Source organism: Camelus dromedarius, chromosome 11, assembly GCF_036321535.1.
Source record: "Camelus dromedarius isolate mCamDro1 chromosome 11, mCamDro1.pat, whole genome shotgun sequence".
Taxonomy (NCBI): domain Eukaryota; kingdom Metazoa; phylum Chordata; class Mammalia; order Artiodactyla; family Camelidae; genus Camelus; species Camelus dromedarius.
Genome location: NC_087446.1, coordinates 45,952,340 through 46,202,345, shown reverse-complemented (window position 1 = coordinate 46,202,345; position 250,006 = coordinate 45,952,340). Strand labels below are relative to the sequence as shown.

The 250,006-nt window shown below is 36.7% G+C and overlaps 1 protein-coding gene and 1 non-coding gene across 18 annotated transcripts; both read left to right on the top strand.

The window, feature by feature from the left end:
• Positions 1-15,785: 15,785 nt before the first annotated feature.
• Positions 15,786-155,142, top strand: KIF21A (kinesin family member 21A). 17 transcript variants are annotated; one of them, XM_064491756.1, is made up of 38 exons: positions 15,786-16,226; positions 83,015-83,237; positions 83,366-83,548; positions 84,923-85,072; positions 85,767-85,901; positions 86,779-86,946; positions 88,815-88,930; positions 93,641-93,836; positions 94,229-94,418; positions 94,769-94,832; positions 102,886-103,086; positions 108,315-108,353; positions 112,257-112,347; positions 112,773-112,890; positions 113,247-113,435; positions 113,887-114,086; positions 115,149-115,256; positions 119,078-119,146; positions 119,242-119,456; positions 119,601-119,754; positions 120,558-120,752; positions 121,178-121,279; positions 122,007-122,172; positions 122,656-122,676; positions 127,238-127,298; positions 127,663-127,717; positions 130,029-130,240; positions 132,575-132,682; positions 134,136-134,264; positions 136,389-136,427; positions 137,083-137,094; positions 140,413-140,549; positions 142,300-142,480; positions 143,993-144,157; positions 146,106-146,223; positions 147,633-147,803; positions 149,072-149,271; positions 153,855-155,142. In XM_064491756.1, exons 1-38 carry the CDS (start codon positions 16,183-16,185, stop codon positions 153,946-153,948), a joined length of 5,019 nt encoding a protein of 1,672 aa, XP_064347826.1. In that variant the 5' UTR covers positions 15,786-16,182; the 3' UTR covers positions 153,949-155,142. The 17 variants fall into 17 exon arrangements, with proteins under 17 accessions (XP_064347826.1, XP_064347825.1, XP_064347831.1 ...); XM_064491755.1 differs by having other exon boundaries at positions 137,080-137,094; XM_031462754.2 differs by having other exon boundaries at positions 15,879-16,075; positions 137,080-137,094.
• Positions 155,143-189,286: 34,144 nt separating this feature from the next.
• On the top strand, positions 189,287-189,389 carry LOC116156623 (U6 spliceosomal RNA). Its single transcript, XR_004140468.1, has one exon. It is a non-coding gene; the product is annotated as a U6 spliceosomal RNA (small nuclear RNA).
• Positions 189,390-250,006: the final 60,617 nt, after the last annotated feature.

Here is a 250,006-nt window from a genome sequence, read left to right as displayed (position 1 = left end):
AAAATGAAAACAAACCAACAAAACACTGCAAATATTCAAGCATAATAACTCTTACTGCTATCTTTAGAATATATATATATTTTAAAATATTTTTTCTTTTTTTTTTGCTGAGGAAGGTAATTAGGTTTATTTATTTATTTAAACAGAGGTGCTGGAGATTGAACCCAGGGCCTCGTGCATGCTAAGCATGCCCTCTCCCACTGAGCTACCCCTTCCCCACCTAGAATATATTGTTAATTGGAGGGTTTGAGCTCTTTGCAGAGAAGAGACAGAGAATGTGGCTACATAGCAAAATTAAAAGGTGAATTGAGGTAGATCTCAATATATCTTAACAGTTTTTATAACATTTATAAATAATATGTAATTAAGGAAGACACGTTGGAATTTAACCAAAGAATAAATATTTTTAAAAATTTCTAAAGATGATAATTTTTAAAAATCCTGTCTGCTACAAGATTTTCAAGGTATATTCACACTATCCTTAGAGGAATCTATTTTATGGGAAAAGCTTGACAGTGAGAAATTATATTTTTTGGGATGAGACACTAACAGGTCTGGTAATTCAAGGAAAGATACTGAGAATCAAGAACCAAACACAAAGATAGAAAAGGCTTATGAATTTTTTTTTTATTATTGTTTGCCGCAGGACAAATAGAGTTTTCATTTTTATGATAACTCCATGTTAATGAGGATTTCGTAAAGATTAGAGTCGAAATTCAAATTTAACTATAGTTGTGAATTTCACTAAAGCAGTCCTTAATATTTTGTTTGTATACAACTTGCTTTTTTTTTTATTACATCCATAACCATGACTAACAGATGATATTGCACACAGACCACTTTGGGATGTGTAAAAAGAATGTATATTCTTTTAAAATCAATAAATAACAAAGTATACTTATAAGGCTGATTTTTCTGAAATGACCTTATCAGACATAAACAGTCCAATACTCCTTCTCTTTCACGTGATTGCTGTATATCATCAAGCTTGACCGTTTGATCTATTGAGGCCACTGCTACAAATAATTTTAGAAATGCTCAATTGAATACAGCCTTCAAATTCAGAATTGCATTAGAAAAATGTACTATTTGTCGAACTTCACCCTTTGAAACTGGGCTTAATTTTTGGAGTAAAGCTAAAATCAATGAGCCAAGTCTTCTAAACAAGATGGATTACTTGTAATGCAAAATGAGCTGCTGCATCTTCAAAATAAAGAGACTAATTCTGATATGAGGCTCTGGAAAGTGGAGCAGTGATGGTAGGCGAGGCATGTTGCAACAACGATTTGCTTGGTTAACAACGTTTAGTGGTTGATCAGCTAGATTACCGACTGAGGGTAGAAGACATCTGAGTAGCGTATTCATGGTGAACTCAGCAGAACAAATAGAATACACAGTTGAGCTTTTATTTGAGGATATACTCACTTGGGTGGAGCAATCATTGCTTGTCTGGGCTGGACTAACCAAAATGACGAGTTTTATAGTGGGACAAAGAGCAGTGAGAAGTTTCTGGGATTCTGGTGGTAAAGAGGAAGCTTCTGTGCATTTTTTTTTTCATTTGCAAATATTTAGTTTATGTCAAGATTTGATTATTGGGCAGACTATTTATATGCACTAAACTTTCTCTTTTTTTCCAGTTTTTTTTTTTATTGAGTTATAATCAGTTTACAATGTTGTGTCAATTTCTGGTGTACAGCACAATGCTTCAGTCATACATGAATATACATATATTCATTTTCACATTCTTTTTTCACCATGAGCTACTTCAAGATATTGAATATATTTCCCCGTGCTATACAGTATAAACTTGTTTATCTGTTTTATATATACCAGTCAATATCTGCAAATCTTGGTCTCCCAGTTTATCCCTTCCCACCTCCCTCCCCTCTGGCAACCACAAGTCCATATTCTATGTCTGTGAGTGTGTTTCTGTTTTATAAATAAGTTCATTTGTCTTTTTTTTTTTTTTTTGATTCCACATATGAGTGATATCATATGGTATTTTTCTTTCTTTTTCTGGCTTACTTCACTTAGAATGACATTCTCCACAGACATCCATGTTGCTGTAAATGGCATTATTTTATCTTTTTATGGCTGAGTAGTATTCCATTGTATAAATATACCACAACTTCTTTATCCACTCATCTGTCAATGTACATTTAGGTTGTGTCCATGTCTTGGCTATTGTAAATAGTGCTGCTATGAATACTGGGGTGCAGGTGTCTTTTTGAATTAAGGTTCCTTCTGGATATATGCCCAGAAGTGGGATTGCTGGATCACATGGTAAGTCTATTTTTAGTTTTTTGAGGAATCTCCACTCTGTTTTCTATAATGGCTGCACCAAACTACATTCCCACCAACAGTGGAGGAGGGTTCCCTTTTCTCCACACCCTCTCCAGCATTTATCATTTGTGGACTTTTGAATGATGGCCATTCTGACTGGTGTGAGGTGATATCTCATTGTAGTTTTGATTTGCATTTCTCTGATAATTAGTGATATTGATCATTTTTTCATGTGCCTATTGGTCATTTATATGTCTTCATTGGAGAATTGCTTGTTTAGGTCTTCTGCCCATTTTTGGATTCAGTTGTTTTTTACTTATTAAGCCATATGAGCTGTTTATATATTCTGGAAATCAGACCTTTGTCAGTTTCATCTTTTGCAACTATTTTCTCCCATTCCGTAGGTTGTCATTTTGTTTAAAAAAACAGGATCAAAATAAAACCCATGGACACATCCACACATCCTGTATGTTCAGTAAAATGTGCTGCAACTTACTTGATAAAGCTATCTTGTATGAAGAGCAGCTTTTCCTTACCTAATATTTGTGTCTGAAGAAAGTGCCACTCATTTAATCCTTTTGTTGAGTAAATATTTATTGAGCATCTACTTTGTGCCCCTGCACCATAGTAGACATGGGACACCAAGGAGTGAACAAGACACATGGTCCATGCCTTGTGGGAAGTTGCAGTCAAGTGAGTAGAGTTTTCACCAAATGGCAAAGAAAAAACAGAATACGTCAAGAAGACATGGATTTGATAGAGAACAAGGATTATGTTATGTGATCGAGGTGGAAGTTTGAATGAGGAGTCTTAAACTGTTCTGATGACAGAGAAACTCTGAAAAGGGCAGGGGGATCTCAGGCACAGAGATGGTAAATAGTGTGTCTTAGAAACATAGATATCAAACTCTTCTTTGATTTTAATTTGATTTTAATTGGAAGCCATACTATTCTGTTATCAGTTAATAGAAATAGTGAAAACCTGTTTTTGGAAACATTATTTTAGAAAAATCCATGTGTATATAGCACTTGGCACCATTAGCATTTTGATTTTGCACATTCACTAAATATTTTTCAACCAAACACTCAAATATTTCCAAAATCTTAATGACATAAAAAGAATCTGCAGATAATTTGATCACTTTTCTGGTGCTCAAGACACTGATGTGTGGAATGAATTGAAGAGAAGACAGGCTGGAGTCCAAGTTACTATTTGGGAAGAAAATGTAATAGTTTTGACAATTGCTTGAGGTTGGAGTTAATAGTTTTCTTTCATTTATGTCTTACAGATACATAATTTCTGTCTTTATATTTTACTATTAGATAACCAAAGTATGTAAGCACTTCAAAAATTTTACTGAAGTTCTATATTCTTTAAAAAAAATCTAACTTATTTTTGTGGACTACTTCTAGTACGTTATTTTCTATAGTTTACAGTGTATGAGATATTAGTTACAGTGACTTTTGGGCCCTGTCAATAATATTCTGAGGAAAGACCAGCATTGCCTTTCTTCCCTTCTTCCCTCCCTCCTTCTTTTTTGTCTTCTTTTTCCTAATGGTTTATAACTCACAGAATAAAATAAATACCTACGAGTCCATACTGAGGTAAATAATGGAAGAAATAAATAAACAGAGGAGAAAAGACAGCTATCCCTTATGGTAGAATTCCATTTAATAAACAGAGAAGGAATGATGGAAATAGAAAATCACTCTTAGGCAAACATCCCAGTAATATTTATTGGATGCACAAAATCACTCATTGACAGATGCTAGAATTGGTGGATATAAGAAAAACAGTGATCATACAGTCAGCACATCTTCCCATAAAGTATTTACTCATTACAAGGACAAAATAATAAATTTCAGTAAAGAATCACAACAGACATCACCTCAATCTCATGGTCAAAGTTAATGACTAGTGCTATGGGCTGAATTATGTCTCGTGCCCAAATTCATATACCCAATGTGACTGTATTTGGAGATAAAGTTTTTACTGAAGTAGTAAGATTAAATGAGGTAACCATAAGTTTGTTCTCTATGTCTCTGAGTCTGTTTCTGTTTTGTAGATCAGTTTATTCGTGTCCTTTTTTTCAGTTTCCACATATAAGCAATATCATACAGCATTTTTCTTTCTCTTTTTGGCTTGGTTCACTTAGAATGATGATCTCCAGGTCCACCCAAGTCACTGCAAATGGAATTATTTTATTGTTTTTTATGGCTGAGTGATAAAACAAATTGGCATCATATACCTCCTGACATGATGCACTGGAAAGGACACAGCATCAGTTCTCTGGTTTTCTTGCCAAACATGCATAACCTCAGTCAAATCCTGAGAAAGCAGCAGATGTACCTAACTGAGGGGCATTCTGCAAAATAAATGGTGAGTGCTCTTCGAAAGTGTCAGAATCTCGAAATACAAAGGAATAACCACAGATTGGAGAAGACTAAGAGGGCATCACGGCTAAATGCAATGTGGAATCCTGGGTTGGATTCCTGGAACAGGACAAGGACATTGTATGAAGTCATGTTGATGTTCTGGTTTGATAAATATGGTATATTTATATAAGTTGTTATATTAGGGGAGCTGAGTGTACTGGAACTGTTTGTTCTATTTTTGCAACTCTTTGTAAGCCTAAAATTATTTCAAAATAAAAAATTAAATATAAATGAATGCACTCACATACTCTTATGTGTGTGTGTGTTTATCTCCTGAACTTGACCACTTCTTGCTACCTTTATTGGTACCAGTCAGGTCATCTCCTGCTTAAATTACAGCATTGGCCACCTAAACATTTCCCATATCTCATTCCTAGCTTCCGTCAGTTAATTTTGAACCTACTGGTCAAAGTGACTGCATTAAAACCTAGTCAGCTCTGTCATTTCTTAGCTCAATATGACCCAATGGCATCCTATCTCACTCAGCAATTTCAGTGGCATACAAGGTCAACCTTTCATGATAATCTGATGGCATTTGGCCCTTTCTTCTTTGTACTACCTCCATAACCAACCTCTCTAATCTCATTTCCCACTCTTTCTTCCTGGTTTACTTTGCTGCAGCCATATTGGCCACTTTGTTGTTCCTTAAACAAAAGTCAGACATTTTTTCATCTAAAGGTCTTCACATTTACTGTTCCCTCTACTGGGGATGCTGTTCCTCTAGGTTCTTCATGTCTCATTCCTTCACTTCTTTCAGGCCTTTACTCAATGTCATTTTCTTATTAAGTCTCTGATTATTTTCCTTAAAATACAAAACGTTCCCATCACCAGAGTATTCTGTATACACCTTCTCTTTTTCTACAGCACTAATCATTAGACGTGTATTACATTTTACTTACATTGCATATTGTCTTTCTCTCTCTTAAAAATGCAAGCTGAAGAGAGCAAAAGTTTTACCCTTTTTGTTTTCTGATCTATATCTCCAGTGCCTAAAATGGTATTGTAAGACACTCAAAACATAGTTACTGAATAAATGCTTGCATGAATGGGGAGTAATCACCATATAGATTGAATTTAAGCAGTGGGATAAAGTATAAAAAGGAAAGGAGAAAGGACTTTGGACCAAGACTTGAGAGTTTCAAACTTGGGAAAGAAATGCCTGCAGAGAAGTCCAAAATACAGTCACCTGAATTAATGATCTGAAAGCAGACAGCAGCTCAGGAAAAAAGAGCACAGTCAACTCTTAATTGCTATTTGGAATTCAAGAGCCATAAGGAAGGACTTTTAGTCATCTATGAACATTTCTAAGTATCAAATGACATGCAATGTGTTTGAAGATGTAAATATAGTGAGCTTACAATCCGTTGGGAAGACATTTTTAAACAGATGAATTCAAAGAAAATTAATAACCTTAATTATGCCTATGTATAATGTGAATATATAAAAAGATTCTTGGTCTAATCTAAGTGTGAAGGCATAAAGAAAAGAGTCTAGGAACACTTTCAAGATGGGGTAGAATTTTGGCAAAGAAATATTGGGTAGAATGTAGACAGAATGATGAAAGTAGTTTTAAATATGTCATTTAAGCACTGAAACATTTATTGAATCAATGTAATGATTTACAAGTAGAGATAAAATTTAGTTCAAACTCTTTTTTTTTATCTTCATTATAAACTCCTCAAAGGAGTAAACTGCCCTCTTGACTTCCTATCAACAATTCTTAGTTCCCTGGACACCTAGCTTTCCTTTCCCCTGTCCGACTAAAACTACTTCCTATGGTTACAGTTAGCTGTGTTGATCTGATAGATGCATTGATTCTTCCTCGGTCCTCATGCCCTTTGGTTCCTCCAGTGCATTGATGCTTGTGTCCAACCCACCCTTTGACATTATCTCTACCTTTATTTTGTCACATTGCTTCAACCCAAGATCTCTTTCTACTGCTCACTTTCTGTTTCCTCTTTCTTCTATCAGATGAGTTCTCCCTTCCTTCCACCCAATTTGTTTGTTTCAGTTAGTGACACTATACTCTCAGTTGCCTACGGTGAAAGAAAAATTCCAATTTTAAGGCAAGACAAAAAAAATTTAAACATAAAACTTTTCTTTGTGCTTTTCCCTCCTCCCTCCCGTCCAGTGTGCCTTGTGCCTCTGTATTCTGTGTTAACCAGACCTCCCCAATGGCAGAAATACGCTTGACCATAAAGATCAGTTTTCCTTCTGGTGCCAGGCATGTAACTCCTTAGAAGATAACATTCTTTCTCAATCCTGTAAGGGGTCAGGACGATGCGTCTCTTGCTTTGAACATGCAGACATCTTTAATGAATTTTCTGTAAATGCCAATACATGATTTCCCTTAAAGATAGTAATTGGTGCAGAACAGGCTGGTCAGACAACCTGAGGAAATGCTGGGCTCACATTATGGAAGTTCTTAGCTTAAATACTCACTTTTTATCTTATTAATGTTACTAGCTATGTTACTTGTATTCTGTCTGTTTTGCAAGATTAATATTTCTTGCATTACCAAATTTGTGGCTGAGCTTCCAATAAAATTAATGATGATTAGGGGACTTGAAAAGATTGATCAATACATAGTTTTATAAGATCAGGGATTGTAATAGTGTAATAGTGTAACTCTAGATATGGGAAGAAGGAAAAGAGGGAACCATTTCCTGGACCATCACAGACAAGTAAGACAGGCGGTCCAGAGGCTTTTGGCCACTGTTAACAGGGCTTGGTCCAAGAATAGCACATTGAATGATCTATCAATGTAATCCTCACCTGACGTAGGAATGAGCATTCTTAGTGCCATGGGACAAACTGGTCACAAAATGCCTCCCAAAACTTGGTTAAAATTAAGAGTGAAAGGTAGGGGATTATAAAATAAAGAATGTTGCCCACCATCCAGTTCTACAAGAATCAAGTGATTAGCCACTGCAGTTGCTGACCTCAGTACAGTTGAAAGGAATTCAGGGCGAAGATCAAGATGAGATACTTTATGCTCTGGGAAAACCACTGATCTTCAGATAGTTAGATACTGTCAGGAAAAAATTTTATGAATTTGCATCTCCCATACTTTAAAAAACACTAAAACCATTAACTAAGATGTATGTTCCTTGTGAATAGCAGGGACCTTCTACCAACATGTGTGCTTGATTGCAAGTAACCCCATTCACCAAAATCATGTATATACTGGCCTCCCCCTTTACTTCTTTGGAATGGTTCTCAGAGATTCCTGGGAGGCTGTCTCCTGGGTTATGGTCCTCACGTTTGTTTGAATAAAATTTTCCATTTCTTTCTTAGATTGACTATTGATGAATTTTTCATAGATACCTGTATTTAACAATTAAAAAAAATACTATATAAATTCATAATCTCTGATTGAAGGGACCCTTTGAGACTCTCGAACTGGCGTGTCTCTCCTATTCTCCTGGCTATGCCTGCATCTTTTTGGTGTTGTCTTCACCCAGTGGTTTTCCAGCCTATGCTTGAACATTTTCAATGACGGTGAGTTTAATATCTAATCCCCTTTTATTCTTTTCCCACATTGCTAAATCCTGTTAGTTCTTCCCTAAGGTTACTTTTCATTTTTAAGTCCTACTTCTCCGTTTTCACCATAGTCTATTAAGATGCCTTGTTTAGGCCCTTACCATGTCATAATTACTTCAGTATGATACGGTTGCCTGACTGAGTCTCCCCAATTCATCTCAGATTTGGCCCAGACTCACTATTCTTTTCAAGATTTTATTTTACTTTACATACTTTAAAATACTGCTTCTGTCTTATTAGTGTTACACTCACAAGATTTAAATGGTTTCCTATATTCTACTTTCATTAATCTAAACTCCTCTGCTTTCTAGACGTTACCCACCTTATTTCTCATTGATGTTGAAACACACCTTTTCTGTGGTGTGTGCATAAGCAAGTGTGTTTAGGTGCTGCCATTATCTTGTTCCTAATTTACTGCCCATCGACACCTTATTATGTCCATCTCTCTATTTTTATCTTTATTGCCAACACAGGAAGTAAAAAGAAGCACTTTAAATACTCATTTTGGGCTAAAAAGAAAGCTTAACAACACTTTTCCCACCAGAAATGGTTTTTCCCTTTCACGCTTCTGCAAAAATTGAAGGGTTGCTTGGGATCATAAAATAAATGCAAATGTCACCAGTTTCTCCTGTCTGGAAGGCCTTTCTTGGTAGAAGTCTTGGTAGGGTCTATTGTGAAATAACTGATTTCTGATCAAATCAAGGAATAAGAACAGAGCTGTATACTGATCTAGGTAAAGCATCTTACAAATTTAACTTGGGTGTTTTCCCTTAAAAAGCACTGACTCTACCAAATGGGTACCTTTATAAGGAACACTGAGATGAATCTAAGCATATGATTATTACAAAAGCGGGTGAAATATTTATCATATACTTAAAAATTGTCATTGACCTTAACTTCATATTTTTAATGGTTGTAGGTCTTCTGAAATATAATAAGGAAGAAAAATCCAGAATATCATTAACCTTTCAGTTTCAGGGTATCCAGAGCTATGAGGATTTGAAAAATACCCATGTGGAGGTAACAAGAAAAGAAAATGTTTAGAAAAGAGAAAAGAAATACGAAAATGAATATATGTATATTCATGCATGATTGAAGCATTACGCTATACACCAGAAATTGACACAACATTGTAAACTGACTCTACCTCAATAAAAACAAACAAACAAACAAACAAACAAATAAATAAAGATTTAGTACCTGCATGGAAAAAAAAAGAGAGAGAGAGAAAATAAAGGCAGGAATTTCAATCAACAGATATGGGAAAAGAACAGTCTACTGATGAATAAATAAAAGAAGATGGGCTAGTAAAAGATGAAATGTTCTCAATTAAAAATACCCAATAAAATGTTAAAAATAAATAAATAAAAATACCTGATAAAATTATGTTTCAGTGGTTAAGTTCTGAAATATTCCAAAATGAAAAAACACAAAGAATGAGGTTCTAATGACTGATTGACTACACCAGACTGCTTATCAAGTTCAGTCCTGCACAGTTAGAAAAAAACACACTCCTCTTACAAACTTGGCTCAAGATGTTGGCTCAAGACCAGCATGACTTAATAGCTGTAATTTGCATTTGAATGCAATTAACTGGGCCAGTACTTTGGGGTAATCAAGCTGTGTGCAACACACATATGCTGCAAACTCAGTAAAGTCCAAGCACTGGAGAGAAGGGTCTTTATTCTTTGAATTTCCCTTAGATGTGGAACTCAAGTCCAAGACTTTAAATGCAATTTTAGACTTTACACTCTGATTTTAAGGGTGAACGACAAAATGTAACTTTCATTAAATTGTTTATTTTTCATAAAGAATTTAGTTACCTGTCATTTTTTTTTTGTCTTAGGAGAATAATTTCACTGTTTCTGTAAAAGTGATTTATGTTATTTTTAAATTTTCAAGTATATGTGAAGAAAGAAAAACAGGAAAATTCCTCAAACCTTTATTTTCTCAGATAAAACTCTAACCAATATTTAAAATAAACATAAATGAGAAACATGTATATAGTTAAAAGTTGCTTTTCTAGTAATGGTATGAGCCATTAAAAATAAATTTACAAGATGTTTAACTGCTTTTTATCATAAGGTAAAAACTACTACTATAAGTATTTAAGTTCTACCTTGTGTTACTTCTTTTTCTTTCTTTCTATGGCAGGGAGAGGTAATTAGTCTTTTTAAAAATTTTTATAGAGGTACTGGGGGTTGAACCCAGGACATCATGCATGCTAAGCATGCACTCTGCCACTGAGCTACACCCTCCCCCTCACTTTGTGTTACTTTTCAGTTATATATTCTTTATATGCAAGCACTAGCAGCATAGGCTGAGATTTTCCAAGCCCAAAGAATAAAATGTCTAATGAAACTAACAGTGAAGAACAAAGAACCCAGAACAGGGAGTAAAGATGCCTGGATTCTTATTTAGCTTTTTACTGTGCAATACACATATATGTTGGGAAAGGGAGGGGATGGGTGCAGTGGTCATTTCTTATCTCAGAAGCTGTTTCCTTATCTGTAAAATGAAAAGAGTGAACTAGAATTGTAAAATGCCTTCCATCTCCAGAATCAATGAACCCTAGCTTACATTTAATGGGCACAGCTACTCTGGTTTCTTTCCTGACAATCCAAATGCCACTTTCAATAGACACTATGGTCTGGAAATAGGCTCTCAGAGAACCATAACCAATAAGCAGCAGATGATCTACAGAGAAAACTTGTTCTGTGTTGAAACCAAAACACATCATGCTCTTCTTCTGGTAGTCACTGATCTATACAAGTGAGCATTGGCTGCGATCTTGAGTTTTCCACAAATTCTGCCCTTTAGAAATTTACGATCTAGTTGAGGATTTAAAAAGTAATCATTACAACAACAACAAAGACATAAATGAACTACAAGGAGATGTGGCAGAAAAAAAAAATCACGTATCTGGTCCAGAGGAAGAGTGAAACCAGGAAAAGTTTGAAGAAAGAGGTAATTTTTGAGTTGACCCTGAAATATAGATGAGATTTCAATAGTTAGAAGTTGCTGGGGAGGCTCTGTTTCCTCGTGTGTAAAACGGAGGTAATAACTGTATCCACTTCCTAGAGTCATTGAAAGAGTCAAGTGAAATAATGCATGTGAGTCCCTTAGCACATTGCACTGACGTGGTGGACAAGCCCTTTAAATGCCTTCCACCGTTCCTAACAGGGAAAATGCATTCAACAACATGGACTGCTGAAGGAAAATTGATACTTCTGGTTATGGTATGAAGGATTAGTTTCCTAAAGGGTTTTTTTTTTTTTTTTAAGATTTCTGAGGACACATTTGTCTAGGCATGCTCTTTCAAAGCCATTTGTCTGTCCATGGAATTATAATCAGAACTTTTTCTTTTACTCTTTCTGCTAGCAGCAAAAAGGAAGAGGCAAATAACTTTTAATGACTGAATAGAATGTGGAAACCAGAAAAACACAGGGCAGATAGCCCAGAGGGCAAAAAGCAAACAAACATACAAACAAACTAGGTGATAGTTGCCCTTATGCACATTGTAGCTTCTTTTTGGATGCTTGCTTAGGATGTGCTAGAATGTATCTTTCTTTCAAACATACCTTATGTAGGTGCAGCTAAAGCATCAGTATCTGCTTTTTAAAACACTTCATGTTTACAAATATATATATATTATGAGTTAGTGCTGTGATTAACATATGATAAACAAAGCTCTCCATCTCCAAACAACTCCATAAGGCAGAAAATAACATTACTTACATATAAGAAGCATCTTGCCCAAAGTCACACAGTCATTCAGTTAATATTTAATGACCCACACGTACTGTGTCAGACACTGTTGTAGGAACTACAGATACATCAGTAAATGAAACAGAAAAGATCCCTGTCATCTTGGAACTCATTTTCAAATGGGGGCGGGGCAGGCAATAAATGAAAAATAAACAAAAAACAAGAAAATATCAGCTAGTGATAAGGGCTCTGAAGATATAAAATAGTCCTGTGATAGCGAGGAACTGGGGGTACAGTGCTGGTTTCATGGGTGAACGATCAGTGCAGTCACACCTTTGTTTAATGTGCTGCTACTGCTGTCTTGAAATTCTTAATAATTTTACCTTTGGATATGTGTTTTGTGCAGGAGGTCTGATACGACACTGGAGCATTTGGGTAAGCAGAGGACATATGGGCAAGAGCCACATCCTCCATTCCTTGGCACGCCATTCTCATAGAGCTATTGTGAGTCCCTGTGAGCACAGAATTCTGGCTGACCCGCGATGTGTGGGAGTTGAGTGAGATTCAAAGCCAGTACGTGGTAGACATGTTATGCCTACAACTGACTACGCAGGGATGCTGACGCCGTGGGAGGCCACGTTTCCCTCAAATCAGAACTTGCTTCAAATGCAAAAGAAGCTAATGGTATTTTAAGAAACACAATGATCAAACAACCCTATCTTATTAAGTATTACTTCCTTGTAGCTACCAAAAGCTGCCTCTGAAGATGATTTACATAAAGGAAAGGCAAGCATAGGAAAGACAGTTCCTCTCCCTTTCAGTTCTTCCTCACTCATCTGTAAGCCAAAGGTGAGGAAGTGCTCATAGAATGTAGGTGGATCAAGAAATGAATTAAAAACAGCTGAGTTAGTTTTGCATAATGTTTCCACAGTTTGGTTAAGAATCCAGTTCGCATGTATGTATGAACTACACAACAGAAATTGTATAATTTATAATCCCATGTATGAGTTCAGTGCTTTTCTAGTCATCCTCGAAACTGGCATTGAACAAAAGAAAGATGAATGATGCAATTAAACCAATAATTAAACAGTTTAATTTTTCTTTATGGAAAATGAGATTAAATAGCAAGTAAAAAAACACCATGACAAGTTGAGTGGGAGAGCTCAGAAGAAAGGAAATAGTTTTATATTTTAATATCTTTAACGACATTATTATATTGCTTTTCTAACAAGACATCTGCATTTTCACTTTGCACTGGGCCATGCAAATCATGAGAGCTTAAGTGCTACTTTAGATTGAATTATCAGGAGAAATCTCTCTGAGATGTCATTTAAACTGATATCTAAAAGACCGAAAGGAGCCAACAACCATGGGATGATCCAGGGAAAGAACATTCCAGGTACAGGGACTAGCTAGTGCAAACATCCTCAGGCAAGAATGAACTTTATGTTTTCAAGAACAAAAAGAGGGCAAGTTTCACCAAAGTAGTGGTTAAGACTTGGAGTGGCAAAAGATAAGGTTAGAGTTTGGAAATTTCAGGCAGAGGAATACCATAAATGACTTATGCTTCAAAAGGTCACTCCTCCACAGTGTGGAGGCAAGAGTGGATTCAGGGGGATCATCCAGAATGGCACAGATCTGAAGAATTTCTCACCCTTCCAGATGGAATTCATCATTCTCTTGTCATAATTTCTATTATTGTACGTATAGATTTTCAAATGTGTCCCCTTGAACTAGGCGGTAAGATAATGATGGTCTTAATTCTCTCTGAATCATTGGTGTCCAGCATTGTTTGTATATTGCAATGACTTATCAAGTATTTATTGAGTGAATATTAGGATAGGATTTAAACCACTCTTACACTAAAAGCTCTGTCCTCGGTTTTCTTCAACTTAAGATAATTAATTAGATGAGCCATAAGGAAAAGGGTTATAGCAGCCATGAGAAATCTGTAGTAAATATAATATATACAATTGATTTATAAATGTTGAAATTTGGGCGAATTATACTCAGTCATCAATATGAATTTGAATGTTTACATTACCTCTTCCTGAACCCATGTACAACATGCTATTATGGGTGCTAATGTTTTGGCCAGAAGTTCCAGACTGATGGCTTGGGACTGAAGTTGGCCTGAGACCAATTTTGATTGGTTTGCGTGGTAGGTTGGTTTACACGGAATGTAAATATGGTGCTGAATTAGTTACTGATGTTTAAAACTAAGGAATTTTCACATAAAAGTCTAACTTTTCTCTATCTCTTGAGAAGTAACACACATACAGCAAACAAACAAAGAGCCTGGCAGCTTTGGGTCTGCATTCCAGCAGGCCAGGGCCGAGAAGGGCCACCGCCTTTGCAAGAGGCCTGTGTTCCTCTCTATTTTATCGCTGTCCTCACCTTGCCTGCTTCACTCACTTAAGTTACCTGCCTGGCTCCTGGTGGCATGTGTGTTTATGACAGCTCCTAGTGACACAGAACATGTACTGGTACTATTTTAAATTATAATTAAAAAACATGTCTGAAGTTATATGTATTTCTCTTTAGTCTTCTTGTTAAGTGTGCTTGGCTTTACTTGCCTTCCTTGTTGCTTTTATCAATCCAAGAAGCAAGGTGGTCAATCCAGATCCACCCAGTGGTGGGCCTGCCAGGCGGGGAGGAAATAGTATTCTGATTTGTTGATAGACAGACACTGAGGAGAGAGGAGGCTCTCCAGAGGGCAGCCATGGGAGAGCTTCGCCACTAATTTGATCTGAAGAAAATAGTACCCATCTTTGCCCTCTTTACCTCCCAGTTATGTGTCTGTTAAGGCTCAGGAATATTGAGGTTAACGGGAGGAATAAATTTAAAACTACTTAAGATCATTAAACACTTCTCGTTTGTCCCAATGTGCGCTGCCTCCTCCAACCAACACTGCCGTGTCTCTGCTGACAAGGATGATTAGGTGTGCAGATTCTTGACTGTAGGTATTTGGGGCAGTGTCTTTATTTGGATAGTGCCATTTAATGGATTATACTGTTTTGTATGAACCTGCATGTTTATTTAGAGAAACGTATGGGGCAGCCCACAAAAGATCCTCTGTGGCAAAGCTAATAAAGGCTGTTCCCACAGAGCTGTCTCAAGGCACGGGAAGCACAATAACCACCAGCAGGAACCACAGTGGGTCAATGTTGACAGAATCTCGGCTTGGGAGGCGCTTTCTGAACGCCAGTTGAGAGGGATTTACTTACTCTACAGCAGATCTCGGTGCTTATTCAGTTCTTGGGACTCTTGACAGTACCAGGGCGCAGTTCATTTACCAGTGTGCAAATGATTGAACAGAAAGGCATTCAAGAATCTCGAGTCGATCATTTCCATATCCCACACGGGCTGGTAGATGGGCGACGGGCTGCAGAAAAGCCCAGCTGCTCAGAGACTGTAGCCAAGCTGGGGAGCCGGTTTAGTATGAATGACTGGCTCCTGGGAAGCAGGGCGTTCAGAGGGGGCCTGGGGAAGGGGGTCAAAGTCCAGGCTGGAGAGAGGACAATGAGCTTTGGCTGGAAACAAAGGCGAGCCAGGGCAGCAGCTGGCTGGCTGCTGGCGCTGCGCTGGTGGATCAAGCTTTGCATTTAGAAAAAGACAGGCTGCAGGAGGGCGATCTCACAGAGGCGCACGGCTCGTCGCCCGCGGGCGTGGGCAGCTCGCGGCCAGCATCCCTCCCCCGCGGGCCCCGGGGCCGGCAGCGCCTGGCAGTGCCCGCCGAGCACGGGGCGGGGCGGGGCGGGGCGCAGGCCGGGCAGCGCGGCGGCCGCTGACGCAGTGCGGGGCCGGTCGCGAGCGGGCAGAGCCCGGGCGGGCGTGGAGCGCGTGTCCCGGCCCCCGGCAGGCCGCGTCCCCAGCGGAGGGGGCAGGGCGCCCTCAGCGGCCGGACTGGAGGCCGCCGCGGCCGCCGCCGCCGCCGCCGCCGCCGCGCTCGTCCCCGCCCCAGTCCAGGGGGCTGAGCAGGGGAGAAGGGGCGGGCGCCCGCGAGCGGTGAATCACCTCCTCCTTCTCCTCCCCCTCCCGCTCCTGCCTCAGCGCCGCCGCCACCTTTCCATTCAGTCGCCCAACATGGCTGGAGCGCGGCGGAGGTGAGCCGGCCGCCCCCTGCTGCTCCAGTCTCCCGCGCCCGAGCGCCGGCGGCGCCTCAGCTGTGCAGTGCAGAGGCCCAGGGGCCCGGCCGTGGCTCGCCGCCGGCATGTGGGGCGCCCCGGACGAGAGCTCGGTGCGGGTGGCTGTCAGGTGAGGGCCGACGCGGCGCCGGCGGGCGGGCTGCGGGCTGCGGGCTGCGGGGACCTGAGGGGCGGCCCGGCGGGGGCCCGGTGGTGGGGAGCCGAGACAGCGGGCCCCGGCGGCCCGGGTGCTCGCGGGGAGAGCCCGCGCCCTCATGCCCCGGGCGTTTGTCTGCAGGTGGCCGGCGGCCGCGCGGCGCCCGGTCCCGGGGGCGCCCTGACTCACCCGCGGGAGGAACCGTCGCCGCCCGCCCCCGCTGGGTCGCGCACCCGCGGGACAGTTGCCTCAGGTTTGGCCGCCTCGGGCGACGGCCTGTCCGGCTTTGCCCGGAGGAGCTGCCTCTCTCCTGGGCTGTGGTGTTTTTTCCACACATTTGAAGAGTGACTGTCTTACGTGTGCTTGCAACTCCGGTCTCCGGAGGCGGGAGACAAAGCCTCAGCACTGCGCTTGCAGAGGCCGGGGGTCTGATGTCTGCGCATAGACGTCTGTCTGGTGACCCACCGTGGACCAGATGGCACCAGCGTGCGGGTTTCGCAGACATTTCTAGCGTTGGAAGAGACATTATATTTAAGGGAAAATTCAATGGTACTAGGTCCGTAAAAGGAAGAGAACTTGAGGGGAAGGGTTAATTGGGTGACTGGATGAAACATCCTAAGGTTAAAGCAGGGTGGTTACAATAGAAAATTACATATTCCGGGGTGTGAGTCTCGAAATACTAGAGACTTACAATCAAAATTGTAATTCGGTCAAGGAGAGATACACGACTATTGGATGTAATTTGGATGGTTTTGATGCATATCAAGAAGCAGAGCTCTGACAGTTGCTCATGGAAAATTGCAACATCATCCCTGAAATATTAATGAAGCATTCATGGTAGGATAAGTGCGTCGCTTTTACAGCTCCGATGGTCTGCTCTGAATTTGCTTCTCGTTATGTATACGTTCAGGATTATAAAAAGAATCTGACCTCTGAGAAATTATTTTTTTAAAAATTCTCCACCCTTGTGGTCTTTCTGAGAAGTGATTTTTAAAAATCTTATCCCGTCAGCATTTCTATAGTTAATTTAGTGACAAATGTTGGTGAGGTGTAGAAATGATAGTTTTATATATACTTTGTATCTTTAATCAATCTAAAGAATAAAATGAATTTTAAAGTTTTTTTTTTTTTCATTCCCTCTACAGATGACCACCTATGGAGGTGACATTTTTATGACTATTTAGAATCGCCTGTTATAAAGCTTGAAGTTTCAGTTTGGCCTTCTTGGTTATTCCAAGGCTGTTTATCCAATTGTTGGATTAGTTTGTTTCTCCTGTTTAGTGCTACTACCTCTCTTCTGGTCTTTAAATACTTATTAGTGACTGTACCGTGGCAGAAGAAAGGGAAGGAGAAAGAGAGGAAACCCAGTAAGAGGCAGTTTTGTTAGTTAGCAGATCTAGTCAAAGACAGTGAAGAAGGAGCATAAAACAGTAATGAAAACAGAAAATTTGGCTATGAGAGAAACTGTTGTTAGAGAGTTAATATTTTTATCTGTGAATTCTCTAGAATATCACAGGGCAATTTTTTGGGCCATGCTATTAAATCTAATGCTGCTTACAGTTAAGATGAGCAGAGTCATGGATAACTTTAAAGTAATGTTGACAGGTAAATAACTTACATTTGGTTTTGGTATGCATGTTATTTTTGTTTTTAAACGGAATATGTGTGAGTCTGATTGTTCGGGAAAGGCTTTATAAAAAACGTAAAGTGAGCCACATTGTTAAGACCTATTTTTTTCCCCCATTACGTACGTTGTCTGAGTAGATTCACTCTAAACTTAATTTGCATAGGATAAAAATATCTTACATAGATAGCACTTTGGGATTTATAAAATATGTGTACGTATATTTTCATTTACAACAAATATTTATTGAACATATAGTCCCATCTCTTTTGTCCTCATTTCTGAGCTAAAAATAGCAAAAATTATTGGACACACAGTATGTGCCAGGGTCAGTGCTGAGCGTTAAGATGTTTTGTATTCTGTGAAATTGCGTTTATTTCTCATACCAATTTTGAGTTTGGTCCTATTATTATTATGGCCATTTTACAGATTAGATGCAGAAAGATTAAGTAACCTTCTCCAAGTTAGACTGGTAGCAAGTGGCTGAAACAAAGTTCCAAACCAGATAGCTTGACTCTACAGCTTGGGTTCTTAACCATTAAATCTATATAGGTGAGCGGTAACAACAGGCATCTCAAAGCTTTACTTAGCTCAAGGTTACTTGCCTCTTCCTGGTTCTGCACCAGTTCAATTACAAATGAATGGCTTTGACAGGGTATTTATACCTTGGTATTCCTAGAAAAGCCAGAGCTCAGAAAGGGGGAAACTGAATTTACTCTAAACTATTTCCTCAGATTTTTACATCTCCCCTTTGACCTCCAGTCCTAGCTTCTAGTTTGTGATAAGCTTCATCAGCAGGGGAAAAAAAAAAATCAACACTTAGACACAAATCAGCAGGGCATTTGACCTACTTTTCCCCTTCCATGAACAATGTGATAACAAGTAATATAGAGTTGACTCTACTTGTGTAAATTCACACAGTGTCCTAGAGGGCCTTGTGTTTTATTAGATGCGGAGGCTCATCAGTATGTTAAAGCTGATGACTCTATTTTAGGTTTCTCAAAATAAGTGCATGGGTCATATAAGGCTTTGGGGAAAAGAAGTTAAACAGAAAGTTTCTCACTTAGGGAGAACACTTTAAATTCAATGTCTGAAAATGCCTTTTGGCAGAGTATATGTGAAGGTGTTCTGAGGGGTATCTGTCTTTGTGGTAGATGTGAATTTAGATGACAGCCCTGCTATCCAACCCTAGGAGGCCACACTTAAATTACGATTAATGCTGTAACTGAAACAAACTTGGTTCCACTCACCCAATGCACAGCAAAGCCAGTCTACTGACCCTGAGTTGTGGTGAAGTTAAGTACAGTTTATTGTCAGGCGCCCACGTGGGGCCAAGCAAGGTGAATGGGCAGCTTTTGCTCAAAAGACCAGAACTCCCTGATGGCTTTCAGGGAAGGGCTTTTAAAGGGCGAGGTGAGAGAGCAGGTCATAGGTTATGCGATCAGCTTACGGATATTTCTGATTGGTTGTGGTGAGGTAACAGAGAGGTATTTCGGGGGTTAACATAATCCACCCTCTGGTTCCAGCTGGTCTGTAGTCTACCTGCTTGTGGTCAGCATGCAGTTAACGTTTATACCTTGTGGGGGTTTAGTAGAGTTAAAACCACTCAGGAATATGGCTTGGAATATTATTTATAGTCCTTGAGGAGGAACTAAGGGCCCTTGACTTTGTTTTATGGCTAAACTGTTATTTTGTCTTGCTTGACTGTTTCCCTTTGTGCCTGCATTTGTCTGATTAAATTTGCTCTTTGGAACCTTGGAAGCTAAAACTTTTCTACAAACGAGGTAGGGACCTGAAGAGGTGAGGGGGTAGTGGGGGAGGGGTGTATGTAGGGGGAGTGGTGGTGTCTATTCCCAGGAAGGCCCTGCAGGTTTCTGCTTGGTTGCAACACTACTGAGGAACTAAATTTTAAATTTTATTTAATTTTAATTAATTTAAATTTAAATTTAAAAACTGGTCTTGTGGGAAGGGACAGAATGAGAGTTTGAGATTGGTAGATACTGACAGGTATATATGGAATAGATAAACAAGCTTATACTGTATAGCACAGGGAAACATACAAGATCTTGTGGTAGCTCAGGGGGAAAAAGAATATGAAAATGAATATATGTATATTCATGTATGACTGAAAAATTGTGCTATATGCCAGAAATTGACACAGCATTGTAAACTGACTATAACTCAATTAAAAAAAAAATAAAATAAAGGCAAAAAAAAAAAAAAAAGAAAGAAAGAAAAACTGGTCCTTCATTTAGTTTTGGAAAACTTTTAAGTATGCTTGGAACAATGTGGTTATGTGGATCCATTTTTTAACTGTGAAGTTTATGAAATCAAAATACTTATAAAGTATTTCTGATGAAAATGTCATCCTTATATATATATATATATTACACTGACATGTATTGTCAGTGTATTAGATTTTATATGTATTAGATTTTCAAGCCTCAGTATGAAGAAAGAATGTAAATATATCAATAATCTTTGGATTGATTACATGTTAAAATGATAGTATTTGATACATTGAGTTAAAATATTTTTAAAAATTTCATCTATTTCTTCCTTTTTAAAAATATGGCTATCAGAAATTTTAAAATTAAATATAATGTTGCTCCCATTGTGCTTCTATTGGACAGTACTGCTCTGCAGTTTAAAAAAATGTGAGGAAAAGATGTAGAATAAAACTGTTCACAGCCACATCATAGACTAACCCTACCTTTAGATCCAGAAAATTCCAAAATATTGGGGGTCTGTTTTTAGAGTGGTTATATATACATGTACAAACACACACGTTCACACACACACACACACACACACATACATGTAATATTTGATTTAATAGCAACATTTTTTTCCTCTGGATGCATAGATGTAGAAAGTTTTTGCTTATAGACTCAGTATAGTAGTCAACTTCCTAGAAAATGTGGTAAGTTGATAGATGTCATCTACAAAAATGAGCAATGTAGTGTATATTCTGTTCTTATTATATAAATATATTGAATTGAACTATTCTGTTAATTTGAAATAATAAACTCAATTAAACATTTCTAATTCTAAATCTAAGACTTTATGAAGTGATGTGAAGGAAAGTACAATGTTTATTACAAGGTGTCTGCTGTGAGACCAAGCAAGGAGAATGGGCAGCTCATGCTTCCCCTGTCTGAATGCTGACATAACATTTGAACATTTTTTCCCAAGATTTTTAGCTTGCAAAATATGTCAAGAGCTGAAAGAAAATGGAGATACAGAAAGAACAATTGTGTTTTCATGTCATTATGTGTGTGGTTGTGAGCTAAGATTTCTTTGCTTGGCTTTGGCAGAGAACAGTGCGTATCCTTGACAGTGGGTTTGGATTAGTGTGTAATGTTGTCTAATTTGCTGAGTTTTCACCTTCTTGCAGCACTTTAAAGAAGTGACATTGCTCGTCTAGCTTAAGTGCTGATTGGACAGCCAGAAGCTCTGTTTTAGCTCTGATTTGCAATGTGTCCTCCCCCAACTTTTCTTTTTACTCATGCTGAGATGGCAATTCAAGGTTATAAGAACTTCCCATATACAATCTATTAAATATGTGATTTTTTTTGCTTGTTAGCCAAACTGTTGGTACTAATGGTGCCTCCATATTGATAGAAAGGAACTATTTTAACATTTCAAACTTGATTTTCCCACAGTATGTTTACTGTGGGTACTGTTGTTACTTAAGAGGAAACATTTAGGCTTTTGTGGTCTCTCTGTTCAATTCTGGCTATGATACAAGTACGCAATATTTTATTTAATCTACACATCTACACTAAAACCCTATGAGGTGGGCTGGACAGATGTTATTCCTATTTTACAGATGAAAAATTGAGTCTCAGAGATACTTGGTGACCTCTTCAAGGTTTCTCAGCCCCTAAATACCAGAATTGGAACTCAAACTCAGGCTTCTGCGACCTATTTCTGTGTTCTTAAAAATATTTCCAAATGTTTTCAAAATATTTCACATGCTAATTTCAATTTAATAAGGATTTTTCAGCTGAAACTTGAATATACATGTGAGGTAAATTATTTGAAACAATTTAATGTTTAGAAAATGTAGAGGCAAGACTTTTAGAAATATTTGATGGAAGTAGATGGTTACCTGCTGTTTGGTCATTTATTTATTTCCTCCTTCCTTCATGCATCAAATATTTATTACATGCCTACTTATGTGATGGGTTCTCTCCTACCACTGAGGATATACAGCACACATGAGAAACATGGTCCTTGCTTTTATGGAGCTTAGCTCTAGCAGTGTGAGGCTGTTTAAATGCACAAACTACCTTGGTCCTAACAAAAATGTATCAACAGAACAAACTAGAAATTAAAGTAATTGTTGCAGCTTAGTTTTTATTTCTCCCTTCTTTCTAAACAGCATCTTTTAAGTTCATATGTTGCCTCAAGAATAGTGATTTAAAAAACAAAAAGTGTGCCCTGCTTCCAAGCATATTTCATACAAAAATTGAACTCCAAAGCTTGTGCATTAGAAGGATATTATTTATATGTATGTGCGATATAACATACATGCCCTACTTGTATGTCTTTGTATTTGGATCGTGAAGTAAGGGAAATGAAAGCTAGGAGAATAAGGAACCTGTGGATGATGTGAACTGAAAGTCAATGAAATTATTTGAATATGAGTTGATATTTTTTCTTCAGATAAGGTTTATGAAGTTTATAAAGTGTGGTAGACCTGATTGTTATGTGGAATTCCACTGGAAGCTCAGGTTTCATGTCTAATTATTACTACCCCTTGAGCTCTTACCCTCTGACCTGCCAGTTGGTTAATATTTTGATGCATAATTATGGGGTAGTAAATGATGCACTAGAAATTCCAGTTTAGTGAATCCATGAAAGCAGAAATTATCGTAGTTAATTTCATAATCTGTCCAATCTTCCAGTTCTCATCAATTTCTCTTCAAAGCAGTGAACTTGAAATATCTGTTATTGTGGATGCTTTCCCCCAAGAGATGTTATGACTCACCTGTGTGACCCTGACTTATAAATGGCTGTTTTCTGTCAATATTAGACAAGACCTTTATCTGAGTTTCAGATTAGGAAGGAAAACCTATTGATGAAAATGCACGCTAGATGATAGAAAGTATTTGTATTCAGTGTAACATTAGGATAACTTTATTCATAATAGAATGAATGTTTGTTATTTCCAGTGCTTCTCTCTGGGGAGCGGATTTGTGAATTCTGTCTTTGAATTTGGTTTCCCAGTGGATTAACCATTTAATCTTCTCAGAGTGTTAAAATAGTTTTCCCATGGCTCAGGCTTTATTTGAAGCAAGTGACAGCCAAGCCAAAGGGACTATTTTTATGACACCCTACAATTATTATGAGATCTTTCTTAATGTTTAAACATTACATTTGCGCTTCATTTGTTCTTTGTTTTTTGAAATTAGTAGACATTTATGTATTGAATGTAACTTTTAGTATTCTATAATTATTGACGAAAGAGATTTTAAAACTGAAAGGGACCTTAAATGGACTAGCTAGCTGGTTGAGTCCCCTTTTTTAAGACATTTGAGGCAATAGAGGCCCAGAGAAGTTGAGGGAGTTGCTTGAGGTCCCACAACTAGCAGCTCAAGTCTTCTGTTGACTGTTGCTGTGGATTTTCTAGGACTTACATGTTTTGCTGGCAGACGTCCCAGAAATAGAATAAATTTATATTTTATAGACTACAGTTTTAATCCTTTAAGCACTCCTTTTAAAAGTTTACTTTGACATGTAGATGAGTGCCCCCACTCTCAGTGCCCGGTGTTTTGGCTTTATGATTGCCTCAATCCTAGAAACTAGACCAGCAATGCTAAAAAGGACCTCTTAGAGGTAGAGAGGGGATCCCTGGACTATATGCTTATATTTTGAGGTTCCCAGTGTGTTCAAACGTGAAGAAATGCCAGAACAGAGTTATAAAAATAATACAGACTGTTTTCACCATATACATGTTAGCACATTAATGCTTTAGCAACAACCACAGAAATACAATGTCTGTGTAGCCTAATTTGGAAATAATGTTAAACATATTAATAAGAGGATTTTGTGGATGTAGCCTTCTTCCTCTCCCCTCACCTTGGTTCTTGAAATTGTCCTGTTTTGTTTTTTTCCCTACTCCAACAGATTTGAGGATTGTAGCACATTCCGGCTATAATGGCAGCCTCACCGCAAGGAAGATGGCTGGAGAGAGGGGTAGGGTCGGTGTGGTGTATTTATTGGGATCTGGCATTGGAGTTGGAGGTAGAAATCTGAGTGGCTTAAAAACAAACAAAAAAACACTTGAGTATACTTCAATAGATAGGTGGTTCTTAAACTTTTGAATAACATCTCAGCCCCTCCCATTCCTTATTTAGAAAAAAGTAAAGAGTGTAACACATTTTGGGTATACTGGAGGTCTATCATCCCAGAAGTATCCTAAATCGTATCTGTACTTGAAGCCTTTCTAGACTTCCTGCAGGGAAATATCTGCCTTTTGGGGCCTTAGACCTTCTTTGTATGATTCTCTCTCTCCCTCTAAAATTCCAATGGGAGAGGTATACACAATATGATGATTTTCACTGTTCAGCTTGAAATGTCCCCCAAACTCAGAGAATAGTAGAATTTTTTTTAAGAATTTGCTAGTATACTGACTGATAGCACTGTTACAATAGAACATTTGAAGGACATTGGGGTTATTGAAACAAATATATCTGTATGTCCAGATTGGAATGAAGCTCATTCAGGATTTAACCCCAGGGTCAATTTACTAGGGAGACTATCTCCCTCCATCTATTATTTCAGTAAGAACAAGGAATCAAGAAATTGTTCTAACTTGGTTGTGGAGAGGTGGGCATCCTGAGCCCACCCAGGGGCTAAATCGAGGACAGCTTAAAGTTTGTCCCCTACCCATTGAATCTCTTAGTGTGAAGTAAAATTTTAGTTTTTGAAATCGGATTTGACCTTATTCTCAATTTTGAGGAGCTATGTCTGTCACTTAGGCATGACAATATCCGTTCTTCCGAATAGGATGAAGGCATTATATTTTTTCAGAGTAGAATTCCCATTCTTTGACACAGCTACATTAGAATAAATGAGACCTTTTCTTTCAGCAAGTAGGAACAAGAAACCTTGGAGAGGGTCAAGCTGTAGTTAATTATTATGATGTGTATGTTGATCATGTGGTGTACTAATGAAGCATAGGGCACCTGCACCCTCAGTTGCATTCCTTCTGATCTTACTTACTTTTTTAGATCAAAATTCATGCATTTATGACATAATTATTGAATGTCTATTGTGTACGGGGATCACTTAATTTGGAGACATTAAAGCAATTGGAAGAAATGTGGTATAATAGAATGAACATTGGATGGTTAGAAAGCTGCTTTGGTGTGTACCCTTATTAATGATAAACTTGGCTTTGTGTATAGATAGTTACCCCCTACCTCTGTGAACTTAGGAAGGGATCAACAGAGACAACTATGTGAAAGCATTTGGAAAATGGTTTTTACACAAACAAAGGCAGTAATATTATGAGAGATGAGTTTGATATATAACCAACAATGGGTATGTTGGTTATATTCCAAACTCTGTCAGTTGGATTAGTCATTCTCTGATTTGTAACCCATAACCTTGCAAAGTTCTTGTAGGTGTTGCATCTGGTCTTTTGCTTGCACCGCTATGAATGAAGCAAAAATGTGTATAAATACTTCCCAAAACTTTACCTTATCTAGTCTCCTAGTTTTCATTTTGTTTTCAACATGTAAATCACATTTCACCCTGCTCTATCTTTCCAAACGCCTTTTTTTTTTTTAATAGAGTAGTAAAGTCCACCATTTTAATTCTTTCTTTTCTCTTTCCACACAGACTTTCAGTTGGTGTGGGTTTTAGTGTTTGTGAACTTACTACCATATACTTTGTGAGATTAACAATATTGTTATATTTTCTATTAGTTGCTTAACTTGATGTCAGAGGGTGGTGACTAAATTGGTTAATAAAAATGTGAATTTTTCCTTCCGAATTGGCTTGCACCAGATTTTTCAAAATATTGCTAATGCTTTCCTTGCTTCCTCTCATCAGCTTTGCAACGACACACTAAACCAGGCTGTGGATTAAAGAGTGTTGTAAGGAGTCAACGAGTAAAAAGACTGAAATAATGTAACACAGAATTTTAAAAATGAATTTACATTTTCTGTAAAAATTTTTCTGCACTTAGAGCAGTGCCCCTGCCGTCATTGATAGATCTAGGTGAAAACTTAGCTGAAGGCATTTTTAAAGAAGGTTGATACTAAGTTGCAGAAAATAGATCTTGCAAGCACAGTCTGTCTACAAAGCCACCTCCAGTTTTTAACTTCCTAAGTTATTTTTATTTGATTGTTTTCTGTTATTGAAATAGTATAATCAAATTAGAAAAAGTATGTGGGAAAAGATGAGAAAAGCGACTGGTTTACCACCCTGCTATGATTACTAGTAATATTTAGCAATCATAGTTTGCCACCCTGATGTAATTACTACTAGCATTTTGATATATTTTTTAGTCTCTTTTCATATGTGTGCTTATATATTTTTAAATTCTTTTTTTCCCCCCAACAGTGTTTTCCTTTATGACTTGTTTTTTTTTTCCAGTGGTAAGCTTGTTAAATTTTTGTAATGTGGATACACTTCTGTAGCCTAATATTTACCACTTTATAGAGTAGAACATAAGAATTCTTCCATGTCTTTACATTAAAGAAGGGCATTTTGAGTTACATGCTAAATATATTGTATCATCTGCTTTATTTCATTAATTCAATTCAATTTCTATTAAATCCCATCTATCAAACAGTACTGTAATTGACAAGCCTTTATTGTCTAGGGCAGACATTAATTTCATTTTCTAAGAGTTCTGCTGTGTCTTATGATTCTTAGTAATGTTTTCATTTCCACTGATAAGCACAAAGTCTACAAATGCCTGCTTCCCGGAATTGAAAGGGGAGGGTAGTGCTTCTCATCCAGAATGGATGAGTAAATGTTACGGTCTGAAGATCCTTTTCAGAAAAAGATATTGATATGAAAATTTTAACTTTTCAGCTCTATCTATAGCAAAATACATAATATATTAGAATAATACAGACTTTCACTCAACACATTCGTCCAAGCCACTGACGGTAAAGTAAATCAAACACAGGCTCATACTCATGCCATGTTGCTTGAAAATCAGTGCATGTCTGAGGTGTTTTATTTTGCTTGTGTCCATCTCAATTCAACACAAAACAATTCTGTTTGAGCAGCTTGTTGGTCATCTCACCTGCATCTGTTGTGCCTTGAAATGGAAGTTGTCCATGGCGATAAAACATGAGATCACAGATTTCATTCCTGGCTATTTGGCCTGCCACTTAAGGTTCTTTAATTCAAATGTGACATCTGTGACATTTTCAAGTCTCAATTTACAATATGATGCCTCTGAGTTTTACTTTGCCAGCTTGGCTTTAGATTGGCAAAAAATTCCATCTCTCCTTGATTATATCCTTATTTGTTACATAAGTGCAATTGGACTGTTAGCTTTGTAGCAGATTCAGTTCCTGTCTTTGTGTATAGGGTTTCTTTAGTTACCTTTGGTTCTTAATTTTGTATTAACTTAGTGTAACTTGTCTCTTTTTTTTTTTTTTTGCAAGTATTCTGTGATTGCAGCTTTCAACAAAGAGTAACCCCAAGACTTTTGGTGATTTTGCAGTTTTAAATTTCAGCACGTTTTGGCATAAGTTTTTGTGGTCTCATTTTACATGTTTCAATATTAGGATTCTACCTTGTTATGTTTAAAAATAGTTGTAAGGAAATTTTGTGTTATTGGGTGCTGTGTGTATTGGTGATCTGTGAGTCTGGTTGATTTCAGGGTCAGGGTAATAAGTCCAGGATTATGAATTTGACCCTTGGATGGGCTTGTTAGCTTTGCTGTTTTTGAATGTAGCCTTTACAATCACAACAAATACTGCTGCTCAGAAGCAGCGGCTGGATATTAGTGACGATGAATCAGTACAGATTGGTTAATGCAGGTGAAAAATATTGCCAACCATGTTCCAGCATTTTCATTTCCTTCATTAGATTATTATGAATGAAAATATTTTTATATTCCGTTTCTATAGGAACTCAGTAAATATTGTTACATTCAAAGTCTGTAGGGGCTCAATAAGAGAAAATAATAACCTACCTCATATATTTGTTGTAAGAATTAAATAAGATAACATATGTAAACACTCGCACTGCTGGTAAATTTGTTTTGTAAAGAGTAGTTGGTATTGTCGTCTTAATTTCATTATTTTTCTCTCCACATCCCCTTGGAGTTTCTTGGCCTGTCTCAAGTAAAGCCACAAGTAAATCAGAGCAGTGTCGTTTGCCCCACCTGCCCCTTAGTTTGAAATTCGTCCTGCTGTTCCAGACTTACATGCCCGTGCTTTTACAGTCATAGCTTTCCCTGTAACCTCCTATTTTATTCACCCAGACTTGGCTTCTGCCTTGGTTTCCTGATTTATATCCCTTTTCTTATATCTTGAATCCAAATCCACTCAGTTAAGTGGAATTATTCAAAGCCCCCTTTTGTGGAGGGGAAATGTCCCTTTTTTTTCCTAACTGGGGTCTCTTTTAACCCATGAGGGCCACTCGGAGCCAGAGGCCGCCACCAGATTGAATCTACTAGTGTACATGTGCTGGCACTGATCAAGCCTGGGTCGCTCTTGACCTCACTTCACTGCCATGTCATCTAGGCCTCTGGCCAGGCTAGTTGTCCAACTTTATCCCTTAACCCATGCCAGTCCAGAGTCCCCAGTATGTTTTGAGGCAGATTCTACTTGAGGTTCAGAAAGCTGTGATTTTGATAGGAGATTGTCATGAAACACATACACATACCTAAAAACATAAAATTCACTAGAAGTTAATAAATCTGGCTAATATGGCATAGGATATATTAATGTTCATAAACAAAATAAATTGATATGTTTCTTAATATCAGTTAATGAAAAAGATTCTCAACTTGTCCCTATGACATTTTGGTCAAAAATGATACATTGGAATTGTCAGGAAGCTTTGAAGTTTTGAGTCCTCATTTACAGTTCTCTTGGTTGTCATTTTGAAATGGGAAAAATTTGGCCACTCCTGAACTGTGCTTAACTTTGAATTGATATGAAAATGGTACTCTTTGCTTCTGCTGTGGCCCTGCAACATATGTACAGTGATGGATTGGCATCTCAATTTGGATAAAGCAGTCCACAGACCGTGCTTTGGGCTAGGCCAGGCCACTTGTATGCAGTCTGCCGTTGCTCAGTATAGGACTGACACATCTAGGTGAGTTGGCCATTGCTTTTTCTCATAGCAGCTTCACTGACAATGAGATGGGATGGGGAAGAAGAGGAATGTTGAAGGGATCAAGGGCACTGATTCTTGAAACCAAGTAGCCATTCTGGCTCCTGACAGCCCTGCATTCTAGGTTAAAAGCATCATGGCTCGTTGGCAGCAGTGCTCTGTCTTGTCCCAGTATCCATCAAGGCACTGCTGAAAGCTGGTTGATTTCCTCTCTTTTTCCGGCTTCACATTTTTATTAACTTTGCCTTTCCCTTTACCCCTTCCCTGCCTTAATTTTATTTTCCTTTGTGGTGCGGCTTATTGAAAAGAGCATGGACTTTAGAGTCACAAAGATTGGAATTCAGAATTTTAGGACAGCCGTTTAACTGTTATGAACCTTAGTTTTCTTATCTGTAAAATGGAGTTAATACCTGTTTTAAAGGGCTGTTAAGATTAAATGAATGTTGTAAATGCCTTGCATTTAGAAGTGTTTGGGAGATGTTAGATTCTTTTTTTCTTTTTCAGTTTTCCCTCTCTCCTTCCTCCTCCTCTTCCTACCACTTCTCTCTCTCTCTGTCTGTCTTTAAATCTCTTTTTCCTCTTCTAGGTAAGACTTGCAGTGACTAACCCCAGTTTCATTTCTGATCACCTCAAGGTGTGGATAATTTCTTTGGTGAGCTCTTGTACTCCTTCTTAGTTTCTCTATGAAGTGGAGACAATAAGAATACTAATCTCATATGATAGTTGTGAGAATTAATTCGTGTGTTTATAAACCACTCATAATAGTTCTTACCAAAAAAAAAAAAAAGGCAAATATGTGAAGTGATGAATGTGTTCATTAACTTGATGGGAGGCACCCTTTCACAATGTTTGTGTGTATCAAAGTCATCACAGTGTACTCTTTAAATATCTGTTTGTCAACTGTATCTGAATAAAGCTGAAAAAAGGATGGTAATAGTGCATTTATATGACTGAGATCATTATGCTTTCTTGACCAGATTGAATATTTTTTAATCTTTGTCTTTTGTTGTAAGGAATTACATTCCTTTCTTGTTTATCTTCAAGGACATGGGAATACTTCTTGATTTCCAGCTGCTTACCTGGCGTGGTGAACTGGCTGACATGTTAATCCTTAAACCTCTTAAATATACTGCTTGCTATACCATTAATCTGAGCATGCTTTACTTATGCCAACAGTTTTTAATAAGAATCCAAAAGTGATCAGACACACACATACACTCATATCTTCACACGTATATATGCACACACACATGCATATATTCACACATACTCACACATGTATACACACACTCATTTTATATATAGGCTCTAAGAGAATGTCTCACTGTTTCCGTGCCTAATGTGAAGTACTTGAAAGATTTGATTGAGATGACAGAGTTCCTTTGCTAATTTAAAAAGACAAAAGATTAAAAGATTAATTTTGTCCTTTTTTTTTTTTGTAGTTCATATCATTTTGCAAATTTTTGTTTTAATTACTGTGATTAAAGACGAATAAAATAAATTTGTGACTCGTTTTTTTCCCCTTAGGACCTTATTCAGCAATCGAGTCTTCCATGTTTATATAGTGTTTGCTGCCGAAACCTTTGACTAGATGACTAGCTTTGTTTTCATTGAAACACAGGATTCTGAGTGGTACAGTATCAACAAACAAAGTCAGAAATTTAAATGATCCTGAAAACAAGTTTCACTTTTTAAAACACACCTATTTAGAGAACAAACTTAATTGAATTGGTAAAATAAATACTTTATGTGTCCTTCATAAATTGGTTGATGGTGAAATGAAACACTGTGTTGACAAATGATATGTAGTAGAAAGTTAAGTGGACTATTGAAGATGGCTTAAGACTTAAGACAGCCTTACGACTTAACACAGCCCCATTTGCTGGCTTTGACAAGCAGAAAAATACTCGAAATATCAGTTATCAAAATAATAAATGCAGCAGTAGAAATAGAGTAATGTAATGGAGGATATGGATATCCTTCAAAATTATCAGTTAGATTCCCTACCCTATTTTGCTGTAATAACAAATGCTTGTCTATTTGGGTTGTTTCCTATACAGTCTGATGAGAACCATGCTCTCTATTTATGAGAAAAAAAGGATGCAATAACAAGAACTTATGTAACCAAAACCAGTCATCTTTGTACCTTTTAGTTTTGGACCATCCAACAGGTTTATTTGACAACTACATAATTTTCCTTTTATGATTGAATCTTAAAATGAACTCTGGTGATGAAAGTAATGCTTTTGCACTTTGAGTTCAGATCTCTTCAGTCCACTGACTCACTCTGGGGTGGCAGTGGTATAAAAGTAACCCTGTGGAAAAAATAACGTGATGCCTCTCAATGACTCAGGTCCCTTTATGTGTAAAGTATACTTATGCTCCTGCTGCACAAATACAGCCTCTTTGTAAAGCATAGCTTGTAAAAGTGTAAAAGGAAGGGTATTGCTCCAAGCTCATTGTAAGCACAGCAGAAGTTACTCAAGTAAGTATGTTTTGATACCTAAAATGGAGGAATAAAAATGAATTTGTGAGGGTAATTAGTAGATCCCATCCCTGACCATCCTAATTTATTTTGTCTAGATAAATTCAATGTATTTCAGTTTAATTCAATTCAACTTATTAGTTACTGAACCCTACTGAAATTAAGTGTACTCAAAACACTTGGCTAGGCACTGGGACATGCAAGATGAATCAGATTTGGATTTTGCCCTTGAGAAACTCAGTCCAGTTGGGAGAGTCTTGCGTGCCCTTACAAGATAGCTTTCCCATGAAACATGTCAAAAATTAAGTATTATGTGCAAGTTATTGGAGCAGTCTACCTCTACAGCCATTGTAATCACACGAGCACAACCTTCTGATGCAGGAAAATGACTCCTTATTTTCCAAAATAGTAATGTAAACTCCTAATAATTTGTCCCATGACATCTAATCTTTCCCAGTCTCCTAATCTTTAACATAGCCCTCTTCATTTATTTGCTTGTATATTTCCCCTCTCTTAACTTAACCTTTCTGATTTTTCCTAATTTTCGTGCTTATTCCATTAAAAAAATCCCTTTCCCTAAATTTCATGCTATTTTCATCAGATATTAATTGCAAAGATTTATAGCAGTTCATCCACACAAAGACATGAATACATGCACATATGTGCACATGTGCATACTCACACATAACCACACATCCTTTTCCCGTATGGTTAGTTAAATAACCAATTCATTCCCAGTGCTTAGCTTGGATCTGAGTGAGGCAGGAAGCTTCTATGGAAAGTTCCCTAAAATATTCTATTTCTAAGGGTAGTTTGAATTAAATGTAAAAACCCCTTTATTATCTGCATATCTTTTTCTTGTGTATCCACTTCATCAATCCCAGTGTCCTGTGGGTAACAGGGTGCGTTTTGGGGGGAACTGATTTATCTTTCAAGACCCAAGGACCTGAGCACTTTGGACATTGAATATTGGTGGAGTTACAGACTTCTAGTTGTTCTTGACAACTCCATTTGATATTATTCAACCTTCTGTTAAATATACCTTTTGTAGTTGTCAGCTCTTGTTAGAAGGAAGCGGCAGAAATCATTTCCTAAGAGGAGATTGGGCTTTGACATCAAGGACTTGTGTGTACCTGACTCCTTTCCTTGTTTTTAACCTTGGGTGAATTGTTTAAGCTACTTCAGCCTCAATTTCCTCATCTGTGAAGTGATGTTGATAATATATACCTCATAGAATTATGCTCTCCTAAGGGATCCTCTCCTGCCTAATTCTCCCGTGGTCACATATGAAAATCTAATGGACGGTACATGATAGCTTGCTCTGTAAATATAGTTGATCCTTGAACAACTCAGGGGTTAGAGGTGCTGACCCTCCGTTCCACACAATCAAAAATCCTTGTATAACTTTACAGCCCGCCCTCCCTAACTGTGATTCTGCATCTGTGGATTCAACCAACCTTAGATCATATAGTTCTGTAGCACAGATGTATTGAAAAAATCCACATATAAGTAGACATATTGTTAAAACCCATGTTATTCAAGGGTTAAGTGTCGTTGCCTTTAGTATCTTGGGTTTGTGTTGGTTTTCTCTTCTTCCTCATATGGATTTTGAATTATTTAAGAGCACAGATACATTTATTTCTTCTTTGCCCTTCTCTGTGAAGGGTTAACACAGCAGTAGGCATGTCAGATCTGGTCCTCAGCACCAGAAGAGGGAAATACAGTATACTGCTGATCATCACGGAGACTTTAGTCAGTCTGTCAAAAAATGCCTGACTGCCATGGATGTTCCAGGAAGGCTGTTCGGGGTGTGGAGGATGTAGATGTGAGTGAGACAAGAGTTTCTGCTTTCAAGGAGTTAACAGTGGATGAGGATACAGACAGTAAACATCAAAAAGTATAATTCCGATGTTGGTAAGTGCCATGGAAAAGACAAAACAATATGATTGAGAGTAATTGGCCTTGGCCGGGAAGGAGACATTTGAGTTAAAATGTGAATAATGAAAAGTGAGCCATGAGAGGATCTGAAAGAAGAGCATTCTAAGGAAAAGCAAGTACAGAAGCCCTGAGAAAATAAGCTGACATGTTAGGGGAATGGTGAGAAGAGACAGCGAATAAAAAAGAGGGCGGAGGCCATAACAGAGAGAGAGGCGGGAGCGAGATCATTTAGGGCTTTGTAGTCTAGAATGGAAATTTTGGACTCAAAGTGGGAAGACCTCAGAGAGCTTTAATTGGAGATATGACATGATATGATTTATATTTTAGGAAGAGAACCGGTTGCTACGTAGGAAATGGGCTGTGTTGTAAGAGTTAAAAATACAACTGGGAGACAGGTGAGAAAGCTGTTACTTTGTTCCGGGAGAGACGTGGAGGCAGCTTGGACTGAACAAGCAGGACAGATGGTGAACAGTAGATCTGAGGCATATTTGGGATAGAGAGCTGTTCGGACTTGCTGATAAGGAATGTGAGGAAAAGAGGAATCAAGTACATTCTTTAGACGGATGGTGCAGGAAAGAGAGGAGATATGGGACTGAGGAGAGAAGGTAGAGCAAGTGGCCTCAGAAGCAGTGATGCTTCTATTTTAATAGAAAAAACCAAGATTTGTGGGTATAGCTGCCATGTAGTTTGGACCTGGGAGTATGAAGATGAAGTCATTCAGTGGTTCTCTTTTGACTGCATCTTCCTTTTTTTGCTTTAAACAAAAATGAGGCAGGTTTTAAGGAGGCCAAACAACAGTGAGATAATGGTGTTGGGTGTATTACTTAAGGGATTTGAAGTTGCCAAGAATGCCCATAGAAGTAGTGGTGGAGAGAATATTGCGGCCTGTTCGTGAGGTTGGTGGCTAGGGCAGGGTGACTAGGATAGCTTGGGGCAAGGTTTGATGACACGCGTGCTTCAGAGAAGATGTGATCTTTGGAAGAGGAATGAGGAGAGAGGTTGGAAACTGCCCTAGGGAGCAAGAAGACAACTCACCTCCAGGCAATGTCTTATACACCTGTGGTGTGGGAGAAAAAAACAGCCTTACTTGAGAGGACTTCAATAAAGCTGTGTCCTCAGAGGATGAGTAGGTGAGGCTTTATTTTGAGGGTGTAGGTGAATTTTCTGATCAAAATAAATGAACTATCAAGTACTCATTCTGCGGCAGAAGCACATGTTCTAAATTCTGAACACATATGAACTCACATGAGCCTCACAGTAATCTTGTAACATTAGGCTCTATTTTGAATCCCACTCTATGAATGAGGAAATTGATGCATTAAGCAATTAATCTGGGGTCACACAGCTGTAAGTGACAGGGATGGCAAACGTGGTTTCAGCCAGTGTTCCAGGTTAACCACTGGTCTCTACTGGTGCTGATGGAGCATGATTTCCAACACACAGTGTTTTGGAAGGCAATGAGAGAGGAGGGGGCCAAATCAGAGACTATGCAGTGTAGTACTGAATGAGCATTTTTATACTGACTACATTTATATTATATCTGAGAAGCTTGGGTTTCTGATGGCTAGTTTGGTGAACAGGAGTTAGATGAGCTTTTTCTGTATTTTATTTTATTTCTTTTAAATTTAAATTTTTATTATTTTTTCATTGAAATGAAAAATAACGTGCCTTTTCTGTATTGTGGACCAAAGAGCAGCTTGAAGATCTTAGATGGCTGGTTTTGGTGGGGGCTGGTTTTGCTAACTGGGAGACAGTGAGCAATGAAAATTTTGAGGTAGCTTGTGACACCACAGAGAAGGAGCAGAAAGGCAATTGATTATCTGTATTCTGGCGGCAGTGGCCTGCCATGTTATTGTGTGATAGAGAGCTCGTTTGGCAGTCTTGGTTGAACATTATATTGACCAGTTCATCTTTCTGGTCCTGAAATTCAAGCATTGTTGTAGTTCTCATCATCTGATATTTATTAAGACAATTGCTTCTGGCTGCAAGATTCAGAACTATACTAATGACACTGAAGAGAAGATAGAAGTTGTTTTTGATTGTAGTGGTAAAAATGTTCACATTTTTTTCCCACAAGGTTACTTGCAAACATTTTTAACAGTGTATTTTCTCTGATTTTAAAAGTATTATCTGTTCATTTTAGAATATTTACAAGAATTTGACCAACCAGATAAATAAGAACATGTTTTATTTCTGCTTATTATATTTTAATATAATCTCATGTTAATTATGTAATATAATAAAAATATATCCTATTGCATATACAATTTTCCATCTTTTTTTTTTTTTTAATTTCACAGTTTAAAATTTCATGAGTCTTTCCCTAGGTCATTAAGTGATATTCTCAACTCTGATTCCTAAAGCCTGTATAACTTGTTTGTTGAGTGGGCTGAATTTGGTAGCTTACAGCTAGGAAACTATGCTTTATGCTTCGATCAAAATCTGTCTTTCAGGGATGAATGTCTGAGTTACCTACAAAAAAAATTTGTCTCATTTTTCTTTGAAACTTCTTTAGGTCCCATTACTTTCAGATTATTTTCAGTTACAGGAGTGGTCTCATTTTCAGGAATTAGAGTCCTGCCCAGTCTAAACTCCAAACACCTAATTCACTGTTCTCTTTTCATCCAGCTCAGTTCTGACTGCAGACAGACCTACAGTGGAAAAGGGAGACTCTCCTGGCTTACCTTACTCTGCCTTAATTTGCTCTTCCATTTTTTCCTCCCTCTACCTCTCTTTGCCTCTTCTGCATCTTCCAAAGAGGGAGCGGGAAAACATTTAAGGAAGAACAGATTTTTTAACTTAGTGTTTTTTGTACTTCTTTATTTGGTGCTCTTTGTGGTCCTTTCGTGGCTTTTGTTACCCGGCCATTGTGCCGTTGGGTTCTTTGCAGAGCCCCTGAAAGCAGCTTCCGTGCTACATCTTATAATGACAGTTGCACTCTCTGCCTGCCCTTTGGGAATGCTCTAGCTCCCTTTCCCTTTTTGCTCTCCTCATGTGCCTATAGCCTGTAACACTGAATGTCCATCTGCCTTGGTGGTAGTCAGCTTGGCTTATTGTCAGGCCGCTCTTGTTTTTGTCCACTTGCGCAATGAGAAATATCACATAGCTGTGACTTGTTAGACAGCAGACGTGCAGCTAGCTTTCTCAGTTACTGCCCTCTAACTTTTTTATTTTTCCTTAACCTCCTATCTTCATCAGACTTTTCTAGGTGTTTATATATGTAGTACTTAGACTCCAAGCACATGTATCAGCTTTTTCCCAGGGATTTTCTCATCTTTCTTTTCTGGATGGACACTTTTATGAGATGGACGTTTGGGACATTTTGGGCCATTTTGGGGCACTCTGTATTCTGCAGAAGTGAAATGCTGCAATCCCTTTCTTTTTTTTCCTTTAAAAAATGTTTCTTTTGATTTACTTTCTTTTTTTTTTTTTTCCTCTCTATTTTGGGGGGGGGGGGCGGGGAGGTGTAATTAGGTTTATTTATTTATTTAATTGAGGTGCTGGGGATTGAACCCAGGACCTCATGCATGCTAAGCACACACTCTACCACTGAGCTATACCCTGCCTCTGTAACCCCTTTCTTATAACTCTTTAATCCCGGTAAGTAAAGAGAATTTTGGACCACCCACTCACTTGGCTTGTTGGAAGAGACACATTTTGCTTCACTAATACTTTAGAGAGGAAAAAAGAAAACAGTGTTCTCTGTATCTGTGAATTCTCTTCAAAGCATCCCCACCATGAATCTTCAGCCTTATCTTAAATAGCCTGAGGATAAGAGGTAAGGACTAATAGTTGAAGGGCTAGCTCTTTGTAAATCCTGTAGGCATGTGTCTATAAACTTTTCCTGAGGCTTGTAGTTGAAATTATGAGGCAATAAGAAAAATCCCTTTCCTTATCTTGTTATAACCGCTGGCATTTTATTAAATGAATTAATAGCATGATTTCGTAGTAAATATTGCTGGTCATTATGGCTCCTTCACAGATGAACTCCAATCAAACCCTAAGGGAGTGGCAAAAAAAAAAGAAAAAGAGGAACTCATTACATTATAGGAATGGAAGTTAGAAGATCTGAGGCTCAGCCCTGCTTCCCCAGTAGCTTCCCCAGATTACACAGTACGCATATTTTCTTTTGGCCTCATATTTAAAATAAAAGAGTTAGACTAAAGAATGTCTTCCAAGATTCCTTCTGGCTCTAAAATTGATGAATCAGTTTCCAAGGCATTTCTACTACTAGAATGACACCACTTTAGAAACTTGTCAACAGATTACCTATGGAAGTGGAACTCTCAGAATAAAGCCAGTACTATACCACACCATACCATACCACACCATACCATTCCATACCATTCCACACCATACCACACCGTACCATTCCATACCATATCACACCATACCATACTATACCACACCGTACCATACCACACCATATTATACCATACCATACTATACCTTTCTATTAATTTATTTTTTTTCAGCAATTGACTCACTCTGTTTACTCATAGGAATCCATTCATTGCACCAGTTTGACATACAAGGTAGATAATGTACCTTTTTTCCTAAAGAGAGGAGTAAATAAACACAGTTTGAGAAACTGTAGCTGAGCAAATAGCAAATAAAATAACATCTGTAGATTCTAGGTATAGTTCCTGGTAAAAATAGTTGCTTAACAAATATTGAGGGCAATTAAGCCAGTTGAACGTATCCTGGGAGTTCCTCTAATTGTGTCATACTATTGTTAAATTCCTGGTGATTTGTGGGTACTTCTAGTGCTTTATAAATAAAATATAGTTACAAAATATCTCCATCATCATAGATGTTTAGTCACTTGCTTTTGTTTCAAAATCAGACCTTTAACGTAGTAATGGCTAATTCTCACTGATACTATTGTGTATGCTTGAGTATTCACCATTCACTGAAGAATTCTTAATTAAATGGCTTTGATTCATAGTTTTTATTGCTTCTGTAGTTTTCCAGTATTTCCCAGATGCCCTCATAGTTGTGTGTTCAGGTGAGATATTATAATAGATACTAGGATCAACAGATGATGAACTCGCAGAGTACCCCAGGAAACCCTACATTGTGTTCTACGTATTAGATATTCAAGTGAAGAGAAGAAGCACTTGCATTGCTGGAGGAAACTGATCAACAATATGTGTATGTTTTTCATTACTGAACATGTCATGTTATGTATGTGTGTTATTCCTGCTGAATTACTAACTAGACAGGCCTCAGAACTGTTGCTTAACCATCCTGGTCCAAAATCTAGATTAGACCTTACAAAACCAGTACTTTCTGGATGCTATTCTATCTACAGCTTACTCTGCCCATTTAAATGACAGAATTAGACATTGCACAGAAGGGGGACCTAATTGTATTCCCACCAGTATAATTGAGGTGGCAAAGCCCTTGTCATTCCATACTCAGGTATAGATGTGCTGTTTTTACTGTGTTAGAATGTATCTTTTTTTTCCCCATTCCCTTTGCCACCACCATAGTGTTCATATTTTAAACCGTTCGGGTATTTAGTGCCTACACGGTTATAACGGTGTTTTAATGACTGATGTGGGCCAATGTGATATGACCATTCCGAAGAGCAGACCTTCCTTCCGTGATGATCTGACCATCAAATCTAGAGTCATTAAAGATTGTTTTGTTGGCTGTAGCCTTTGCAGGACTCAACCAGGTAGCAAGATGAAGGAAGCAATACTTTTTCCTTGTTTACTGCATTTGCGGAGTAATACAAAGAAGGATCCCAGCACGTTCCCCTTATAAATTAAACAACAGCCAGCAGATACATTTTTCATTCTTTGTCTGTTTTGAAATATAATACAAATAGAGCAACCTTTAGTAAAATCTGAAAAGCTAGAATTGCTAGTATCATTGATATTAGAAAGTTTAATCATGACAGAACAAAACTGTATCCTTTTGAGAATTTAATGCCATCTTCACATGGTTTTAGTATTGTTAGACGTTACAGTCATCCTTAATATTTTCCCCCACAACTTAATTCTGTAATTAATTTTTTCATTACTGTCCCCCTTAACACAGTGTCTTCTGGGACTATGTTTTTAAAATTTCTCTTCTCTTCCCCGACTGCTGGTTGTGGCCATATCCTGCTGTTTCTTTCTCATTAATGTCTCTTATATTGTACTTTTCTCCTCACCTACCTAGTAATTCACATTGCTTTTATGAACTAACTAGAGTTCTGGTCACTCTAACTAACACACTTAACTAGAGTTCTGGTCTTTACTATTTAATGACTGACCTTTCGCTCTAGTTTCTTCGCTAATGGTAGTAATAACTAAAATTTTTATGGCTCTCTGTAGATTAGGAGTAAATCCACATTAGGAGCCTTCTAGTCAGCTTATCATTATACCTATTTTAAAGAAGACAAAGCAGGGACTCTGAAAGTATCAGAGAATAGTAGGTAAAAGAGCAGGGAGTCAAACCAGGTCGTCTGACTTCTAGTCACATGTTCTTTCTGTTACGCCCTCTGCCTTATCTTATGTCCCTCTCTAATCCATTTCACTGCTATCAGATTATCCTTTCCTGAAGCATTGCTTCCAACACATCTGTACTGATCTCTGTCTTCTTGCTTCTGTGAATCTCTACCCTTCGAAGTTAGGCTCCTTAACACTTGCACATTATCATTACCCCGGACGCTAGGACAGATCCTGCTCTGAAACACCAAGCCATCCTGGGCTCCAGTGGCTCAGAAGTTCAGTTTTGTCTTATCTCTTTAAATTTTTTATTTCTAATATTTAGTACAGGCATAATTTTTTTAACTGAATGAATTAAACCTTTATTACTAGGCTTTCAGTAGCTTGAGTGTAGAAACTGAACCCTGCCTTGATCACTGTTCCAGTAGTTTGTACTCTGTCTTGTTGATCCATGTGTCTTAGTTACTGCCTTTGTTTACTGCTTACCTCATCATTAAACTTTCTCTTGAACTAACACCAATGACAAACACAACACTTGTATTCACAGAATATTTAGCACAGACTCTTGTGTATAGTTAGCAATCTTTTTTGTTTTGTTCATAACTGGGTTGCCAGTATTTAGAACAGTGATGAGTTCAGAGTAGACCTTCAATAAGTTTGTTGATTGACTCTATAACGTTTCATTATAAATCTTTGTGACTGAATCTCTGGTACCTACCAACATGCTCTCCCTGATGAGGACTACATCTGCTTAGACGTCTGCCTGCTGCTTGCCCTTGTGTTCCTAATGTTGTTTTCTGCCTCCTGCTAGGCTATTGCCTACGTGCACGAATTTTTTTCCTATTGTCTGGTGCCCACCCTCCCTATTATCAAGTCCCTGTGGATCTATTTGGTGTTCAGATACTATGTTTAGGTGGATTAGATGTTTACCAAGCCTGCATAGAATTCTTTAAGAGCTGTTTAAAGGCTTTTTAAATGTTTTTTAAAATATGATTTTCTGACCGTGTCTGGAGTACATAGCTGTCAACCAAATATTAGCTAGATCTTTCAACAATTAAGTACCAGAGATAGGATGTAATAGCAGTTAATGGTCTCATAGTGATCATTTTTGGTCTGTTTCCTGCACAGCTGCATTTCTCTTATTGAATAAATTGTGGGGGAAGAGACTAAAAATGACAGTTAAGTGAAGCATGATTTTTATATTACTGTCTCTAGCAATAGGAAGAATAATTATGTCTAAATCTTCAACTGAAATGTCTTAAGTCTATAGAATGATTTAGAATGTTTCTGCTAATATGTAAAGAAAAATGAAATGCCAATTCAAATATCCATGCTTTTTATTTTAAAGGAGGTTGAGGCATCTAATCCAGGCTCCAAAAGTGATGCCAGATATTAAGATGGTACAAAATGACAATCATAAATTTTAGTCAATTTATTGTATATATCCCATGGTTTCTTTTAAGGTTCGTATAGAGAAGAGATTTAGTTTAACTGCAGTACATCTGAACCCTTCGTGAAATCAAACATGTAGTATGTTTATGCCCATTTTGTGGATGTTGGTACAGTACTTTTATTAGCTTCAACAAATAGGTTTATTATTTCTGTTGTGTGGTATTTTGTTGATCTTATCTGTCAGGACTGTCAAATGTTACATCTTCCTATGGGAAAATAATTTTATGAGATATTTACATTTTAACATAGCTTTAATTCCCTATGTCACATTTAATGGTCTTATTCATCATTATGGCAATAAAAAGAAGGGCATGGCCTGAATATATCTTTTGTATCCTATGTTATGTGTATTATTTTTTTAGTTCCCATTTTACCACCAGTTTTGAATTAATTTGAACTAGTGATTCCTTGTAGGACTTCAAAATTATTATCCATCAAAACTGGTTTGTTCTTTTAGAACAAAAAAGTGAGGTATGACAGTAAGCATCTGTGTGTACACACCTTTCTTCTTGTCCCTGAAGAACCTGCCTGGTCAAAGGGACTCAAGGATTAGATGTTGATGTTTTGTTTAAGTGGAGTAGCATTGAATAGGCAGAAGCAGGAGCGAAGAATTCACCAATTGTTTCCAAAATTGGGGTGAGAAACTGGGCATGCAATATAAGCTACCAGTTAATCTGTTTAGACTAGAAAGGATGATTGTCAGATACTACAGTGTCAAGATAATGAAATTTTACTTATTCTTTATGTTATTTTTTCAGGTACCATGCTGATTTTTTAAAGGCGTTCAGAGAGGTCTAGATTGATGTTTGTTCTGAAAAGCAGAGGAGGCATTTCTAAAAGATTTGCGATGTTAGAGGTTTCAAAACAAACAAAGGAATACACTATATGCGTGCTTTCGATCCAAGTTTCAAAGCTTAATGGATCCTCCAAAATGACATGCTTGTTTTTTTTTAAATGAGATACTAATTTTTCTCATTTTTGTAAATTATTTTTAGCACTCTGGCAAATTATATGACACTTATTAAAATCTAGAAGTAATTTTAAGGTAGTATTTTAATGCAAAGTTTAACATCATATCCTAGAGGGCTGTAAGTGGGACTGAGGCAGTTCAGAAGTATTATTTATAAAGTCGTGTTTGAGTTACTGCTCTAATTATGATAGATGTGCTAGTCACAGTAGTTCTATCTTCAATTTTCAACAAATCATTTTCATCCAGTTGCTTGTTGACTAGGCTTTCTTTTCTTTCCACAATTGTTTTCTTTTTCATTATGGATTATTATTTTTAGTGACTAGTCAAACATTTAAATATTTTATGCAGAGTTTCTAGACAACAGGCAATTGAAACATAAACCTTGATTTTTACAGGCTTGTTATGTTGCAGTGTACCTAGATTTTATATGCATCTCCCAACATACTGTAATTAATAATTTTTCTCCCTGAAAATATTTTTTTCCTGACCTTAAATTTATTGTGTACTTTTGGGTGTTAAAAATGTAAACGCATGCATATATTGTTCGATTATTTTGAATGGTGTTTACTGAATTGCTTCTATATACAATTTATCGTGATAGGTTAAAAGGAAGCATTGTAAGGCATAGCATTTCAGATTTCACTATGCATTCTAGTCACTTGAAGATGATGTTAAAATGCAGATTTTAATTCAGTAGTGGGGTGGGGCCTGAGACTACATTTCTAGCAAGTTTCCCCAGTCGATAGGCATGTTGCTGGTACATGAGTAGCAAGTCTGAAGGTATAGATTAATTATTTCATTAAATAACTGACAATGTTACTGAAAAATTAGTGTTTATACACCTGAAATATTTAAAAAGTACTTCAAGATAAAAGGTGATTGAAAGCTAAAGGAGACATGGACAATATTTAGTCTAAAATTTGAGGGGAAGTTGAGATCATTAGGGGCTGCTTCAAGACAAAGGCAAGGTTAAAAGCTGGGCCTTGAAGGGAGACAGGAATTGGTGGAAAGGCAAAAGGGGAGACTCCAGAGGAGGGAGCAAAGGGCAAAGCTGCATCTGAATGAGGGCAGAGGCTTTTCAAAGAGCAGGGAGAAGCAGCCTCCCTCTTTTTCTCTCTCCACCCAAGCTTCTAAGGTGTGAGAATTTGGTGCAGGGATGGGAAGCTCTGTAATTTGTTCAACTTTCCAATATTTAGGAGTTTTAAAGTTACTTATGTTATTTCAACTTTAATTTCACTGTGGTCAGAGAATAGACTTAGTATGATTTTCGTTCTCTGAAATTTGTAGAGACTTGCTTTATCACCCAGCAGGTGGTCTGTTCTGTAAATGTCATATGTACGCTAAGAAATATGTATTCTACAGTGTTTGCCTTTAGTACTTTATAAGTCTCAACTAGGTCAAGATAGTACTGCTTAAAACTTCTAGTTCTGTTTGTTTGTTTTTTTTAATCTACTTGTTTTATTAGTTACCAAGAAATGTGAGTTAATATTCTCCAACTATGATGATGAATTTATTGATTTTCTTTTTGTCCTATCAATTTTTGCTTCTTATATTTAAAGGCATATTATTGGGTAGAGATATTTGGGATTGTTATATTTTCTTGTTTTATTGATCCATGTACTCGTTTTCTACTGTTGCTGTAATAAGTTGCCATAAACTTAGTAGCTTAAAACAACACAAGTTTATTACCTTACTGTACTGGGGATCAGAAGTCCAAAATAGGTTTCACTGGGTGGAAACAAAGGTGCTCCAGAGGCCCGAGGGGAGAATCCCTCTTCTTGTGTTTTCTAACTTCTGCTGTTTGTAGTCCTTCTATCCCACGCCTCATGGTCCTTTCTCCATCTTCAAAACCAGCAGAGTAGCATCTTCAACCTTGTTTTCATCTTCACATTGCATTTTTCTCTTAGGACTCGTGATTAGATTATGCCTACATGGTTTAATGCAGGGTATCTGATACCTGGTAATGTAAGACAATCTTTCACCTCAAGATCCTTAATTTGGTCACATTTGCCAAGTCCATTTTGCCATATAAGGGAACATTTTCACAGGTTTCAGAAATTAGGACATGGACATGTTGGGGTGGGCATTGTTCTGCCTGTCACAGTCCTGTCATCGTTATGAAATGTTCCTCTGTGTTATTAGTACTGTTTCTTGCCATAAACTCTACTTTATTTGCTTAGGGTTCATTTGGTTTCTTACATCTCTAAGCGCATGTCTTTTAACAGGTTTGGAAATGTCTTGGCCATGATCTTCTCCAGTATTGCTCTTGTCTCATTTGCTTGCTCTTCTCCTACTGGGACTCCAATTGCACGTATATTATATATTGAGAGTGTTCATATCTCCTTTATGCTCTGTTCTCTTCTCACTCTTTTTTCTTTCTGTGCTTCAGGTTGGATATTTTCTGTTGATCTGTTTTTGAGCTAGTCAAATGTGTCTTCTTAGTCCAGGCTGCTATTAAACCTATTTAATTAGTTCTTGATATCAGCTATTGTATTTCAGTTCTAGAATATCCATCCATTTTTTTAGATTCAAATTCTCTCGTAAAATTCTTTTCATCTATGTAGTTCATCTTTTCTGCTCTTTTCTTTGATACATATGTAATAGTTATTTAAAAATTCTCGTTAACTAACTACAACATCTTGATCATCTGTTGATTTGTTTCCATTATCCATTTTTTTGTCTTGATTATTGGTTACATTTTCCTTTCTCTGTTCATATCTTGACACTTGATTTTATGTGAGATATAATGTGTAAAAGACCAGCAGAAGATTTTTGTTTGTTTTGTGGAATGGGGCATGGATTAAGAAAGATTGAGAATCACTGTGAAAGTCTTGTGTAGGGACATAAGGACACTGGCTTATTGTTTGTGAAGGAACTGGGTAGGGAACATTTGTTACAATGAATAGTAGAGTAGAGCCAAATTGTGAGATTTATCTCTCAAACTTGCTAAGAGATTGAATAAACTGTGTGACCTTATATAAGTTACTCAACCTCATGGTGCTTTGGTTTCCTCTTTAAAATGAGATAATTACAGTATCTCTCCCACAGAGTCATTGTGAGGATTAAACGAGCATGTCTGGCAGCATAGTAAGTGTTCAATTTGTGTTGGCTATTATTTATTTGAGAACTTAGGATAGACATGGTAGCCATTAGTATATTTGTCAAGTCAGTTTTCAGGGCCTGATGGTGACAAGTGCCTGAGTGGAGGAGGTTCAGGAGAGAATGAGGAAATGAGGAATTAGAGACAGCAAGAATAGACTACTGTTTTGAGATTGCTATAATAGGGATTAGAAAAATGTGGTAGGCAGAGGAAGACATGAAGCTCAGTGATGAATTTAAGATATGATAATAATAATACTTAAAATAATATTCACAGCAACTCTGTAAGGTAGGTACTATTTTTACCCCCATTGAATCTGAGGCATGTAATTATAGGAATGTAATTATAAAATGTTTGTTCACTGAGAATAATCTAGGAGGGAGGGAAGAATGCAGGAGCTGAAGGGGTGTTTCCAGGAATAAAGTTTTCACGTAGGTGAGAAATGATGGAATGCAGCCTACAAGTGAATCAGTTGATAGGAACAGGGAATGTACATTCATTTAGTTTCAATTTGTATTGACAGCAAAGTGTATAATGTAGATTTGGGAGTGGGAAAAGACTTGCTTTATTCTGAGAGCTTGTACCTTCTCACTGAAATAAAAAACAAAGGGGTTAGCTTAGAGTAGGGTTGGAAATGTTGGAGGAGAAGTGAAATAGTTATTTTGGAGAGTGGGTGAGTGAATTAACGTGGATATGGATGAGCCTTTTGGTAGTGCTGAGGGCTCATTTGAAGACTGTGATCATAAATTTAAAGTGGAGATTGTGGAGACAGGGGAAGAAACAGTGATAGGGAGCTCAACATGTTTGAGAAGGAATAAAAGGCGAATTAACATGATGACACCAAGAAGGAAGTAAGATAGTCTTTTACCTTGAAAAGCTTAAAGTCTACATACCAATTTAAATGATCCATGCCTGAAAGAATACATCAGTAAGCAAAAGATAAATGCCAGATGGATTACCTAGACCTCAGGCTCTGTGCCTTCAAGGGAGGGAGTGAACACTTCGGGCAACATGAGTGGCTGTAGTAGGAGATGAGCATTGATTGGCCATTAAAGTGTACGTAGATGCCAAGCGGATGAACATTTAGCATCTCCTTGGTTTCAGTACTGTGCTTTTTGACCCATAATGTTTGAATTCCTTATCTGTGGATTCTACTTTCTATGTCTTATGTAGACACTGATTTGTGCATTTCCTTCTGAAGATAATACAATACAGTCATCCTTAAAGGAAGTATACATTGTAATGACCTTGAATTATCTTCATTTTTATTTTATGTACCAAATATATTGCTTGAGAATTTATTGAAACTTGGAAATACTATTTTGTAGGTTTTCTTTGGGGGAAGGGAGTGCTGTTAGGGAATAAAGTAATTTTTTTTTTTTTAACATGCCATGTTCTGTAACTTCAGATTTCTGTTAGAACTTTTTTGAGTATTCTGAGCTTTCTTTGACTTCAACAAGAATGGTGGCCAGGAAGGAAATATGTAAAAACCAGCTTTACATATGAAGTAAAGAAAGTATTTTTTGTATACAAAGTAAAATACTAACTAGTCACATAATTAATATAATGATGAGTTTGTAACTATCCTGCTACAATTTTGTCCATTATTTGAGTGACTTTATTATTTTTCTTAATTGCATTTTTTTTTCTTATGGCCTGGTTAAGAATGACCAACTCTGTGTTTTTAGTCATTTCAGTGAACAGGCAGCCTTCTGTTTCAAACAGAGAAACGTCTGTTGGAAGAAACATGCAACAATAATGTGGGGCTTTTTTCAGTAGTTTGTTTTGGAACTTTATGTACACTTTTATAAAGCAGCTACAAGGAAAAGTGTGTGTAGGTTTTTGTTTCTTAAGTGTTAACGTAAGTAATATTTAAAGAACTGTATGAAGCGTTTCAGCAGTGCTTTATTTGGCTGTTACTATTTAAATTTTTTTTTCCTGCATTTCAGTTTTATTAGATGGCTACAATTTTACAGACGACACTAGATATTTTTATTGCATAAACAAATGTGAGTTTTATACAGATATCCTTAAAAATATTGTAATTATTTTGGTAAAGATACATTTTCTGGACAACAGATTCTATACATTTTTCTAAATAATCTTTTAGTTTTTAAAATAGCATTTAATATTAAAGACAATTTAAAAAGTAAATTCTGAAGTATAATTTTATTACATAAATAGCTTTAAATTCTCCACTATATATTTTAATAGCATCCACTATTTTTTAATTAAAAAAGACCTTATGAAAAATTAATTTGTGTAAGCAAAATTTCTTTAACACTGCATTTGAAATTTGTGTTTGCTTGGTAAGGAATGCATAATATTTGGAACAGTATAGATATTGCTGAAATAGCATGTAGGTATCACTAATCTTACACTTAATTTACCAAGAATAACTCTTAAAATTCCATTATTTTCTTTGTACTGTATTTATATAACATTCAGTTTAGAAACATGTAAGAATTCTCATTTATTATTGAAATTATAGGGAGCACACTAGCAGAACTGCTGACTACTTATTTTTTATCTTGTTAACTATATCATGAACCATGAAGTTAGTATTACTTTGTAAGGAGTGGGTGGCATTTATGCTAAATTGTGCTCCTTAAAGGGAAAGGGGAATTTTTATATTAATGGCCCCAAATGCTTATTGCGTATTTCCTGGTTGCTTTTGGATGTGGTTTTTAGTTATGGTAAAGAGTAACAAGTAAGATTATTTTTAGCACTATGTAAGTTATAAAAACCAATTCTTTCTTAATTAAACATGTTATTTAATGTGTTATTCTTCCTTAAAAATATTTTTAAAGAAGCTGGAAAATGCATTTATTATTCTATGTGATGTTTCATTTTCTTATCAAAAGACAATTTTTTTCCCCCTAGTCTTATTTGCTAGTAAAGTCAGAAGGATTAAGTTGACCTTTCACCATAGGTTAGTGGCTCTTATATTTTAATGTGTGTAAAAATCTCCTGAGTGCTTGATAAATTTGTAGATTCGCAGACTCAGCCCTCTGGAAACCCTAATTTACATGTCAATGTAACTTAACAGGCTTCTCGGTGATTAGGGTGTTTTTGCTCCTTTGAGGGACTCAGGCCAGGTAATTGTTCCTCAGCATCGACTCCATTCTCCTCACATCTTCAGTACTAGTCTTCTAAGTAGTAAGACTTTGCTGTTGAGCTGAGATTGCTTGAAAAACTTACAGGAAGGTATTTTAGCTATTTTGAAAGCTTTGGAAGTTGAAATAAGAAGTTTTCATGTTTTGGATTATAACACATTGTACGTCTGTATAAAGTTCTACAGTTGAGTAGACGCGATTAAACTTTTTTGCCATTTAATCTTTATAACAAAGCCTACGAAGCAGGTAAAACAGGTATTATTATCTTCACTTCATGTGTTGGGAAACTGGCTAATAAATTTAAGTGAACTGCCCTAGGTCATATAGCTATTAAGCAGTTCAGCTTGACTAGAATGTAGGTCTTGACCCTTAGACCAGAGCTCTTTCCATGGTACTACGCCATACAACTAACTAGAATTGAAGAGTTAAAAAAAAAAACAAAAAAATCAAACAAACTTGTGTGTGTGTATGCATACACTTCTGTATACAGGCACATCATTTTATTGCACTTTGCTTTATTAAGTTTGTAGATACTGCGTTTTTTTTAATATATATATAAATTGAAGATTTGTGCTATCTTGTACCACGCAAGTCTGTCAGCACCATTTTTCCAACAGCATTTGCTCACTTTGTGTTTCTATGTCACATTTTGGTAATTCTCAAAATATTTCATACTTTTTCATTATTACTGTATTTGTAATGGTGATCTGTGATCAGTCATCTTTGTTGTTTCTACTACGACTTGCTGAAGGCTCAGGTGATGGTTACATTTTTTTAACAATAAAGTACTTTTTAATTAAGGTATTTTTTTAAACATAATGATATCGTAAACTTATAGTGTAAGCATAACTTTTTTATGCACTGGGAAACAAAAAAAATTTGTGTGATGTCCTTTATTTTGTTATTGGCTTTATTGTGGTGGTCTGGAACCAAACCTGCAGTATCTCCTAGGTATGCCTGTATACCTACTATATAAGTATACATATACATACGCATACATGTCATCAGACACGGTTGAAGTTTTCTAATTAGAAAAATTAGCATGCTAATTAGATTTTAGCGTATTTTTAAACAGTAAATATGCTTTATCTTACAAACTCTAGCTTGAGCTGGATAAGGGCATGGATTGTGTTTTATATCTTTGTATTTTCATTGCCTGTCTTACTCATTTGTAGAGAGAATCCAGGTGCTCAACAAGTGTTTGATGAATGAACGGATGGATAAATGAATGACCTTTTGGTGTTTGCCAGGAGAGAGTGTTTGAAGGATTTTGGTGTATGTTCTTGTCTTAAAATGGGAAAGACTCACTATTGGGTTCTTGATATTTAAATTGGGGTGACGCACATTCTTGAATTATGAATACGTACGTAATGCCAGTTCTCAGAAGCAGATGCCAAATAGTGCTTCGTAAAGAAGCACAACATTCATATGATGATAGTTTTTTTTTTTTTTTGGTAATGCAGTGTAGGATATTTTATAGTTTTCAAGTCATATACACACTTTTGTCAGTTTTATAATCTGTGTTACCAGGGTAGAGCTAAATTTTCAGTAGAGGTGGAAAGGGTTTCTTTTATTTTAGAAATATCTCAGAACCTCATAGAGAATATCTAAAGAAAATAGTTTATAAACCCGACTATCCTTTATAATTGGATTACGACAGTCTATTGTTTCTTATTTTGTAGTTGGCTCTATTCCTTTGATAAGTATGTAAGTTTAAAAAGCTGAAGGTCTAATCTGTTCTTAGAAACAATAATTAGTACATATATGTAAACTAAAAACAAAAACAAAAACAAAAGGTAACAACTTTAAATTACCATTATAACTTTCTCTTTGCCTTTCTTTCTAGAAAGAAATTGACCAACCTCCTGTTCTACCCAGATAGTTTTGGTAATTCAGGAAGATTTCCAATATTTTGGTTTATGTATACTAGAGATTATTTTGTGTTGTATAAAATAAAATGTATTCAGTGTTCCTTCCTAAGTGTATAAAATCTCCTGAGAGACACAGTCACCTTTCTTTTCCTAGAACCAGATTATTCCTTATGCCAGTTATTTAAAATGTATTACACAGTTTTTGTGGACCATTAGTTACATTTGATTTTGTTTTTGTTTTAACTATATATGTATAATTTACTTTTTATAGCAGTAGTAGGAAGAATGAATGAATCAGATACACTATTTCTCTGCATATTTGCAGATATGAGTTCATAGCTAGCTTGGCAAGAAAGTATATTGAATCAGTAGTTCAGAAGATGTTTTAGATCAACTGTGATTTTCATGTATTTATACAGTTCTCCTTCTTTATATTATATGTAATTGGTAAGTACATTTATTACTAACTCTGAAATCCCATTTCCAAAACGTGTCTACCAAAATACCTTTTCTTGAAAAAAATTTGAGAATTTAAGAAGAAGAAACATTTTACATATTTCTCATGAAGATGTGCTTTTGCTTGATGTTCTGGTTTTGATTCAGTTTGGCACTCAGACAAGTGTTCCTCCCATGCACGCTCAAGTTCTTTGAGTTGCCTTACTAAGTGCCTGTAGAATCATGGGAACTTGGCTTCTACTGTTGTTGATAATGTTTTATTGTGAACACCCTTTAATCCTTGGCATACTGAACTTTCATCTAAAACATTTTTTTTTTTTAGTGTAAGAAATGTTTTTCGAAAACTATCTTCATAAATAGGGCAACTTTGGCACTGTATGTGTATGTATGTATAGGTGTGTGTGTGGGGGGGTCATTTCTGAGAAAAAGACAAGAACATAATAAATAATCATGTAGTATGTTAGAAGATGATAAGTGCTATGGAAATAATAGAGTTGGTTAAGGTGAATTAGCAGAGTAGGGAGTGGTATGTGAGGGGGTGAGGGACGGGAAGTAGAGATGGGAGTGCAATTTTACCAGTGCTCAGTATTATTCTAATATGTGTTTGATCACGCTTTGAGAAACAATATTGTAGACATTATAACTTAAATGGTAATCGAATATGATTTCCCATCAATTGTGGTTCTCCAAATTAAAACACCTTAATATTAAGTGTGCACATTGTGCTGTGAATTATAAAGAACTGAAGGATAACTTTTTAACAGCTTTATTTGGGTAAAATTTATAGACTACAAAATTCACCCAGCATGAGTGTATAGCTCAGTAAACTTCAGTAAATTTATGCAGTTTTGCAGCCGTCACCACAAACCAGCTCTAAAACACTTCTGTCACCTCAGGAATTTTCTTTGTGCCTGTTTGCAGTCAGTCTCTCCTTCTAGCTTTAGACCCAGACAACCACTGATTTCTGTGTTCTGCCTCTATAGTTTTGCCTTTTCTAGAAATTGTTTATAAATGGAATCATATAATGTTTAGTCCTCTGAGACAGACCTTTCATTTAGTAATGTGTGTCTGAAGTTCATCCATGTTGTTGTATATGTTGAGTTCATTCCTTTTTATTGCAGACTAATATGGCATTGTCTGGCTATACTGTACTTTATCTCTTCACCAATTGGTTGGATATTTGGATTGTTCTTAAGTTATAAGCTGTTTTGAATAATGCTGCTGTGTATATTTGCACACATATCTTTGTGTGGACATATGCATTCATTTTTGTTGGGTAGATAAGTAGGAGTGGAATTACTGGGTCTCTGATAAGTGTATGTATAACTTTTTAAGATATTTTCAGTTTTCCAGATTAACTGTACCATTTAATATTCCCATGAACAATATATGAAGGTTCCAGTTCCTCTAAATCCTTGCCAACAGTTGGTATTGATGTTAGTCTCTTTTTATCATAGCTCATCCTGTTGGATATGCAATGGTATCTGTCTGTGGTTTTAATTTGCGTATCCCTAATGACCAAGGATGTCAAGCATCTTTTCATGTGCTTATTGACCATTTGCATTTCTTCTTTGGAGAAATATCTATTTAGATCTTTTGCCAATTTTTCAATTGGATTATTTATTTGTTTATTATTGAGTTGTAGGAGTTCTTTTTATATTCTGGATATTAGACCCTTATTTAATACATGATTTACAAATATTTTCTCCCATTCTGAAGGTTGTCTTTTCACCTTCATGATAATCTCCTTTGATGTAAAAAAGTTTTAAATTTTGATTAAGTCCAATTAATCTATTTTTTCTTTTGCTGCTTATGCTTTTGGTGTTATATTTAGGAATCTATTACCAAATCTGAGGTTGTTAAGATTTACCCCTGTGTGTTTATTATTCATTCATATATACTCTCAAAAGATAAATTTTTAGAAAAGAAAAGAAAGCCAAAATGATTAGTCTATATACACAGTAATTCCTACTTTTCAGTTATGATGACTTTAATCTGGGATCATCTTTCCTTGTCACTGCACCCCACCTTATACTGGATTTGAATTGAAAAAAATGTCTCAGGACTCCTCTCAAACTTATTTCTTGCAGTTAACCAACTCTTAGGTTGATGTCAGTGATTAAAATACATTGCAGTTAAAAGCTTCTCAGACAGCATGTTCTGAACTTTTCATCTGCTAATGACTTTTTGTCTCTTTTGAGGAAGCAAGTAACTTCCTATAGGTTGACTCATCCACATGAGGAGAGGTCTTATACTGTGGTTCCTCTGCCCCAGACTTTCCTACTTCTATGTTTGCTGGTAAAATAGTGATTACATATGCAGACTGAAATCACTTAGTATTCTTTGTCATTAATATTCTATATTTCTGTCAGTAGAAGGTTACTTGATGTGGAGGAGTCATAGATCATACTTTACTCCCTTCTTTTCATGGTTAATCAGAATAATGCCCCTGCCCCAAATGTCCAAATCTTAATCCCCGCCGAACCTGTAAATGTTGCATAGTGTGGCAAAGGGCAATTTAGGTAACAGATGGAATATTTAGGTTGCTAATCAGCTAATCTTAAAATAGGCATGTTTACCTGTGTTATCTGAGTGGGCACAATGGGTCCTTAAATAGGGGAGAGAGTCAGAAGAGGTCAGAGTGGTGTGATGAGAAGGAATCAACTGTTGCTCCTGGCTGCTGGCTTTGAACATGGAGGAAGACTCAAGGAATGTGGGTGGCCTCTAGAAACTGTAAAGGGCAAGGAAGTAGCTTCTCCCCTAGAGCCACCAGAAAGCCCTGCCCAGTGAGACCGATGGGGGATTTTTGAACTGTCAAACTATACGGTTATAATTTAATACATAATTTTTGGGGGTATGTGTATGAATATGATCCTATTATTTTTTATTAAAGTATTGTTAATTTACAATGTTGTGTTGGTTTCAGATATACAGCATGATGATTCAGGGTTGTTTTTTTTTTCAGATTATATTCTGCTATAGGTTATTACAAGAAATTGGGTATAATTCCCTGTCCTAGACAGTAAATCCTTTTGCTCATCTATTTTATGTACAGTAGTTTGTTAATCTCATATTCCTAATTTGTCCCTCCCCGCATCCTTGTCCGCTTCTGCTTTGGTAACCGTAAGTTTGTTTTCTATGTCTGTGAGTCTGTTTCTGTTTTATATATAAATTTATTTTTATAATTTGTTTGTTTGTTTTTTCTTTTTTTCCCCTTTTCTGTTTTATTAGGTAGAATTATTACAGTTTGACTGCACATACACATACTGCATGTAAATACATGTATACAGTATACTGCACTTTTTTTTAGTTTACATATATGTACTAATTATTGTTTCTAAGAAAAGATAGATTCTTAGCTTTTTAAACTTACATAGTTATCAAAGGAATAAAGCCAACTACAAAATAAGAATCAACAGAATGTGGTAATGCAACCGTAAAGGACAGTCGAATGTTCTTACACATACTCAAGAAATCAAAATAATAATTAGTTCACCTGTGTCCTTATCATTTTTATTATATTTTAGATTCCACATGTAAGTGATGGATAGTATTTGTCTTTGTCTGACTTATGTCACTAAGCATTATATTCTCTAGGTCCGTATACTTTGCAGTTATCAAAATTACGTTTCCCCCTTCTTTAAAGCAACCAGTCAGCTATTTATTGAATAACTTTCATGAATCTGTGGTAGGAATGACCTGAATACCCATACTGTGTAAAGGTTGTACCACTGGTGAATTGCACAGCTGGGAGAGAGCTTAGGTGATTTTTTTTTGCCATTTTGAATCATTCCCATAGTCTTCCCTCTCCCCTGCCTCTAAGAACCTGCCAGGTGGAAAGCACAGTGCTAAATGGGAGAAGAGAGACAAAGAGATGAATCAGAGATGTTTTACAGTTTTTATAGTCCCCTAAAGCACAATTTGGATGGAAATATGTGTGAGACAGACAGACGTGCCTCCTGAAGGTAAGGTGTGTAGTGGGGTTGGGTGGTGTAAGGGAAGCAGTAGCAGGCGTTAAGCCTTCAAATGCCAAGTTGTACGAAATCCCCCCAGATCTAGGGACAGAGAGTGAGGCTGCATGGTGGAAACCACTTATATATCTTTCCATGAAATCATCAATGGGAACTGAATTAAATTAAAGTGCTGTGAATTTAACATTTAAAGGCTTTCATCTTTATAACAATAGATACCTCAGAAAAAGCTCCTTGAACTCCAGAAAATAATGGGTAAGGATGTGCCAGGAGTGATTTGCTCCTAGCAAGAGGTTAGTCATTCTCCCAGTAGCCCCAGAATCTTGGCATGCTCTGAAAGCTAATGGAAGACACCTGATTATGGTAAATGTGTCTGCCCTGAAATTCTTTCATGGTTTAAATGCTTACAAATATTATTTGGCTTATGAGAATTCAATACTGGTGGCAATGGCAATGGCAGTGAAAACAGATCTATGGGGAACCTGTATCTTAGTTGCCAGTTAGGGCAGCCAGCTAGTGCACCATGAAACAAAGTTTCTGTAAGTTTATATCACATGTTGCTCTTTTGAAAGCTGTGTTGTGGATGATACAATATTATATTTTACTGATATCTAACTCTTGAATGAACAAAGCAATTTCTGTGTGTAAAAGATACATGAAAAGCGTGGGAACTGTGACAGATTAAACACATATGTTATTATCCTGTTTTTCTTTGTTCTTGGACTTTTAGGCAACATCAATATGTATATAAGCTTTTGTTGACTAAATATTAAATGAGTAAATATTGAATATATATTAGGTTAAAATTAACTTGTATGTCAGATTTTTTTATTTAAAGTTTTCTTTTTAATTGAGGAAACAAACTGATGAAAAATTTCAGTTCTAAACAACTCTAAAACATATATGTGCTAATATAAAAATTATATATTAAGAAATGCCAGGTGGGGTATAGCTCAGTGGTAGAGCACATGCTTAGCATGTATGAGGTCCTGGGTTCAATCCTCAGTACTTCTATGAAAGAAAGAAAGAAAGAAAGAAAGAAAGAAAGAAAGAAAGAAAGAAAGAAAGAAAGAAAGAAAGAAAGAAAGAAAGGAAGAAAGGAAGAAAGGAAGAAAGGAAGGAAGGAAGGAAGGAAGGAAGGAAGGAGGAAGGAAGGAAGGGGGAAGGAAGGAAGGAAGGAAGGAAGGAGGAAGGAAGGAAGGAAGGAAGGAAGGAAGGAAGGGAGAAAGAGAGAAAGAAAGAGAGAAAGAAAGAGAGAAAGAAAGAAAGAAAGAAAGAAAGAAAGAAAGAAAGAAAGAAAGAAAGAAAGAAAGAAAGAAAGAAAGAAAGAAGAAGAGGAAGGAAGGAAGGAAGGAAGGAAGGAAAGAAAGAAAGAAAGAAAGAAAGAGAGAAAGAAAGACCACCTTAACAAATTAGTTCCCAATTTTATAAGTCAGGGCATTTTCACTGTGTTTACAAATCTCTATTCCAGAATGCATTTCATTCCAGTGAGATTTAAGAATGCTTAGAGTTTTCTTAAATTGTTTAAGTAAGCTGTAATTTATCACTGTATTTTAATTACTATTATTATCTTGTAGCTAATGGTTTCATAAAACACAGAATTTCCATACTGAGTCATGATCTAAATTAGCCAGCAGTATAGTTGGAATAGGCTTTTAAAAGCCATTCTCTGTGTCTCCACATATATCTTATACATTTCATTGAAAAGTTCCTTGTTATATTTTTATAAGCATGTGTAATTTAGGATATAGATTTGACACTATAATGGAGATCCAAAACATCAGTTGCTTAGATAAGACAGAATTATTATAAACATATTATTATTATGTTTGTCCAGGGTTACCAAGGAATCTGCATAGTGTTAGGGACCCAGTCTCCTATTTTTTCAGTTTGCTGTCCTTCAGATACTTATCTTGTTTATGGGTGGAGACCACCATGTTTACCTCCCAGCAAGAAACAGAAAAGGGAAGACATGCTCCTTTCCTCTGAGGGATTTTAGCACACATCATCTTTCTTGCATCTTACTAGTCAGAAATCAGTCATATCACCTTAATCAGTAGCAAAGGAAGCTAGGAAATGTAGGATGTTGAATCCTAGCTAAAATCCCTATTATTATGAAATAAGGAGAATATGGATTTGGGGAGACATCTAACACTTTCTGCCATGTACACTGTGTCCCCCAACCATGAAACATCCACTTTCTCTCCAAGTCTCATTCATCTCATAGTTTATTGTATCTGTGTAATGTGAAGTCTGTTCTTTCTCTCAAACCCTAATATTACTTCTTATGGTTGGCATAGCTGATCTGAAAGGCAAGTTATCTGCCATCTGCTCACCACCCGCTACCCCCAAACGCACATCCAATATACTGTGGTAAAGTCGAGGTAGGGTAACTTTTACAAAAGGCAGTGGTAGAGGAGATGCAGGACAAGACACTCCCATTTGGAAAAGGGGAAGTTAAGAAACCCAGTAGTCATTCAGCAACGGTCAAATCCTATGTGGATTTGAAGGAATCATGAAGACTTTTATCCTGGTAGTAGAAAAGTTTCGTCGTTAGCCCTCCTGGCAAGCTTTCCCCTCTGTCCTTGGGGAGGAAACCAGTTGTTCCCCATGGTTCCTGGTTTTGTCCTGTGGGAGATTCTTTATTGTCTGTTATTCTCCATGGCCAGATCTAAAGTCAGCATTAAAAAGTATACCATTTCTTGGGGTTAGATAGCTTTCAAAGCTGGCTTCCTGCTGGTGCAGGTGAGAGAGCCTAGGGGGTTGTCTTCGGGATGAGCAATTACAGGTTTTTATAGTACAAATGTGTGGGTGTGTAATACATCCCCTCAAAAACTTACTGGGTTTTCTATTTGCACTGATTAGTTCTAAGTGCAAGTAACCATAGCCGAATATTAATCAAGACATAATTTTTTTTTCCTAGCTAAATAACTAGATTTTAATTTTTGGCCTTTGTGCTCAGCAAATCCTCCAGTTTCTAAATCAAGGATGGTTGCCTTGAGGTCAGGTGAGAACATCATGCCCTTGATAGCTTCCTGATTTCTGGGCTGGATCCCATTGTCTGGCTGTTTGAACTCTTGGAGTTTCATCCTTGTATCAGCTTAAGCAGTGTCTTCTGAACCTCCTGTTTTAACTATGTTTGTTTTGAATATGGAAGAATTAGGTTTAAAAACCCTATGAAGTCACATTTCACCAGAAACTCAGTCAATTTAAGTTGCAAGCTATTGGCAAGGTGAGCTTTCTTCCATAGAGCTGAATTCTCTTCCACACCTGCCTGAGAATTCCTTATTTAGGCTGAGTTTATATCTCTTGAAGGATTTTGTTGGAAGCGTCAAGAAGTAGTCAGTGCATGCTAACATTTCTTACTTTTTCCATTGACTTCTTTTCCAGTGAGAGGCTTGGTGACAGTTTGGCTGAACATTTTGCTGTGGCTTAGCGAGAGTCAGCGACTTTTCATCTTGCTCTCTGTTTTGTCACCAACTACTGCTCAATCTCCAACTGTGTGCCACATATTATAGGTTCTGCTAGGGCAGCTGTCAAAGTCTGTGTTAGTTGGGCCATGGGTTCAGCTGCTCAAACACAGACCCTAAATTACAAGAGCTGAATCAAAATAGAGATTTACCTCTCTTCCACATTATACATATACACATTTGGATCTTCAAGAACAAGAATAAAGCCCAAACCGACCAACCAACCAACCAAAAAGCCTTTATCATCATATTGAAAATAGATAAGATAGTTGTAAAGTGCAGTATCCTCTAGGGTGATTGCGTGATGTATAAATTTAGCTGTCTTTTCAACAATTCAGTCTGTAGTTTGCCTTCAGAGACTGCTGTGAATATGCTCGTATGCTTTACATTTGAGACTGTCTGCTTAAAAATTTATTTCTTTACTTAGGAGTTGTTTTTTTTTCCCCCTCATAAATACTTAATGAGGTATGAAATACAGAATAGAACCAAAATAGCGTTGAGTGTCAAGCATTTGTACCAAAATTCCTCTAACTGCAGAGAGAGAAAATGTATTATGAAGTCTCAAATCAGAAATTTCTTTGCTGGAGGACTAAAGTTTTATGTAAAAAATTAATACAAATGTTCTATTGTACTCCATTTCATATACTCATTCTACAAATATGTTTGTTTTTAATATAAAAATGTTGACATTACTTATTTTACCAAATATAAAGTTGACCCTCTGGAAAGACGTACGTTATTTTTTCTGTGTTTCTTATTCTGATGCATACCTCTTGGGGTATACGTGAAATAATTGAGAACTTGGGTAATTGGATTGTAAAACTCACACTGTATACTATGTTTACATTCATTGGCAACCGGTGATGAAATGAAAAAAGCAACTGATATGGCTATTGGTGGGCGTCATTTTCAGAGCTGTCTCCTTCCTTATCCCATTTCCCCTTCCCTGTCTTCCCAGCAGTTGCCTCCTCTGCCCACTGCTTTCATATTGTTAGTTGATTCTTCATTCTTGAAGTCTCGAATCAAATGTCACATTTCCTGAGAAAGAACTTTCCTGATGGCAGAGAGACGCTAGGGTGACATTCAGTGATCCTTGCGTCTTGATTTTCATGCCTTTCTTCATTTTGGGCAATATCTGTGACTTGCTTTTAGTTAGTAGAGTTTGACAAGAGTGATGGGATGTCACTCCCATGATTGCATCATGATGTTTAAGACTCAGTAGACTGGAGCAAGAAATTCCCTTGGTAGTTTTGAAGCAATAAACTGTCATGTTGTGAGAGGGCCGTATGTCTAGGACCTGAGTGTGGAATGTGGGAGCTGAGAACTCCTCATCTGCCAGCAAGGAAACAAGACCCTCAGTCCTATCACTGCAAGCAACTGAATTTTGCCACCAACTTGAATGGGCTTGCAAGAGGAGCCTGAAAGTCCAGCTGAGGACGCTGCCCAGCTGATGCCTTGATTTCAGCCTGGTGAGACCTTGAGCAGAGGTCCTAGACTGTATTTCTTATCTACAGAAATGAAGATAATAAATGTGTTTTGTCTTAGGCCCTAAGTTTATAGAAATTTGATACACAGCAATGGAAAATGAATGTAGATGTTAGGAGTCCTGTGTTGCTTGAGGGGAAAAAAATCCACATTCCACATCCTGCCTTCCTTCCTCATAGTTGTGTCTGTCTGTTTGGGTCTGCCTTCTCCAAGGGTAGTGGGGTGGGGGATGCAATTCAGGGTCAGGTTTACAAACTTCAACTTCTGTCAACTTCTGTTGAGCTTGTCTGACCTCATCCTGTGAACCACTGATTATGCTACCATAGTGTGAAGCTGCTTAAGTTGGCAATGGCTATAAACCCAAGTTATTAGGAATGGCACTTTAATAGAGTTCTATCTATTATATCTATACGGGTAATATAAGATAGCTATAAAATAGTAGATCTAATAGTCATTATTTTAAATGAATAGCACTCCCTTAGTAAAAAAGCATCTTTTTTCCTTTTTTTTTCTTGAAGTATTGTTGACAAGTTGGTGTACAATATTATGTTAGTTTCAGATGTACAACATACTGATTCAGCATTTAAATACATTATAAAATGATCATCATGATACCTTCAGTAACCATTTATTCCCATACAAAGTTATTACAGTATTATTGACTATATTTCTTATGCTGTGTATTATATCCTTGTGACTGTAAGTTTGTGCCTCTTAATCCCCTTCATCTATTTTGCCCACTTGCTCACTCCCCCACCCCTCTGACAACCACCAGTTTGTTCCCTGTATCTGTGAGTCTGTTTTCATTTTGTTTTGTTTGTTTGGATACCACATGTAAGTGAGATCATATGGTATTTATCTTTCTCTGCCTAATTTATTTCACTTAGCTTAATACCCTCTAGATCCACCCATGTTGGTGCAAATGGCAAGATTTTATTCTTTTTTATGGCTGAGTAATAGTCCACTGTGTATGTGTGTATGTTTATGTGTGTGGGTGTACACAAACATGCATACACACTCCACATTTTCTTTATCCATTCATTTGTTGCTGGACACTTAGTTTGCTTTATATCTTGGCTGTTGTAAATAATGCTGCAGTGAACATTAGTGTGTATATATCTTTTCAAATTAGTGTTTTTGTTTTCTTTGGGTAAATACCCAGAAGTAAAATAGCTAAATCACATGGTAGTTCTATCTTTAATTTTTTGAGGAACTCCCCCATGCAGCTTTACATATTTTATGCCAATTTACAATCCCCCTAACAGTGTTCAAGTGTTCCCGTTTCTCTACATCCCAATTTGTTGAGAATTTTGGTCATAAATGGATGTTGAATTATGTAAAAAGCTTTTTCTGCATCTTGAAATGATCATATGGTTTTTATCTTTCATTTTGTTAATATGGTGTAGCATGTTGATTGATATGCATATATTGTATCATTCTTTCTACCCCTGGGATAAGACCCAGTTTGATCATGGTGTATGATCCTTTTCCTATATTGTTGAATTTGGTTTGCTATACTTCGTTGAGGTTTTTTTGCATCCATGTTCATCAGTGATATTGGCCTGTAATTTTCTTTTTTGTAGTGTCTTTGATTTTGGTTTCAGGGTGATGCTGGCCTTATAGAAAGAGTTTAGAAGCATTCCTTTCTCTACAACTCTTTGGAATAGTTTGAGAAGATGTAAACTCTTCTTTAAATATTTTGTAGAATTCTCCTGTGAAACTATCTGGTCCTGTACTTTTGTTTGTTGGGAGTGTTTGATTACTGATTCAACTTCATTACTAGTAATCAGTCTGTTCAGATTTTCTTCGTCTTGATTTAGTCTTGTAAGATTGTACATTTCTAGGAACTTATCCATTTTTTTCTAGGGTGTTTCATTTGTTTGCATGTAATTGTTCATAGTAATGTATTATAGCCTTGTGCATTTTTTGGGTGTCAGTTGTAGCTTCTCTTTCATTTCTAATTTGGGCCCTCTCTTTAGCTTTTCTTGATTCAGGCTAAATATTTATTAATTTTGTAGTTCTTTTGAAAGAACAAACTCTTAGATTCATTGGTCTTTTCTATTTTTTTTTAAATCTCCTTCATTTATCTTCACTCTGGTCTTTATAATTTCCCTTTTTCTACTAACTTTGGGTTTTGTTTACTTCTCTCTCTCTCTTTTTTTTTCATTCCTTTTGGTGTAAGATTGTATTGTTTGAGATTTTTCTTGTGTCCTGAGATGGGCTTGCATCACTATAAACTTCCCTCTTAGAACTGCTTTTGCTGCATTGCATAGATTTTGATCATTGTTTCCATTTTCATTTATCTCCAGATATGTTTTGATTTCCTCTTAGATCTTTTTAGGGACCCATTGGATATTTAGTAACATATTGTTTAGATTCCATGTGTTTGTGTTTGTTCTAGTCTTTTTCTTGTAGGTGATTTCTAGTCTCATACCATTGTGTTTGGAAATGATGCTTGATGCAATTTCAATCTTCTAAAATTTATGGAGACATTTTGTGGCTTAGTGTGAGTTCTATCCTGGAGAATGTCTTATTTGCACTTGAAAAGAATGTGTATTATGCTGTTTTTGGATAAAATATTCTGTATATATTAATTCCATCTGGTATAATGTATAATTTAAGGCCAGTATTTCCTTATTGATTTTCTGTCTGGATGATCTGTCCATTGATGTAAGTGGGGTAAAGTCCCCTACTTTTATTTTGTTACTGTCAGTTTCTCCCTTTATATTTGTTAATTTTTTGCTGTATATATTTAGGTGTTCCCATGTTGAGTGTGTATATAGTTACAATTGTTATAACTTCTGGTTAGATTGATCCTTTTATTATATAATATCCTTCTCTCTCTCTTTTACAGTCTTTGTTTTAAAGTCTATTTTGTCCAAGTATTACTACCCTGGCTTTCTTTTGATTCACATTTGTATGGAATACTTTTTTCCATTTCCTCACTTTCAATCTATGTGGGTCTTTAGATCTGAAGTCAGCCTCTTATAAGCAGCATATAGATAGGCCTTTTATTTTTATCTTTTCCAATCTATTTAGCCACCCTGTCTCCCTTGATTGGAGTGTTTAGTTCAGGTATATTTAAATTTACAGGTATGTACTTACTGTCATTTTCTTAATTGTTTTCTGGTAGTTTTTCTAGTTCTTCTCTGTTCGTTTCTTCTCTTGCTCTCTCTTCTTGTGATTTGATGACCATCTTTAGTGTTAAATTTGGATTTTTTAAAATTTTTTTATGTATCTTCTAGAGGTTTTTGATTTGTGATTACCACAGGTTCATATATTACAACCTGTGTCTATAGATGCCTATTTTGAGTTGATAATCTCTTAATTTGAATGCATTATAACAGCTCTTCATTTTTACCACCCCCATGCACCCCAACATTTTATGTTTTTGACATCATATTTCATCTTTTTGTTTTGTGAATCCCTTAACTACTTATTGTGGGTATGGGTGATTTTACTGTTAAAAGTAGTACTTTTACTACTTTTGTCTTTTAACCTTCCTTCTAGCTTTGTAAGTGGTTGATCCACTACCTTTACACTATGTTTGCTTTTACCATTAGATTTTTTCTTTCATAATTTCCATATTTGTAGTTGTGGCCTTCTTTTCCACTTAGAGAAGTCTCTTTAACATTTCTTATAAGGCCAATTTATTGGTGATAAACTCTTTTCAAGTTTTTAGTTGTCTGTAAAATTCTTCATCTCTGCTTCAATTCTGAATGATAACCTTGCTGGGTAGAATATTCTTAGATTCTTGGTTGTAGGTTTCTTCCTTTCATCACTTTGAGTACATTGTGCCATGATTTTCTGGCTTGCAAAATTTCTGCTGAAAATTCAGCTGACTGTCTTATAGGAGTTTCCTTGTTTGTAACTAGTTGCTTTTCCCTTGTTGCTTTTAAGATTCTCTCTTTACCTTTAATTTTTGTGATTTACTTATAATGTATCTTGATGTGGACCTTTTTGGGTTCTTCTTGTTTGGGACTCTCTGTGATTCCTGGACCTGGATGTTTGTTTTCTTCCTCAAATCAGAGAAGTTTTCACCTATTATTTCTTAAACTAGGTTCTCTGCCCCTTTCTCTTTCTTCTTCTGGGACCCTTATAATGCAAATGTTGGTATGCTTGATATTGTCACAGAGGTCCCTTAAAGTGTCCCCATTTTTTTAAAACCCTCTGTTTTCTTTCTGCGTAGGTGATTTCCATTACTTTGTCTTCCAGATTGCTGATCTGTTCTTTTTTTTTTTTTTTTCTTTCTTTTAAGAAACAAATGAGGGATATTTGTTTCCCTACATTGATCTTATTTTCAGTAGGTAATATCATTGAGTTATGTAGGAACCTCTAGCATAACCACACTTAATGACATTTTTAATCCAGTGACTGGCTAAAAAACAAGCAAAGAATTTAAATAAGTTGACCGGTTTGAAAACCAATTAGAATGCCAAGGCTGTGTAATCTACGTTGTTTCCCTCTAGTGTGTTTTTCATTTCAGTTATTGTATTCTTCAACTCTGATTGCTTCCTTTTTTTTTTTTAATATTTTCTAACTCTTTTTTGGAGTTCTCACTGTCTTCATCTATTCTCTTTTGTTCAGCAGTCATCTTTATGTTTGTCATCTTGAATTCTTTATCAGGTAGATTGCTTATCTCTGTTTTGTTTAGTTCTTTTTCTGAGGTTTTGTCTTGTTCCTTCATTTGTAACCTATTTCTTTGCCCCTTCATTTTTTCCTAATATCTGTAGGTGTTTTCCATGTATTAGGTTGGTTGTTTTTTTTCCCTGATCTGTGAGACGTGGTCTTATGCGGCCCAGCAGCATGCTCCCTCCTGGCCACCAGAGCTTGGTGCTCCAGGGCTGTCTTCTATGTGGGCTGCTTTGGTTGTGGCAGGGCCAAACACTGTGGGTTCCTGGTAGGCGGGTCTGCCTCCTGGTCCAGTTGTCTCATGCAGTTTCGCACGAACACTGGTGGATGAGTCAGTCTTCCTGGGCACCTTTCTATGAGGCCCCATGGTGCTCTGCTGCTGTGGGTGCACTGGTGGGCTGGGCAGGCCCCTGCTGTGGCCGACTGAGGCCTGGCTGCTTGAGTACAGTGAGATCATCCTGGTGGGTGGGGCAGGCCCCTGGCCTGGCCAGCTGTGCAGCCTGGTGTCATGTGACTGCTGTGGGCCCACTGTGGGTGGAGGAGGCCCCCTGGCACAGCTGATTGTGAGCCCTGGCATCATGGCAACTAGTGTGGGTGTGCTGGTGTGTGGGGCAGACCAGGCCAGCAGTAATAGGCCTGACAGAGGAATCAAAAATGGTGTGTGTCAGCTCTGATGTCAGCACAGTCGAATGAGTTCATAACAATGGATGCTGCCAATGTTTCAGTCCCTGGAGGGAGTTCCAGTTGCCTCCTGCCTCTCTGGGAGGCCCTTCAAGATACACATGAGTCTGACCTAGACACCATTCAAACTGATGTCCCAGTGCTGGGACTTGGAGTGTGTGAGATTTTTAAAGAGTAGGGTGTCAGTTTCCTGCAGCCCTCCTGGCTCTCCTGAACAAAAGCCTGCAGGTTTTTAAAGCCAGAAATTTTCGGGACTCATCTTCCTAGTGCAGTATACCTGGGCTGGGAGCCTGATGGGGGTATTGAACCCCTTGCTCCTCGGGGAGCACCTGCACGGTGGTGATACTCCTCCTGCTTGTGGGTCACTAACCTGGGAGTGCGGGTTTTGACTTAACGGTGTCTCCACCCGCTTCTGCCTATCTTCTGTCTCCTCCTACCTGGCTCCCTCTTTATATCTTTAGTTGTGGAACGTCTTTTGTTCTGCTAGTCTTCAGGTCATCCTCAGAGGCAGTTGCTGTATAAGTAGTTAAGTAGTTATAATATCTGTGTGCCTCTGGGAGGAGGTGAGCTCAGGGTCTTCCTGCTCCTCCGTCTTGATCCACCTCCCCCAAAGCACATTTCTTTGCTTGATTCATTTATGCATTTCATTTCTTTTTCCTCAAAATCCTGCCTATTCAAGAGTCTTATGAAATATCATCTTCTCCCGTCCTGTCATGATGATACTTTTTTCCTTTTCTAACGTGCGGTGATGTCCTTTATCTGTTTTACCAGAAGTGCTGCGTCAGCATTATGTGTAGCTTATTGGTAATGCAGATTCGCAACTCTAACCCACACTCTAAACGTCAGGATCTGTATTTTTATAAGCTCCTCGTGTAATTCATATATACGTTAAAGTTAGAGAAGTTTTGCTGTAAGCCTCTTTTATGGTATTTAATAGTATATTATGTTAAATTACAGTTATTTTTGTATTTGCCTCTTTTTCTGCATTTGGTTGAACAATTCCTAGGTGTTGGAAACTACAAGTTGGTTCATTTTATTTCTCCTGCAGTGCCTAACATGCTGTTTTACATACACAGGTATCAAAAGTACTTATACAAATATTATTTGTTAAGTTGGATCAACTCTAGGAAGACTTCTTTCTGTTTTTTGAAAAGCTTTATTTCTACAGTCAGCTTCAAATATCTGGTATTCAGGGAATCATTTTGTTGATAAAACAGGAACTTCCATAAGCTACATATAGTTATTAGATTTCTGCTGGAAAGGGAGAGCTGATGGCTTAGAGAGCTCATTGTGTTTCACAAATCTCTAAAGACATTTTGATTCGATTCCTAACACCTAGAGTTTTTTTTCACAATGTACAGATGTAGATTGTGCTAACTCTTTTGGTATCCACGCTAATATATGAGATTTATCTATTTCCTCTGACCTTCAATTCAAGAAAAGAAGTAAGTGCATTTTGTGCATTTATCAAACATACTTTGTTCTGTAATGTTTATCTGTTAATATTCGTGGGCTAAAATGTTGCAGAGAAAGCCAGCTTTCCTAGATACCTGCTCTTGCCCACTGTCAGGGATCTTTTCACTTCCTTCTGATCTTGTTTTATGGCCTCTCAATTTTTTTGCACTGGAAAAAAAATTGATAGTAAATCAAATTAAATTTATGAGAATTCTTTGGGAAATGCTATTTGCATGTGCCATTCCAGATACTTCATGAAATAAAATAAAGCTCCACGAATGATATTTAGCTGGCTTTCTAAAAGGCAAACAATCCGTAAAAAGCGAAGCAAATGTATGTAATTTAACTGTTAGGTGGTTAATTTAATTGATAGATAACTTCATTACACATGGTATTGTATGGGGTGTGTGTATCTGTGTTTGGGTGTTTATGTTTAGAAAAGTATGGTTTGTTAACTTTGTTTTGGGGGTGCTTATAAGATTAGTTTGAAAATTCTGTTCAAAACTCTTCCATGGTCAATCCTGTCACATAGCATTCAATAAAACATGATAGTATGAGATCTCAGAATTGTTTCATAGAATGAGTCCTGTGTCTTAGCCAGCTTAGGCTGTTATAACGAAACACCATAGACTGGGTGGCTTATACAACAGACAGACTTCTCACAGTGCCGGGGCCTGGGCAGTCCAAGATCAAGGTGCTGGCAGCTTCTCTTCATGGTGAGGGTCCACTTCCTGGCTTGCAGATGACCATTGTCTCTTTGTGTCTTCACATGTTGGGGAGACAGAAAGAGTTCTGGTTTCTTTTCCTCTTTTTTTATTTTTATTTTTTAATTAATTAAAATTTTTTTTTACATTTTTTATTGAGTTACAGTCATTTTACAATGTTGTGTCAAATTAAGGTTGTTAATCCCATCATGAGCCCCAACTTCATGACGTCCAAAACTTAATTAACTCCCAAAGGTCCTGCCTCCAAATACCATCACACTGGGGTTAGGTCTTCAACATACGAATTTTGGGGGGACACTTTCAATTCATTGATAGAGTATGAAAATAATTTTTTAAATCTAAGGCTGCTGAACCTGTTAAAAATACCCCATTTGGAGTGAAATCTGTTTTATTAAATACACAGTGACCTTGGAAGTTAAGAGACATAGGTAAACTTGCCTTCTCAAGCATGACTCTTGTTTTTATTTTATTGGCAATCAGATTACCTGTAATTGTTCTAAGAATTATCGCAATATGAAGTTTTTAGAATTTTAGAACTGACACTGAAGGGAACTTTAAGATTATTTACTTCATCTCCAACCATATGCAGGCATTTCCTCTGCAACAGTGGTTTTCAAACTTCTTTTCTGAACCCTCAAATCCATTTCTTAAAATAAAATCTTACAAATAAATGAGGAGCTGAATCTGCCATGCTTTAAAGAGAGTGATGAAAAACAGGCTGTTCACCCTCCACCCACACCCCAATTTGAAGTACCCTCAGGCAGAGGAGCTGAAAACCAAAGAAGGGTAATTTATTATAAAATTGAATGACAAGATGCAAACTTCATGGAGACAAACTCCAAATACACAATTTTAAAAGACAGTTGCTTCTCTGAGTAGTTACAACAAACTATGGACATCTTAAAGGTGCTTACTGAATTTCCTTTATTTCCTAAAAGAATTTATTTTATAAATACTTTGTCTACATTTTAGATTGTCTTACTGAGTTAAAAATGATGAACCTAGTTGGAATCAGCTGTTATTCCAAGCTATCATGCTTACGCTATGTCAACAGCATTTATTTGTACCAATGCTAATATTTCCATCAAAATTTTGCCTGTGGAACATATGTGCAGTTCTTAATTTTAAAATGTCTGTTCTTGAGATATACTGTGGTGAAGCTGTTGTCAGCTTCTCTATTTCACAGTGCAATCAGCATATAAGTATATAGATATTAGAAAAATATTTGTTTTTTAAAATATGTTGATGTGTGATAAAGATAATCTAATTTGTGAATGCATATGTGTGTGTGGTTACTTTTTATAATGTGAAATAATTAACAATGAATTTGCTGAAAATAAAACATAGGTTAATGAGAAAAAAAAATGCATCTGAATGTGCAGAGTCTTGGTTTTCAATAGGCCTGTTCTCAGAGGAGCCCTGGATTTCATGGAGAACCCTTAGGGGCTACTGTGGATGAGGTTCCTAGTGGCAGGAATCCCTGGGATAGTTCCAGTAGGAGTGATTTCATTTTTATATGTTTTGCATATTGGGCTTCAGGATTAAGATTGTGTTTGGGAGCAAAGCAGGTGAGGGAGCAAAGGTGGTAGAAATGGTGATTATGTGTGTGTATGAGGCCCCAAGGGTGGGAGGGTCCACGACTGAAATAAAGTAAATATATCACTGCTCACTCCTCCTTCCAAAGTTTGGTGCTTGACTGGCACAGTGTTCGAATCACTTGGAGAGGTAATTAAAAGCATAACTTCTGGGTCCCACATCTTGAAACTCTGATTCAGTAGTTCTGGGGTGGGTCCTGGCAATATAAATGAAAAATATAGCAAAACAAAGGAAACAAGTGCACTGAAACACACCACGTGATTTCTCCCATACAGTCAAGTTTGAGGACCTGTACTGCCTATCTGTTGTCAGTAGCCAGTGTGGGGTACCTCCCTACTTCCTAAGGCAATCTATCTGTTTTTTGGTGGATTGTTAAAAAGCTTTTTCCTTATTTAGAGCTGAAATATCCGTCTCTATAATTTGATTGAATTCTCTGCTATGAGTGTACCATGAGTAGGCTGATCATACATCTCAGTTTTCTAGGACAGTCCTAATTTATGACTGTTGCCCTTGGGTACTCAGTATAACGTAAAAGTAGATACACACTCCATAGACAGTGTCTCACTCAGAAGGGACAGCAGCCATGAAGCATGGGGTTGTTAGTTTTTATGGGCTTGGTAACTTCATATGCTAACAAGTGGGAGGATTATTCTAACTACTTTGGAAGGGGCTGGATTCCCAGGAACTGGGTCATTGCCCACTTTTTAACCTTTTATAGTTAGCCCTGGAACTGTCATGGCGCCTGGGGGAGTGCCATTTACCATGCTAGTATAGTACAGTGAGCATATAATGAAGCTCAAGGTCTACTAGAAGTCAGATCTCCTGCCATCTTCAGCCTCAAGGGCTACTGGGAGTTGACTCTCCCACCATTCTGGTGTTAATTGCTGTGTCATTTCTTGAATGGCTGTGCCCTGCCCCCTTCCTTCCTGTCTCATTGCTGCTGTAACAAATTACCACCAATTTAGGGGCTTATAAAAACCACAGATGCAATATTATCTTGTAGTTCTGGAGGTCAGAAGCCCTAAAATGGTTTGGCAGGATTACATTCCTTTGGAAAGTTCCAGAGGAGATTTTCTTTTCTAGACAATTCTAGCTGTGTAGGAGTTGCTTGCATTTTTTGGTTTGGGGCCCCTTATTCCATGTTCAAATCCAGCAATGATTGGTCAAGGATTTCTCACATTGTGTCATTTTGACATTCCTCTGCTGCAGCAAATCTCCCTCTTCCTGCCTCTGTAAGGACGCTGGTGATTACATTGGGCCACTTGGGCAATCCAAGATAATGTCTAAATTCTGAATTTAATCATAACTGTAGCGTCTCTTTTACCCTACAAGGTTCCAGGAATTTGGGGCCATTATTCAGCCTGCTATAGGGAATAATCTATTCTATTCTCCTGCTGACATGTTTTGTACTTATAGGTAGCAATGTCCACCACCAGAAGAAAAATATCCCAGTCTCACAGTAGAAAATATAAACAGAAAGAGAAATCTGGGAATTCAGTCTAACTTTTGTTGAAGAGGCACAAAGAATATAAAAGCCCTTAATATAACTGCATTTTTAAATAATATAATTGCTTCTGAATGAAAATGAAAAGAATATTATTCTCGGAAGGAAAATGTGTTTCTAATTGGAGTTTATTTTCTTTATATTTATCACCATTTATTTTTAAGACTTATAGGAAATATAGGATATTGTCAAACATTCTGAAGTAAAAAAAGCAAAACTAAACAAAACTAAGCTTAAAGAAACTTAGTTGAAGATTTGTAATTTAGAAATGGAATGAGTTCATTTTTCTCCCCCAAGAGGGCAGATAGAGTAATAGTGTGATGAATGTAGCTTCTTTGACTTATTTCTTACCTTTACTGCAATATTACAGATGTCACCCATCAGACTATTCTATGTTCAAAGTTAGCATAAACAGTTGTTTTAGTGATTATGGTCTTAAAGCAGTAGGATTCAACGTAGTGAAGAGTAAAAAGGTATTCTCCTGTATTAGTTTTCTGTTGCTTTATAACAAATGATCAGAGATTTAGCAACTTAAAATAGCACATGTTTATTATATCTCAGTTTCCATGAGTCAAGAGTACAGGCTCAGCTTAGCTGGATTCTCTGCTTAGGTCTCACAAGGTTGTAATCAGGGTGTCAGTCAGGGCTACACTTCTCAGCTGATTCTCACTGTCTTCTGCTGAACTCATTCAGGTTGGTGGCAGAGTTCAATTCCTTGTGGCTTTATGACTGAGGTCTCCATTTTCTGCTAACTATTGTTTGGGGTTTGCTCGCATCTCCAGAAGACATCCTTTTCTATAGGCAGTTTTGAGATACGATTATTTGCCCTTTTCCTGTAGTCTAGCAGGAGCTTGTCTCTTGGGTGCTTCACCTTCTTTTAAAAGTGTACCCATTAGATTAGATCAGACCCACCCAGGGTGATTTCTCTTTGATTAACTCCAAATCAACTGGTTAATAACTGAATTGGAGGTGATATCCTGTCATATTTACAGGCTCTATCACACTTACCGGTCAGGAATTTTATATGGGTGTGGACCATTGCAGATCATCTTACAACCATCTACCACACTCTCTTTATAAAAAATTGTGTTCCCTGTCACTTTGGATTTCTTGGGAGATGACAGAACTGTGGCTTATGTTAGTACTTGTGGTAGAAATTATTTTCTCTTAATGGTAAAAATTGGTTATCAAGAGCTGTTGTTCATATGTTTGGGACCTTAATCTTCATCTGCACAATATCATCATACTTATTTACATTTCTAAGAAGCAGAACTGAAATGACAAGTCTTTTTCCCCTCCAAAGAATGATTGTAAACACAAATGGCATATGCATGGGATCAAGGATGTGCTACTGTCATTATATGTGGTCGTAATACAGTTTTTTCTCATCATGAAGTAGTTTAACAAACATACAGTATTATTAAGCATAGAAAGAGACCTCCTCTTTCCGCCAAGAACACATGTAGTTTCATTTAGAAAGAACTTTATAGGAATATTTTGAAAATTTTGTATATAACTCAAATGGAGTATCATAAGAAAAATATATGGTATTAGAAACCTATTGATCTCAGAACGAGAGTTGAAATATCATATATTTATCACAACTCTCTCATTCTGAGATTACTTTTTCTCTCTTTACTCTTCCCCTCTTGAATCTTTTCCCACCATTTCTTCAAGTTTAAAAAAACAAAACTGAAGTGTTAATTAAATCTCTTAAATTGTAAGAATTTAAAAAAGCAAATTCTGTGGGCCAAGAGAGGTGATGCTTTTTAAACTTTGCTATTGCCTATTGCACATTTGACCGTAACATCCATTCCTTGTATCTCCAACTCCAACGCTTCTCAGGAAGGAGAATGGGCCGATGACGCTTGCTTGTGAAGGGCTAGAAAACTGCAGGGACCTTGGTGGCTCTCTATGTTAGGTCAATATTCGTATGAGGAATGGGAGAGAAAGGGCTGGTGACACGGTGGTAGAGCTAAAAAAAGGCTTGTTGCCATTTTCTGAGACTAATCTCAATTTGGTCGGGATCTTGGCAGGAAACAGTTGACTGGGGAGAGTGTGGTGGTGGATGGGCAGCATTAAGGGAACCACAAGGGATGAGGCAGTACCCTGATGTTAGCAATGTCGGGGTTGGGGGCACCTATGGTTGTGATGTCCTGATTAGAGCTGTGGCCTTTGTTAGAGGGACACAGCCCACCACCAGCATCTGGCAGGGAAGGAACCAGGAGAATTAATAACCTGATCTCACCGCATGTCTCTCCTTCCCTATCTACCATGTCCTACTGGCATCTCCCATTGTTAAGTCTTTCTGGAAACTGAGGGCAAGGAAGCCCATTGCTGTAGCTCATGAAGGTTAGGCTCCTAGGGCACAGGGTAAGGTGAAAATGAGCTAAGAATCCATCTGGAGGTGAAAACTAAAAAGCATTTGGCAGAGATCTCTAATGTGACTTTTGTGTGCCTTTTGGTGGCATCTTTTGTCCTGCGGAGAGTAGAGTGTTCATTTTAGAGGATAATGCCCTTGGTGGAATATCTACTTAGGTGGTGCCATAACATTAATAAAACATTCCTAAAATCTGGTAACTCTTTTTATCCTCATGCTTCTACTCCAGAGGACTATGTTACAAACAGGAACAAATATACTTCAAGTATCTTTGCCTTTGTTTTGCCTGAACTGACCTTTTCTTCCTTCTCAGCCTGAAAAATTCTAATCACTTTTCAAAAGCAAGGTCAGGTATAATTTCCTGTTGAAGCGTTTCCTGCATCTATCCCATTATCATCTGGCTGATCTTTATTCCACTCCTCCTTTGTCTATAATATTCAATTGAGCATGTATTTAATTTTCTTCTAGCTCTTTTTTTTTTTCTCTCTCTCTCTCTCCCATGGCTACCCTCCTCAAGTTTTTTGTTTTTGTTCTTATAAGTCCTTGCTTTCCACATGTTTGACATATAGTAGGTACTCCACAGGGATTTGTTGACTCAGTGAAGTTTTCTGATGGCCTTGGGTTACAGATATGTCACCACGTACAGCCACCAGCAACCATCAAAATTTTACAAGCGCTTTGGACATTAGGCAGGTGGATCGTGTCATCCCTTAAAGTACCACTCTCCTTATTCCTTCAGCTTTTTTGAATAGAAGCTTTTATATTTCTGGGAGACAGTCTACAGAAGTAAGTCCTAGAGTTTCTAAAAGGATTCATTATAGTGATCATAGGATTGGACTTTTCTCTACATCCAGAATTTGGCTACTTTGTCCTTTATTTTGTTAGTCGCTGTGCACTATTTCAGGGTAGTCCTCTGGACAACTGGTGCTCAAGCCCTGTGAAAGATACTAGTTTCCTCACTTGAGAGAGAGCTTCTCTCAGTGTGCTATACCCTTAGTTGAGTCATGGGGATAAAAATGTGTGAGACTTGGGAGTGGAAGTCAGAGGAAGATGGCACGGTGTCCCATCATCCTATTTCCCCTATTTCCTTCTCCCTAATTAGCCAGCTCAGAACTGCACTTGGGGGAGATAAATCTTTGTTCTGCCAAGTGGTTTTGCAAGCCAGAGACTAAGTAGCTTAGCTTAAGCATCACAGCCCCAAACATTAGTTATATACATTGCACATTAAGCATTTTAATTGAAAATAGATGTGTCTATGTGTATCTTTTGGTGTTCCTGGATCAGAAAAACTTGAGGCAGGTGGACCACACGGGGATGAGGCAGTAGGATGCTAACTATACAGATTTCTCAGTAATTTTAAAAAGTAATTCATCATTAATGGATTAAAAAGTAAGGTTCTTCTCGCCATCTCTGTTATTCATAGAAGTATGTACTTGCTGGTGTCTCGTACACACCACTGTTCTTTATTGTTCTTAGGCTTTTAAAAAAATTAATCTCTTTAGTAAAATTACTGAGGTATGTTTTTTTCTTGAATGTCTTGAAGAAATATGTTTCTTTCTTGAATGTCTTGAAGAAATATGTTTCTTCCCATCGACGAACCACCACTGTAATTAAAAATCCATTTAGGGGAATTTCTTTCTGTGGACTTGTGTCACTTACTTTTTATGCAGTGCCTGATCTTTTAGGAAAATAATCCACCAAGACCACAGATGGTCCAGCAAGTTCCTGCAGTGTGTGAGGAACTCTCTTCTAGAACAGAAAGTAGAGGGTTAAAGTGGGGCAGGTTCTAAGTGTGTGCCTACTAACTGGAATGGACTAGGAGAGAGTAAAACAAGGGGCCAGAAATTCCAGTGACTTAGGCCAGAATACCTTAGCTTCTAAGAAGTGCAAGGGAGGAAATTAGTGAGGTATAATTAACATTTAGATATCAAATTGAATACTAGCAAGTAGCGTTTGATATAATGATCATCCGCTGACAAGTGAGATAAAAAACAGCAAAATATCTGTTCTGTAAACGGATTCATTGGTGTCCTGTGAGAATAACAAAGGTGTGAGCGAGGTGCCAAGTGGGCTAGTTACAGATAGCTGTAAGTAAAAGAGCCACACAAGGCGGGAGTCGGGTCAGATTGTTGAGTGAACTGGAGAACCACCACAATCACGTGAGGATGAGATCAGAATAACTCAAGCAAAAAAAGAAGAGACAGTTTATAAAGACATTCAGGCAATGGAAAAATTTGTCATGCTTATGAAACCATAGATCAAGGACAACCGTGTTTTCTAACAGGACAAGAGGTTAGCAATGGCCAACCACAAAAGGGAAGGCATGTTGTGTGTTATTCCTTCCCTGTTTGTGGGGAAAAATAAAAATAACTTGACCAATCACCTAGCAAAAGAAAGGTTTATCTCTGGTGATGCTTTTAATAAAACAAGGAACATAGGGATAGGAGAGATGAAGGTATACAAAAAAGTCTGGAAAAGCAAAACTGCATGTGCTTAAATTAAAAATATAGGTTTGTTGCTTGCATCTTTGGACTTACGTTAATGAGTGATGCTAACTTTTCTAATTTAGAAAAAAATTACGGGTGACTGCACAAGTTCTGGGAGGTTATAAATTTTAATGGCATGCATTCGTGTGTTTTCCTTAAAAGAGCATTTCTTAAGTAACTACGAATCATGATTAGTTATTAGTCAACATTCCCATCACTAGCATTTAATCAAATTTAATTCAGTATGAGGACAAAATGTGCCATAATTTGATCCCCCTTTTTAAAAGAACCTGTTACTCAGGAACTTGGTTCTTTTCCATTCTGAATGAAATTTGCTTAACTGGCTATATGGGGCTAGTAAAAATGATAAAATTGAATGAATAAAAATTCCCATTTTGGCTTCTGTTGTACGCTATGCTGATATGAACAGCAGGATAATGAAGCTTGATTATTTATTACTTTGAAAGGGTTAACTTTGGGATTATGACTTTTCATTGCAAAAGAAGGTATAACATTATTCAGCTTGATTATCTCTGCAAGGCAATGTATATTTGCATGTGTGTGTACACATTTATGTGGGTGATATTCAGTGTTGTATTATACTTCTATTTCTGACATAATAATTCTACGTTTAATTCTACTAAAGATTCGGCATACCCAAAGGGTATTTTCAAAGATATGACAATAGTTTGGGAAGCCATATAGTAAAATCATGCATTCTTTAACATGCTGGGAGGCCCACGTGGATTTAAGATGTTAAGATGCCTTGTGAGGGAACTGACTTGGAGAATTTTCAAGTGGTGCTGTAACAACACTTTGTACCTAAATATGCTCTCATTGCCACGTGCTGTCTCATTTGTTCAAAATGCTGTGATGTGAATGTGGTGACAGTAATGCTACCACTTGTCAGATAAGGCTGCTGAGGCTAAGAGAGTGACTTGCCAAAGCTCACAGTTAGCATGTCTTAAGTTCTGTGAAGAGTCTGAGATTTTACCCTATTTACAACTTAACAAGTGAGTCTTTTACTGTTTGATGTCTAGTGGCAGAAGACACAGGACACCTGAGCTGGAGACAAAGGACTTTGATTACTCGTAGGATAGTAAGCATCATGCATTTGGTGGTGATTTGAACCGCTTGCCCATCCCCACACTCCTAATCTGAAGGCTGCAATGCAGGTATACCTAATGCATGGCTGCTGTGCAAGCAGTGGGAGATCAAGAAACAGCAACCTTCTCATCACAGGGAAAATATATATTTTTCTATTTCTTTAATGTATCTGTGTGAGATGATGGAAGCTCACTGAGCTGTTGCAGTAATCATTTCATGATGTTTGTAAGTCCAATCATACTGTGTACCTTAAATGTATATACAGTGCTGTATGTCAGTTATATCTCAGTGAAGTTGGGGTGGGGGGAGAAGAAACACTGAGCTTGGGGATTCACTGTTTTTATTGTTTATTCACTGTTTCCGTTGCTTTGTGGAAGCAAGTCAGCTCTGTGAGGTGGAAGACATTATTCGTAAAGGTTGCTCGCTGCAGATGCACCCTTGAGAAACGATCCATGAAAAGAGCAGTCAGGGTTTGGCATTCTTGGCAGACTCAGCATTGTGTGTGCAGGGATGCGCTGGCCTCATGGTGGGATGCTTCTTCCAATAGTGCGTGGCAGAATTAAACCTTAGAAACAGTTCTGTTGAATTTTATGACTTAAAGTCTAGCCGAAAAGGAAGCAGTTATAAGCCTTTCCCACCCAAATATACTTACCTTACTTTTCTGTCTTATCTAGGACATCTTGAAACTAGCCCTCTTAGCATATTTGGTATACTCAGTTACTAAAACCAGTTATGGTTATTATGAAGGCGGAGGACAGAAAACGGGGCCCAATTTAAGGAAACTTACTGATTTTACTCTCAGACTCTCTGCTAGTCTTCACTAGCTACTGCCACTGCAAAGAGCCCGACAATGATTTCATAGATGAAGTTCCTCATCCCTGTGGCCACAGTAGCATTTGCTATATGTAAAAACTAGAGAGAATAATAGGAACCATAAAGAAATAAGGAAACAACTAATGGTGGATGTAGAGTGTGTCAGAAGAAAAAGGTTGTTTATGGTTACCTCTTTTAAGGCAGGATTTTGCTTTTTCTTAAAGGAATAATTAAAATAGAATTTGAAGTTAGAAAGAACTTTAGGAATATTAAATCCAGGTCCTATATTCATTTTATAGACCAGAAAATTAAGACATAAAATAGTTCAATGTTTGCTCAAGATCAAGTTTCTGGTAACAGAGTAAAGTGATGGGGGGCAAAGTTAGATTATTGTGAGAGTCACATGCCCGGTATTAGAATGTCCCCCCCTTAAGGAGTGCAGTTTATAGGAGTCATTTAGTAAACATTTGTTGAATTACTTTTATGATTGAATAAGTTATATTATCGGTCCTTAAATAATTCAGTTACTAGTGGATCAACAAGAATTCAATTTGATGTCTGTTATTCTAACAAGATACACAAATTGCATGGATTAATTCAAATTTGGCGGGGGAAAGAGAATGCTTTATAAATGTACAGATATTTGAGCTAGGTCTTGAAGAATTGCAAAGAGGTTTCTATGCAGAGATGTAGAAGTCCAGCATTCCAAGCAGCGAGAAAACTGTCCTTTGGCATGGTAAAAAAAGTATTTAAGTTGATCAAGAAATGATCAGTGGTTTGATATAGCTGAGTATCACTAGATTTGAGAGTGGAATTGCAGGTAGAATCCAGATTAGGAAAATCTTAGATATCATGCTAAATAATTGGGACATTTTTCGGGAGAAACACTGTCATTTTCAGGCAGGTTGGTATATGAGATATAAGAGGAAAAAATGAGTTCAGAAATTGGAATCAATAAAGAAGAAATGTCACAAAAGCCAATCAATGAGAAATACGGTGTTTAAAGGTAGCAAAAAATTACCACCCCATAATATTATAATTTGACATAGGATTATTTTGAGCTGAAGGTAATTAAAAGAAACAGATACAGAAAGAGATCTCTGCCCTTCCGCTATTTGCCTAAAAGCAGGACATAACTTTTTAAAGCTATTCTTCCTCTGCTCTCTACCAGGAAGGGCAGAAATTCATTACCAGAGATTGCACCGAAAGATCCCACATTGGAAACTTTATTTAATTAGCCCCTAGCTTCCATTAGTTCCTCCATATATTTACATTCCCACAATTTGCTAGAAACTCAAAATCCTTTTTCTTTTTGTTATGATGCTACTTAAATCCGAGTCCTAACCACTCTTTGAGTCATTCATCACTGAATATTCCCATGTGCATGCATGAACACAAGTTAATAAACTTCTGTTTGTTTTCGTTGTGTTAATCTGTCTTTTGTCAATCTAATTTACAGGGTCCCAGCCAGGGGAATCTAGAAGGGTAGAGGGAAAAAGTTTTTCCCTCCCCTGCGAGTTGTAAATAGGATCGAATGCTGAAGAGAGGTCAGGTAGGATGAAGACTAAAAAGGGTCCGTTGTATTTGGAAATAAAAAGGTCATCAGTGCCTTCTATATAGGCAGTTTCAACAGAGTGTGAGAACAGAAGCAAAATGGTTGCTAAATGCTGATGAAGAGATTCAGAAAATGGAAACATTTGTTTGTGCCTCTTTATCTTAAAACTGAATAATTGACAGCTTTGATCATATTCTCTTTCAAGCCGTCAACCTTCACAAAGTAGAGATCACAAATTACATTTGTTGCTCTATGGCTCTCCGTGGGTTTTCCCTTTCAGATCCCACCCCACTGGTCATTGGCCTGCAAAAGATAAAAAGTTCCATACCTCATGCTAAGGAAAAAGGCACATTCGCTGGTGAAACTGTCCCTATTTTCCATAACAGCCTCACCCTGCCTACATTCATTTCCAACGTAACAATTTTTACAAATCCCATCTCCATTAGCAAATTAATATTGTACCTAGAACCCACATTGTAGAGTTCTATAATTGGCTTTTATAATATGATATTGCTGCATAGTATTAGATGATCTTAAGTGTTTATGACATAAGCTTTATGCATAATTGTTTTTCTTTAAGAAGCAATTTCAAATATATCTAGTTGTATGATTACACATTTGAAAAAGCCTGCAAGGATTTGTTACTATATCTTAGTAACCTTAGTGTTAACTGAAGTGTTAACCCTCATTATTTCTTGGTATTGGGGTTAGATAAGTATGTTTAATGTTCTTATTTTTCTATAAAAATAGTAATAAAGTATTTCAAAATACTTGGAATAATAAATGTCAGATTTTAGTTTTAGTCTTCCTTTTCTGAGGAGAGCTGGTACATTCTGTCTATATTTACTCTCAAATTATAGTTTTTAAATTGAGGTTTGTAACTATGTAAATTTCAAACTCTTCACATCATGAAGGCAGGTGAATTGGCTTGGGTTAGGACTTCATCTGAGAATTCTTGACTTGAGTATACATTTAGGGGATTTGGAATTTAAAATCTGAATTTTTGAAGGGGAATTGAGCAGGTGAATAAGCTGCTAAACTTTGAAGTATAGTCAGCTTCTGATTATCTGCATGTGTCAGAGACCATTCCCTCAGACCTGCTGGGAAACTGCCATTGCCTGCATCCAGTGGGAAAGGGTTCCACCCATCTTGCTGGGTTTTAAAGCCACTCTGTCTCCCTACCCATGCAAATGGTGGAATTGCATATGGTCCGTTCTTCAAATGCAGCTCCCCTTGACATTAGCAAGGATAATAATCAGGTGAGTAGAGTTTAGGAGATTAAGTTCTAGGTGACATTGGCATTCTAAAATTAGCTGTCATATTTGCAATTCAAATAGTATTTATTCTTTATGTTGAAATTGTATCTTATTAGCCAAATAAGTTAGCCTATGGTTGTAATCATTTACTTAAAATTAATGAGGCACTGATTTCAAACAGTAGGCTAGTGCTCATTTTCATTTAGATAGTTGTTTTTATGTTCATCTGTTTTGTTATGTGGAATTTATTAAGCTTCATGGTGCAGCTATAAATCAGGGAGAGAGCAGAATCCTGGGGTAAATGAGGTACCTTTCAGGAGACGGAAAAGCCTGGGCTCAGATATGACTTTATGTTGGAATGCAGAGAGTTAGGTGAGAGCTTCCTAAAGAAGTGAAATCTAAACAGAGATTGAAACCATGAGATGTTCAGGCTGGAAGAGGAGTTAGAAATTGAGAAGGTGGAAAAGAGTGTTCAGGAGAAAGAAAAGGATATTTGAAGGCATGGAGTCTAGAGAAAGCATACCTTGTTAGTGAAACTGGTTAAAAGTAAACCATCAGCACCACCACCATCCCCAACCAAAATCCTTTGATGCAAAGATGGAGCATGGCAAGAGGAGATTGTAGAGCGATTTAGAGATATGCTTAAGGGTTTTCAGCAAGGTAGTGACCAACTTCACATTTTACAAATATCACTGCTTTTGCAATCTGTGGAACAGATTGGGGAAGGGCAAGACTGACACAGGCTGGACAGTGAGGGGACTTCTGCAGTAATCCAAGTAGGAGATAATGGCGGCCTTGCTTAGGGTGGTGTTGATGAGGAAGATAAGAAATTGATGGGCCCAAGAGCTATTTCAGAGATAATTCATAGCTCTTAGGGTTAGATGAGGTAGATGAAGTAGGGGAGAGAGGGTAAGTGAGGCTGACTCTCCTGTTTCTAGCTTGCCAGTAGTCAGGATGGCGGGGGGGGGGTTGGTTTTTCTCTCCATGACTCTCCTGAGGAGGGTGGGGCTTATGATTTTCTCCTCATGATTGGATGAAGTGAGATAGAAGAGGAGGAGTTTGGAAAGAAGGGAGTATGAATTTTGAGAAAGACCACTCATCAAGAAAATGAAGAACTAGAAAGGGAAAGGTGCTTCTATCATGTGCTGTTTGTATAGTCCATGGAGGCAGCTTCTTACAAGAAACCCTTTTGTTTTATTTGTTATTTATCATTTTACCTTTATAACAGTATATAAATATTATTTTCCTCTTCCAATTTTATAATACGGTGTTCTTCAGTCAAATAGTGTTGGATCTAAAAAGAACCTTGGATGTAATAGTTCTGTCAACAGGGGAGGAAATCAGAGCTCTGAGAGAAGGCCACATCACGTCTGTGGAGTGGCAGAAGTCATGGAACCCAAGTCTCCCAAAGGCCACTTCCTGACTCTTTCCACAGTACCCAGCAGGCTCCACTTTGGTTCTTGCATTCCGTTAAAACAAATAAGTGAAGCTGAAGACTTTATGAAAGAAAAACATCATTATCACAGAAGAAGGAAAAAAGGCATAAATATATATTCTTAACACACTTTTTTGCTAGTACAGAATTCCATTTAAGATAAGCAGGGTTACAGAAATGTAGTCTCTTCTCAGTATTGTGATTCCTGTCCTTCCATTGACCTTCCATCCTGATGAACTGGTAAGGGTCAAACCTCAGGTGGTCTGGACTTAGGCTTAGCTTTGTCTCTGATAAATAAATGAACTCGTTCCACTTTTATAGATCTCAGTTTTCATATCTCAGAAAATAAGAGTATGGGGCCAGATTTCCTTTAAAATCCTTTCTTTCTTCTCTCTGTATCATTTTATATGTTCCATTACTGGTTGTCTCTACTGTCTTCCTTAAAATGCTTCTCCTCCATGGCAAAAAGAGACCTCTTAAAAAACTTAAGTACGATTTAAGTCAGTGACATGTATGCCTAGGATGGTCCTGATTCTGGAGTGAACAGAATAGGGCCAGATTTTGTGTTGTTCTGTTAGCAACATGTCACCATATTTACTTTCCTTCTTGGAAATACAAGCCTTGAAATCAGGAAGAGAAGGCAGAAGAGGAAGTTCCTAGAATCTGAAGTAGATGAGGGTGAGTGTAGGGCAGGTGTAATGCTGTGGTCTTCCACGTGGAGAGAGGACCCCCTAGGAGACGTACATGATGATTCACAGGTTTGGGGGAGAAAGTAGTAGAACTTCTACTTGTCTTTATTTTTAATTTCTTCCTTTTCAAAATTCTGCTTTTGTGTATATCATAATATATGACAAATCAATATAGTACATGCATATATTTACAAATGAATATACATTTTCTTTTATATTATATATTGTGGGATTATGCTTGAAACTGTTTAGCTGACAGAAGGTTATGGTCAAATAAGTTTGGAAACTATTCACCATTCGAGGAGAGTTTGCAAAAAGGCAGTCCAAGGGCATAAAGATAAATATTATGTCCTTAATTTCTCATTTTTGGATATCTTCCTCTCTGGAAATGAAAAGAAAAACTCTAAAAGATAACACCACATAGGATTTGGGGGGTTGAATTTATCTAACTGAGTCTTTACCTCTTACAGAGTTGAGGAAGAGTATTCGCCTGCAGAATTTTAATTTTAAGATTAATTTTACTCTTGTTCATGATTTTTGGGGGGATTGTGAAATAATTTATACTGAAAATGACTCAGTATGATTTAACTTAGTTAAACTTTTCAACTCAAGGAGCAAGTAGTAGATTATATTAGTGATTTTAAAAGATTTGGCTAGGAATTTCAAAATCCTACTTCTTCAATTTTTTCCCATTTATTTTATCTTATTTTATTTTATTTTTACTGATCTTTTTTTTTTTTTTCACAGAATAAGACCACAGCTTGCCAAAGAAAGAATTGAAGGATGCCATATTTGTACATCTGTCACTCCAGGAGAACCTCAGGTCTTCCTAGGGAAAGATAAAGCTTTCACTTTTGATTATGTGTTTGACCTTGACTCCCAGCAAGAGCAGATCTACACTCAATGTATAGAAAAACTAATTGAAGGTTGTTTTGAAGGCTATAATGCTACCGTTTTTGCTTATGGACAGGTAAGTACCAAATTATTTTCATAGAAGCTGTACTGTTCAGAAGTGTCATTTAAGTTGCACTTGCATTTTTGTCACTTGAGATTATGTTAGTAAGATCAAGCACCCATTTTTTCTGTTCTTTTATTCAGACTGGAGCTGGCAAAACATACACAATGGGAACAGGATTTGATGTTAACATCATTGAAGAAGAACAGGGTATTATTTCTCGTGCTGTTAAACACCTTTTCAAGGGTATTGAAGAAAAGAAACACACTTCAATGAAAAATGGACTTCCTCCTCCAGATTTTAAAGTGAATGCCCAGTTCTTAGAGGTAATAATCTAATTGTGTCATTAGTTTTCTTTAGATTTTATTCTTAAGACCATAGCCCTTATAATTTTATACTCCCACTTCCAGCTTAGTACTTGGCACATAGTGTTCAATAAATGTTGTTTGAGTAAATGAACATTAGGTAATAGGTGGCAGTAACAAGATATAATGGGTAGTAAGTACTTCTTGTGTGTTTGCATTTAAGATTATAAACAGCTAACTGGTGTCCGCAGAGCAACACAATTAATATTGTTTACTTCAGATTCTCTCTTTATCCTGTAATTACTGCTGTGATGTAGGCAGGCTCACAGAGTGCTGGGAAATCAGTGACCAACACCAAAAGGGAGGGGGAGGATGTGAGGAATAACAGGATTGACGCTGTAGCACTAGTCTGGCTGCAGGAGCTGGTTTTCCTACAAGGAGACGCAACGTCCAGAGGTTGGGGCGAGTTTGGATTCATGTAGGACAGTCTAGGCTGGTGGGAGGGACATGACAGTAAGAGGGCACTGAGGATTTGAGCAGTATTGCAGTCGGGTGGACAGTGGCCTTGCAGTTCTGTGTGCTTGATCCAGAGAGTGTGCCAGTCTAACTGTCGTCCAGACCAACTGAGCCAGTCATTTTGCTCATCGATGAAACCTTTTATCCAGCATTGTATGGCACGAAATAGAAGACAATTCAAATTAATATCAGTTACCTTGCTGCGGGTTAATGGACATTCGTATTTAGTAAAAATCAAGAAGAATATAATTGTGTGTTTCTACCAAAAGAAAGGTAATTAATAGTGGAGAAAGAAAAGAAAGTGTTGTTCTATCTTCCCTTTCACCCTCCGAATGTTGTTAGGCATTGTGACTTAAGCATATTGATCAAAAAACAGGTATACGCATCCTCTTCTAAGGTGGCAGCACAATCTCATCAGTATCTATTGATACAGAAACTAAAATACTGCTGACCTTGCGAAAATACCAAGTATTAATTTTTAGATACATTAAGAAGGGTTGTAGGGTGAAAGGAAATATATTTGTAGCTCAAGTAGTAAAAATTCTTAAAATCGTCTCTAAGCTTAAGAGATGTCTACATTTGGTACATTTTTTTTTAATTTGCTTATATTTACAAATATTTGTTTATCTCTTGCAAAGGATCAATGGATCATTTTAGCTAATCCTTAACTCCTTAGTCATGATTAAATCTTTTACTGTTCTTACCCTTGTAAAGAAATCTGGCATTTGTTTGTATTTGTAATGAATTTTATGTGTTGTTTGAAGAAATATATGTCATTTGGAAGAACTTTTAAGATATGTTTGAAAAATAACATGTAGTATGTGTTATTACAATCATGAGGCTATTTCTGCTAACATTAGATTTATTTCTTTTTGATAGCTATATAATGAAGAGGTTCTTGACTTATTTGATACCACTCGTGATATTGATGCAAAAAATAAAAAATCAAATATAAGAATTCATGAAGATTCAGCTGGAGGAATTTATACTGTGGGCGTCACAACACGTACTGTGAACACAGAATCAGAGGTGACGTTTTGCGTTATAGTTAAAATAGAGCATATTTGACTTTATTTAATAGTTAGCTTTGCTGATCAAGGTATGAAATTTCTATCTTTAAGTGTGACAAGCAGTTAAAATCTTTACTGTCTTCTTCATTTTTTGCCCAGGATTTCATTATTAAAAATGTCAGAGTTAGATAAAGTCATTACATTTATCGTAGCATCAAAAGAAACTAAGGCAATGTGTGTATAGCTTTCTTTCACAGCTAGAAAAAGAGGGTTAGATAATTGAAAGTGAAGTATGAGACCACAGTCCTTTTGTACTTTTTGCTGTAACATATGTAGGACTGTATCATGGCTCCTAAAGAGAGACTGTTAAGAAAATTACAAAAAAAAAAAATTTCAGCAGAAGGTACAGAAGATAATTCCAGTTATTGTTTAGCTTGTTCCAAAGTGTTCTACTGTAATAGTTTTGAAATGGAAGCTGCAAATGTCAGCCAGTGGCAAACAATGGAATCTCAGTGTTTTTCCTATTAAAAAAAAAACAAACACTATTATTATACTGAGAAGTTCAGCTCAAAAAGTGCCTGTAACCAAAATAAGAATCTATGTCTTTTACATTCCTTAATGTGGTGGATTTTAACCATTAGCTCAGACTTCTGATTGTGTGGACCTTATTTAAGTATTGTTCATGAAAACTCTTCTTTCTTTCCCTCTTCCAGATGATGCAGTGTTTGAAGCTGGGTGCCTTATCCCGGACCACTGCTAGTACTCAGATGAATGTTCAGAGCTCTCGTTCTCATGCCATTTTTACCATTCACTTGTGTCAGACCAGAATATGTCCCCAAATAGATGCTGTGAGTTATTAGTTCTAATCTCTTAACATTTTCAGGTTTCACTTTCCTAAAATCACATGAATTCTCAGAGAGAACATTTGTGCCAAATTTAGTTTGTTTTTAACCATTCCTTTTCCTAATGAGATGTCTCTGATCCTGTTTAAGCTAAAGCTGGCCAACCATGTAAGATTTTGAAATAAAAAATTGGATATATGTCTGCAACAGCCAGAGAGCATGCTGTGGCCATATGGTGATGGATATGGTTACCTGAGACCCTTTGTTTTTGAGAACTATATGTGTTACAAATTTCCCTTCAACGTAAGCAAAGCCTCAGTCGATAACCATTGAGTTTTGACCTTCTCTGACCTAACTTTGTCTACACTTATAATTGCATCAGACTTTTTTATACTTATTTTATTTGGCTACATGCCTCTATTTGGCTATATATTTGTATATATATGTAGTATATATTATTTCAGAGGTCTGGTACTATATATACTATTTCAACCACTTATGTGGGAGCGTGTGGATGCTTTGCTGTGAGAGACATGCTCAGGATTCTAAAGGAGCAGCAACTTAAAAAAGTGAGGAATAAAACTTCGGCTTAAAATTTAAAAGAAAGGAAAGAAAAGGTCAAACTGGTGCAAGTTTTCTTATGAAAGAAGTATTGTGGACTAAACCCTCATAAATGCTGTCTAATGGGATTCCTTCATTTTCTTTCACTGTTAGCACTTTCACTGTTGGTGTTATATCATTCTTTTATGGTTAGGTTTAATAAATAATGTGAGAACTATATGTAGCAATATGAAAAATATATATAAAATGAGGGCAAGGTGGGATTGGAGGATATCTAGTGTCACATTAATAAAATATTTTCGATTATTTTCTTCAACTACAGGAAAATGCAACTGATAATAAGGTGATTTCTGAATCATCCCAGATGAATGAATTCGAAACTCTGACTGCAAAGTTCCATTTTGTTGATCTGGCAGGATCAGAAAGACTGAAGCGTACTGGAGCGACTGGCGAGAGGGCAAAAGAAGGCATTTCCATCAACTGTGGACTTGTAAGATTAAGACGAAGGCTTTGTGCTGACACGATATCGGGGCTATGTCATTGTCCTTTTCCCTTTTGGCATACATAATGCACTGGGCTGAGAAAGCAAAATTGCTATAAACCTAGGAGTAATGCATTGAATTTTGATCTGCTCATGCTGTCAGATTTTTTTTCTCCTTTTGACAACGAAATTTTTCTTCATGTGTAAAAATTTCGTTGGATTAAATTTTATGATGTGTACATAAAATAATATATATAATAGAAATGACAAACATTCTTTTCACGTTTAAGACTATGCTGTTTTCATACTAAATATTTTATGGGATGACTTTCATAGTAGCTTTTTTGCTAACATTTTATGACAGACTTTATTTTGGAAATTATAATAAATTTTTTTTAGTAATGATCACTTCAAAATGAGAAATTTTCTAGATTGTATTAGGAATTAACTTTTAATACCAATGCCACCTAGTCGTGTTTTTGATTGGAAAAAAACACCTCGTGTTTGAGTTAGCGTAAAGCTTCTATTACGTGGAAGAAAATGCTCTTGAACCAACTTTTTATGTAGTAAATCTTTTCTTCTTACTGATGTGATTATAAAGTTGGTCATTTGTTCCTGCTTAAATGTAATGACATCCTAAATTTCTGTGATGCTGACAGCATCAAGACGTGTGTATTTTGCTTTGCTTCTCTCCCTTTCTTGCTAGAGCTGGGGCTCCAAGCATATGGTGTTTTTTGTTTTTTGGGGTTTTTTCGGTCATTTTCCAATATTTGCTCTTGTATGATTGCAACCCTTCTGCGGGGGAATTACCAGCTGAGGCTGATTAGAGAGAGCCAGCCTTCCCTGCTCCAATCCCCGTCTTGATGCTCCCACCATATGGTTGAATATTGTGTTAAAGGGACTGAAAGATCTGGATCCTGGACTTTGTGTATTGTTTTGAATTTCTTAGAAGATAAAATCATGGTGGTATTTTCATTTGTGCTGTCAGGAAAAGACAAAAGCCACTGCACTGTTTTCCTGTTCATGCTACGTGGCAGAGCAGTTCAGTGTGGCCTGTGGTTAAAATTGTATCCTCTTTGGAAAAGGAGGACTGAGGCACAATGTGATGCTCATGCACTCTCTGCATCATCCGTTGGCTCGAACAAAGACATTGTTATAGATGTTTGCATTACTGAAGGGGAGTGCGACCGGCATTTAGGAAAATGCTTACCCTGTACCTGCTAGTTCAGTGACAGCAGCTAAAGCAGTAGGGGTGGCAGAAGGAGTGACTAAAGAGTTCTGTAATTTGACCTTGTTGTTTAAATATTGGATGCTTAGCATGTAGAATCATTGAATTTCTAGGTAAGGCCATCCTTGCATTAGGAATACTGAGATTCTTCAGAGATATCATACTGATATTTTTATCGAGGTTGAAGGAGATTTTGTCTTCCCATAAGGCAGCTATAGGGCAACAAGAAAGTTTCATGAAACAAACTAACAAGTTATTTCTTCATTGAATTGAGAAGAATTTGCAACATAAATTGGCAGTTTAGGGGGGAATACAACCCAATGCTGTGTTAATTCTAGAAATGGTCAGAAGTCATCAATCTTATAACATTTCTATTTCTAAAGAAAATCCCTGAATAGAGGCTTAAGGATTTGTGAATTGTGAGCATCTATAGCACTAAATTTTGAGCGGTTGTCAGCTTTTTAGTCGTTAATATGGAAAGCTTTGAAGTTTTCTTTATACTTTAAAATACAAATGCAAAGTAAAACCAAATACAAATGTTCTCAATTCTGCCACATCTTCACATTATTTTCTATAAGCTTTCGTTATTTAAAAGTGTTACAGTTGGTAAATTTTTTATCATTTTTCTCTCTCTCTTTCTCTCTTTTAGTTGGCACTTGGCAATGTGATAAGTGCATTGGGAGACAAGAGCAAGAGGGCCACTCACGTTCCCTATAGAGACTCTAAGCTGACAAGACTACTGCAGGATTCTCTTGGGGGTAATAGGTATGCATACGTGTTTATCCTCCGTGTTCCTGTGTTTCAATTATTCTTTAAACATAAGTTTGTAAAGTGATTTATAAGAACTGTTTTTAACTATAAAGCAAATTATTAGGATGAGGAAATAATAATTATTGAGTACCTCCAAGGTATGAGTTCTTTTGGAAGTTGTTATTTCACATATTTCTTACAACATCCCTTGAGGTGGGTGTTATTGTTCCTGGTTTATAGATAAGGAAATTGAATTCTAGAGAGGTCAAGTAATTTATTCAGTCATTTAGCTTATAAGTGAAGTCGTTGGCATGTGCTCTTTCTACTACATCATAGTTTCAGTTTTCAGCAATTGGCACATAGAAGGTGCCTAGTAAAATTTTGTTGAAAAATAAATACTCTCTTCTGTGTAATTGCAAAGTAATTTAAACATTACTGATAATTTTTTTATGAAATCTTCTAAAAATTAAACATTTTTTTATACTTGGGAAAACCTTTTCTTTTAATGTCAGTTGAATGAAATACAGGGTGTTAGCTGGGTTATTAACTTTGCCAGAATCACTGATACCACTCCTTTTCCGTCCTTGGCATCATTCTGGTATGTTTCATCAGCTAAACATGTTCTTTGGGGAATGCATTCCTCTTTATAAACATCAACACGTTGGCTTTAAAAGTGGAAACATTTTTGGCATTTAAATTCAATCATAGCACAATTCAACAAGTTACAGACAACTAAAGTGAATCTATTTTGCAGTGTTTTCAACGGTTGAATATGTTTACTGATGCTGTCAAAATGATCCTTAGATGCTTAAAATTAGCTGGTAGTTAAACTTGTAAACTTTCTCTCTGAACAACTATTAGTCAAAGAATTTTGATAATGTTGAGTCTATTTAGGTTTGAAGTTGGATGGATTTAGAAATAAAGTTTTGTTTTATAGAATTCAGTGGTCTCATTTTTATTTTATTTGTTTATTTTAGGGTTTTTTTGGGGGGGGAGGTAATTAGGTTTATGTACTTATTTACTTTTTTCAGAGGAGGTACTGGGGATTGAACCCAGGACCTCATACATGCTAAGCATGTGCTCTACCACTTTGAGCTATACCCTCCTGGCAGCGGTCTCATTTTCATATTCCTACTCTTTATGTAATGTTCATATTCTTTGTATTGCTTCCATTGTGTATTTCTTACTTCTGTTCTATATTTTCACTCTGACCTTCAGTATCAATCTGAGTCTTATTGTAACAGGACAAATTTTTTTTTGTTTTTTAAGCCAAATATAAATTTTTAAAGTTTACTAAATTGTAGCCTTTTCTTGTATTTACTTCTTAACTTGTAACTTTGTTTTATAACAAAGCAGAGATGATAAACATCTTCCCCTTACAAGTGTCAATACTTTTGCATAATACTTCTGAAAGTTTGCTTGCCCTGTAACAGTCTTAAGATATTTGTACTCTGGGTTTGGATTCCTCCTGAGTTTTATGTAAGCTACAGCTAAATAGTCTCCTCTGTTCCTCACCCACTTCCTCACTGGGTGGTCACTGCTCTCTTCTAATTCTATACTCAGTGATCTTCCATTCCTGCTTAAAATTGTGAGGTTGAACTCCTAGTTCAAAAGCATTATATTCTGTATAAGCCTGGAGAATAAAGTACTTCATTTTGTGATGTTTGTACAAATTACTTTTAAGAAAAATTAGGCCAAAGATATTTTTAGGAACAAGCTGCCTATATTTATGTGCACAATTTAGTGACTTTTTTTTTTTCAACCAAGCTGGCTTTCATACATTCATAATGTTTAACATTTTAAAAAGTTTATGCCTAAAATTCTGAAAAATACAGAAAAATTTAAAACATGAATTAAAATCACTTAGATTTTTATTACCTGTAAGTAACTATTGTTCATATTATGATATATTTCCTCCCTAATATATATGATATAACAATATGTAAGATAACATAATATATTTAAATGATATGGTTTTTTTTAATTTTTAAAAATTTTTTCATGAACAACTATTCTTGAAATTTGTATCTTTTGGGTTTTATTTAATATGTCACCTTTTTCCTATGCAGTAGATTTTAGCTCCTCTCATTCTTGTCTTGCACTAATCTTCTTAAGCACTTGATCCCAGTACTCCTCAAAATATGTGTGAAGGGCAAGCCCTTCTCCTTCCCCACTTCCCGTTTGTGGTGGGTTGATGTTGTACATGACTGTACTCAACTTGTCCCATTTGTGACTTTTTATGTGAGTTTGAATACACTTGAACTGGTCTATCTTCTATTCAATGAAATGAGCAAGCTCCAATGTTGTAAAAGTTTTCAAAATGCTTATCTTCAATTTCTGTACTTACTGTGACAATAATATACAGGATGGCTCTGGGCTGGGGACCACACTTTGAGCAGTTTTGTCCTCTAATCAGTATCCATAATCATCACTCTCACTTGATTACCTTGTCTCCTCCATCAAAAGATATGCATGAATTATCTTAACTTTCTGACCTCAAATAAATAAACATGACGTACAATTACTAATGACCTAATGTGTTCCAAATAACACAAATGTAATGACTAATGCGTTCCAAATATCGTGTTGTACAGAGTATTCTGATGAGTAAAAAAGACTTGATGAGTTTAGGATCTAAGAGTTGGGCTCTATAAACTTTCAATGTAGTCACAATCATAATTTACTCATAATCTACAAAAAAGAGATAGGCAGAGAGTGTGAGAAGGTCGAGAGAAAGAGTACAGCCACACTGAGGACTGGATTCTCAGACTAGATGATCTCCGAGTTGAATCTCGAATAATCTTGTAAGGGTAAGTCATACATCTCAAGTGTAGTAAATGTATGTTGTTTTTGTCTTTGGAGGATTACCTGTCACAGTCCCCAGAGGGAGGCTAGAGTAGTGAGCTAGTTGTGAGATGGAACAGGCTGCCAGGGGAAGCTGAAATAACTCTGTAATACAGATCAAATTCTCCCAAGAAAAGTACTTGCTGATGACTGCTGTCCCCTAGAAGAATAAACTTTAACTTCAGCTAGTCTGGCAGCACAATAACTAGTTTCCAAGGGGTTATACCCAAGGAAGTCCATGCTTTCTCGAAGGGTCTGCCTCCTGTATACTCTTGTATACTCCTGTATACCCCCTTATTACCTAACACATTTTCCCTTTTGATTAAAGTGTATCGAGGGTGCAAAATCAAATAAGTGGATTATCTGTCCTTTTTGTTATACATATTAATAGTTCCTTAGCTTAAGCCTTGTATTTAGTGAGTACTTCAGGGTAAATATCAAGTTACTCAAATTATTGTTTTTAGGATGATATCATGGATTTTAAGTAAATAAATAAGATCTGGAATGTTAAAAAATAAAAGTAAGAGTAAGTAAGGTTGAGCAAGAGTTTGTAAAGGGAGGGAGATAGGTGGAATGGACCCCCTTTTAACAGGGTTACCATGAAGGGCGTTATGCTAAGTGAAGTAAGTCAGACAGAGAAAGACAAATACTGTATGACAGCACTTAATGTGGAATCTGAAAAATACAAACAAACTGGTGAAGCCGACTTACAGGTATAGAGACAAACTAGTGGTTCCCGGTGGGGAGAGGGAGAAGGGGCAATATAGAGGTCGGGGAGTGGGGGGTACAAACTATCTGATGTAAGAGAGGCTCAAGGATGTATTGTACAACATGGGAAATAGAGCCAATATTTTGTGATAAGTGTAAATAGAAAGTAACCTTTAAAAATTGCATAAAAATTAAAAAGGTAAAAAAAAACCAAAGCGAGACATTACTACGTATCATCTAAAATGATTAAAAATAAAGCTTGACGATATGAAAAAAAATTTAAAAAGAAAAAAGAAAAAGGTTACTGTCAGTACTATGAGTGCTGTGTTGAGATTATTGGGAGAATGCAGAAGTGGAAGCAGGGGCTAGGAGGCGTAGACTAGGATTGATAGCTGTGAATTTCCTACCAGGGTGGGGAAATTAGTTCCTTAATTGTAGTTCCTGTGTATTTTTTTGTTAGTGTGTAGGTGTGCATTAGAATGTTCAACATCTGTTTCGTTGACAGAAATAGCTTAAGCATGGTAAGTATTTTATTATCCTGTTCTTCGGTTGGTAAAGCAATTCTTCATGACTGTAGAGTAGTGTTTCCCATTTTTCCTATGTAATCTGGCCAGAAACTCTGGAACTCTGACCACTCAACCACAAATGGTGTTTCATATTGTTAAACATACGGGTATACTAAATACTTTTCTTGATCAGGGGATTGGATTTTGTGTAAAATTCTTTGCTGACATTAAAAAAATCAGGATTCAAGTGATTAAATGAAAAGAAGATAAATGTGAAATCCTGAAATATTAAGTAGATAATGAAAGCAGTGGTTTTTGAATTTCAACATGTCACAATATAGGCAGATTAAATTTTAGAATTTTTCTGTGTGCATCACTTCAAAAATTTTTGTTAAGAGGTGAGAAATACATGCCTTCTCAAGGTATTATGAGTCAAAAAAATATTAATTCATTTCCCCCAGTTTTACCCAAGGAAATAAAATCTTTTTCCTTACGATAGTCTTAAAGCATTGGGGCTTTTAAGTTTACTTTTATTTTAAGTTAGTAATATCAATCTTTTGGTATCTTGAAGAGTAGATACTATTCAAAGGGCAGGAATTTTAAAATGATTATTTCAGTGTTTTATTTGCTTTTATCTGTAAACCTAATTATCATTTGTAACTTTCAGCCAAACAATCATGATAGCATGTGTCAGCCCTTCAGACAGAGATTTTATGGAAACTTTGAATACCCTGAAATATGCCAATCGAGCTAGAAATATCAAGAACAAGGTGATGGTCAATCAGGACAGAGCTAGTCAGCAGATCAGTGCACTCCGTGGTGAGATCACACGGCTTCAGATGGAGCTCATGGAGTACAAAACAGTAAGCTCATGGTTTTGACTTTGCATTTTGTGATACACGTTGTGTACACAGTGATAGCTTTTTGTAATGGCTTGCTCATGTATGTCTCTAGTAATGGTGGCATCTTTCCTTTTGGAGGTATAATTTTCCAGTTTTCCTTGTGGGTAGCCTATGTTCAGTCTACAGCCTGACCAAACCTCTTGTTTCAAAAGGCTTCCTATGCAGTCAATGTCTTTAGTGACAAATGCTCCATGGACAGTTGTCGTAGAGGGAAAAGGATCTCTTTTGCCTCGAGGCTGTTAAAACAAAAGGGCTCTTGGCTGTAGAATTGTGTAGTCCTGTAGTATCCTTTAACAAAAACTCTTGGGTGTTTAAAGCTTCTTAACGAACAGGGAAATATTTTTCTTTTCTAGGGTAAAAGAATAATCAATGAAGAGGGTGTGGAAAGCATCAACGACATGTTCCATGAGAACGCTATGCTGCAGACTGAAAATAACAACCTGCGTGTAAGAATTAAAGCCATGCAGGAGACAGTTGACGCACTGAGGGCCAGAATCACACAGCTCGTTAGCGATCAGGCTAACCAAGTCCTTGCCAGAGCAGGTATGTGTGTAGGGCAGGAGGGAGGGGTTCACTTGCGGAGGGCAGGAAACATATTTCATGTTTGTTAGTTATGTGGAATATTTGAAATGAAAAAGTCAATATCTGTGTTTACAGTCTGTGATTTTAAGTTACTTAATTTGTGAATAATGCATTCTTACAGAAGCAAAATGTGCCCTTTGCTTTATCATGTTATCTTATTTTCTGCTCATGTAATTAAGGTCAGGAAATTTTCTGTTTAAATTGTATTTTTCAAGTATTCTTGTTTGGTTTCTGTAACTTGATTCTTTTCTCTCTGTTTTGTTGAATTTTCATTTTAAAGGAAATTCTTGATTTCATCTTTTATCTTGCAGGTGAAGGGAATGAGGAGATTAGTAATATGATTCACAGTTATATTAAAGAAATTGAAGATCTCAGGTACAGTTCATGTTCTGTACTATATAATGCGCATAGTATGGGTTTTGCAGTGAAGTGTTATTGCTATTTGTTGGGCTAATTTTGTAGTAACTGTTCACAGTGATATTTCACCCCTTAACGTTCAGGGAATAGTACTTGCCTGTTGTGGAACATATGGGAACATAATGTCACATTGCAAACTACTTTCCTTGCCTCTCTTCCCACATTATCTTTCCGTGTTATCCTCCTACTCTTGTTCTTATACCCTTCATTGGAGGCTTACCTAACCTGACATAAGGTTAGGCATAGTTGGTGTTGATGAAGTTACCTCCCTGTGCCTCTTCACCCACCATTTGGGAATGGCCCACATCAATAAGTCATCTCTAATTTTTTAAAATCTTCCATTGCACCTGTTCCCTAAGAGTTCTCCAGTGATTCTTTGTGTGTGAGTTATGGCATCCCTACCAGTTTGCCTGCCTCTTTGGTACACACAGAAGCTCACTCATCACCCACTTTTCACACACGTACTGCAGGTACTCACTATATGCCACGTGTCATGCCGTGGACTGAACAAGTGTGACATAAACAAGGAGTTCACCGTCAAGGTGGGTCACCTGACATAAATAGTCATTTGTGGTAAACAGGATGACAGAAATTGGTCACACGCCTAGTGTGGGAATATGGGAAGGGGACCACTGAGCTCTGACTGGGAGAATATAGGGTCAAAAAGATCGTCAAAGGCACTAATCATTTCTGTGATATTTTCAGATTCCATGGTTTGTCCTGATGGCTGAGCTGCTTTCTCTCTCTCTTTAATTGAAGTATAGTTGACTTATGTTGCTAGTTTCAGGTGTACAGCTAAGTTGATTGAGTTATATTTGATATATATATATTTTATATATATATATTTTCAGATTTTTTCCATTATAGGTTGTCACAAGACATCAAGTATAGTTCCCTGTACTAGACATAGGATCTTGTTGGTTATCTATTTTATATATAGTAGTATGTATATATTAATCCCAAATTCCTAATGTATCCCTCTCCTACCTTTCCTCTTTGGTAACCATGAGTTTGTTTTCCATGTCTGTGAATCTTATTTCTGTTTTTATAAATAAGTTCATTTGTGTCATTTTTTTTTTAGATCCACATAAGTAATACCATATGATATTTGTCTTTCTCTGTCTGACTTACTTCACTTAGTATGATAATCTCTAGGTGCATCTATGCTGCTACAAATGGTAGTATTTCATTCTTTTTTATGGTTGAGTAATATTCCATTGTGTGTGTGTGTCTGTATGTGTATACTCACACACACATACCACATCCCCTCCATCCATCCATCATTGGACATTTAGGTCACTTCCATGTCTTGACTGTTATGAATAGTGCTGCTGTGAACACTGGGATGCATGTATCTTTTCCAATTAGTTTTCTCCAGGCATATGCTCAGGAGGGGGATCCCTATATCATATGGTAACTCCATTTTTAGTTTTTAAAGGAGTCTCCACGTTGTTTTCTATAGTGGCTGCATCAGCTTACATTTCACCAATAATGTGGGAGGGTTCCCTTTTCTTCACACTCTCTTGAAAATTTATTATTTGTAGATTTTTTGATGATGGCCAGTCTGAATGGTGTAAGATGATACCTCATTGTAATATTGATGTGTATTTCTCTAGTAGTTAGCAATGTTGAGCATCTGTTCCATGTGCCTGTTGGCCATATGTATGTCTTCTTTGGAGAAATGTCTATTTAGATCTTCTGCCCATTTTTTTATTTTATTTTTTTTTTAATATTGAGCTGTATGAGCTGTTTGTGTATTTTGGAAATTAATCCCTTGTTGGTTGCAGTGTTCGCAAACGTTTTCTTCCAGTCTGTGGGCTGTCTTTTCATTTTGTTTATGGTTTCCTTTGCTGTGCAAAAGCTTTTAAGTTTAAGTAGGTCCCATTTGTTTATTTTTGTTTTTATTTTCATTTCTTTAGGAGATGGATCCAAAAAAATATTGCAATGATTTATGTCAAATAATATGTTATTTTATGGTTACCCCTATGTTTTCCTCCAGGAGTTTTAGAGTATCTGGTCTGTTATCCATTTTGACTTTATTTTTGTATATGGTGTTAGAGAATGTTCTAATTTCATTCTTTAACATGTACCTGTCCAGTTTTCCCAGCACCACTTATTGAAGAGACTGTCTTTTCTCCACTGTATTTTCTTGCCTCCTTTGTCGTAGATTAACTGACCATAAGTGTGTGGGTTTATTTCTGGACCGTTTATCCTGTTCCATTGGTATATATGTCTGTTTTTGTGCCATTACTGTTCTGTTTGGATTACTGTTGCTTTGTAGCATAGTCTGAAATAAGGGAATGTGATTCTGCCTGCTTCTTTCCTCTTTCTCAAGATTATTTTGGTTATTTGTGTTCTGTGTTTCCACATAAGTATAAAAATTTTTGTTCTAGTTCTACAAAAAATGCCATTGGTAATTTGATAGGGACTATATTGAATCTGTAGATTGCCTTGGGTAGTATGGTCATTTTAATATTGATTGGGTGCATATATATTTACATTTGTTATATTTTCTTTTTCGATTGATCCCTTGATCATTATGTAGTGCCTTCTTTGTCTATTGTCATAGTCTTCATTTTAAAATCTATTTTGTCTGATATAAGTATTGCCACTCCAGCTTTTTTGATTTCCATTTGCATGGAATACCTTTTTCCATCCCCTTACTTTCTGTCTGTATGTGTCACTAGAGCTGAGGTGGGTCTCTTGTAGACAACATACATCCCAGTCTTGCTTTTGTATCCATTCAGCCAGTTTATGTGTCCTGATTGGAGGATTTAACCTGTTTACATTTAAGGTAATTATCAACATGTATGTTGTTATTGCCGTTTTGTTAATTGTTTTGTATTTGTTTTTGTAGATCTTTTTTTTCCCCCTTTCTTCCTTTGTTCTCTTCTCTTGTGATTTGATGACTATCTTTAGTGTTAGATTTGTATTCTTTTTCTGTTTTGTGTGTATATGTATCTTAGAATTTTGGTTTGTGGTTACCATGAGGTTTTGGTATAGCAGTCTGTATATATACATGATTGTTTTAAGTTGCTGATCTTTTCATTTCAAAAGCATTTTAAATGCCCAGTATTTATACTCCTCCCCTCATGATGACTGGTTTTGGTATCATATTTTACATCTAATTGTTTTCTGTATCCTTTTACTTCTTATTGTGGATACAGATGATTTTACTGCTTTTGTCTTTTAACCTCCCTACTAGTTTGTGTGTGTATAATTTCCTACCTTTATACTGTATGTTTGCCTTTACTGGTGAGCTTCTCCATTTTGTAGTTTTCTTGTTTATGCTTGTGGTCTTTTCTTTTCTTCTTAGAGAAGTTCCTTTAGCGTTCGTTGTAAATACTGGTTTGATGGTGCTGAATTCTTTTAGCTTTTGTTTATCTGTGAAGCTTTTGATTTCTCTGGCAAATCTGAATGAGAGCCTTGCTGGATAGAGTATTCTTGGTTGTAACTTTTTCCGTTTCATCACTTTAAATACATTGTGCCACTCACCTTCTGGCTTGCAGAGCTTCTGCTGAAAAATCAGCTGATAGCCTTATGGGAATTCTCTTGAATGTTATTTGTTTCTTTTCTCTTGTTGCTTTTAACATTTTGTGTTTAAGTTTTGTCAATTTGATTACTATGTGTCCTCTTTGGATCAATCCTAAATGGAATTCCCTGTGCTTCCTGGACTTGGGTGACTATTTGCCTTCCCAGGTTAGAGAGTTTTTAGCTATTATCTCTTCAAGTATTTTCTCAGATCCTTTCTCTCTTTTTCTTCTGGGACACCTATAAAGTGAATGTTCATATGCCTGATGTTGTCCCAGAGGTCTCTTGAACTTTCCCTGTTTCTTTTTACTCTTTTTTAATTCTGTTCTGTGGCAATGGTTTCCATTATTGTGTCTTCCAGCTCACTGATCCATTTTTCTGCCTCATTTAGTCTACTATGGATTCCTTCTAGTGTATTTTTCATTTCAGTTATTGTATTCTTCAACTCTGGCTATTCTTTATATTTTCTAACTCTTTGTTAAAAAATTCTAACTTCTTGCTCTGTGCATCCATTCTTCTCCCAAGTTCTTGGATCATTTTTACATTCATTACCCTGGACTTGGGTAAATTGCCTCTCCCCACTTCACTTAGTTGTTCTCCTGGGGTTTTATCATGTTCCTTTCTTTGAATATATTCCACTACCATCTGTCTCTCTCTCTCTCTCTCTTTTTTAAAATAAATTTCTATTTGTATTTTTATGTATGTGGTAGGTTAGTTATGTTTTTCGACCTTGAAAAAGTGGCCTTCGGTAGGGAATGTCCTATGTGTCCCAGCAGTATGCTCCCTTCTTGTCACCCAAGGGCCAGGGGCCAGCTGGTTCCAGGGGATGGTCTGCCTTGTGTTTGCAGACTTGGTTCTATAGGCTGTGGAATCATTGTTTTCTTGCTTCTTGTGTCTGCCCCCTGGTGGGTGAGGCTGGTCTAGAAGCTTGTGTCGACTTCCTAGTAGGAGGGGCTGGTGGGTGGAGCAGGGTCCTGGCCCTGTGGTGAGCAAGGCCACACCTAGGGACCTGTCTAGAGGCAGCTTTGGGTTCAGAAAGTATTTAGGCAGCCTGTCTGCTGATGGGTGGGGCAGTGTTCCTGACCAGTTTGTGTTTGGCCTGAGGTTTTCCAACACTGGAACCTACAGTTGTGTGGGGTCAGGTCTGGGTGCTAATGATCCTAGCAAGATGTCAGCCTCCAGGAGAGTTCATGTAGATGAATACTCCCCAGTGTGGCCACCACCAGTTTTTATGTCCCCAGGGTGAATCCCAGCCACCTACCAAATCCCCAGGAGGCCCTCAAAGACCAGAAGGTAGGTTTGGCCCAGGCTCCTGTGAAGTTAATGCTTTTGCCCTTGGGCCCGGTGCATGTGAGATTTTGTGTGCACCGTTTAAAAGTGAAGTCTCTCTTTTCTGCAGTCCTGTGGAGCACCTGTAATTAAGCCCCACTGGCCATCAAAGCTAAATGATCTGGGGGCTCCTCTTCCTGATGCCAGACCCCTGGGATGGGGAGCCTGATGTGGGGCTCAGAACTCACTCCTGTGGGAGAAGCACTGCAGTATAATTATTCTCAAGTTTGTGGGTCACCCACCTGGGGGTATGGGGTTTGATTATATCACAAGTGAGCCCCTCCTACCCATCTCGTTGTGGTTCCTTCTTTATAAGATGTAGAATATCTTTTCTGGTAGTTTTTAGTCTATTTTATCATTGGTTGTTCAGCAGTTGTGACTGTGATGTGCTCATGAAAGGAGGTGAGCTCAAGGTCTGTCTACTCTGCCATTTTGGCCTAATCTCCAAAGATTCTTAAATTGAAAAATACCGTTAAGTTCTAATATATTATTATTATTATTTAAATCCAAGTTCTCACGTTCTGTTTTTATCTACGAAATTCTTCTCCAATCCAGAACTTAATCAGTTCTTTCTCTCAGGAAGGCATTCATTTCCAGCCACTTAATGCAAATTACATCAATGTATTGCCACTTGGTAATTTTTATATTTTAAGTCTTATCAGTTTAGTTTTAAAATAATACTGGTTACCTTTTAATAAATTCACATGTAATTATTTGTTGTGAAATAATAATAATAATTAATAATAATAATAATAATAATAATAATAATAATAAATCTTAGTTTTGGGGGTTTAATATTTTTGTAGAAATGTCTGAAAGTATAAAAAAGTATTAAAAAAATTAAAATCGTCCATATTCCCACCATTCCAAGGACTGATGTTAACATTTTGGTTTATGTCTTCAATATCTTTTTCAGTGAACACTTCAGAAAAATTTATATCAGTGTCTACATATTGGTTTGCTATCTATTCTTTGAAATATGACAAGATATTAGGAGCATTTTTAATATTAAATATTTTTCTAACATGATTTTTTCATGACTCCATGAGTACTGTCTTGTGGTTGTTATTGATTTATTTAATGAATCCCCTACTGTTAGATAATTATATTGTTTCCAACTTTTTAGTGAGAATAGTTATTACTTGTTAAAAACATTATTAGTTTAAATTCATTATAGCATCCTCATTGCTATCCTACAGAAGTATATATTTTTATCTTCATTTTATGGAGGAAAGAGGGGAGGCTTTTAGAGATGGCCCAAGATCCAGTGAGTGACAGAGCTAAGATGTAAGCCTCAGTTTACTCGTTCCCAAGGAAGTCTGTGTACTTCACCTTGTGCCTCACTGCCTGATCTCCTATTAAATGAAATGCAGAGAGCAACAAGTGTGTGGGTGGGTGAGTGGGAAGAAAAGGAGAGGCAAAGAGAGAAATGTTATTTCCACAACCCATACAAAAAGCAGGTTCTGCAAATGTAGTGTGGGTTAGTGGAGTGGGAGGTTTCCTTGAAGGTTTCAGCCTTTATCAGCACCAGGAATGAAAAAGCATTGAATATGCCCCTCTCAAATGCAAACTTTTAAAATCAGGTAATCAAAGACATAAGCTATCTGATTATTGTATAAATGATCCAGTTTCAAAAAGACAGTTTATTATTGATAGCAAATTTATATTTTCATTCATTCTTAACATGCATTAGTGTGTACTCTGGCTTTGTGCTAGGTATTGGGATAGAGAAAAGTGTAAATTTTGACTCTGAGGTCTTATAGTTAAGCTTCTTTTATTCTTAGGTTGCCTTCTTATAAAAAATCACAGCCTTATATTAAAAAATTTTTGCAATCGTTTAACCTAGAAGTTTTACACAGCTATTTTAACTATTTTAAAACACTGTAACTGTTGTGATGCCAGATATAAAAGAAAACAATTTCATTGAAGAATATATAGGACACTTGTAACATATATTCACTGATTTGTATATACTGTTTCTAGCTGATTTCAACAGTGCATGAACTATTTTGGTGGACAGTGAAAAAATACAGAGCTGACCATGGATCTGACTTCTAGATCTTGGTGGTTGCAAATAATCTGGCATCTTCTGAAACATTTGAACATATGGCAAAAGTACTTAGTAAGATAGTTTGAGGCAGAGGAGATAGCAGGTAGTATTTTCTCCTTATAGCCCTGTCTTAATCACCATTGTGTCAAACTGACCTTGGAAATCTATTATGTTGAAGGAGATAGTTGTGCTCTTGAGGTTTAGATCAAGTGGAATTAAGGAACTGGCCTAGAGGACTCTCTGAATCCCTTTTAGTCTCAAGAATCCAGGCTCTTTTAGGATCTCATCATTCTGTGTTTTTGCATAATACTGACAGTACATACATTATTCTCCTATCATTATTAGGACCGCTTGAGCAAACAAAAGAATGCTTTCAATGATCAAACTGAGGTTTCCTTGGAGACTTCATCCTTTCCCACGCCACATTCAGGAGCCAGATATCTCTCAGCCAGTTAGGGGCAAGTTTGACTAACTATTCCTTGCAAAGATTTGGAAATGCTATTATAGCATGATGAATGAGGAACAGAAAGGAAGGGAACAATGCTGCTTGTACATTTTAAGTTTAAGTGATGGGTTTACAAAGCAAGGATAATTAGGGCCTATTGGCCAAAATGCAAGCAATCTAATTACCATCAGCGCTTTTGAGCACTAAGAGTGGGATTTCAAATTTATAATTATTTAATCAGGAAATCTGAAAAATATCTTAAGCATTAATGTTTGTGAACATATTTGTTAAAATAAAAGCTGTACCTTGTAATAATGTTGAAATAGATTTTGAAAAACTTTTTAGCATGCCAAACAACTCACTTAAAAATGCTCCCTATTTATTCCTAGAGTTGCCAAGATTGTAGAGACAGAAGGTATAATCGTGGTTGCTAGGGGCTGGGAGGAGAGGGGAATGAGGCGTTAGTGTTTAATGGGTACAGAGAAGATGAAATGGTTCTGGAGGTGAGTGGTGGCAGTGACTGTACAACAGCATGGATGTAATTTTTGCTGTAGAACTATATACTTAGAGATGGTTACGGTGGTAAAATTTATGTTATGTACTTTTTAACCACAATGATAAAATGTTTCCAACTTAAATCTATTTTTATTCACTAGGGCCAAATTATTAGAAAGTGAAGCAGTGAATGAGAACCTTCGAAAAAATTTGACAAGAGCCACAGCAAGATCACCGTATTTCAGTGGATCATCAGCTTTCTCTCCTATAGTATCCTCAGACAAAGAGACCATTGAAATTATAGATCTAGCTAAGAAAGATTTAGAGAAGCTGAAAAGGAAAGAAAAGAAGAAGAAAAAAAGGTAGTGTTATAAAATCACTGCTATATGAATCCCTGTTTTTCTTACTTTTCAAGATACTTTATTTTGTGATTACAATGCATATAAATAGTCTCATAAGTTTATTAATGAGTGAAATATTTAAATTAGATGATAGTTATATTTATATACTTTTAAAGATTTATCTCTATATGTAAAGAATAAATTTAATTATAATAATATGGTAGTAAATTTTATTTAGACTCTGACAAGGTAAAATTACTATTAGAAATTATTTCTTCAAATAGCTGCTTTTGCATTCCATTCATCTTTTCTGCAAAGCTTGTTCTGCCGTTGCTCAGTATTTTTTTTTTTTCTCCATTTTCTAATATGATTAAATAGTCTTATGATATATTTGGCTTCCTGTCTAGATTAGTTTAACTAAAGGCTAAACTAATCCATCAGGCTGTCATTTAATGTCATTTGGTCTCTTAAGTATTTTCTGCAGGGCTTCTAATTTGATTGTGTAAAAGTTATTTATGTTATTTCAGGCTTTCTGACTCTTCCTACAAGGAGTTACTCAGCTTTTCACCACTGTTCTAGGCTTCCTTTTCCTTGCATCCTGGTAATAATCTCCCTCTGAAATCAGCTGGATGCAAAGAAGAGGAGGAAAATTAAAATTGTAATGTGTGAGTGGTTAAAACCTCATAAATTGTTTACATGTTCACCTATTGATTCTGTGTGCAGTCAAATTACTTACTTAGAATATATTTTGAACATACCAGGCAAATTAATTTTAAACATTTTTGGCTAGATATTCCAAAGGGGGAAAAGACATCTTATTTGTCACATAGTTTGTTACAGGGTATATACTTTGTGTAATTATTATTGACATTTAGTCTACCTGCTGCTTTGCTCAGTTTATTTAGAAATTTATTTAGACAACCAGACATTTCTTCCTTGAATAGTCAGTTGACCAAAATTATTGGAGACAAATTCTTCACAGCTGTGTGTCCCTGAGTTAAAAAGGGGTAATTAAAGTAATTAAAACAACGAGTTGCATATCTATGGTTGGGAGGCATTGCAATTGAAATTGCATTCTCAAGATGCTAATATTTTAATAGGTATTTCTCATGGGTGACTGACGGCAGCATTAAAAAATATGCAATGATTAGCTCTTACGCAGGGCAATTAAAAATGTAACAGTATTCACAGAATTACCAAAACCAGTGTGACCCAATATACTGTGGGAATGAAAATGAGACTTTGCACATGACTTATAATTTATTTGTAAAATTCAGTTGTATAGTTGGTCAAAATGTGAAATGGTACGACTTGTTTTTAAAGATGTAGGTGGTTTGCGTTCATGACTAACAAGTAAGGATAAGCAAGGGTATATTTCTCAAGGTCATGAGCTGATTCTGCTCTTTCCTTCTGAGGTAAATTTAGAGATGTTATCATGATCACCTTTTGGGTATGAATAATGAAAAATAGATAGGGATCCTAGTGGAAACCTAGGCTGTTTTGACATTTTAATAGTGATCATAGTTACCCTAAATTAATTCCTCTGATGCAGGTTATTTTCGTGGCAATGCCGAGTTGTACGCATTTTGACTCTTAAATAGTACTAAAGAAGAAACATTTTATTATTAAGATTTGTTTCTGTTGCTTTATGATAGAACTCCTAACCATTTAAAGTTAAAAAATTTAGATAAAACAGCAACTATTTAAGAGTGAAAAATTGACTGTTTCAGTGATTGTGGTAGATGTAATAATTATTATGATAAAAACGATAGCAGATGTTAATACTAATAAGACCGCATCAAACAACTGGATTTAAATGTGAAAAAGTTATTTCCTAACCAAGTGTGATGTGGGATAAAAAAAAATTTGTGAGAAGGAAATCCCAAGCCAGAAAGGTAAATTTAGAGATGTTAACCTTAATTATCTGTGAAGCAAGTGAAAGATAGCTTAGAATGAGAGAAACAAATGGATACTTCCTAAAAATTAATAATTCCTATATGGTGCTTAAAAATGCTTAATAAAAGCATTTTCACACACATGCTATAATACGTCTTGGTGAACTGCGATCTATATATTATAGTGCGAACCTAGAAAAATGTTCTTATGTACCATAAACTGTATAACTAGAAAAGCCTTTAGAATCAATTTATGAATTTATATTACTATATACATAAATTTGTAGAACTTAATAGAATTTTTCTTACCACATTCTATTCAAGCCCTATAGATTAAAAAATGAAAACTCATACTGTTTTTCTCAGCTTGATAATTCATTTCGTTTATCACCAATAACTATTAGCTGTATGTAATGTAAATTCCTATTTTGTTTAATGTTGGTAAGCTCTCACTTAGCCAAAGGATTTGCTACAGATTGAAACAAACAAATAATAAAGAGTTACAAAAGTGTTTAGAATGACAGCAGCATTACTGAAGATAGTCTTCCACGGGAACTCTTTGACAGCAGTAGCTCCTGTTTGGATGTACTGATTCTGGTTGAGTTGTATTATATGCCTCATATTTATTTTATTTATCAAAGACAACACTGCAAAATGTGGTCCTCTCTTAACATATACAGTAAGTTCAATTAAAAATTGTTTGGAGCTTGAAACTAATTTTTCTCCGGAAAGTGTTACAAATACATAATGTCCAGGTTTCCCAACTCACTCACATAAAATGATTTTTACTCGTTTGATAGTGTGGTAAGAGAAATTCAAACGGGAATAGGAAAAGGGAAATAGAGGAGAGAACTTTCTCTTTCATGAATGTAGACCAGCCTTTAGGGGGAAGTTTGAATTTCTCCCTTAGCCATGCTCTCTTACTCCCATCTGCTGATCACCGGTGTCCGTCCACATGCTGCCTTGGTCCCTTTCTTCCTTAGAGGTCAGTTCTCATGTAATTCTTCCCCAGCCTGAAGTACTCCCAGTTTCAAAAATCATCTGCTTTCTTCTCTCATCTCCTTAGTTTCAAAGTTGGGAGCAAAGCCGTGTGACTAAAGGGACTCATACCAGTGGAAATGACTTATAACGAATAGGCTTCCTCTAGGGGTATTTGTAATTTTGAAAGAGGGAGCCTCCGTCCAACTACTGACCGTTTGGGCAGCAACTTTATGAAGAAAAAAGAAGTTAAGTAGTATAGGGAAGATTATTTTTTTACCCCGTTTGTAAGTGTTGGTAGAAAGAGTGGCCAATGGATCATTTTTATGTCAGAAGCTACATTTGTGTTCAAGGAGAATACCTTAAGTCTTGTTTCACATGAAAGTTTCACCCTCGTCAGCATCAAAGTCTTCATCAAAACTACCATCAGTAGCCGGTATGTGGGGTTTAAAGGTTGACTATTTTGCCTTTCTGTGCTTGTTTTCTGTTGAGCTGTAAAATAATCCGAAATTATGGATAATATGAAAATAAGGGAGAATAACTGAATAGACTACATTATCTTTTTTTTTTCTGGTTACAGCAGTGTTGCAGTGGTTAACAAGATTTGTCTCCTCCCCCGCTCTTTTAACTATGGAAGAGGCATTATAATGGAACTAAATGAAATAAAAACTGAACTCTTTAAATCATGGAGAAGTATCAGATTATTAGTTTATATCTCTGCCCCTCCACTGTCTTTTGGAATTGCTGATTGTACTCGTTTTTAGAGGCAACTGGGAAGGCATATAAAGTGTATCTCCTTATTAGCACACATTATCCACTCATTGTAACATAGCTCTCCTGTGAAGGCAGACAAAGATTCTGCATGTTGAAAATAGAAAATGTGGGGGTTTTGCCAAGGAACCATATCCTTTGAGCCACTGTAGCTTGTTATCATCAGTATAAGCCTAGGCATAAAAGCTTTTGCATTTTTTTGTGTGTATGTGGATAAAGAAAATTTACCATTCACACATTCATCCCCATATTTTTGGATATCTAGCTTTAAATGACTTTCATTATATTAAAAAAAAAACTTTGCTTGTCCGACTGCATTCTATTACGTGTATTTAGTGGTGTCAGGTTGAAACTCTAGAAACACAGGGGATTTCTTAGGCATTTCTTTGGCATTTCTCTCCCCTTTCTAACCATTATACTGGACATTTTGATTCCTGGTGAAGGTCACTCGGCAGAATTTTTTTCTCTGAAAGATTGCTGGTCTCTTGTTGCAACAGTAGTCTATAAGTTGATCGTGAAAAGCAGTCACAGGCTAACATTATAAAAGGAGAATGAGAACTGGCTTGATGAAGTCATTCATAGCTAAGACTCAGTCTCTTCATTTTAAAATATTGATGATTCTGAAAATTATTTTTGGAATTCCAGGCAGAAATGTACTATATCAAGATTGCTTTATGCTTAATTAGAGCCTAGCACATCTGTCTTTTTGTCTACATGACAGATACTGGTGCTCAGTACATTCCATTGAGTAAAGATTCCCAGTTCTGTGCATTGAACATCATTTCAAAGCCTTTAGGTACATGTTTATAGTCTTTCTCATACCTTTCTGCTTGAAAAATAATCTTACTAATGGAAAGTACTACATTTCCCATTTTACTGCCACCTTTGCCTTAGATATGTCTTTCTGGTAGTCGAGTAATTAGTACAGTGATATTAATTTTCAGTTAATAAAATTACAGTTTTCTACTGATATCATAACAACCATATTCATTTGACCATAACACCATTTCATGTATAATTTTGAAATATAATTTTTTTTTTAGATTTAGTGATGTTCACATGTAGTGTATTAAAATAGAAAACAAGTTTTAAAACTAGTATACTAGTATGTAGTATTAATGGTATTTTCATGTTATGGTATAAAGGCATTACTTTTTGAAGCTCTTTTAATGATGCCATAAAAAAAGTCTTCTCTAAAAGTTTAAATGGAAGAGGATATCATTGAAAGTGGGCTTTTTTTTTTTTTTTTGGAAGCTGAGAAAATTGATCCATTTCAGGTTAAGAAAAGCAATTGTATCCAAATAGTCTTACTATTTATCAACTTTATAAATTGAGACTATACATTTTACTGCTGAATAATTTCAACTGATAGTCTATATAGTCTTCTTAGATATAATGCTGCTTGTTTTTTCTACTTACTTTTTATTCATACAAAATGTATTGCCTTTTTACTGTGTATTGTCCTTTGATGATTATCTTTTAAAATTTATTTTAAAGTCTTCAAGCTCATGTATCATTTTTACCTTCTTATCACTTTCGCTTTTTACTGTCTGGTTTGTCCTTCATTGGCTTGGCCTTCCAATACTGTGCCTCGTGATTTTGAAGGCTACAGAAACTTGAGGAAAGCAATCGAGAAGACAGAAGGTTGGAATATTTCCCAGGTTTTTTATTGAAATGTCATTTAAATACTTAGTTGCCATTTGCAGGGAAGTGTGTTACAGAATTATGGATTGTTTCAGACTAGATCAGTTTGGTGCTCCTAAATATAATGGTGATTTTATAAAATTAGCAAAAACACCAAAAATATTTAAAAAAAAAAAACTTTTCGAGAATAAAACCCACACTGGTTATATGAATTAAGATTTAGGCAATTTCATGTGAATTTAGAATAAGCTGTCATAATTCTGATGGCGAAAAATGACCCAAGAACACCACCATTTGACTTTCAGAAAATACCTTTCAGAAACTTGTGAGCAGAAAGGGAGTTATTAATTTGGTGGGAATTAACATCTTGTTGCAGCACATGCTAAGTCATGGGTGGGCTCCTCTTCTTTCTTCCTTATTTGGTGAAAACTTTGTTGGGAAAACAACATTAAAATGGCAACAAAGTAAAAGGAAACTGTGGCCTTACTACAGATAAGATAAGACATATTTAAGGTTGAATTATGAAATATAAAAACAAGTTTTGCTTTTAAAGTGTATCTGAAGTGAGCATCAAAAACAGGATCTTCTGGGGTTTCTTTTTTTTTTCCATTTGAAATTTGAACAAATTTAAAGGCACACTTCTGAACTCTGAATATAAGAAAAATATGCATTTTACTCATTCAGTATTAGGATTATTTAACCAAGTATCAAGTAGTATTTTCTTCTTACTAGAATTTCTCTTTGTAGATTTTTCTAAACATGTCTTTTGGTTACATAATCAAAATCATTAAGAAAATAAACTGGTTTCAAAATAATATTAAATGTTTTAGAAGCACCACTTTTGAAATTTCGTCTCTTAAAATAAGCCTTTTGAGAAGTTTTACTATGCAACAGTCAGTTAAACTAATCTATAAATAGGGGAAACCTTAAAATCATATTTTCTTTAAGTCATTTAATAATTTATATTTCACAGTTATATTTTATAGTATTCTGAAGTTTCTATAATTTATTCCATAGCTTACTTAGAATATTCTGTAATTAGAATGTAATTCTGTCTGTAGGTTGTCTTAGGACTCACCAAATTAGTTCATATTTAGGACATTATGTTTATCCTTGGAATTAAATTAGGGCATTAGAAATGTGAAAAATTTTCTATTTTGAAAGGCCAAAATAAGATGTATAGTTAAAGTAGTGTGATGTAAACATTTTCCCGCGTTAAAATAGCTAAATGTACTTAGTGAAGAGAGTTTGCTTCCAGTTTGTATGTAATCCCTAGAGGGAAACAAAAGCAGAACGGTTTGGCGCTCTAGGACAGGGCTTCTCAAACATGAACCTGCAGATCGGTAACCTGGGGAGTTTGATAAAATGAAGGTTCTGACTCAGTAGGACTGAGGTGGAGCCTGAGATTCTGCACATCGGGCAAGCTCCTGGGTGGCGCTTGTCAGTGAACCAAACTTTGAGGCAGCATTCTAGAATATTGGCCTTGGAGTCGTGACACCGGCTTTAAGTCCCCTTGAGCTGATTGGCTTCCCCAGGCCACAGTTTCTTTTTTGGTTGTCAACAAAAGTGTTGACCTCGGTTGCCAAGTGTCAAAGGGTTTAAGCCACTTGGTCACGAGTGTTCCTTCCAGCTCCAAGATGCTGATTCTGTGTAAAGTACATTCTATGACTTTTCATTGCTGCTTAGTTATTTTAGATGGAAAATTTCCTTAACTTATTGAGAAACTTGAATATTTGACATACAATAATCACAAAGTATCAAACTGTACTTTAAAAGCTTACATCTTTAGTGATTTATAAAGGTGAATAGATAATGTAAACTTACAACCGCTGATTTTTCCACATCAGAATTGGCACAAGCACCTTATAAGAAATGCGTTAACTTTATATGGAAGTGAAAGTAATGTTTGTTACCCTGGATTCTAGTGATTTGGAGGGAGCAGGAGGGTGTGTTGGGTCAAGTCTTTGGAATAAGGTGGTTGCATAAACCCGAATGAAAGGGAATTTGGGTTGGAACTTGACGTAAGGAAGGAACAAAAACTGTAGGCCACAACTGTTGCAGGTGAGGAAGGGAGACTGCACAGGGGAGGGAATGAGGGATGCTGACGGGAGATGCCTTTCCTAACACACACTCCTTTCCTAACCCTAAGCCTTGGGCCTAAATCTCAAGGAGAGCACTGCTTGAGCACATGGTGCTGACCTTTGAATCAGATGATTGGATGAAAGGGGAGTTTCTTTCCAGATTTTCAGCTTGAAATGAATGATGATGGAAAGCTAACGGCCTTATTATAATACAAGTGATGTAAAACTGGCATTCAGTTATGTTCAGCATTTTTCTCTTAATAAGTGATTTAACAAACTCATTTTATAATTGACATGCTGCCTCTCTAGTTAAGATGGATTTATTGCTGGTCCTACTGGTAGTTTCTTCTCACTCTAGAGATACGGTGTCTTCCGTGCATCTTTGTGCATCTTTCAACATGTGCTGTTCTGCTCCAATGTAATTAGTGTGTGAGACACAGGCAGAGGTGCCAAACAGAGATGCTCATGCACATTCATAGGGACTAATATAGTTTACAAATAGTTACTGCACATTTATTATGCACACCCTCTGGGTACTGGGCATGCGATGCTGGGCCATACAGACACGATCCGTGCCCTCAGGAGGCTTACAGTCTAGTGGGGAAGATAGAAATTAAAGAAAATAATCACATAAATAAACATAAATTAAGAACTCTGAAAAATGCTTACTAAGGAAAAGTATGTTCATCTTGTTCTGAGTACAAAAATGTCTGAGAATTGGGACCTAGAATTAAACATTAGATGGAGTTTAATAATAAGAACAAGGCCTAAATAAGATTAATTTTTCAGCTTAGAAACTAAAAACAAATCCATGAATTAGAACAGTTATTTGGTGTAGCAGAATATCTGAAAGAAATCATAGCTGTTACAAAGTTATTCTGATAAAATTTTTAAGCTCTTTCTAGAGGAATTTTATTTGGAGCATATTGCCTTATTCAAGTACTCTTTTTATTCTTAATGATTAAAAATTTTTTACCAGAGCACAAGAAGAAATTTTTTCATAGGTAGACTCATTTAAAGTTCACTTTCTTAGTATTATTTAAGTTGGATTAAATGTATGAACTGTAACATTACCTGACAGCAGTGTGTAGTCAGGGCTGTTACACCGATAACCGAAGAGGAGGATTCTATTTGCTTGGTGAATCTTGAGGCAGATCCTGGAGTTTCCTGTTCAGTCAGAGGTCAGGCTGAACTTCAGATAGTTTTGAAGTACAAAGACCCATTTCTGTGAGAACATTATGAGAAACAGCCCTGTGCTATAGGCACGCCTAGGAGAAAAGCCCCTGTGCTGTTACCCAGGGAGACCAGAGCACTGTGATGGGTACAGCCAGTGTAGACAAGCTTACTGTGGGCAGATTTATTCTGATCTTTAAATTTACTCTTAAATGTATTAGGGCATCAATTAAAAAATGCAGTTTCTGTATCTTTGTATTTAGTTGAGAAAAAATTTTACATGTTTAGATGAGAAAACAAAAATATATATTCTTTTAAATGGCCTATGTTGAATTTAAATGGCCTATATTCTAGTTTATTTCATGTTACTGCAACTGGTTCTTAGCTGTCTCATTAGCTGTCATGCTCCAGGGTATAAACTAGTCCTCAGTGTTTCTAGAAAATAGGATTTTCTCCATTGATATGAATCACTGCACTATGAGATGAATGGCAATTTCTGATTTCCTCTGAAGCATCAGACATGGTAACTTGGCTCAGTTAAATGATAAACTCGTCTAGTTTGTTTTTACAAATAATTGGTAGTTTTGAAAAAGTGAACAATTTTCCTCTCTAATACTGTACACGTTTGTTCCTTTTTTTCTTTTTTAAGTGTGGCTGGTAAAGAGGATACTATAGACACTGACCAAGAGAAGAAAGAAGAAAAGGGTATTTCAGAAAGAGAAAGCAATGAATTAGAAGTTGTAAGTATGAAAGAATGAACTTGTAAATTTGAGTCCTTGAGTTAGGCTGTTCTTGACTGCTGTTAACTGTGCTAGTATACATAGAAAAGGGACTTGGTTATCGCGCATCCATTTTAAACTGTTTCCTGGGTAACTTATTATCTTGAGAAATGTGAGCTATGAAATATTAGCAACCCACAGTCTTTTGCATTGTGAAAGCATTGTGTTTGGTGGGGGATAGGATACAATGAGAGATGAAGTACTCTTTGATTTAAGACAAAATTATTATAAAATGACATTAAAATTGTGGATTGATTTTTTTTTGTAACTGATGAAAAGTAAAATTCTTGCGCTCTTGTACTATGTACCCCAGCCGTCTCTCTTGATGAGGGAATCAGTTTGCTTTGCCAATATTGTGCCGTTAATGGACACAAATCATATTTTAGGAAGAGAGTCAAGAAGTGAGTGATCATGAAGACGAGGAAGAGGAAGAGGAGGAGGAGGAAGATGACATTGAAGGGGGTGAAAGCTCCGATGAATCAGATTCCGAATCAGATGAAAAAGGTATTTGTCGTTTGGTACAAGGACAAAACTCATTTGGGGAACTTGTTTAAGACATGACAGAAAACTCTTAACCTTCTTCATCTTTGAGGAAAGCACCTTTTATAACTGCTGACCTGTGTATGCCCTCCAAGGCTCATGTTTGTTCTCTTACTAGGTTTAGTCATTGCATGACGTCCATTCTTACTTAGTACGTGTCCTTGACCGATGTGAACACTCTATCTTGTTACCGTTTTTTCAGTTTTTGGTGTATTCAGGTTATTTTCCTTATAGCTGCCAAGTGATATAGATGATGGTTTTCATGCTCTTGCTTAAAAGCTAGCCTACCTTAGTATCTTTATTTTCTTCTTTTATAATAGCCAATTATCAAGCAGACTTAGCAAACATTACTTGTGAAATTGCAATCAAGCAAAAGCTGATTGATGAACTAGAAAACAGCCAGAGAAGACTGCAGACCCTGAAAAAACAATATGAAGAGAAGCTAATGATGCTGCAACATAAAATTCGGGACACTCAGCTTGAAAGAGACCAGGTGCTTCAAAACTTAGGTAAGAATTTCATTTAATTCAAATTAAAGTTCAAACTAAATTGTCGAAGTGGATTTTTATTTTGTCTCCCCTTGAAAGAAGAAAATTATATAAAAGGCCATATTAAATGTTAATTTGTCCCATTATGTTAAACATTTTTGTTTGTTTTGTTTCTTCATGCTGGTACCTGTCTAGGCTATTTAATTATTTTTTTCCAAAGTTGTGGCTAATTGTTTTAATGCCTTGATTTATGCTGGGAAAATTTTTTAAATTTAAACAGATAAAAACTTCAGTAATTGTAAAATATGTTAAGAGTAGATAATAAAAGAGAAAGTGATTGAAAGACACTCTGGCCTCCAGAGGTTTGTATTTGGAAGGCATTTCTTCTCTAAGGTCATGAGTTGTAAATCTGTGAAATAAAAAAAATCTGTTGTCTCACAAAAACAAATGCAAATATTGTTTGATCATTCAGGCTCAGTGGAATCTTACTCAGAAGAAAAGGCAAAAAAAGTTAGGTCAGAATATGAAAAAAAACTGCAAGCCATGAATAAAGAACTACAGAGACTTCAGACAGCTCAGAAAGAGCACGCAAGGTTACTAAAAAATCAGTCCCAATACGAAAAGCAATTGAAGAAATTACAGCAGGATGTGATGGAAATGAAAAAAACAAAGGTATTGATTATATTTTCCATTAATGTTTGATTTGACAATGCTTATGTGATTTGGGACCAAAAAAAAATTATTGTGGTTTTTTCCATATTCAATAAAAGGTAACCCAGTCTCAGAAATGATGCACTTCCTTTGGTAATTAGAAACTATTTCCTGTAGTCTTCCATTATCAAAGCCTTTCTTTGGAGTAGCTGAAAATCAGGGCTGGTCAGCAGGGATGGATATTTATTCTCTTAAAACTCTTATACAAGGTTAACAAAAGTAAAAGTATTTCAAGCATGTGAAAAAGCACAGATAGTAACATAATGAACAGTATAACCACTATCTAGTTTAAGATATTAAACATTACAGATATGTACAAAGTATCCCTATGTACCCTTTCCTGATCATAGTCTCTTTTTCCTGAGAGGTAACAACTATCTTGAATTTGGTGTTTAGCATTCCCATGCAAAGAAAAGTACAGATTTTCTTCCCTTGACCAAAAAAAGTATATGAATTCTAATCTGTTGTAGTTTTTATTGTGGGATAGATTATTCTTAATATTTGGCATGGAAATCAGTGTTGTTCCTAAAAATGGAAAATGTGGAAATAATTTAAGAAGTAGTTAGATAATTGCGTTGTGTAGTTGCTGATGACAGCAAAAATAGCTGAAATGATTAGGTGCTTACTATGTGTCAGGCACTGTTATAAACACTGGGCAGGTGTTAACTCATTGACTTCTCAAAGGAATCCAGTCCCATAACACTATTACCTTTATGTTAAAGATGAGAAAACCAAAGCCTAGAAAGGTTAAGTGACACAGCTACTGGTAATAAGTCCCCAAAATTCATTCAAGTTATAGAACAGCTGAAAGCATATAACATTAAGCAGATAGAAGTATGTTAGAAATATAAATGTATTAATCTTACAGAAAATAAGAATTGACCATTTAAAATGTGTAGCAAAACTCCACATTTTTTCTTCTTAAGTATTCAGAATCCTAAGGCTATACTTCCATACATGTGATTTATTTAATGCATATTGTGATCGGGTAATCACAATGGATGTATTTATCTAATATTTTAGGTTCGCCTAATGAAACAAATGAAAGAAGAACAAGAAAAAGCCAGGCTGACAGAGTCTAGAAGAAACAGAGAGATTGCTCAGTTGAAAAAGGATCAGCGTAAAAGAGATGTGAGTGAACTTCTGCTCTGAGTTATGTAAGAGTGTTGTTCATCAACAAGATTGTTCAATAAATGGAAGAGAAGTTTTGGGTAACTTTATTAAATAATGCATATTAAGGACAGTGAATAACCATTTTATAAGATGGCATTTATTACAGTATATGGATTATAGTAATTCAACATAAAAGCTTATGAAAAACACTATAATATTATTATAAATTTTATTGGAAGCTTATTTCCTAGAGGAGGAGATGGAAGGAAATGGCAAAGAATTAACTGGTTATTTCTACAGAGACAGAGAAAGTAGTTGCAGTATTATATAAGATAGTGATTTTTAGGATGGTGCCAAAGACAGTTTTATCACTAAGAATTCTTCCAGTGTTCCTGGAATAATAATCAGTCTTCATTAAAATAGGCTTTACTAAGAGCTATGAAAATTTTCTCATTCTTTGACATAAGAGTTCTGCTTCAGTGAACTCAGACTAAGAAAATAATTTAAACTAAGAAAAATCACAGTGGTTTGTTAAAATCTTTACTTTAGGGTTATTTGTAATAGTGAAAAATGTAAAATCAACTAAGATGTGTGACAGTAGGGGTAATGGTTAAATAAATTTTGGTTCATCCCATTTAGTAGTTTCTTTTAAATATCTCATCCATTTATTTCTTTATGTATGTATTTATTTGAAGTATAGTTGATTTACAATGTTGTGTTAGTTTCTGATGTACAGCATAGTGATTCAGTTATACATATATATACGTATTCTTTTTCATTATAGGTTATTACAAGATATTGAATATAGTACCCTGTACTATATTGTAGGACCTTGTTGTTTATCTATTTTATATGTAGTAGTTTGTGTCTACTAATTTCAATCTCCTAATTTATTCCCCCCCTCCCCCCTTCCCCTTTGGTAACCATAAGTTTGTTTTCTATGTCTGTGAGTTTGTTTCCATTTTCTAAATAAGTTCGTTTGTCTCATTTTTTTAGATTCCACATATAAGTGATATCATGTGATACTTGCCTTTGTCTGACTTCACTTACTGTGATAATCTCTAGGTCCACCCATGTTGCTACGAAAGGCATTATTTCATTCTTTTTTATGGCTGAGTAGTATTCCATTGTACATATACACACCACAACTTCTCTATCTAGTCATCTATCATTAGGCAGTTAAGTTGCTTCCATGTCTTGGCTATTGCAAATAGTGCTGCTATGAACCCTGGGGTGCATGTATCTTTTCTAATTGGAGTTTTCTCTGGATGTGTGCAGAGTGGGATTGCTGGATTGTATGGTAACTCTATTTTTAATTTTTTAAGGAATCTCTCTATTGTTTTCCATAGTAGCTGTACCAAATTACATTCCCACCAACAGTGTAGGAGGAATAAGTTGTTATTCAACCATTAAAAATTAGGATTTGGAAACTGCTTGGTAAAATGAACAATGACTATAATTTAACATTAAGTGTCAAGCAGCATTTTATATATGCATGCTTGATTACAATTAGGGAAAATTTGAAAGATACATACCAATATGCTAATTGTGTTTATGTTAGGGTTATAGGTTACAGTTGATTGTTTTTTTTTTCTTTCCAAATTTTTGACAATATGGTTATTTCTTACGACCTTTTTTTCTTAAAAGAAGCCATCACCTTTCTTTTCCCATAGCAGTTAGGTTTTAGCCTTTGTTCTTTTTCTCTTGTTCAACTTTTTCTAAATTTTCCTGAAAAAAAAATACAGGATATTTTAGAAAACAGAAGTCTACTTTGGGAGGTAAAGAGGCAATTTAAGGAGATAGAGAAGAGGGAATAATGAGATAGAAAATTAGATATTTTAGCCAGATGACTTCCATCTTTATGGCTTTATTTATTTATTGTCCCAGGATAGCAGTGTATTTTAATAATCAGTGTCTTTTGTTGCTTTCAATTCCTGGGCATTTTAGATCTTGTTTATACCAATACATTTCCACTAAAATCAAGTAGAAGCATATTCTAACATATTGCCTATTCTTTTTTTCTGCTTTTTTAAAAAGTTGAGATAATTCACATACCATAAAATTCACTGTTTCAAACTGTACAATTAAAGATTTTAGTACATTTACAGATTTGTGCAACAATCCCCACTCTCTAATTTCAGAACAGTTTCATCACCCCAGAAAGAAACACCATACCCACTAGCAGTCATAACCTGTTCCTCCATCTCCCTAGCCCCTGACAGCAGCTTACCTACTTTCTGATTATTCTGGACATTTTATATAAGTGGAATCATGTAACATGTGACCTTTTGTTCTGGCTTCTTTCATTTAGCACAATATTTTCAAGATTCATTCATGTTATAGCATTTATTAGTAGTTCATTCCTTTTTATGACTGTGTGTATAGAGCACATTTTGTTTATCCATTCCTCAGTTGACAGGCATTTAGGTTGTTTCCACTTTTGGGGCTACGTATTTTGTTTTTAATGAAAACTAAACGTTTAATTTAATGAAAACTAAACATTTAGATGACAGGAATAATTTCCTTATAATGTATGCTACCTATTTCTTTGTTACTAATTCATGTGATGTATAAAGAGATCAACAGTGAACAAGTAACTTCTGGGATTGAATTTTTGAATCTTACCTGCAGCATATATGCCTATATTCTGTTATAAAGATGTGAGACTGGCTGTTCACCTAACAAAGCTAACATTTCAGACTTTTTCCTCCCTTTAGTGTGTTGCTTTGTATGTATATTCATCTCCCTTCTAAATTGCTTCTTATCATATTCAGCTTTAAATGCTTAAGAACCAAATGTGTTTATATATTACATAAAAATATGAATGAGCTTGAGATTTGATTTTTAGTATGAAGAAACTTAGTATAGTAACAAACTTCAAACTATAGGTTAATTTGAGATTTTGATAGTTCACTCAATTAAAAAAAGATTTATAGCTTTGCTTCTATGTCTGTCATTATGGTAGGCAATTGAGTATGGCCGTGATAAGATGGAGTCCTTTTCTCAAAGAATTTCCACCTGATAAGATAAGAACATGTATAAACGTGAGATGAATGATCAATTTGAATTTGGGATACAGAACATGGAGAGTTATTTGTTACATCACAGAATTAAAGTCCTAGAAGAGATGTTTGTGATCAAGTCCGGTTTCTAAGCTTTTCCCATGATCACAGAGTTGGGTAAATGACAGAATCAAGACTAGGATCTATGTTTCTATGGGTTTTTTTTTTTCTAATCCAAAGGTATTTCCTAAATTACATCCCTATAACATGGCTTAAAGTATAGACTAGGAACAAACTGGTAACGAATACTGACATGCTTTATTGTCCATATGCTCTACCCAACATAATAATATTTTCCAAGTTATTAGAAAGTGCTAAAACAGTCAGTATATGTTCTCCCTATATTTAAAACAGAGTTTATGATTATTGTATATATTGTAAGATGCCTGTATTCAAAATATTCTAAGCTGTGTTTTTTCCTGTCCATGCCTCAGCCAGTAACCAAAACAAAATGTCTAACAAAAATGAAATGAGAAAATATTTGTACAGTGTTCAGAAAAGTATTTGTATCTAGTAAGCCCTATGTTAGTGTTTTTTGAATGAAAGTATGTCACAGAGGTAATATTTCATTTTTCAGAGAGAAATGACTGTATCAGTATGCATTTGTGTTTACTGGAACAAAATATATCTGTAGTAATGGGTACAGGATTGTCATTAGCTCGTATTCCTCTGAGAACTCTTATAGTTCCCAGTGGAATGGGGAAATATGTTAATATGGGAGCAGGAAATACTTATCATTCAGCTTCCTCTTTTAACTTATTCAATATTATTTTATAGCATCAACTTAGACTCCTGGAAGCCCAAAAAAGAAACCAAGAAGTGGTTCTTCGTCGCAAAACGGAAGAGGCAAGTTGACCGTTCAGAGGGAACATTCTGGCTTCGAGATAAATGATGTATTTCTATAGACTCAGAGAATGAGCCAATCTCTGTTACCATTTCAGGTCACAGCTCTTCGTCGGCAAGTAAGGCCCATGTCAGATAAAGTTGCTGGGAAAGTCACTCGGAAGCTGAGCTCATCTGATAGCCCTGTTCAGGACACAGGTCCCAGTGCAACTGCTGTGGAAACAGATGCATCGCGGGCTGGAGCCCAGCAGAGGATGAGAGTTCCCGTGGCAAGAGTCCAGGCCTTGCCAACGCCCACAACAAACGGAACCAGGTCAACACGATTCTTCTATTCCTCCTGGCATCATGTTTGCGTTATTACTGAATGTCAGGCTTAAATGAAAAACAGCTCATTATTTGGCAGCACATAATCAGATAAGCACCTCGGTAATCATGTTTGTCTTTTTTCATAATATAGGAAAAAATATCAGAGGAAAGGACTGACTGGCAGAGTGTTTATTTCCAAGACCGCCCGCATGAAGTGGCAGCTTCTTGAACGAAGAGTCACAGACATCATCATGCAGAAAATGACCATTTCCAATATGGAGGCCGATATGAATAGGCTCCTCAAGGTGTGGGGAACAGGGGGGACATGTGCTCTCGCTTTGCTGACTGCTAATTGTAGTCTTCTAAATACGTTCCTTGGGTAAACTGAGTATGTGTCAGGTTTGTTCGGGGGAGGCAGGGATGGGGGTTGACTGCATTGTGTATGAATAGATGAACATCATCTCATTTCTTTTTTTTTTTTTAATTGTGGTAATAGATACCATGAGATACCTCTTAACATATTTTCAAGTGTACATAGCATGGTTTTGTTAACTATAAGCACAATGTTGTAGAGAATTCTACAACTCATCTTGTATAACTGAAACTTTACATCCACTGAGCAGCAACTCATTTCCTCCTCCCGCCAGCCCGTCCTAACCGCCATTCTACTTACAGCTTCTGAGTTTTAACTGTTTTTTTAATTTAATTTTATTTTATAACTATAGTTATAGTCAGTTTACAGTGTTGTGTCAATTTCCAGTTGTAAAGCACAATTTTTCAGTTATACATACACATACATATATTCACTGTTGCATACTTTTTTCACCATGAGCTACCACAAGATCTTGTATATGTTTCCCTGTGCTATACAGTATAATCTTGTTTATCTATTCTATATATACCTGTCAGTATCTACAAATTTCGAGCTCCCAGTCTGCCCCTTCCCACTCCCCTCGCCCTGGCGACCACATTAACTGTTTTAGATACCTCATGTAAGTGGAATCCTGCAGTATTTGCCCTTTTGTGACTCACTCACTTCGTTTGGCATAATGTTCTCCAGGTCCTAGGTAAACATAATTTCTTAAAATCCAATCTGTTTTCTCAACAGCAACGGGAAGAACTCACAAAAAGACGAGAGAAACTTTCAAAAAGAAGGGAAAAGATAATCAAGGAGAGTGGAGAGGGAGATAAAAGCGTGGTTAACATCAGTGAGGAGATGGAGTCATTAACGGCTAATATAGATTACATCAATGACAGTATTTCTGATTGTCAAGCCAACATCATGCAAATGGAAGAAGCAAAGGTTTGTAATTTAAAAAACATGTTTAATGATTAATGAGAAGTATTTTTTTTTGTCATTAAAAGCACTTGGAATTTTTATATGAAGGAATTTTCTTTCTATCTTTAATATGATTCTTCGGTTTTTGCATGTTTACCACTCCCTGCCTGCTTTTCAGATTTCTCTGCTGATTTTATGATATTTATTGTTTGTAAAAAACATATATCATTTATTAATCCACTTGGGATTCTTAACTGCTCAAATATGTCTTATCTTTTTAAACTAGACCAGATGTTTCTTGGAGGTAGGGATCAAATTTTACACTTTTCTGAGGAGTCTCATTAGCTAACCCAATAATATCGGATAAATTCATGAAATAGAAGGCTTTGTCTTCTGTTGAACACATTCAGCTCAAAGTACTGATGCATCATATGCTGGTTTTGATGTAGGAAGAAGGAGAAACGTTGGATATCACTGCGGTCATCAATGCTTGCACACTAACAGAAGCCCGGTACCTGCTGGATCACTTCCTGTCAATGGGCATCAATAAGGTAAGATCTAGCTACGCTATTATTAAAAACCTCAGCTTTGGTTAATTTGTTGTGGTTTTGTTCATCTTTTTCCAGTGATCCTTTCCTTTGTGATAAGGAAGAAGATTCTTTTGAAAAGTCAGCATTATTTACATCAATTCCATTAGTCTGTCATCGGTTGCGCTTGTGTATTAGAACAGATAAACAACTTAAAGAATAAAATAATTTCTATTTTACTTTAACAAAGGAAAATTAAAAGAAAAATCCCTTGGGTTGAAAATAAATTTAGTGTCATAATTTTGATTCAATACTGATTCTTTACAGCTCAAAAAAAAATCAGAAAAGAAAAAAAAATACAGTTGCTCTCTGCTTATCTTAAGCAACTTTTGCCTAAATGTTGAAAGTGATAATGATTACTGATTCACCTTTTTTCCCACGCTGAGACAGTGCTAGACCCTCTATGTTTTGTTCTCTCACTTAATCTTCACAACATACGAGGAAATGGGTATTATTCATACCATGTTGAATATGAGGAAACAAGAATCAGGAAGATAAGGTAACTTGCTCAGCGTCACCAGGCTTGTGAGTGGAGGAGCTGGGATGAATCAAGGTCTATCTGATGTCAGAGTTCAGACATCATATGCATTTGCTATTTGATACAGATCTTTGTGTATAGGTTCTGTTTTGTATGATCTAAGATTTCTTTCTTTTTTTTTTTTTTTTTTTTTTTTTTTTGGTGTTGTTGTAGGGTCTTCAGGCTGCCCAGAAGGAGGCTCAAATTAAAGTACTTGAAGGTCGGCTTAAACAAACTGAAATAACCAGTGCTACGCAAAACCAGCTCTTATTCCATATGTTGAAAGAGAAAGCAGAATTAAATCCTGAGCTAGATGCTCTACTCGGCCACGCTTTACAAGGTAATTTGGATTAAATTTCAGCTAAATAAATTGCATGGTAACTTTGCTCTTTGAGTATACTATACTGTCCCCTTGTCCCCTATAGCTTGACTGAATAGATGCTATATTTACTTATGCTTTTAATAATCGTTCCTTCTTTAATTTGCATGCATAAATTTGGGGGGATGTAATTATTGTCATTACAAGAAATGAGTAGCAACTGAAAAGGGCTTACTTATTATTAAGCAATGAGTTTTTATGAATAAAAAGATCAACCATGTTTCTGAATTGGTTATTTAAATTGTTTAAAGTATTAACCAATTTCATTCCTTTACTCTGCATATCTAACTTCCTTAAAAATAAATTTATAAGCGTTTGCTATGGCATCTATTCCACATATCTTATAAATGGTACATAATCTTGTTTAATGTGGGAGTTTTTAACATTGGATCTGTTTTGATTGGAGTATTGCTTTTTGTTTCCTTTTTGCTGTTATTTACACAGATCTAGATAGCGTACCGTTAGGTAAGTATGTTTAGCTTTCTGTGTACCCTACAGCTGCATGAATTACTAATTGTTCATGTACACTAATTGTGGTACATCTTATTTTAAACATTTTTATTGGCAGCCAGCTGGTTTCTGCATGATCTTTTTTGAAATGTACCTGTGACCACAAACATACTAAGTCTTTTGTCTCTGTTACACATTTCCTGAGTTTTAAATTCTTAGATATTTAAATAAGTATGTTTAGTTAATTTTCTGTTTTATTATTTGAACTCCAGTTTTGGCTCCAGTTTCATAAGCCATTCTTTCTTTTCTTATAGGGAAAAAAGTGGAACATATACTCCTTTTTAATTTTTAAATATATCTGTTGACTTGTATCTATTATTTTACCCTCATAAACAACTTTAATATTTATCTTTGGTATATATTTGTCTCTGGCATATATTTGCTAGATCTTTAGCTGTTCTTAAGTTTTATAAAATTAAGTGCATATATTATAGATTGAGTTTATAAAACTATCCAAAGGATTTTATATGAATAGATTGAAACAATATTTATAATCATAACATGGTATTTGCAGGTCAGAAGGAGCTTCAGATTTCATTGAATATTGAGATTTTCAGTTTTTTTCTCTTGCCACTGCAATATTCATGTGAACTACAGCCACCCTGAGTAATATCTATGCTCCTCCTGGTGATTTATATTCATGGAGGTCCAAGAGTATCAGGGTAATTTTATTACTTGTGATTTTTCTGAATGATTATTTTGGAGCAATTTTTATTTAATTAAAATTATTTCAAAATCTGATCTTAACTTTTTCTTTTTTTTTCAAATTACATAACTGTCAAAAGTTTTCTAAATACTTATACTTGAAGGAGAGGAATGAGCTGAAAGATTAAATGTAATTACCTTTCTAGGTCATTAAACATAATCTATGAATCTGAATTTATTTAAAATAAATTTATGTTAAATAAGATGTTACACAAATAAAATATATGAGCTATTTGATTTTTTTTTTACATGTTTACACTGTGTGTTAATCTCAAAATAGTATTTCCTTGAGATCAGCTCTGTAATATAGATATGGACAGGCTACTCCTTTGAACCTGCTCCAGATATAACAAGGACAGGTGGAAAGTGAAACTGTGCTTGTATTAAGGAACCATGTTAGACTGCCCATGTTCCTGGATCGTAACCAGAGTTTTTGCCATTCCATGTGTTCTCAAGCATGTTTCTGCTCCTATTCCTCCTTGTTCTTGTTCTGCTCCTCACCTTTCTCCTCCACCTTCTCTTTATTCTTCTTCATCTCAGTGGCTCCATTATCTCTTTTAACTTGGAAGAAAAATGCTATTCCCTCTTTGATGACCTTTTGTGCAGAAAAATATTAAACTGCTCTTTGATGAATGTTGTTACTTTTCACAGCCTTCAAACAACTTTCAAACATCTGTAGCTTAAAGAAGGGTCAGAAGCAGAGAGAGGAGATGCATTTAGTTGATATAACCTGTGACTCATGACGGAAATTTTCCCTAAGGATTGGGGCCATGATCTAGCCCAAAGTGCCTGAAAGAAAGAGCATGGAAGGAGAAAAACACGGATGTAAATCCATGGAAGCTACACAGTCATATACACATTGCTTTAAAAAAATACTTACTTAGTTCCAATTTATCTCGAGTATTGGACTAGGTGCTGAAATTGAAAGATAAATGAGACACAAAATCTTGCAGTCATGGACTTGATGCCTTGCTGAGGGTGATGGACCATGAACAGATTGTGATACATTTCAGTGAGGGCAGAGACTGAAATTTGTACAGGGAGTTATAGGAGTACAAAGTGGGCTTACCCAACAAGAATGGAGGAGCTGGTGAAGGCTTTCTGGACAGGGTAAAATTTGAGCTGAAACATAAAGGAAGAAAAAAAAATTAGCGAGGCAAGAGACAAGGTGGAAGGGGGTGCAGAAAAGAGTCACTCTGTGCAGTGAGTAAGTTAAAGCATGGACATTTAGCCACAGTATTATTGGCATGAGCTCTTCAAGCAGGTTGGTGCCCTGGAGCAACAAGGTTATGGTATAGGTTGATGGAACATAAGGCTAGAGGGGGAGCCGGGACCGTACCTCGTGCCTAATAGGCTTGTGTCGTTGCAGCCTTTAAAGAACATTCTTATTTTCCCCTTCTTTTTTCCCTACCTACGTTAATGTTCCTAGGACCTTTCCCTGTCTTTGGAGAAATGCTAGAAGACTCGTGGGGTTCAGCAGATAGTTGTATTCATGGCGAAGATTCATGAGAGCAATGCAGGGAAGGCTTCACAACAGGATTGTAGCAGAAAAAGATGCAGATGGAGTTGGGAGGAATCCGTGTCCAGGCTGCCTTTTGTTCTCTCCCTCCCATGAGAGATCCCACAGAGTGCATGCTTCCCCTGGAACAAAACGCAGCAACGTGTGTGCGTTTTTTATGCCCAGGAAAGTCCGTTAGACACTCAGCACCTGCGGTTTTTACTGGGGACTGGTCACACAGGTATCCTCTGTTTAGAACATACCAGAATTCTAGACATTAGAAATAATGCTGGAGTTCAGCATAGGACATACTGTTTGCACTAACATTCTAGGTAGAACGAACTTCCCTCATTAGTTAACTGGTGACTAGGGACACTCTGAGAGCAAGTTGCCAGATGCCTGATGAAGTCCGACCTTGCAAGCAGGCCTTTCTAAGGATAGTAGCGCTGGGCTTTTGTGTTCACTCTTTTCCATACACTACTTAAAATATATATATATATAAAACTTTTAATAAAAAAGACTTTAAAGAAATAACTGGTTAACGTCTAGTGAAGTGAAATCATGCAACTTTAAATTGATATGGATGAAGTTTAAGGTGTTAAGGAATTTTAAGTCTCTGCCTTTAGCTTTAATGCTACAGTGATGAGAAAAAGAAACTGGGGTTGGGCTGGAATTATGTTCTTAGAGTTGAGAGTAGAGCAAGGAGGTGATGGCATGTCCTGCTGCCCAGATGACCATTGTGCTGCAGACCAAGCTCAGTCCCTAAGAGGGGTCTGATGTGGTGAACGTTGGGGTGAAGGTCTCCATCCTCTGGCGAGGTTGTTTACTTCAGACCATAATTATCTCTAAATAAGGTGTATGTGATATGCAGGAGTTCAGTAGTTTTTACTAAGCACTCACATGATGTTTAACATACTAACCGGTTTCATCACTCCCTGCAAGAAAATTACTGGTCAGTCTTGGTCTGCTTTTATACATGGGAAAATAAGGGCTGTGTTTGTCATCTTGACATTTTCTATGTTGTTGACTGATTCTGTCACCTTAGCACTCAATTTCCTGTCTGTGAAGCACGTCCAAAGCTTTCAGGTGTGGGCTTTGAGGTACATATGGCCTTCAAGACCATGTTTCTCATTTCAGACAGTAAACTCCCTCTGTGTGGGTCCTAGAAGGGCTCCATTTTAGAGAGCGCTCTCAGGTATTACTGACTTTCCATCCAAGTGTCTGCTGAACAGTGAAGAAGAAAGGAATTAGTTGACTCATGAGCACAATCCAGAAGTTGAAGGGAGATGAATCCTATATATTTTTCATTAACACATAAATTACTGATAATATTATCTTTGGTTTAGTTGACTCATGAGCACAATCCAGAAGTTGAAGGGAGATGAATCCTATATATTTTTCATTAATACATAAATTACTGATAATATTATCTTTGGTTTTGTGAAATGACTTTATAATAAAATGTGTAAGTTTTGAACACTTGTACCTGTGTTGGGGGCTCTTTGACACTTTAAATAGTTCACTTTCAGTGGCTGTTCTATTTACTGACTTCCTACTAGTTTCGTATGTTTGCTTTTCCCTCTCTTTTTTATTAGTGTGCTGCTGTTGTTCTGAAATAGCAGTGGTTTGTTTGTATTTATTTACAAAACTGTTGCATGCAAACCTATGGTTTTTGTCTTTTATGTACGTGTGAGTGAGCCGCATGCTGTTGTGTGACTTCTGAATATCTTCATACACACACGTACTCTCTCTCTCTACTTGAAAACAAAAATAAAGATAAGGGAAAATATTTAAGTGAAATGGAATACTGATAAAGTATGCATACCAAGTATGTTTACACTTACGTAGTTTTAAAAGTTGACTCAGTACATTAGAGGGAGCTCAAGTAGCATTTACTTTAGTCTTTTACTCTGTGTTCCTCTGGTTTTTCAAATGTGGGATGAATGGATGACATGGGATAAATACATACTCTGAAAAAATATATATACAATTATACATACTCTGATAAATACGTGATCTCATTATATCTCAAATACAGGATCCCATGAACACTGTTTTCTATGTTTTATCATTCAAACTCATGGCTTTTCTATTTTGAATGTATTTGTTGTTGTTTTTTTTTCTCATCATAGGACATACAATCAAAGGAGTTTCTTAGAAATATTTTTTTGCATTTCTGTTTTGATTTCTATATTCCAAAACCAAAGTGCCCATATTGAGATCTTAGGCTGATGTTTATTATAGCATAGGAATTACAGTCATCATTCAAATTGTGACATGTGGGTAATACACACGTTTTGGACTTTTTTATAGAAAATGTAGAGGACAGCACTGATGACGATGTTCCTTTACACAGCCCAGGATCAGAAGGCGGGTAAGAGAGTCTTCAGAAACTTAGTAGATTTGACTCATGTCTGTAATATTTTAATACTTTTATCTTGTTGCATCAGTTACCATAAGACAAAGAATTTTGGAGTTTATGACTAAGTGAAGAGCACTAGAAACAATCATACGGAAACCAAACTGTGTAATGCTTAAACTTCAAAAACATTAAAAATAATCGGATACGTAAGGAAGGAAAATGAATTCTTTTAATTCGGTTGTTTTGATTTTGGGTATCGTCATTCTGTGTTTTCCATAAGCATGTAAATTTTTTTCCTGTGTTTATGCTGAGAGAGGACATACAGTTTTCTATAAGAAGTTCCCTTTTAATCTTGTGGTTAATTATTTCCACATAGCTCACTGTCTTCAGACCTTATGAAGCTTTGTGGTGAAGTGAAGCCTAAAAGCAAGGTAAGGAGAATTGAAAACACCAGGTAGACGTTTTTACTACTGTTCTCTATTATTCCTATTAGAACAGAGGGCTCAGGGTTGACGCTTCATAGGTTAGCTGGTAGGCATGCTTTCACCAAAGGTTTCATGTGTGAGAAAGTTAGTGCTTGATTATAGTCCCCTTTTAAAAACAATTTATATTGAACAGTTTCTCCTTTATGGAACTTGTGATTTACTGTATTCTTGCACTTTTTCCATTAGATAAGATATGATTATGGAGAGCAGTCCTTAAAAATAATTTAGACGGACAGGAGATTTTTGAAATTTTAACATTCTAATATTTGTGTGTGTGTGTGTGTGTGGATGAATTTCTAATATGTTCCTAAGTGTTCCTTATTTATTTTAATTGTATCCAAAGGTGGTTTGAATAAGCCAACTCTTAATCATTATTTTGTTTTAAAAACTGAGGCTATAATGGATATTTGTGAAGTGTAAAAAAATATGAGAAATACATACTGTTAAATGTGTAAGACACACATGATATATTTCAGATTGAGTGTTGGTAGCATTTGCTACTAGATGAATTATAGCCATTTTAAGATGTTGAAAACAAAGGAGTTTTGCAGTGCTTAGTAAATATTTGTTGAATGCATGGATGGGATCAGGACCTGAAAGAACTGTCCTGTGCTAATGGGCAGGATGGATTTGAGGCCCACAGTGGCTGGCCACGTAATGCAAGTGAGTAACCAGGCTGGATGTAAGCTAATTAGTAGGGGTGGGTCTGATTACCTGCAGAGGACATGCCCTGCCTAAAACACCACTCCGCTATTGCTTATTTTTGCCGTGATGGAGTATGGGCCTAAGGCTGCCAGATTCTCAGTTTTTTCGAGAGAAGCCTCAAATGTGGATTTTAATGGAGAGTTTCTTTATCTTTAAAATACTGGGCTTGCCAGTCAAAGCACATCGACAGGCTTTATGTGCAGTCCTGGAGCTACCGGCTTGGTAACATGTGGTTTGCGTTTTGTTATTCTAAGTGACTAAGCAGAAGTTACCCAGACTCAGAGAAAACATTCTAGTGTAGTTTGGATCCAGTCTTAAGTGGAGGAGAGAATCTCTTAAGGTGACTTTGTGTTTCAGGCGCTGTGAAAGCCTCGTCATTCATGTCCTCGTAGGATGCCAGGGAGAGATGTGAAGGGGTGGCAAAAGGCCATCTCCTGGAGAAAACCACTGTGGTTAGGAATCCCCAAGAAAATGATTCCATTGGCAGTAGAGAGAATTGACAGGATAAAAAGCTGGCCTAAAGGGCTTTTTCTTTCCAAAAGTTTTCTTGTGCTCTCTGCCACTCCTTTTGAACTGCAAAGATGCCTAAAAGGATCTCAAATCATTCATTTTTCACTTATTGAACAGACGAAGTTGGCTGTATATGTTCAACAGATATGTACCAGCACTGTATTAAATGCAGGGGATGTAAAGTTGAATACAACAGGATGTCTGCACTCTAAAGGTTTATAATCTGGTAAACACCGTGATTGTCTGTTAATACGTTAGTGATAACAACCAACTCTAAGCATTAACAAGGTAGTCCCTTGTTTTTTTAGGAGTATGGAAGGGAATGCTTACGGTGAATTTAGATTCTAGGGAAAATTAACCTTCACCTGCCTCACCATGCTGCCAAAAGCTAGGATGGGCTGGTGTTGGATATCCAGCAGGCAGATTAAACATCCAGTTAAGACATCAGGGGGCAGTGTCATAAAAATGGAAATACAAATATAAAAATTGATATTAAAATAAAATTTATATTAAATAAATCATCTAAGCTTGGGAAAAATCAAAACTTAGTTGAAAGTCCCTGCAATTATCTTTTGGTTTAATTTCTTTCTTTCTTTCTTTCTTTTTTTAATGAGACATTGAGGGAGCTGGCCACTAGTGTCAGGACGGCATAGTTACGTTGGAGGCAAATTGCCTGGTTTTGACTCTGGCTTTGCCACTTACTAGCTGTGTGACTTTGGACTTTTAGCTTCTGTGTGCCTCAGTTTCCTCATTTGTAAATTGGGATAACGATAGTATATGCTAATATAATAAAGTGTTTAGAACAATTTCTGGCATCCAATGAGTATAATACAAATGTTGGCTATTATTATGGCCCCTAAAAGTCTTATCTGGCTGTAGCTCTGGCTTGTCACTATCTTACATGCTATGTTTGACACACTTGCTAGGAAAAGACACGCTAAATGTTTTTACCTATTTCAAACTAATATCAAATCTCTATTCCCTAATCATCTTCTCTGCGAACGTTTGCACCTGATTGCTTTTCCTTCCATTCTCTGACTAGGCTCGAAGGAGAACCACCACTCAAATGGAATTGCTGTATGCAGATAGCAGTGAACTAGCTTCAGACACTAGTGCAGGAGATGCCTCCTTGCCTGGCCCTCTTACACCTGTTGCAGAAGGGCAAGAGATTGGAATGCATACTGAGACCAGTACTTCTGCTAGGGAAAAAGAGCTCCCTCCCCCATCTGGCTTCCCTTCTAAGATAGGCAGCATGTAAGTCTGGCCCAGCTACACTAACTTCCTTTCTTTTGGCTTTTCTTTCTTTCTTTTTTTTTTTGAAATATGCATGTTGCTAATTTCTATTTTTTTAAAAATTATGTAAATAAGGTCTCTAGTTTTCAAAGTAATTTCTGCTAGGTGTCTTGTCCCCTAATTTTTTGAACATTCAAAATAATTTAAATGAGATGTTCTTTGTTGAAATTGCTTTGTCCTATTTCTAAGTTTTAGGTTCTTTCATAAAGATTATCATTTTTATAAAGGCTGAGATGTGAATTACAGGCAAAATTTATTTAGAAACAAATTTAGGTTATAAAATCATTATATCAAACAGAACCTTAAAGACTCTTTAGTTTACTCCAAATTATGGTATATCCTCGTTCTAAGAGCCTGGTCAGGTTAGTAGACTTTTGCTGACACTTTTAAAGAAAAATACAGATATCAGATATATATACCTAATACATTTTGAATTTTCCTAATTCTTTGCCTTGAAGACATTGCACATCTGGGATGAGTGTATACACAAAGTATTGTTATTATATTATTAAAGAGTTGAAGGAGGGAACATTTCCCATCTAAGATAATCTTAATAAGAAACATTCTATTCAAAACAGATTTAACTTAGAAATTGTTCATTATTATCTTGAGAAGAAAGATTTTCCTACACAGGCCAGTGTGTATATACGTGTGTGTGCTTTGTTGTATTAAAACTACATCCGTCATTCAGTAGTAAAGATTTTTAATGACTTTTATCAAACTAACCCTCACATCTGATCTAGCAAATAATTTATTGGATGAACACATGACTGCATTGAGAAACAGTGCCAAAAAAAGGGACACACACTAGATGACTCTGCAAATAGTAAACTATAACAAACTCCCCGCCCCTAACCTGAGTATCTGTTTCCCATAACTTTCTTCATCTTATGAAGGTATTTTCATTGTCTTCCATTCAGTAAGCCCATCTGCTATGTTTAGTTCCAAAATTAATTTTGATGATGACAGAACTTTCTTGCTTGTGCTTGAAGTGGCCTATGTGATTAACTATTGAATTTGCTGATAAAGATTGCTAACCAGTATAGCTTATGGCTTCAGTGCTTTTTTGATAAGATAACAGTAGAAGAAATGCTTTTGGTGAAGGTAGTGATGTAGAACTGAGAACAGATTTTAGGAACTCCCATGTGTTCAGCATTTAGTCTGTCAGATGAATAGAAACTTTTGGAACTTCAAGACTAAATCTATGACCTGGAATCCAGAATTCAGGTAATACCTTCTTTTTGCCTTTTTCTTTTTAAAAATGTTACCATTCATGACAGGTTGTAGAAAATATCTTTCAGATACTGTCTCTTCTCATAAGTTATTTTCAAGTTTTCATCAATTAAGATGCTTGTGTAATTCTGTACAAATTTAAGAGCTGGTCATGTGCTGGTGCAATAACTCTTATAACCCATTACTTCATGACTTTTATTGCATAAAATAAAATAATTTACCTAGGTAGGCCTTATGATTTAAATGATGCAGACCTTCTAAAATGTGATTTCCTCTGATTAGAAAAATCAGGCACATGAAGTTTAATTACATTTAGTTTTCACTTTCAAGTAGGAATCATTGTAAGCCCATTCTGAGGATCCTGCATTCTAATTCTTTAGTGTTTCTTGCCTTATTCGTATAACTAGCCAAGGATAGCAAAATTTCATTTTTTTCAATTAAAATTCATTACCACTATACACAAAAATCGTAGTCTGAAGTTGTTAATTACATAGCCATTATTCAACATTTGAAATTTATAATAAAACAAGAATATTTTTATTACCAAAATTTATATAGCTAACGAATTATATAGCTAACGAATACTTAAATACTAGTTAAGTAAAACATTTTTTGTGATTACCTGTAGTATTCTTTTGTAACTCTGTAAATAATAATTAATTAAGTTTCATTGTTTCTCATATTCAGATATTCTAGTATCTTTGTTCTTGCAAGATTGTAAAGACAATTTTTCTTCAACTAAAGCAATTTTAATCAAACTTATACACGTTTAAAATTTAAAAATTCGTTTCAGCAATTTGGCAGTATAGCACTAATGTTTATGTTCAAAGATAATAGGCTTATATATTTTTGGTAAGATTGCCAATCTAAAAATTAAATGTACAGTTGTCAAGCTCCCATTAATTAAAAATAACTCGTGTAATATTTTCCTTTCCTTGTTCTATCTTTTATTCCCAAGTAACCTTTTTCAAGTTCTAGTTAATCTATTAAAAATTTAGGTTGAACTGCCAAAGTGATACGTATGTATTTAAAATTAGATGATTACAGAATCTTCTCTCTTAGTTCCAGACAGTCATCTCTGTCAGAAAAAAAACTACCAGAGCCTTCCCCCGTAGCGAGGAGAAAGGCGTATGAGAAAGCAGAAAAACCAAAGACCAAGGAGCAAAAGCAGTAAGTTGCTAATGCTTTTTTATCTGTTAGATTGTATAAAATATCAGCGGCACTGACATGCTGAAGGACAACAGTAGAATCATTTTCCATATTTAGGCTGACTCTGGGATTGTGACTGATTTGACTTAAGACAATCAAATCAGCTGTTGGCTTACGGTCTTCTAATTTTCTTGGCCACACACATAACCTGTAAATAAAATCCAGTAACTGTTCCCGATCATGTACCCTGATTTATTTTTCAATTATTTGTGTATATCATTGTAGGGTTAATATACCTTTGAGGAGAGGTTTATTAAAACTATAATTCAAATAGTCTTCTAGAAAAATTTGAAATTAATTTTGACTGTTACCTGATAAAACAGACATTGATTTCACCTCTTTAAAGTGGTTGAAAAAAAATCTAATGTTAGAAGATGTGTGAGTTGTGCTATTTTCTTGCTGTTCTTTCACATTTAAATTGGTATTATCCTTAATTTTTTTGTTGTTGAAATCTTTTAAAAGCTATGTGTATGTTTTGTGAGGGTTAGTTTGCCTAATAGTACATAATATGGTCCACTTACCTGGGCATTTGTAAACTGCAACACCACAACACGCAGAAAGTTATGGATGGGTTAGAGCCACTGCACCTTTCTCCCCTGCAGCACACTCACATTTCCCTCAGGTCACCTAACAAGCTGCACATGGCAGGTCGGTCTCTGACATGGTCTTGAGTGAGAGTATCAATGGCAGTCTCTATTCAAACATTGGCAAAGCCAGTTTCTTCAACATAAAATAAATATAAAAAGAAGTTTTTGGGTGTTTTCTGTACCCAAGTGGACGGTCTTATACCATCCCCCAACCCTGTACCATCACGCACACTCTCTACTTTGACCACTGGTTTTAGCTGACTTGAATGTCATGGAAATTCTTCTAATCAGCCTTGCTTGCTGTATTTAAAGATGTAATTTACCTGTTTCTACTGAATAAAGTATCTCAAGAATAATTAGGAGGTAGAGGATGGAGCAAATAAGTAATTTTAAAATAAATGAATTAATCAGTTGAATAAGCAAATCCCTCTTAATCTCTCAGGGTCTGTTTCCTCATCTGTAAAGGGAGCATCTTGGTCTCAACTGTAAAGCTGTGTAATTTTAAATTTGCCTTGCTTTATTCATACTGAGTTCAGATTTCAGCAGACAGGACTTTTTCTTTAGTGCCATCTCGTGGCCAGTGTAACACAGTCCAGTGGGAAAAAATTCTAATTAAATTGTTCAAAGTGCATTTTATCTTATGAAAAAGGAAGAAAGGAAGGAAGGAAGGAAGGAAGGAAGGAAGGAAGGAAGGAAGGAAGGAAGGAAGGAAGGAAGGAAGGAATTCTCTAATGAAAAGCTTTTGTTTTCAAAGCATGTTTCTTATAACATTTCTAACAAATTAAAGCCAATTAAAGCCGCCTATTTAACTTTTCTTTTCCTTGTAGCTCAGATTCTGGAGCCTCAGAGGCTAGCCTTTCACCTCCGTCTTCCCCACCGAGCCGGCCCCGTAATGAGCTGAATGTTTTTAATCGTCTCACTGTTTCTCAGGGACACACATCAGTTCAGCAGGATAAGTAAGTCATTATGTAAAAGAGTCCCAGCTATGGATTATAATATTCCTTAGCCTTTCAGTACAATCTGTAGAAAACATTTAACTTTCTCTCTGCGTGGGAGATGGAGTCTGACTTGTGAACTCTTGCCATTATTTTATGTGTTTTTCCAATGGGAAATGAACCACATACACAAAATTAGACAAATTTATTTTCCTGCTGAACATTATTCCCTGCTGTAGATTTGCATCGCTCTACTTCAGCACTTGCCTTGCCTTTTCCTTTTGCAAGTAAATTAGAATTGAAATAATCTTTGAGATCACTTGAAGTTCAAATTTCTTGGGATTCTCCATCTTCACTGAGCCCATAAAAGCCTCTAATCTAGATAGCCTGCATTGAAAAGACGCAAACTATTGTACCTTTGGTGGATATGACAGCTTACAAAGACCATACCACATGTGTGTAACATGTTGTTACCATTTGGTTGTTGTACAAATCCACCACAAAACTTGAGTCATTGTGTTCTTGAAAAAAAAAGAGTACCTTTATGGGTGGAGGGGGTAGAACTCAGGGTGGGCTGTTGGGGAAGAAAAGTAGGAGGGGTAAGGAAAATACAAAATTTTCATCAAATTTGAAGTGAAAAAATATTCGCACATTGAGCCAGAATCTCTCTTGCAAGAATTTCATACTAACGGTGTTGCTGTAAAGTATTTAATAACTCTGACTTTGTCTGCTTTGATTTTAAATTATAACATTGTGGATGTATGTACCTGATATCCAGTCTGCCACACCAATTTGTTTTCTATGCTATGATCTTCCTATATATATCAACGATTTTGAACTTTACAGAATACTGTTTAAGATCTGTCTGGCGTGTTTAGATCATGCTAAATGGCTCTGTAGATTTAGAGAGATACAACAGTATTTTGAAATAATCTTTAATCTACTTAATTTATGGGTAAAATTCTTGATTAGATTTTAATATAGTTTAATCAGTAGATGATATGTCCTTTAAAATGATCTAGTTAGGTGATTTAAAAAAAATTAAAGCAAATATCAAGACTCTTGAACATTGTTAAATCATACCTTTCATTTAATTGAGAAGAGTGGAACATTAGGAATGTCTTTAGGGAGTCCATTTTCACTAGTGATGTGAAGAATTACTAAATTTTGTCTACCTTGTATTTGCAGTCATAAAATTTTCCGTCAGTCTTTTGATAATCTTGACAGTCGAATCATAGTTCCATGTTTTTTTTACTGAAATAGTTTACAAGCTACCAATCATTTGACTCCATTGCCGTCTCTATAAATTAAAACTTAGAATAACTGACTACCCCAAACACTCACCTACCTTTTGAATCACTTCCTTTGGGCTCCTTTTTGAGACTAGCATATTTCACCTGCTAGAAGTGAGGCCCCACACAGTGTTTCTGATGACATGACATGCCAGCACTCACTCTGTTCTCATCCTTCCCAAGCCTACTGTATGATACTACACGCTAAATATTTAGTATCAGAATAACCGGACTTATTGTCAGTCCTGGAGCTTTCAGGGTCAGGCTGACAGGAACGGCTCACCGATTTCTAAAATCCCACCTGAACCTCCCACTGTTACTGAGGGACTGGCTAGGCAGAAGACCTGCATGTTTTTGAGATGAGTTAAATCAAGTTATTAAATTTTGAGTCATTCGCTCCCCACACAAACATATAATATATTTGTGTAACTTTCACATGAGACTCTACAGTAATTATCAAGAGGAATGAAATTCATTCATGGCTATTGAAATGGGGGAAATTTTCTAGTACTCATCAAATTAAATAGTGTCTTGAAGTGATGGATTTCATTTACCTGATGTTGTACCTCTTCAGGGCCTACGTTTTAGAAAGTGAGGATAGATAGGTTCCATGGATCAGTAATAGAAAGTTTTCCCCCCTAAATCTTGGTAGAAAACATAAGAACAAAATATTTTACCTCATTGAGGAGTATGTTGAATTTGCTGATATCCAGTGCAAACAGGAAAGCAGGGCCCGTTAAAGGAAATGTGTGCTGTGTTTCTATTATTCATACTATTGAATCAGTTCAGCCTCAGTGTCTACCTGTTAACATCTGCATTCCTTTTCCTCATAATTCTGACTCTTTCACTGTAGGTCTGATGAGAGTGACTCTTCTCTGTCGGAGGTACACAGGTACTTTCTATCTTTCCTACTTTCTGGCCTTTCATTGATGACCTAAAATGCCTTCCTAGAAACTTTAAGCAAGTCTCATTTTTGTTGCATTCATAACTGGTAAATGTCAATGCACTAATATTTTTAACCATTAATTTTAATATATATAAAAAATATATTTTTGTGACCTTAACTCTCAGACAAGGTAGTGGCAGGCTTTTTTGTATAATGGCATAAAAACTTGTGCTATTTGTTTTCTGTCTGTAATCTAAAAAATTTTCTTTAAAAGAAGTTAAGTTCAATGAAAATTGATTTCCTCAATGAATATTGCCCCCTCAAAGTGTGGGAGGTGAAGAAGATTTTTATATTGGTGTATCGATTTTAAATGAGAAGTTTATGGCAGGCTTTGTGATGAAAAAAGGTACGCTAGGGGAAAAAGGATACTATGGTACCTAAAATATAGAAAGAAAAAGAGTTTTTAAAAAATAATAAATTTTTTAACTAGTAAATGCTATTTTAGAAATAACAATGTTGCTTTTTTTTTCATGTTATGGAATTTTTTGGACTCTTAATTTCTTTTTCTTTCTATCATTTCCTCTTTCCACTAATCATTTTGTCTCCTTTCTCTTTGCACTTTCTCCCCATGTTTTATGGCCATTTTCCTGATCACCAGTAGATCCTCCAGAAGGTAGGCAGGGGAAGGGAGAGGAAATTAATCTTATTCACAGCATTCCAAGGCTTTACTGGTTTTGCATGGAACAAAAATAAGCATTTTTTTTTCCTTCAGATCAGATCTGTTGTATAAGTTTGCAATATTTAACCTTAACTTAAACTATTTTAAACTTGATTTATATATTTCAGAATGTGAATAGATTAATTTTAATAGAAAAGAAATACCATAGATGTATATTTCCAATTTCTGTATTTTTTTCTATTATCTTTGGTGTAAGGTAATCTTTATAAAATATTAACCCTAATATTCTGAATATATGAGTATTTTTCAGTATCTAATGAATAAAATGCTCTATTTAGTGTTGAAATTCTTTTTCTTCAAAGGTCTCAAAAAATAAAACATGTAAGAATGAAAAAGAGACATCCTGGTCTCTAAGGCTGTGCTGTACATGTCACTGGAGGCAAATATTTACTTTTATAATATTACAACCTTTGGCATGACAGAATTGTGTTGGACATTATGTCATGAAGGAAACACTTAATAGATTCTTAGGAAAAAGAAAGTAATCTGAATGAAGGAAAGTTTTTGGAGACATAGTATTATATAACTGAGGGTACCGTTTAGTTTTTTTTTTTCCCTTACGATGATTTGTGTCATTAAATGCAGATCATGCAACTCTTAAGCTGTTAACATGGATTTTTTTTTTCTTTATAATCAGCTTCTTGGAATATACATACATACATACATATATATTCTGTTTTCAAAGTAAGTAGCAATTGCCTGTGTATTAGATTATAACTTTTCAACATTTGAAGCAATAGTTATAATTTGATGGCTTCAGTTCATAGCTTTTAAACCCCACATCAGTTAGGATTTCAAAATGGCAGATTCAGACTTTTGAGGAGGTTTTGCTCCCATTTCAGTTCTGGTTAAATTCTTAGATTACCAACAAGTTACTGAGTATTAATTTCAAAAATCTCAAATTGATGCATGTATGTAAATACTACTTTGGATTTTGTAATTACATATCCATATGATAACAGTTCCTGGTATTGTTTCTAGTAATGAGGAACTCCCTTTGTTTTTTGAAATCATTATAACTAAACCTTAAAAATAAAGGATTTTTAAAAATCCTGAGCCTAAATTTACCTCCTTTAAAATTCTATTCATTGGTCTTTCATCAGCCCTCTTGAGCTACAATATTAATCCAGCACATCTTTTTGTGGGTATGTGACAGATCTTTTACAAAGATTTATTCAGCCATTTAACTGTGCTTTTGTATGCTCTCTCGAATGAAGGTTCTCTTATCATCTCAATAGTTTTAGAGTTATCTGTTCCTAATATGATATAGTCTAGGATCCTTCTTTCTGCTTCCACAGAAATCTCCCATTTTTCAGAGTTCTTCTTAGAATGTGGCATCCAGAGTTCAACCTCACTCCAGATGGATGTGGCCTCAGCAGAATATAGTAACTCTCTTGCTTTCTTCTGAAATATTTACTTCTATTGCTCAAGTCATTGAAAACGTTGGTAGAGGAATCAAAAATTGTTAATCCACTGATCTCATATCAATAAACAGATTTCTTTAGCTTGTAAAATCGAGTTAAGCCCCTTCCCTAATAGGAGCATTCTCTTCTATCTTCAACTTAAATTTCATGTTTAAATTTTTTCCAGTGAATATTTTAGTGTTAAGTATATACTTAATGAATTTTGTTTGTAATTTTTCTAGGCAGTACATCTCTTTAATGTATCAATTTAATCAACATGCCATATCTATCTTTGTTTCTGAGGAAAGATTGACTGGATATTGAAGACCTCTTTCCAGACTGACAGGAACATTGACTCTTTAGGTGTGATTCTTCAGCCACTGATGGAACTACCTTACTTACTACAATAGTTTTTTACTTACTCACCTTGTCTTCAAGGATGTCATTTGAAAAGCTTTTTGTATGGACCTTTTTGGAGTCAACATATACTATGAATATGACATTCCTCTAATATGCTCCCTATTAATTCTACAAAGAACTTCTCCCATGAGATTAGTGAATTCATGTTACCTCTTACAGATGAGCATTTTAGTGTTTATAATTATTTAATGTTTTCTTCTGTGAGACTCAACAAGATTTACCCATCTGTAATCTCTGAAATCCACTATTTTTCTTCTTTCTAGAAAATCGGGTCTATGTGTTTTATCTCCTTTATTGATCCTCTTACTGTACCAACAATGACTTTGCCTCCACAATGGTGTATACCTTCAAAACACTGTGATATAATGATTCAAAAACAGAAATACTTGAATTCATTGAATGAGTCTTCATTATCAGTTCTGACTTACCTTGGGCTTACATTTCTTCTTAATTATTTCTGCCCCTTGCATCGTGAAGGTTGTTCTCATTCATCAAGAAGATGGAAACAGACAGCTTTGTTTTATCCCTGTATCTGCCATAATATGATGCCATCTGTCTTAGATAATGGTCATATTTCAGCATAATTTTTCTTCCTGCTCTGAGCAAAGTTACATTCAACTTATATATTTATCATGTCTTAATTCACACTCACCGTTAGTCTTCCTCAGACAGCTATTTCAATTCAGATCATATCTTAAATTCCTTTAGGATAAGGGCAGTGTTTTGATAAACTTTATATTTCCATAGTTCATAGTCCAATGGCATAAAGCAGAAACTTCAGAAATACTAAATTTGTGAGAAAGCTCCCTAAAGAGCCTCACTGTTCTTTTAAAACTTTACTCTTTAAAAAAATTTTTTCTTTGAGACTGTTGAGAGTTTTTAAAGTTTTTGCTATTTTTGAGCCATTCTCCCTTTAGAATTTCTGTCTATGCAAATATTCTTATATTTCTTCAAATTGGTTTAAAATTTGCTTTCTTTGTATTTTAGGTGGTATGTGTTATACTTTCTCCAGAATGTCTTTTTTGACATAGAATTATACGTCAGCCTGACAGGAAGTCACACCTTCCAGTTAACCATCATTTATACTTTCTTACCTGTCAGAATTCACTTTACTTGAACAGCTCCCAATATTACTTCATTAAATTTCCAAGAGGTGAAATTATTAATAAAAAAAATCCAGATGCAGCATTGGCGTTGCTTTTTGCAGAATGCACCTGCTAGCTGATACCTGATTAGTTGGTGCACACCATCCCTGCTTTTACTATTTCACACTGTGTCCCTTTGCTTAAAAAAAGAGACAAGGGAGCAATCTGGATTTTATTACTACTGACTACTTGGAAAGACTTCTTAAAGTCAGAGAAAAAAAATAAAAAGTAGTTTTATGATATAGCTACTGAAGTAAAGCTTTGTTTTCTCCCCCCCACCTCAGGGGCATAATCAACCCATTTCCCGCTTCAAAAGGAATCAGAACGTCCCCTCTTCAGTGTGTGCACAGAGCTGAAGGGCACACAAAAGCTGTGCTCTGTGTGGATGCTACTGATGATCTTCTCTTCACTGGATCAAAAGGTGCTAGTTGTTGTGTCATGTGGATATTTAACAGATCTTTTAAAAAATGATTATGTTGAACGGGTGTTGAAAAAAATGTCAAACTGCTTAAGACTCATAAGAATCTGAGAGATAATCTAGTTCAGTTCCTGAATTACATAAAATATAAAATCATTGCATGGTTGGTAAGAAAGTAAAACTTCTGTTGATGTTATGTGGGTAGAATGGCGAGGGGATACATCTCTCCTCGGTAGTTGAGCATCTAATGTATGCAAAGCCCTGAGCTTAGCAATGCAGGCTGCGCAAAAATCTATGTAAGGCTATTGCAACGTGCAGTGTGATAAAGAGAATAAGATGGGTAGCGGCCACCATCTCTTGAGCAGTTACTGTATGTCAGGGACTGTACTGGCCAGTATGCAAATTATATCTCACTTAATTCTCACAACAACCTGAATGACGTACATATTGCATCCTCATCTTACAGATGGAGAAACTGAAGATTCAAGAAATTAAATAATTTCCCTAGATAAACTTAGCTAGAAAGTGGAAGAGCCAGGATTGGAAACCTAGGTCTACTTGTCTCCAAACCTGCACTCTTAGCCCCTTTGGTATAATGGCAGACAACTGAAAAATAAGCTATAAATGATTTGAAAAGTTATAGACTAAGAGTTTTGGGGTTTCAGAAAAGGGAGAGATTATGCCAAGTTGTAAAAAATAAGGAAGGCTTTGATAAGGAGGTGTTTAGGATGAGCCTTACAAGATTGTTGATATTGACAGATAAAGACTGGCAACCAAGGTCAGAGAAGAGCATAAGCAGAGACGTGCTGGTAGAAGTGGATTTGGTGGGGGGAGGTGTATAGCTCAAGTGGTAGGGCACATGCTCATCATACACGAAGTCCTGGGTTCAATCCCCAGTACCTCTTCCAAGAGGAAATAAATGAATAAAACTAATCCTTAAAAAAAAATGAATTTGGAAACTAAATCCAATTGAGTTGAAAAGTGGAATATATATGACAATGGGCAACGAGACTCGGAGGATGAGAAGGAAGGATGTATAGGAATTTGGGGAGCTAGTTAAAGGTTTTTAGCATTTAGGGATGTTCCAAGAATCAGTTTAATCAGCAAACATTTTTGCTCATTGTCTATGAGGGAAATATAAGAGTCTAGCTAGAACTTAATGCATTGTGAATAATGGCAAACAGTTCCCCCATTAAAAAATATTTGCTCTGTAAAAATATAATTTTCTCATGATTCAAGTTAAATTGATTCCTCCAGGATAACTACATATTCAGCATATTAGAAAAACAAAATAGAATAGTTCTGTGATTATGTTTTTGAGTCGAAGGTAAAATCCATCAATCAGTGACTCCTGGAAAAGAAACGTGTGTATTTATGAGTATGGAGTGTTGTAAGCTGCTAAGAGTGGATTTTGAAAAGGCTGATTTAGGATGGCTGTTTAAAATTCAGGGGCAATTTGGAGCAAGACTCTTTTCACATGTCTAATTCAAAATTTTGTGTAATTATTTTTTTAATACCGCATAATGTATACACAGGACATCCCTAGCTTTCATCCAATCCTTTACACGTACTTTGCCCTTGAATCTGCTGCAAAGTGCCAAGGATGGAGTTAGGATGCCTGCTTCAGGTTAATGGAATAATTACTGTTTCCTTATCTCATTTTTTTTTTCTCATATTAGAGAAATTGTTATTGTTAAGAGAGTCTAATTTAGTTCATATTGACAGTATCTCCTCTTTTTTTGTTTGTTTTTAGATCGTACTTGTAAAGTATGGAATCTGGTGACTGGGCAGGAAATAATGTCACTAGGGGGTCATCCCAACAATGTCGTATCTGTGAAATACTGTAATTATACCAGTTTGGTCTTCACAGTGTCAACATCTTATATTAAGGTGTGGGATATCAGAGATTCAGCAAAGTGCATTCGAACACTAACGTAAGTCACTTAAAGACAAATAGCATAAGGGGCAAAGAGTTGTTGTTCATAAATATGAGAAAAGATAGGTCTGTGAATGCATTTTTGTTTATTTATACCTGTCTACTTGCAAGAAACGTTAAAGTGTTTACAGTAAGAATGCCAATAAAGTAAGGTGAAAAAAACTATTGGGAAAATAATATATAAGAGCTCAATATTAAACAGGAAGGGAGAAGTCTTACTTGATCTGTGACTAAGTACACATTTCATATTTCCTCCCTCCCAAATAACTAAGGAATTAAATTTTCATAGTATTTATTACTTATATAGTTAAATGATTTACATTATTTGCTTCAAATGAACACCACTCCTTGGAAAATGGCTGAAATCACCATTGTAGATGGTTGAGAAGTACTTGCAACATTTAATTAGCATGTATTGAATAACTGAGAGTTTGTTGTTGCTGTTTTGTTTTGTTTTTTTAGGACTTAAACACAGCCTTGGTGTTAGCCCATATTTTATAACTTTAGGTTGTGCTGGATAATTGGAGGATGAGTTTGTTTTCTGCGTTTCTTATCATATATATCTTTAAAATGTGGAGCAGATGACTCTTTGTGCCATAAGATTGATGAACTGTTTTACATAATTAAAATTAAGGTGAACTCTGTTGGTTTAAATAAGAGTAGGGAGCATAGGAATGGTTAGTTTTTAGTAATTTGTAGAGTAGGGGTTACTAACATTGAATTCTATTTTGCATTTTGAGAACTACTAATTATTTATATTAGTACTACGAATACAAGTCTCTTGAGGGAAATTTTGTAGAAAAAGAACACTGTTATCTTATGTTAGAAATTTACCCATCCAGTTGACTCACTAAAATCAAATTTGAAAAGATGGATTATAACTTGATATTTTAGAAGTTAGCTGAGAAAATGTTTCCAAATTTAAAAATACATTTGCTGTTTAGAATTTAGCTGAGGAAATAGAAGTAAGTTATGTTTAAGGAATAGTAAATAATCCACATATGATTGGATTAAAGTAAACAAAAACTGAAAATAATTTTAAAAGTCCTCAGAGTCTTAAAGGCAAAAGGGCAGATCTCACATATGAAAGGAATATTGGTAGGCTTGCCCCTCAGGGGACTTCTGGAAACCGCAGGAAAATGAATTACCTTTGTGGCACTGTATCATTTGTTGAGTTTTTTAATCATTGTCATCTAATCTTTTCTGAATCATATTTAAGTCATCCCTAACTCAGGACCCAGAATTCTTAGTGTTTAAGAGACTTGCAAATTAAGAGCTTTAAGCCATGTCATCTTGTTTTCTTCGCTGGTTTATTCATTTATCTGTCAGAATGTTTATTTATAAGTGCCAGCCACGTGTGTGTGAAGTGCTGTGCTAGGTACAGTGCTTACAGTGACCAAAGAACACAGATCTTGTTGCCTGCAGCCAGTTTCCTAGGAATTTAAGGAATTCTAAGCCTAATTCTTATCCAGAAATGTGACTTATCTTGCTTTGCTTCATCTGTGTTAAGGTCTTCAGGTCAAGTTACTATTGGAGATGCTTGTTCTGCAAGTACCAGCCGGACAGTTGCTATTCCTTCTGGGGAAAACCAGATCAATCAGATTGCACTGAACCCAACTGGCACCTTCCTCTATGCAGCTTCTGGAAATGCAGTCAGAATGTGGGATCTTAAAAGGTAGAACTTGAAAGGAAAATGTATTTCTTGTGTATGGCAAATATAGTTTTTCACTCATCATTAGTGCATGTGAAATCTAATTTTTATAACCCCAGAAGTTAATGTAAAATCCTAGGCTTTTCTGTTCAGTCCAACACTCCCAAATGTCTCTTCTGTCCTCATTAGCAAACTCACAGTTTTCCTTTCTTTAATCCCCATTGCTGGGAAAAATGTATGTGAAGGAAAATAGCCTTTCTTAATGTGTGTCTGCAAGTTGTTTACTAGGAAGAGACCAAGATTCTCATCCTAACTGCATCAATACCTTTGAAAGAATTATTTTTTGTAACATCAATCATGCATCTTATATCTCAAATTTTTCAGTTTATAAACTTTACAACTTTGCACATAAATCCCCATAGGATTTTGGTGAATATGAAATAATGTATATAAGAGATGAAGTATTAAGAAGATGAAGTGAGTAAAAAGAGAAAAATGATAAATTGAAGTATGAGCTTTTATCTTTCATTTCAGTGTTTATTTTAGCTCTTTAAATTTTGGCATCAAGAGAATATTAATTTATTAGTTAACAAAGATTTATTCAAGATCAATTATAGCAGACACTGTACCAACACTGTGGTAGGTACTGGGGATAAAGACTGAGCCAGACAAACGTGGGGTCCACCTTCTTAGAACTCATCTCGTACTGGAGGATAAAGGCCATTGAACAGCAATTATAGGATGCTGAGTAAAGTTTGCAATTCAGGTAATTCAGGTAGTAATCCAATCTAGAAGGAATTTGTTAGTGGTAAATAAAAGGGAAATTTATTTTAGAAATTTTGAGAATAACTAGTTATAACTTGTAATATTTTAATGCATGACTGAAAAAGTATAATAAATCTAATTATATATATAAATAAATGAGAAAGAGAAAGAAGAAACACAGTCCTGAGTACTGTTTTAAAAATAAAAAGTAGAAAAATAAAAACAGTGCTTGTTTAAGAAAATTAGGAAAGAAAGGAAGACCTGGTTTATTCTTGAAGATACAACTTGTAGTCAGAGCACCATGGAGGAAGTAACTTAGTCATAACATGAGGCAGAAAAGATCAGCTTTTGAAAAAATTTACACTTTATTTTCTGCTGAAAAGTTAGATCCTTTGAAACCTGCTTGATTTAAGCAACATGATTAAATACAGATTCATCTTAACAAAGTAACAAAAAAAGAGTCTTCAAGAAATGGTAATATTCTAGAAACCAAATATATCTCTGTATCCCAGCAGCTCGATTTGAGGCACAACTATAAAACAAAGTTTCATTGTCACCCCCTGATAATTGACATCATATGGTTTTCTACCATTCAGATATATTCCTGGTCATTTTCATATCTTTAAAATAACTGATGTAATGGACTACCTATTTCCTGGTGTACATGGGTACACAGTGCCCATACGTGTATGTGTATATGTGTATGCATGTGTATATAAGATGGGTGTACATATATGTGTGTGTATATATGTGAAAATACATGTAATAAAATAATCTTAGTTTCTCCATATTGTTATTTTCTAGTTATACCAGTGACATGTTGTTTTAATCGAATTTCACATTGGGCCTGATAACATCAGTCAGATGTCTATAACATGTCTAGACACTTAACAGGTTAAAGTTTACCTGGACTTAGGTTGCAGTTAAAATTAACCTGTAGCCAAGCTTTTGGACTTTTGGTGCCGTTTTGTTTACTACCTGAATGACATTAGTCACTTTGGAATAACTTGTTTAGGACTCCTGACACTTCCATCATAGTTTGGCCATTTTTTGACTGTTAATTTGAGCGGAGTTGTGTAGAGGTGGTGTTAAATCAAAAAGAAAATGAATGAGCAGCTTTATCAAAGAATATAGATTATTTTGCTGAGCATGCTAAGAGATATTTTCAAACAAAATTATTTTTCTTTCTTTTTTTTTTTTCTTAAAGGTTTCAGTCCACAGGAAAGTTAACAGGACACCTAGGCCCTGTTATGTGTCTTATTGTAGATCAGATTTCCAGCGGACAAGACCTAATCATCACCGGCTCCAAGGATCACTACATCAAAGTGTGTATAACAGAGTTGTTGAATTATATTCTCCTATTAAATGATAGAGTTAAAGTATTTGGATACACATAGGACCCCTTTTCTCTTAATCAGTTTTCTTTTTTTCTCATTTCTAGCCTTTGCTTTTTCTTCCTGATCTTCCTCACTCATAGTTCCTGATTTTATTGTCTTATTATTTAAACATGTATGACCACTTTTCATAGAAGATAGGTTGGGAGGGATTTTAAAAATTTCTTGGCTCAGTCATCCAACTAATGCTTACGTCCCATCATCACCATCTTTTATACTGGACATGTTATGGTCTTCGGACTTTATGCAAGTAGCAGATAAGATGAGGAGAGACGCATAGTTTGATTCTGGAGATGTTAAGTTTGAGATGCTAATATTAGGAGGGTTTCCTCGTGAAGGCCAGTAGGCCATTTGAAAGGCAAGTCCAGGGCTCAAGATAAGTTATGATCAGATATGTGTGTTTCAGAGACAGTCAAATAGGAGCAGATGTTCCAGGAGTTAGAGTAGTTGACATGGCCAAAGGAGCAAGAAGTTGACATGACTCTCAGCCTTGCGGAATCCTATAAGAACCAACAGGAATCAAAGAGGATACGGTAATGAAGAGAGCTAGGAAGCATATAGGTACTCCTTTTTAAGGAACTTTGATTAAGAGATGAGAGATGGGTTAGTGACTTGAAAAGAGAGTGGTTAAGGGGAGAGGATTTTATATTCTATAGACTGAGCGTGTTTAAATGCTTAGCAGATGGGCTCTGTGGAGACAGGAAGTGGGAACAGAGAAGGGGTGGCAATTGATGAATCAGATCAAAAATAGTCAGATCGAAGACGTGAACCTTGGAAAGAAGTAAGGGCACTTTAGCAGCTGAAAAGAAAGGATGGGTAAGAGAATGTCTGAGGATAAAAGGAAACTTTTGTAACTGGGGGGAGGGTCCAGAAAGTTTATTTTTGATCATACTCGCCTTTGCAGGACATCACAAGGTCAACAGCTGAGAGAGATGAGGGCAACTGAGGGGAGTGAAAAGTTCTGAATAGCAGCTCTGGGGTATTTGCGAGGACCACCAGGACCAGAGAGTTACCTAACAGTGTTGAAATCACCATCATGTCACTTATTTGAATTGCAACTGGATTGACATACAGTATTTTTATTATTGAACACACCATTTGTGCACTCATACATGAAAAAATTAAAAGCCTAACGTGTAAGCAAAAGTAATGTGAAAATAGGGCTCAGGTTCATTCTGAGTCATTCATAGCAGGTTTTTTTAGTTAACTTAGTAAAATATCACAACGAAACAAATGATGTCTGGTTAATATACATCTGCCTGTGTTTCTATGAATGAACACATATAGGTGCTTACTTGTAAGTTAAATAGGGTGACTGCTTTCTTTCTGCTCTTCTTTAGATGTTTGATGTAACTGAAGGCGCTCTTGGAACTGTGAGTCCCACCCACAATTTCGAGCCCCCTCATTATGATGGCATTGAAGCACTAACCATGCAAGGGGATAACCTCTTTAGTGGGTCCAGAGACAATGGAATCAAGAAATGGGATCTGGCTCAAAAAGACCTTCTACAGGTAATGCATGGGATAGATTGGGTACTTCAAAGTCACCAGTATTCTATGTAAGATCTTGAAGAGCCTCTAAGTAGAATTTCATCATTTAGGGATGATATCGATCAGGGCTTCCTCTTAAAGAGTGTTTCATTGTCACCCACCAGAGTTATTAATTATGAAAAGGGCAACATTCAACATTTAATGATAACCTCTTCGATAAGAGGAGAATAGACGCTCATAAGAATTGGAAAATCTGGGATTGCCCTGTGCATTGGTTTACTAAATAAAGTCAGTCCCGGAGTAAAGCAGTTACAGTTTCTCATTTGGTTTTATTTTTGCTTTATGTATGCATATTCCAAAGAATACCAAGGTTAGCTGAAGTCAAAGCAGTGTAAACGATGCCCCCTCTACAGGAGCGTTTTCACACCTCCAAGAGTGGTGGTTCTCTCATTTCCTGTAGAATGAGAGTTGGGTTGAAGTGTTTTGTCAGTACAACCAAATATTGGTGGCTTTTCCTAATTCCCAGAGGGAGAAATTAATTAACAGATGAAATTGTTCTCAGGTTCAAGCTTTTCCTTATATGCTATCACTTTCCTGCTTTCAACCATATGGAAAAATAAATAAACAAAAGTAGCATGAATGCTGATAGAAAAAACCTGGCAACAGATAAAGACATTGCATTTAAAAGCTTTTGTTTTATAGATATGCATTCTTGGGTGTGACTTCTATATTATGCATAGAAATATATTCATGCATAAATTATGGTCATAATGTCTGTGCTTGTAATTATTGTCTACTCATTTGAAATGTGCAGGTTAGCTCCAGCCTTCAACAGAAAGCTTTAGGCCTCTATGTTCTTGTTCAAAATTTAAGGCAATGATTTTATGAGATAATCCTTAGAGACTACATACCAGGTTATAGTTTTCAAACTTGCATGAAACACATGTTAGAGAAAGGTGAGATATTTATTCCTTTGAAGAAGAAGTGATGTTTGAAAAATTCTGTATACTTTCCAGGTCTTTTAGATTCTATGGATTTTTAATATTCTAGCCCTTTAATACTGATAACACTGATGATAACTAGGGAGGCAAATTGCAGAGCAAATTACAGATTGATTTCTTTAAATCACTAAGAGTGATTGCATAAAAAAATGATTTTTATAGTTTCCAGGCCAATTCAGTGTTCCAAATATTGAATTTTGTCAGTAAAAACTTTTGTAACTTGTTTTCATATGAAAATTCAGTTCGGAAGTCTCCTCTTACGCTGGTAGTTTTTCTTTTTTCTCTCAGCAAGTTCCGAACGCACACAAGGATTGGGTCTGTGCCCTGGGAATGGTGCCAGGCCACCCCGTTCTGCTCAGTGGCTGCAGAGGGGGCATTTTGAAACTCTGGAACATGGATAACCTTGTGCCAGTCGGAGAGATGAAAGGTCACGATAGCCCTATCAATGCCATCTGTGTTAATTCCACCCACGTCTTTACTGCAGCTGAGTAAGTTTTTCCTGTGCGATCTTTCTCTATGTTGGTTGCTTGTGTTCAGATTTAATAAATGCTCTAAGTTGTCAATATCTGGAAATGTAGAACATATGAAATCCTTCTTTTATTACAGTTATTCTAATGGCTGTTCATGCTGTGTTATTTATGTTTTCTGAGGTACACTGGGCACTGAGTTTGGGCTCCCCAGGTTACATGATGATAGTGTTACTCCTGTGTCAGCTCTCTGCTTATACTGGGAAGTCTACTGTCAGATCTTCCCTTGGTGATTTTAATTGTTTTTTAAAAATCATTCATAAGTGACTAATGTCTAAAGATTTTTTTTCCCAGAAAGGCAACAAACTTGCCATTCTTCACATTTAGAACAAATCATTAAAAAAAAAAAAAAAAAAAACCTCTTTTTACCTCTCCCACCTCTTTTAAAGTACGTGGTATTAATATCTGCTTCTTCTCTCTTAGGATGGCTGGGTTGATTGATTTCTTTGCTCATTTATGATGAATCTCCTGTGTGCCAGGCACTGTCCCAGACTCTTGGGAATAGCGAAGTGAACAAAACACAAACAAACCCCAGTTTTATTCTAAGGAGATGAAAAGAAAATGAATAAGTAAAATATGTCAGATGGCGACAGGTGCTGTGGAGAAAAAACAAAGCAAGGGAGAGAGTATTTGGGGAGGAGGGGGGGATTACACAATAAGAGTGGTCAGTGAAGACCTCACTGAGAACGTGACATTTAAGAAGGTGCTTGAAGGAGGTGTAGAGATGTGACCATAAAAATGACATTATTGTAATGTGAGGTGTTTGTCTCTTTCAAATAACATGCAATTTCTCCTGAATATCTATCTTGAAAATCTCCCTATGTCATTTGTGCACCAATTATGTTACTTAATTTAGCTTGAGCACCTTCTTGATTCTTCTATCCTAAGTGCATGATAACCCTGATTTTATTTTGAAGTCTGTGTCATATTTCTGTGGTGTCTCTTATTATTTGTGATGTTTTCATCAAATCCCTCTTTTCATTTGGATTTACTTCCTCTCATCTTTAAAGAACATCAGAGCCAATTTATTTTGTGTTTTTCTAAGGTGCTTCCTTTCAGTGCTTCACTGATGCTATTTCCAAGATGCATTACTTTCTTGTCACCTCTTTTGTCTATTCCCTTGGAAACTTGTGATCTTGACAATTTACTGGAAATAACTTAATATCCCTCAAAGTTGTAGGACACTCAAGATAAGACTATAAAAGAATGGTGTGTCACTGAGGTCTGTTCAGTGAGGTATGATGAGACTGTAGTACCTCTCTCCCATGATACAGTTTTATTTTTGAAGAACTGAAATTTTCCTCAGTTTACTCATGGTGCATCAGATGCAGAGGTATTTACCACATAACTTAAAATCAGGAAAACAGACAATAAAATCAAGAGGGCTATTTTCAAATTAGTTCTACCTATTTGTTATTTAACAAACATTTGTATAGGGCTTAGTATCTGCCAGACATTGTTCTAAGTGCTTTCAGGCATTAACTCATTTTGTCTTCATAAGAACTCTAGAAGGTAAGCATTATGATAATCCCCATTTTACAGGTGGGAAAACTGAGGCACTATAGAATTCAAAGTCCTTGTATAAGTAATTCCATCATATCTGGTTTCTGGATCTGTTGTCATTGATTTTTCTTATGATAATGGGTCTCATTTTCCTCCTTTTTTATGTCAAGTAATATTTTATTGAATGTTGAACATTACAGTGTTGTGTTTAAGTATCTGGATTTTATTATATTCCTTTAAACAGTGTTGGGCTTTGTTTGTCAGGCACTTAAGTTACTTGTGGTTCAGCTTCATCTTTCTGAGACTTGTTCTGAGCTCTTCTTGGATTTGTACTGAATGTCTTTGGATGTTTGATGATACTCTCTGCTTTGCTGGTCAGAACTTGAACATCTCACAGCCGTCTGTGAACTCCGGGAACTGTTATACTTACTAGGAGCTGTTTTTCAGTCTGGCCTTACAGTCTTTACTCATGTGCAGCTTCACCTTCAGTCAGAGACATTAGAGGACCTCTGTGTCTATTTATGGAGTTTTTTTCCTGTAGCTCCATAGTTGTTTTTGCATGCTCTCTCCTCTTCTCTACTTGGTCTTACAAGTTCCAGCAACTTCAGACTTCCCAGATGTTTCTTACTATCTCTTCAACTCTGATTCTGTGATTTTTCTGTTTGGGTCCCCCCTTCCCCTGCTGTAGTCTGGGAAGTGCTTCCAGACCCAGAACCTAGTCCATCCCAGAGCTTACTTTCTCTGTTTCCCTTTTCTCAGGGATCACAAGCCTGAACTACCCGTTGCCCAGAGTCTGAAAATAGCTGTTCCATAGATTTTGTCGCGTTTTCACTTTGTTTACAACAGGGGAGAGAAGTTTTTCTGTCATGACTAGTAGTGGTGATCATCTGACATGTCACAGGCCAAAAATTGAGCCTTCCTGAGGCTCCCTCTGTAGCCTTCTCCATCTCGGTCGATGGCTTCTCTGTCTTCTCTGTTGCTCAGACCAGAAACCTTCATCCTTCCCTTTCTTTCACATTCCGTATCCACACCATCATCAAGTTCTGTTGGTGTTCTACCTGTAAATTACATCTAGAGTCTGACCACTTCTCACCATGTCTTTTGCTACCTCACTGACCCTAGTCACCATCAGCTCTTGGATGACTGCAGCAGCCTCCTAAACAAGGTCCCTTGCCCATATATAGTCTATTCTCAACACAGAAGCTAGAGTAATTTTTTAAAAACACAAGTCAGATCATGTTTCTTCTTGGCTCAAAACCTTGCAGTAGTTGTCCATTTCATGTAGAGTAGAGACCACACTTGACCTGACCTCTCCCTCTGAGCATCCACTGTCCCTCACGTTACCTTCTCGTGCCCTCTGTGGGCTCCTTCTCTGACAACACAGATTACCTCTCTGCTGGCCTTTGAGCAGAGCAGGCTCACTCCAGCCTTAGGGCATCTGCCCTGGCTGATCTCTTTGCCTGGAATGCTTTGCCTTCAGACCTTCCTCTGAGTTCTTTCTTTCTCAAGAAGAATAACCTTGTCATTTTATTTAAAATTGTGATCCTTCCTATGACCTGATACTCCTGCTCCCCTTTGCCATGCTCCTTTATTTTTCTATAACATTTATTACTTTCTAATAAACTTTATAATCTAATTATTTATGGTGGTTTATTGTCTGTCTCCTTTTGCTAGGATGTATGATCTATAAAGGCAGAAAATTCTATTTTTTATTTATTTTTTTATCCTAAGTTTATCCCAGGCACCTAAAATAGTGCCCAGAGCACAGCAGGTTCTCAGTGAAAACGTGCTGAGTGAACAGTTGAATGGGGTAAATGAAATGGATAAATGGGTGGATGAATGAGCATATCCCCTTACTGTTTTCAACGTACATGTGCTGTGTGGGTTGATGAGAAGATTATTACTTTTCCCCAAGCTTTACTGATATATAATTGACGTACAGGACTGTATAAGTTTAAGGTGCACAGCATAATGATTTGACTTACATGTATAATGAAATGATTACCATAATAAATTTGGTTAACATCCATCATCTCATATAGATACAAAAAGAAAAAGAAAAATGTGTGTTTTTTATTCCTGTGTTGAGAACTCTTACAAGAGAGAAGATTATTGATTAAGAACTAGTTTGAAACCCTGGATTCTAGGCTCGGCTCTGTACTCCACTGTGTTACACTGAACAAGTCACCAAACTTCCTTTATCCTTGAAATGGACTGCATAACCTTTGAAATGCTTTTTAACTATGAACTCTTTCTTTTTGGCTTTGGATTTATTAGGAAATTAGAGAAGAACAACGCTCTCTTTTTAGAGCCATGAGAGACATGGTAAAAAGTGTGACTGTCTAATGACTGGTCCCCAGTACCCACGTGCTGGGTGAATAAAAATAAGGTTTCTCAGAAAAACTTTGAATCTTCTATGTCCTTTGCTCAGTAGAGCAGTAGTCCACTTAACAGCCCTCTGCTTTTCCTGTGGGCTTCTGCTGATTTCACCTGAACATAATTCTTCCTGACTGTTGGCAGATTCATCAGCCCCTGGAATCCCTGTCCTGGCCCCCTGACTATGACCTTACTCTGGGCTCTTATGCCTGAAGACCTCGGACCTTGTCATATCAGTGTAATGCTTAGGAGGTAGGGTCCCGGAGCCAGACTGCCTAGATTCAAACTATTCAAGATTTATCACTTGTTTTGTGATCTTGGGCAAATTACTTAACTCCTCTGGACCTCAATTTCCTCATCAGTAAATAGAGGATAATAGCATTATCTATCTCTTATGGTAGGCAAGGAGAATTAAATTCATGCGTCTATGTAGGGTGCACATAGTGACCATGCCTGGCACGTAGTAAGCCCGTGATAATAGGAGCTATTTTAAATTCCATTATTATGGGTAACTAACTGTTGGATATACTTATGGGACAATGTATATTTTTACTTACATCTATTAAAGACCTTTTCAGAAAATGTTTCCATGATAAGTAATTCTAAGAACTTATTTATCTTTCCACCTCTTTTCACATGTTCATTTTTAATTTATTATTTTGTAGTGATCGAACTGTGAGAATTTGGAAGGCTCGGAATTTGCAAGATGGCCAAATGTCTGACACAGGCGATCTGGGGGAAGATATTGCGAGCAGTTAAACAATGAAGAGAGTCATAAACTGAATACTGTGATCACACTCTGTGCTCTTTATGGAAAATGTCGCCCTGCATTTATTAGGCAAAATTGTTAATGGGATTAACTGAGAAGTATACCTGAGTCCAACTGCTGAATATTAATGGTATTATTGGTATTAATGGTAAAATTGTTTACTATCCTGTGTGCTTAATTTTAATATCTACCAATGCGTATATATCCTATAATTGATATACTGCTTGATTCGCACTTGTATCGTGGCTGGATTTTTGTGCGTAGCTATTAAAAAAAACACTTTCAAATTATCTGAAATACAAGATGTCTGCTTTTTGTGACAGTCAGAAAATACACCTGGAATACAGTGCAACCCCCTGTTAACTCATTCATATAGTCTGTTCAGCTGATTTATATATTTAAACATGTTGAGAATGTTAGTCAAACTGTGGTCTGCTTGTCTAGTATTTATATCAGTCTACAGAGGGTTCCCAAATTTGAAAGCTCTTTTGCTGTCATGGAAAAGAGATGTGAGAATAGTATCGATGATAATTTTTCATAAAGTGGAGTTGACCTTAATCTACTAACACAGAATGTTAAACAGTTTGTGTTAAACCTTGGTGTTTACTTGTATTGACCAAAGTTTTGCAGCTGAGCTCTACTCTGCGCTCAGGACTAAAATGCTGTTAAACTGTTTCGTTAGTGCTGTGCATACGTTCTGTGATGGGAAACATTTTTTGATGTCCTAACAGAAATATATTTTGATCTATTTTCCTATGGAGTTGTTTCTATTATCACCTTTTCATTTCACTTTTATTTAATAGTAGTATTTCTTTCCCTTTTTATCTAATTTTTTATATGCTGCTAAATATATTTTAAGTATAATGTGTTTGCAAACCTTGGTAGCCATGATGAGAACTGTATTATCTGTAGTAGGAAAAGCTATGTAAATAGGATAGATTGTAAAGAGAGAATGTCATGTTGTAACTGTATGAATTTTTAAATGCTGTAGATTGGATTTTGGAAAAGAATGTGTAATTTATCTGTCTGCTCAGAATAATTAATTTGTAAATTCTATGAGTTTAATTTTTATGTGGATGATGTGACACTTGAAAATATTGTCTTGTGATTTTTTTTTCCCTGAAAATATTTGCTTGTAAATGAAAGCTTAGCGAGGGCTTAAATAAACATACTGCTATGAATTATTTTTATTCTCATGTTCCTTTCCTAACTGTATGAAAATAGCTAGTGTTGTAAAACTTTATATTTTATCTGTGTGTGATATAAGGAAAGACATTTTTATCTGGCACTGCATAGGCATTCCTTTTTTTCTTTTTTTTTTGCTCACTAGACATGAAATATTCTTTAAAAGTTTAAACCATAACTTAATCTTGAGGAACCGAGGCAACTCGCTGTTTAAAGGAATTAAATTAGACCATATAGTTTAAGGATTTTACATAGATGGAAAAACAAAAATTATTCCCGTAAATGTTAGGACAGGAAAGACTCTGATTACTTGGAGAAGTGTTACAGAAGGTGAGTTGGGAGTGTAGGTGGGTGTGAAGGCCCTAGAAATGTCCTCTTTCTTGACCTGGGTCCTAAGTGACATGTTAAATTGTACATATATTTCTCTTTTTTATTTTATGTCTCTGTGCTGTATTTCCCAGTGAAATTATATAAATGTAAAGAAAGGATTTTCCTATAAAGAGAAACTCAGCTACTTTGCAATTTTGCCCCCTTCCCTGGAGGAGGATTCTATGCTAAGACCTGAGTTATATTGGCAGGACTATTTTGAACTTAAAACCCTTGAAATGTTTCTTTTCATGGGACTATTGTGCAACAATTTATTTATTTGACAATTAATTTATTCAATAAAAGTTTATTGAGCATGTAGTGGGTCAGGTACTAGGGATGGAAAAAAATAAAAAGGCTGAGATGATGCTTGCCCTCTGAGTAGAGAGAGAGAGAAGAAATCTAGCGCTTAACATAACAGATTGCTAAGTGCTCTAATAAGGAAAATCCAGGTGCTTAACAGCTATTGAAGGCATCCAACCCTGACTGAGTCCAATTAGAGGTCTGTTTTATGGTTCTGAGCACTGTGCTTATGCAGAGCACAAAGCTCAGCGTCTGGTTTACCTTTAAAAATGCTAGAAGCTCAGCTAGACTTAATCTGACTGAAGTCATTAAAATAAGTATGGAAAAGAAGCAGTCACTCTTAAAGACTTACACCTTGACAGGTGTTGGACAAGTTCATCAAGAGGACATGGCTGCCCATTGACCCTCAAGCTGGACCCAGGCCACTGGAGGCCCCTCACCCCGTTCCCTGTCCTTATGTGTTCTCTTCACGTACGCCCCACTCATCAGTCCATAGCCAGAGCTGTTTCAGGGATGCAGCCTTGGGAGAGCTATGCGTTATTGAGACCATCTAGACAGTATATATGACTGAGCCCAGTTAAGGCCTCCATATTTGCTTTAAGATTCTGTGGCTGGGGATGGAGAACGCCTCATCTTGTGGCCACCAAGTTAAACCTCGTTTGCAAGTTCCCTTGCTTGTTAAACCTGCTGCCTAACAATCTGGAAGTGGTCTGCCTCTTTCTTCAGTATCTCCTTGCCCTCCACATTCAGGGACCTCTTTATGAACCAACAAAGGATACTGTTAACCCCTAAAGATCGTAACTAGAAAGGTTAACAATAACTTAAAACATTTAAAACGGTTAATAATAACTCTAAAACTTAAAAATGGTTTATCCCTCAGTGTGTATAATACATGCCTTGTCCTCCCAGAAGGGCGTCTTCTTCTGGAAGATACATTTCTTCTTTCCAATTTAAATCTCTGCATTTTAGCTGAAGAGCAGTAACAAAGTTTTGCAGATAATTATGTTCACGTTTATTTAATTCCCCACTGATGTGCAGTCTTTTATAAAAATTTAAGTTGAAATCATCAACAGGTAACAAATGTACCATGGTTCTATTTGTAATTTTTTCATAAACAATGCCTATACCTTACCTCAAAATCTGTTTTTCAGATTCTGTTTTCAGCCTCCGAATAGGTTGTGTTCTTTCTATGTTGTTGGGGATCCAATTTGCCAATTACTGTGCAGTTATTGATAGGATTTTGTATTTGCAAACTACAGACGTAACATGTACAGATATCTCTATATGAGCATCATGGTACAGAAGTAAGTTACCTATTTGTCTAGTTTCTAACTATAATGAAATGCTCAGCCAGTTTAAACATGTTACTTCAGCCATTAATTTCCCCTCTTTTTAGATGAAGTCTATAATTGTAATAGCCAACATTTACTAAGCACTTACTTTTCCCTTTGCTTGGGCATCCCTTAAATGGGGGAGAATCTAAGAGGCCTTTCAGAGTCAGAAGCACCAGATTTCTGTGAAAAAACAGTGTGCATCCCTAGAATTGGTGAGATCCAGGATTGGTGAAATAACATCCTGGAACTGATGAAGTAGACAGTATTCTGGGGGATTGTGCCAGACAGACAAAAATAATGACAAATGCCCACTACATCATACGGCAGACAATAGGGCAGATGACATGATTCCAAACCCCCTCTAATATGTTTTTGTCTATGTTAGATTTAAGAAAATGGAAGACCACAGTTCTCAGACTTTCTTCCAGCTTGGGGTCTACATTTCAACTGGCTCCCACCTGAACAAGGTGGAGTGAGGGGGAGTCGTGCCTCTGCGAGAAAGCTGGAAAGGCCTCGGTTTTCCCAGTGGCAGCAGTGGCAGGGCCCCCGCTTCTGGCACGGGCTGTAGTGCTGAGAGGCAGGGCACTGTTTCCTTCCCCCTGGCCGAGGTGGTTGTCCTCAAACCTGCAGTCAGGGCAGTGGCTCCTTCACTCCATTCCCCATCTTCCTCATTGTGGTGGAAGTGCTAACTCGGTGGACCAGTTCTGGGGGGGTAATCTAGCACCTACTCACAATATTTTTTAATTGAAGTATGGCTGATTTACAATGTTGTGTTAGTTTCTGGACGGGGGCGGAGTCTGTTCCCTTCTGTTGAAATGGAGGCTTCCAGACCCGTTTCTGAGCTGCGTGCGTGGCGGGCGGGGTCGGAGTGCTTTAAGTGCTCTTTGTTGACTCCACCCTTGCCCCCTGCTTTAGCGGCGGGAACGTCATGCGCTGCTCTGGTGCCCCCCAGGTTCTCTGCCCTCAGACCTACCAGTGCAATTCCGACGACTTCCGGGTCACACAGCTGGATCGTGCTGTCGGGTCAGCACCGTCCCCAGCGCCGTCTGGCAGGGCTGCTTTGACAGGAGTCCCCACCATCATTCCGCTGTGTCTTCCTTTGTCCGTTTGCTTGGTTCCCCTTGGGTGCTGCTGCTGTTAGTTTTCTCTGCCTACTCGTGATTCTGTTGTCCCTGGGTAGTCAGGACAGGCTGGCTGTGAGGGCTTAGCACCTGGGAGTGCTCCGGAGATCCACAAACGGCTCAGACATAATTCTTTCATTTTCATAGAGGATGTAATTTACCAGACAGGGGTGAACAAGAAATTACAGTAAAGCATTATAAGTACGGTGATTAATTCTATCTGGGAAAAGGAAGAAGATCAGAAAAATGCTTTATAAAAGAAGGACCTTGAGGGTTGAAACATTATGTCTGTCCTGCAGAAAGGAGTGGGGAAAAGGCTGTCCAAGCAGAGCCTTAAGCAAAAGCCAAGAGGAATGAAGTGGTGTGGTGTGTTCAGAGGAGCTACAAGTTGTTAGTCACGGTTGAAGCATAGCTTTTGCATGTCACACTAGGAAACGAGAATTTTACCATAAACCTAATGGAGAGCCTAGAGAAGGCTTTATGCAAAGGAACATGATCTAACTGGTGTCTAGAAATATCACTCTGAAAGTAGTGTAGATAGAGGATGGATGGAAAGGATATCTGTGCTCACAATATACGGTACCTGTTGCAATAAATAGTCCAGACATAAGATGATTGTGATGTATGAATGAAAGTGCTGGCAGTTAGGAAAGAGAAAAGAGAATTAATCGTGATGGCACTAGCTATGTAAGAAATACAAAAGAAATGCTACTCTTTGTGAAGTTTAAAGTTTACTTAGGGATTTAATTTATTCATGAAAACAATTTGGTTCTGCATTGTCAGGCATCCTGATTCAGGAAGTATGGATAATGCCTGGGAATCTGTATTAAACAGTAACAATAATAACAAGACACCAAAGTGTCCAAATGACTCTACCAGGCAGCCAGCGTTGGCATTCATGGGCTTAGAAAATAAGAATGCTGGAGTTCAAAGAAGGAATCAAGTTGCAGTTGTTGGGAAAGTCTCTTTCTATGAAAGTGATTCTTATGCTCTTTGTAGTATATCCACACAGGCAGGGGGAAAAAGTCCCTGAGGACCTTTTACCCATCCTTCAACTTTGTTAGCAGGAAAAAAAGAACATGAAAAATTAGAAAGAAATTAAGAGATGATTTGCAAATTTGCTAAGTTTGTATAGAAGCCAGGTTTTTGTAGATTCATGAATTCGAGTTCTCCATACATTTCAATACTGTACTAATTCTAGTTTATGAATATAGACTTTTGCCTTGTCCAAAAGTGATCAATGGTGTTTTGTCTAAGAGAGATTTCAGTTTTTCAGGGTCCCTATCCTAGAGACCATCTGATGACGAATGAGGCTATCTGAGCTGGAGGTTGAGAGATTAGGGAGGGGGATAAGGAAGTCGGATAATAGTAACTGAGATCCCATGACCTTTTAACTTGCAGGTTTCTACTGAGTTAGTTTTTTCTTGATAAGCTTGCTGAAAGTTCTTGTCCTTGGAAGATCTTAATCTTTTAAGGGAACATTCTCAAAAACAGGTTTTAGTATTTCCACCAGGGGGCAGTAATGTCCTCAACAATGTTGGTGATTGTGGCGGATGGGAAAATTGATAATATTTCTGGACTTGAAGTGGGTATGAGTTAAAACTGATTAATTCTGACCGCCCAGGGACATTTAGGGTGGATTTGGAGCAAATTCCAGCAGAAGATAAGGAGAGGAAGCTTAAATAGCGTCTGTAGAACCAGAATCTTTTAAGCCAGTGTTACTATTTGATTGAATCAGTCGCTGCCCTTGGTTGAGTTGAGTAGCTATCTTAAGACTCTGAAAATTCATAATTTGTGAAGTTCCTGTCTAGCACCCTTTGGAAATTAGAGGACTTTGATTTTGGCAAGAATTATGTGTCCCAAGAATCCATAAGGAGTAACTTTTACAGAATGGAGACAAGGGAGAATTATTTCTGAAGAAATCAAGACTGTTAGTGAATTCAGGCTCCGTCTTGTCACGAATTCCACCTCAGCTCCATCAGGAGAGATTTGGTGGCTGGAAGAATAAAGCTATGTTTCTAGTGGGGTAAGTTCAGTGGGCAGGGCCTTTAGCAAGACTGAGGAGCCATGAAGTTGTTAAGGTAGAAAGAGGAATAGACTCAGAATCAGAGGAAGATCTCTGAATCCCAGTGCAGCCCTTTTAACGACAGAGGACTATCACTTACTGAATTGGGTATGGGTTAGGATCCCCCATCTGGGCTTTTTTTCCGGCTCTGCCACCAACTGTGTCGTCTTGACTAAGTCGCTTGGCCCCTCTGCTCTTTACAAGTGCATGTCTATAAAGCAAGTGAGTTGGTCCAGGTGAACTTTTGGATTCATCACAACCCTAAAATTCTAAACTATATGAATACACCTGTCCATTTTTGTTGCCGAGTCCAAACTCATTCTGCTCACCACACGGCAGGCCGATAAATCGGGAGACAAGGTGTTGGGGCAAGGAATAGTGAATTTATTCGGAAAGCCGGCAGAGAGGATGGCAAATACTGTCTTGGAGAACCACCCTGCTCCAGTCAGAATACAGGCTCCTTTTATACAAAAAATAAGGGAGGGAGGAGGGAAAATACGGGAGGGGGTGTAGTTGGTTGTTGTAATCCTCTTGCTGCAGGCATTCTTTGTTCTTGCAGCCATCCCCGTGGGCTAGGTCATGGTGTCCCTGTAAACCTCCAACAGAACAAAGGTTTTTCTCTACTACATTTTTACTGTAGGACTTAGCTACCATCTTGGCAGCTCAGTGTAACTGCACGGAAGAAGAGATTTTTCAACATGACATGGGGGGGAACCTTTTATCAATCAACTTTATCTGGCAACACAGACTTGGAACGTTGTTACAAAGGAAGGCTTCTTGCTGTAGTCAACAGGCGAAGAGCTCGGAGAAATGGATCATATAAAGTTTCCTCTAGAGGGCATCAGTACACGTATTTCCTCCCCATTACTTTACAAATGAGGAAGAGGAGTCGTGCCAAAATTCTTCAGGATTCCTTCATGCAGATGCTGTTCTGGGTGGAGACACAGGAGCAGACAAAGCAGGTAAAGTGTCTGCTCTCCTGAGCTTAAGTTTCAGCTGGAGGACAACTAACCGTACAGAGTTGCGGAGGGTGAGAAATGGGAGCGTGAAAGTAGAGTAAGGGGGGAAGGGCTTGCCAGGGTTCCAATTCATTGATACTGTCCAGGAAGGCCTCTCAATAAGAAGACGTCCGAACAGAGCCCTCGGGAATATACCTGGGGAAAGGCTGTTTCAGACAGAGAAAGCAGTGAGTGCAAAGTTCTGGAGGCAACCCGAGAATGATGGGCAGAGCCAGGATTTTCCCATTTACTGATGCACTCATTTATTCAACAAGGACTCTATGCTATGTATTGTTTCAGCTCCTGGATTGGAATCTTGTTTAATTCTAAAGCATCTGTTTTCAACCACTTCGAACGCTGCCTCCCTGGTGTATCACCCTTTTGCTGAGTACTCACTCATCGCTAGGTACTTTTTAGGTGTCTGACTGAAATTAACCTTCAAAATAATTCCATGAGATGATTTCATAAAGAATAAAAATAAATATAATACTAAGAAGTGAATAAAAATGAAACCTAATGCCATTCATTTCAGTTCTTACTAAATTAGATGGAAAGACTCACTAGTTCATCGTATGAATAACTGCTGTAAGTTATCTGAGTGACCCCACTGATAGTACTCAGTCAATTCACATGAACATTTACTGAGTTCCTGCTTTGTGCCTGGAGTGGTGTTAGAAAGATGAATAAAGCATGAAGTCACACAAAGAATTACAATAGAGTTGATCAGTCTTTTAAGTGCTAGGGTGAACTCTAAGAGAATGGGCAAGATGCCAAAGATGTGGATAAAGATCTGAGTCTTCCTGGGAAGTCAGGAAAAACTTTAAAGATTAAGGAAGACTCGAGCAGGAAATTGAAGGTATTGTGCCAAGGGGCCGTGGGCGCACACCATGGACACATCACTGCATGGAGCAGATATTTTAAAGGGCTTATGGGGGGGGGGTGGTACTGACAAGCAGAAAATTAACAGAGCACATGCAATCTTCTGCTTTCTCACTGACCTGCATTTAGGCAAATGCTAAGCTAATACGTGATGGACAATGTTCCAGCTGAAAGGGGCTCCGGCGCTGTAAGTCTACGTATTTACAGGATCAGAGGAGCAGGGGACATGCCTGTGACTCTGTAACAATAGATGGCAGTGTTGCATTGTTAGGACGGGGGAGCCTCTGAAGACCAGCAGCTGGTATCATCCAGGTTTTGTGTGTGTGTGTTAATTCAAACCTGCTGAGCCAGCTCTTTGCTATTAGAAACAAAGGGGAGGAGGACAGGAGCCTGCAGGCCCATCAAGACCTGTCCCTTCCCAGGTGGATGTGTAGGAGTCTGAAGGTGGTCAAGGCATTCCCGATAGAGGGAACAGGGTGTGTAACTGGAGGGAAATCAGAGGTGGTGGTGTGTTTGGAGACCTGCATATATTTTGTCATGATTAAAGGATACAGTGTGAGACCAGCTGGGGGAGGGCACCAGGAGCTAGAGGGGCATCTGGAAGTGGAAGATTCCAGAAAGGCTGCCCAGCAGATCTGGGTGGCTCTGCACGCCATGGTAAGCTGTGTGACGCTTGCTCGATAGGCCCGTGGATCCAATCATACAGCCGATGTGAGTGACGTGGGTTGGGGTGGACTGTGCTGAGCTGAGCTCAGGACGTCCCAGTCCGCAGGAACTAGGTGCAGTTCAGTTCCGCGTGCCTGCTATGTGGGAACTTGTGTCCAGTGTTGCCAGAGCTTTGGATTTTTCAAGTGGAGCCATGATTTTTGTACACAAAATATTCTCATTTTAAAGGTTGGAAACTAGTTCAAATGTACTTAGCACGTGTATGGGTTAGGCTGAACTTAGACTGGATTGGCCTTTGGTTTCTGATCCCTGTGGGAACTGAGAGGGGCCCCGTGAAAGGTTGAAAGGGTGGTTAATGGGGTCAGTTTTGGGTTTTGGAAGGATTATCCTGGACGTAGTGAACCAAATAAATTGAAGGAACCTAGGATAGAATCAAGAAGAGTAATCGTGAGGCTTTTGAAATAAACATTGAGAAGCTGAATGAAAGCAAATTTGGCAGGGGTAAAGCTAAGAGATATTTAGAAGATTTGGCAAGATTTTAGTAAGCAATGAGATATAGATAACTGAAGAAAAAGGTGCTCGGATGACTTTTAGTTTCTGACTTGGATGGCTAAGTAAATGATCTTTCCAGTCACTGAAATGGGAAATGAGGGGCCAATGCTGTTTCACAAAGCAATATTAATAGTTCTTTTTGCATATATTGAGCTTGAGATGTCTATGGAACATTTAAATAAAAATCTCATATCCAGTTTGGTGAATTCTGAAGCTCAAGAAAGAAATTAGCTTGGAATTACATCCTGAGGAGTCATCAGTGAAAGGCTCAGGTGCATTCTTTCAACAAATATAAACGTTTTCCTTCAGTTTGTCAGGCCTTGTGCTACGTGCTTGGGGGACAGACGGTTAACAACACACTGGTCTGTGTGTTCATGGAAGGTTCAGGATAACGAAATGAGCAGATGGTAAACAAGAAGGCATACCAATACAAGAAATATGAGTTGTGGTAAGTGCTATGGAGGAAATGTGGTTTATACGAAGCTCAAAGATGATATGGGAAAGAAACAGAAGTCATACTGGTTATCCCCAGCCTGTAACTGGCAGGAAGACAAAGAGAAAGCAGAAGTAGATGGTCCTTTGCCCAGAGGTGCTGAAACATTTGTGCTGGTTGAGGGGAGAGTGAGGGCAGGACCTGGGGTCACCCATGTGATTTGGGTGAAAGAAGAAACAGAACTTTGAACTTTGGAGTGACCCAGAGTTCAGTCCTTGGAGCTGTCCTTTTTTTAAATCTGTCTTCAGTACCCTTGTGACCATCCAGTTTCATAGCTTAAAATACCATGTATGTCCTAAGACTCCCAAATTTGTATCTCTAGCTCAGACTTGCCCTTTGAATTTCAGACCCATATACCCAACTGCCATGTACACACGGACGTCAGACAGGCATCTCGTATTTAATGAGGCCAAAAGCAAGCTTCTAACATGTTGTCATCCACTCTCAACTTGGCCCTGCTTCACCTGAGTCTTCCCCATTTCAGCAAATGACGACTCTGTTTTTCCAACTGCTTAAGCTAAACATCAGTAAATCCTGTCAGCTCTACCTAAGAAGCACATCCAGAATCAAATTTCTCCTTTTCACCTCACTGCTACCACCTTGGTCAAAATTACTAACATTCATCCTCTGGAATATTGCAATGGTCTCCAGATTGATCTTTCAGGAACATCTTCATTCTATTCCAAAAGAGCAGTCATTACTCTGTTCAAAATAGATATCTTATCATGTCCCTTCTCTGTTGAAACCCCTCTTGGAATTCTCACTTCAGTTGGAGTGAAAGACCGTTCCTTCCAATGGTCTTTCAAGGCCCTATATAATGTTCCTAATTATTCCTCTTTACTCAATTCCTACTTCTCTCCCCAATGCTCACTTGGCACCAATCACACTGGTCTTGAAGTTCTTCTAATATGCCCTGCACTTTGCTGCCTCAGGGCCTTTGAATTTACCATTCTCTCTGCCTCAATTGATCTTCCCCTGGAAATCCACATAGTTTACTTACTCCCTTATTGCCTTCTGGTTTTTAGTCAATAACCAATATCACATTTTCTGGCTACTTTCTCTTAAATTATAACCCCAAACTGCTTGAATTCTTTATCCCACCTTCCCTGCTTTATTTTTCTTCTTAGTAGTTCTCATTTTCTAGTACATTCAGTATTTTACTTATTTTTCTATGTCTCCATTTATAATGCAAATTCCGTGAGATCAAGAATGGACTATTTAATTTACTCTTGTACCTACAGAGCCTGAAAGAGTGCCCGACACATCTTAGTCCCTTAGTAATTATTTTTCAAATGAATGAACATAAAGGTCGGGGGCCAGTGAAAGATAAACCACTTCAGGGAAAATTTCTTTTCCAGGAAAGATAGGCTAATATGGACGGAAACATCAAGTGAGATAAGAATTGAAATAAAGACTTTAGATGTGGCCAGCAAGAGGCTCCTGGTAGCCTTCCTGAGAGTGGAGTGGGTGGAGGTTGTTAGAGCACCGCAGTGAACCGAACCAGAAAAGATGGTGGGGAAGTGGCGGCACGGCACGAGGACCTTGCTTGTGAGTCAAGCCGGGCAGTGAGGGCAAAAGCTGGAGAGTTGTTGAACAGAACAGGACAAGAGAGACTTGAGGTCTTAGTGTTTCTTAAGAGTGGTGAGATGTGGTTTCTCAGCTTTGACTGTGCCAGACTTTGTAATTTCCTATGTCCTCCAATTTTTCACCTGTGGGTAAGATGAGGTGGGAGGGGGAGGGGTTCTTCAGTGCTTCAAGGGCCCATCCCACTCTCATCTCTTGCTGAGTATTTCCGAAATAGATTCATATGCCCCAGGCATTTTGAGGCTTGATTGTGTTCAATTTAGTATTTCACCTTTGATTTCCTTCCAGTTTTGTCAGCATACAAGTGTCTTCTCAATAACATTGTTAGCCCCCTAAACTCTTTCTTATGCTCGTTTGGTGTTTTCCCTGGACAAAGCATAAGGGAATTACCTCTGGAGATCTTTGTTGAATTGAAGGACCTGACTGGCATTGATTAAAAAACCTAATTTAAAAAAATAAAAGCCATTACTTACTGACAATTGCTTTTTAATCTTTTGTGCCAAAGAGTATTTTCGTCCCCTTAGATCAATCATTAAAATTCATTTTCGAAACCTTGACATATTAAGATGCATACTAAAATAAGATCAGACTGCTTTTGTGGTCTATGATATTTTCATTGCAGAGTTTAATTGACTTTTACATTTTTGTTTGCCCTTTTATTTTTTCTGTGTCTAATACCCCATCTGTGGGTCCTGCGCTGCTCTAGATAAGAGAAATCCATTACATCCCTCAAAAGAAAAAAAAACGCTTCTCTCCTAGGAGTACAGGGAAACCCAGATTCAATCTCCGGCTAAGAATCAGCATGCATTTTTTTTTCCAAAGAAAGGAAGAAGAAAATAAATAAAAGGTGGAAAATTAGACCTCAGAATTTCGGTTTCGTGCTGCTGCATAAAATGAAATGGTAGAAGAAAGGTTGTCAATAATCCTATGGAGATGATGGATTTTGTTCTTTCAAGTGAAAAAAAGAACCTACATCTTTATTCCTAAAATATCTTGAAGTGGAAGTAAGCAAGGGTTTATTTTCGCCATCATCATTTTCTATTTCAGACTGATATTTCTAACAATCACTAGAATTCAGCAGGAAACTCTTAAAGAAATTAGCATTAAAATGAAAAATCTATTTGTTATCTGCTTTATAGGAAAGACTGATCTTTTTTTTTTAAGTGCATTTACTCTTGGTTTGCTTTTTAAGTCCTTAATTCATTTCCGTTTTCACTAATTCATTCTCCTCACTAATTGAAAAAATTTTTAAATTTAATTCTTTATACAATGAAAGGCAGCGAACTCTTGTTTGCCCCTGCCTCTTCTCCAAACACATGCCTTAGGGTAAACTCTTTGACAACTTCTATTTTCATCTTTTAGTGATTGCCTCAGTAGACCAGAAAATCTAACTATATCTCTATTTTTACTTTATCAGTAGATAATCATTGACATAGATAAAAGTATAAAATAGATAACACTGATTGGGTTTCTGTTATGAAAAATGAGCCTTTGGCTTCACTGACCTCCTGTTTCCTTCTATTTGTTCCTTTTGCCTGTGTCTGATGGTTATATTACTCATATTACTCAATTCCTTCACTTTGTAACTTTAAATAGTAACTTCAATTCTCTTTCCATAGGGTGTTTGACATCCCATTATATAAGATAAAAGTGTCAACATCCTTCTCTTTTTGTTTTATCTTCCTCCCTTCTCTACTGTCTTCTTTATAAGGCTATCAATTAGGATTTTTCTTTACGTCATAAAGGTTATTAAAATTTGTTTTCCATTCAGAAACCACACCCAAGTCTTCCATGTTCTGTCCATACGATAAATCCAGTGCTGGACAATGATACAGAAAATGCTACTGTGATAACAACACAGGCAAAATTCAGTTTGTGACTAGAGGGTGCTATGATTACATTTCTTCTCTTCTATTGCAAAGGTATAGTCCCAATTGCTTAAAATGATGCTGCATTTAATTTTGTTTTATATTTGGACCTTGACTACAAGTGTCTTTTTTTGTTTGTTTCCCCTTTCATTTGCTTTTGTTGTCTACTTGATTTTTTCCAGCTTCTCAGTTATTTTTAAAAATGTTAGTATAATTGACTTATAATATTATATATTTCAAGTATACAACAAATTGACTCAATATTTTCATACATTACAAAATGATCACCATGATAAGTCTAGTTACAATCTGTCACCATGCAAAGTACTTACAATATTTTTGACTATGCTGTTGTCAATATGTTGTGCATTACATCCCCATAACTTATTTATTTTATCGCTGTTTGTATCTCTTAATCTCCTTCATCTATTCCATTTATTCCCCCACCTCCCCCTCCTCTGGAAACCATCAGTTTGTTCTCTGTATCTATGAATCTGTTTTTGTTTTTTTATGTTTGTTCATTTGTTTTGTTTCTTAGATTCCATATATAAATGAATTCATATGGCATTTCTCTTTCTCTGTATGACTTATTTCACTTTGCATAATACTCTCCAGGTCCATCCATGTTGTCATAAATAAAATAATGCCATTTGCAGGAACATAGATGGACCTGAAGACTGTCATTCTAGGTAAAGTAAGCCAGAAAAAGAAAGAAAACCATGTGATATCACTCATATGTGGAATCTAAAAAAAAAAAGAAGAAGAAGAAAAGAGGACACTAATGAACTCATCTACAAAAGAAACAGACTCATAGTAAACAATCTTATGGTTATCAAGGTAAGGGTGTGGTAAGGGATATATTTGGGAGTTTGAGATTTGCAAATATTAACTTACTTGCTATATATACACTATATACAAAAACAGGCCCAAAGCAAATTTCTGTATAGCACAGGGAACTATATTCAATATCTTGTAATAACCTTTAATGAAAAAGAATATGAAAACAAATATATGTATACATATGCATGACTGGGACATTATGCTGTACACCAGAAATTGACACATTGTAATTGACTCTACTTCAATTAAAAAAACCTAATCTGACAATCTATTACTTAATTAGCATGTTTAGATTATTTGCATTTAATGTCATGATTGATATGATCGGATTAAAATCTATCATACCAAGAGCTGTTTCTGAAAAGGAGACTAGTTATCTGCAGAGCATGGCAGGACTTGGCTTTAAAATTGAAAGAGCCTGGATGTGATTCACATGCAGGGGCCTGCCAAAGGCTCCAGACAGCATCACAATCTACTCCTTGCACCTCAAGGGCTAATGAAACAATATGCTGCCTCAAAAAAGCAAAGGAGCTCACCCACATTAAAGATGGCAATATGTTTTACTCAAAGTCCACTGATTTAAATGTTAATTTCATCCAAAAACACCCTCACAGAAACATCCAGAATAACATTTGGCTGAGTATCTGGACTCTATGGCTCAGCCAAAGAGACACATAAAATTAACATCACATATACCAAAATATGACTGAGGAGTAGAGGGTTTAGAGAAGCCCTGAAAAGCAAAGGAAAGTTCTTCGTTCACAGACCTGGATAGAACGTGAGTGTTCTCACAGGTTGGGTTGCAACTAGCAAATTGATAGTAAACTGTGTAACTGTTATTCATGTAACCTGGGAGCTTTAAAGGTAGCTCCTTCATTGATTTTATCTCTATTTAATATGCAAAAAGTACAAAATGGTGCAGTACAGCTAGGGTTTGCTTCAAAGTTTGGCAGTGTCAGCGTAATCACTACTTACAATCATGGTCAGGCTTCAGCCATGGCTTGTACCAAATCTAGGTGTGGACGTGAACCTTGGTATGGAAGGTTGCACCATTATCAAACAGGGCAAGTAACTGAATTCTCCCACGGAGACTTCCTGGGGGTGGAGATTATATCCCAATTCCAACTTCTAAATGACATTCCATAATTACTGTATGAGTTGCAACTTATTTTCAACTGGATTTTCTTTGACTTTTGTTGTCTTTTTCTCAATGAAATGACAATGTTTCTTAATATTCAACACTCTTCATACAAATACCTTAAGAAAGACTATCTACATTAAAAGTATATGGCTGCTAATATTCTACTTTATAAAATATATGGTAGCCAATATATGGTGGTTAGTTAAAATGGGTGTGTTAATATTTTCATTTATACTTGAGGTGCTTAGGTGGATGTTTGATTACTTCATCACTAAGTATTACTAAATCCAATAACTTCCAAAAGGTATCAAAATAGTGACATCACTGATTTAACAAAAAGGATAGTATTTTAAAATGTGAAACCACATCCTTGTTTGGAAATGACAAATTTCTAATTGCAACGCAAAGAAAAATTTTCAGCCGAAGGATAGATTCTGATTTAAAAGTGGGTGTAATTAATGGTCTTGGTAATTTTCATAAATACAAAGCTTCTTATACAAAGCTTTGATTGCCACAGCACTCCTTGACTAAACTCTTAATTTCCTGTTCTAAAGTTCAGTTTAATTCTCTCATCTCACCGCATGGCAAATTGAGAGTTTTGTCGTATCAATGAGTCCAATAAATGTGTATATCTTCCTGATTTGTTTTAGATTTATAGTCTAATGATCAGTGATTTGAAATTTCATGAAAATTTATTTCAATTAAAGCTGCTGACCCCAAGTATGACAGTATGTTTTTAAATGGCTTATTTTATCAACTGAGATTGTGATAAATAACTGAAGAATAATGCCATGCATTTAAATTATTCTTTCCTTCTTTAAAATCTGTACATTATTATATTCTTGGTTTAGTCCTTGGATGTAACCATATGTCTAGAGAACACATAATCAGAAAATCAGAACAGCAAAAGATGCATTTTTCAGCTAAGTTAAATCAGTAGAATACTATATATGCAGACAGTTTGGGTTGTGGCAGTTTTTTTCTGCAAATCCTAATTAAAATGGGTGTGTTAATGTTTTCATTTATATTTGAGGCTCTTATGAGAATGTTTTACCCCGTATTACTAAATATACTAATATCCAAAAGGTATTATAATACTGCTATATTATAAAGAGTATTAGTCACATCACTAATATAAAAACGGCTAAATTGCTTTTTATAATGTATGATCTACTCATTAATTTGCTCATTTTTTATATATAATTCCCTCATGTATGGCCTGCTTTGCTGTTATTGATTATGGGCAAAAAAAAAATCTGTTTTTTAAGAGAACTGACATTGTTCTTCAAGTTTCCTTTGGCTCTAGGTTTGCCAAATAAAATATAAGCTGCCCAGTCAAATTTGAATTTCAGATAAACAACAGTTTTTATTATATTTATTTCCCAATTATTTCCCCAAGTATTACATCCAAAAAGTGATCTAAAATTTAATGTTGTATATGTGAAATTCAAATCTAACTCAGAATTTCGTATTTTTATTTGCTAATTCTGCCAACGCTAGTTGGCCCAATTATTTAGGTCACGCATCTATTAGGGAAAGGCAACACTGAAGAGGCATGACAGCACCGTGATTTAGAGTTGAAGTCAAGCTAGATTCTGGTTCCAGTAATGTCCGCGAAGTTTTCAGTTACTCAGCTTTGAGGGAAATTATTTTCCTCACATACAAAATGGAAATAAAGAGGTATTTAGAGGACCATTGTAATGGTAAAATAAGATAATTAATATAAGGTGCTCATCACAGTAAATTCGCTAAATGATGGTCCTGTTTTGATTGTTTTAGCCTCATGATTTGAATTTACTGAAACACAAGCACACATATGTATTAAAAAAAGAACAAATCCAAGCAGCCTTTAACAATTGCATACTTGTTTATCTTTGTTTTTCACTCACCCCATGGTTTTTCTATTGGCAGTCTCCTCGTTTCCATTCGCATCTTCCAATAGCTTACCCCTCCAAATTGTATCTTAACTCCTTATCTGATGTCTTTCAGGATTTTTTAAACAAGAATCTCAGACACATTATATCTAAACTTTACTTACCATATTGTACCCACCCAGGGACCTACTTCTTATTATATTTATAGCCATTTATAGATTTTATACCCCAGTAAAACCAATCAATCTAGAGTACATGTTCTATTTTTCCAGAATTGTTTCATCTTTAAATTCACTTTAATTCCAACTTTTCCATTGAGTATTTCCCCATCAGCTTAGCTGGAAGCTCTCTCTCCCTTAAATGAACCACCATGCACTTTGGGTGTATCTTCGTACGGCTCATTATTTCTACCTTTCCTGACCTCTTTGTGTCTCCACACAGTCTACAAGCTCTTTATGGGAAAGAATCTATGTTCATGTAATCCTTTTATCCACAAAGAACTAACAGAGTATCTTGTATATTGTTGATATTCAGTAGATGTTTATTTATAAATATGTGGCTATTGTCAGATATTCATTTAAGGGATGCTGAGTAACAGCAGACATGTAATTGAGATGCAAGATGTGGGAATTCCATTTGGAGGTTAAAAGCCAATGAATATAGGGAAGTGTAAACATGAGTACCATCTCATGAGTGACGAACATATGCACAAGTACACACCTTTTCTGTCTCCCTCTTGAGTTGTGATAGTAAAGCTGGCAACATCTTAAATTGAGACCATTTATTCTATTGAGATATATGGAGGAGAAAGAAAACTCAGAATGTTATTCTCCTTCAGCTTAACAGAAGTTGAGGAACTAATGTAGGGAGGCCTAGGGGAAGATCTGGGTTGCATGACACCTAGAAGTTACTGGGCTGTAGGGGGTGAAAAGGGATAAATTGGGAGTTCAAGATTTGCAGATACAGACTGGTATATATAACATAGATAAACAAGTTTATACTGTGTAGCACTGGGAACTACATTCGATATTTTGTAGTAGCTTATGGTGAAAAAGAATATGAAAATGAACATATGTGTATTCATGTATGACTGAAGCATTGTGCTGTACACCAGAAATTGCCACAACATTGTAAACTGACTCTACTTCAATAAAAAAAGAGAACATTACTTTTTGAATTGAACTTCCATTTCCTTAATTCTTTCAGATTTCACAGGACCAGTTATTTCTGTGGGTCAGTTCAGTGTAGTAGCAAAGAATGCCCAGAGGCTTTCCCTAGTGATGCAGGCTTCCTTCTGTTATGGCAACCTTCTTATTTTGCTTGGCTATTACAAATAACTGGAAAGACAGGCTTATATTCCTTACTTATACTCTGTGACTCCCAGAGGGACATGTTTGCATCAGCTTTAAGAACCTTGATTTTCTTTCTCCACTGCTGATCTTAAAAAATCAGTCTAAATTTTCTAAATCTGATCTAGATTTTCTCTGATATTTGTGTCCTTTGGTCTCCATGGCATCCAGCACTCTGATGCAGAGCATATAATTACAAAGATCTTAGTTTATAGCAGAAACATTTTTTGTTGAAAAACTAGAATCTTTTCCAGAACAATTCAATATTTTGATAGAAGCATAGTTTAAAATAGAGCTATAAAATTACTCTACCACAATACACTTATCATAAGTTATATATTATTATTGGTTAAATTTTTCCCACGTAGTTCTGAAGTTCAAGATGTTTCCTTTCACAGAACAATATAGAATTGGAGAATTGGAGAAAAAAGCACTCTCGCTTACCATTTGATAACTTGATGTCTGGACTGAGTTCCTAGTACACACTAGAGATCTACAAAAAGTATTATATCATCTATAAATTGGACAGTTTTACTTCTTTGTTTCCAATTTAGGTGTCTTTTATGTCTTTTTCTTGTCTGATTTCTGTGGCTACGACTTCCAATACTATGTTGAATAAAAGTAGCAAGAGAGGACATTCTTGCCTTGTTTCTGATCTTGGAGGAAATGCTTTCAGCTTTTCACCATTGAATATGATGCAGTATGTAGGTTTACCATCAATGGCCTTTATTATGTTGTGGTGTGTTCCCTCTGTACACACTCTGTTGAGATATTTTATCATAAATGGACATTGAATTTTGTCCAGAACTTTTTCTGCATTTGTTGAGATGATCATTTAATTGTTATTCTTCAGTATGTTGATGTGCTGTGTTATATTGATTGATTTGCAGATATTATATAATTCTTGCAACCCTGGGATAAATCCCACTTGATCATAGTGTATGAACCTTTTAATATACTGTTGAATTTGTTTTCCTAATAATATTGATTTCCTAAGAATATTGAGAACATTTACATCTGTGTTCATTAGTGATATTGGCCTGGAATTTTCCTTTTCTTTTTGTGGTGTCTTCGTTTCATTTTGATATCAGGTATCAGATGCTGGTCTCCTAGAACGATTTCAGAAGCATTCCTTCCTTTTCAACTTCTTGGAATAGTTTGAGAAGGATAGGTGTTAACTTTTCTTTAAACATATGGTAGAATTTCCCTGTGAAACCATCCTGTCCTGGACTTCCATTTGTTGGACCTTTTTTGATTACTGATTCAATTTCATCACTGGATGTTTGTCCAATCATATTTTATATTCCTTCCATATTCAGACTTGGGAAATTGTATGTTTCTAGGCACTTAACCCATTTTTCTAGGTTGTCCATTTCACTGTTGTCTAATTGTTCGTGGTTATCTCCTATGATCCTTTGTTTCAGTTGTAACTTCTTCTGTTTTATTGATTTGGGCCCTCTTTGTATTTTTCTTCATGAGTCTGCCTAAAAATTTATCAGTTTTACCTTTCTAAGAACCACTTCTGCTAATTTTGTTTAAGAAGGAAAATTCCACATGCCTTTTTCGCATTTCATTTGGTTTCTTCATGGTGGGCATGTCCCAATACATCTCTCTCAGCTAAGGAATTAGTCTATTTTTAGAGAAGAAGATAGACCAAGGAATTAACACTTCCCAGCGTTATATTACAGATGACTCTGAGATGACTTAGTTTTCTTGATTAGCTGTTAGGCCTGTTAAGCTTCTTCTGTCTCCAAATTTTGCTATTTTCACAACTAATCAAATTCAATGACAGTTAACTGCAAGATATAAAAAGCTATGGCCACCGAACAGAGGACTAAAAACTTTTATGCAAATAGAAGTTTCTGCTTGGGAAATTGTTTTCCACTATTTAGTTTGAGTGATTGCAGCTCTTTATTTACATTTCCTAAGCAATTACAGCCGTTTGCAAGAGCGGTGATTCAGTTCCCACTGAATTATTATGAAAAGGCAGGCAAAACTGGAAAGAATAAAACTAAAATTCTAAAAATGGTAAGTTACCATGTTTCTCTCAGGCTTTTGGAGATCGGAGGCTGCTCATGTCTCCTCATCAGATGATACTGGGAGATAGGAAATGGGATTTGAAAGCTACTCTGTGCTTTCCCTGATAGAATACTGAGCACCAGAAGGGAGGCCCAGTAGAGATGGAAAGTGCCCTTAGCTGGCTAGAGCAATGTGCTTAGAGCCCCTGGGAGCTGATGAAGACTCACTGAGTACCTCCAATCACTCTCCTAAGAAGAAGCATCTAGTAAGAGGGTGGAGAGCAGGAACATGACACCATCAAAATGACATTTATAGTGGCAACATGGCACAGGGAAAAAGCACAGGCTTTGGAGACAGCCTGGACTGGGTTTTCATCTCAGTCACCTCCCAGGTATCTGATGTAGAATGGACTTTTCAAAACTTAGACTGTATACAGATCACCTGGAGGCCTTGTGAAAATGCAGACTCTGACTCAGTAGGTCTGTTGTAAGGCTCAAAACTTCCCATTTCTAGTAATCTCCTCAAAATGCCGATGCCACTGATCTGTGAACCAGCCCTTGAGAAACAAGGGGCTAGAGCAAGCTGCCTTATTTCTGTTTCAGTTACCTCCTCGGAAATTTAGAGACAGTATCGAATTGCATGATTGTGGTTTTGAATATAATATATTCATATATTCATTTTATCTTCACATAAAATTTAATTTATGCAAAGGGTCTAGTACAGTGCTTATCACATCAATAAATGGTATTAATGTTGAATGTTTTCCATTTAGGCAGCTTCAAATGTTTTGCCATTTTAAGCCAATCAGTAATTATACCATGGACTTTCCTGTTAGGTGTGATAAGATGCTAAGGAAATGTGCATTTGCATATACATTTTGGGGTTCATTTTTAAATGAGTGACTGTTTAGCTGCCTGAAGATTCCTGGCTGGCTGGCTGACTGGCTTTCTTTCTTTCTTCCTTTATCTTTTTTTTTACCTGACACAGAGTACAATATAGAGTTGGGGAAAAAAGTATGAAATAAACATAAGACAAAATTTTAACAATTAATGTTACCTTGGGCACTTTAAAAAAAAGAAGAAATAACACTGGTTATGATTTTAGATGTGTTTTTCAAACAACTTGTGTCATGTATTTTTTAAAAAATTTACTTGCAGTCAGGTTGAGTGGGGCTGACAGGCTGAGGATAAGGACTCGGGGGAGTGACAGAAGCTTCCAGATTCCCAAGGCTATTTTTCCCTGTTACAAAAATGATGAGGCCACTTCCTTTTCTCTGCAGGGGGTTAGAACATCAGTATGAAATGTCCAGATTACTCTGCCAGTGTTTTCCTTTTCTGTGCACATCCTGAAAGTGGCTTTAACTTGACTTGAAGATTTCGTGAGCAGATGAAAATTTTAGTCAAAAAAGATATACGTGGTGACATGATACAGAGATGTTTCAAAATTAAAATTTTAACAGTTTTATTATATTTTGTTTCTTTGAGAAGGTAGTTTTGAAAACTAAATGACAGTAGGTTAAATTTAAAATTTTCAGACATAACTCAAAAATCTTTGAGCAACTCATTTTCTAAGCAGTTCAGAGCAATTTTGTATAAATGAGATGATTTACCTGCAAAACATATTTTGACTACAACTAGGGAAAAGCCATCATTATCTCAATTTTGAAGATGTAGAAGATGGAGCAAAAATCTGCCATGGCAAAAGGTTTTGGACTAGACTTAGATGCATTTGTGTCCTAGAACCTTCTAGTTGTGTTGGTCTTATGTCAATGAAGGCCGTTGGTACAGTTACAAATGAGGTTGTTTTTTTTTTTTTTTTTCGGAAGACATTAGCTCCCTTGGTTCTGTAAGATAACCAAAGAGGTAAATTAATTAACCAAAAAATATCTCTTATGTGCCAGCCATTATGAACGGTGTAAAATGAGGAATAGCAAACCAATATGATTCTCATCCTCATGGAACTTGAAGTCTAGCAGGGCAAGAGAGATGTTAAGTCATCATCAATATGGAGATTAGAGGCAAGACTGGACCAAAGACTTAATTTTGGACGTATTTGTATAAATAGTAATTGAAGCTCTAGGTATGATTGAGATTGGCTGGAGGAGTAGTTCTCAAGCCTTAGTCCCACATTAGATAACTTAGGGAGTTTTAAAAAAATTCTGAAGCTTAGGTCCTATCCTAGACCAGTTAACTCAGGTCATTTCCTGGGACTGAGACCTAATACTAGTATTTTAAAAAGTTTCCCAGGTAATTGCTAATGTGCAGCCAGAACTGAGAATCTCTGATGCAGAGCAGGCCAAAGAAGCAGCTAAAAAAGAAATTATAGGAAAGCATAAATTCTAGTCATTAATGCTATTTTCAAAAACTAATTTAAAGAGATATTAACATACCAAGTTCTTAAGTATTGAGGGAAATGATTTGAGCTGTGGGATAAAGAAAGGGTTCTTTTCTTGGTATTTTCTTCCATTTGGAATAATTTAGAATTTTAAAGCTTTTCCTCAAGCATCAGTAAGACATCCTTCTGAGAGTTTCCCAGAATCAGCACAGGTTTGATAGCTGTGACATTAGCACTGTGTACTGTTGAACTCTGATCCGTGTAAGGGTCAAGATAGCCCTGAAAATCCTTTTCTGTGCTTGTCTGTTTCTGTTCTTCTACTACAAAAAGACATCTGGACTTGTATGTGTCTGATCATAACACATCATTTTCCCTAGTGTGTTCTCTCCTAATTCACAATTCAGATTTTATACCCATCCGCAAAAGGCTTTGGTAGTTTTTTTTATTTCAGGATTAATAGGTATTATTACCTATGTGCAAAATCCACAGTGGGGAATAATTCATATGAATTTAAAGAACTCTGTGTTCAACTTGATAAGTGTCTTTTATTCTAAGTGTTTACCACTGTAATACATTCAGGAAGTGGAGAGGAAAAGGAGAAAGGGGGGAACACCTGACTCCCCACTCTCAAGGAGCTTACAGTACTGATTAAATAGCAAAGAAGTGTTGCATGCATAACAAATAGTGTTCGAAGGGTTATAATGTACGTGAAGGAGGCATCTCCCCCTGTGCGCTAGAAAAAACTCAATTCAGAAGGGCAGAGATGATGTGTCTACCTTTTGCTTTTGGCATCACGGCAGGCTTAACACCCCCTTTCAGCTCCTAAAATAGTCCGACCTCCTTTCCTCCTCCGGGTTCCCATTTTGCTTTATCCAATAATGAAGGAGGCTGACTAATGCCCGTTAGGATCCCATCATTTTGATAAAGTGTCTCTTCAAACTCTTCCTTCAAAGACAGAATGATTCTCTTACTTGAGGTCCTACCTCACAGAAGTCCCAGGATGGCGTGTAGTTTATTTGTTCTTCTAAATCGCTTTTCTCTCAATAACAGGTCTTGATCTTTTTCTGAGTAAATGCGATCAGCAGCTTTGCTTTGAGATGTGAGTGGCTAGGAACCAGGGTGTCAGGCAAACTGAGAGACAAAGCCAGAGCCCTAATAGATGGCTGTGCCTGGCGTTCACAGTGCAAGTTGGGCAAGAGAGTCCGTCTGCTTGTCCACCTTATAAGGCATCACGTGAATTGCTTTATATACATTGTACCATCAAAAGGCTCTCTTTTAAACTCCACCTTGAGCATGAGAAGTATAAAGATCATAAAGCATCAGGTCTCATAAATTCTTCATGGCAAAGCCCAGATTTAAATTCAAGTCTGACTCCAGAGTACATCATACATCCTATAGTCAAAATATTAAACCAATATCCAGAAACCTAGGCTGGGTGTGAGAGACAGGATCCATAGCTGGGACTTGTGTTGCAAAATTTAGCAGACATGGGCAGACAACTGTATGCAATTAGAGTATGTCTATCTTCCATACAATACAAAAAATGTATTTTCCCCCTTGAGAACATCTTTTTTACATTATCCTTTCACTCAAATATTTCAGAAAAAAGAATGACAGACACATATATCCTAACCAGGCAGCACTTGGTAAACATGTATTTGGGTTAGCACTAAATATAACGAGGCACAGGAGGGAGAATTTTTTTTTTTAAATAATGATGCTTATCTCTAATAAAATGAAGAATGATAAAAAAGCTTTCCTAAATAATTATTTGTGTGATTGCCTCAGAGAGCCAACTTACAGGAAGACTGTCCTCACAGTAGTCAGTACTCTACTAATCTTCAAATCTTGAGCATTTTGGTGACTTTTTTAGCTTATTAAGTTTGCTTCAAACACTAAACCAAATATAGGTATTTTCTGTGGTGGTGACTAGAGTACATCGTTATCAATAAATACAACCTAAGTAAGTTGCAAGATTCTGGGACCTACCTGGTATTAGGTCTAAGGTAGACAGAATGATTTTGGGTCAGACAAGCTTTCATAGTCATGCCCTACTTAGTGGCGGATGCATTGAGCTCTATAAGAATGCTCTTTAGAATATGCTGCATCCTTGTGTGAGAGTCTGTTGTAAAGATTTGTTATAGGAAAATGAATGAAATTAAGTCTTCGATTATTTTCCTCTGGTTATGATTCAGTTGCTTATGCTTATAATAACTCAACAATTCTTCTTGACCATTGCAAACTGTTTTCCAACATTCGAGGACTCCCTGGAGGTTTTGATTCTGCCAAACCATAGAGGAACCTGTGTACTGCTCTTATCTGTTCTGCAAATTGGAATTCCGGAGTAAGATTTAATTGGAGAAAAAAGATATCTACAGTAAGAAAACTCTGAAACCCAGTGATATGGATGATGCTACCTTAGATCATTACAGTATTTCATTGTATTTTATAATTACATAGTATTTCATATTCCATTAAAAACTATTTTAAAACATTTGCTATAGACATGTAACAGTGGTCCTTTCCCATTTACCTAGAAGATTCATCATTTTGTGAAAAAGAAAAGAGATATTATCATGCTGGTAATTAAATGCTGTGGATTATATGAAAGATGTAAAAGAAAAAAAAAGGTTCCTGTTCTTTAGGAGTATACTGAACAAAAAAGACAGATAATAATTTTTAGAAATAATTTTTCTAACATATGCTTCTAAAACAAGGGTCAGTAATTTTTTTTTTTCTGTAAAGGATCAGATAGTAAGTATTTTGGGCTTTATGGATCATATGGCCTCTGTCACCACTACTCAACTCCGCTGTAGCAGTATGGAAAGAAATCAGTTGTTAGACAGCAGTAAGCAAACGGACATGGCTGGAAATGGTCTTCAAGCTGTGGTGGGCCAACCTCCATTCTAAAAATCAATGTTCTATGAAAGGCCAACAGGCACATGAAAAAATGTTCAATATTGCTAATTATCAAAGAAATGCAAATCAAAACTACAATGAGGTAGCATCTCACACCAGTCAGAATGGCCGTCATTCAAAAGTCCACAAATGATAAATGGTGGAGAGGGTGCGGAGAAAAGGGAACCCTCCTCCACTGCTGGTGGGAATGTAGTTTGGTGCAGCCAGTGTGGGAAACGGTATGGAGATTCCTCAGAAAACTAAAAATAGACTTACCATATGATCCAGCAATCCCACTCTTGGGCATATATCCAGAGGGAACCTTAATTCAAAAAGACACATGTACCCCAATGTTCATAGCAGCACTATTTACAATAGTCAAGACATGGAAACAACCTAAATGTCCATTGACAGATGACTGGATAAAGAAATTGTGATATATTTATACAATGGAATGCTAAGCCATAAAAAATAATAAAATAATGCCATTTACAGCAACATGGGTGGACCTGGAGATTGTCATTCTAAGTGATAAAGCCAGAAGGACAAAGAAAAATACCATATGATAGCACTCATATGTGTAATCTAAAAAAAAAAAAAAAAAAAAAGACAAATCAATTTATATATAAAACAGAAACAGACTCACAGACATAGAAAACAAACTTATGGTTACCAGAGGGGGAAGGGAGTGGGAAGGGATATATTAGGAGTTCGAGATTTGCAGATACTGACTGGTAGATATAAAATAGATAAACAAGTTTATACTTGCTCCTTGTATAGCACAGGGATAAGTATCTATTTGATATCTTATAGTAGCTTATGGTGAAAAAGAATATGACAATGAATATATGTATATTCATGTATGACTGAAGCATTGTGCTGTACACCAGAAATTGACATGACATTGTAAACTGACTATACTTCAATTTTTAAAAATTAATTAATTAATTAAAAGTCAATGTTCTTGAATATTATAGGGTAGAAGAGAAAAAAGTGATCATTCATTAATACTTTTTTAGTGATAGAAGACAGATTTTAATGATTATACCTAGAATTTTAGAGAATAGTGCACTGTTCACGTTTGGTTATCTTGTGATTTTGGGTTCTATGCTTTTAAGATTTCAAATATTTTTTATGTCTGTATAATAGTTTGCATACTAATTATACATCTGAGGATTTTTGAATTACATTTGGAATAAGTATTCACTTTCATTTCATCCTTAGCTATCACTGATAAATGTTTGTCTCCACTGACATTATGCCCAGGGTTTGTTTCAGAGATTAAGAAATTTTTATATTTTTTTAATCACAGAAAAAACTATTTTCTGGAGAGTGGTTTTGTAATTTAGCTCAAATATATTTTGATTATCTTAGCATCCTTAATTCATTTGAGATGGTGGACAGAGAAGTGGTAATTTGTTGCTTTTGAACAGATGTCCAATTTTCTCATTTTCATATGTTAGATTTACAAGGTCAAAGGAAAATCACTTTCCCCTTCAATGTTTTGCTTTATTTACTATCTGTTTTACATATTGCCTGTGACTTTAATTATTTTCAACAGCTAGCTGCAACATCTCAAAAGCATATTGAAATGATCTTAGTAGAGGGTTTAAAAGCTTATCTGTAATTACAGAAGTTAAAGTCTTACTTTTTACTAAATACCGGAATTATCAGGAAAGGCACAAAATTATCAATAAACTCTTCAGTTATTAAAAGGCATTAAGCAGTGCTTGGAATATTAAAGACTACTTGGACTTAGAATATTTAAAAATTACTCTGTGTTCCCTTCTGCAATAGCAACAGCTTCAAATAGAGCTATTTTTCAAGCACCAATAAATGAAAGCCCGCATAATAGCCCTTTTCAAGGACAGTAATAAAGAAAGACTCGGGCGGGATGTTTTTTTCAACCACTGAGGTAGGCACTCTGTGGTTCTTTCAATACAAGCTCTTATATCTTTGAGCCCTAGAATTCAGATGTTGCCTCTCTTGATAGAATTTTCTAATTTTCCTACATTTTCCTCCTATTTATTGGTGATTTTCTTGACCTTACATTTTACTTTTTCTACTGAAACACTCATTCCTTATATTTTTAGAGCTATTGCTCTTTCTTGCCTGGTATTGTTTCTTTTTTGTTCATCCCTGTTCAAGTTTTAAGGCATAACATCTTCTTTTATGTTCCAAGGATATTATCAAGAGGCTTTTCCCATTTTGAATTTTTTCTTCTTCTTCATGCATTGCCATTATTTCCTTGAGGTTCCCTTTTTCTATCTCAGGTAGTCCAATTTCCAAAAAAAGAATGCCCCAGGCTCCTGTGCACAGTTCCAGTTGTCTGGCAGCAGCTGTGAGAAGGAGGCTGAGATACTCACTGTTCCTCATGGAAATGTGAACCCCACTTCCCTGTTTTCAGTTTGCCACCCTTATTTCAGTCCTAAATGCTGCCTGGAGTCCCTGGGCACAGAGGTGAATTTCTGATCTCCTGTAAGGAATGTGGGGATCAGATGGGGGAAAAGGAAGCTTCCTCTAGCCAGGTACAATGACATGGCTGGATATGTGATTGATAGATTCAGACACTTTCATTTACATAAGGAGGAAGCACAAATGCTAGTCATGGGGCCATAATACTGAGTTACAGTAATTGAGATGAAACTGATTTTAGGGCATACAAATTAGAATTCATTGTTGTATAGTCATGACTTTTATGTAGAGCTGTTATCAAGAGCTATTTGTTTGGAGAACTTCATATATTCATTTTTTTAAATCAACATGAAAGGAAAATAGAGTCTAGAATGTGATTATGGAACCTGACTCTGCCATATCTACCATTAAATTGGAACAGTGTTACATTTTATTTTTTTCATTTATTAGGTTTTGATTTACCTGGAAACAGTGATTATAAACTTTGACTAAGCAATATTCTCAATAGTAAAAACAAAAAATGCTGCACATAGAAATAGGCCTGTCAACTGTACTTTTGCAGTGAAAAGTGATTTCATGTGTTTGAAAGCTTCACCACAGGGAAATAAATTAATATTTTATGCTACTCTATAAAAGACAAAAAAGGGATCTCTCTCATAGTTATTTCAGGATTTTTCTATTAATATGCTATCTCCAGTTTCACAATAAAAGTACAAGAATTCTATTCTTACTTCCAGCTCAGCATTAAAAAGCCTGCCTTGAGACACCACCAGCCACATCTATGCTTTCCAGGAACTTTCAATTTTGCATCTGAGTTATGTTGCCTGTTGGAGGCCTTAAATAAGAACAAAGCTTCTTTAGATACGTACTTTTTTCAATAGGAAGAGGTATAATTCTAAGTCTTTTCATAACTACGGGTAAGAATAACATTACTTTCAAAATCTGAACTTAATGAAATTAAAACTCTGAAAATGGCTTACCGGAAGACACAAAAATTGGATCTATCTCCACAAGGCGAAAAAGGTTTTACTCAGTGCATTCATTTGCTAGGGCTGCCATACCAACGTGCTGCAGACCAGGGAACTCAGGCAGCACAAATTTATTTTTTTTCACTGTGCTGGAGGCTAGAACAGGGATCAAGGTCTCTACAAGATTGGTTTCTTCTAAGGACTTTCTTCTTGGCTTAAAGACGGCTGCCTTCTCCTGGTAGCTTCACTTTGTCTTCCCTCTATGCCTGTGTCAAAATTTCCTCTTATAAGGACACGAGTTGTATTGGATTAGAACACAGTCTAAGACTCCACTGTAACTTAGTTACCTCTTTAACCTATCTCCAAACAAGGCTGCATTCGGAGGTGCTGGAGGTCAGGACTTCAAAACATGACTTTTCAGGGTAAGAACACAATTCAGCCCATAGCATCCAGGTGACAGGTGCTGCTAACTCAGTTTATTCTATTCTTCAGCTTTTTCCCTAAAAGGGAAAGAGGGATTTGGACCCAAACTGCCAGTCAGAACATTAAGTTGTGTGTAGGTAACGTCTGACTTAGATACGAGGTGTATAACCGTGCTTAATTGGATGTAGAGCCATGGCATTTGCTCAACACACTTTATGGTGAATCATAAAGGCAGAAGTTACTGCATTCCCACCCTGTGCTAAGTAATGTGTATGTGCGGTCTGAATACTCACAGCAAGCCTATGGTGAACACTTCACAGATGGATGAACTAGAAGCCAGACAGCTAAGAAATTTTACTAAATTAGCACTGCTATTAAATGGCGAAGCTTGAAGTTGAATCTCTGTCTATCTGATTCCAAATACCATATGCCTTCTGTTATTTTATACTGCTTTATTTGACCATTCTCTGTATTGACAAACTTTAATCACATGAATCAATTTTGCACTGATCCTGACGCTTACAAAAGCAAAATGTAAAAGAGAAAGTTTAACAAATCTGTGAAAATGACTCATATTTGGATTAATAAAATAAGTGTACACTACAGAGTAGTATTCAGGAATTGAAAGATCACTAAAAATATTGTATATAAAAAATAGAAGAAGAAGTTCATACTGTATAGCACAGGGAAATATATTCAATATCTTGTAGTAGCTTATGGTGAAAAAGAATATGAAAATAAATATATGTGTATCCATGTATGACACTGTGCTGTACACCAGAAGTTGACACAACATTGTACACTGACTCTACCTCAATTAAAGAAAATATTGTGAACATTAGGACACTAAATCATAACTGAAAAGGAAGTAAATAAAAAATGTAATTGAAATAGTTACACTTGTCTTTTAAAAGCTTTTTCATAATATTTGTGCAATAATTTATATTCTCTAGGCCTTAGCACCTACTGTATAGTTATCTTTGTACTACTGTCTTTCATGACTTCATTTTTCTGTGACCAGTTTCTAGTTTGTTATATATTTTGAAACACATCATCAAGAGGAATCATGCAAGGATGGTTTATCCTGAGAATATTAAATTTCCATTTAGTTTATGGGAAAATGTGGCATATTTAGTACAAAAGCACTGAAGGGTTAATTATTTCCCAGGCCCCAGTGCTTCTATGAATGCTGTGTAAGAGAATCAGCATTTGTTCTGTGTAGGTTTACACGTCTTAGAAGAACAAAATATCTACTCACTAGTGTGGTGTTAGCTTTACTGTGGAGGAAATGCATGTACCCATCAGCACGCTGCTGGCTGTAGGGTCTGAGGTGTCCGGAAGCCTGTATTTCCCGGCTTGTGGGCAGGGCCAAGACCCAGCTGGTACCAGGGCTCATACTGGCCCCTAGAGGTTGGGCTAGGTCTTCAAGCTTTGGGAATACCATTATCTTATGGCTGATGACCACTCGTAGTTGGGTGAGGCTGGTCTTGAGGCTAAAGCAGACCCACTGGTGGGCAGAGATAGGGATGCTGGGGCTGATGTCTTCCCACTGCTGGGTGGAGCTAGGTCCTGGGGTGTCTGGCTGAAGTGCCCTGCAAGATTTTTCTACTCCACCATCTTGGCCAATTCTAACTTTTTTTTTTAAGTGGCTCTCTGGGAAATGTGGACTATCTTATATTCAATATCATTTTCCATAAGTATGTGTGGAATTCTGTAAGCTCCCCCATGAATATCAATAGAACACTTCCAGGATGAAATCAAGGCTTATGGAATAATTCGTCATTTTTAATGTCAGTTCACTTAACTCATGATTAGACAATTATTACCAAAACATTTATTCCATTTAATATTAATACCATTCCACCTTTTTGTCTGCTTGGCCTCAATTCTTGTTGAGCAGCATGAACAGTCTGATTTTAAAAAGCTAGTTATTTTAATGTCTACAAATAAAGTTTTTTTTTTTAATCAAAACATGATTTGTCACACCCAAAACTGGATTTGTTTCTGATCCTGAGATATGAAATTGTCAAAATCTTCCCTTAGGGAAGAGCAAGAAACATCAACTCAAGAAGATGTAAATTCTATAATTTTATGCTGCTAAGATATGGCTTTATTTTTTTAGAGCAGTTTAATCTTATTTTTATTTTGTGCTTAAAACTAATCCAGGAATATCATGGCTGCATTTAGACTTTGATATTGACTTTCAAAGAGATTTTATTTCTATAATTAAAATTAATTCTTCCCGTGTACAACATGTCTAAACAGACCTTAAAAAATTCTCAGGTTCTAAAATACTCACGAAAGAATTTTATAGAAATAATATTTTGTACTGAGGAATAAACACCTAGAGACCATTTAGATTATTTCATATCTAAAAGTAGCATTTCAGAAAGACATTTTTGCCAGTGTTTCAACTGCTTCTTCATCTGATCTTTACTGAAAAACACCCCAAACCCTGTGGCTCAAATCCACTTGGTTCTCCTGGTCTATATCACCATTTTACATGTTTCACATGCCTCTAAACAGAAGAAGAGAGAAGACAGGGCATTAATGCAATTTGTGGCGGTGGAGGGGGGTATTTAATGATACCAAGTGTATGTGAAACCGGACCCACGTCCTCTCTATTGCCCTCCAAAATAGAGAGAAATGGAAAGTTTTATAAGCCTGACCTGTTGCTGGATCTATAAACATTTTGGTAAATGTTCGAATTCCCAGAAGCTCTGGAAACTATTTTCATGGCTGGTCTACCTCAGAATCCTTTTTCGAACCAGTTAGTTTTGAAAAAGCAAGAGGCCCTTGTGGGGAGGTAGGGTTTCAATGAGGTTCAGGTATCTGAGCTTAATGCTGACTCTTGTCTCATGGACTAAGGCTATTTGAACTGGTGGTTGTTCACATTAGTCAGCTATAAATATAGGACTGAAAGAGTGTAAACTCTTTCTAAAGGAACCTATTGAAAAATGCTTAACTATGGGCAATTCTGACTTAATACACTCATCAAAATTTTAGTAAAAAGAACCAAACATATTTCCATCGTCTTTTTGCATTTACAAAGCTTTTACCACATGCATTATGCTATTAAACCCATACGTTTTTCCTGAGGGATATATTGCTGCCTCCAAGGATTACATTCAAAATATTTAACCAGCCGTGCAGCAAGAGTAGAAGAAGCGTCTGCTGAGCAGTTGAAAAAGTGTGGAGGAATGAAATGGTGGGCACGTGTCCAGACTGAAAGGTCATGGGAGATCAATTCATGATGAGGAACCAGATGGTGAAGGGGCTGGCCTGTCATGCCAGGGGATTTGGATCTTAACCTGGAAACAAAGACGTCTTCTGAGAAGATAAGTACCTGATTGGTGTTAAGTCATAGAGAACCCATTTGGGCAACAGTGTTAAAGGATGATTTTAAAAGTCAAATAATGGAAATGCTTGAAAATATTCAGATCAGAAATGAAGAAGTCCTTAGTCCAGCTATTAATAAAAAATTGAGCCCTGAATATTTATACAAGACTGACTTGAGAAATATTAAGGAAGTAAAGTTAATGCAACTTGGCAATTACTATTGGATAAGTGGGGTAAAGGGAAAGGAAAGGTCAGAGTTCGCTCCCAGGTTCCTGACTCGGTCAACTGGATGGAACTCGGGAGCTATGGAATAGGGATGAAACCCCAGATCTGAAGGGGAAAACAAGTTCAATTTTAAACATATTGAGTTTATAGGCATATAAATATAGTACCAGAAAATTCTCAGTATAGATATGTTTCATAAGAGAGAGATAGACCAGAGATAGTTTCAGAGGACAGTAGGTAGTTGAAACCAGGAGAGTGAATTGGATGACAAATAACATACAAAATGAGGAACAGAAAAGTCCAATGAAAAAGGCCTGGTGAAGTATCAATGTTTAAACTAATAGTCTTTTAATATATATATATATATAACTTTTACTGGTTAGAAAAGAAATATGGTTTTAATTTTTGAATCATTTAAATGTTATTTTTCTCACAAGCTCATTGACATTCTAAGAGTAATTTCTTGATTTGCCCTCTGTGGAAAAACTTGATGAATTTTTTTAAATGGATTATGATTATTTAATTTCATAATAACATATCACTGTTAAAATATAATTGTATATATAATTGTAATATATATTGAAAATATAATAATATTTTCAGTGAATATAAGTTTTCAGTTAATCGCCTGCTCTAATCAGTCCAGAAACCAACTCTGCTTTTTTCCAACACTCTCTGATCTGATGTCTGCCGTCAACACTCTCTTGAAACTCTTCTTGTCAGAATCACTAACAACTTTCAGGTTTCCAAAGCCAATGAAGTATCTTTCTGCCATCATCTTATTCACTCTCTCAGAAGTACTGGCACTTTTCATTATTCCCTCCTTGAAACTTTTCCATATACACATTTGCAAATTCAAGGATTGACTCTCAAAAAACTGGCAACGATGGTTGACTCTGAGAGGCAGGGGGAGTTACCTTTTACTGAAAAAATCTTTTATAACTTTTGCATTTTTCCCGTCTGTTTGTATCATTTATTCAAGCAAATGATACAACTTTATAAAAAGAACAAGTGCCAGGAAGATGTAATTTCTGAGACAACATAGTTTAATCATTTAGTCATTATAAACTAGAAATGGAATATACATACTGTTCCAAGATTGATCTGATGTTGCTCTCACCATGTTTTAAATGATTCTACAGTTGGTAAAGGCACAGTATTTTAGGTCTTCTGATTCTCAGCAAGGTCCTTCATTTAGAGCGGCTTATCCTTCTTTAAGTATCAGGACTTGTCTCACAAATAAGAAGTCCTAAGATGGGTAGTTCAGGATTGATCTGACAAATCAGCAATGGTATCAGAAACTCAAGTTCTCTCCATGTTTCTACTCCAACACTCTAAACAAGAAATGTTCTGTTATTGTGCTTTTTGTCTCAGAAACAGGAGATGCCCGGCTGTTCCACCTGCAAGCCAAGTCTGTCATAAAAGAGCAAACTGTAAAACATACACTGATGAGCTGATGTCCTTAAAATCTTTTCCTGAAAGAACCACTGAATAACATCCATTTACCTCTTGGCTGTAAGTGTGTCATGAGGCTTTGTTATAACTTTGTGAAATGAACATTAGTTAAAGGGGGCACAGGGTGGCAGACGGTGAGCCGTGGTTCAACAAATGATCATGAGAGAAACTGAAATAGAGAAGTCTGTTACTCACAGGTCCTAGAGGAAGTCCACGGCACACCTTGAGAGGCCACAGGACGAGGGCAATGCAGACTGCAGACAGATGGAGAGAGGCAGGACCTGGGGCACTTGCCTTTATTAGGTCTACAAGTAGAGTGCTTTGGAGCTCCTAGGCTAGGGCTGGACCGGTCAATTCAAACCAAAAACCCCACAGAGGTCTTATCTAAGGAGAGCATAAGGTATACAGGTGTTGGGAGGCGGGAGATTGTTATCATAAGGGCTGTTGGGGAAGTCATATCAGCAAATTACATTTGTAGCTGTAGCTGCTGTCTTAGGGCATGCGCTTGCAAGAGGGGGCTAGTGTTGGTTTAAGGCTGTTTGTTTGCTTGGCCAAAGTGGATGCTGAGACAGTAACACCACACAGAAGCATAGCTAGAATTTTGACAGGCTTTCCCTTGATACAAAGATGACGTGTGCTCGCTTAAACAGCACATATACTAAAATTAGAATGATAGAAGATAAGCATGCTCCCTGTGCAAGGGTGACATACAAATTTGTGAAACTTTCCATATTTTTAGGACCAGCTCTTAACTGTTCTCACCACAAAGAAGAAATGATATTTATGTTACATGATAGAAGTGTTAACTAACACTATGGTGGTATTCATGTTGCAATATATAAATGTATCAAATCAACACGTTGTACACCTTAAACATACACAATATTTTGTGTCAATTATATCTCAATTAAAAAAAAAAAACAAAAAACCTCGAAGATGACTGGGGAGCTAAGTATTTTTGCTGGGCACATCTCTGCCCCTAGACTCATTCCTGAAATAAGGGCACTGTTATTAAGAAAGAAGGATGTTAGATTGGCAATTGCCACAAAGCACAGAAACTACGGAGTAAGAATTTTTCTGCATTCTGGAGATAGAACAGGAAACAAAACAGACAAAAGTTTGCTTTCAAGGGGCTTTCCTATTATTAGGTAGAATAATCATGTTTGTGGGTAAAGAAACAGCCAAATATCAACAATTTCGTATGATCCATCTTACTAACAACTATGTAATCATTTCACTTACTAAATACAAATAATTATTTGATGATAATGCTTCTCTATAGTAGAGTCTAGAAGGCATTTTAATTTACAAAGTTGGCTCTTGTGATGAGGTAGGCTACCTAGACAGACGTGCTCAAACTTGTTCAAATAGATTTCTTAATTAAAAAAAAAATCACAGAGATTTGATAAAAGGAGTCTCTGAACAACAGCAACCTCATGAAGACTAGTGACAGAAGATGGTTTTGAATTCCAGTTGACTACGGGGAATTCAATAGCAGTAGTTTTTGGATCTTCATTCTAGTTTCTTTCACTAACATTCCTTGGCTGGTACATTACAGTTCGACTCCTGTCTTCCTGTAAGCTGGATGTCAGTGACTTTTTGTTGTTATAGTCTGTCTGATATGGATTCTTCCAACTGGCATGTCTGCCTTTACCTTTGTCTCCCACTTCAGCCTGTGGTATTATTGGGGAACTTTTTTTTTTTAATTTCCTTATAGTCTTCATTTATAGACTAAATGTTTGTGTTCCTCAAAATTGAAATGTTGAGATCATAACCCCCAAGGTGATGATATTCAGGTTGGTGCCCTTGAGTGGTGGCTAGGTCACGACAGTGGAGCCCTCATGAATGAGGTTAGTGCTCTTAAAATAGTGGCCCTGAAGAGGTCTTCTGCCTCCTCGGTCATGTGAGAAGTTATAGTAAAAGAAGTGACTATCCAAGACTCAGGGCGCAGGCTGCCACCAGACGCCAGCACCTTGATCTTGGACTTCTCAGCCTCCAGAACTGTGAGAAATAAATGTTTGTTGTTTATAAGTTACTTAATCTATAGTATTTTGTTACAGCTGCCTGAGCTATAAGATACCCAAGTTTCTGATTTCAAATTCCCGAAAGAGAAGGATAATCTGATTTATCAATATTGGGTATTTTTCCCCCCCAGATTGCATAAATTACAATTTGAAGAGTAGCCCATGGTTATGTTGCCTTTGGGTCAGAAGCCCACCTTAGATCAGTAACATGTCTCCAAGACACTCAGAGTCACTTCTACATGGTACTTACTTTAATATCTTATATACAGCAAATCCTTTACAACTAGGTTATTCATTTCAGCACTTCCTTTGGTGAGATATAGTGTGTGGACATTTTAGTTATTGAATTTATGATGAATTGGTTCAGGCACAGAGGAATAAAGCAATACTATCTGTAAAAGAGATGATATTCATTGAACATGCTTATTACTTGTCCCAATTATAAAGTCAGAAGTGAGCAAAATATGTTACTTTCAGTTAATGTTAATATTTCACCAGCAACTACAATGATATTTAAGGATATTAGTGCTAGAAAAGACCAGTCAGATTATCTAGTGCTCAGAATATTATAATAACCTGATTGATTGAATCAATACTTTTCAGAATGTGTTTCATAAAGATGCTTTAGAGTCTCTACAAATAATTTCATCAAATTTAGGTTTTGGTATTTTAAACTGTAGTTAAAACAGTAATATGATGTGCCATCTGAAGCACAAATATGTAGCAAATATTAACACAGTGGAGGATGCTAAAGTGTTACCATGTATCCTTAATGCAATTAACATAACAGCATAATTCATATTTATTGAATTAAAAAATCAGAAATTGTGATAAAAAACCTAGAATAAAGCTAACAGAGTCACAAAGCTAGCTTTTGTCTTGGAGCATTTTTTGAGCCTGAATGAACTCGTGACAGAAATAAAAAGATGTAAGCTGTGGAGATCAATATTGAAGACCCTTGAATAAATATAGGACTTCAAGTGGCTACAAATCCAATGTAAAAGTGAGCTAGAAATAAGTCTGTGAACCCCAAACTCCAGGAACTGAAAGCAAAATTACCTGTCTGGAAACCTGACTCTGGGTTAAGAGGGAAAAATTATCTCTGAGAATGCATAATTATATCAAGTTCTCAGTTGGGTTTGCAGCCCACAATTCACATTATTTGAGTGGTTAAAAGTAATATTAAGAATATCTTTTAAAACTAGAGTTTGTAGTTGGTAGAGTCTGCAGTCACCTGGCAGAAAAAAAAAAGCTTATCTTTTCCGAAGAAATTCCAACTTTAAATTAGCTCTCAACAAATTCACATAGACAAAGAGATTCAAGCAATGAAAAGTTATAGGGAAAAAATCATAGACCATGCAAAAAAACAAGATACAATGAGTGAGAAAAAGCAGAAGACTGAAGGATCAAACTGAACAAGACTTCAGATAGCAATATCATATTTAATATATTTGAAGAAATAAAAGAAGGGAATCAATATATGAATAACAAGCAAAAGATGATTTTGGATCTATAAGATGTGAAAATAATGAACTAGAAAAGAAGATATATTTAATAGTATATGAAGACAGAATTAGAGACCTGATGAATAGATCTGTAGAAGTTTTGGGACCGTAGCCCATAAAAGGCTATAGAATGGAAAATGTGAAAAAAAAGGTTAAGAAGTATGGAGCAGACTCGTCTAACTGACATTTAATTGGAGTTTCAGAAAAAGAGGAAAGGGCTATTAGGAAAGAGGCACTGTTTGAAAGAATAATGGGTGAGAATTCTTCAGAATTTATTAAAGACATCAAACTGTAAATTAAAGAAGAAGAAATATCTTAAAAATCCACATCTAAGCACATAGTGAATCTGTAGAATGCCGAAAAATAAGAGAAAAATTTAAAAGCAACCAGAGGGGGAAATAATAGACTACCTTCAAAATACTGTACCTACAATTAGACATATAGCTGGTTTTTCATTGGCAACAGCAAGAACCAGAAGACAGTGACGTGATCACTACAGTGAGCTAAGAGAAAGTAACTATCATGGTGAATTCTATTCCCAGTGAAAATATATTTCAAAAGTAAGGTAACCAAAAAACAAAACAAAAACCAAAAAAATCAGGGAGTTTTCCTCAAAAACATGTTTTGTAGGTTTACAGGAAGAAGGAGTGATCCCAGATGGAAGCCCTGAGTAGCAAGAAGGAATGATAACTGAGAAAAAAGGAATTAAAATTAGACATACGTAAAAGACTTAGTAAGAGTTCAGGTCAATGCTTCAGATAATGCCAGGTCCACAGTTCCAGATGAATTATGTCTTTAGCAGATGTGACGACGAGGCAAGAGGTGATGGTCTTTAAGGCATGACAGAGAAGAGGAAAAGTTGTCAATAGATTATATCTAATGATTTTTAGTTTTTAAAGCAACTGCAGATGCCTGATTCTAGCCCTTATTATCTGCTACCTCCTAGGCATTGTGCTGGGACAGGGGTTGGCAAACTATGGCCCGCAGGCCAGTTTCAGCTCACTCTTTGTTTTTGTGCTTAGATAAATGGTTTAAAAAAAAAAATCAAAAGAAGATTTCATGTCATGTAATATGTACATGAAAAATCAAACTTGTGTCCATAAATTAAGTTTTATTAGATCACAGCCACACCCATTTTTTAATACATTGTTTGACAGAGTTGGGGAGTTGTGACAAAGGCTTATGATCTGCAAAGCCTAAAATATTTATTATTTAGTCTTTTATAGAAAAAAACCATCAGTTCCTAGGCTAGATGCATACATGATATTATCTGGTTAACTTTAATCCAGGGCAACTGTGAACGTTTGTATTTCATTATTTTCCAGATCCTGTCCAAGGAGCTGTGCTGTGTGACCACCATTATCTCTGTGGTAAAATGGAAACTTCGAGCATTTAAATGACTTACACAACATTACACAGCTTCCATTGGGCTTATGTTGGTCTTTTGTTCACAAAGGCCACACTCTTTATACCACACCATAGAGCTAGAAGACTGGAGAGATGGCCAGATATTTCACATCTCTTTTCCAGTGGAGAAAAGGGTACTCTAGAAATTGTATTCTCATGAGTTTCACTTTACATTTCAGAAAACAATTTAAAATAAATTGCTAAATGAGCAGCTATAAAATGTAAGAAAAGTATTCACTAAGAATACTTTCCTGCTTTGACCTAGACCATAAAACATTTCAGATAAATAAGATATAAGAGAAATAAAATTATAAAAATATGAGTAATTCAAAACACTGTATAAGATAACAGGATTTTTTTAAATTAAAACAAGTTACAAACAAAATTCACAACAAAATAACATATATGTTTTAAGGGAGTCATCAGAATTAAAGATCTTTGTTCAGAGGTCAGTAAAAACACTGAATACGTTTAAATGTTGATAAGTTATAATTTCATGTTTAAATTTTTAGAGTAAGCAGTCGAAGAAAAGAAATGGAATAATAACTTGACTAGATTCTAAGTATATTGCCCATTTTACTAGCCTAGGATAGAGCATTCTGTTTGTTTGTTTGTTTGTTTAACATTTTTATCGATTTATAATCATTTTACAAAATTGTGTCAAATTCCAGTGTAGAGCTCAATTTTTCAGTTATATATGAACATATATATATTCATTGTCACATTTTTTCTCTGTGAGCTACCATAAGATCTTGTATATATTTCCCTGTGCTATACAGTATAATCTTGTTTATCTATTCTACATTTTGAAATCCCAGTCTATCCCTTCCCACTCCCTGCCCCCTTGGCAACCACAAGTTTGTATTCTATAGAGCATTCTGTTTTTAAAATTTGTGATGTTAAGATTTATATATCCTAGCACAACATCTAACATTGCCCAAGAAACAATTTCCACAGTCAGATTTTGACTGCCATTGATCAGAGAAAGTTGAAGTTGAGTAAATATCACATCTATCATTACCTTTTCTAATTAACCTGATTTTCATAGGACTTAAATTCTGCAACCCTTGGCAGGAGAGGATACGAATGGCATAAGCCCTAAGAATATACCCTGCCTTCTGTCATCTCCTTGTGTGATGAAAAGTTGATTTTTCTTTAATATCTGATCAGAAATAATCTAGTATTTACAAGCCCCAGACTTTTTGTAATGGGTTTCTCAAATGCCTCTCTTAATCATTGTTAAGCAAAGACCTTTGGGTAATTATTTCTTCACACTTTCACATTTCTCTTTTAATGGTCAGTTCTTCATGCAGTTTACATGTCATTTTATTATTTTCAGAGCACTTCAGCTAACATTGTTTGATTTGTTCTTGAAAAGAATTTCAAGAGGTAGAAAGAACAGATATCGAACTTATTTTCAGGGGTTGGAACTGAAGCTAAGAAAGGTCAAGTGATGTTATGTATGTTCATATAACTGGTGATTGAGAGTTAATAAAGAAGCCTTTTCATGTCCAGCCTGGTGCTTTTCGTAATACTCAAGGCTCTTTTATAAACAAAGTGCTTAGTTACGTTAAGGACAGAGGTTCTTCTTGGGGAAATTTGCTTTGAAAGTTTGTATTTGCGTATGTGTACAACAGATTTAAGTGAAAAAAGAGACAAAATTTAATAAATCACTACAGGAAAAAAAATCTCTTTGATGTCTTGAAAAAATGTTTTTGAAGAAATCCACTTAATGAGAAATGTTCAGATTTTCTATTCTTATTATTATACTTGCAATGTTAGGCTGTGTGCATCATGCAGATATATGGGTAACAATTTTCTGTTTAATAATATCTGATGGTAGCACTATAGGTTAAATATTTTTGTCTGAGATCAACCTTCATTCAAAACTATATTCTACCTGTGAATTTACTTCCTCTTTTTTCTTTTTTTAGATTGGAAAATAGTCAGAAATACTTCAGATTTGTGCATCTGTTTCTCAGAAGCTGGCAAATAATCTTGAAAAAAGTTGTTAAAATAACCCAGTGCAGAAACAAAGTCACAGCTGTGGACTAAAATTTGTGTATACTTAAGTAATCATCTCAATTTTGTTTGCTTTTTATGTATCGCTTGACTTCTCTGGCATTGCCACTGTTTAAGGATTTGTTGCGAGTAGATTAGCCAAAAGCCCCAGTCTTTGAAGAGGCTGGTGCCCATGAAAGGACTGTGACGATGAGTATTACGACTATTGTGACTTTTTGCTTTACAAAACCAGCCTGGGAAGTCTACTCCATGGATGCCGCAGCATTTCAGAGTAAATTAAGTTGTGGCCAACCAAGAGCCTTCTGAAATCAACCAAAAGGGAGTCCATCTCAGATAAAAAAAATATAACTTAAAAACTTACCTTCCCATCAGAATCATTTTTTATAAATTGAAAACACATCCATGATTTTACTTTTATATTCTCTGAGTTTAAAAAAAATAAAGGTGCACACATTATAAAAATCCAATAACTCAGAAACCTTATGGTAATAGTTACAACCCCTTGACCACTACTGGTTTCCATACCTGTCCCGCAGTGACCATTTCAAAAAGATCTTCGTTTTTAAAAGTTTCTAGTGACTTCTTCCTTTGCTATCGAAACTTCTTTTGTTAAACTTTAGTCTGATTCCTCCACTGTAAAAAAAAAAAAAAAAAAAAAAAAAATTGTAGATTACTTATATCCTTCCTCTCCCTCAATATTTGAGGACTCACCTACTTTTAGTTCTTATGTTGGTTAGTTTTGTTAACTTGAAATCACCTACCTATCCTCATTGTTTCATCTATATGGTCTATATCTTGATTTTCTTCCTCTCTCCCCTTCCAGCTGCCTCTTTATAACAGTTACAATTTTAGTATTTAATCCAAAAAAATTATTAACATTTACATTGTGTTTGTTGTTCAAATGGAGACACTTTCTCCATTGGTTCACTTGAAAAGCTGACAACTTGTAAATGGCACGTTCATTATCAATGACTATGTAAATATTGTTCACTGTCCTAAGCGAGGCCTGTTGTATCGCTTTTACTACTGGCCTAGTTCCGAACAAGAGCAAATAGATTCTCTTTTCTTGTAGTTTGCCCCATGCTTAAAAGTCGTATTTTTGTTTGCCTTGTGCTTGAACCACAACTTTCTCTTGACAGGTCAGCACGTGCCTGATGGAGAAATTTCTGACTGCTTACTATCTAACTTAAAAAATGTCCACAATTATTTTTATGCTGTAAATTGTATGATCTATTGCACTTAAGTTTTTTCCTGGAGAACACCTTTCCTGAGTAATTTATGATTTCACACCAATCTTAATCAGTGGCCCAGCCATGACTGTGACCTTCCTCTCTTCTTAGGACTTGGGACTGTATTCCTGAATTGGATCCTAGCTTCCTTGAAAGGGATCTCTGCTGAAGACAGTTCTTTGGTTTTCTTTTGTAAGAATTGCATTCTGAATTTTTAAAAAATTGACTATCTTGATTTGTGTTGTAGGATAAAATACTTAAAAAAAAGAGTAAACATCATGCTAAACATTGGCTAAGCTATGATTCTTTATCTGGGATTTTAGATCAATATCTACAGCAGCCATAGCTGGTTAGCTTTGCCTCAGAGTGAGCAAACTTGCTTTTTCCTTTAATAGAAAAATCTGTCACTTATTTCACTTAATTAGATAATTACAAAATGGAACATCAATAAATAATTAATAAATGTTTAATAAATATCATGAATAGTACTTCTCCTGTTTGCTACTGTTCATTATTGATTCAGGAAAATTTATATATATTTTCTCTACTCCGTTCTGTGTGCCTGCAAGGTAAGTATTATCTCTATTGTATATACGAGGAGACCCGGAAGGCTTTGTATAACATAGCCAAGGACAAGTGTTTAGTCAGTGGCAACGCTATGATTAAACCCATGTCTGACATGTTCTTTTTATGGTAGGTAGGCAAAACAGCGTCTGTTGGAGTAGCTTTTGCTGGGGATAGGTAACAAAAATGGAAAACCATTACGTGGCCTGTTAACAATGTACAGAAATATTGAAGCATGTTGAATGATTTCCAGTTTTAATTACTCCCCAGAGTTATCTGTTTTTTTTTTTTCCTAGCAGTATAGATACTGGAAGTTGTTATTTAGAGACAAATAGATGTTGGTTTAACTTTGAAAGAACACAGGTCTGAGTTAGGAGATTTTAATCTGGTTAGGAATCAGAACAGGACTTTTAGATATAATTTCCAAATGAAACGATCATGTGGACTTTCAAGCTTAGAACGATATTAACATTCAGCTCTCCACATTAAGAAGTCAGAAGACTTTAAACTATATCCAATTTGTTAAGTAACAAAGAGACACATTACAAAGAGAAGTTACTCTGTACTCATTGCCCATGAGCTACATTTAAGACAGTTATTTCAGTGGAGGCTTTTTGGTAAAAATGAAAAAAAAGATGAGTTTTCTCTAGACCAGTGACTTTAAATATGAAAAGTAAAGATACATGCTAGCTCCACATTTGGAAGAAAATTTTTTTAAAATTGTTAAAAGTGTAGAAATGTAGTTTACGATATTCAGATACAATCCTCTAAAGTATCATTCTTTAAGACAAAGTTGTAGTTAGTAACAGAGTGAAGGAAAAGAATCTGTGTTCAGATCTATTCTGTTTTAGCTTGAAAATATTAAGTCCCCAGTAAACCGACCATATGGAGTTCCTGGAAAAATAGCACAGTTCTCTGATTTTTGACATTGCCTTCCCAGCAGGCATCCCTGCAGTCATTATTAAATTATCTCCTTGGGTCACCACCAGCTCAGTTTCCCATTCATCACAACCTTCTCCAAAGTTGCTATGACAACAGTATGGTACTTGGAACAAAGGGGCTAGTTAAAGCTCAGCCTATAAGCAATATGAAACATTTGTAAAAAATCATCATCTATTGAATTTCACGAGCTTCCAGCTGTTTACATGATTTTAATGAAACCCATATTGCTTCCAGGACTGAACTGTGTGAACCAAAGATGTATATAACCTATAAATATGGCGGAGAGAAAGCTTAGTATTAAAATGACTTATTGTGACTTAGAACCCAGTACTTTCATAGCACAGGTTAAGCTGTAGTTTCAGTGTGGTGAATAAGGAGGGAAAACCAAATGCTAATACTTTACACTTCTAAGAGAAGGTGATCAACTGTATCTGAAGCTTTGTGTCTACATCCCATTCTGTAATATAAATTGTACACCCTTCTCCTTCCAGCTCTATGTGTCCATCTCTTAGTTTAAGAAGCACAGAGGATAATTTCTGGAGCCACTCTTACTGAATTAACAATACATTTACTTACTTAAATAATATATAAAGTATTCCGAATATATGAAGTTACAGTGACAATCCAGTTATCATTCTGTCCTCTGAGAGCTTTCAGTTCAGTTCTTTCTTTTCTCCAGTTAGTGAAGTAACACAGAAAAATGGAGAAGAGATAAGGGTTTGAGGCAAAGATCGGAAATCTTTTGTAGCTTCTCAGATGAAGATCCTGATTCTGAGGGAAGTTTTCCAGTTCCTGAAAGGTTAAATCATTCTTCTCAAGGATATGGACACACAATTGTTCCTTGAAACTTTACAAAACCATTTTGTACTGGAGAAATTTTATAATTGATGGTAAGAAAAGTGTACTTGTGAGAATGTGTTCCAAATTCCAAGCGAAAATTTCTTTTTAAAAAGGGACACCTTCATGTTAGTGGTCTTATTTGCCTATAAATAGCAAATTAGTTCTACCATCAGTGCAATTAAATACTTTTTATTATGATAACGATTTAAATACTGTTCAGCATTTGACGAAGTCTCCAAGAGAAAATTCTTCATATATTGAGAATTGCATGTTTGTTTTCCAAACTCAAAGTACTTAAGGATAGTCTATTTTCATCTCTTTAAAAATCAACAATACCTAATGCAAAGAGTTCCAAAATTTGCAGATTAATATGGAAGTGCAAAGTCTACAATGATCAGATCCTATACAGTCAAAAATATATTATGAAGAACAATTATTATTATTTACAACTGAAACCAGATGTGACCAGGTCTCCATGGGAAACCTCTGGGTTTTGTTGTTGTTGTTGTTGTTGTGATATTTGCTTTTTTTTTTTTAACTTTTTTATTGAGTTATAGTCATTTTACAATGTTGTGTCAAATTCCAGTGTAGAGCACAATTTTTCAGTTATACATGAACATACATATATTCATTGTCACATTTTTTTCACTGTGAGCTACCATAAGATCTTGTATCTATTTCCCTGTGCTATACAGTATAATCTTATTTATCTATTCTATATATGCCTGTCAGTATCTACAAATTTCAAACTCCCAGTCTGTCCCTTCCCACCGCCCTCCACCTTGGCAACCACAAGTTTATATTCTATGTCTATGAGTTTGTTTCTGTTTTGTATTTCTGGTCTGGTTTTGTTTTTGTTTTTGTTTTTTTGTTAGATTCCACATATGAGCGATCTCATATGGTATTTTTCTTTCTCTCTTTCTGGCTTACTTCACTTAGAATGACATTCTCCAGGGACATCCATGTTGCTGCAAATGGCGTTATGTTGTCATTTTATATGGCTGAATAGTATTCCATTGTATAAATATACATCTTCTTTATCCAGTCATCTGTTGATGGACATTTAGGCTGTTTCCATGTGTTGGCTATTGTAAATAGTGCTGCCATGAACATTGGGGTGCAGGTGTTTTGTTTTGTTGTTTTGTTTTGTTTTGATTTTTGTTCCTATAGCCACATTGAATCAAGAAACAATACTTCATCATAGGCTTCAAAAGGCAAATCCAACTCCACAAAGCATTAGCAAAGAATATGAATTTTACTGGGGATGTAAATAGATAGAGGAAAAAGGTGTATTGTTGTGCCACACTTAACAATCCCTTGTCAAAATCCCCATTAAACATCTCCAAACTCCTCTTCAGCCCAAATCCACCACACACGTGTCTACCCACTGCCTCCCAGATGCTCCTTCTTTGCTGTCTGTGGGCTTTTCCTAATTCCATATATGCTCATGAGATACCTGTTTTTAGTTTCTCCTCTCTTGCATACTTCACTTGTCATCCAGTTTAGCAAGCAAGGCATTTTATCTAAAGTTAACTCACTAAAGACAAAAGCAGAGGTTTGCATATGAAAACAAAAAAAAATACAACTGATTTTGTTGTATTTTGAGAGGTTACAACTACTCTATTTTCTTGACACATTTTCTAGAGAAATGTAAGTAGAAGCGAAAATTACATGAAGATGACATCTATTGGAGTTATTTCTAGTCCCATTTCCTGTAATGCACGATACATTTAAAATGGTCTCTATGGGAAAAATATTCCAAACCAATTTTCTTCATTTGTCCGGCAAAAAAAAAAGAAAACACAATCTACTTTTCTTCTCTGCACTATACAGAAAGCAAGCCTCCTTTAATTTTCAAATCACTAAATACAAAATGACATTAATTTGAGAATAATGGACACCAAGAACAAGTGCACAGCTAATGTAGTCCTGTATATATTCTTTCATTAGAAAGCATTGAAATCCAAATCCAATTAGTTTTAGTGAATTTATTAGAATACTAGGATTGCTCATACAGTTGAAGGAAGAGCTCCTGGAACATGACAACGCTAGGAAAACTTGAGACTTCAACATCAGAGCTGACCTCCAGGATTCTCCACATTTTGTCCTCCAGTGGTGCCATTTCATGGATGGGATTATGATAGTCGGGAGCTTTGAGATCACACTTGTGTCCCTAGGAGGGAAGGAGGATCTACTTAGCTAATTCCACTTAGAAAAAGGTCAGAGATGGCCTCTGTTTGATCAAATTGTTAGTAACCCCCACCTGAGCCAAGCACTACAGGATATTTGGAAAAAAAAAAAAAAAGGGATGTAACACTTAGCTCCCATACATGTTGACCTATGCAAGGAGGATCCTGTTACAATCTAAGTAGGAGAAGCAATTGTACTGGGCAGACAATACAGTAACTGGCAGAGAAGACACAGTCATGTCCAGGATATCTATTCTTATGTTTAGTAAGGGCTTGAACAACACTATTTTTTAAAAAAAAAATTTTAATATGATGCAAAACAAATTTTTGGAGGGTGGAAAATGTGGAGGTTTAATTTTTTTCATTTTATTTTAAATTTATTTTTATTTTTATTTATTTTTCTATTGAGTTGTAGTCAGTTTACAATGTGTCAATTTTTAGTGTACAGCACAATATTTTAGTCAAGGCTTAATTTTTATGTGGTATACATAGCTCTTTTGCTTTACATTCCAAACTGGGGAGGATTTATATAAATTTTTCATAATGCATGTCAAAATGTTCATTGTCAAATCAGTATTCTTATTTGCCTTCTTGGCCCCATCTGTCTTTTTTGCAAAGAGAATCTTGTTCATGTTAAAATAGATCATTTCTTGAGGCTCTAATTATGAACAGGAGGAAACACAGCTGTGAATTCATCATTGTTACTGAAGCTTCTGCATATTACTTTATGAGTGCGCTCTACACAGTGTTAGCTGCTATACAGACAAAACAATTGTCAGTCATCCTGGATTCTGTTCTGGTTGCCACTAGCAAAAATTAATTTGTAGGTGACTTGGAGATATGCATATATGGATACATTTAGGTTCATTTGAGAATGGTGATGATAATTCTGGAGTCATACCCACACCATTGGCCAGAAGAAACCACTAGGCATCTTGGATTTGGCTTAGGAAAGCTTTGCCCATAGAATGAGATTTTACAAGAAATTCAAAGGATAAAAAAAGGCTGAAGAATTAAGCAGAAGGAAAAAAAGTTCATCTGGAAATGTAATAGGAAAGAACAAATCTGACTCCATATTGGATCTATTCCTTTAGCTTTAACCACTGTGCCCTGTTTTCTAGGCTTAGTCTTATTAGCTCTGCGCTCACATAAAGATAACAAGTTGCAGAATAGAAAATAACCTTTCTTTTGTTGGATATTTTAGAAGCGCACCATGACCTGACCAACATGGATGGCTGCAGGAACAAAGAATTCCTATACTGAGAAGTTTGCAACAACCAACCACACCCCCTCCCCTGATTTTTTTTTTTTTTTTTTTTTTTTTTTTGTATAAAAGGAGCCTGTATTCTGACTGGAGGAGGATGGTTCTCCAAGACGTTAGTCTGCTATCCTCTTGGTCTGCTGGTTTTCCAAATAAAGTCGCTATTCCTTGCCCCAACACCTCGTCTCCCGATTTATTGGCCTGTCGTGCGGCGAGCAGAACAAGTTTGGACTCGGTAACAGAAATACTATATATTATTTTTCCTTAAAAATAAGTAAATAAATTAATGTATTAAAATTTCCAACAATTGAAATTCATCTCATTAGGACAGAATTTGGAGACCTTTTCACTGCTTTAAGCAAATTATCATCAAAAAGGATGTTCTCTATATTTTCAAAAAACTCACAACATTGCTTTAAGTGATAGTTGTAATAATTAAAACAATAAATTAAGGGATAAAGGCAAACAAATCAATTTTATTTAACAATTTCTATAAGCCACAAACTCTGCTAGATACTCAGATTTCTTACCTTAACCTCACAAGTATCTAGAAGGTATCTTATCATTCCCCTTTCAAGAAGATGGGAATTAAGACTCCAGAGATTATGCAATTAATCAAAGGAACACACTTATGAATAGCTAGTATTTAAATCTTATTTGCAAGTCATCTACTCATTTATTGAACCAATATTTATTGAGTATCAATAAGAGCTAGGAATACAACAGGAAAACCAGCCAAAAGCTGGAACCCCTTCCCTAATGGAGCTTAAATGAGAATGCCATGAATTCTTCTGCCTCAGTTGTGAAGTTTGCCTAGTGTGGACACACATCAACCAGTGTTTAGATAGAATCAGCCTCTTGATTTCCCCTTGGATTAATCCCAGACTGAGAAAGCCTCGTCCCGTGTCTTATCCAGTACCACTGATTAAAGGAGTTTTTCCATCTAGTGACCTCTGTCCTGAGCCCCAATAAGAAATGAGAGTGAATACCACCAACCACCTATTTAGTCAAATTAAATTACATTCCTGCTTAGTATCTGATTCTTGACTGTTTACTTTGTCCTGTTTACAAATTCAGTGTGGTGAATTCTGTTATACGAAGTTTAGCTGTGACTTGAATACATAAATCATGTTTAATTTCATGGGCTAAACCTAAGAGGCATTTAGCCTATTTTCAGAAAAGACTGACCTTTCCTGAGGCAAACTGTGGGAAGAGGCCCTTTTAATTCCAGTTTATACTTTCCTCTTATTCCCCTTAAGTTTAATGAAATCATACAGACGTGACCAAAATCTCTGAAGGGATTATGGATGTGGATGAAATCTGAGATTGTTGACCAATTCTGCCTTGGGGAGGAGGGAAGTTTTCCTAGTGACAAATGTTAATGATTGACTAGGATTCAGACCATGGAGAGGGGTTAAGGGCATCCGAGGCAGAGATGCTAACAGAGCAGAGCTAGAGATTCTGAACACTGAGGCTGGGGGACAAATTGACGGATTCGAGAAACTAGATTTAGAGAGATTAAATCATCTGACAGGAGACATATGCTACAACCCAGGTTTTGATTAAAAGTTCGTATTTTTCTTTTTCCTGATAAATAATTCCTTTTTATGTTTTTGAAAGAATGTTTTTTAAGTGTACTTTGTTCAATTTTAATGGGAACATAGTGCTTATACTTGGCATCAGCTATGAGTTTGTTTTGAAGTAAGTTAGTATTATACCAACTTTGATGATTACGGACCTCTCCATTCCTTTGGGTAACTCTGCCCAAAGGGAACAGATTCTGTTCTATTCCAATTTGCGTTGGTGGATACGTTCGTACAGCAACACAGAGAGTGATTCCACCAGCTAATACAGCATTGCCATATTTGCCATGGAAATCAGTTGCACCCTTCTGGTGACTCTACTTTGTCATTGTTTGCTGAATATGTCAGACTCAGAGGTAACTTAGTGAATTTTTTGGCAGAGGGAAATGAAACTGCCGCAACTGTAGCTTATAGTTTTGTGCAACTTTTTTTCAGATACCCTTGTCTATTTTTTTTAAATTATGATAAATGCATGAGATCCACCCTCTTAATGCATTTTTAAGTATACACTACAATATCATTAACTGTAAGCACAATGTTGTACAGCACAGTTCTAGAACTTTTTCATTTTGCATGACTGAGATTCTATGTCCACTGATCAGCAATTTCTCATCCCTCCCTTGACCCCTGGCAGCCACTATTCTTCTTTCTTCTATGAGTTCCACTACTTGATACACCTTAGGTAAATGGAATCATGGAATTATTTGTCCTCCTGTGATTGACTTATTTCACTTAGCATAATATCCCCGAAGTTCACCCATGTTGTAACAAGATTCATTTTTATGGTTGAATAATATTCTATTGCACGTATATACAACATTATGTTGATTCATCCAACAAAAGAAAGACTTTTAGGTTGTTTCCGCCTGTTGACTATTGTAAATAATGTTGTACTGAGCATGGAAGCACAAATATTTTGAGATGCTCATTTCAATTCTTTCAGATAAACATCTAAAAGTGGGATTGCTGGATTATATGGCAGTTCTAGTTTTAATTTTTTGCCCTCAGTCCTGGTGCATGTGAGATGTTGTGTGCACCCTTTAAGAATGAAACCTCTGTTTCCCCTAGTCCTGTGGGACCCCAGAAATTAACGTCCGCAGGCCTTCAATGCCAAATGTCCTGGAGGTACATATGCCGTGTGTCGGACCCCCGGGCTGGGGAGGACTCAGGATTCTCACTTCTCTGTGAGAACCCTTGCAATGTAACTATTCTCCAGTTTGTGGGTCACCCATCCTGGGGTATGGGGCTTGATTACATCATGAGTCCACTCACTTCTGCCCATCTTATTGTGGTTCCTTCTTTATCTCTTTAATTGTAGAGGATCTTTACTGGTAGGGTCTGGTCTTTTTCATTGATGGTTTTTCTGTGGATAGTTGTGATTTTGGTGTGCTTGTGAGAGAAGCTGAGCTAAGGGTCTTTCTACTCTGTCATCTTGGCTGATCTCAACTCAACCTGTTGGAGTAGTTTTCTGTGAAAAGATACCTTCATGGTCCTGGGTCCCAACTTGGGTACAGGTCATATCTTGTGAAAAGGCAGCTTTTTCACAGGCCCTAGTCTTTCCCTGCAGTAGACTAATTGACCTGAAAACTAGAGAAACACATATCCACCCATGAGATACTTCTGCAATTCCTAACCAGGTTATTGTTATTTTGCCATTGAATTGCATGAGTTCCTTATAAATTTTAGATATTAACTCCTTACCAGATACGTATTTTACAATGTTCTCTCATTCCATAGTATGACTTTTTACTCTGTTGATTTTTTTTTTTTTTTTTGCTATGCTCAGGATTTAATTTGTTATAATCCCATTTATCTATTTCTGCTTTTGCTTCCTGTACTTTTGGTGATATCCAAGAAACCACTGCCAAGACCAATGATATAAAACTGTTACTCTATGTTTTCCCCTCAGAGTCTAACAGTTTCAGGTCTTATGTTTAAGCCTTTAATCTATTTGGATTACATTTCTGTATATAGTATAAGGGTCCAATTTTATTCTTTTGCCTTTGGATGTCTAGTTTTCCCAAAATTTTTTATTGAAGAGACTGTCCTTTCCTTCTTGTGTAACTGTACTGGGTGCAGCAAGCTTCCCCTCAACTCATATTGGTTCTCAGTGGCCCCTAGGTTTCCAGACTATGCTGGTTCCACCTGTGCTCTTAAACAAGGCAAGACAGGAACAAGTCCCTTGGGCAGCCCTTCCAGAAGCTGGAATATTAGCCGTAAGCTACCCTCTACACTTTCCCGTCTGAGGGAGAAGTTGTGAGCGGGGGCATTCTCTCCTGGTGCTGAGCTGTGCCAGCTTTGGGGAGGGGCTTGTATAGGTAAAGGGAAGTTGCTCTTCTTACCCACTTCAGTGTGAATGTTCTTGGCTTTTTGCTCCGGTAAGATACTGTAACCTTTTAACTGGATTCTAAAAATCTCATAAAGGTATTTTTTGGAAGTCTACCTTTGTTAAATCAGTGTTTCCTTGGGGGAACAAAGATTGAGACTTCCTAATCTGCCATCTTGCTGATGTCTGTTTTTAATGTTTAAATTTCCTAGGAATTTCTATTACAACAGCAGATTAAACAGAGCCATTCCTTTATGTCCAATAGAATTTCTCCAACTTAGTCATAAAGCTATCAAATGAAGAGAGTCTAAGTTAATGTCTTAAATAGGGCTTTACTTCGTATGGCCATCAAGTTACTATCAGACAACTACAAACCACTTTAAGATACTTCTGAACAGACTATTTAAAATTTACATAAAGATTTTTAGATGGAAGACATTTTCAATGCTTATATAAGATGCCCAATATTAATGTAAGATGGGAAGTCTTTCTTATCAAGTGTACTGACTAAGTACAGAACTCTGGAAACAAAACTGTCCGAATTTGAATCCTAGCTCTGACTTTTGTCAGTTTTTCAACTTTGAACAAGTTACTTAACCTGTTTCTTAGCTTTATGACTTTAAAATAAGGATAGTAAATCTACTTACCTTATATGGCTTTAGGGAATATTAAATGAATTTAAATATGTAAAATTTTAGTAGGGCACAGCATATGATAAATGCTATGGTAAGTTGTAGTTATTAGAATTTTATTAAAGGAATTTTAACTAAAAAAATACCTTTAGCTTTTGTTTTGAGACAAGGAAGTCTGTTCAGAGTCATACATGTCTTTGTTAAACAAAAGCCTTTTATAATTCATGAAAGTATTTAAATAAATATGTATGAACAAATGAGGCATAATAAAAGATACAAGATAACAATGAGGCAATTTAAAAAGATGAAAACCTTAATCATTTGGAGGTAGGAAATGATAATTATAATTAACATCTAACAAAATTCTACTTCTTTAATAAGTTAGCAATGACGACCACAGATAGAAAAAAAGTAATTACCGATTTAGAATCATGAGTAAAGATTTGTTAGACTCTGTACCTGAGACAGTATCAACAGTGATTGAAAGAAAAAAAAAGGATTATTTACTTGTCATTAAAATCTCTAAACTGTTTGATATTGACATTTAAGGAATCTATAGACTTTTTCCTTTTCTTCATTTAAAATGGAAGATTGATGGCACATTGAGATAATTAAAATGATTTAACTTTCTCCATTTTGATCTTTCATAAATATTCCTAATGCTAATTTCCGTGAGTGTCTCTGTCGGAGTTGAGAAATGTAGCAGACACTATAGATTTCCTGTGCAGCTATCCCCTCTATACTCAATCATCTCCCTTATTAACGAAACCTTGCTTTTCAGGTATCAAGGAGCCATGCACTTTGGAGGAAATTGGTCCACTTTTCACTTCAAGGGATGAATCTTATTTTTTATCCAATTTTTATTGTGGTAAAATACACATAAAAATTACCATCATAGCCATCTTTAAGTGTAAACTCTAGTGGTATTAAATACATTCACAATGCTGTGCTATCATCACTACCATGGAGGGGCGAATCTTGATTAATCTAAAGCACTCATGGAAATTCTGAACTCTATTGCCAGAAATTGGTTTAATTATGGACATGTGATGCAGTTCTGGCCAATGAGATGAAAAGTATTTTTAGAGGGCTTCAGAAAAAGTTTTCCTCATCCTAAAGATGAGGCGCAAAGAAGAGAGATTCTGTCTTCTGGCTTTCAACATAATTGAGTGAGGGTGTAATATAGCCAGCCAATGTCAACCATTAGAAGACATGTCTGAGGAAAGAAGTCAGCAGACCAAGGATGGCAGAGATGTAAGATGGAAATGACAGGGGTCCATGATGAGATTGCAGGGCTGCCGAGCTCGACCACTCTGGAACCACTTAACTTCAGAATTTTTCTTTTTTATGGGTTAGTAATTTGCCTTATTGCTTAAGCCATGTTTTGTAGGTTTTCTGTTACTTGACATCAGTGTCAAGAAGGCACTTCTTCATCGACTCCAGAAGAAAGCAGGAGGGGAGGGGGGGCGGGAAGGAAGAGCATATCTACATATAATAAATAGAGGATTTCTGATCCCCACTCACCAACAGAAGAAAACTTGTCACAGTCGAGAAATAAAATTTCTCACCTTTATACATAAAGATGGTTTGTTGGTGAAAAAAGAACAAAGCAACCATGAAACTTTTCAAGGTCTTCTTGGTGGGAAAATCTGGAGGTTATTTGGACAGTGTTCAATCTTATGGAAGCATGCATTGAAGCCTTAGAAGTAAATAGTGACACACTATGTGCTTGCTGTGTAGCTTTGGGTCAATCACCTGACTTTTCTGTCTCAATAGCTGGAATTACCTTTTGGGAGTCAGCAGACACTTAGAATTGGGGACAATAAAATACAAATGTTGTGCTAAACTATTTATGTTCTAATCAAACCCTCTGCAGGATATTTTCCATCTAGAACTGTGACTACAGACTCACAGAGTAAGGAACTCGATTGGGTTGTACAAGCAGCTCAGTGGATCGAGTGTTAAACACTACAGTGCTGTGTACTGCTCTGTTGGTCTGGCCTCATGTTGGAATCTCCGATGCTGTCATAAGGTAAGATTGGATTTACTAAAATAGAGAAGGCTCCTATGATCTATTTTTTGGGTGTCACAATGTATGTCCAGTTTCTGCTGCGAGTGCAAGTCTCAGAATGACAGCAGAGTCAACCACAAAGACATTAACAGCCTGGGAGCAGATTTCCACTGAGATAAAAAGAGACAGAAGAATGCACTGGATCAGAAGTCAAAGCAAGCGCGAGAGCATAGCTCAAGTGGTAGAGTGCATGCTTAGCATGCGTGAGGTCCTGGGTTCAAACCCCAGTACCTCCCCTAAAAAATAAAATAAAACTAATTACCTCCCCCTACAAAAAGAAAAGAAAAGAAAAAATATCAAAAATTAAAAAAAAATTAAGTCAAAACATCTGAATTTGAACCCTGCCTTCACTACTTGATAAATGTAATTTTAGGAAAGTCACTTAAATTCTTTATTCCTCAATTTCCTTGTCTAAAATAATGGACTCTATAATAAGCCCATATGCTGTGATGCTGAAATTTCTGTCCCTCATATACAAATGTTTATCACTTACCCCTTCAAATCTTTTGTCAAATATTACTTTCTTACATGTATCACCATATTTAAAATTGTAACCCCCTCCTCACACTATCAATTCCTTTTTCTGCTCTGTTTTAAATAAACTTGTTAATGAAAGTATATATGAGGTCGGAAGGGGGCAGAGCACAGCCATTCAAGGAATGCTACAGCAATTAACATCAAAATGGTGGAAGATTCAACCCCCAGTAGGCCTTGAGGCTCAAGATGGTGGGAGATTTGACTTTAGTAGATCTTGAGCCTCATTATAGCCCATTGTAATATATTAACATGATAAACAACACTCCCACAGGCGCCATGACAGCCCCACGGCTAGCTGCAAAAGGTCAAAGAATGGGTAATGGCCAACTTCCTGGGAATCCCAGCCCCTTCCCCAAGCAAGCTAGACTGGTCTTCCCACTTACTAGCATATGAAGCTACCAAAGCCCATAAAAATTGGCAACACTACTCCTCACAGTCTGTCTCTCTCTCCACCCCCCCACCCCCACCCCCACCCCACTTTGGAGATGGCCTGCACCTTGTCTATGGAGTGTATACCTACTTTTACATTAATCTGAGCACCCAAACCCCACATCTGGTGCCTTTCCATTGCCTTTCAATGTATCTCTCTAAATAAATCTACATTTACTCAACTGTGGCTCACTCTTGAATTCTTTCCTGCATGAAGCCAAGGACGTACACTTGGCGGGGTGTGTCCCAGGGGCTCAGCCAAAGCCTGGGACACGGCCCTCCTCACACCCCACGTCCATTTTTCCTGCATCATATATACACAGAACGATGCCCCCAAAGAAGTCACATTCATAAAACAATCACTCAGAACAAGGAATAAAATGTGAAGAGCACCTCAGAAATTCTCCTCATAGAATATCTGCCCAGAGGGAAACCCTACCCTGATTTCTAACACCATACCCTTTTTTGAATTTATACAAATGGAATCCTACAGTTGACCAACATAGCTTAATGTTTCCCTCAGTTGACTAAACTTAAGGCAAACTTCTTTCTGATTGTTGGCCACTGACCATCCTTTGCTTAGAGTATTTATTTTAGCAAACTTTGCAGTTGCAAATTCTTTCTTTGTGCCCTTGAATTGTATGCAAATCTTTCCCCAGCCTCTGGCCAACTTTACAACATAAGGATCTGGGAGTCATCCCTTTGAAATGTAATCATTAAGAAAAAAGATAGCTCCCTCCTTGGTCTCAGATAAGTGGGGGGAGTCGAAATCGTTTGGTTGCCAATTACCACAGACGGTCTAATCACAGAAAAAAAATTTGCACACTCAATGTGTTGGACTCATTCCACTGATCAACCTCTCTCCTTGTTTTTAATTTGTTCCATTGAACTGGTTGTAACTTCCAGTAAAATGTAGGACAGAAGTGGTGGGTTAAGCACCTTCATCTAATCCCCAATGTCAGTGAGAGACTATAAACTTCTTATTGTTACATTTTATGTTTATTGTAGGCTTTTTGTATGTACTCATATCAGAATGAGAAAGTTCCATTCTAGTCTTAGTTTGTTAAGACTTTTTATCATTTGTGCACGGTGTGAACGAAAAATACTGCAAACCATATCAGTAAACAAAGAAAGCTGAAGCCACCAAGTCATCAGCGGCTACCACTACCCCCCAGTGAAGAGAAGCCTGCAGCCCAGCCTCTGCAGCCACTCACAATGGTGCCCTCTGAGGGGACTCAGAGTAAGAAAGGACAGGATACTGACCCTAGATAGCTAGATGCTTGTCAAAGGAATGAATTCAGTGAGCCCAAATGTTTGCTTCCTCCCATACATAGAAAAGCACTAAATTCTTTAACTTGAGATGCCTGGTTTCTTTAGATAAAAAGTAATCTTTTATTGTTCTAAGTACCTGGTCTTTGTTGTAAAGCTTCTATATATCCTGGTTCTCCCCCCCCCCCCCCCCCACTTCGGAGCAGTCCCTCAGAGCCATCTGAGAGGCTGTTGTCATGGCTCAAGTCCTCCTGCCAAATAAAACGTGACTCTCAACTTTTAGGCTGCACATTTATTTCAGTTGACAATGGTCATTTTTTCAAATTTTTTTTCACTTGCAACATCTATTCGTATGGTTTTTCGTCTCCTTTATTCTCCTAATGTGGTGAATTATAATAGTAGATTTCAAATCTTAAGCAATCTTGCATTCCTAGAGTTAATGCAACTTAGTTGTGATATATTATCCTATTTATGTATCTCTGGATTTGTTTGATAATGTTTTTGCTTAGCATTTTGTATATGTTTGTGAGAGATAATGGCATGTAATTTTCTTATTAAAAAGTTGATATCAATTTATGCTGGCTGGGAATAAACAAAATCAACTGGGAAATGTTGATTTTTTATTTCAGGAAGAGGTTTTTGTTGTATTGGTATTAGGGCCTGTGGATTTCTTTGTGACAGAATAATAGATTCAGCTTCCACAATATGCAAAGAGCAATTCTGGTATTTCATTTCTCCTGTCAATTTTGGTAAATTATATTTTTCAAGGAATTTATTTCATATAAATTTTAGTATTTACTGACATAAAGTTGTATATAATTTCCTCTTATTTTCTTTCTATGTCTTTAAGATACATAACATTACATTGACAATGTTGTAAAAACCATTTCCTTACCACTGAATTGTCTTCATACCCTTATTTAAAGTTAATCATAAATGTAAGACTTTTTCATTTTCTATTGCATTGATCTATGTGTCTAGCTTTAAGCTGGTGCCACACACTCTTGATTACTTAGCTTTGAAATAGGTTTGAAATCAAGAAGTGTGATTCCTTCAACTGTTTTTTTTTTTTCTAAGATTTTTGGGCTATTCTGGGCTCCTTGTATTAGGAACATCTCTTCCATTTCTCAAGAAAGGCAGCTAAGATTTTGATAGCTATTAGGTTGAACCTATAAATCAATTTGAAAATTATTTTCATCCTAACAATATGAAGTCTTCTGATTCATGAGTGTATCTTTATGTTTATTTTGATCTTTAATTTCTTTTGACAATATTTTGAGATTTTCTGTGTACAAGTCTTGCACTTCTTTTATTAAAGTTATAGCTAAGTATGTTATTACTTTAATACTGTTGTAAAGGAATTAGCTTAATTTCATTTTCAGAATGCTTATTGCTAGTTACAATGGTTTTATATTGATCTTATATCCTGTAAGTGAAGACATGCCCCATAGGGTTAACAGAAACTTGTGATAATGGAAATCTTTGAACTTGTCTTACAAAACAGCAAATAAGGGAATAAGTTGTTTAAAAACTCCCCAAGTTTTAGCCTGCTTTCACTGAGCAAATTAGCCTTAATTATTTTGTTACAAATTGCATACCCTACAAGCTTCACGTAGTCTGAATAGTATGTCGCAAGATGCCTTAACTGTACTCTATAGATAACACCTGTGATGTATGGGTCGCTATAGCAACGGGAGCTAAAGTTATTTTTCAGAGATTTGGAGCCAGCTCTTGTTCAGTTCATGCTGGCTAAGACTAGTAGTTGGGACCACTGGACGTAATACTGGGCCTGTGCAGGTATCTATGAATGACCCAAACTCCGCAAATCATGCTAATGGCCTCCATTTTTTGAACATACATCCCATGAAGAAGCATGTAACTCAGATACGCCTGCACAGAACACTGACTACTTCATCTCTTCCCTGCCTCCAATAACCTTTTACTACACGTGTGGCCACCCTATACTCTTTAACCATAACTATCCCAAGTTCCCTTCCTTTCGGGGAGGCAGATTTGGATCTGTCTTCCATCTCCTCACTTGGCTGCCTTGTGAATAAATCCATTCTCTGCTGCAAACCCCACTGTCTCAGTGTTTGGATTGCCACACAGTGTGCAAATTAACCTGGTTCGGTAATAAAACTTGTGGGCCAGGCAGGAGGTAAGTCCAGTTGGACTTTTGCCCATGGTTCATTGGCCCCCTTACTGGTATTGAGAGCCTGTGGATGAATCAGAGCAGCTTCCTGGTTTGTCTGTTCCAGGAACTGTCCCCTGGATTTGCCCCAGCACGGCACTGTTGACCTTAGGCACATAATTTCACTCTGAGGTAAGAAATGATGTCTGGATCTGGAAGATGTCTTTTGGGTGAGTGACCTCTTTATAAAAAGCACCTGTGCTAAACTGCCTGATAATTTCCTCCAGAGGGTGGGCTTGAGGCCCACCTAGTGAGATCTGGAAGTCATCCAGATCATGAGTTCAAGGCCCACCTGAGGGATTCTGGTAGAATTGTGGGTTGGAGGTCCACCATCATAGGACAGTACGAAGGGTTACAACTGCTGAGGTACTCCAAACCAGAGTCTGTGTCCTGAGATTTTGGTTTTGGGTCTAGTTTATGTTTTGGCCTTTCATGTCTGATCATCTTATCTGTTAAGAATTGGCCATCTGGGGCTGAGATTTTTGGTGGCCATAGCAAAACTTCACTAGGAATGAACCTTACGAGGATCTTCTGATTCTAAAGAAAAGAGCCACTGTTCCTTCCAATTCTTTGTGATGTTCCCAAGAAAATTGAGGGATTTATGGATGCATTGGGGCATCTGCCTATGACATGTAATGGCCTGATAGAGGCCCCCCTTTTAAGAAAATACATCTTTTGAAACTCTTCATTGTTCACAGCAAAGTAGTTGTCAGCTGCAGATCATCTGGGGCTAACTTGCTTGAACTTGTTGGCTCTGGATAGTTTCTGCAAGGACCACAGAGTCAGAACTTAATTGAGAGCCTTATAAAGATCTTACTGCTGTAACCAAGAGGAGGCAAAACCCCTTTAAAATGGGAAATTGCACTTCTAAAGCCTAAGAGCTCCTAGTTGGGCAGCCACCCACTGGCATTCCAATTGGCTTCATGTACAAGTGATACAGAGCCAGTACTTGCAAGTGCTTAACTTAATTAGGAACTGAAAGAGATCTCACTCTGAAAATGGCCAAGACGGGGTTCTTTTGACATTCCCAAACTGGTTTTTGCATATGCAGTTTAAGAAAGCTTGCTTTATAAAATATCTTTTCAAAATTCTAAATCTTAGGGAACAAAGATATTCTTAGATGAAAACTTGAAGTTATAATTCTTATAAGCACCAGGGGTCCCTGGGCAGAGAAAGGAAAGCAGGAACCTTTGGACTGATAAGTGGTCACATCTTTGGGGGTAATAAGGGGCCCGGAGGCCAACAAAGAAATGTGGGAAAAGGCAGGAATCTCCAGTGTCTGAATGTAACCTTTTGCTCATTACGCCTTTATTACAGTAAAATTAGTTTTGCAGGTTAGAAGTACCCATCATGCAGTGACACCATGACACTTCTGATTCAGACTAAATAAGACCAAAATTCCTCCTCCCTTTGGGAAAGAGGAGATGGGATGAAAATCAGGGAATATGACCCCAGACCCTTACCTCCCCAATAAATATTCCACTCACTTACTTTTATACCCTATGTAACTGATGCAGGAAAACAGATGTAGGGCATGAGGAGGGCTGTGTCCCAGGCTTCGGTTGAGCCCCTGGGATGTGCCCCGCCAAGTGTGGGTCCTTGGCTTCACCCAGGAAAGAATTCAAGAGCGAGCCACAGTTGAGTGAAGGTAGATTTATTCAGAGAGATACATTGAAAGGCAAGAGAAAGGCCATGAGGTGTGGGGTTCGGGTGCTCAGATTAAAAGTAGATACACACTCCATAGACAGAGTGCGGGCTGTCTCTGAAGAGGGAGAGAGAGGCTCAGCCTTGAGGCACCGTGCTGCTAGTTTTTAGGGCTTGGTGGCTTCATATGCTAGTAAGTGGAAAGACCAGTCTAAGTAGCCTGGGCAATGGGCTGGGATTCCCAGGAAGTTGGCCATTTCCCACTCTGACTTTTTGTGGCTAGCCTTGGGACTGCCACAGTGCCTGTGGGTGTGTTATTCACCACGTTAATATATTACTATGGGCGTAAAATGAAGCTCAAGTTCTGCTAGAAGTTAAACCTCTCAACATCCTGAGCCTCAAGGCCTACTGGGGATTGAATCTTTCACCATTTTGATGTTAATTGCTGTGGCATTCCTTGAATGGCTGTGCCCTATCCCCTTCCTGTCTCATAACCAATTTGCCAAAAAACTCAGGGCAGCCACTCATCTGAGCCGGCCCGCTCTCCCCTTGAGAGGGTACTATCCATCCCTTAATAAATCCTGACTTTACTTTTTAACCACTGTGTCTTGTCTCTGAATTCTTTCTGGGATGGGACAAGAACCTGGAAACCAGTTACGTCCACCAGCAGCAGCTAAGCCTGTCTGTCACCTACGCCATGCTGAATTGTGCTGAGTGTTGCAGCAATAATAAGAAAAGGGGCTAGAATGGGATTTATATTTTTTCCCTGAAAGAGAATCAGGACAATTTCAGGCAAAGAAAGGCTGTGGTGTTTCTGAGGCATTTGTGATTTTGCAATTTTCCATTTCTTCCAATTCTCTTTAGATACTGTGATAAAATTGTTAGTGTCTTCCTTAGTTTTGACTAGGGCTCTGAAGTTTACACAAGTGATCTGTTGACATGGTGTTCATTTATCTGGGGCAATTTGAAAACACACAGCATCCATTTTTGTGTTTGGTTTTCCATAATCTCAGACTTAACAGGCAGTCAGGAAGAGACTCGCAGGACATAGTACGACCCTAACGAGGAGCAGAATACGCTACCCCTAAATATGCTTCTTTGGCATAAGGGTTATCTTGAGCTGATTATTTTTAAGAAACATAGAAGTTACCATTTCATAAGAGAAATCTACATTTATAAGGGAAAATTGCCATTTGTAAGGATGTCTTTTTCTCTATACTAGGAAGAAGAGAATGACTTTAATCTCTAGAAACTGCCATCAATGGAGAAAGCATAGACTTAAATCTGCATAACAAACATACCGTCATTTACTATGCTTTCCCTGGTAACCTCTCATAACTGGTCTCCATGCTCCGTCCCCTCAGCATCTTTTGTTTTAAGATGAAGAAGGTATTGAAGGCAATGCTTGGGCCATTTGCAAGAGTAGCTCATTTATCATGGGCATCTCCCATGTATACAGGATGTACACATGTTATTAAACTTGTGTTCATTTTTCTGCTGTTAATCTCTCTTTTATTACAGGTGGGAGGTCTCAGCCAAGAACATGGACGGTTAGAGGCAAAATTATTTTTCCTTCCCTATAATTCTGAGCTCTGTTCTATGCCTTGAGGGGAGAGTTTTTAAACTGAAATTTTTTATTTGTTTTCTAAGTTCCTTTAAGCTGTTCAGGGACACTATTTTCTGCAATAGTCTAAAATTTCCTTATACATTTTATTTTGGTTAACGGCAGCAGCTTCACCCTCACTGGGCTAGTTGTCCAAGATGCCTGCAGCTGGAAACTTGATTAATTGCTTTGTCACTTTGTAGCAATGGCTCATAGTTCCCCTTCTTGGAGTGTAAATTGGCTTTTTATTTCCACTGGACCCACCCTAGCCCAGTAAGCACATTCAAATACTGTATACATTCCTGAGTTTCTTTTGCTTGAATTCTACACTGTTTCCAATTTTTCTAATTGTGACATCCGTTAGTTGCAAACAATAAAAGCCCAATTCTGGCTAACTTAGGCAAAAAGTATTATTTATTCAAAGTGAAGGAGAAATAATAAAATGGCCACGCTTAGGCTAACTAATTCTTGGCCCTATTCTTACTGTTTGCTTTTAGAGGGATCAGCAGATCTGACTGACCGGACGCTGCTCCCAGCCCCAGGCTCACTGTTAGACTTAGAGCTAGTGACTTCCCTGTTTGATTTACCTTACTCTGATAACTGAAATTTACAATCATGTTTGGATTTTGATTCATTCCCCTAGGAAAGGAGTCATGGGACGATAATCTCGGGAGAATGACCAGACCCTCTGAAGTTCCTCCTGGCACCTGATGAATCTGATCAGATAGAGAAGGTCATGGGCTGATAACCCGCCAGACCACCGGACAGCCCCATGACACCAGACAGACATGCCAAGATTCTGGAGGAAGCTTTACCGAGACTTTTGTTAATTAATAGCCCCTTTTTTGCCCCAATTTGTTTACTATATAATCACTGAGCCCCAACCTTAAGGCGGGTTCACAATTTTGAAGGCACTAGCCTGCGTGAGTCCCCTTTGCCCAACAAAGCAATAAAGCTGCCTCTTTTCTTCTAAACTCCAAGACCTTGTCTCTGAGTTAATCGGCTCATCAGGGATGAGGGCCAAACTTTTGGCAACAAAAGCACACTTTACTCATACAATAAGGAGGAAATCTGAGCTATGAGCACAGATCATCAAATATCAAGAATTTTTGAACTGTCTCTCAGGCATTTTTATCAGTTAATTCACTTCTAAGTGTGTTCTGTCTTGATGAATGTTTGCTCAAAGTTCAAATTGGACTTAACTCAATTATACTCATCCTGTGGGAGGAGGAGTGGGAAGATAATGGCCCTGCAGTGAGTAGCCTCTGCAACCAAACATGGTGTGGGAGTAGATCATGCCTCCAAAGAAGGGTTGTTAGGCAGAACCACCAAACACACACCCAGACTATCCACTAACAAATGACTTGTCCATATATATAGCTTTTCTTCCTCCCTCACTCCTCCCTTTCTTTCTTCCTTTCTTCTCTACTTTTTTTTTAAGTAGGCTGCAATGGTTTATAAAATACATGGATTATATAATACTTAGAAGAAGATAATTTTCTTATTATGTTTATTTCCTAATAGAATTGTTGGAATGTGTGGAATATCTAGAAAAATAGTATCCTTATCAATGTAAAAATCACATAATAATAATTATTAATTTCGTTATTAATTGAAATTATATAGTTACATAAGGAACATTGGCCTGAAATAAAAATACTGCCAGCTATTTCTCCAGAAAAAAAAAAAAAAAGGCTTATTTAGGATAAATTAAAAAGAACTGCAATTGAGAGTCTGCAATCATGACAAGCCCTGTGAAAACCCCTTCCCAGTAAAGGAAGGAGAACTATTTTAAAGAAGGGGAAAAAGGGCGTTGGGAAGGTTATAGCATGGCTCTTAATTGGCTGGGCTGTTGCCAGGAAAGAAGAGTCTTTTTCTTCCCTTTATTAACTTTGAACATTCCCACATTTTGACCAAGATCTTTCTCTGAAAGCATTACTGTACAAGCCAAGTTTTCTGCCTTCAGTGACTTTTTGTCCCTCAGTGCCAAGAAGGATCTTTCTTGGGTGTAGTGTCTCATGTCAAAGGAAAAGTACACACATTGGAAACCTATTGAGATCACATTCAATTAACAAGGAGAAGTAGTGGAGGAAACAGGCATTTTTAATCTAAATTCTGTAAGTTTTAAAGATTACAGCCATTGGAGATCATCTGAAGCATTCTATCATCATCGAATGTTTGGCAACAATGCCCAACAGGCTTGATCTGAATCTTTTGGAAAAACTGTCTTATCAGATGTCATCTGCTTCAGTGCTAGGAAATCTTTATTTTCAGGTCAGTGGGTGGTGTGAAAGACAAGTCAGAATTCAGTGCTTTCTTTAAGTGTGTCACTTGAGGCCAAGAGTCTATTCCCTGGAGTCTGGTAGCCCAAGGGTTAGTTAGCAATACCTTATAGGGACCTTTGCAGTGAGGTTGAAGGGGGTCTTTCTGGAGATGTCTTTTCCAACAGACAAAATATCTAGGTTACAAGATGCGATGCTTAAGATCTTTGTATCCCAAGAGTACACCATGAAAAGAATGCTCTACCAAAACATGGTTATTTTTAATAGAAAAAGAATCAGGCCTTTGTAATTTTGGAGCATCTCTTCTTTTATCAATTGTAGGACAAAAGAGGCAGGAGCCAAATGCATTGGGCATCCTGTGAGTATCTCAAAGGGTGAGAGCTAGTGAGTTCCAAAAGGGGTGGATCTGAAACTTAGAAGGACCAATGGCAATGCTTTCAGCTGAGCTATTTGAAAGGTTGACTCAAATTCTGATAATTGAGTCTTAGTAATGCCATTAGCGCATTTGACTAAACGAGAGGATTGAAAACGGTAAGTATAACGTGTCTTAAAACTGGCCAAACAGCACAGACTTGATGTACCTGACCAGTCAAGAGGATTCATCAATTACTATGAAGTTTAAGAGGAATTTCACCAGTAGGGATAATCTTTTCCAAAAGGACTTTATTCACAGATGAAGCTGTAACCTATCTGCAAAGGAAGGCTTCAGCCCAGTGCAAATACATACAGATCATAACTAAAACATATTGTGTTGTATGAAATATATTTGCCAGACCTCAAATGGTCAAAGAGGCAGATTGAAATATCTAGGAGAAATGCAAACAAGTTTCCCTGAGTCGTGCTTTGGACAAGTGAGTTAGGCACTTTTTGCAGCTTTGTTAATGTTTTACCACCAATGTTAATTCATGAAGGATATCATCTTGTCATTAGACTAATGGTTTAATATAGGTATTGTAGTGAGGAGTGGTAGGTAATTTTAGCCTCCAATAGGACTGGGTTTTTATTTGATCTGAACCACATATTGGGCACCCTGGTGATGGGGTCTGGCACTAGGAAGATGAGGCCCTTAGCTGGTAGGAAAACCAGTGGGACTTACAGGAGGGCTGTAAGAAGCAGTCTCCATTAGCGAAGAGCACATCCACATGCTCCCTCACTCCTGGGAACAGGGTGGAACAAGCAGATTGAAACTTCTAGAGGCTCTGTCTGGTTTCCTGTGATCTTCCAGCACATGCTCTGGCCCCTCTAGCTCTGGTGCGGCTCTCAATTAGAGCAAAGGTTGCTGTTGCCTGGGAGAATACAAACATGGGATGGTGAGCAGAGCTGGCTTGGACCTCAGTCTACATCTAAAATGGTCAAATGGGTTAAGGGTGGCCTTTGTTGGTGCCTGTGGAGGCAGCAGATCCTTTGAACCTTCTCTGCTTAAGCATTGTTCCCACACTGTACCTTATCCTCTATAATTATTGAAGCTTTACATGAATGCACCCTGTGGAGTCTTGTGAATCCTTTCAGTATTTGATTCTGCAAAATTGATGAATGGATTGTTTGCACTTTGCTCTACTTAATGGGCTCTTATGAATGAATAAACAAAAACGTACCTAAATGTAAATTATAATCTGGTATACTTGTACACAACACTGATCTTAATTTGAATGTCTGGTTTAAATCTACATTTAGCTCTCTGTATACTATTTGTTACTCACTTCTGTTGTTTATAGACTTACGTCTTTCTTTGTCTATCGAAAAAAACTTAAAATTTTTGAACTGCAAGATGTCTGGTTTTTGTGAAAAAAAGATAAGTGGAATGCAATTTAAAGCACTAGTGACTTTCATATGCATAGTGTAATAGTTTGAGTCTGTTGGTCAAATTGTAACCCACTTGTTTAGCATTTAAATCAATCTTAAGTAGGTCCCTGATTCTATAAGTTATTTTTCATGTTATAATAAACAAATGATAGAAAATAGTTTTTTATGTTCTTGACTTTAATCTGCTAATGAAGAAAAAGTGTGTCACTGTTACCTTTTAACTTGTATTTCCAAGCTTGTGCAGCTGCCTATATTCTGTGCTAAAATGTTATTAATTATTTAACCAATTTTTAGTGATATGCATTCATTTAGTGCTCAGAAACATTTTACTATCCCCACAAAAATAAATTTTAGTTTTTCTTTCCAATGGAGTTATTTCTGTTTTATCTTTAACTTTTATATAAAGGAAGAATGGACTTCCCGTTTGTATTTAATTTATTCATATGCTGCTGAGCCTATTTTAAAAGCACTGTGTTTGTAATTCCTGGAAGAACTTTGTCAATAATAATAGAAAAAACTGTATAAACATGTAGATTATAAATATGAATACATTTGGAAATACATTCTGAAACTTTCCCACCTGTTTAGAATACTATTTTATAAATTCTACAAATTCTATAAATTTATAAATAAAATACTATTCTATAAATTCTTCATTAAATTTTTATGTAAACTGTAAACACGTGGAAATATTGTGCTTTTTTTTTTTTTTTATTTTGGTCTGGAATATTCCTTTGCCCTTAAAATTGTATTATGGCTTAAATGAATATGTTACTGTGGTGTCTCTGCATTTGTTTAATTTATGACGCTATGCTCGTGGCCAGAGAATTTAGAATCTGTAAAACACTGTTTAACCTGTGAATGATAAAAGGAAAGGCAAATGTTCTTATTTAGCAATTCATGGGTGTTCTTCCTTGCTTATTTAATATACTCAAATACTTCTGAAAAGTTTGAATTAGCCAAGTTATTTTTTAAATATCCCAACAGACATTCACTATTCAAAGGAATCATCTGTTATTGATCATCATCATAATAATTGTATAATGTTAAGACACCATTTATAACATAAATCTTCAGTCCCAGAATTTTTTTTTTTTTTTTGCTTCTATATTGAGGTTTCATGTAATAGGCATGTATCCATTCACTTTTGAAATCACTGTACTGATCTTGGTTTACATTCCTCAAACTATGAAGTGCTGTGAATCAGAGAACAGTTTATATACATAAGACTATTTCCATAGGGCTGAAATGGGGAGGAGCAGCATGTTGGCAGACTGCAGAAGAGAAATCTGAGACAACGATTACACTGCTGCTTCCTTAGTAAAGCTCTTCAGGGAATTATTTAATTGCTAGTGACAGAAATTCAACACGTATGAGCCTAAGTGAAACATAGGAGGTTGTTGGCCAGGATCATGATCCAGAAAGACTTCATCCCAGCTACTTCCTGCCGAAGACTCATAGAGAAGCCTGGTGACTGATCCAGCTGAGTCATACGGTTGGGCATTAGAGTTACTATGTGTGGTGATATGAATCCACCTTATGACAGGAAGGTGGCAGGGGGCAGGTTGGCTGTCTTCGCCAGAACAACACATTTGAGGTAAGGAGAAGATATAACCAAAGAAAAGAGTAGCTATTTCTAGAAGAAGATAGAAAGTGATTCTAAGAAGAGAAAACCGTCACATGGTAACTTTTAGGTTGGACCCAATGTGAGTGTGATGGGAAAAATAATTCCAAATTAACTTAATGTCCTTACTGATAGGGCAAATCAGGTAATAAAATAGGGAATTGATCAAATAAATCTTTATTTCATCAAATTATTTAGAAAAGTCCCACAATATCCTTGTGAATCAACTATGTGTTGTGGACTGAATGACAACACTTTTTTGATGAATTATTAATTTGAATAACTGGATATTAATCTGGAGTGAGGTCTTTAGGAGTGTTCCCTAAAAATCAGTCTTTACACTGTGACGCATTCCTTTTGTAAGCTTTTAATGAAGACTATTATTTAACAAACTTTAACTAAGACCATCTTAGGGGCAGGCACCATTCTAGGCTCTGCTGATACAAAACACACTCTACAAATTCCCTTCTTCAAGGAGCTAACTGTCTATTAAGGAAGACAAGTACATAAGCTAATGATTACTTTAAGAAAATATTATTTTAAAGGCTGAGTTGAGGGGATAGACTTCCCAAAGGAAATTCCCAGAGATGGTGACACTTGAGCCGAGTCTGGGAAAGACAAGAGAAAGACATTCTAAACAGAAGCATTACAATGAAGTGGGAATAGCTTTCCACTTGGTAAATAGTTCTGAGTGTTCAAAAATCTACTAAATATTAAAGTGGAATATGACTATGAAAATTAAAATAAATTCTGTACACTTGGAGCAAGGATCTGTTTGAGGGAGTAAAGGGAGATTGGCTAATGGGTGGTCTTGACAAGGCTGTGTGAGACAGAGAGGAAGCCCACAGCATGTTAATCAGGATAGCAACATAAGTCCAGAACAATCCTTGGGGCGATCTCTTGTTAAAGAAAGCACAACACAAGAATCATTTTGTTGCTCTAATAATTGAGCTCAGTTATAACTTATGAAGATGGGCTTCCCAACATAGCTACATTGAGGCAGAGAGATGAGAGTGGATGTTGTACTTGGCAGATGTCCAAAAGTAGCTTGCATAACCTCGGGGAATATGCTTCCTTCGAAACAGTCAGGTCCTAGAATGTGGGAGGGCTGTGAAAATATCCTTGAATTGCACTGGGCAGCCCCACAGACTGGATGATGAGGCAGATGAATGAGGACATGTGTAGCAAACTTCCCCTTCCCCCACACCAAACTGAGCTACTTGTGTCACAGGTTGGAGCAAAAAACGTGGGTGATGTAGCTAGTGATTGTGGCCAACTGCTAAATTAAAACACACACATGTGTCTTATAAAGAAGGGACTTCACCTCAAGTCAGAGAGATTTTGTTATTCGCTGTTATGCACTGAGTCATAGCTTTGGGACAGAGTACTGAAGGAAAGGTCTGCAAACAAACAAAAATCCAAATCACTCTCTGACTCATCTCTTTTCATCACCCTTCCCTTGATAATCTTCAACCAAAAAATGACCTGGAAAAAATAGTCCCACAAAGACTTGCTTCGTACCAATAAAATATGGCAATTGTGTTATGCTGTATGACACTTTATCTTGCTAGCAGACTCCATCTAGAGGACTTCTCTCCTTTGCTGGTTTTGGAGAAGCAACCTGCCATTAATCCTACTGCTACAAGGAAATGACTTCTGTCAACACCCTGAGGGAGCTTGGAAGCAGGTCCTTTCCCAGTCAGGCTGGCTCATACCTTGAATGCAGCCTTTGTAAGCCCCTCAGTAGAGGATCTAGTTAAACATTGTCAGGACTCCTGACCCACAGAAATTGTGAGATAAAAAAATGTGTGTTGCTTTAAGCTACTAAATTTGTGGCAATTTGTTACATAGCAGTAAAAATCAAATACAAACATATACCCAATTACTGATCTCTGAAATTTACAGTCTCATTGGGCAGTGCAGTGGAGACAAATAAAACAGTTACTTAAAACAGAGTATGGTAAAAGCCCTACTGTGGGAAGTTGAGAAGTTTGTTCCCAGAGGAAGGAAAGTAATTCAGTGTTGCTGATCTGAGGGGAGAGAAATCTCTAGAGGGAGGCAAAAGAGCAGATCAGGGAGAACTTTGTGATCCTTGCTCAGGAACCTTATTTGGGAGGAATGGGGAAACAATGCAGGGTTTAAAGCATCAGAATAGTAGAATCTAATTTGCATATTAAATCGATCACCCTGATGGTTGTGAGAAATTTAGATTTTTAAGAGAAAGAACAGAATTGAGGAGACAGACAAAATTAAATAGAGAACATGAGGGACAGAGTTAACAGTATGGCAGTGAAAGTCAGTAACGGGTTTGGGGAGAGGGAGGGAGGGAGGAATGAACAGATGGAGCACAAGGGATTTTTAGGGCAATGAAATTACTCTGTATGACACTATAGTGGTGGTTACATGTCATTATGCATTTGTCAAAACCCACAGAATGTACAATATCAAGAGTGAACCCTAATGTAAACTATGGACTTTGGTTGATAATAATGTGCCCATGTTGGTTCATTGATTGTACCAAATATATCACACTGATAAGGGATGTTGAGGTTGGGGGAGTATATATATGTGTGGGTGGGGAAGGCTATGTGCGAACTCTCTGTATTTTCTTCTCAGTTCTGCTGTGAAACGGCTCTAAAAAATAGTCTATTAATAAAAAAAAATCCTTAACTCAAAAAAAACCCAATTAATAATATGGCAGTGAAAGTCGATAACAGACAGCACAAATATATCAGAAGGTACTGTAAATACATATTTGTTTGGCTTTAGTGACTCACTGAATGTATTTAGGTGGTTGAGGAAAGGAGAAATTAACATTGGGTTGTTGACTTCCATGACAAAAGGTGAAAGTTGATGATCAAATAGAATTTCAATAGGTAAAGTGATTTTCATACAGGTATAAAACAAACATATGTCAAAGATTTCACTTAACTCATTAGATCATTAAACTTACTACCCTGTTAGATAAACAGTAAGATGTTATAACCGATTCAAAGGATAAATTAAAGACAGAGGTAATCGGGAATACTAAAATGAATTTGCTAATGGATGCAAAACTTACACCCTGCAGAACAATAAAAAAATAACGTTTGGAATAATTGTTTCTAGAGGGTGGAAATCAAACTAGTCAAAATTAATATGTAGTTCTATGGGTAAAAATAATTACTCTCAGCTTTCTTCAATTTACAGTGTTCTAAAATAGACAACGACAAGGGTAGAAGTAAATATCCAGACCCCACATTGAAAAGATATCTTTTGCCACTTTGGCTTTTCAAAAACTTCCCCGATGGTGCCAAAAATAAGTCCAAGAGAAGGGAACACCAGATAGAGAAAACTCAGTATATTGCTATGGGGGAGAAAAGCTTTCCTTTTTCAGCAGTGGACTAAGAGGGCAACAGGGCAGATCCCATGTCAGCATTTTTTTTCCTTTTACAGGCCTGACTTTGAATGAGTTTGATGTGGTAGAAACTTCAAACAGGCACTGGTAAATCAGGAACACTGGAAATGCTGGTACATTTTCCCAGGCGTAGCCTGAGGGAGGTTGAAAGCCTGAGGGAGGCTGAGAGCCTGCAGGAGAATTTGTTCATTTGGCTCAGAACTACATTCAACTTTAATGGGGTCAGAGTGAAGATTTACGGAGGAAAGAGGCTAAACATATGAGCCTGAGGCGATGCGCCCACTCCTGTGGCCTGTAAATGGAATGCAGGGGATTGAAGAGTGCCTTTTGCTAAGGATGCAAAAGGGCTGAGAGAACACGGGGAGCCGTGGAGACCCCAGAACACAGGAAGTGAGAATTTCAAAGCCAAAGGCCAATTCCACACCACTTCTTTTTTTTTTTTTTTTTCTGTCCACTTGAGTGTGCTGTGAGTAAAGTTTGCAGCTTCGTTTCAATAAAAGTTAAATGAGAGTGCTGTCAGAAAACGGAGGTAGGTGTATTTGCACATTTCATTCTTCCATTAACTATTTATTTCACACTTAACTTAGACAGTGAGCTGGGATCCTTTTTACCACATCCTCTTTTTAAAATGAAAACTACAGGAAAGACACATTTTAGAGAAAGATATGTGCACCCTCCCTGAACTTTTCCCTTTCTTAACAGGAAGACATATCTATATTATTTCAGTTCACAGAAGTTTCACTTAAAAATTCAGCCAATATTCATTGAGTGATTTCTATACATCAGGTGTTAGGTCCTGGGGAGGGACAATGGTTAACACCATAGACACAATTTTTGGCTTTCCTTCCAGTCTAATATGGAGAATAGTAATTACACATAGCCTCACAGACATTATTTTAGGTTAGTGTGCTGACACCGAATCTAGACGTACGCTCAACTGGAGGCTGGGTTATATTACTGTTAGTGTAGCTGCGCTTACTTAGAAATTATTTTCTATAGTGTGTGGAACAGGCTAAGCTACAATCCATTCACATTTGGACATGAATGCTCAGTACAAGACTGATAGCTAACAAGACATCAGGAGGGCCTCACTGTAAGTTGCTGCTCCAGTGAGTTGACTGACCTTTGAAGCTTTGCTAATTAGCATGCTAATGTCAGAACTGGGCTTTTATTGGTGAAACTGATGACTTGATGGTTAGCAAGAAAAGCCTTATCCATGGGCTCTAATTGGTGAAATTTAGGATATTCAAGATACAAGGATTGGCAGAAAAATTCTAGATATACTCATGCATGAAACAGAGGGTCATAGTCCAGCAGGCCCTAGACCTTTGGGAGGTTTGAGCTCTGCATGGCCCTGTGTCCAGCCAGTGAGGTAGAGGACTTACGGTCATCTGATGCTGACTCTAAGGGAAGAAGAATCTTGCTCTGGAATGTTCGACTGCCTTCAGAAAAGCTTTCATGAAAAGTGGTGGTTGGAATATATAAAGGGACCGAGATCTGGGACTCGACTGAGCTTACAGAACAGGTTATGTGAAATGTTTTTGTTCCTGTTTGCTAAGGAATGGTAGTTGAGAGTAGCATAACTGACAACGTGTTAACTTAGAAATGTCAGTAAGTTGACACAGTAGAATTTTATTTCTTAGATGATGAGGAGGTACAAATAATAGCTGGACGTGGGAAAGGCTTCTGCTCCACTCAGTCATTCAGGCATCCTGGGAATGAGAGCATGTGGCTTTGAAAGTTTCCCTGAATGTCAACACTCAGTAAGTAGAAAGAGAACTTACGTGGGAATTTTCAGTTCAAATGTGACCTCTGTCTGCATTCCACTGGCCAAAATCAAGTTCTACGGCTGTGCCCAGAAGTAAGCGCTCTGAAACAATGAGATCTCTGGCCAGGATGATGCCTTCAGTAACCTCCCCTAATAACCAGTAACCCCATGGAAGGGGAGCACAGGTCTTTGGTGGGCAGGTGGCTCTCTGTGCCACAGAACCTGAGAACAGTGCACAGCCAACCACTTTAAGTCAGTCTCAGTACTGTTCTTAGAACCATCCGTTCTTATGGTTTACCAAAACACAAAATTTAGAAGCAAGATTCCATTCATTCCTTCAAATCACCATAAAACATTAGTGTCAGAGGTCTACGTATGATATGGTTACTATGGTTTAAATTAATTTGTACATGTGGCAATCCCACCAAAGGGAGGGCTGAATTTGGGAAAAGATGTTTATTAGTCCCAAGGGGCCCATCCAAAAATAGGAGAATAATTCTTATGGCAAACTTGTGCTTTAGATCCTTAAAATTAACCTTTTCGCCATTTTGCATAAAAATGACTTCTCTTCCCATTCAAAGAGGAAAGCTATGCTTGAGCTCTGTAGTGGATGTCCTCTTTCAAATTCAAATATGTAACGACAGAATTATAGAACTGTATCTGTCGTATCAGGCAGGAAACAGAAAGAGCACTATTGAGGGCATTATTGAGGAATTTAATAAAAGTACTCTACAAAGCAGTGGGACATCAGTAAGGAAAAGGGATAGTGAAATACCTTGAGGCTAGCACGAGCAAGAAGTTGTTACTTCTGGGAGCAAAGGGAGGGATTATTGAAAGGAACCCAGAGAGAGTCAGTGTGTGGAGAGTCCAGTCTGCCTGGAGCCGTCATGGAAGGCACCAGCACAGCTGTTAATTTAGATCTAGCTACATTCTCTCTTTAATTATTTCATCTAAGAATTTCCTGTCTATCTCAGAAAAGGAGTAATACATAGCACAATGATGAAGGGCATGCGTCTGGAGCTAGATAGCCTTGATTCAACTCCCAGCTTTGTTACTTCGCTTCATCTCTTTGTGTCTCAGTTTTCCCCTCTGAAAAATAGAAATTTATCTCTTGCTGTTCAAAGGCTTACGTGGGTTACTGTAAGTGAACTCTTAGAGAGATGTCTGACCCTTGACAAGTGCCATATAATTTTTACCTATATTTATGTGGTAATTTTTTCATTTTAATTTTATTAAAAATAATACACACATTCATTAAGCTGTTTCATGATGACTCTTTTCCGGGTTTTAAAATATATTAGCATTGGGTAGGTCCTATGAAGTGGGTGGATTTTTGTCTGCCCAGTGTCTCTTTTATCTCTTTGGGGGACCACCTCTTCTCCATTCTTAGGCCATTCATGTGATTTAGGTTAGGCTGTCTTTTTGCCCAAAAGCAAAGTTATTTTAAACTTTCTGTTTTTTGTTTTGTTTAATTCTTCTTAAATCACAGTGTATTACTTTTATAAAAACAATGCAGCTTAAAAATAACAATAACTTCCCAAAGACTAATAAAACTTTCATGAATATCACAGCTTTAAAAAAGGAGAAATAAACTATAAAGGATTGGAATCCTGATTCAGCAGCCAGTGTACCTCATGTATACGCATTCATTTATTCAATAAATCCTCATTGGGCGGTGGATATTGTGGGAGATACCTCGGGTAAAATGGTGAATAAAGTCGACATCGTCTTTAATATTCATGTGCAAAATGCCAGTTCCAGAATCCTAATAGAATCTGACACATGCAAACAAACATGCATTTTTTGTTATGGATGTGATTGTGTGTGGGTGTGGGGGTGGGGGGAGGTGGGAAGATGGAAACGATTAAAGTCGTTGGAAAGCCCATTTCTCAACGCATTTGCTGTTCTTTGCACATCCATGCAAACAGCTCCTGTTAACACCCTCACGGATAAGGCTAAATGAGGTCAGGCACAAGTAAGGATTTTATATAGGTCACCATCTCCTTTCTCAGCTGCTAGTCCTGGAAGTCTCTGGAAATTATAAGCTGTATGCTCAGAAGTAGTGACTTACGCACGTGTTGGCTTATAAGTGCACGCCATGTGTGCGACCACAAACACATGGGACTGTTTCTTTACACTTCCCATGAAAAGTATTTACCAAACACATTACAAAATCTGAGGTTTAAAATGGGGAAACCTCATTTCAAAAGGGAGAAATTTAACATAGCTAAGAAAGTTTGATGTGCAATTTTCAGCTACTTTGACCATAACCTGCAAAGCCTTGCGATAAATTCCCTTTCCTGTGTGAGCGTTTCATCTGATACTTTTCTTTCTCTCCCTTCCTCCTCCATCAACCATCCTCACACAGTAATTTGGAAGTAAACTGCTGCTTGGGCATGACGGGCAGATCTGTTAGAGCAAGAACTCAACCTGATGCTGGAACAGGGACTATATCTGAGAAACTGAAATATTTGGAAGATCTCAGCAAAAATCCAGGAACTGTGAGGCCCTCCATGTGCCTGTCTATATAAGTGCCCATGTTTATTTATAAACCGATTCATTGTGAAAGGCTTTATGATGAAACCCACTGGGGTAACAAGGAGAGTTCCTCTAGCTTGATCTGGTTTTGGTTTCTCTGCCTAAGTCCTATTTAAACTTATCAGGAAAGAGTAGTAAACTGAACTCTAAGATACCTTATCATCTAAGGCTAAAACTTTCATTATTAAATTGGATCATTCAGAAAATAGTGAATTATTTCCCTTAGCCCAAGAAAATCTGACTTCCAAAATGTTTTATTTTAATTAGGGATTACCTAACTTTTGAGTACCACGGTCTTTACTCTTAAGATTTACATTCTGTTCCCCTAAAAGAGTGTTAAGGAAGAGGAAATCACAGTTAATTAATCTAACAAGTTAGACTAGGTGATCTTTAAGGCCATTCCTGGTCTCACATTCTGTGATTAAGTGAGGCTACTGGAGGAGTGGGTTTGAGATTTTATTACACACTCTGTGAAACCGAGGATGGTGATAATGCGCCACTGAAGCAGGGGTCTAGGATGGCGACAAAGCTCTTTTCATGTTTCTGGGTAAGATGGCAGGAAGAAAACAAACTGTGTTTGATGGCTCATACATTTTCTTTGCTTTTCCCCAATTTTATCACATACTAAAATAAAGACTGAAAAATTAGAGTCAACATATAGTTATGACATATTATCCATAAATACGAATGCGTGTCCAAGATTTGAGAAGAAAAATTCCATTACCTTGATTCATTTAGATATTGTAAATATAGAACAAAGGGCTGTAAAAAAAAAAAAAAAATAGAAAGCATTCCAACCAGAGGAGGCAAACCCATGCATGATGGCACAGAAGTGTGCATCAGTGTGGTTTTTAGGCACTTGTAGGTTGTTCAGCAAGGTTGGGTAGTATGTGACGGTGGGGCAGGAGGTTAGGGGATGCGGAGTAGAGGCCAGGACTAGAGTGGTAGTCAGGGGCCAGATCACGAAGGGCCTCAAGTACTGAATTAAGGAATTAAAATTTTATTCTTAAAACTGTGCAGACCCTTGAGAAATTATTTAAAAATCTCAGTTAAGAATGACATGTCATTCTGGGTATGTTTATTGCACTGCAGTTAGTTTGGAGCAGAAGAATTTAATGTGGCAGTCATCAACAGATAAATAAGCATCTCTGGGTAGGAGGAAAAGAGTGTCAAGAATGAATAAAATAGTTGTACCATGATACACTCTTCTCACCTTCCCCAACTCCCACTGAAAAGAGAAAGAAAAAAAGAGAAAGAAGGATCCTCTGTTAGCAAGACAAAGGGCACTCCTTCCTTCCTGCCTCGCTGTGGGGACCTTCATTTCTTTCCAAAATTGCTCTGATTTTTTTTCTTTCTCAAATTTTATCCATTTAAGAACAGAATTAAAGGGAGCAGACAGCAGTATAATTTACCTCTTTCTCTGACCGTCTAAAAGGGATCTTCAGGAAGGGTGAGTACTCTAAAGGGGGAAATGATGTGTTTCGGGCAAGAATCCTGGAAAAGGCAAGATTTTCTCAGAATCACCTTGCTCTTTACATCTAAGTAAGTCTTAACTGATCAGTTTGGACAACTGAGATATTTTATGTATTTTTTTTCCTTCCTTACATTTTCCTTTCATTCTTTTTTTAAATAAAGAAATATAAAATATGGAGGAATTTTAACATAAAGAATTTACAAACTTTAAATAAATAAGAAAGAAGACAAAATCCTTTAGAACATGGAACAAAAGATTATAGAAAGAGAAAATGATAATTCTTTTGTGCAAACCTTTCACATAAACCTCACTATGGTTTCTCACTCTGCATTGCCTTAGGGCAGTTTGAATTCACACTGACTTTAATGCTTCATGAGGTTTATTCCTCCCCAATTTTTTTTTTTTTTTAAGCTATTGGGAAAGTTCAGCAGAGGCCAGAGGATATTTTTGTTACAGTCCAAGGACAGATAATCAGACCTTTTGAGAAAAGAAGGAAGCTGGTAGTTTGGATTAAATCTCTTTGTATTCCAAAAATGTCCGTAGATCCTACCCAGTGCATGTCTATCGCTATGGCTTGACCTAAGTGATTTAGTCAAGTACAACTCTGAGAGCCTTTTGAGGATAACAGGATCCTAGGATTTAAGATAATACGAGAGCTACCAATATTTAGAGATGGTCAGGGTTAACTACACCCTTCACCTCTCAACCTCCCTATCAAGCTATAAAGAAAGCCCTCAGACCAAAGGCTGGCATGCATACACACATAGGCTAAACATTTATTAACAAGTAGGCATGCAGCAACTCATATAATCCATTCTGCATGCTTAATGAATTCCTAGCTCTGTGTTCTTTTGTGTGTTCTGACACATGTGGAGGGGGGAATATTTATTCAAGGCAAATGTGACAACATTCTAAAGGCAGAAGTCAGTTAAGTTTATAATTGACATCAGGCAATCAGACTCCTTTAACTAAGTGGCTGGATCCAGTTTTGTTATAGAATTGTTAGAGCAGGCAGATAGCTAGATATGAGCAGAGAAAGGGGGACACAGACCAAATGGCAGGAATTGGGCAGAAAGGAGGGGCACAAGCCGAATGCAGGAAACATACATAAGCACCAGGGGTCCCTGGGCAGAGAAAGAAAAGCAGGAATCTTTGGGCTGATAAGGGGCCACACCTTTTGGCCTGGAGACCAACACAGAAAGGTCAGAAAAGGCAGGAATTTCCAGTGTCTGAATGCAACCTTTTGCTCATTATGCCCCCATTTCAATAAAATTAGCCTTGCAGGTCAGAAGTCCCCATCATGCACCGACGCCATGACACTTCTGATCCAGACTAAATAAGGACAAAAATCCCTCCTCCCTTTGGGAAGGTGGAGTTGGGATGATAAACAGGAAATACGACCCGAAGCCCTTCCCTCCTCAATGAATATCCCACCCATTCATTTTACACCCTATGTAACTAACTTGCCAGAGAAATCGGGGCAGCTGCTCACCTGAGCCTGCCGGCTCTCCCCTTGAGGGTGTAATCTCCATCCTTTAATAAATCCTCACTTTACTTTTCTTAACCTCTACGTCTTGTCTCTGAATTATTCCTGGGATGGTACAAGAACGTCGAACACCAGTTGGATCCACTGGCAACAGAATCAATCTTTGGGACCCTTTCTAAAAGTTAAGGGATCAGTAGGTTTTCACTTTCATTTGAGGGTTGATACAGATGTAAATGTTTTAGCCAATTTATGTATTTTGAGTTTATCACTGAGAACCCTATTATGAATATCTGTTATCTGATTAACAACCCTGAAATGTTCACCAAAATTTTCCTAGCATTCATGATGTTAATTGATCAAGCCTTTGGTATTGATCAGACAAAAATGATAGCAGAAAGTATTAACCTCTGGAGTATAGATATTTCTTATTAAATGCTAGCTGATCAGGCATGGAGTATTACTTTCTCATTAGGGCAACAAACCAAGCCTAGAGTGTCACTTAAACTAATATATAAACTTTTATGTATCACATTGCCTGTGCTTAAGTATTTTAAGTTATAAAGCTCATAACACATGATGTTATGGATTGCATGTTTGTGCATTTTCCTCCCTCCCTCTCCTGCCCCGGACAATTACATATGTTGAAACCATAATCCTCAATGCGACAATATTTTGAGGTTGGGCCTTTGAGATGTAATTAAGTTATGAGGGTGGATCCACTATGAACAAATTAGAGCTCTTAGATGAAGAGGCCAGAAGCTAGCTAGCTCTCTCTCTCTGCCAGGTGAGAACAAAGCAAGACGATGGCCAGCTGCAAACCAGGAAGAGGGACTACACCAAGAACTCGACCACACTGGAATCCTGATCTCGCATTTCCAGCCTCCCAAACTGTGAGAAATACGTGTTTGTTATTTAAGGCGGAGTCTAAGGTATTTTGTTACAGCAGCCCTGACTAGGACACCTGCTATGGTTAACATCCTAGTCCACTGAAATCCTCTTCTACTCCTGGAGAACCAAGCAGCATGGACCTGTATAAAAGTATGAAAATTGATATGTGATTGCTGCACTTTTAAAACAATGAGAACACTTACATTAAGTCACATCAAAATGGTCTTGTTACTTGGCATTTACACTAATTAACTCATTTATATTCTGTAAGAGCAGAGTTTCAGTTTGTAAAATGGTCCAAAATCCAATATGTTAAAGTGCAAGCATATAATTGATCCATAGTGTTTTAGAAAGCACTTGACATTTACCTAGGAAATTTGATTTTGGGGGGGATTGTTTACCACTAGGAGAGAAATCCAAATTTATATTGTTATCTTCCAAAACCCAAATTGCCTTTCCATCAATAAACAAATCATGTCAATTTTGGTAATTTAAACAAAGTGAGATTTGACGAGTATTTGTGTGTTTTTATTCAACAAGGTCAGATAAAATACAGGATGATCATTTCACTACTGCAAGATAAAATTGCATTTTTCTGTGATGGGCAACATTTCAACTAAAGGTTTAGAATCTTCTCTTGATATCGATGCATAAAAGGTTGCTTTTAAAAATATGAGTAGCTTAGACTACTTACCAAGACCCTTTTTTGAAAAGTCTTGATAAGACTAGTATTGGCTTCATTTTTTTACACTTGTAGTGAAATGTGATAGTAGAACACACAAATTGAACCTGAATATCACAAAAATATTTTTTCTTATTACTAGACTTTATTGGCGAAGTACAGCATTTCCCACCCCTCTGTGCACTAATTATACTGTTTAAGTCAATTAATAGATTGCAATTTTTTTGTAAACATTTTTCAGAATGTCCCCTTTATCACTGATGAGGAAAGAAAAAAGAATCATTAGATGAGAATCATTACCAAAGGAGGCCCTCACTTCAGGTGGAGAGCTCTGCTGAGCAATCTGATGTGAGGCTCGGGGGTAGAGCAAAAGTAGGCTGCCAAATTAAACACAAGATTCTCAACTAACACTAAGTTTTAGGTAAACAGAGAATGATTTTTCAGTATAAATATGTATAGAACATACTTACATTAAAAATAGTATCCTTTATTTTCCTGAAATTTAAATTTAACTGGATGTTCTGTATTTTTGTTTGCAAAATCTGGCAACTATAGGTAAGAGATGGTGGTACAGAAGTCTATATTTCAGTTTCTGCATATTGAATATTATTTTTTTAAAAGTGATGATCTTAAAAGGAAGCTTCTTTAGGAAATAATTTTGAATGGAGATTTAGAGGGTTTTTGTTTTTGCTTTTTTGTTTTTGTTTTTCTATGTAGGATTTTGTAAAGTTTTTTTTTTTTTTTTCTGAAATCTGTAAATCAAAGTGATAAGAAATGTCCACTTTATTGTTTGGAAATGAGTAGTTCAGGGCCTTTAGACTGGGGACAAATGATAAACATTAATTCTGGATCATTGACTATCGGTACAGTTTATTGATTGTTTGGCACACATCTTGAACTCTGGGAAGCTTTACATTAGTAACTAAAACATAGATTTAAAATTGGATAGGCTTAGTATGGCTACAAAAGTTTTGATGTGACTTTGGGCATTATTATCTCTTTTAAGACAGTGAAATCAATAGAGCAATAGTAACTCTGTTCTCAGGATTAAATCTAATCACATTTGTAAATTTCTTAACAGAATTTGACATATACAAAATACTCCATAAATGGTAGTTTTATTTTCCATGGCTTTTCAAAATCAAGTGTGTTTTGCACTGAGTGGGGTATTTTTTCTTAAAAACAGATAAACAAGAAAAAAACAGGTTATTTCAGGAAGAATATGTTATTTACTGTATAAATTGGGCCAAGAAATAGGGATGGACAAAGCTGTATTTGGAAGATCATGACAATTTTGCTTTTTACTTTTTAAAATTATCTCACTTATTTCATTGCTAGAACTCTAGGAATCATCATATAAGCCTCTTTATAGTATTTTTGTATATGTCATAAATAAATATTCATTGTTCATTTGTCTAAAAAGTTGAATTCATATTATCAGTAATAATGATATTGTAAAGGCCATGGTATTTCAATGCAGAATTTTAACTTTCCCAAGTATTCAGAAACCTATAAGGATTTTATTTTTGTTATTACTGTAATTGGTTACTTTAAATACTTAGTTATTTTAGCTTGATTTTAGGTAATTATTTATTTAAAGAATATTACTTTCCAAATTGATATATTACAGAAATATGCTATGATATGTGGTGATTATAGTTAACCATGACAGATGTAAACTTGTGATAAAATTGCTATGTTATTTTTATGCTTTTTTTCCTTGACTAAATCAAGCTGTAATTAAATGGTGAACCAAAGTTTCAGATGTTGTGATATGGGCTCGCCTTAGCCAAGGCTGAGGCTGCCACAGTGCTGGGGAAAACCCCACTCCCCCAGGGCTCCCGCTCCAGCCCCTCAGGCCTTGACCCTCTCCCCTCAGTAGGCTTTCAACTACCATCAAGCCTGGGAGAAGCACTGGATCTAGTCCTTCCATTGCCAGTCCTTCGCCCCACCAAGGTGGTGGCCACCAATGCACCAAGAAGATATGACCTATGCTCATTCAGATTCAGCTCTTCCACCAAAACCACTAGGTACCCACAGATTGCATAGGGACAGTCCCACATAAAACTGCTTCAAGACCTATTTAGGTAACTGTTTTGCCTAATTTTACAGAGACAAAGAAAGTCAAACAAAAAGAGAGGACAAAAAAAATATGTTTCAAATGGAATAACAAGATAAAATCCCTGGGGGGGAAAAAAAAGCCCTAATGAAGTAGTGATAAGTAATTACCTGATAAAGAGTTCAAAACAATGCTAACTAAAAATGCTCACTGAACTCAGGAAAAGACTACAGGAACACAGTAAGAACTTCAATAAAGGACTAGAAAATATAAAAAAGAACCAATCAGAGGTAAAGAATACAACAAATTGGACATCCTAGAAGAAATGGACAAGTTTCTAGAAACATACAGTCTAACAAAAGTGAATCAAGAAAAAAGAGATAATTTGAACAGGCCAATCACTAGAAGTGAAAGAGAATCTGTAATTTTAAAAACTCCCTGAAAACAAAAATCCAGAACCTGATGGTGTCACTGGGGAATTCTACCAAACATACAAAGAAGAACTTACATAAGTCCTTCTTAAACTCTTCCAAAAGACCGAAGAGCAGGGAACACTCCCAAACTCATTCTATGAAGCCACCATCACCCTGATACCAAAACCAGACAAAGACACTACCAAAAAAATTACAGGCCAATATCTTTGATGAACAGAGATGCAAAAATTCTCAACAAAATATTAACAAACCAAATCCAATAACATGAAAAAAGATTATACACTGTGATCAAGTTGGATTCATCCTAGGGACACAAGGATGGTTCAACATTTGCAAATCAATCAACGTGATACACCACATCAACAAAAGAAAGGGGGTAAAGGTCACATGATCATCTCAATAGACAGAGAAAGCATTTGATAAAATTCAACATCTATTCATGATAAAAACTCTTACCAAAATGGGTGTAAAGGGTACATATCTCAACATGATAAAATTTATTTATGACAAACCCAAAAACAACATGATACTTAATGGTAAAAATTTGAAAGCCTTCTGCTAAAATCTGGAGTAAGAAAAGGATGTCCACTGTCTCCACTCTGTTTAATATAATATTGGAATTCCTAGCCAAAGCAGTCAGACAAGAAAAAAAAATTAAAGGGATCCAGATTGGAAGAGAAGACGTAAAACTGTCACTATCTGCAAATGACATAATACTATGTATAGAAAACTCTAAAGACTCCACACAAAAACTATCAGAGCAGATAAGTGAATTCAGAAAGGTAGCAAGATATAAGATTAACATACAGAAATCAGTGGCATTTCTTTACACTAACAATGAAATATCACAAAAGGAAAGTAGAAACAATCCCTTTTAAAATTTCATAAAAAAAAGATAAAATACTTAGGGATAAACCTGATAAAGGAGATAAAAGATTTATACATGGAGAATTATAAAACATTGATAAAGAAATTAAAGATGATTTAAAGAAATGGAAAGATTTCCCATGCTTTTGGATTGGAAGACCTAATATTGTGAAAATGGCCATACTACCCAAAGCAATTTACAGATTTAATTGAATCCTTATCAAATTACCCAGCACATCTTTCATAGAACTAGAACAAATAATCCTAAAATTTATATGGAATCACAAAAGACCCAGAATTGCCAAATCATTACTGAAGAAAAAGAACAAAGCTGAGGGACTAACCCTCTCAGACTTCAGACAATACTACAGAGCTGCAGTCATCAAAACACCAGGGTATGGGCACAAAAACAGACAATGAAATATCACCTCACACCAGTCAGAATGGCCATCATTAAAAAGTTCACAGATGATAAATACTGGAGAGGGTGTGGAGAAAAGGGAACCCTCTTACACTGTTGGTAAGAATGTAGTTTGGTGCAACCATTATGGAAAACAGTATGGGGATTACTTTAAAAAGTCTAAAAATAGACTTACCATATGATCCAGCAATCCCACTCCTGAGCATATACCCAGAGAAAACTCTAATTCTACCACTGAGCTATACTCTTCTCCCCCTCATACAACTCAATATCAAAAACAAAACAACCTGATTAAAAATGGGCAGAGGACATGAACAGGCATTTGTCCAAAGAAGACAGATGGCCAAGCACATGAAAAGATTTTCAACATCTCTAATCATCAGGGTAATGCAAATCAAAACCACAATGAGCTAGCACCTCACACCTGTCAGAATGGCTATCATCAAAAAGATGAGCAATAATAAGTATTGGCAAAGGATATGGAGAAAAGGGAAGCCTCGTGCACTTTTGGTGAAAGTGTAAATTGGTACAGCCGCTATGGAAAACAGTATGGGGATTCCTCAAAAAAATTAAAAATAGAGCTATCATATGATACAGCAATTCCACTGCTGTGTATTTAACTGAAGGAAACAAAAACATTAATCTGAAAGATACGTGCACCACTATGTTCACAGCAGCATTATTTACAATAGCCAAGATATGGAAGCAATCTAAGTGTCTATCAACGGATGAACGGATAAAGAAGATGTGAGATAGATAGATAGATAGATAGATAGAAAGAAATGTTTCCATTTGTAAAAACATGGATGGAGTAAAGGGTATTATGCTTGGTGAAATAAGTCAGACAGGGACATATGCTGTATATTTTCACTTATCTGTGAAATCTAGAAAATAAAACAAATTAACACGTTGTTTAACAAAATGGAAACAAACTCACAGATAAAGGAAAAAAGCAAACTAATGGTTACTAGAGGAGAGAGGGGTAAGGGGGGTGGTAAATTAGGTGAAGAGGATTAAAAGGTAGAAACTACCAGGCATTAAATAAATGTTACAACGATATAATGTACAGCACAATGAATAAAGTCAATATTTTATAATAATTTTATATGGAGTATAATGTATTAAAACGTCAAATCACTATGTTGCAACTAACATAATATTGCAAGTCAACTCTACTTCAATTAAAAAAAATTGCACTTTAGGGCACCAAAATGTTTAAGTATATGCAGTCTTTTTTAAAGACTAGAAATAATAATAGTGAATTTCTAAGCATTTAATATGTGCCAGGCACTGTGCTTAAATTAAGCTCTCCATGTATTATCTCATTTAATGCTCACCACAACTCTTTAAAGTACTGTTTTGCAAATGAGGAGGTTTAGACTCAGAGAAGTTAAGGACAAGAAGTTAAGGTTGAAGCCCAAGTTTATCTGATCTGACTGTTTTATGTAAACTATTTCTGCTTAATTCAAGACGTAGTTGCTTGATATTATTCTCTTTACACTAAGAAGTCAGAAGCGACAAAAAAGAAATCAACAGACATTCTTAAAAACCGAATTATCGGTATGACTTTTTAGGCTATTTCACCCACATACAAATAAAGTACATGCCCTCAGACCCTCACTCACATAAGCAGGCACATAAATGATTTATTTTTATTCTCTATCTTAATGGAATTATCTAGCAGAGAGGAGAAAAAACAACAGCAATTCAAATGTTTGTCTACTGGTGTATCCTCAGAAAATGGAATTCATTTTAGGAACTGAAGTAGGAATAGTTTTCTATACAATTTATTTTTTTAGCCTTTTGCTGCTTTTGAGTGTCTTTTCTCTTTTTTCCATATCTGAAAAGGAGATTGGAAGCTTTGTTTTTAAATACATTATGTGATGAGGTCCATGTCTTAGTGGATCAGTGTTTTAAAGATCTGAGGATGGCTGAATTTGTTATAAAGATAAGCAAACAGGAAAGACAATGGGAATTAGGAAAATACACAACCAACTGAATGCCAAGACTCAGAAATTAGAATGGTTTTCTGGATTCAGTCTTTTTACTTCTGAAGCTGCTTTATAAGTCTACCTGTAAAAATTTCATTCTTTGGGACACAGTCTTAGAACAGTCTTCAGTGTTTCCACGAGAGGGCAGTAGTATCCTCTACTTCATCTTTGGTAATGGTAAGTATTCATCAGCCTGATGGAATAGTGAAAGAGTGGTCACAACAAGGTGGTTTTGGTACCAAAGCCTGATAGAAGGCAGAATAACAATATTATAGCAACCAATGTAGAACTAGAAAGAGTTCTACATCAAACTTACAAACACAATAATACAATTGCCTTAATTCATTGAATTGACATGGTATCCAAAACTCTTGAGTATGCTTCGTTCTGGAGGATGCCACCAACAGCCATCAGCGAGACTTGTAAATCAGCAAAATCTCTCTGTTCCATGAACCTGTATGGAGATCATCTTTCAGACCAGAAAAAGAAATAGGGAAATGGCCTTAATGTGTTAATCACTTTGTCTCGTGCCACGGAGTATACTGCACGTCTCTTTTCTTTAATGACACGTCTCTCATTCAGCTATGGCAGATTGGCTTAGTGGATTAGACACTGAACTGAAATCTGAGAAGCCAAATGTTTATTAGGGATTAAAGAAAAATGTCAAAGGGAAGGGGAAAAGGCAAAGCTAGGCAGAGCATGAAGTTCTGAAGTGTGATTCAGGCCTGGCAACGCCTTGGCCAACCTGGCCAGGAGCTCTGGGGCGAGAATGGCCCATCAGTGCCTTATGTGAGATGCAGCTGGGTAACCTTCTCGCCCACTTGTCAGTCAGACCTGGGTGTAAACTGCATCGGAATGGCGGAGGAATCCCTGAGGGAGCTGTGAGGTGGATTCTGTGTGAGTAACTCAAAGGGGCCTTGCTATAGACTGAATGTGTGTCCCCAAACTTCGTATGTTGAAGCCCTAATCCCCGTTGTGATGACATTTGGAGGTGAGGCTTTGGGGAGGTAATTAGGCGTACGTGGGGATGTGGGGGGGGGGGGAGCTCACAAAGGGATAAGTGCCTTTGTAAAGAGATGAGTGCGCTCTCTCTGACCCTGCCACATGAGGACACAGCAAGAAGGCTGCTGGCTGCAAACGGTTCTCAGCAGACACTGAGTCTACCAGCACCTTGATCTTGGGCTTCCCAGTCTCCAGAGCTGTAAGGAATAAATGTCTGTTAACTGCCCGCCCCTCAGTCTATGGGAATTTATTATAACAGATGAGCTCAAGCTCACATACAGGACTTTTCCTATTATGACAGATAAATTCAGTTTGGGCACGCCAGATAAGGTTGCTAAAGGGGCCCCCTCCATGTCATTCTGAAAAAGTCCTTGTTCAAAGCAAGTTTCCTAATGACTAGATCTGCCCTAGGATCATAATCAATGTTCTCTTTCATAAAATTACACAGCTGAAAGGACGACAAAGCTTACGCAGGGATGTGAAGACTAGGTGAGGCATGTAATTTATGAGAATTCCATTCTAAGCTAGCAGCATAGCTAGCATTCAGATCTCATTCCAGTACTTAACCCAGTACTCACTGTAATTTGCGAACGTGTGCCAGACTGGCCATACCTATTGCTAGGTATTCCCTGAAATCACTAACATCAGTAAGTTGCTAATAGTTATAGAATAATAAGTGTTGATATCATTAAACACGTGAATTTCATATTAATATTTTTGTTGATAGTACTTTGGCCTCAATCTTTTTCTCACCTAATTTCCTTCACTTACTGCACATAGGCTGTTTCTCATTGCCATAGGCAGAATGCTTGTGTCTCCTCAAAATTCATATGCTGAATCCTAACCCTCAGTGTGATGGTATTTGGCTGTGGGGCCTCTGGGAGGTGATTATGTCATACAGGTGTAACCCTCATGAGAGGATTAGTGCCCTTTTAAAAAAGACCTTAGGGAGCTCCATGCACCTCCCACCATGTGAGGACACAGTGAGAAGGCGGCCATCCCTGAACCAGGGAGCCGGACTTCACCAGACACTGAATCTGCTGGCACTTTGATTTGGGACTTTCCACCTTCCAGAACTGTGATAAATGAGTGCTTATTGTTTAAGCTAACCAGTTCATGGTATGTTGGCATTATGGTGTTAGCAGCTCTAATGGACTAATGTATCCACAATTGTCCATTCTCTCAGCAGTTGATGACTCAATCTAGAAAACCACCCTACATCCATCTTCTAGCTGTTGACATTTTTCTTTAAAGGCCAAGTTCTATTGCTGTCTCCATTTTGTTTGGTTGAATTTGCCTTCACTTGGTGAAGAAGGAAGTATCAGGTGACACAAGTTTCTTCCTGATTAGAAGCAAACAGAGTACATTTAGTGGGACTCTGCATGTGTACCATTAGCACGGGAGGCAAATAGAAAATGGGAGTAAGAGAGAAGGCAATAAGGCAGGCAGCTAAGGAAGGTGTGAGTTGTTCCTCAAGCTTGTCCTGCCGATAGGAATCAATTATTACAAACAATACTAGGTTGTCATGTTCTGCCCTGTGCCTGTACTATTACACTTTAACCACTGTAGCTACCAGGTGAGGTGGGGCACTATTGTCCCACATCACAGGTGGGAGACCTGAGGCTGGCACAGATCAAATAGCTCGACCAGGTCAAACAGGCCTTTTTTCCTTTCTTTCTTCCTTCCTTCTTTCCTTCCTTCCATCCTTCTTTTTCCTTTCCTTCTATTTGTTCATTTTCTCTCTTAACACATATTCATTGCCTATTATATGTCAAATGCTCCAATGCATGTATGGCCTGCACTGAACTGTGATGTGTAAGAAACTTTTACTTCTTCAGCTGCAGAGGTTTGGTGGTGTTTGTTTTGTTTCGTTTTTATAAGTCCACCCTGACCAGTGCAAAGGACACAACACAGCACACAAGGACAGTCACCACAGTACACAAGGACACACTCTGTCCTTGTGACTCAATACATCAAAAAGTTAATATAGAAGAAAATTGGCTGTCTTCTAATATGAAAACCTCATGTGAAGTGATATGACTACGGTGATGGGAATGTGACAGCTCATCGCAGGACTCACGCGGCTAGTCCTACACATTTCCTGTGTTATATGTTTACATACGTTATTAAGTTAGTTTATTTATTTTAGTTTGATACATTTATTCTTTATATACTACATACAGTGCTTTGTTCTCATTTGTAATCATTTTTCTCTTTCTATTTATACATTCTCTCTATTGTTTTAGTGTTTCTCTTAGTCTGGTAGGGTATTCGTTCTCTTTTAAAATATTTCCTTAATCTTTCTAGTTTTTTGGAGCTCTTACTTATAGGCTCGCCATTTTTGTCCTTCTTACAACTTTTAAAATTTAATTCTTAATTACTTAATTATTTAAATATTCAATAATGTATATAATTTTTTATTGAATACACAAACATTTTTAAACTCAAATTTTTATATGCTCTTCAATGTAGTGTATTAAGTTGAAAATCAGTGATGCATGTTTAACATTATATACTTAGGATGATCCAAACTGGTTTTAAAATATTAAGCCAATACATAATCAGAAATGCATTCAATTTATTTTTAACCTGAGAATATCAACATTTGTAATTTTTTTATGACTGTCTTTCACATTATCACTGGTTATTTTTCTTTTCATTGACAGACATGACCATTTGAAAACTCACTGAGCTATCCTGAGAAAATAGAGGGTTTGGTTTTTCAGATGATTCTTCAGCAACCCCATGAGGTTATATGGAAAAAAGTAAAAACAGAAAGACTAAAAGACAAGAGAAACTATACTTATTATTACTTACTTTCTATTCTTAAACAAGGCAGAAGAATAAAGGACTTACTGATTTGCTGGACAAATAATTGTCAGAGGAGAAAGTTCCAGAGTGAACACCACTGACTTAATTCATGAATTCAGTCATTGAATAAACTTGTATTGAGGCCTAAGTCTGTGCTAGGCACTGACAATACAAAAGTCAATGACACGTGGTTTCAGGCCTCATGGATGAAGTCAGTGGGAGGTATTTGTGCAAATAAGCAATTTCAGTTCAATAGCTAATGTCTTTAATAGAGCAAGTCCAAGGTAACTTGTACAAAACAAAAACAAAAACAAAAACAAAAAACACTTGACTCTTTTGGGAAAAACAGGAATGCTCCACATAGGATGGACTGATCCTGGGAGAATTAACAGGACTTTTATAGACAGACAAGAGCATCCAATACGGATAAGATGTATGAACTGTTCTGGGTAAAGGCAGAAAAAGGATTGAGTCTGAGAAACTGCAAAGTGAGAAGAGAAGGAAGGGGATGGAAAGCAAAGGTGAAGGCGGAGAAGATGACCAGAAAGATTTTGTAGGTGATACTGAGGTGGAACTTATCCTTAGGAAATGGGATATTATTATTGTGTGGTTTTAACTCAAGGAATCACCGGATCAGAGTAAGATTTTGGGAAGATCATATGTCAATAGTGTGCAGGGTGGAGGAAGGTGCCAAAGATGAAGGCTGACTAGGGCAGGGCGAGAGGGAAAAGAGGAAGGGATAGCCGAAGGAGGTAATTAGGAGGTATAATGGAGTGGATTTGGTACCTCGTTAGATGTAACTAACAAGGAAGGAAAAAGAGTCCAGGATACAAGTCAGGTATCTGGCGGGGCTAATTGCATTTTTAATCTTTTCATTCATGACAATGGCAAATGTAGAATGTTATAAAGTGACTTATGTCCCCCCATCCTTAAATATTGAAGCCTTAAACCCCACTGTCCCAAAGAGACTGTATTTGGAGATAGGGCCTTTAAGGAGGTAACTAAGGTTAAATGAGGTCATAAATGTGGGGCCTTAACTTAATAGCAGTGTTCTTATAAGAAGAGGAGAACTCTCTTTGCATGAACAGAGGAAAGGCCATGCACAATGAGAAGGCGATTGTCTGCAAGGTAGGAAGAGAGGTCTTGTCAGGAACCAACATTGTTGGCAACTTGATGTTGGACTCCCAGCCTCCACAACAGTGAGAAACTAAATGCCTATCAATAGTTACTTTAAATGAAAATGGACTAAGTGCTCCAATCAAAAGACATAGGGTGGAGGGTGATGAGATGTGAAAAGAACTCAACTTGCTATTGGTTTTGAAAATGGAGAACGTCTATGAGCCAAAGAATGCCAGCAGTCCCAGAAGCTGTGAAAGCCACGGAAACAAATTCTTCCCCGCAACCTCCAGAAAAGGATGCACCCTTGTGAACACTTTGATTTTAAACTCATAAAACCTGTGTTGGGAATTTGACATATAGACCTATAAGGTGGAGTGTTTTCCTATTATACTTACTTAGCTGGGACACTGCTTCAGAAAATTTCCTGGAAACCTCCTTTTATAGTTCCAGCATGAGCTCTGGAGTTAAATTCCTCAGGCTCCGATCCAGATCCTCACTTGGCTTTGCGATTCTGTGACCAAGACAACTGGGGAGCAGTCAAGGAGATGGAGTAAAAAGACACTGAGCTCAGTTCCTCTCATGAGCACCCCAAAACCATGATTATTTGCAGAATAACCATCAATGAAAAAGACCAAAACCTATCAGAAAAGATATTCTACAAGTACACTCATAAAGAAGGAACCACCAAAAGATGGGTAAGAGGAGTGGATTGGTGACATAATCAAGTTTCATACCCCAAGATGGATGGCACACAAACTGGAAAAAATTACACCACAGAGCTTCTCACACAGGACTGAGAGTTCTGAGCCACACGCTGGGTTCCCCAGACCAGGGATCCTGTGCCAGGAAGATGAGTCCCTCGAGCATATGACTTTGAAGTTTAGTGGGGCTTAACTTAGGGAGTCTAAAGGACTAGGGGAAATAGAGATGTCACTCTTAAAGGGTGCACACAAAATCTAACATGCCCAGGACTCAAGGAGAAGCAGTAAGTTAATAGAAGCCTGGGCCAGTATATTGTGTATATGTATTTACATGCAATATATTACATATGTGCAGTCAATTCTACATAATAAAATAAAAAGACTGTAACAAGAGACAAAGTAAAATATTACATAATGATAAAGGGATCAATCCAGCAAGAAGATAAAACACTTGTAAATATATATGCAACTAACACAGGAGCACCTAAATACACAAACTGACAGTAATACAAAGATTGTACAAGACTTTCACAGCCCACTTACATCAATAGTTAGATCATCTAGACAGAATCAATAAAAAAAATTGGTCTTAAACAACACATTAGATCAAATTAATTTAATAGATACATATGGAATATTCAACCCAAAAAATGCAGAATGTACATTCTTTTCAATTGCACCCCTATGTTTATTTCAACATTATTTATTATAGCTGAAATATGGAAGCCACTTAACGTTTCCATCAATAGATGACTGGATAAAGAAGATATGTTATAAACAACAAAGGTTTACTGTATAAAACAGGGAATTATATTCAATATCTGGTAAAAACCTATAATGAAATATAATCAGAAAAAATATAAACTGAATCATTTTGTCATCTACCTGAGACTAGAACAATATTGTAAATTAAGTCTATCAATTTAAATGTTGTATATATGTATATAAATATATACATATACATACACATACACACTGGAATATTACTTAGCCAAAAAGAAGAATAAAATCTTTTTGCCATTTGTGACAACATGGATGAGCAACGTGCAGGGCATTATGCTAAGTGAAATAAGTCAGATCAGAGAAAGACAAATACCATATGATCTCAGTTATATGTGGAATTAGGGAAAAAAAAAAACATACAAAACAGAAACAGACTTGTAGATACAGAGAACAAACTAGTGGTTGCCAGGACATGGGGAAAGGGGTTGTTGGGCAAAATTTGCAAAAGGGATTAAGAGGTACTAACTTCCAGTTAAAAAATAAATAAGTTACAGGAATGTAATATGCAGCATAGTAATATGGTCAATAATGTTGCAATAGCTTTGCATAGGGACAGATGGTTACTAGACTTATCATTGGTGATCATTTGGTAAGGTATCTAAATGCTAAATCACTATGTTATACACCCAAAACTAACGTAATACCGTATGTCGACTATAGTTCAAATAGAAAACTGGGTGAGGCTGTGATCAACTGTGTCAGTACTACTGAAGGTCAGTTATGACAAGAGCTGAAACAGAGGCCCTCAGTCATTCTTGGTTCATGTCATCCTTAGAGTCTTTTTTATGGTTGTCCTAGGCCAGAAGAAATACTTAATAGTTTTGTATATTAAGTGGTCTTGCCCAAACAACTTAATGAATATTAGTGTTCTATCAATTTAGAAGTGATTGAAAACCTAACTCATACAAATTAAAATGAAAAAAAAGAACACTAGTATTTAATCTCATTCTTAACTAACCACAATTATTTTGTAATAGGATATGTGTCCCTGTTGGGCACTGCACAAATTCTAACTATTGGAATCTCTTTGGGAACTACCTCTTATACCCTGGGCCACATTGATTTTTGCACAGTCTTTGCTTTTTATCACAACAAACATCAAAACCCAACTTTGAAAAGATACGACATCTTTGATAGGAAAGCAGTGCAGTCTCACATTGAAACTGTGAACTAACTTGAATTAGCACTTTGTGCTTTATTTGGCAGATATTTTTCCCCCAAAACTTAAAAATATCCCTTGGAGCTTTGTGAGTTTGCTGTGGTGCTTTAGGGAGTTTGGGACACGGTATGAGGACTGAGTACTGAGAAATGACCACAGGATTTTTCAGTGGGAGTCATAGATAGGGAGATTTTATGTTGCATCGTGCAGAAGTATTTATTTATGAAGCTGGTGAAGAACAAAGTGGTAGGAAAAGAGAAGCAAGAGAGAAACCAAAGGACAAGAAAATGGCAAAGTGGCCACCTTTAATAGTATCTAATACAATAAGTAAGCAAGATAGATAATAGAACTCAAGTGTGTACATTGGATTTGCAGGCAAGACAAAAACTGTTTTCTTGGAACTCTGGGAGCTAAGCCAGCTTTCAGTGGATTAAGGCATGTAGAGAAAAAGTGGGAAAAGAGCATAGAGTAGATTGACTTTCCAGAAGAGACAGCTGGGCCAATCATAGAAGTTGCATGGAAAAGGGCTGAATCATTTCAGAATACAAAAGTCTTGAGAATAACCTAATATTTTTAAACATTTAGTGGAAAGAGATTGCTCATCTTTGCAACTGATTTGTAAATTTCACAAGGGTTTATGATCATTGACTTCATTCTCCTGGGAAGGAAAACCTTAGAAATATTTCAAGGCCCATGTAAGACTGTTATCCCTTCCTCAGTGTTTCAGAAATCCTTTGAGATTTACTCTATTTCATTCTTTTTGAAACTTGATCGTTTTTATTTTTGTATTTAGTTCTTGGCTGTTCTCTTTTTTTAAGGGTGTATGTCTGACCTTCGCAATAACTGTAATCTTTCTGAACTGGGACCTTCCTAGGACACAGCAGGCATGCTCTAATCTAACCTCAGACCCTTGCACTGGCTGTTCACAAGAACTCCCTTCCTCCCTGCTTCCAATCTGTATTCAAATGTCCCTTTCTTAAGGAGGTCTGCCCTGGACACACCTATGTAAATTACAACCCAGATTTCCCTCATCCAAGTTCCTGTATCTTAATCATCCTATCTCCACTCCATTTTTTCCTATAGCATTTTCAACTTCTGAAGTATAACTATTTGTTATGTTTAGGGTCCCTTTTCTGCCCTCCTCTAAATAGAACGCAACCTCTACAATGGCAGGGGATTTTATGGGGGGAGGGAAGGGAAGTCGCTTCTGTTCACTGGTAAGTCCTAAAGGCCTGATACATACAAGATGCTCAAGAAGTCACTTGCAGAGCAAATAAATTTGTTCTCTGTGCCTCTCCTTCAATGGAGTAAGTCTTCTGTGGCCTCGATAAGCCCTTGTTAATTTCAAAGACCTGACTTGGATCAAAATCTTAAAAGTTCTGTAAATTCCCAAAGCAATGACAATCACTTTTTTTTTACCCCTTAGTGCCAGAGCACACTCTTCTGTCTAGATTGGCCAGTCAAAGGCTTTCCTTTTTTTTTGGTTTTTTGGTTTTTTTGTTTTTAAGCCCTTGATTGAAATGCTTGTTGAAATTTCATTGACTGCTTTTATGTTCCATGTTTGTATTTAGAATTTCTTTCATTGATTTTATCTTTTTATTTGTCTCTCTTTTGTCCCCTTTACTTTTAATACCGCTTGTTGCCTCACAATTCTGTTTGATGATACTGAATCAGAAAATAAAAAGTGGATTTTTCTTTTTCCCAAATAAGTAGAGAACTTTCCTCTATACTCCAAGGGGATGTACATGAAGAACACAAGTATGGATTCAAAGCTATGACTGAGAGTCAGCATGTACT

What these genes read in the sequence shown, in the direction of transcription:
- KIF21A (XM_064491755.1), top strand. Translation starts at nt 16,183, where the DNA reads ATGTGGGGCGCCCCGGACGAGAGCTCGGTGCGGGTGGCTGTCAG. An exon ending in TATGTCCCCAAATAGATGCT is followed by an intron (nt 85,902 to 86,778) that starts GTGAGTTATTAG and finishes CTTCAACTACAG; the next exon opens with GAAAATGCAACTGATAATAA. An exon ending in AGCCCAGGATCAGAAGGCGG is followed by an intron (nt 127,299 to 127,662) that starts GTAAGAGAGTCT and finishes ATTTCCACATAG; the next exon opens with CTCACTGTCTTCAGACCTTA.